This window comes from Podarcis gaigeae (genome assembly GCF_964106915.1).
Source record: "Podarcis gaigeae genome assembly, chromosome: 3".
Classification (NCBI taxonomy): Eukaryota; Metazoa; Chordata; class Lepidosauria; order Squamata; family Lacertidae; genus Podarcis; species Podarcis gaigeae.
The window spans coordinates 53,078,157-53,366,514 of NC_139680.1; the positions used below are offsets into that span (position 1 = coordinate 53,078,157).

Below are 288,358 nucleotides of genomic sequence, written 5' to 3' on the forward strand. Positions count from 1 at the left end.
CTGCTTGATTTATTTAGCAGTACTTGCAGCTAAGTGGTGATGCATTGGCTTATGTTTTCATTTTAGTCATCTAACTCTGAATTTAAGAACCAAACAGTGATTTGCTGACTTGGGTTAGCAACCCTGAAGGGAAGTGGAGAGTGGTTCACCCAGTCTATCTGCATTTTATACATAACAAATCACTACAGCAAAGCAATATCCTCAATAGTAATTTAGTCACATTTCTCAGATAAACATAGAGTATGCAGTAATGCGTACACAGTTTGCCTCCACTGCCCTCCCACAATGCAGAGCTATCTTGCAGTTTCTTGAGAAACTCGTTTGATGCATTTCCCCTCAAACCAGCTTCAATCCACAAGGAAAACATAGGCCACTTCGCAGTTAAGCTGAGGTGTGTGCATTTGAGACAGCCATTGCACATGCGCAGATGATAGCTTCATGAACAGATGTTGAAGAGTGACTGCAGGGTCAATTCTATGATCTATGATGCTATGTCATCTCCCACCTTCAACCACAAATCCACAGACCACAGGAATGAAGTTCACATTCCACAGTTTGGGATCCCCTGGGCTAGCTAATAACAGTAGATTGCTCATCCATGGCCTATCTTATATCAACAGGAGCCATATATTGTAGAAATTGTAGAAATAACAGGAATGACGCTTAAAGAGGCTTTTTAATGTTGTGTGTAAAACTCATCTAGGAAGAGTCTCCCAGCAAATTAATTAAGGTTATTTGCTTCCCTGAGTGGTGCCAAGTTTGAGGGAAACTTATGTTTGGGGATAAAATTGTGAAGGGATATAATTTCAACTTTGCTGCTGACACCTTTATGGCCCTTCGGCAATTTAATGTTGTCCAGTTTTTTTTTGTGTGTGTGTGTGTGTCCATCCTGAGATTCTGTGGAATGAATGGCAGTCTGAAGTACAATCTATCAGTATTTTGCTTTATTAAAAATTATATAATCATAGCATGGGGAAGGATATTTGAAGCAGGCAGCAAAATGTCTGAGCCTATATAAGATTTCCAGAGAGCATTAGCTTGAATTTCTCTGCCCTGATTGCTAGCTAAAGGGTTCCACTTTTAACGGATAGAAGAATTAGTTTTCCAGACATCAAGGAACATTATTGGTAGAAATGCAGCCACTCATTAGTTACTAAAGGTAATGCTCTCTTCACAGTAATGAGGGAGTAGCAACTCCTAACAATTCACCCTCCCATTCCAAATTAAAGATTCTTGCCTGCTTAGCCTCTTTGAACTCATTTCTAGTACTCTTATTAACATCATGACCAAATATGATAAGCCCTCCTTTCTGGGGCTTGTACTGTAAATAAATATACTGAGATTAATGGCAGTGCTCACTAGCAATACAGTTTGCTTGAAAATAATATACATTGATAAAATGCCAGAATTTAATCTATATTCAGGAGACTGTTCCAGTGCCAATATACACGGATGGTAAGCTCTGATCCAATGAGCAAACACGTTTTATATCCCTTCCTTTATACAAATTATTTGATTGCCAATGCAAAAAAGAAGCTCTAATTCTAACTTTTTTTTTCAACGCTAAAAGCTGTTCACTTATCTTTCTCTTAATCAGACCCAGACCATTCATAGGAACGCATTAGACAGAATAACAATAGGTTGGGTGGAATTTTCAAGAACAGTGTGGTAAGGCTAAAATGGGCTGCAATTCCATAAATGTTTTGCAACATTTGCCACACACTTGCTTCCCCCAAAGGTCTGGCTTTCAGAAGATAATAATGTGTCAAAAGTGTGTATAGTGTAAATACAGGGTGTATACAATAACATATAGAACTTTCTTGAATAATTCTGCACATATCCAGCACCATAATGACATTTTCATAAGCAGTGGGATTACCACTACGATATGTGACTATGTCTTTTCTCTCCAAAGTCAAAGTGGCTAAAAATAAATTTCAGTAAACTGAAAATAAGTAAAACTAAAATAAAGTGTAGATGGGGCCTTAGTTGGATACAATCTATAAAAATCTGGCAGCACAAAAAGTCCACAAACTAACGAACTTACCTCCCTCAGCACAGTGACACTGAAATGCACTCATCAGCCTCCAAACCTGCCAAAAATGAGGTCCCCTCTCTACACTCCTTGATGCACCTAAGTCAGTTGCGGAATCTAGAGCAGGGCCACAAATGTTGTTCAGAGCATTGAGAGGAGATGGTTCTATACAGTGCTTTTTTTCTAGAAAAAGAGGTGCCAGAACTCACCATGAACATCTCCCTCTTTTGCTTAGAATGGCAATGCTGCCCACTTGAGGCCTGGAACCCACCTGAGAGGTTCTGGAACTAAGTTCCTGTGAGTTCTCTCTGAAAAAGCCCTGGTTCTAAATGTACCCAGTCCTAAAAAAAAACAAAAAACAAAAAAAACAAAAAAAAACCTCTCAAGGCTTCAAAAGCACCAACCAACACTTTGAATTGTGCTCACAAATAGTTGCCTATGAAAGCTGGAAAGGACCCGATAAATATGTTGTGTCCTGCCATCCCATTGATGTTTTTGGATTTTATTCAAGGACAGCACCATAGGAAACACAAATTCCACACAAATTCATGAAGCATATTCAGGGTTAGTCACATGGAATGGTGCCTCGGTTTGTGAAAGAGGTTGGCCTAGCAATAGCTGCTGCTAAATTCCTTAATATAAATTGGTGCAGAAGCTGGTTTAACTTAGTAGTGGCAAACATCAAGTACTGTGGAATCCTGCATTTTTTCCAAGTCAGACCATTGGTCCATCTATCTCAGTATCTTCAACACTTAACTAGGAGTAGCTCCCCAGGATTTCAGACAGGTTTTTTTTCCTCAGTTGCACCTGAAGTTGCTGGCGGTTGAACCTGGAACTCTTTGCATGCAAAACCTGTGCTCTGCCACTGAGTTATAACCAATTCCTAGTGTGGTCTTGGTGCGGATGGTGCTGTCGGTTAAACCACAGAGCCTAGGATTTGCCGATCAGAAGGATTCTGGAGGTATAGTTTTAGCAATCTAGGGAATGTGGAGTTGTGAGCAACAGGTAGGTGTGCTCACAACTTGAGAAGGAGTGAGTTGACACGGGAGGGTAGTGCTAGTACCAAAACAGTTTGTCCTCCAATCCTGATATGACCTCATGTGTGCATGTTTATTAATAGGTTTCCATCACTACTTTTAAGCCAAGGTTGAAAATGTGTAGGTTCAGCTTAAGCATAAGTGCTGTGTGGATGTGAATTGACTGCTGCGGTTAACAGGATAACAATTGTACAGAAATGTTTAAACTGCTAATGGTTCAACTGCTCAATGTCCCTGCACTGTGCCTCCTGCTGTTAGCATTTTATAAGAATACCAACTTCTAGGAATAATAGCATTTTAAAGTTGCTTTAAATGCACAGCTTGTAGTCTATTGATGTACATCATTTACACAGAACGTTTTCTGTTGTTAGTGCCATTTTCCCTGATAAAAGCCTGCTGCTACCTCTAATTCCATTAAATCCTGTTCCATTTAACTTACTATCAGCTTAGGCCTTGTTTACTTACACAAAATAATTGTAATGATTAAACACAGCTGTAAAAGACGCGTTTCTCAGCCAAGTAAAGGACAATAATTCCATAAACAAATTAGGAGTTATTTTAACATAGGAAAGACCTTGACTGCAATATTATTTTATGTTTTCTCTTTACTATTTTATTATTTATTTTTACTGGGTAATTAACTTGCAGACTATAGCCGGAACAGTTGGGTTTCAGGAATACAGAACACCTATTATTTGCACATTAATTGGCACCATGCTTTACAGTTGTGTTTTGGAAAGTAACAACTAAATGCCTCCCCATGCTACATGTAGGAAATTGCTATTACTTTTTGAAATATCCTTGTATGTGTAGCTCAAAGTACTCATTAATATTAGGTTTACTTAAACAAAATGTTATTCAGGAGACCTATGCACATTTGCTAAATGAATTATGGCCTGCACTACAATGACCGCTCCCCGCTTAAAACGGGGGGGCGCCCTTTGCGTGGACGCGTGCAGCCCCTAGATCTGGAGCGGCTCCAACAGCATAGGCTAGGCTTTGCCTTCCCTCAGGTGGGATACCTGGAGGTCTCCGCCTACCTCAGTCAGTTGTCCAATCCCACCTGGGGGAAGAGTTGCCAAGGAGACCAGGCCAGGTAGGGGAGGGATTACCTGCCCACACAAAGGAGGGAGGATCTTACCTGGGAATTCTCACTTGGCTCCAGAGCTTCTCCCACCCTACCCACCCTCAGTCAATGTCTTATGTTGCAGGTTAATTTTCCTCACAGGTTTTGCAGGTTAACTTTTCTTCACAGGTATGCGGGCTCTGCTACGTTAAGGTCGCTGTTAAAGGGCCGGAAAGGAATTTCCCTGCATTGGCAGGTTTTGCCTTTCCCGTAGCAAAACGCCACAACTTTGGCGGTATCAGGCCTTGGGCGGAATCCTTTTGTCCATCTTCCTCTTTGCGGCAGCGATACCAGGGTTCCCCGTTAAAGGGGTTTCTGAAGGGAGGCTTTGACCGTACGCCGGAAGGTCGTCATTGCTCTCCCCTGCGGCAGCGGCGTTACGGGGGCGGCTATCTCTGCTTGAACATATGTTCTCCAGAGCCGGCCCATCCGCCCCACACACACTGGATAACCCTGATGCTCCCTAGGTCCCCGGCTGGGGACTGGGGAGGGAGAACGCCCAATGCCTGAGCCAAGGTCTACCCACATTTGAAATTTAATAAAGTTGTGGCCAATTTAATCCCATAGCACGTTGTCTTGAGTCGTTAGTCTACATGACGGGGGGACCGCGCAGGATCTGGGGACTCCGCCTGTCCACGCAAATCACTTAAGCTAGTGTATTTGCACATGCAAATCAAACCAATTTGCTTAAATCTGCCTGAATCAAAGTATTGCATCTTAAGCCAGTTGTTTTTGTATGAAATTTTTTTTGGGGGAGGGGGAATTTAATTTGCATCTTAAAGTATACATTTTACCAAAAAAAGTATTTTGTAAAGAAAAATAATTAGCAGGAAAGAGCCTGCATAGTTCACTTGGTTAGAACTGGTGCTATTAATGCCGAGGTTGCAGGTTCGATCCCCATATGGGACAGCTGCATATTCCTGCATTGCAAAGGGTGGACTAGATTATACTTAGGGTCCTTTCCAACTCTACAATTCTATGATATCAGAAACAAAATGCCAACTTTTTCAGAGAACACAAACTTTGGTGTTCCCTGCCCCATGGAACTTGGCACATCAGACTGCAAACCCATATGCATTTCCAAGGGCTACTATATACTTGGTGCCCCTGCTATAGGGTGTATGGACATATATGCACATCTATAACACCCAAATTGGAGGCTACAGAAATGGTGCGTCTGCTAAAACATATGCCTGGGTAAATACCTGTATTCAGGACATACAGTAATACCCAAATATAGTCATGTTGTTTCTGTGTTTTCTCAGTTCTGTACATTGTTGTCGTGTCCTCACTGAGAAATGGACATCTAGGAATGAATCCCAGTGGTATAGGGTTGGAACTCAGAGACCATCACCTTGCATGAGGTCCAGACAAGACATAAGAACACAGAGAAACTGGACACTTGGTAGGAAAATCTAGAAGTGCGTGCAAATCTAGATGTTCATGTGGAAAACATCTTCTGGAGAGCTATACATATAAGGCCAATCAGACCATTGCCCATTTCTAGGCAAGCCTGGCCAATAAATGAGAGTATTAGTAGCTATAGCTATGCTTGAATCTGGAACGTGAATACCATTGTTTCTGCCCTTGCTCAATGTAGCACTGAGTGCCTTCCCATGTATGACAATAAAACACATCAAAAGGTCACTGGTTCCAAATCAAGTCATTTTTAATACTCTGCTAAGTTCTACTCCCCTGATGTTTTGTGGAAACTTCTGTACACTGAAATGTTTTAATGCCATCTTAATTCTACAGATCTAAAGAATGGGATGCCTCTCATTCTATAGCTGAATAATGAAATTTTCTGCACCACTCTCCTAGCCCAACAAGGGGGAGGGGAGCGAAATAATATGCCTGGCATTAGATGCGTAAAAATAAACAACAGCCATAGAAATCAAGGAGAGTACTGCATAGCCTATGAGCTACAGCATTAGTCCCCAATGGAAAATCACAGTAATGTCCTCTATTTTTAAACAGTTGCACTAGTCAGCTAAGTGCATGTAGGCTGGGAGATGACAGCTGAGAAGGAAATCACTATGCCCACCCTAAGCACTTATATGCTGGAACAGAAAATCTTATGGCTGGGCTGTTAGCTTTTAGTTTCCTATATGCTATAAAGGAAAGCTCTTTTATTATACAAGGAAATATTCTGGCCTGTTTTTTTACTGGAACATTTATTTGATTGCGTTATCATTGTTTTCTGGGTTGTTATCTTAATTGTTGCATATTTTGATCCCACTTCATGCAGAACTTGTCACGGTTAAAGGTTAAAAGTGTGAGCCACAGGCTAGGAAATCTCCAGTTCTGATTCAGCTAGATTTCAGTCAAGTGTCAACTGCCTTTCAGAGTGAGGCTCCATGACTGGAGAGCCCAATGTAATTTTGTAAAAAGCAGCTGCAGAGAGAGAGGGGATTTGATCAGGGCAGTGGTGCAGGCCTAATATACCAGTTTGATTACTGCATTGCATTGTATGTGGGGCTGCCCTTATAGGTGGCTTAGAAACATCAGATAGCACAGAATTTGGCTTCTAGAATTCTGTCACAGCCAGAGTTATTTATATTACACCTACTTTGAGAGAGATATTAGTTGCTTACCTGCTTTCAAGTCCAATTTTAGGTGCTGTTTAAAGCCCTAAATGTGATATATATATATATATATATATATATATATATATATATATATGTTTTCGTAGATTTTCACGGGTACAGGAATGCAGGTTTTGGTGTCCTCGGGTGTCTTCCCGTGTAAAAGTTGGGGTGTCTAGGCGACGTTTCGACGAGGTCTCACTCGTCATCTTCAGGCTGGTGCTTTCGGCTTCTTGTTACTGGAACAGAGCGGGATCTCAATGTTTGAGTTCCTATAAATACTGTAGAGGGGGTGTGGTGTCTAGCCTCCAATGTTCTGGGCAGAGAGGAAGTTCCCAGGCTAGTGTGCCTTTTCTTCTTTTGTTCCTTAATTACTTGAGAGATACCTTGAGTGATTTCTTGAGTGATATCCTGAGTACCACTTAGGTGGGTCATTAGGTGTGGATTAGTTGCTAAAGTCTTTGTGTCTTGACCTCTTGAACTTTGTGAAGAGTTTTCCTGAGAAGATGGCTGTATTGCACTTAGTTGTGCTTTGGCTTGGCTTCGTGTATAGGGGCGAGCTGTGGTTTTGTGGCTTGTGTCAGCCAGATCTGTGTAGGGATTGCAGGGGGGTGCAGCATCCGGAGGTGCCACCATGGATTGGCTACTGGATGGTGTCAGTAATTCATCTGTGGAGAGGGTCTGGGTTTGGGTCTGGTGTGGTTGATTGGTGTTGGCGTTCTGTGTGCCTCTGGATCTGGTGTCAGTTTTTGTGGGGAGGGCTAATTTCCAGATGTCTGGCAAGCGGGATGTGTCGTCACGCTTGTTCATGTTGTGAGGGTGTTTCTCTATCTCGATGGCTTCCATGATTATTCTCTTGTGGTGATGTTCCGTGTTAAAGAGCAATTTGGAATCTGCAAAATTAATTTCGTGTCCTGTTTCTTTCATGTGTTGGAAAAGAGAGGAAGTTTTTTCTTCTTTTTTGACGGCATTCTTGTGTTCTGCGATACGTGCATTTATTCGTCTGTTTGTTTGTCCAATGTACGTGGCTGGGCAGACTTTGCAGGGTATTTCATAGATCCCTTGGTTTTCCAACTGGATTTTATCCTTGGGGTTTCTGAGGATATTGGCTATTTTTTGGTTGGTGCAAAAGGCTGTTTTGATATTGTGTTTATGGAGGATTTTGCTAATTTTATCTGTAGTGCCCTTGATATAAGGAAGGAGGGCCATGCCATTGTTTTCTTCTGTGTCTTGGTTTTTGGGGGAAACACCCCCCAAAAACCAAGACACAGAAGAAAACAATGGCATGGCCCTCCTTCCTTATATCAAGGGCACTACAGATAAAATTAGCAAAATCCTCCATAAACACAATATCAAAACAGCCTTTTGCACCAACCAAAAAATAGCCAATATCCTCAGAAACCCCAAGGATAAAATCCAGTTGGAAAACCAAGGGATCTATGAAATACCCTGCAAAGTCTGCCCAGCCACGTACATTGGACAAACAAACAGACGAATAAATGCACGTATCGCAGAACACAAGAATGCCGTCAAAAAAGAAGAAAAAACTTCCTCTCTTTTCCAACACATGAAAGAAACAGGACACGAAATTAATTTTGCAGATTCCAAATTGCTCTTTAACACGGAACATCACCACAAGAGAATAATCATGGAAGCCATCGAGATAGAGAAACACCCTCACAACATGAACAAGCGTGACGACACATCCCGCTTGCCAGACATCTGGAAATTAGCCCTCCCCACAAAAACTGACACCAGATCCAGAGGCACACAGAACGCCAACACCAATCAACCACACCAGACCCAAACCCAGACCCTCTCCACAGATGAATTACTGACACCATCCAGTAGCCAATCCATGGTGGCACCTCCGGATGCTGCACCCCCCTGCAATCCCTACACAGATCTGGCTGACACAAGCCACAAAACCACAGCTCGCCCCTATACACGAAGCCAAGCCAAAGCACAACTAAGTGCAATACAGCCATCTTCTCAGGAAAACTCTTCACAAAGTTCAAGAGGTCAAGACACAAAGACTTTAGCAACTAATCCACACCTAATGACCCACCTAAGTGGTACTCAGGATATCACTCAAGAAATCACTCAAGGTATCTCTCAAGTAATTAAGGAACAAAAGAAGAAAAGGCACACTAGCCTGGGAACTTCCTCTCTGCCCAGAACATTGGAGGCTAGACACCACACCCCCTCTACAGTATTTATAGGAACTCAAACATTGAGATCCCGCTCTGTTCCAGTAACAAGAAGCCGAAAGCACCAGCCTGAAGATGACGAGTGAGACCTCGTCGAAACGTCGCCTAGACACCCCAACTTTTACACGGGAAGACACCCGAGGACACCAAAACCTGCATATATATATATATATATATATTACTTTGCAGTTGTATTGTTTTACCACTTGTATGCTGCTAGGGGTTCCTTTGGGAGGAAGGGCCAGGAAATGAACAGGCCATGGACCTGAACAAACCCAGCCAGTAATATGGCTGCTGCATTTTGAACCTGCTGAAGTTTCTGAGTCATCTTCAAGGACAGCTCCATTTGGAACCACTGCACCCTTGCAAGAGCTATTCAAAGACGAGGGGATGGAACAGAAAATGGACATTGCATGTGGGATCACGCAATGCAGGAAGTTTGGTCCAGGATGGCTTGAACTGTATAGGTTGCCAGTTATTTGTAGCCTCTGGTCACACTGTGAAGCATAGCTGTCAACTTAGATTTGAAAATAAGGGACCAGCAGCCTTGAAAATAAGGGATCAGCAGCCAAAATAAGGGACGTGCAGCCTCACCTGTTCCAGGCACTCCAGTCTTCCTGTCCTCCTGCAGTTTGGTCAAACTCATGCTGGTAGCTTCAAGAACACTGTCCAACCAACTTTGTAACCAGAGGTTCAACTGAATAGAATCTGAATCACATGCACCACAAGGCCTATGCAACCTCAACGTAAGATGGCTCCCCGACCTGACTTTGCACTGCAAAGTTTGCAGCGGCACGTGCAACAAAATGGCATCCAGCATTCAAAAAACCCCTCAGCTTGCATTAACTAGCCACACACACACAGCCTCCCCCCCTTGCCATGAGATTGCCAGTCACCCACCATTTTAGTCAACCAGCTCCTTTCTTTTCCCCCATAAGTCAATCGAAGGAGCCTCCAAAACAAATTCAAAAGCCCCCCCCATGAGATCTCCTTTCCTTTTCCCCCACCATGTACCCCCGCTCCAGACAGACCTTTTCGCGGGCAAGGGTGAGTGGGCCGTCGATGACGTATCCATCTGATTCCGATCTGAGCACTCAGCACAGGTATGTTCAACTTCTGAGCCCCTCTGAGCCAAAAGCAGAAAGCCCAGCCAGCAGCCAAACAAAGCCTCAAGGAAAACCACCTTCACCTCTCCGCTGGGAAGCGCTGAGCAAAGGTGAGTCCTCAGGGAACGCAGCCGATTTGATCAGCACAAGGCATGCAAGCTCCACCCCCCAGTCGTTCTTAGACTTCTTATTGGGTGAGCAACACAGCCAAGCAACACAGTTGGAGCTTCCCTCCTCCCTGGCCAGCAGGGAGGGAGGGAGAGGAGCTGCTTCCTTTGAAATTTAAGGGACATAATTTAAGGGACATCCATCAATAAGGGACAGCAGTGGGACATGGCGCTGGAATAAGGGACTGTCCCTTCAAATAAGGGATGCTTGACAGCTATGCTGTGAAGTATAAGAGGAGCCCTGCTGGATCAGACCAAAGGCTTTATATTTCCACTGGCCAACAGTATGTCTACGGGAAGCCTGCAAACAGGACATGAGCACAAAAGCACTCTCTCTCTCATGCTCCCTAGCAACTGCTATTCAAAGACACATAATTACTGTGATTAGGTTATTTATATTTTGTTTTTCAATTGCTTTTAAATCTTGTAAGCAGGAGTAGGGAAAGTACTGTATTTAAATATTTAAATTTATTAAACAAAATAAATTAAAACACTAATACTGCAGGCAGTGCTCTTTTCTGGGGGTACGCATACCATTTTGTGATTTTTGGGCCTCATTGAGGGGTAGTATTTCAATATGAGTAGGAAAATGAGGGTACCCCTAAATATTTTTTTAAGAAAAAAAAGCACTGACTGCAGGTAATAAAAACATAATTGATATTATAACTCCTTTTTCCATATGAGTGGCCATTGAGGTGGTGCAATGCCATGCCTCTGCCCTCCCAGCAGTGACATCACTGCAGCTTACTGGTATGGGGCAGGGGTGGGGCAGGACAGTGCCAAGGGTGGAACTGTGTGGGCCAGTGGGAGGGCATGTTGGATGCTCCAGCTGGTATGTCCATGTAGCCTCAACCTGGCTGTAGGCCTGGGCAGGCCGGGTCATCCTCTTATATACCTGCTGGCATTGGCAAGGCATTTGACCCTCACCTGAATCTCATAGCTCTGCTGTAGCTGCCTCTGATTGGTTATCATTTAACTCTTGGGGAAAATAATTAGCATCACACGTCATGTGCATGGAAGTTGCCAAACCAATTTGTACAATTCCTTGCAAATGAAGGAAAACAACTTTTCTGCTTGTATATGTTGATAATATAATTTTGGTTACTGAGGACAAACAAGATTGTACAAAAACAAGATTGGGTGCAGGCCTGGCCAGGACATAGGGGTCCTGACTGTGAAAAGGTGACCTGTGTGCTTGCTTGCTTGCTTGCTTAACAGCTGTTGGGAACTTTAAGGTCCCTGCTCTCCCTTCTTATGGTCTTTGTACTGGATCTGGAGACTCCAATAGAGAGCATTCCATGTCAAGGAGGGCAAGTGGGCACTCTATCAAATGATAGGGCAGGAATTACACAGAGCAGGGACTTTTCACTGGTGGTGCCCACTGTATGCCTTGCTCTTCCCAGACCTGCTCTCTTTTGGCCTGTATTTTGGAGCTTTATAATTTAGGAAGACTATGAAAGAACTGTTTGACAAGTCTTATCAGTTGCTGATGTATGAGCGGATTTTATTTGTTGCTATTCTGTGCTTCTGGTGCACCAGGGTTTACACCAGCATAATAGAGTTGGCCAGGATGCCAGAAAGGATACAATTTATGAGCTTTCTCCGTTGCCTGCACAGCAGGGGGTGTTCAGTCAACAGTGCAAAGGCTGAGCTGAAGCATTCCCTGCCCGTTACCTTCTTTCAGCAATAGGGGTCGCTGTTTGGTAGTATCCAATTGGTTAGCTGTCAAATTCTAGAGCTCCCTGTTGGTGGCTCTTAGGTAATTCACAAAATACAGAGTCCATTCATAAAACACAGTGTTCATTCATAAAGCAGTAACATAAATCTCCATTGCTACATATTGGGTGTATATTTCAGCAGTTGAACATACGTGTTTATGGCCATGCTGTAGTGTAGTGCTTATGCGACTGTGAATAAAAGGTGGCTGGGCTCATCATCCTCGGAGTTTGGGGGGAAGGTGACAAAATTGATTTCCAATAAGTGCCCCCCTTTATTTCCACAAGTCCTTGAGTCTGTACTCTGAATAGTGACACCAGGGACCTAGAAGGTGCACAGTCTCATCAGGGCTGACTTTGGAGAAATTGGGCAAAATTGGACCCTGCAGGCTGCTCCTAAGGGGGGCCCTGCACCAGGGCAATTTAGATGGATTTTATTTATAAGATTTTGCAGAAAAAAAAAATTCAAGTTGCGCCCCACTGCTTCAAATTGGATCCCACTGGCTAGTCCTAATAGTTGCTGGGCCTGAGTTGCCCTGCCCTTGCATGGTCTTGGGTTTACAATTTTGGGAGAGGGGAGACTGCCTTACTGTATGTAGATTTTATTTTATTTGTTTTATATCTTATATTTTGGAAATGTACATCCAGGTTTTTTTGGGGGGCCCCCAAGACAGTGGGGCCCAAAGCTATAGCTTGTTTAGCTTATACGCAAATCCGGCACTGCTTATAGGCAACAAACAACTGGGCTACGAAAGCTTTGACAAAAAGTGTGTAATGACAGATCTGCGGAAGGTGCAGAAATGAGCGCCGAAAGTTCAGCGTTCTCGTTTCAGAGGAAGCGCTGCCTTTCGTGGCCCAAGCGTTCCTTGCCAAGTCCTCTTAAGGGTCCAAGAGGAAAAATCATGTTTTCGCCTTTTTAAAGAAAAAGGAAAGGACCGACTTCGCTGCCCGATCGTCCAGGGTCAGGCACAGGCGCAGCGTGCAGGTGGCCCGGCCAGAGCCGCGCCAAGGAAGGGGCAGGGAGGCGGGCGGAAGCGGCGGGATGCCCCCGGAGCCCCGGCGGCGTGAGTCGGCTCGGTTCCCGCAGGAAGGCGCGGCCGCAGGAGCGCGCGGGCGGCTTCCCTTCCCGGAGCAGTGGAGGGCAGACGCGGCGGCGGCGGCGGCTGCTTCTCCTCGTGCTTCTCGTGCGCCTCCTCCTCCGCCATGGCGCGGCCCTCCTTCTCCCTGGCCGCCTGCGAAGTGATCGGCTTCGACCTGGACCACACGCTGTGCCGCTACCACCTGGTCGAGAGCGCCCGGGTGAGTGAGGGGCAGCCGAGGGGAGACGGCGAGGCGAGCGCCGGGGCAGACGGAGCGGCATCCGCTCTTCGCCCGCTGCGCCGCCGCTCCCTCCGCCCTCGTCGCAGCCTCGGCCGGGCGCTCCGCCACCGCCGGCCGAGAGCGGCGCTGCGACGCGGGCGTCTCGGGGAGGGGACTCTTTGGCTGAGGCGGCGGCGTGGTTTTGGCGGGCCTCCTCGGTCTGCGGCCCTTTTGGCGGGCCTGCTGGCGAAGCGGGGAAACTCCTCCCCCCTGGAGTCCTTTGGCGCCGCATTTCTGCTCGCTGCCCAGGGGCAGAGTCAGCCTCTTGGAGTCAGTGGAGCCTCCTTCCGAGCAGACGCGCGCAGGAGTCTTTCAGTGCAATGCTGCTCATTATTACTCGGAAGGGCGGGCCACGGGGCTCCGTGGAGCTTACTCCCCGAGTAGGCAAGCGTTGGATGGGGAAGAGGGCTCCGGAGCTGGCATCTGGCTGGCCGCTGTCAGTGCAGGATTCTGGGCTAGAGATGCCCGGGTCCAGCGGGGGAATCACGTACCAGCAACTCGCCCTTGTGTTTCTTCCAGCCCATGTCCCTGAGGCTGAATATGTCGGGTGCCTCACATTTCTGTGTTTCCAAGGTTTATTCATGTAAGAAATGTATGCACTACGCTTTGAAAATATGCATGGCAAAGCCCTTAAAGTTGTTTACAGAACAGACCGAAACATTAATCATAATATAACCAGTGCAAGGAAATATATTTGTGTCTTGCTTGGGGAAAACACATTGGTTTTTGTTTTTGTTTAAAAAACAAGGTAATTTACAAAGCTGCAGACAAAGCTGAACCTCCTCTCCTACTGTGCTTGCTATCCATTATTACTATTTTTATGTCCCTCCTTGCTCAAGGTGGCCTACATGGTTCCCCCCCCCCACTACATCCTGTCAGGTAGGTTAGGCAGAGAAACAGTGACTGGTCCAGTATCACCTGGTGAATGAGTGGGGATTTGAACTTCGAAGTCCTAGTCCAATACTCTAACCACTACACCACACACCTCAATCTTCAAATGTCTGTTCCTCCCCTCTGTCCACTTATCCTCAAGTATTTATATGAAGGTTTGAAACTCCTGGGAATTTCTGTTGTGGAAGTGCAACTCATTTGAATGGCAAGTATTCAAGTGCACAGGTGATAATAGAGCACCTGTGATAAAAGTTAGTGTGGGAAGAAGTCTGGTTTCCACTCATGGGTCCAGCACAATTACAACAAGCATGAGATCTAGTATTTTTTTATACAACCAGAGCAAAACTTCACCTTCAACTTTTATCCTGGTGTAAAATCTATGGGCATCTTTAATTTACGAAATTGTAACTGGTTTTATGCCAGTTTAATAACTTCTTCCAGAAGAGTCCTGAGAAGTGACGTTTGAAGACAGAGAACCCTACCTTCACACTTCTAAATTTCTAGGGCAGGCTTTCTCAACAGGATTGTTCCCAATGGAGGAGAAAGAGAGTGCACATTCGTGACAGAGAGACTGCACGTTTATTGTTCAAACACAAGTTGCAATATTTATTGAAAATTTTTGCATCTCACTTTTCTAAGAGTTTGCCAAGGTACAAACCATGTAAACATTGCAACTAATGATGAAGACCATCTCAAGCTCTTTCCATGCACATATTTCAACTAGTTTTCTATGGGTGCATTGCCCACATTAAAGAAGTAACTATGAGACATAAGGAGGGGGGAAAACTTTGAGGTGAGGGTGGATTACATTTCAGAACATTTCACCCTTCTCAAAATGTCACCTTGAGGGTAAAGAAATGTGTGTGTTAAGAATTAATCTAAGTGTTAGCCTTTTTATGTGCAGAACATTCTTCTGCAGCTAATAAGGTAAACTTTAAAGTGTGAAGTGACGGAATCTTGGAGTGTCTCAGTATATTTAATTTTATGTAGCGTTACATCTTCCTTTCTCTCTTAATTTGCAGCTTATATATGATAGTTTTGCTCAGTACATGGTAAAAGAGAAAGGTTATGATAAAGAGCTGCTGAATGTACCCCATGAAAGCTGGGATTTCTGGTAAGTGATTCTGTTTTAAAATAATAACTATTTCCAGACTTCTCGTCAGCTCATTAATTGCATGCATTAAAAGCACACACCCATACATATCTTTAAGCGTTACTTAGAGTAGAAAAAACAATGTAGAAAATAATGTAGTTGTTTACATAATGTTTGCGGACTACGAAACAAAAAACCCTGAACAGTTCCTGACTTGTGAACATGTGGATTGTGGCAGTTTATGCTCCCACTTCTGACCAAATTCTCCAACTTTTCTACCCATCTCCCTCCATTGCCCTGAGTATCTCTTACTGCCATAAGTTTATTAGGGCCATTGTCTGTACTCGGTATCACATGTATATATTTGGAATACAAGGTTAAATGTATACAAGATTAAATGTATCATCTTTCTCACTCTGCTCCCCACCTCTACCTTATCGGTGAAACAAATGTAGCTTTAAAGGCTTGGTGTTGGATATGGAAGATGGCAACTTCCTTAAACTTGCAGAGGATGGAACTGTTTTGAGGTAATTTATTTTATTTTATAAAAACGCTGCACTTAAGCGCCTCTAATTGTGGATTTTTGTGTGGGATGGGGAGGAATCTGTTTTCAAAGCACCATCATACTATTCTGTGAACTGATCATAATAATTCTACAATATGAATTGCTTTTACTCATCTAAATCCTACACTTGCTTCCAATAGTCTTCACCTGTCAGAGGAATGTAGCAAAGTAACTCTTCCAGTTAGTTAAGTAAAAATCCAATCAAAATACAGATAAAAGTTAATTAATTCTTTAATGTTGTCAGTTAACAAAATTATTGAAGTTGAAAGCAACGTGTAAAATAAAACTATACTATTTATTATTTACACCAGCGGAAGAATTCATTACCTAGATTTTCAGCTTTTCTTCCCCTTCCCTCTTCTTTTGTCAAGTCTCTAAAAATATTAGCAATTTTTGACAGGAACTGACAAATGGAATGATCTGCCTGTCTAATCCAGGTCCAATGAAATCCAAAGATTAGACAAGAGCAAGAAAAATGTCTAAAGAACATAATTTTGTGACTCAGATTTGGTGTTATAATGTCTACATATATTGCCAAATTTGAGTCCAAAAATTATAAATCTGCTAGTGACTATTAGATCTCATTGCAGATTTTTTAGAATCTCCTGTTTGGAAAGGAAAAGAAGAAATATTTCATACAATTCATGCAATGATGTTCCACTAAGTCATACTCAGAGTAGACCTATTGATGTCAGTGAACTTCTGAGTTGTTGAAGTCCAGTGAATTCAGTGGGTCTGCTCTCAGTAAAATTAATGTTGGGTATCACTCCATGCCTTTAATTCTTGGTACATATATATGTTAAACAGGGCAAGCCATGGCACAAAGCACATGACCTCTGAAGAGATCTTAGATACATATGGAAGGAAGGAATGGCGACACTTCAAGACAATGAGTGGAATGGTTTCTCGTTCAGGTATCAGAGAAATATATGGTTGGGCCTCACTGGCTAATGTATGCACATTTACGAAGGAATCTGTGGCTGGATTTCTTGGTATCTTTAGCCACCATTCTGCGTTTCTTTCACATGGAAGGAATCCATACGATTAAAGGGTAGCAGGGCTTCTCCACTGTCAGCACCCCCAATGTTGGGGCCTCTTGCCTGGCTCTGCCTTCTTATGTCTTCAACATTGAAAGAAGGTGTGAGGGGGCACCTTTCATGTGTTTCGTGTCAGAAATTTAATTTTATATTATTTTGCTTGGTCTTATTTTGCTGGACTATTGTTGCTGTTTTAAATAATACTGCAAACTGCCCTGGAACCACTGGGTGAAGGGTGGGTTTAAAATCCTCTTAATAAACAATACACAAATAAAATTCTTTTATTTTTCTCTGCAGCTAAATATTATGCCTATGACAATTACTTTGATCTGCCTGGAGCACTTCTTTGTGCACGGATTATTGATGGTTTAAACAAAGTAAGTGTTAACAGTGGGTTTTTTCACTGGGCTGTAGTCCAGGTTAACTTAAACGAGAGCTTTTTCTCTCTTGTGTTCCTCCTTTTTCTGTTCCTCACCTTGCTTAGGTATTATGTAATGGGCTTGCTTAACAATTATGCTGCAAGAGGAACTTAATTTCTGTGATGGAATTTTATATACCTGTTCCATTGCAATGAATAAGTTGGACCATGGCAGTCATAGGAGTCACTTCTGTAGATGACCAAGTAGTGGTCTTGGGGCTAAATTAGACATGATGTTCAACATGCACATATTTAAAATGCAAATAGCAGCCTTAGAGATTGGGATTGCAGAAGCTGGGGATGGGAAATCAAACCCTCTTTCTCCCCTGTTGCGGTTCTGATGAAGCACTCACTCCCCCTGCTCTGCCCTGCCCCTTACCTATGACAGACAAGACTGCTTCCAGAAGGTGACTTTTATAAACCCTTAAATACCATCTTCCTACATGCATTCCAAATTCACACCTGTTTTCTCTGATGGATGACAAATGAATCTTTTGGTTTTCAGTCCTGAGTCTTGGGACTAGGTTGACCTGTTCTAAAAGCTTTACAGAATGAACAGGCAAACTGCCTTTCATTATCTGCAATGTACATTGTGGTTACTCTCCTTTATTTTACTGAAGGGCATAGGCAAACCACAAGAACCTCTCTCACCCCGTGTGCAAACACGCTGACAGAACTCACCCAAGTTTGTAACTTTAGGGGTTTGCGGCCTAGGAGAGGCCATTTTCTATGGCAACCCCTAAGCGGGTGAATTTCCTCCCCCCAGGGGTGCATCTGGAATTGTTATTATTAATTACATTTGTCAGTTCCTTTCATCACAGAAGTGAACCAAAGCGAGTTACGTTAGAATCAGTTAAAGCAAATACAACCAATAAAAGCCTAAAAGCAAAATCCACAAGAAGAAATACAATACAAAAGAAACAGTGCAGATTGGGCCCAGAAGGATAGGGCAAGTGAACAGGCAGCAGTTCTTTGGAGAGGAGGGGGGAGGCCTACAGAGAAAGGGGGACCACTGAGGGCACCTTGCCTAAGAGTCCCTCCCCCCCAAATTGGAGCCAGTACTGGGTGCCCCAACCCCCTGCATCTGTCCCTTGCATCTGTCACTCTGCTCAATGAAAGGGCACATCCTGTGCTTTGAAAGCTGGGGTGGAAAAAGTAGGCCTAAGAAGTGGGAAAAAAAGGTGTTGTCTCTCTTTTACATGCAAGGGTCATGGGGAGAGGGATCCTCAGCCTGGATTGGCCTGGTTCCTGGTGTTTGGGGCAAATGCGGACAGGGATGTTTTTGTTTGTTTGTTTGTTTGTTTACTGAGCGCTCCAAACCTTGTAACTCCACCTCTTTGTTTAGAAATGTGTTTGTATTACTTTTGGTTGGCATGCAAAGTTTGCTGCCTCGGCAGCCCCATGTTGAAGCACTACTGTATAGCAATGCTTTTAAGTAATTTTAGGCATGTCACTAAGGAGAACAATTTACTACAACAGCTGAACTGCAAAGAGACAGATTTGTTAAAATGAAGAGCAGAAACCGAAACACTTTCATGCCCCTGTGATGCCTGTGATTAATCTGTTTTGTAAATAACATCAGTCTGCCAGTTTAGTTTCAGATTTTGTGGTAGAAGATTCCCCCCGCCCACCCAAAATAGCTGCACAGTAAGTGATGCAGAATGATCTGTATATTTCAGTATCACAAGATTAATTATTGCATTTTTATTCATGATAGGTTGTTAACAGATAAGGAAACAAGACGTTGCCTTTCAGTGTGAGTTAAAACCTGAGCTGTGTTGTAACTCCTATCTAAATGGCATGAACTATACACACATGGCAGAATGAGATGACAGAATAGACTATACAAGTGGCTCTCAAAAATTTCACCCCAAGGCGGATGGAGGCAAAGTTTGGAATAATCAGCTGGCAGTTACAGAAATAATGTTCTACTGGTGTCTCTCATCCATTTTTGGAGATTGCTAAATTATTTGCCACCATATTTTCCTTGTGGCAAGGAGTTCCAAAATTCAGAGGCCCTCAGGGTGGGGGAATGAAACAAAAAATCATAGAAGAGAGCATTGCTGCCTGGCCTTTGAACATGAGCTCGTCAAGCTACATTTTTGCTGTTGCTGCAGGTTCCCTTTGAAATCACCAATTTATGAAACTCACAGTGATTGTTCTGTTAAAATCTGGAGTGACTTTTAATTGAGGAAGCTCTAAGGATTTCTTGGGTTTTTTTCTTGCTTACAGCATAGTCCTAGGCGAAAGTATGACTTTTGGAAGGATATGGTTGCTGCCATACAGCATAATTATAAGACTTCAGCTTTTAAAGGTAAGCAAATTCATTGTCATATGATGGGTATTTTTATAACAACAACAACAACAACAACAACAACAACAACAAAGCAGCTATTCTTTGTGTATCTGACAGTTCCTGGCAGTTAGTAGTCTGAGTGTTGAATGTGCCCATTCAATACCATATATATGGTTAGCTTGACCGAACTATAACCATTGCATAGAAAAAACAAAAAAAATTCCTTCCAGTAGCACCTTAAAGACCAACTAAGTCAGTTCTTGGTATGAGCTTTCGTGTGCACTTCTTCAGAAAAGTCACTTCTATACTGATGAAAGTCTTCCAAGTTATCGATTCATAGTTAAGTAATGTTAAGTTAGGGTTATACTTGTACTTGGAAGATTTGCATCTAAGAATGGAACAAGAGGCTTGGCGACAAAAATGTGTTTCCCGGTTCTACGTTTGCCTGAGACATCAGTCTGTCCATTCCTTTTTCTCCCTTGCAAATGCCCACCTCATGCCCTCACACAGCACTGGAAATTTCTGTTTCGCTCTGAATGTCTGTTTCCAGCTTAAAACCCAACCAGGGTCAAGCTCACTGCAGAGCAATACATGCAGCAATGTTGTTAAGGGGCTGGAAACACCCAGTGTTTTTAATGCCAGGCCTGTTTCTCATTTCTGAGGGATGTCTGTTCCAGGAGGCCCTGCAAGAGTTCCTCACCCATGATATGGCATGGAGGTGGGAATGGCTCTTCAAGCATATCATGCTGTAAGATGTACATAATCTGACTGGATGTGTGTGTGAAAAATTTGCCGGAGGTAACTGTCATACAGTATATAGCTTCTTCCAGACTTTTAAGTGGACCGTGAACAGAGAGAAGGGACATCCCTAGACTACCTGCTTTCTATTTATTACAGGTGTCTCCCACCCCCACCCTCATTTCAGAATTCACTTCTGAGGGCAGGTTCCCCCAAAAAAATGTAACAATATGATAAATTATATTCAGAGATTGATGCTGAAGCTTTGCACAGTGCTGACAGGGAGTTGTATCTGTATTTCTATACTTAAAACCTGTACGTAGCCTTGTACCTGCGGGTCTATATCTCCACGGCAGATTTTCCTCCTTCCTTTGAAGTTCTGTGAATCAAGATGATGGCTTAAAAGACTTAGGCCGCATGGTACTGGGATAGTAGTACCTTTGACTTCAAGATTCCCCTTACAGCACTTGCATCCTTTGAGATAGAGATAGGCTTGTTTTGCTTTCAGTGCAGTCATGTAGCTGGTAGCTAAAAGCCCCACTCATTTTTTTTTAATAGAACAAATTATCAGGTAAAATTTTTATTTTTTAAAAAATGTATATCATGTACAATTTTTTGTCAGTCTAGTCATTTGGGAAAATAGCAATGACTTTGCCACAACCCCATGATTCCAAGAAACAATTTTAAAAGTACTAAATAATGGCAAGCAAAACAGAAATAGGTTTCACTTTTTTATTAATACAGCTTTTAAAAATCACGTTTGACAAACACAACTAGACATTTTTAGAACAAAGTGTAAAATGCTGGTGTCAAATGAATATAATAAAGACCATTTATTTTTATTTCACACAGACAAAAAAAATGTAATCAAGAACTTAGTGTGGGTGAAATATTAACATTAAAAAAGGTAACTGGTCTCATGTTGGTACAATAAGTGAATAATTGTACAAGCACCATAGTGTAAAACTAATAAACTTAAATAATACTTTCCTCTCCACCGTCACTTATCATTGTCTCAATGCCATAATGTATTTAAGGTAGAGGAGACTATTTAAAAGCATTTGAATGAATATTTTCTTTTGGAAGAGACTTTTGACACAACCTAACCATGCTAAACTAATTTTATTCAGAATATTCCAGTTAGTCTATAGCACCTTATATTTAATTTTATCTTATAGAACTTAACACATTGTTAACTAATTAACCAATGTGACAATCTTTATCATTCCTAATGACTAATTATAGTAGTTTCACATTAGATTTGTGAGTGATAATCGCAGGGTTTGTATATGAGCTTGCCAGTGAACTCCTACCCAAAATACACTTCTGTGATAAGCTAGCCTCTCTGATTTCGAAAGAAATAACTTTGTAGCCATAGTGTCTTTCACGTATGAGTTCAGCCTCTTTTAACTGTGAAAATTGTTTTTGAATCTACTTCAAGGGGGAAATAAACTCATTTAAACCAGTATCATTAATCAGATTATTAAAGAGTAAGTAGTGTTAGGATGGAAGCATTAGATCTTTAGAAATGCTTCTTTTCTACACTTCTGTGAATGATAAGACCCCGTAGCATTACAATTTTAAAGATCTAATCCTGGCAATTACAACTGGGATTTCTCAGTGTTTGGGCAGGTTAAATACATTGTTGAGTATTGCACTGAAATACAATTATAGTTTGTGAACATCACCCTTTAATGAACATCACCCTTTAATATGAGGAACATATGGCCCTCCAAATGTTGTTGGACTACATCTCCTATCATCCCTGACAATTAGCTGGAGTTAATGGGAGTTGGAATCCAGCAACATTCTGGAGAGCCACAGACTCCCGACCCCTTCTTTAAAATGTCTTTTAAAAACAGTACCTAAGATAAATATAAAGTAGCATTTGCCTTTGAAATTTAATTTTGAGTTCACACTTTCTTCAGCTAGTCTCCTCTGGACATCTACAAGTAGAAACACAAATACTAAGATACTACATTTTGGGGGTGGCAGAATGTTATATTTGTGCAAATAAGAAACCTGAGAAGGAGGAGTGAACATACTCTGAAGAGAACAGGCCGTTCGATTCATTGTTGGGCAGCTGCAACCAGACTTGATCATTTTCCATGAGCTCAATAACAGCACTACCAGAAGCCTGATCGAGGTAGCCTTTCTTGTACTCATCAAAGGTGTACATGATGGGCGAGCCATTTTTGTACAGGCCTACCCAAACATGTGACCCTTTCACATGCACGTGGTAAGCAAAGTAGTAAAGTCCTGGTATCCTGCAAGTGAAGATCCCTGACCTGGGGTCGTAGTGCTGTTGTCTGTTGTACAAGATCTTATCAAATCTGATGGGGGCAGCTGATGCCGGGTATGCTTTGGAAAGAGTGGCAGTGAAAGCTGACACCGGGATGCCAGTTAGACCTTGCACTTCACCAGCTTTCATAACAGGTATTCCAGCCAGGGCCTGGCCTCCTGGAATTACTGCTTCTCCAGGAGGCCCAGGTGGACCTGGAGGACCTGGCAAACCAGGCTGTCCATTGTGGCCTTTGGGGCCTGGTGGTCCTGGGGGTCCCATAGGCCCATCTAAACCCTTTGCAGCAATACCAGCTGGGCCCGGTAATCCTGGTGCACCTGTTTCCCCTTTACTGCCAGGGAATCCTGGAATACCTGGAGGACCAATTGGTCCTTTTGTACCAGGTATTCCTGGTGGTCCTCTAGGACCTGGTTCACCATTGAATCCTGCCACTCCCTTAGGTCCTGGTGATCCCATTGGGCCAGGTAGGCCAGGTTGCCCAGCATGCCCTGTATCCCCTTTTGGACCTGGCAAACCTGGTTGTCCTTTTGGGCCAGTAAGTCCTGGCTCCCCTGGGTATCCTGATTTTCCCTGCAGTCCTGGTAGACCCCTCTCTCCTTTAACACCTGGGAATCCTGCTGGACCTGCAGGGCCTCTCTCACCCTTGAGTCCAGGTAGGCCATTTTCACCTGCTGCACCTCTGAGCCCTTGAGGGCCTACATTCCCAGGTGGTCCGAGTGGGCCTGGTTCACCTGGAGCACCAGCTGGTCCTTGTTCTCCCTTTTCTCCTGGGGCACCAGGGAGACCTTCAGGTCCTCTCTGTCCCTTCATCCCTGGCAACCCTGGTTTTCCAAACCCTGGGAGACCAGAAGGCCCAGGAAGGCCAGAGGGACCTGGAAGTCCTTTTGCTCCAGGGATCCCTGGTATTCCTGGTGGTCCACTTGGGCCAGGTTTTCCTACTCCTGGTTCTCCACGTTCCCCACGAGAGCCTTGTGGACCTGGGGCGCCAATGGGACCAGAGGTGCCTGGAAAACCCCGCTCCCCTTTAATACCTGGCTCACCTGGAAATCCTCTTTCCCCAGGCTTTCCTACCCCTGCTGGTCCTGGAGGGCCTGAAGGTCCCTGTGGCCCCGGCAGACCTCTTTCACCTGGGCGACCTGGAGCCCCATATCCGCTATCACCCTTCTGTCCATTGATACCAGGAATGCCTGGCTCACCTTTCTCTCCCGGGGCACCCCTTAGCCCTTGTGGCCCTGGCAGCCCTTGTTTTCCAGCAACAGATATTCCAGCTGGGCCAGGAATTCCAGGGGCCCCTGGGGGACCTCTTGGCCCTGGGAGACCGGCGGGGCCCATATCTCCTTTTTCACCAGTTAGTCCTCTTTCCCCTGGCCTTCCTTGCAAACCTGGCAGGCCTGGCTTTCCAGCGGTTGAAGGTCCTGGGGGTCCTGGGGGTCCCGGTGGCCCTTGAGGTCCTTGGCTTCCATATCCTGGTTTTCCTGGAGCCCCTGCAGGGCCTGGGAGTCCTCTTGGACCGGGAGGGCCTGCTGGACCAGATGGGCCTTGATCTCCCCTTGCCTGGACAACTAAAGCAATAATAATAATAATAATACATTAGTAAGTTCCAGGAATTAAATGACTCAAGAAATAGAAGTCAGGATTAAAAAAAAGTCTTTTAAAACCTGTAATCACTAATTCAGATTGAATCAGAGATGGTGTTCCTCATAATAACTAGTTTTACCCTCACTGAGCTACAATTCTCAGAACCCTTGACAAACTACGGTTCCCAAGATTCTTGAATGTGCTTTAAATGTATGATATGCATCTGTCTGAACCTCACTTTCTACTTCCTCAAGGTCCAGGGTTCATGTTTAGCTAGTGGAGTTGCTACAGTAGAACTGCTTTCCCCTATCACCAGAGCAATTTGGGAAGCCCTCAACTGCATGCCACAGGTTGTGTCCATGCCAACATCAACCCTTTGGAAAATTGTCTAATGCTGGGTATGGGGAGGATAATAGCATAGAAATCATACTGAATCATCTTCCAGTCTGGCAGAATAATGTGAATATTGGGGCTGAAGTCTATGGTCATCTTTCAGTTCTGCTTGCTGTCATCTCTCTGACTTGCTGTTCTTTAACACCATTTCCCCCTACAATTCCTGGTTAATATTCCTAGGATTAGTCCAGCCTTCCCCATCCTGGTGCCTTCCAGGAATTATACTTTTAAATGCTTTGTTTTGGCATATGTGGGTACACCTAGGTTTGCCACCTGTTCATCATTTTTATGGACTATTCATATTTTAGAAAGTTCTTCCATAATATGTGAAATATGTATTGTGGATTAAGCTTGTTGATAGTTTTCCCAAGAAACAAAATCTAGAGCAACAAAAGTACATTCACAATTTTTAAATAACACATGTTCCTTGGTTGCCTGATAGGGATCTTTTTGCCCAGAGAAATGTGAGGACAAATGTGGGGAGGAGGGAATGTGTTTTCTAGGAAGAAAGAATTCAGGAAATTAAATGTGTCTTTTCTAAGAGACCTTATCTGGTGTAAAGAAAGAAGGCATGTCCTCTATGCTCTATAATGTGAGATTTCTCATGTCCTGCTGACTGGAAAAACCAATAATTTGTGAGGTTAAAGGGTGGGAGCCATATACAACCCAGGACAAATGAATCAAGTAACATGCAAAACATGTTTCCTCAGACGTAAATCCCAATGTGTTCTATTTAGCTTACTCACAGAAGAAGTAAGGAGGCAGAGGATTTAATGTCTATTCATGAAAACTTCAAATATGAAATCTAGTTTTAGCATTACAACCTCACGGTTGTGTTTATAGGGTTGCTGCCTACACTGCAGAAAACTGCTTCTAATAATAGATTGAAACCATAGTATTACATAAGAAAACCTGAGCTTGGCTGACTTTAGTGGGACTATTGCTTAGTAGTTTTAGAACTGCAGCTGCAAAAGCTATGTTTAAGCAACTAGATCGGGGCTCCCAAACTGTGGTTCATGAATCGCCACTGGTCCATGAGCTTTATTCTGGTAGTCTGTTGCATCTGGGGATTTGTGGTTCAAGAAATAGTCATATTTGTATCTTACTGTATGAATCTTACTGTATTGCAATTCAATCTGTAATGACAACGTATGCGAAACAAAAGCGGCAATAAAAATAAAATTAAGAATATGACATCTAGCACAGTGCTACACTCGTAGCATTACAACTGCTACAAGAGGCAGAAAAGTCATTACGGTAAGTGGTTAGCAGTTTCCAAGTGGTCTGTGCAGGGGCGGGGGAGGTTTGTGAAACACTGAACTAGATGATTGCATGGTGTTCTAGAAACCAGCAGATGGAGCCATTCAACCATATGTTAACCATAGCAAATCATGTAAAGGAATTTAATTTCTTGCGTAATAACCCTTTTCTATTTCTTCCTCTGGGAGTAGGCAGAATTTTGTGCAGCCATAGGAGATACTCATTAAAACAAAGTATTGTAACATAAGCAGGGTTGTTGTTTTTTAAATAAAATAAAATAAAACAGATTAGAATAAAATAAAATAAAAGTTTAGAAGTTTTAATTTTTCCAGTGCCATAACTTGCATAGTTTAAACCACCTTGTTCATAGTTGCAGAGAATAGCAGAGGGTATGGAGCTTAAAACTGAAAACAAATCTTGATTAGCTAATGAAGGTGGCAATTGAAATACTGTGGAACAGGAGAGACCTCCGATCACAAAGTCCAGTACTATGGTGATCACTGGGACCATTAGAAATGCAAATAACTCTTAAGTTTGTAAAAGTTTGTCAGATTAGTTTGTATGAATTATATCAGCTATTATTTATTTACTGGGAAAGGGGGACAGCCTCACAATTAAGATATTGCATTCTCCATGGATAAAAGCGATAAACAAATATGCCCAGGGATATAAATTTGATCAGCTTTGCAAAACTTTGGTGGTTCAGTATTAGGAAGGACAATTTAACAATCAGCATGCATTAGCTATGTGTCTGTGATAATGTAGGATTTCCCCCCATACATTTTACATTATTTGGTCACTTCCATGTCAACCTACATCTGAAAACACCTTGTGACATGGGTTTATCTGATAGTTCAAAACACACAGAGAGTTGAGAATAACCAAGTGTAAGAAAGAAGTATGACAATGAAGGCAGAAGTAAGCAACTGATCAACTAGTAAGTAAAGGAGCCAAGCAGCTTTGTTGGCAAGAGTGAACCTCAAAGAGGCTGTTCGGGGTTAAGTGAGTAGGAAGCCAGAAAGCCTGTCAATAGTTTCCCCCTGCAAAGTGCTAAGTACATGTGAGGTACCATTAAGGCTAAAATGTTCATTTAATGCTTTCTGGTTTGTGTACAGCAGGGAGCATTGTGGAACAGGCTTAGGATCAATTCCGTCAATATCTGAATACTTTGAGGAATCCAGATTGCCTAAATCTGATCTGTGTGTTTGTAGTCCTATTCTCACAAATGATGCTTAAATTGGTGGATTCTCCTAGGGCAGCAAATTGAATGAAAGAGCTTCATTCACTAGAACATACATTTTATTGAATATCTACCAGACTTAAAAAACATTATTGGAGACTGGCCACACATTATCTGTAACAGAAGCTACCCAGGCTCTGATTGACACTTGAGAAGCTCAGAGGCATTTGGCCTGACGTCACACTGAGAAAGAAGAAGTCGCCACTGGCAGAGAGGCTTTTGTTTCTCATTATCCTGTTCAGCTAATTTCCTCAAGCAAATTAGAAAGGAGGGATTTGCTGGGAAAGATGATGGGTGAAAAAGCCCATGGGCTAGCAGAGTCAACTTCTGTCTCAGCATGATGCTGGTAAACACCTATGAGTTTTCCTTGAGGGTCTGTAGCCTACTCTAGAGAGCATTTTAAAAATTCTCAGCAGTCAGAGCCTGGTCATTTTTATCTGTTGAATATAGCTCATCTCTTTTGAAGATGTCTCTGTATAGATCCATTAGCTAGAATGTACAGAGTCTTTCCACTAACTTCAACTTAATTCTTAAATCCTTTAAATATTCAGAGTGAGTAGCATTCTGCAAACTCAAGGAGTCTTGAATCAGCTATTTATCATTGTGGTATGAGTCCTTACAGAATCAAAAGCAGGACTGCTATCTCTGATGTGTGAAGTTCACTGTTCTATAGGGAAGCATAGTGACCCTGAATACCTAAAATGTCATTAAATCCCTCATATGTATAAGTGGGGATATTATAACTGAAGTTTCTTCGGATAACAATATCTGAGTCAATTGAGTCAATAATATCTGAGTCAATAATCAATTCAATTATAAAACTGTCCAATAATAAAACACTCAGTTCTCAAGTTTTTCAGTGGGCATGCCTTCAGACAGGAATTTAATAGCACTTAAAGTGGAAATGTCCCACTTATTTATTTATTGTTAATTAATGCGATTGCTGCAAAGGGTCAACTTTTCCTCCCACTTGACTTAATACATTTCAACTGATGAGCTGTGTAATTAAATAGACTCTTTCCATCACATAGCCACTAATATTGTGTGTGTACACAGACACATTTAATGCCACAGATAAGAAAATACTGTCAAGTCACAGCAATATTTAAAGGAACATAAGCCTTATAAGTATACTTTCGGCTGGATATTTTTCCAAGAAAGTGGCACTTCACACATCTAGGCTAGGCTCTTAACATTATGCCAGCAGCAGTACTGCTTGTATCTGTGTTACCAGGTAAGAAGCAGTCAGTCTGGGAGGAGCCACCTTTGAGGCTCTTCTTCGTACCAGAGTTAATCCAGTTTCCTAAAGGTTGATACTGGAGTGGGAGGAGCCACAGGGTAAATCTCCTTCCCTGCAACTCAATGGTTCTCATGTGATCCTGGCAATATGGGAGAAAGCAATATCATAGTGCTTCCCATGCCACAAGGGTAATATGAGTTCCGGGCCTACATTTCTGACACAGATTGATTATATATCCACTTCCCAATTCATGCATGCATACCAGAACAAGACACTTGCAAAATAAGACATTTGGACATCAAAGTCCATGTACTGAAACTCTGGCGTTAAATAAGGTATGAGGAACCTGTGATCCATCAGATGCTGCTGGACATTGTCACCATCTTCCTTGTCTGTGGGTGATTCTGGCTGGGGCTGAAGGGAGTCTCAGCAATTTCTGGAGGGCCCCACGTTCCCCATCCCTGCCTTACATAATATGATTGCCATTCTAAAAAGCAGAGCATGCATCTGGTGAAGCAACCCTAAGTGAGCTTGGAATTACAGTTCAAGAGTTAAGAAAGCAATATTCTGCATCTGTAAAACCTGCCAAAATATTGCTTTAATTCTTTCTCATTCTTGTCTGCAATTTAATATCTTGTAATAGCATTGCTAAGGGACGCAGGTGGCGCTGTGGGTAAAAGCCTCAGCGCCTAGGGCTTGCCGATCGAAAGGTCGGTGGTTCGAATCCCTGCGGCGGGGTGCGCTCCCGTTGTTCGGTCCCAGCGCCTGCCAACCTAGCAGTTCGAAAGCACCTCCGGGTGCAAGTAGATAAATAGGGACCGCTTACCAGCGGGAAGGTAAACGGCGTTTCCGTGTGCGGCTCTGGCTCGCCAGAGCAGCTTTGTCACGCTGGCCACGTGACCCGGAAGTGTCTCCGGACAGCGCTGGCCCCCGGCCTCTTGAGTGAGATGGGCGCACCAACCCCAGAGTCTGGCAAGACTGGCCCGTACGGGCAGGGGTACCTTTACCTTTACCTTTAATAGCATTGCTACTCTGAATTTGATTATTCGGTGTATTGTAGCCAATAGGATTTTTGAATCAAATAAACAAGATTCCTGGGAAGGTGTAGCTATACACCTATGTCTGTTTACGCTGGTTTTATACCACTTTAATTGCCACTGCACATTGCCCCAGCCTAACCACAGAGCCACTTACATGTATGGGTGTAAGCACAAGCAGATCTCACCAAGAAGAACTGAATGAATGAAACTCGCGGCTATGAATTTCTAGAACTTCTGTCAAGGTTTAGTAATGATTGACATGGTTAATATTTTGCTTGGTGGGATATATCCTGACAACGTATCTAGTATATTTGATAAGGCTGTTCTTACTGGTAGATCTTTTAATTCTAATACTAAGTTCTGTTCTTTTTAATACTTGTGTATTTATTGTGTTCTCCCTTGAACCTCTGAATGGTAGCATCTAAAAATTTTAAAATATATAAATTTATGCTACAATATGTATAATCTAGAGTAGCCCTGTTTACAATCTTGCTTCTGGGTATGCGTTGTTAGTTGTAGGTCTCTTAGTCATTCATACTAGCTTTGTATCCATATTGATCTGTAAATGTAAAGCTCAGAAAAGCCACATGGTCCAGTCTTCCTAGGGTGAACCAATTCAAAATTCAAGTGGGTGGTATTAGGTTTGAACATTTTCCTCTTATAAGATAAACCTCATTTCTCATGGAAAGCTAGTATATCTACATTGGAGATTTCTCTCTCTGACATTCTACTTTTTAGTGTATTGCGCTGAAAGCATCTCATACAGAGAGCTTTCATGCATGCTATCCCCCCTGTGTTCACTGACGTAGTACAGTTCCCAGGACTCTGTTACGTAGAACAACTCTTACATTATAAACCAGGTGAACAGCTGTTGTTTTTCCTTAGGCAGCTAGTGCTTCAGTGATAATTTTAGTAAATACCTTAAATAAAACCTGTTTACCTTTATTCACAGAACTAATCCTTTTGTACCTGTAAACAACAGTTACAAAATCATAGCTATCTTAATTTCCAATATACTGTAATTAACATGTTGAACAAAACTACATATTTTTTTTAAAGGAAGCATTACTTACCTTGGCTTTTCACACCGAAAGGTAGGAAAGCAGGCCCTTTCATTGATTCACTAGGCTGCACCTTAAAGCGTTCAGGATAATAGACAGTGCTGTAGACAATGTTCATGGAGAGCAGCAGCAGCAGAAAAGATATTTGTAACTTCATATTCCCAAATCCACTCTGTATTGAAGAAAAAGGTACAATATAATTCTTATAACAGAAAACTGAGTTGTAATAAAAACATACCCACAGCATTCTGCTTCAACACTTTTCCAGGCTTGTGGATTCAATGATGCACATGTGTTAAAATGACATCATTTAGTTTAAAAAGTTGAATCAGAAGCCATTCTGGGTGTCAGATCTGGTCACATCTTATTGCATTATCAGCCTTCCCTACAGCATGTGGCGTGATCTATAAAAGTGTGTGTGTGTGTGTGTGTGTGTGAGAGAGAGAGAGAGAGAGAGAGAATAACATAGCTTCTAGGTACTGAAATATTACATGCCTACAAGCCTTTTAAAATTTCCAAAAGAAGAAACTAGGTCTTCCTGTGTCAGGAGCTGTAGCCATCAGAAGCTTATGCATCTGCAACAAGCAAGCCTTCTGCAGTAACTGTAACCAGAATACCCTCAAGTGCCATTAATGAGCACCTCTAAACCTCTGTCCCACTTAAATGTATTTGTAAACCAAGCCAGATGGAATTGCAGCATACCGGCATGTTGTAGGATTACAAATGTGCAGAAAAGCAGACTTCAGTCTTGCCTCATGTGTCCTGCTGCCACAGGTGTGCAGAGCAGAAGCTGCTGTTCCAAGCATCATCCTGACTTATTTATACTGTTTGTGCCTTCTGACATGAAGTTGCACTCTGTTGTAGCCCCGCCTTCAAACCAGGAAAGTGCTAATTATGGTGGAAAGTTTTCTTGGCCAGGGATGTTGTGTCAGGTTGGATTTTTTTTATTAATATTATTTTAGATGCCATTCCCTGTTCATGAATTTACTTTTATTGTACTGGGACTCAGACAGGTCATCTTGTAAGAAAATACATGAGTTGAAATAGAAAAGGGCAAACTTTTATTTTTCCTATTGAAATTTTCAAAGAAATGGGTAAGCCATGCTAAGACTAGATTTCTTCACTTGGCTGTTTTGGCAAGCAATCCTACTAAATGTGTGAGGGCTTCACTAAATGTGCAAGGGTCACAAAATGTATGTTCTCTCTGTACCTACGCCACAAGTTAGAGATAAGCCAGAACTGCTCAAAGTTTCTCTAATTCCTTTCCCTACTTGCAAAAACCCATGTACTGCTTTTGGAAAAAAAACACCCTCGATTTTAGACTCTTTGAAAGAGAGAGTAAAAGAAAAAGAAAAATGAACATTGCAAATAATTAGCGAAGTACTAAGCCAAGTGCAGAGGACTGCATTCAATGTAGCACTTAGTCTCTAATTCCATCAGCACAGGTTTTATTTATTGTAGAACAGAATATTCCCCTCCTCTACTTCCTCCGCACATTCCCTAAAACAGTTCTGGGATTCCCCCCCAACCCCCAGGAGTAGATTTGGGGATGGCACATGGTGTTAGAGTGGGGAAGAGATGGGGGAAGTCCCGTTGTGCTAACAGTAATCCTTGTACTAGCACTTTTATTTCATTTAATACCAACCAGAATCTCCTGCCAGATGATTCACTGTCTTGAGGATCTCAGCTTTAAGTTGAACAGAGCCAGTTTCTATCTTACCCGGCTGCAAAAAAAATATTTTAAAAAATGCTTCCATTCCTCCCCTCCTCCTGTGCCTTCCTCTGTTTCCTCCATCAGCTTTTGGTTGCAGAAACAACAGCAACAACTATTCTAAATCATGGAAGCCGGGTAAACCTAATGTTTATGTGTGCAACTGCACATAATTGATAGAACATTTCTTTTGAGCATCAGAACTCTGATGTGTGCTGCTTGGAAGCACTGCACCTTCCATTTCAATGGAGGAAGTAGTTTCATGTATGTGTTCCATCCCAGGTATGGATTTCCTTTACTGGATGGAACATGTTGTGTGCCAGGAGTTCGATGTACACATTTAAGTGCCCATATGAACTTGAAATATGACCTTATTTTAGTTAATGTTCTTTCAGCACACACACACACACACACACACACACACACAACCTTGTGCTACATGTTTTGGGGTATGGATGATCCTTTATCTTTGCAGTTGGCCTGCATTAGTAGTTCTGGTTCTCTGTAGTTTATTATGAACATTCTTACCCCTTCTGAATCAGAGATTTGTTTCCCCACTAAATAGTATGGATACTATTATTTCTACAGCTGATCTTTTCCCCTTGGTGCATCTGGCACGCACTAGATGCCACTTTTGATAAAAAAGTTTACACGTGTGAGCTCGAACTGTGATTTCAGCTCACCAAATATGTGGTTACAGATACAATGGAGTCCACAAAAATGTGGTTACGGATACAATGGGCTATATGCAATGGGGTCTCTGTAGATAGGCCCATGTGCAAACATGACACTTGGTGGATGGCAGGGGGTCTGTGCTAACTGCAGCAATCACAGTCTGCCATTCATCAGTTACTTGGCATTGGTGTAATTGCAGCTACTGTAGCTACTTGCATAAAGGGTCAGTATGGCAACAAACTGTATCCTGAATCTGCTACTTGTTGCCTATTTACATTACAAAGAAACTGAAAGGTTTGGGCTGTTCATGCCAGTACAGTGGTACCTTGGTTTAAGTACTTAATTCGTTCCGGAGGTCCATTCTTAACCTGAAACTGTTCTTAACCTGAAGCACCACAATAGCTAATGGGGCCTCCTGCTGCTGCCGCGCCACCAGAGCACGATTTCTGTTCTCATCCTGAAGCAAAGTTCTTAACCTGAAGCACTATTTTTGGGTTAGCAGAGTCTGTAACCTGAAGCGAATGTAACCTGAAGCGTATGTAACCCGAGTACCACAGTACATTCATACCTTGGTTCTCAAACACTTTGTGACTCAAACGTTTTAGCTCCCGAACGCCGCAAACCCGGAAGTGAGTGTTCCGGTTCGCGAACGTTTTTTGGAAGCCGAACATCCAACATGGCTTCCGCGGCTTCCGATTGATTGGAAGCTGCTCCTTGGTTTTTGAACATTTTCGGAAGTCAAATGGACTTCCAGAACGGATTCCGTTCAAGATCAAAATACGACTGTAAATCAAAGAGAAAACGAATTGGTATTGTATGTTTGTATTTTTGCTTCTTAGTTTCAATAGTTTTTTTTTTATAGCTTACTCATAGCAAAAAGATTGACTAGCCTCTGTGTGGTCACATATGTTTGATGAAGGAAGGAGAAAGTACACAAAACTATGTTGACCATTATCCCACTCCTTTCCTTGGAATGAGTCTTGGTTTCTGACATAAATATATTTCTATTGTAGGCTTGCATATGAATTTTGGGATTATTTGTATGCCTTCACTGCTATTTGTAGTAACACCTGACTTTCAAAAATGCACCTGTTTTTCTTATTTGATTACCTGACCAAAGTCTTGTACTTGTAAATAAAGCTTAACCCCAGCTAGACTTAGCAAGTGAGACAATATCCCACTTTTAGCTCCTCTTTCAGTTTATTATTGACAAGGTTAGCATGATGAATGCGTGCTAGGCAGGGAGAAACACACTGTATTATATGTCAGGGTGTGGTTTTTTAAATTCTATCTGTCCATGCAGTGAAGACTGGAGTGCACCATAAGTTGTGTGACTGGGGAATAAATAGCCAAAAACTTGTAGGCAAAATCCCACAGTACAGAGCAAGGCAATATTGGCACCCTTACACAATCTAAATGGAGGAAGATTTATTTTTTGAGCTCAAATATGGGAATCGCTCGCACTCAACCAACTCATTCAGCATCAAAAAAATCCAGCCACCAGGCCTCTGATAAAATTTATTGGACCAGAAGCAGGGCCTCTTCTGTAGTAGTGCCAGCCTTGTAGTATCTCCATCCAAAGCAGGCATGATGGGCCCAGTTCTACTCAGCCTTTCAAGTGCTTGGTAAAAACGTTCATCTCACATTTTAGGTCAGCTGATCCAGTTAACAGAAACTTGATGCTGTATTTATAGCTTTCTCTATCCCCTTCTTCTTTAATTGATCTGCTTTTACATTTGATTTATGCATTGCATTTTTATGATCATGAGTCATTTTGAAGGATACGTTTTGAGGATAGGAGTGAATATTTAAGTACAAAAAAAAAAAAAAATCCTACACCCTGAGCCTTGTGTTGTAGCAGCAACTTGTAGTGACTGCTGGAAGGGGCTCTGTAGTCCAGAGGGTTGTGGCCACACATGGCCCACAGAGGTAAACAGTGGTGGCCTGTTCCAGACATATTTCATTGAGAAGCAACTGGTTAGCAAAGATGTTGGGTATAGAGCAGGCAAGGCTATGATTTGAGCAGCCACAAGATAGCAGTGAGAAGGAGGCTCCAAGTGCAAGAGGTCCAGGACTTAGTGCTGCAGGTAAAGAACTATTTTGCTTTTAGTTTTACAAATTTCATACCTTCTGGGAACTTTTGCATATTTGCTTGCCTTCTGAAGAATCTATGGCTATCTGCCATAGGGAATGCCTGCATATTGCACAGGATTGCGGGGGCTATTCTGGGACAGAAATCATGGGTAGCACTGACTGGACCAACCAGACCACCCACAAAACACAGGAGGTTATACACACACACACACACGCACACACACAAAGTGTGTTGGTTCCCCTTGCAGGTAAAGCACTAGCTATCCTTCTGAAATTTCACAGGTTTGGTGCCATCAGAAGGGTCAACATTTCTGCCAATTTCATCTAATTAACACCGCCCCCCCCCAATAAAAGTTATAGGCATTTCTAGTAAATAGCAATCAAACTTTAAGGCTTCCCAGCACCAAAGCCCCTGGATCTATTTGCCTGCAACTTGACAGCCTTTATTCTCCCTAGAAGGGCTAGCATGCCTGCAAATTTCATCTACTTCTGTCAAACGGGGTGGGAGTTATAGCCATAATAAAATAATAATAACACTGAATGGAAGGGAGGGAACAAAGGAGACTTGGATAGACTGTGAGCCAAATTGTGCAGTCTACAGACCTCATTGGACCAATGTGGACTGTTTTCCAAAGCACCAGATTAGAGTCTGAACTGAAGTTTGTCAACTGATCTGAACTGAAGCTTGTGACGCAGCTCTAATACCTAGTCTTATAACCGGAGAAGATCTTCACCCCAACCTTCCCACTTCAAATTAACAACTAAATGATCTTAGACTGTCAGTATCCTCTGTGTATGCATATATAAAACTAAAGTATAAATACTTCCCTGCAGACACTAAAGTTTGCAAAGTGGTTCCTGGTTAAAATTGCTAGAAAGCTTATAAAAATACCCATTACCTTAAGTGTAAGTAGCAGAAATTGATAGATGTTGGTTGTATGAATTTATTGACATGTAATATAAAATACTTGTGGTTCTCTCTCTATATATAGACCAAGTACATTTTAGCATTTCTTTTTTTACTTTGAATTTGTAATACCATATAATTTAAAATGCAGTCTAGCCACTTAGAATTAGTTTACATGAGAGGAGATTGTTTATCTACATATTTCAAAATAAAAAGGCTTTTAAAAAATTCATCCTTTTTTCAGACTTCTGACCAATTGACCAGTAATTTTTTTTACAGAACACTTATTTTCTTAAGTACTGTAAAGTCCAATTAAGGCTGGGATACATTTACCTTTTCTGAAAATTGTATGGCACTAAGAGTACAACACTATATGTGAGTTGCACTGACTGGATGAGTGCAGAATTGCTGCTACATTCTATACACAAGTGCAACTAGGTTGTGCCAGTCTAGTGATATTATCACAGTGTGTTGACATTGCTATGTCAATTTAACAAGACTGCATAAGTGCTACATGAACTACAACATCTTATGAAGGCATATTGATGAAGGAGGAACAAAGGAATTGCTAGTTTAATCCAGACCCTATATTCCTCATAGCTAGAGCTGTTTTTCCTGCCCGCTCAAACGTACTGTAAGCCAGCAAAATATCTGCTGTAACTAAAGATGCGCTCAGAGGAGTCAATTGAGAACCCTGACACTAACCCATCTTCCCTAGCTACATTGGAGAAAAGGAATCTAACCTACTTAGCAGTGAATCACAACAGAAGTATATAAGCCTCACATATAAAGATTCATGGCATGGACCTTCACCACATATTCCCATGCCTAAAAAGCACACAAATGGGAACCTGATGTTTCAATGTGCCCATGTCCACATATGTGTGATCGTTCAGGATGTAGGATGGTGGAAGCAATTTCCATCCCCTCCTGCATTTGTCACAATCAGCACTATTGCCATTCTGCTACAGTTCAGCTTCTACTAAAAAATAAGCTGTTCATCTCGTTTATAATAGCATAATTAAATTATGTTATTCATTGCATTAAGACCATTCAATGCATTTCAGTGGAAAGGAGACATCAACACCAATACAGAAAATAATGTAATCATCTACACAACATTTGCGGACTAAAAGAACCGTGAAAGTGAATACCACTCTCATTTGCTGGCATGATTTCTATCCCTGACCTCTAACAAACATGTAAATTGTGTTACCTGAATGACATCTCTCCTTAATGAAGAGTCATGGTGTGCAAAACTAGGGTTTCTGGAGTGGGGAGAATTAGCAGCAAGACAATGAATCAGAGTTTAGAGTAATTGGCTATGTGATTATTTACAAAATAGGCAGAAATTAGAGACGTTAGGAATCAATTACACAGGAAGCACCCTAAGAAAAAGCAGTCAGTGTCTTGAGACCCCAAGTAAGACCTGCAGGATTACCACACTTTTTCTTTGTGGGACTTCTTGACTTTGAAAGCTATGTGATGGGCAGAAATGTAACAAGTGCAACAACATGAAGGTACAGTGGTAGGAAAAGCTGCGCCAATTACTTTCCTGTCTGCCTGGAGGCCCCAATTCACCTGTCTTTATCATGGAACACACAATGTGGAGTGAGCACCAAAAAACACTGCCAAGCAGTCAAATGAATGAACTTAAGCATGGCTGACTGGAATTACAAATATCCTGCGGCATAACTGAGTCACTCAGTCATCTTTGGTCCCTATGCCAATCACCGCAGCGCTCCAGGGCCTGGATATATTTATAGACCTTTCTCTTGGGAATGAGTAACTGTGATCAAACCTGGGATTTCTTGTACACTGAAAGGCTGTGCTGTTCTACGGAGATACACATCAACAGAATACACTTTTTGATACTGATCTATATCTGTTGTTTATTGTAATTTATTACATTTATATCACATTTCTATATGGCAGGCAACCCTGGATCCATGAATGGATCTGTAGGAAAGGGGAGGGAATGTGTCTTAGGCTGAAACGATGAAGTCCTCCTTTTGTCAACACCTGTGGTTGTGTGGTTATGGTGCTGCTTTCTGGAATGAGATTCTTGGGCTTACTTCTTCACCCCTTTTCCATCCAAATCTTGCTTCTTCACCCTTTTCCCATCTAGAACTAACATTGCAGGCAGGACTTTGCCTTGTGAAGGTTGCCTCAGCAACTAGTGCTTCTCATGCATGACTTTACATGATACTGCCAGACTCTTGGTCCATTTATTTCAGTATTGTCTACACTGATTGCCTGCAGCTGTCCAGGGTTTCAGAAGGCATCTCTCCCAGTCCTATCTGGAGAAGCCGAAGGTTCAACCTTTTGCATGCAAAGCAGGTGCTTTACTGCTGAGCAGTGACCTTTCCTCCAAAGCTTTGCTTTGCTGTGTGATGATTCATGTATTACATACAGTACATAGCTAATGCGGAGTTGTCCATAATAAGCAATATTGTGATTAGGAGCATGAAGATGTAGCCACAAGAAGCTCTGTGAGATACATTGCTGTTGCTGTGTTGATCCTTAACCTTTTCCTACTTGCTTTTGATGGCGTTACTGGAGGAGCATAGACTACCAACTTGTTAGATTGATGTAAACACCAGCATAGTTGCAACCTTCTTGGTTAGCCTAAAGAATTGTCCCGCAAGGATGTACTTCTACACAGGCTTACTAGAGTAAAACCAGTGAGTAGTATTGATAGGCTTGTGCTGTAACAGTTCTATTTTGCATTTGTCCTTTTTCATATCATATCATACAAAGAATCATAGAATTGTAGAGTTGGAAGGGACTACTAGGATCATCTAGTCCAACCCTCTGAAATGCAGGAATCTTTTGCCCAACACGGGGTTCTAACTCACAACCCTGAGATTAAGAGTTTCATGCTCTACCAGCTAAGCTTTCCTATACTGAAGATGAATAGAATAGTGGTATTTTCCTGTAAACCATCCCCTAAATTCATTCTCCAGTGGAAGAGTGAATGATAACTTGAGTGGTCATTTAGGGTGACTCTTGACCAAAACACCTTATTTAGTACAAGAATATTTTTATTTTACCCAGTTTGGTCCCAATAGCATAGCTGTGTTTCTGCTGTCTGTTCGCCTGCTGTCAATTGTAATGCTTGTGGCTTTAGCTAAAATAATGTACCTGTTATAGTCCTACAAATATGTAATGTGGTATGAGTTTGCTCAGCTCTAAATATGCACAGTGATACCTTGCTGAGATAAATTTGTACAGATACAAATTGTACAGATTTATATAGTATTTATGAAGCATCTGAAGGCAGTCCTGTATAGGGAAGCTTTTTAAGGTTTAATATTTTATTATGTTCTTATATATGCTGGAAGCGGCCCAGAGTGGGTGGAGCAACCCAGTCAGATGGGCGGGGTACAAAACAACAGCAACAACAACAAATAAGCTGGTAGGTTTGTGCACATGGGTAGTCAGGGTTCTTCTGCATGTTTTATTTTCCTGTGAAATAGAAAGGACCCAGTGCCAGCTCCAGATTTGAGGATCTGTTGTGCAAAATGACATTAGTGGATCCCTTCTTTAGTGAGACCACTTCCTCCTGATCACTGTCATTGCAGGCCATTCACTTGCTTTCTCCCTCTGGGCTCAATCCTTTTCCTAGAAGGAGAGTTAAATAAATGGTGCAGATCCAGCTCTTCACTCTAGTCAGTGTTAACATACACAGAGAGGGCACGTGAACGGGCATCTGTGCAAAAGGGCACAGCAGCAGGACCAGGGGCTTTATAGGGGTCAGTAGTTATGGCCATGATGGGTCAGCTTTGACAGATGACTGAGAATGCCAGCCTCTGTTGCAGACCCTGGAAGTACCCAGTCGGAAAAAACCCCACTGGCTATATGGGCGTTTGGAGCTGTTGTAATTTATTTTGTGTAATCGTTGCTGTCCCAACAAAACGAGACATAGTCACCATAGGTGATTCACCTCAGTTGACTGTGGACTATGTTGATAACCATTTAATGCCTTTCTTGTGATGAGGATGAGGGATGGTTATCCTGCCACAACTACAAGAAGTTATTCCCCTTTGAAATTTTAACAATAGCACAGTAGCCATACTTTCACTTCACAGGTCATTTGACTGTGACTGATTTCAGTGGAATTTGAATTCTCTGTGGTACACTCTGGTTTAAATGGAAAGGGTCATATAAAGTATCACTACAATTATATGTTCTTTTTTGTTTTTTAGTCCCACCTTGTAAAATAGTGTTTTCACCATGGTGTCTATGTTGTGTATGAAAACCCCTGTGAATATTACTAGATGAGTCGAACTATGTAGGGCAATTGCACTTTAGATGGCAGGCTTCACATATTGAACATACCTTTTACTTAGAGCCTCTGTGCTTGCAAGCTGTGTGTGTTTAAGCTTCCCCTGCACAATTTGTACCCTGTTTTTGAGACAGATTGGGCTGACAGAGCCCTCCCCATCCCCATAGGCTTCATGTGCAAGGTATGGTCATAGCATGGATTGTACCTAGATGTTAGTGGTCTGCAAGGAGGCTTTTGTGTTTGTATGTACTTAGACACACTGCCTTTCCCGAACTGTCTGCACACTGCTAAAATTGTTTATGTATTGATATCCGGCCTTTCAGTTCCAAAAGTTACACCTGAAGCAGCTAACAAATCATGAAAGTTAAAAACAAGACCACACCCACCTGCCAAAAGGGGCAATAAAATAAAACAACAGGTGCAAGGTTAACACAGGGGAGCAGTCATTCAGGCCCACATGAACACAAAATAACACACCATCAGAGAGGATGTGGGATAAGCGTTCTGGGACAAAGACACATACATTCACACACAGAAAATCTGTTTCTAGAACTTGATTTTTATGTTATTTTTTGCATTCCTCCATCCCCCAACCAAGAATGCATGAATGTTCAAAATCAAATCAAATCAAACTTTTATTGCATTAGCATACAGCCATAGCAAGATAAGACAAAAAAAAAAAAATGCTAGAGACAAGCAACCAATCAAAATTCAAGGCGATATTACTGGCGTTATGACATTTAAATTACCCTAAGACAATAATGTAAAGATTTAGTTGCCAGCGCCGGGAATCTAAAATGTGGATGTATATAAAACATATAATGGCCCCAAAAAAGGCTCGGCACATTAGGTTAAAAGGTAATAAAAAGAATTCGAACAGGCCCAGGTCTAGGACACACTACCCAGTCAGAGTAGCCCTGAGTTTCAAAGCCTGCACTATAAAGATTGCCACCCCACGTGAAATTTGGGGATTTGTGTCCACAAGAAGCGATTTCAAACAGTCTTCCTTAGATGTGATGGTGGACGGGATCAAGAGGAGGAGCTTAGTTCTTATTAGCTCATAAATAGGGCAGTAGAAAAAGAAATGTAAGAAGTCCTCTACTTCATTCATTGTGCATGGACATAGACGCTGAGTAATAGGGGTCTTAGAGTAAATCCCCTGCAAGAAAGCCGTGGGTATAGAATGGAAATGAGCCATGGTAAACGCTCTTCTCAAATTGGGCTCCGTCAGGTCTATCAGGTAGTTGGCAAGTGATCTTACCACTTTCACTTTAGGGAGCCACATGGAGAGGCGAGCCGTGGAGGACTGTGCCCGGTCCATGGCCTCGTTGCTTGTAAGAATCCAGGCCCGGATTTTATGTTGATCCCAAGATGACAGTGTGTCAAGATCTGGGAGGGAGTAGTGTGCAGTAATAGTCTCCATGGCCTTGGACCATTTGTTGCTATGAGAACAAGTTAAAAAGGCTTGCCTGGCTAGTAGGGAACCTGGGGCTTTGATTAATTTACAATAAAAACTAGTAATTCTAATGTGTGTTCTCGCAACAATGGAGGGGAGGCCCAGTTCTGTTCTTAACTGTGCAGCAACCGAGCCCTTGGGGAGACCCAGTAACTTTCGTGCAAAAGAGTTTTGTAGAATCTTGAGCCGTTGTAGTGTTTTTAAATTCCACCCCCAGATTTCAACCCCATACAGTAACATCGGGAGGACTTTGCTGATAAATGCTTTTCTGATTGGTGGAACCAACTGGCCGCCTTTTGCATAGAATTTCTCCAAGGCTTTGATGGTTCTACGGGCAGCCAGGATGGTCATATTTAGGTGCATGAATGTTATTGTGCTGTCATTTCTGGTTCTGCCTATCCCAGATGTGTTGCTTGAGACTGAAGAGTTCTGCTATAACTCCATTGTTTTGTCACCAATAAAGGCAGGCAGTGGAGTTGAATGACCTCCTTCAGCATTAATAATAGTCAGTATGATAAAGAGGCTGCCCTTTCAGGTTCCTTTGAGTGAGGGAAAGGTAAAAGAAGTAGGCTCCTTTTTATGTGTTGAAGTTCTAAAGGATGGTGAATGTTAACTTTTCCATTCTCTTTAAATATCCACATACTCCTTTTTCACTTGTGTCACTACTGCTGTAATCAAAATCCACTAGCATGTTCCCACAGGTCAAAATAAGTGTTAACATTATTTCAGTTTATAGCTTGTGTGGTCCACAGGAAAACTAGCATTGCACTGGTTTCCCTGCTTTTCTTCAGTCTGTGAACTCCAGTGAAATCCTGATTGGATGCTGTATGAGGGGCGACAGCTAAACCCACTTCCACCAGAGGTAAAAAGGTTCCAAGGTGTTGCCTCAAAAACCACATAATTATGGAATCTTCCATAGCTGGACACTTAGCAGCTATTTTGCAAAGTGTGCTTTCTTCAGCAGGTAGCAAAGTTTATGAATACAAGTATTCATTGGCTTGCTACCTGGTCATGGGCAAACATCTGATTCATGAAGAACTCCACATATGTAAACAGGTGCTCAGGTGAAAAATATTTTGGATCTTTTCTTTTGTATCAGGACAAATAAGTGTCTGAGCGTGTTTTTTAAAGCAAGGTGAATTCTGGTGTTTAGTTTATTTTACTAAAATGGTATGCTAGAACTTCATGGTTGTTTGTTCACTAAATCCATCTTCACATCTTCTCTGTTCCATGTGTACCAGGAACTCAGTTGAAATCAAAACTTCCCTTTATAATCTACTTCTCGTTGTTATATTCCTGGCAACTGTGAAATCCTTGGCTATGAGAACGTAAACTGTTTTTAGTGTGTTTTAAATGATACTGTTATTGATGTGTTTGCCACCCCAGGTTCCTTTGGGGTGAAGGGCAGAATATAAGTTGAATAAATAAAACATATTTATATAGTAAACTTTTTTAAAGGCATGGGTGCAAATGTGGCAATTGCAATGTAAGTAAACAGTTTGACTTTAAGAGTAGATGAACTTCTGTCAGGTGAGTGAGAAGCATTTATTGTTGTGTTACATTTTCACCTTATGACACAGTACCATTCACTGCATCCTGATAAGCTTCTCTAAGCCAAGGATAGGGAATCTTGGGGACTCTGGATTTTGTCGGACACCAGCTTCCATCAGCTGCAGCCAATGGAAGTGTGTGCTTTCGGGGATCAAACCGTTGGAAAGTCAAACCATTGGAAAGTTACAGCGTCTGCTATGGCTGTAGAGAGTGATACGGCAGAGGCATGCATTGTTGCAGCTGGGCAGATGAAGGTATCTGGTTGTGCTGATGCAGATGTATCATAGCATTTCTTCTTTCTGCACCCCTCCCAGCAGCCATTTGTCCTGCGACTAATTGTCTCCAGGCGCTGCAGTCATTTGCATGGGATTCCCATACGACGGGGTTAATGTTGCTAGCCTTCATGCCATATTTGGTCAATGGTCAGGAAAAATGGGAATTGTAGTTCAATAACATCTGAAGGGCTACACATGCCCATTGTATACAGCACTGTTCTCATAGAATGACTGTTCCCCACATTAAACAGGGGGAGCCCTTTTTCATGATCGTGTGCAGCCCCCTGGACCCTTTACGGTTCCCATTAGCACAGGTTTGGCTTCGCCTTCCCCGGGTGGGATACCTGGAGGTCTCCGCCTACCTCATCCAGTTGCCCAATCCCACCTGGGGAGGCGTTGCCAAGGTGATCAGGCCAGGTAGGGGAAGGGATCACCCTGCCCACACAATAGGGGGAGGATCTTACCTGGGAATCATCAGTTGGCTCCAGAGCTTCTCCCACCCTACCCACTCTCAGTTAAGCCTTTTTTTGCAGGTTAACCTTTTCTCCACAGGTACATGGGTGCTGCTACACCAGGGTTGCTGTTGAAGGGCCAGAAAGGAATTCCCCTGCGTTGGCCAGTTTTGCCTTTCCCGTAGCAAAATGTCACAACTTTGGCGGTTTCAGGCCTTGGGCAGAATCCTTTAGTCTATCTTCCCTAAATAGGGGTGGGTGTGTAGTGGTGACCCACGCCTCCCCCTCCTCTTTGTGGCAGTGATCACAGGGTTCCCTATTAATGGGATTGTTTTGAGGGGCAGCATTGGCCAAACGCCTAGAGGTTGTCATTGCTCTCCCCTGCAATGGTGGCGTAATGGGGGGCGGCCTCTCTGCTTGAACATATGTTCTCCAGAGCCAGCCCATCCCCCACACTCTCTGAATAACCCTGATGTTCCCCAGATCCCCAGCGGGTCTGGGAGGGATAATGCCCAATGCCTGAGCCAAGGTCTACCTACATCTGAAACATAATAAAGTTGAGGCCAATTTTAATTCCATTGCATGTTATCTTGAGTCGTTATTCCACTCAGGGTTTGTCCACGCAAAAATAAAGCTTCAAAAATCATTAATCAGCTGAAAGCAAATGGGTCCTGGTAGCTACAGAGACACTACTGAAAGACCATGTGATAGGTGCTGGAGGTACACCTGGCATCCCTCTATACTAATAAATACTTCAGTGCTGAAGAAATGCTGAAACTAGAGTACTTAGTAATGATGGAACAGGTAACCCAACCAAGGTAGCCCTCCTGGGGAATTCTCCACAGGATGTTATGCAATTATCTTTGTCCAACATGGAGCTCAGGGTGGTGATGTTCACCTCTTTCAGACAGTCTCTTTCTGTCTGGAAAACTGAACTGACATGGCTCCCAGCTGTATACAGAGGATTCTTTGGGGGCTGGTGGCAAAGAAGGCTGCATTCTCAGACTTAACATCATCAACAGCAAAGGACTAAGGAGCTTTGGCATTTCCACATTTAACATAGGTTCCTTGGTAACACCCTGTCTGTCACCTTGTCAAGCTGCCACATAATACATGCATTCAGAGGAGTAATTTGAAAGACTGTGTTCTTGTCTTTTTGAATAACTCAGTGAGAGACTGCAAGAACCTACTGCTATACATGGAGCAAGATGTCAAAAGAATGGAGCTGCTCGGTTACTTTTGTAATGTTATAGGTGGCAAATACAGAGAGCGATACATAGATAAGTAAGAAAATCATGGCATGGAATGTTACTTATTTTGTGTTGGAAAGGTTTAAAACATAAAACACTCTTGGAAGAAAAGGTTAGATGAAACGTGTGTTCTAAAAGAAAGCACAGTAAAATTATTTGGCTGGGGTCCAAAGATCTGCTTCAGTTTTACTGAAGGGGTTGGGAATGCCTTTTGAATATTTGACATTTGAAATGAAATGAATATTGTAGTTGGCCTATAATGGAAAAGCTCGGCACCTGTTGGAACTTTATAAGGAATGCATGAGAAATTGTGTAAGTAGTACCATTATACGACTGCCTGTTAATATGTGGTGTGCCATAATATGAATAGACATCCCTTATGCAGATTGCAATTGGTACTTTAGTGCTCTTTTGCAGTTGGACATAGTAATTCAATTATTTTGTTATTTTTTAACCACTTTTACTATCTGTTCAAAGCCAATTTCTAAGAAAGGAAAGCAAAGACACCAATAGCAAAAAAAAAAAGGAGTTGAAATCTCAAGGGCTCCCAACAATAAATATTTTATTGGCCCAATGTGTTGCAAAATATATTTCTGTTTCAGGAGCACCTCTGCTGTATTCTGTAACCAAATGTGGTCGCAAAGCACATTAGAGAACACAGTGGTGTGTTTATAACAGTGTTTCCCAACCTTGTGCCTCCAGATGTTTTTGGCCTACAACTCCCATCATCCCTGACCACTGGTCTTGCTAGCTAGGGATGATGGGAGTTGTAGGCCAAAAACATCTGGAGGCACAAGGTTGGGAAACACTGGTTTATAATGCCCCTGAATAATAGATATACTGTATTCCAAAACACTCTGATCAAATAAACATCTTGATTTTTGTATATTGCTGAGATTTTCATCTCCCTGTTTCCCCCTAAAGCCAGTTTCTGGTTTTCTCACACAGTAAAAAAACAAATTAAGACTCTGCAAATATGGAAGGTCTCAAAGTTCAATGATAGTGCATGGGAACCTGTCTTGCACTAAGACAGGCCACTGGTCCATCTAGCTCAGTGTTTTCTGTTAATTTCAGATGAGTCATTCCTAGCCCTACCAAGACTCAGACATGGGACCTTCTGTTTGCAAAGCAGGTGCTCTGCTACTGAGTTACAACCCTTCTCCTGGAAAAATAAACGCTTTGTGTGCAGAATGTTCCTGGTCAACCCACTGAAAAGAAGATCCACTGTCAAAGACCTTTGCCTGAGTCTTTGCGGAGCCTCTACCTCACTCAGGCAGGTTCCACTGGCAGTGATTCTTGCTGAGTTACATGGGACACTAAATGAGCATTAATTTTGGTCACAGATTGGTACAAAGCCTTCTCTGCACACTGAGATCAGGTGTTCTCTGTGTCAGTTTACTTTCCCCTTTATAAGTCAATGATTGCAATAAATAAAAATAAATTCGCTTTCCTGTGCAGAAGAGTAAACCTAACATTGCATCTGAGTCAATACCTGCCTGCTGCCTCTGGTACTTTAATTCCAACCAAAAAGGGATCCATGCAGGTGTTAAATACAGGCCACCCTGCTATTCACAACTGACATTTTGCTGATAATTAAAGCCAGTATGAAACATGTCAAAGATTGATGATAGCCATATCATATGACCTTATCCCAAATGCACATTTTTTACTGATTTCGTATCAGCACAGCTTAGAACATACATTTTATGGGTGGGATTCACCTAACGAACCCTGCCAGGGATAACCCTGTGTAAGGGTTTCCACTTTTGTTCCTCTTCTCCCCCCCAACTCCCCTCAAAATTGGCTTTGGGGGAGTTGGAAGAACCCCAGAACAGTGCTTGTGTACATGGAACATTTGTAACAGCCTGATGTTGAGTTCCACCCTATGGAAGGTTTATGAGCTCACCTGATTTTTCTGCAATGTCCTCATTACACAATCTAAGGGCTCATCCACGCTTCTGATTGCCCCACAGTTTTCTTCCAGGAAAACCCACGTTTACCGCTGAATCGAAGCCAACACCATTCTGGTTTTCTCCAGATTGACATTTGATCCAATTCAGTGCTAGAGAGCTGGCTTTCAGGTGGGAAGTGGGGGGGGGGGGGAAGGAAAAACTTGGGCTAGTCCCTAGAAAGCCCGAGACAAGTGGAAAACAGCTCGGACCTTGCCTTCTAGGCACAGAACAAGAGGAAATGTGGACGAACCATTAGTTGCAGTTCATGTGATTGTTGAGCAGCAGACATGACTTGTTGATTGATTGATTAAATTTATTTGTTAAATATCTATAGTGCCCTTCATCTGAGGATCACAGGGCAGTTTACAATATAAAAACAAAAAATTACAATACCATGGTAACAAACAAAAACAATAAGACACACACTCACCCCATTTTAAAGGCCTTTGGTTGGCTAGTTAGCCCAAGGGTTTGCAAGGAGAGGAATGTTTTTGCTTGGCACCTAAAGATATTTAACAAAGGTGTCAGGTGAGTCTCCTTGGGGAGGGAATTCCACAAACAGAGAGCCACCGTGGGAAAGGCCCGTTCTTCTTAAGGTCAGTTTACAAATAGAATGATGAAATATAGCATTACACGTTTGCTTATTATGAGTCATTCACACAATAGTTCCAGTTTTCACTTGTATCTGTTCTGTCATCATTAAGTTATTTATCACATTGGCTTTTTTTTACAAGCATGTATAAAAATTACATTATTTATGCTGCTCCTATGTTACAAATAGTTTAAGAGTACAGTATTCAAGGAAGTTGTTTTTGGACTAATGTTGTAACTGAAGCATTTTCCCCACGCTGTATGTTCCACCTTTCAATGTGTTACCAAATGAATTAGTCCAGATTAGCAACAGCTTCCTTCCAGTCTACCTTGTGTTCATTCCTACTCCGTTCCTTTAGAGCTCACCAGTTTTCCTCTCCCCCTTTATTCCTATGTTGTCCATCCAAAGAGGAAAGAGGATGGCGGATGCGTTGGGCCAAGACCCACTTTCTGTTCAGCCAACTTCAGTGGTTGGCTTGTACACGTCTTATTCAGCTGCCAAGAGTTTCTGGAAGAGCAGCCAAACAGTCAATGCCATATTCTTCTTACCCACATATTAACTACTGGAATGCTATGTAAAAAAAACATATGGGAAGCTGTTCACACTATTCTAATTTCCCTGTCTTTTACATCAGCTTGCATTAGATTTTATTTCTGGAAACACATTTATTTTCTCTGGTTAGACTGGTTTTAAAAATATATATTAAATTGACTCACTAAATATTGCCATACGGTGGTACCTCGGGTTAAGTACTTAATTCGTTCCAGAGGTCTGTACTTAACCTGAAACTGTTCTTAACCTGAAGCACCACTAATGGGGCCTCCTGCTGCTGCTGTGCCGCTGGAACACGATTTATGTTCTCATCCTGAAGCAAAGTTCTTAACCTGAAGCACTATTTCTGGGTTAGGGGAGTCTGTAACCTGAAGCGTGTGTAACCTGAAGCATATGTAACCCGAGGTACCACTGTACTACTTAAAAACATTTGTATTTTGCAGTGAATTGAGCTGCCTTTTCAGAGTATCCAAAGTGCTGCTTCAGCATGAAGAGAACTTACCACTTAGCCAAATTTGCCACTTCATAAGGGTGTATGTTTGTACAACCTCATTATTCAATAACTGCTACTGACTACAAGCAAAACAAGTCATCATGGCATACCATCTGCTGGTTTTTAACCCAATCAATTCTTAGCATAACCTATTCTGGTATGTTTCACTCTTGCAAGAGCGGCTTCTCAGAATAAGCTGGCCTGCTACAGCTTCACTTGATAGGGAAATGAAGAAACCTGAGTGTTGTAGTAAATGGCTGCAGTGGCAGAATTATGATAAATATACTTAAGCGACTTCAGATAAGACATCAAGAGTAACCATGTTAGTTCGTAAGAGAAAACTCCAAAACCCCTGTTGGGTAATACCTTTGGCTCAATAAAAAAGTTACAAAACTGTGGCAAACTTGGGGTCTTTGGAGTTTACCCCATCACCCCGATAAATGCTTAATGGAAGTTTATGTTTCTGTCTCCACTTTCAAAGTCTGTGAAAAAGATGTCAGGGAGCTCATCCAAAACTTGTACAGCAATAAACAGACTAGTTCTACTAATAGGAATAAATAATAGTTGTATTCAGCTAATGTTTTCCCGGCAAGGACCAAAACATCCTGCAGTTGATGCCAGATTCCATGGGAAGGCGGGGAAAGCAGTGGAATAGTCTGTGTCAAAGGCACAAAGTGGCTTCTGAGCTGAACTTAATTTTAATATTATCATTAAGTGTTTGCCAGTCTTATGTACAACAGACCAGTTTCAAATTCTGTTAATGGGAAAAAATATTTTCAGTATTAGTTGGTGTTCCATAAAAATATGGAAGATGCTAGCAGACTTGCTTCCTGAGTTTTAATTACTAGCCATGGATGCTGCTGAGTAATTGAGCATGACATCTCATTGCCATTAATAGCTGCATTATATAGTTGGGACTTCTCCTGATAAGAGATCCCAACATTTTCTCCCACTGGATAGTCCCATGTTGTGACCATAGTGATCCTGTGACTAAAAGGAACAGCTTTTGCAATGAGCTTTCATTCCCTGCCTGCAGATCACCCCTGGCTGTTACCTCAGCCACAAACTTACTAGATTTCCTAAGTCAAGGCAGGCTTATGATGTAGCAACCATGTTGAATCTAAGCAGATCCTGGCTAGGGCTTGGCTGGACGCAGACTACTTGGAAGCACCATGTACGCTGCCTTGTGCAAGGAACGATGGGATATTGATAAATATAAATAATAGTTTCAAACTCCACTCTGCAGTATGGGAAGAATGATGTTGATGTGTTTAAAAGGCACTTGTAGTTGTTACCTAGATCATGGTTGATGCAACTTTAAAAAAATGCATATCAAGGAATAAAACTACCATGTGTATTGAGTGTGTTGAGGTAAGCAAATATGGATTAAAATAGCGAGGGAAGAGATTTGAAAGTCCCTTGGCACTATTTCCAATGAAGTATGTGATAAACTCTTGTCTTTATAAAGTGCATTATCCTGGAATCAGAGACATATGAAATATGCATATTTACACATATTTGCAATTTACAAATGTATTGCTATGGCTTCAAACTAGTTTGAATGTTATACAGAAGCTTTTTAACGGGGTAAAAGCTATATATACAGACCAGAAAGCTAAACTGATCATTAATAACATTGTGACAGAAGAGATAAAGATACAAAAAGGAACAAGACAGGGTTGTCCACTCTCCCCACTTTTGTTTATAACAGTTTTAGAAGTTCTTCTAAACTCTATAAGACAAAATCAAAAAATAAAAGGAGTGTTAATTGGACAGAATGTATACAAGATTAGAGCCTTCGCGGATGACGTAGTAATAATGACAGAAGAACCAACAATTGCAATAGAAGAAATATTAAAGGAATTAGACCAGTTTGGGGAGGTAGCAGGGTTCAAATTAAATAAGATGAAAACGAAAATGATAGGTAAAAATGTAGACTTAAAGACAACAGAAATAATTCAACTCCAATCGCAAATAGAGGTGGTTAAAAAAGTGAAATATCTCGGTATTTGGCTAACACCTAAAAATATAGATTTATTCAAAAATAATTATGAGCCGGTGTGGAGGGAAATAAGAAAGGATTTGGAAATATGGGGAGGGCTGAAACTGTCATTCTGGGGAAGGATTAATACAATTAAGATGAATGTCCTTCCACGGCTGATGTTCTTATTCCAGACTATTCCTATAATCAAGGGGAGCCGAATCTTTAAAGAGTGGCAAAGAGTGCTCTCAAGATACATCTGGCAGGGAAAAAAACCTAGGATTCAGTTCAAATTATTAACGGATATAAAACGGATATAAAAGGGGGTTTTGCGCTGCCGGATGTGAAACTATATTATGAGGCAGTTTGCCTCTGTTGGATAAGAGATTGGGTAAAGTTAGTGAATAGGGAGCTTCTCGATTTGGAGGGCTTCGATAATAGATTCGGCTGGCACGCCTATTTATGGCAGAACAAAAGAAAAGTACATAAGGGATTTGAAAATCATATTTTTAGAGGGCCATTAATTGAAATATGGGAAAAATATAAAAATTTGTTGGAACCGAAAACACCACACTGGCTTTCACCCCCAGAAGTAATGAGTGTAAAGACTATTAATATGAGAAGTAATTGGGCAACATACAGTCAGTTATTAACTAAAGAAGATGGGAAATGGAAGGTTAGACCATACGAACAAGTTAAGGACCATGTTTATGATTGGCTACACCATCTTCAGGTGAGTCAGATGTTCAGAAAAGATATTAAAGAAAGAGGCTATGCAGAGAAAGAGTCCAAATATCAGACGGAGATTATAAATAATGAAGAGAAAATTATATCTAAAATGTATAGAATACTGTTAGATTGGAACTTGGGAGACGAGGAAGTCAAATCCGTGATGATCCGCTGGGCAAAGGATGTAGGACATAGTATACTATTTGAGGACTGGGAAAAACTTTGGAAGGATGGATTAAATTTTACGGCGTGTATAATGATAAAGGAAAATGTCATGAAGATGTTCCATAGGTGGTACTTAACACCTATGAAACTATCGAAAATGTATAAGGTGGACAATAAGTGTTGGAAATGCAAGGACAAAGAGGGCTCCTTTAGCACATGTGGTGGGAGTGTGGAAAAGTAAAACAGTTTGGGGAAAAAAATTTACATTAAACTAAAGAAGATCCTAAAACATACGTTCACAAAGAAATCAGAAATTTTCCTATTAGGGATACTAGGCCACGAGATAAAAAAAGAAGACTGTAAATTAGTATACTATGCAGTCACAGCTGCAAGGGTAGTGCTAGCCCAGATGTGGAAACAGCAGGAAACACCAACGGTGGAGGAGTGGAGATCAAAGCTGCTAGACTACGCGGAATTGGATAAACTTACGGGAAAAGTTAGGTATATAAGAGACCAAAAGTTCATCAAGGATTGGGGAAAGTACGTAGACTATCTGGAATCTATCAGTGAGGGAAAAACAATGCTAAAGGGATTCAGAGATGCACTGTGATAGACTAGGAGTTATTGTGTAAAGAAAATAGGAGATAGAGAAAGGTACAATGACAATATATGCTAAGAAATGTGTAACCCAAATTATTACTTCGAATGATTTTCGGGCAAGCTAAAGGAAGCCTCGAAAGGGAAGATTAGGTAATTTTGCTGATGTGAAAATTATAATTTTGTGTATCTTCTTTTTTCTTTTTCTTTTCCTTTTTATTATTTTTTATTGTTATTTGTCTGTGTAATATTCTTTTTTGTTTATCTGTGTTTTAGTCTCTATTTCCTTTATGGAATGAAGCAATAAAAAGAATTTTGAATATTATACAGAAGCAGAGAGAGTTAAATTTCTGCTCTTCCTTCTTTTCGTGTAACATTTTAAGGAGAAATTCATAGATCTCATTGTGTTCATATAATAGGTGGAATAACAGGGAAGGAGTTGTGTTATGTGACGTAAAATTTAATTGCTGAACTGCTAAAAGTGGAGTAAAGTACGGTATGAATTTTTGGAAAGCGTGATTTATTTAATTTAATTCAATATGGTGAAAAAAATGGGAGCTGGCTCCATATATTTTCAAAGAGACAATGTCTTTTGTTCTGTACCTTTCCTGATAAGAAATACGTTGGATTCTTTTGGATTTTGGTTTTTGAAATATTTCATAGGGTTTCCTTTTGCCTCTATCTTTAAAAGGTGGGCAAGTAATATCTGATGGTAAGCACAGCTGAAAAATGCCCAAAAAGTGTTCCCTAAACACATATACCCTGGCAGCACATATTATGTTAATTATGCATTAGGTTTGGTGTTTGAAAGCAGAAGAGAAAACAGTTCTTAGAGAATTAAACATGTTCTAAAAAATACCACTGACTTTTTGAAATATGTGAGTTAAAATATTCCTTTAAACTCACTTAATTAATCACATGAACCCTTTTTAAAAGGGTCTCAAGATTTCCAGTGCAATAAAGAAATAAGTCAAGTTCTTACAAGCAGCAGGAAATAATGTGCTCTTCACCACTGGTGTCTAGACTGACCTCTGTTTTTAAGAGAAAAGTCAGCGCAACCATTCCTTGGCTTTCTCTATATTGACACAAAGCCCTCCCATAATCAAAGGCTTCTCATTGGAGTAAATAAGCTGGGCTCTGAATTGTAGACTTCAGGGTAGACAACAAATCCAAATAGTAAAGTCTATGGTAGAAATCGGACTGTGGTGATGGACTGAGTCATTAAAGAGGTGCCCTGAGAAATAGTAAGCCTAAAATTTGACCTGCATTAAACGTCGCACAGAGCTCCCATTCATAGTGTTAACAACTCCCAACTGAAAAAAACCCCTTCTAAAACCAGCAACAACAAAATAGCACTTCAAAAATGGAAAACAAAATACCTGCTGTGAAACCTACCAGCCAAGAACAGAAACAAACTCAGGATGCAAGATCTATTTGTAAATGCAAATACACGCATCCCTGCATGCCCCTCCACCTAACCTCATTCACCTTTTCAGAAATATTCCAGAAGCCTTCAAGCACAAATATTAGATTATTATTTTTTAGCACGAGAAGATTTCATTACAGCAGCCTAAAAGGCGGAAGGGATTACAGCACTAATGCATAGTCATTTGGCAGGCTTGGTGTAGCTTGTGTTCTTCAGAGAGCTGCACCATCTGATCCTCATTTTAGTTGTAGCCTCCTGAAGTGAACTTGAAGCCAATAATCATTCAGATTTCAGTTCTTTCTTTCTTTTTACCATCCCGTCAGTAGGTTTTCCATTTTGAGATTTGCAGTTTGTTCCATCTTTTAACTTTGGTGGGCAGCACCCAGCCCAGAGTCCAGAAACGGTCCCCACCTGCTGTCAGTCAGTTTTGAATAAATAGCTGAAAGTGGAAAGGGCTTGGACCAATTTTCTTAGGGCATTTTCCCACCTTGCAGTTGCTGGATATTATGTGTGGAAGGTATTGACAAATGACAGGGGACTTGTAAGTACATAAACAGCTGGATAGGATGAGGAAGTTAAAGTAAATGTGTCAGGAAGAGAGAAGTCATGCTAGATGTTGGGGAATATTTCTTTTAGTTTTTAATATGTACTTAAACAGCAGTTATTGCGCGTAGATCATGGGTTGGGTAGAAGGATCAATCCACATACAGAGAGTTGTCATCTAACTTATTTCAAGGAGACCCACTGAAATCAATAGACTTAAGTTAGTCACATCTATTGATTTCATTTACTCACAGTAAAGCATAGTAGTTTGCTAAGGGTTGTTGGGAGTTGTAACTCTGTGAAAGGTAAATGACAGTGTTTTAAAGGTATAGTGGATGTGCAGCCTCAGTTGGATTCAACCTAGTGTACAGGGATCATGCAATCTTCTTGGCACCCTGTATATGCGTGAGCTCTGACAGGAAGAACCAGAGTTGGTTTCCTTCTCCTGAAAATTGATCTACATTTGCATCTCTGCATATAAATTAGCACAAAGCAGATTTTAGGAAAAAAATATTCCAGAGGCCTGTGCCCCAAGTTTTTAAAATGCTTGGCAGCATTCTTATCAAAGGATCTCTTTATTAGTGACAGGGACATTTCCATTATGAATAAAAGAGGGGATAATGACATACCAGTGGCTGAATTGTTCCACTCCTGACTCCTCCCATGAATGGGGGTGTATGTGGGTGCAGGGGAGAGGGTGTATATGAGAAAGGAAGTGGGTGGCTCTGTGTTTATGGAGTGGTGATGGTCCTCTTAAACTCACTCCTCACTTCTATCTTTTCCCCTTTGTAGATCATTACTACCCCATTCCCATGTTGGTTTAATCTCGCTGTAACACCTTAATATTAGAATGCATTTCATGTTGTTCTTTACAAATCTTAGGGCACATGCTTACAAAGTGTCCAAAACCAGATACTGAATTGACAGCATAATCCTATGGATGATTGTTCAGAAGTCCTAGTGAATTCAATTAGACTTCCTCCCAAGTGGAGGTTATAGAATTTGCATCTAAATGTGGTGCTTTATAAATATAAATCCCAATTGACAAGGCAAAAGGGAGCAATAGTTAGCTGAAAAACTAACTTAGCTGAAATATTATGGAGAGAAGGCCATTATTTTAATTTCTTATTTTTATTCATTCTAATAATTGATAATTATACAAAATCCTTACACCAGTGTCCACATTTTTTCCAGATTCTAAAAGTAGCTTTTAGTTTAAAAGTAGGCACAACCCTACAGCTTATGAATAATGAGGTATTATAAATATGTTCCCATTACTAATATAGTTACTTTTTTATTTACATTTAATAAACGTGGGGTTCTTTTTTGGTTCCAACTGACCTTTGCTTATGAAATATAGCATGTTTATTTTGCTTGAACTACTTCATAAAGGCTTGATATTTTACAAGGTTAAGCTCTAAATACCTTTGAGTAAAACACTGTACCTATTTTTGACAGAAAATCAACTTTGTGTCTTTCCCCCCCACTCCATTCAGTTTTAAAACAGAGCTAGTTATGTTTCATGTTTTATCCTTAAAAGATTTATGCAGACGAGGGTGGGTCCGTTTAATACACAGTACTTGTGGCAATCCACATTTTTGCCACATGGCATCAGCGGATGATATTATGATACATGAAAAAGGAAATGTCAGGCACCACCTAAAATCTCATGTGGCAGCTATTTTCTTGTCACTTCAGTCTTTGAGTGGGATGTTTGGTCACCCACAGTCTAGCTCACACTAGTACTTATTTCTTTTCTCTCTTTTTTGCCCAGTTAATACCATAACGCTGTGAAAAAGAATCATGTCTGAGATCACCTGAATTTACTTTAAATTATTTACTTCTGTCTTGTTCTGTTAATGGTATAGTATTTCTAAATAGCGTCCTTGATAACAGTAGTTCTTCTCATATGTGTTAAATTGCACATATGTACAGAAGCTTAAAGGGACGCGGGTGGCGCTGTGGGTTAAACCACAGAGCCCAGGACTTGCCGATCAGAAGGTCAGTGGTTCGAATCCCCACAACGGAGTGAGCTCCCGTTGCTCGGTCCCTGCTCCTGCCAACCTAGCAGTTCAAAGCACGTCAAAGTGCAAGTAGATAAATAGGTACCGCTCCGGCGGGAAGGTAAATGGCATTTCTGTGTGCTACTCTGGTTCTCCAGAAGCGGCTTAGTCATGCTGGCCACATGACCTGGAAGCTTTACGCTGGCTCCCTCGGCCAATAAAGCGAGATGAGCGCCGCAACCCCAGAGTCGTCTGCAACTGGAACTAATGGTCAGGGGTCCCTTTACCTTTACCTTTTACAGAAGCTTAAAGAATAGCCTCCTTTCACCTGATCCTATTGAAATATCACCAAAATACTACAGTGCAAGTCAGTATATTCCCAGAGCAGCATCCTTTGCTTGGCTAGTCTGTCTTGCTCTGCTGCTCATCTGATTTTATCTGATTCACAAAGGTGACTAACAGTTACTGCAGTCCGATATTAGACTCTTCTTAGTCCTGACCTATAATGTTAGGGTTATGTAGTTACATGGTCTGGTGTTGCATGGTTCCACTCACACTTAACAGAGTGGTTTCCGGTAGTGACGATGAAGTACTTTCCCTGGTGGGAATGAAAATGCTGAAAGTTTGCAGGCACAAATCCTCATACTGGATCCTCAGTTCCCAGCTTGTTTAGCAAGGGAATGAGCAATGGAACTGCGTGCTCCTTCCTTGTCCCTTCTATCCAGCTTTAATTAACCCACTTTTAGCTGATCCTTTGGAAACAGAGACCTGTGGTTTTAATGTCATTTCCTAATACTGGAATAGTTTAAATTGATAAGAAAACAAAAGGAACCTGCTGGCCTGTTTAGTCCAGCACCCTGTTCTCAATGCATAAGGGGAGCAAGCCCACAACCTTGGGGTTATCAGCATCACACTAACCAGCTTAGCTAACTGGCAGGTTGCCTTTTGCAATACAACTTTTAATAGTAGCTTGAACTTTATGTGTTGTATTCCCCCCCCCCTTAACATTTGACTTCCTACTTTCTCTTCCTTTGCCAAGAGAAATGCAGTGGCAAAGAGCACACGAGAAGCCGTTTTGTGGAAAGCAGCTAACATTTTAATGTCAGGAATATGCAGGTGGGCACCCAAAGACGCCTGCAACTAGTTTCACATGCTCAAGGGGGCTCAGCTGAATTGAACACCGGCTTTCTGTGGCCCATGGCACACCTCTTTTGAAACTGGCAGGACAAAATAAGTGTTTTGGTATATCGTACAAGGGCCTACTCTTTCATTTTTCCAATGTCAATATTCACAAGGCATTCCCAACCCCTTCAATAAAATTGAAGCAGCTCTTTGGACCAAATAATTTTTACATCTGTGCTTTATTTTAAAGCACACATGTTTCACCTAACCTTTTCTTCAAGAGGGTTTTATGTTTTAAACCTTTCCAGCACAAAATAAGTAACATTCCATGTAATGATTGTATTTTCTTTTTCTTGCTGCTATAATGCTTGTGTCCCCCCCCCCCATTCATTTTATTCAAATGTATATGGCTTTGTACACTCTTGTTTGCAGATGCCTGAGATTGCTGACTCACACATTCCTTACTAGGAGACTTTCAACTGGTAAAGGGATGCCATCCAACCTGAAAGCGTTCCTGTTTCTAGGGGTGGTTTTACCGTGTATTTAAAGACAGGAATCTCTTCTTCCACAATGATGGTGTTCACTGCAAGAACATGCAATGGAAATCTTTGCCTGTGAGTTAACACAGCCAGTTCTGCTTTTAAGGCAGGTAAGGTCCAGGCAATAGGCTTGAGGAAATAAGTATTGCTGGTAAATTTGCAATACTTCCTGGAAGTTGTTGGATGAGAAGGAGGCTCTGATTTCCTGTACAGAACCTCAGGACACTTCTGAACTATCATTATTTTCAGGTGGGAATCAATCACTTCCCAGCAAATTCAGGTTGTGTTGATTTAATTTAAGTTCCTCTCATGCCATGTAAGAACAGTTTATCTGCAAGTTGCCATCATCAATATAAAAAACCAGGTGCCTAAACAATTTGCCAAGAGCTTTTATTCACACTTTCTTTAAAAAAAGTGCATCTGTATTAGGTGGAGAAAACACTCTACTGAAAATAGTGAGGAGTAAATATTGGGGAGCAGGAGAATGGCAAACAGGCAATTTGATCAATTCCATAGCCTCGTTGTCTTGAACTGAGAGAATAGGAAATTGAACCACAGCAGCTTATTCTCGGTAGTATAGGGAGTGCAGGGATTGGATAAACAGGGAATACCACGTTTCCTTGTATGTTTATTTTTTTTTTAAATAATATTTATTAAAGTTTTCCAATTAATTACAAATTAATAAAACATCCAATTTCAAATCTTTTTCCAATTACATCCTTTCAGGACTTCCCCTTCCCTCCCCCCCTTGTATTCCAAATCTCTCAAATAAACAGATAATCTCAACAAGTTCTTCTCCTCACTTCAAACTTGTTATCCTTAACCCAAAATTTTTTTTTTTTTTTTTATAAAAAAAATTATTTTCCATTCCCCTAAAATCGGCTTAGTCCCTCCACGAGTTCCCCACTTTAGAATACCATGTAGATGTATATAGCCTAAATAAAACATAGTTTACGCCCTTTGGGTTCCACATTTCCCACCCCCCCTTTTCCCGGTTGCGTTCCCAATATTCCTCAATGTCCGATATTTCCACGTCTCTCTAAGTCATAGTCCTTTGCCAGTCCTCTTTAGTTTCGCATGTCCAATCATGAAAGGATTCTGTCTCAAAGAAAGGCCCATTTTTTCCATCCAGATTTTTATATCCAGGAGTGAAAAACTCCAAATTATAATCCTTAAGCTTGTCAAATCTGGATGTCCCAAATGTCCCCACTTTCGACTTAGTCCAATTCTTGTTGTTTTGTTGTTCTTATTGGCCACACTCCTCTTTCTATTTCTTTCTGTCCCTGTTTTCCTGCACAAATGTCCTAATTCCAAAAGTTAGTTCCTTTGCAGAGGCTTGTTGCTCAGAAACAAAACATTACGTCAAGTTCCTTTCATTCCACAACGGATGATTCCATTGTCTTCTTCGGTATACTGGCCTCTGTAGTCATAATAATGTTCCATTTCTGCAGTTTCCCAGGAGATAAAAAATTCTGTTCAAATTTCCAACTAAAACCACTTGTGATATCCCTCGGCTCCTCTAGGTGGATTGCAAAAACTGAGTTCTCTTCCAGATCACATCCATTAGCCCTAGTAACTTTGTAATCCTTATTTAAAGCAATTTGTGTCCAATTTATAACAAATATAACCTGCAAAGTCCTTGTGACATAGTCTCTATCTTGTTTTTCTGCTTTGACAGCTCTTTGACAGCTGTCAAAACTTGCCTTTCTCCTCTCCAAACACCGTCATCGATCGCTCCCGGGGTTCCAGGGGGGGGGGTGTTTTTAAGTCCAAATTCTACTTTCCTCCTCCAGCTCAATCTCATATTCTTCACTCGTGAGGTTCCAAACTTGCCAAAATGATGTTATTCCGATCTTAGTTATCAAATCCTTTGTTTTGACCCTTCTACAATGGAGGGGGTGGCTGACTTCCTTTTTTGCGCCTCCCCCGCTCGCTCCGAAATTTTTAAAATTTTGTCCCTCTTTTTAGTCCAGATTCCAATTACTTACGGGTTGTTCTTTTAGGTCCAAATTTTCAAAGGAAAAAGCCAGCGCTCTCCGCCGGATGGCATGCGGCTTCGCACGGCAGGGATGGCAGAGGACTCAAAACACCACGCTTCTCCCCGGCACCCGATCCTTAGCCTTTAAAAAGGCTCCTTCACGAGTCGGGAGGGCGCTAACGGTGCCAGCCGAGTCTCCATGTCCACGGCCCCCGTGGCCGTGGTTTTTAAGGGTCCCCGCATCGCCGGTGCGGTAGGACCCAGCCCCTGCCGTGCAGGCTCCCTCCGGAGCTCGGAGGGAGTCCGCCATTCGGCGATGGCGCCGACCCGGAAGTCTCGTTTCCTTGTATGTTTAAAGGTGATGTTTAGTTTTGAGATGATGACAAATGCTGTTAATATGAAAAGTCAGATGGAAAAAACAACATACTCTTCTGTTTAAAGCTGGTGAATTTAAAGAAATGCCACTAGGGTATATCACCAGGTTTTATAGTTTGTGAGCTTAGAAATAGTTATGTATCTACGTATGAATATAAGTGTTGCCAATATTTTCATAGTAGATGGAAATAACACAGGTGACTTTCTCATGACCCACATTTTTTTTCCATAACTGTTTAACATAAAACTGTGCACAATTTTCACTGATAGTTAAGAATGATGTGAACAAAATGCTGTCACAAGGGAAACAGTTGTGGATATATATATAAATCTACAACATATAAGCTCTGCCTGCAAAATTAGTTTCCCTAAAAAGAAGAGGTTTTCTTGTTTAGCTTCGAGGGGAGTGACCTTTCAAAAATAAATTACCAAACCTGTTACAGAAATATGCGTAGGCCTGTATTGTATATTATTTTCCTGGCCAGCTAGACTTTGAAAGTAACAACTGTAAAATATTATTAGGTTAATAAGTCGTGATTCTGGTTTATTAACCCTTTCCCTTGTTCTTTGTAATTATTCCATACAACTTCCTTTGAATGCCAATCTAAGCCTTCCTCTCAGACATCCAAATCAGAACAAGTAAAGACCCATAGTAATTCATGAAGGGAACAAGCTATTATCGTCTCAAAGATAAACAAAGGTACATGCCAGACACCAAAAGTGGGTGTACAATGGCCACCACCTTTCTTGGGCAGAGCTTCAGAGGCTCCTATTTCTCGCAGCCTGTGTGTTTCCAGAATTCTTTACTCAGCCCTGGCTGCTGAGTCAGGTTAGGAAGCAGCCCTGGCCATCCACAGATCACAGCATTTCGTCAACTGCCACCTCCCTGCCATTATCACCAAGGCAGAGTACTGTCACTTTCCTTGAGATGGGACATTCCCTGCCTCTGCCCCTGAAGTCCCTTAAAGGGCCCTCTCCTATGTTAGGGAGTACGGAGCCCACCCACAACTCCCTTAGCGGACTGATGGATATGTCAAAGTTGTAGCAAAAGGAAAGCAGGCAACTACACCTGTTGGGGCATCAATAACAGATACCCTCTAGGAATGGGGGGGGGGAGACCAGTTTTGGCCCCAGGCAGAATTCCTGGGAGAATCTGGGTGATGTCTGACTAAGTTACTCAGAGGCTGAATCTACACACAGGGAAAACATCCTATAAATAAGTCATAAATTAAGTCATTATAACAAAAGCGGGGGCGGGGCGGGGGAGAGACTGTAAAATCACAAAGTTTTGTGCTCTACAGTGCCATCTGGTGTTGCATGTTTATAACACAGTTATAGCTTTGTAACATGGCTAATGTAGCTGAGTCCTCTAACTTAAGTCCATTGATTCCAGTGGACTGCTCTGAGTGTGATTTAGATAGCATTTTATGTTTTAAAGTCACTGCTAAGATCCATTTTTTAAAAAAAAAATGCTTACATTGTGTTCCTAGGAAATGTTATGGGTTGTTGTCATTATAGCTCATAATAAAAGGGTTGTTTGTAGTGTTAATAAGGTCGTCCTGGGTTCTTATTTTGTTGGTCAAGAGGCAATTCTCAGATTTTAGAAAGTCAGTGTATGGTTGGATACAAGGATAAGCACCTAAGATAAAAGTCTGAGACTCAAAGGCAGCCCAGGCTTCAACCCAAAGTGATTAACTGTGTATAAAATTAATTTTGGGGAAGTGAGCTGTTTTCACTACTAAACAATGACCAAAAGAAAAAAAGGTAAAGGAAAGAAAAAGTCTTGAAGCTACAAATAGTTCCTCTCCAGCCCCTTTGTTTTGGCTACATTCTAACACAAAATAGACAAGATGGATTTAAGAAATGTTGAAAAGAGAAAAAGATTAAACAGTAGCTTTTACTTCAAAGCAGATAGTTTGCCTTTAATGGGGAATTAAAAGTCTGGTATATTGTACTAGGAGGCTTATAATAAACATGCTGAACCAGCCTATTAATTTTTTTCATGTTTGCGACTTGTGGCAGCAGCATCGCTTTAAAAGCGCTTCCGTTGTATACATTTAGAATGTTGGCATTGCCAAGTATTTAAATATATTGAGTTGACACTGTTTAAACGGTTTCACTTTGTTTGTTTAGAACATTGGGCAGTGGCGTTGTATGTGATGTTGCTATCCTTGAATAGTGTGTTGTCCTTACCAGTGCCTTTAATACCGGTCATTAACCTAAATAAAGAGATGGAATAGTGCCTTTTTGTGGAAGTACAGGTTGTTTACCAAATAACACAGGTCATTTAGAGGAACAGAAATGGGATTTAGAACTGAAGTTGTAACTGAGACAGCCCATTCTTACCTGAAATGCATTCCAGTGCATCACCAGCATATGTGAATAAGAACAGAGATTTTCTTCCCCATCATTTTTTTTTTAAAGAAGTACATTACATGAAGTATGAAAGCTTTACTGTGCAGCTATTAAATTTCAAACAAATTGAACAGACTTAAGTATGTTTGTGAGCAGACCTTTTGGGATATTTTTGTTTAAGGAATGGAATGTACTTTTTCCTACTTACAGCAGCGTTGCACTTTTTCAAATTTGGTGCTTGGCTTTCTAAAAATCATAAAGCAGCATATCTCAGTCATGGCTTGTGGTATGTTATAGATAATTCCCTCTGTCCTAGGGTTGGTTTTCTTAAAACAATCTATTTTACCTTAATTTTGTAAGTAAAAATCTTTTTTTAAAAGAAGAAGAGGTTACTCTTAATGATAGATTGTGCACCATAAGCATATGCCTTCATGCATTTTGCCTTGTCCTACCTTTAAGTTGTATGGAAGATGTCCACTGTTAGAGGGAGTAACACTTCCTATCAATTCCCACTTTTCTCCTTTCAAAGCTAGTCTTTCAATATTCTTGATTCACAAAGGCATTCAAGAGGCATATTAAAGGTAAAGGTAAAGGTACCCCTGCCCGTACGGGCCAGTCTTGACAGACTCTGGGGTTGTGCGCCCATCTCACTCAAGAGGCCAGGGGCCAGCGCTGTCCGGAGACACTTCCGGGTCACGTGGCCAGCGTGACATCGCAGCTCTGGCGAGCCAGAGCCGCACACGGAAACGCCGTTTACCTTCCCGCTGGTAAGCGGTCCCTATTTATCTACTTGCACCCGGGGGTGCTTTCGAACTGCTAGGTTGGCAGGCGCTGGGACTGAGCAGCGGGAGCGCACCCCGCCGCAGGGATTCGAACCGCCGACCTTTCGATCGGCAAGTCCTAGGCACTGAGGCTTTAACCCACAGCGCCACCTGCGTCCCTCAAGAGGCATATTAGGAAGGCTAAAATGAAGCAGTACTTTGTTTTCTCCAAAGGACTTTTTTTTTTGTAAGGTTTCAGATTTCCCCCCCGTAAAGCTAAGCTGAATCATACGCTGGCTACTGAATGATGGGTCTGCCTTCTTAGTCAATTCCAGAAGGGAATATTTTTTTGTTACTGCTGCTTCCAAGCAGCCAGTGGCTCTGTAAGAGGAGTGGCAAGGGACTGGCAATTCTTCTGCATCTGATCCCTTGTCTTCACTTAAAGAAGGATATGCCATTCATTTTGCCATCCCTATTTACAATGGAATAGGAATACCATGGCTACAAAACCTCTTTCTTCTCTAACTAGTAAATCCCATCTATATACGTAGATGGGGTGGCAGTAAAAGTGTCCCATGTTGTGTTTAAGCTGTGTGCCCAGCCACAGAGTCCCCCGCCTCGGTGTGCCTGAAACTGAAAGTGGAGTAAATGAATGGACACGACGACTGTCTGGGATTTAAAATGGACACAGCTTTATTGATTTTCAGATGTAGGTAAGCCTTGGCATAGGCATTGGGCGTATATCCCTCTTAGCCCACAGCGGGGGGTTTGAGGCATGACAGGGTCTATTTGGGAAGGCGAGTCCATAGCAAAACTCAGGTTTACACAGATGGTTCCCCCAAACGCTGAGAGAAGCTCTATGACCCACTAGACCCATGCAACTGGCTCTTTGGACAGAGACTTCCCTCCAGACCCCTCTAACAGGGTATCCTATTATTGCTGCTGCAGAGAAAGGGGGTGAGGGGTGAGTCACCACTTCACCAGCACCCCGATTGGATGAAAGACTATAGGATTCCGTCCAAGTCCTAAACTGCCATAGTTGTGACTGCTGGTTTGGGGAAGGCGAAACCTGCAGCGCAGGGAAAATTCCTTCCTGCTCCAAATATGGCAACCATCAAAGATCACAGCAAAGCCCATTACAGTGGTACCTTGGGTTAAGAACTTAATTCGTTCTGGAGGTCCGTTCTTAACGTGAAACTGTTCTTAACCTGAAGCACCACTTTAGCTAATGGGGCTTCCTGCTGCCGCTGCACCACCGCTGCATGATTTCTGTTCTCATCCTGAAGCAAAGTTCTTAACCCGAGGTACTATTTCTGGGTTAGCGTCGTCTGTAACCTGAAGTGTATGTAACCCGAGGTACCACTGTACACAGAAAAGAAAATGGTTAAAGCAGTAAGGAACTATTTTTAAAAGGGGGGGAGATGGGGGGCACTCCCAGTCAACTGAGCTGCTGTGAGCAGACCTGGCCGGGATGAATAGCTGGGGAGCAGACCTGAGTGAAGCCTGCTTCAGCCAGGTCCGCTCCCCAAGCCATGCCCACAGGCAGCCACAGATAGGCTCGTTTGAATAGTGGCTTTGGCGGGAACCCTTGAGCCTTCGTGCTGGCTGAGTCAGAGGGTGGTGTGTTGGGCTGCAACCACCGCTTACTGCAAAAACAGTAAGGAGCCAGTACAGAATCAAATTTCATGTTTATCTGGATGTTGGGCTTAGCTTACATGTCCAAAAGCTGTCCTGTTGCAATATGAGAGCTTCTTAAATGCAGGCTTGCAGATAGGCCACCTGCCAGGGATGAACAGTAATTTTTGGAGATAAATAGCTACCTAGTTTCCAACCTGCCTGTCGACCCTCGTGACACACCTGTGGTTTCTAAAAGGACATTTCTACTTGTCAGCAAGGCTGCTAATGGTAACTCATATGCACAACTACGTAATGCTTTTGTGTGGGTAGGTCTTTCTAATTCATCATTTCCAAATCCCTGCAAAGCATGCTGGTCACATGGAGACCCCATGTTTCTCCCTGCTTCAAATGCTATATTAAAATTTTGTTCCTAGACCTCTAGCTTCCTTTCCTTTAAGAGCAGTAATGATCATTAGCCAATCTATCGTGTGGTCACTTACACATCACCCAAAAATAAAAAAGTGGAGAAAAGAGGCCACATATTTCAATAAAATTTGCACATGCTAATTTTATATATAGCTACAAATGTAGAACTAATTGCTACAATTTAAATTTTAAAAAATTATTGTGGGAAAGACTAAGAAGTGGTGTGTTTGATGCTCAGTTTGATGCCCAGGTGCTAACTGTTGACAGCAACTTCAAAAACCCTTCTCTTATTGTGATTCTTTATCTTTAAAACTAACTTTGGCTGGATAGCTCTACACAGGATGCCTTCCAATAGAGACCTGTTGCTTGTAAAGTAGAATGCATAGCTACTCTATACTTAACACAACATTAAAGACATACGCATTAAAGCTACAGGCAATTGGCATTTCCTTTTTATGTGAAGCACTTGTCAGTTAGAATGGTTGATGACTGTCACCAGTCATATTAGACATTTATATCAAAACTTCCTTTAAATATGTCCTTTAGACTCTATTGCCTTTTAAAATACACCCCCCTCTGTTTCTCTGACTACTGGCTGACTAATGCATTTTCCTGTCAGATTACCGTAACTACAGACAATTTGATTTTAAGTGGATTTGAGGCATTCCAAGCTGGGCACTCAGGACGAATAGCTGCTTTTCAAAATCTCTGGCCAAATGCAACCATAACTAATTTTTTAGACCGTAGTGGAAATAAACTATGACAAACTGAAAAGAAAAGTACAGAATAGATTGTGTGATATCTATCTGCCACAGTATGCACTCCTTTGAATTCCACAGAACTGTTAATCAAACGGAATCGAACAGCAGTCAAAGGTATTGGTGAGAGAAACTGATTTAGATTTATCCCCCAACTCACTTGCTGCCCCTTACTTTTTCTTTTCCATTGGTCTTATTAAGTATGTTTAACTGAAGTGCACATTTTGCTCAGATAGATCACAGTTAGTTCTGTCATATTTAAAGTTGCAAAAGGGTACAGTATTTGGATATTGCAGGATTGTCATAGCAAGAACTCTCAAATACTTAGTTACATGCTTTACTTCTTATTCAGATAGACAGCTCCTGTGCGTGAAAAAAGGCATTCCACATTATAAGTGAATGGGCAGTTTTATCTGTGTACAGCAAGTTCAGCATGAAAATGTGAAGAGTTTTTGATTGAATAAAGGCTGCTTCCCACCCCCAGCTATGTACAACAATATTTTTTCAGGTTCTTCACTCTCACCATAGTCCCTTCTCCCATACCCCTTGCCACTCTTGAATTGTGGGGCAGCTTCCAGATCTGTAATACCAGACCCTTTCCATGCATGTCCAGAGGTTCCTTCAGCATTCTAGGGGAACTTTGAACCCCACTCATTTGCCAGGTATTTGCAAGAATTAGGATTGTGCACCCTGAAATATTTCCCAATATACTCTGGTCACCAAAGGTGATGACAATTGATTGTTCTACAATTTATTTTGATATATTCCACTCCCTTGCATAGAAACTGAAGCCAGTGGTTATTAAACATCTGAACCTTGTTATGTTAATGTGTTTTAAAGATTTAGAATAATACCCAGAAGCTATACACAACAGTCTTTTGGTTTCTTTCATTTCCTAGATTAAGTAAATTGTTCCTTAATAATAATTTCTATTGCAGAAAACTGTAACTCTGACTCCTACTTTTACTTTCAAAATATATAACTCAAATTGCTTGCATTCCAGGAAAATGAGTTTTAAGATTATTTTTAATGTTCCTATAGAAGATTATTTCCTGTAGTCAGTTCTTTCAAATTAAATGCACTCCTTTTCCAGTGTAATATACTTACTTAACACTGGTAACACAAGATTTCTCCTAACCTTCAGTCAAAATATATTTCCCCTCATGTGGTCTCTTCTACACCTTCTACCATGTTGAAACCAAAACAATACTTTTACTGAATATAGGCCTAAATGTTTGGTTTAGAACAAGATTCCTTGCTGTATTATGCTCTGAAATAGCACATGGATTAAATGTACTTTGCTGCTCTGTAGATCAGCAGTTCAGTATAGAACATTTTATGCCTGCCTCTCTATTCTTAGGGCGATTTCCCAAATGACAACTACAGTGGCTACAGATATTACTAAAGGAGCATCACCAGCTCAGTGATTGCAGTCACTTCTTCATTTGTGCATAAATGCAGGTGTCACTTCAAAAGTTCATCTGTCAACATTAAAAGAAGCACCACAATCTTAATGCATTATTCTGTATCTTGGCTGGCAATACATTTTCAATGAGGACTCTGAGAGGATCCTAGAGTTGCCCTACCTCATTCTCAAAGCCTTGTTAGCATTTTCCCAGCTTTGGTAAGGAGATAGGAAGGCTCTAGAACCCCATCAGAGCCGTCCGTCTCTTTCCCAAAGCCTGGCTCCTCACTTAGCTAGCTTTGGGAAGGCAGTGGAAGGGCTGGGGGGGATCAGTTTTTCATGTCCCCCCCTCAACACAACAAGGCAGTGTGCAGCCCACGAGTTCCGTGTCGGAGTACTCTTGTGGTACAAAAGGTTGGACCGCCTTGCTCTAGGCTGAGGGCAACCATTGCTCTCATTCTGATTGCCTCATAGCTGGGCATGCAGTATCATTGCATTGTCATGAAGCGACATTAGCATGTGGGCAATTCTTCCTTTCTTTACCATGGATCCTTGAAAGTTCTCATGTAAATTCACCAGCATATTAGTGCAAATTTCTTTTAATGTACGCATCAGTTATACAAATTTGCTTTACATACACATTTTTGCAACCAATTCTCTGTAGCATAATAATGTTTTGTAAGCTTTTTTTTAAAAAAAATATGTATATTTTATGCACATTTTGCCCTAGTAAACGCATTTTGGTGCATGTTACTTGGCTGAAGAAATGTACTGCAAAATTAAGAGAAGTCAAGCGCTAATTTTGAAGTTCACATATTGTTTCAGAAAGTACAAATTAAGTAAGTTCGCCTTTAAATCTGAACTGAACTGAATTTCTCCCGCATCCCTGCTGAAAACAGCTTGAATCTAAGCCTTATTATATGCAGCTGAACTGACTACATATGCTTCCATTTTTATACTCCCTCTGTCTTCCTCCCTTTCCGCCCTAGCTGACTCATTTGTGTCTTTACCAAAAACAGACACCATGTTTCTACCTTCTCAAATCCCCTTATTTATTTCCCTCTTATGTGGCTAACCATTCGCACACACCATCATATAATCCCACAATTTAAATGTACTTTATTGGTGGGCAGCCTTGCCCTGCCGGCCAGGGAAATTCCTAAAGGCCCAGGCACACATGTGTGCTGTTGCTGCTGGGGATGGCGGCGCTGAACGCTAAGGGCTGGGGAAGGGGGTAATCCGGCATTATAGTCTGGCTCCCCAAGGTTGAAGAAGGCTGTCCTACTGCATGGTGCACCTCCCCAAAGCACAGCTGCAGTCACAAACTTGTCTTAGTTCAGTGGTCCTGCCATTCAACATTTATTTCAGCACCAGAGTTCCACAATCAATTAAAAAAACCTCTGGAAACATGAATGACACGAGATACAAAATGCTATTATCATTCTACATGGTTTATACTGAATTTGTACTAATGAGACCAGATGTCCTACTGAGAGTAATTAAATGCCCTCATTATTCATAACCAGGAATTTTTCAGTGATGTAAGAAAGTATTTAAATTGGACATGGCACATAAAAATCTGGCTTCTCCAGTGGGTTATTTGAGACTCGAGGGTTTAATCTTGGCTTGAAACTTGTGTTTTCTCCAAATCTAAATAAGGACAACACCAATAAAAAGAATGCTTGTGATGCCAACTTTATTCCTTCATATTAAATTACAACAAAATATAGGGTAGGATTCACCTAATGAGTCCCTAAACCCAGTGCTTTCTCTTGCACAACAGGACTTACCCCCCTTCTCCCCCTGCCCACCCCCTTATCTCTGGAGGGTTAGAAGAATCCCCAGAAAAGCATGTGGTGAGCATTGTTTGATCTGACAAGCTACAATGCTTGTGCTCATGTTAAGCATAGCATAACCCTGAATTCCATCCCTAGTTCTCTGAACCATAATTTATGTGTATTCCAATAGCATTTTCAGCCTTCTGTATTTCTGCAGTGGTATAAAAGTGTCTGACAGTGTGGCTACGTCCCTCTTTTTCAACAATGGGGGAGAGAGTCCACTGGAAAATGTTGATTACACTTTTTTATTTACCATTTCTAGAATCAGAATAAAGAATAAAGGACAATTTGATTTTACAGAAGAGGCACCCTACCCCTGTTGCCTTGTGCAGTGAAGAGAATTGATTGTGCCCATGCTTCAGATGATCAAGATATCGCCACATCCCATAACTTTTTCTTGGTTACGTGTTCTCATAAACAGTATGCAGGATTGCACAGTTGATGAGATAAAAACCTTCCTCTGTAAAAAGCAGAAAGGAAATTCCAGTACGGCATACCGTCTCAAGTGAATAGCAGTAGAAGATTGTAGGAAAAGTTATCAGTGCTGTACTCATGCTTAATTTTGTACGTATTGGTCTTTGAGGCTGGATGTACAATGCATCTTGCTCCCCCTGGTGGTTCTTTTTAGGCTTTTAAGCAGACTGCAAGTCATTTACAACCACCTTAAAAAAGGGTTGTTAAATGAATATATTTTACATGGAAATGAAACACAACCTGAGCTGAAAACAATTCTGTGGTTAGGCGATGCATCTGGTTCTGTGCTTGTGTCAAAATGTTAAAATTGCACAGCTTCTAAAACAAATCAAGAAAAGTAAAATATAGGCTTGATAATTTATAAATATCTTCTAGCCTAGACAAAACCAGTCTAAAATAAGATATGCGTGAGTTACTAAAAGCATTTTCGTTAGCCACAGCTTCAGATTATAGTCACTAATACCCAACAAGGTTGATGAATAATAACTCCAATGCATGAATTTAGGACCCCTCTCTGAACACAGAGCATGGTTTGTTTCAAACATGTAACAAGCAGTAAGTCGGAAATAAACCAAGCAAGAGGTGCATTAATGATTAAACCATGGTTTAAGACAATCTGTGTACAGATGAGGCCTAGGCATATTAGGGTTATTATTTGGGGGGGGGGGGTCTTCATTTGCTCCAAAACTGCTATTCCACTTTACTAAGCTAAAGCCAACAATCCAAAATACAATAGAACAAAACTATTTAAAAATAGTTCCGGGGGGATGGGACAAAGAGAAGATCTGTAAAACAACAACAACAACAACAATAACCACTTGACCAAGCTCAAGCTTCAATTCACACTTTAAACTGTGGGCAATGAGGGGACCAAAATCTCCTCTCAGAGCACTGAACACCATGATCAAAAAGTCCCTCTTCCCTTTCAGCCATATGTCCAACTGCAAGGAGGGCCTCAGCAATACCCCACTTATAGGGATTGGATAAACTCACTGAATTAGTTCAAAAATATCTAAGCTACATCTAAAAGTGGTCTCCATAACTGCTGGGTGAACTAAACTTGAATTAAGTTCATGTTGAGGGTAGAACTTTGAATGATTTCTAGTTCATCTTTAAGTTCTTTCTCTTCCATGTGTTTTCCTACTCTTGAGGAGCCATCTGGTAGGGGCATGAGAGCATTCCACTGCTCAGCTGCCCTCAATATCACTGAGCCTAGGCCCATGCCAGGCAAATTTTAGGGAGGCCTGAGGCAAAAGGGAACAGGGCTTCTGCAACTTGAATGGTTATGACCATTATATGACAAGCTAAACATGCTGAAATTCCCTCTTCTACACAGTGATAAAAGATTCAGGAACCATGTCCTCTTTTGCACTTTGCTGCCCTACAGCCATTTTGCAATTGTTTTTCTTCTTTTTTAAAAAATATATATTCCTTTAATTTACAAACTAATATGCTTCTTTATATTCAAGCATGTTAAAAATAACCCACTAACTTGTTTTTGGTTGGTCCATTTTGCTTTGGAAACAAAAAGCATGGAGCCACACAAAATTGCTAGTAGAGTGAACAGAGATGATTAATCTCAAGAAATACATGCAATGTAACCCTATATACCAGAACTGGGAAGCTGTGACCTCCCATCTCTCAGTAGCTGCAGCCAGTAGGTAGAGATTATTCATCTAACAACATCTGGAGAGCCACAGGTTGCATATTCCTGCTATATATGTTTACTCAGATGTAAGTTCCATTTGAGTTCAGTTGGATTTACTCCTTAGTAAATGTGCATCCCCCCTTGAATTCAGAGGTCTAGCACATACAGCTAATTATTCTTGGTAATATGTTTACATGTTGTTTGCTTGAAGGTATATTTTTTTATAATTTTCTTTATTAGTTTTATAAAATACAGAAAAAAGAATAAAGAACGTATTATAAAAGTAAAAAAGAAAGGTTACAAATTTTTCTTACTCCTTTTTCCAAATCTGTTGGACTTCCCCACGTCCTCCCAACCCTGCATTCTCTGTGATGCAAAACGTCTGCAATTTGTTAACTTATTTCAATACTTATTATATCTTCCTTTTTATCATGTTACCCAATTTCAAATGTATTATAACCCAAATCATGTACATTTTCATTTTAACACAATAAAGTTGTTTCATTATTCTATCTCTGACTCCTTGTACCTTAATTTCCATTTCTTTAATTTAACATTACTGAAGCTAGAATTTCCTAAAGGGTGCATTTTTTAACATTCATACAACTTATAATGTTTTTCCAAATAGTCTTTAAATTTTCTCCAATCCTCCTCGAATGTTTCTTCTCCCAAGTCTCGGATTCTGCCAGTCATTTCGGCCAGTTCCATATAGTCCATCAACTGCGTGTGCCATTCCTCCAGTGTGGGTAAATCTTGTGTCTTCCAATATTTTGCAATCAGAATCCTTGCTGCTGTAGTAGCATACATAAAAAAAGTTCTGTCCTTCTTAAACACTCTCCGGTCCACCATGCCCAGAAGGAAGGCCTCTGGTTTCTTAGGTAAGGTAAATCTCAATACCTTTTTTAGTTCATTATGAATCATTTCCCAGAAGGCCTTCACTTTCGGGCAGGTCCACCAGAGGTGAAAGAATGTCCCTTCCGCCTCTTTACATTTCCAGCATTTATTATCAGACAGGTGATATATCTTAGCAAGCTTGACTGGGGTCATGTACCACCGGTATATCTTTTTCATAATGTTTTCCTTCAAGGCACTACATGCCATAAATTTCATTCCGGTGTTCCATAACCTTTCCCAGTCTTCAAACATAATGTTATGCCCCAAATCCTGCGCCCACTTTATCATGGCGGATTTGACTATCTCATCCTGAGTATTCCATTTAAGCAGCAGGTTATACATTCTCGAAAGTAGTTTACTTTTTGGTTCTAACAATTCTGTCTCTAGTTTCGATTTTTCCACTTGGAATCCAACCTTCTTATCTACTTTGAAGACCTCTTGAATTTGTGCATAATGCAACCAATCTCGCACCTTGTTTTTTAGTTTTTCCAAGCTCTGCAACCTCCAATTGTCTCCAATCTTTTCAATGATTTCCCCATATTTAGGCCAATTGGCTTCCATATTAGGTCTCTTACGTGCCTTGGCCTCCACCGGTGAGAGCCACCTCGGAGTCTTACTCTCCAATAAGTCTTTATATTTTGTCCAGACCATTAAAATTGCTCTCCTGACAATGTGGTTTTTAAACAATTTGTGCACTTTAACCTTGTCATACCACAAATATGCATGCCACCCAAAAGCATTGTCAAACCCTTCCAGATCTAGGACATCAGTGTTTTCCAGTAAAATCCAATCTTTCAACCAGCAGAAGGCTGCAGCTTCGTAATATAACCTCAAGTCTGGCAGGGCAAATCCCCCTCTTTCTTTCGCATCAGTTAGTATCTTAAACTTTATTCGGGGCTTTTTGCCCTGCCAAACAAACTTAGAAATATCCCTCTGCCACTTTCCAAAGCATTCCACCTTGTCCACGACCTGTAGGGTCTGAAACAAAAATAGCATTTTTGGCAATACATTCATCTTTATAGCTGCTATTCGGCCCAACAAGGAAAGTTTCAATCTTGACCATGTTTCCAAATCTCTTTTGATTTCTAACCAACATTTCTCATAGTTGTCCTTAAACAAATTCAAATTTTTGGAGGTCAGATACACCCCTAGGTATTTTACTTTTTTAACCACATTTAATTCTGTTTCTTTCACAAACTCATCTGTTTCTGTACTTGTCAAATTTTTTGCTATAACCTTAGTTTTTTGCTTGTTCAGCTTAAATCCCGCCACCCGACCAAAGTCCGAAATTAATTCTAACACTCTTTTAGTACTAGAGACAGGCTCCTGCAATGTTAATACCAGGTCATCTGCAAATGCTTTCAATTTATATTGTTTCACTCCGACCTCAATTCCCTGTACCAACCGGTCCTTTCTAATCATGTTCAATAGCACCTCCAGAACTGAAATAAACAATAGGGGGGATAGGGGGCACCCCTGCCGTGTCCCTTTTCCAATTTTAAACTCCTCTGTCACCACATTGTTTACTATCAATTTCGCTTTTTGTTCTGAATATATTGCTTCTATTCCATTTTCAAACCCCTGCCCCACTCCCATCCCTTCCAAGTTTTTCTTCATAAACATCCAGGAAATATTGTCAAAGGCTTTCTCCGCATCAATAAAAATTAACACCGCTCTAGTGTTTAGATTTGTTTGTAAAAGTTCCAAAATGTCGATAATGTTTCTTGTGTTACCAAACAAATGCCTACCAGGGAGAAAGCCAGCCTGGTCTTTATGGATCACTTCATTAAGCACTTTTTTAAACCTACTTGCCAAAATGTCTGCAAAAATTTTGTAATCCACATTTAGGAGTGAGATGGGGCGGTAGTTCTTCAGCTGAGTCTTTTCAGTTTCTAGTTTGGGTATCAATGTGATGAAGGCTTCTTTCCACGTTTCCGGTGCCTTCCTCCCCTCCATAATCTGGTTACAAACCTCCAACAAAGGTTGTATCAAATAGTCTTTCAAAACCTTATAGTATTTGGAGGTAAGTCCATCGGGGCCTGGAGATTTGCCTAATTGGAGGTTCTGAATGGCGCTTTCAATTTCTTGCTGTGTGATATTACTATTCAGGGTTGTTCTCATTTCCTGAGGTATTTTCTGTAATCCGTTGGTTTTAAGAAATTGGTCCACCTCCGAATCTTTCTGTGGCCCTTGTGAATAAAGTTCTTTGAAATATCTCTGGAAGCACTTTCTAATTTCCTCGGGTTTCTGAACCATTCTCCCTTCAATCTCTAGATTTGTAACAGTATTAAGTTTTTGTCTCTTTTTCAACTGCCATGCTAGCAGTTTCCCACACTTATTTGCTGATTCAAAGGATCTTTGTTTCATTTGTTTAATTTTCCATTCCACCTCTTGATTTATCAGTTTCAAATATTGTGCTTGGAAAAATTTCACTTCTCTCAGCACCTCCTTCGACTTTGGCCTAGATCTTAATTTTTTCTCTCCATCTCTTATTTTTTCCAATATCTTCTCCTTCTTTTCATTCCAGAATTTTTTCTTGATCGTATTTTGTTGTATTAGAAACCCTCTCATGACTGCTTTACTTGCGTCCCAGATTATTCTTTTTTCCACAGTAGTATTTAAATTTATCTCAAAATAGTCCTTTAAAGTTTTTTGGGCCTTCTTAACAATCTTCTCATCCCTTAATAAGGTGTCATTCATTTTCCATCTGAAGGATCCGGTTGTATTTAGTCTCAATTCCATTTGCAAAGCATTATGGTCGGAGCAGGTTTTTGGGCAGATTTCCACCTTTCTAGTCTTGGGTGCCAGTCCTCTAGTTATCCATATTTGGTCGATTCGTGTCCATGTCAGATGAGCTTCAGAAAAGAAAGTCCCTTCTTTTCCTAGGGGGTTCTTAACCCTCCATATGTCAATTAAGTCCACATTGTCAGTCATTTCAAAAAAAGTTTTAGGTAGTCTGCCATCTTTCGTTATGTTAGCACTTTGCGACTTATCCATATTTACAGACACAACCCCATTCATGTCACCCATCATGATGATGTTGTTATAGTCTAAGTAATCCAGCATAATCTCATGCAGCTTCCTGAAAAATTCCGATTTTCCTTCATTTGGGGCGTATATTCCTAATATCAGAAATTTTTCTCCTTGTGTCTGAATTTCAATCGCCAAAATTCTGCCGTATTCATCTTTAAATAAGAATTTCGGTGACAGGCTCTCCTTTGCATATATCACCACACCTCTTTTCTTCACTTTATCCGAAGAGATAAATTCTTGGCCTAGTCTTTTATTAATTAACACTTTTCTGTGGAGCCTTGTCACATGCGTTTCTTGCAGGCAAATAATGTCCAATTGTTCTTTTTTCAAAATATGAAATACTTTTCTTCTTTTTTCCGGAGAATTTCCGCCATTTATATTCCAACTAAGAAGCTGCAGCGACATTCTGGTCTAATTGGTGGGTCTACAATGGGGTGTCTAGGCTTCCCTCCGATCCCGGAGGTGGTAATGTTGGTCCAGATCCAGGCGGTGTAGGCTTTGGAGATGGTCCCGGTGGTGGTAGAGGCCAAGAAGCTGCGGCTCCTTTCTGGAGGTCCTCCTCGTGGTCGTGTAGGAACTTCTGTTGGTCCTCCGGTGTTTTAATTCTTACTTTCCTTCCTTTGTAAGTAAATGATAGTCCTTGCGGAAACTCCCACCTATAAGGGATTGTGTTATATCTCAACAATTTGGTCAAATCTGTATAAGTAGTCCTAAGGTCCAAAAGGTGTTTAGGTATGTCTCTGTAAATTTCAGCCTTTTTTCCTTCTATCTCCAAGGATTTTTTGAAGTGTAGGCCTAGTATCTTGTCTCTTTCCTCTCTCGATCTCAAAATAACCAAACAGTCTCTGGACTTGTCCTTCTTTATCAATTTTCCCAGTCTAAAGGCAGTCACAATTTTAAAGTCCTTATCTTCCTCTATCCCCCAGAATTTGGAGAACAAAAGTGTTAAAAATCCCTGTAGGTTTCCTTCCTCCAATTCTGGGATAGCCCTTAATCTGAGATTATTTTCCTTACTTTTCAATTCAACCAATGACAGGTAGGCTTGTTGTTCCCCTACCTGTCTTTTCAGAGGCCTTACTTCCCCCCTAATCTCATCAACCTTTTTGTTCGCCTGTTCTGCTTTTTGACAAGCTTCCACCGCAAGCTTATAATTTTCAGTCGTTGCCCCTTGTAATTTTTCAATTGCCTGAGTATGATGGGAAACTTGCTCAGATAATTTAGTAATAGAGGATGTAGCTTGGTCAATTTTTGATGATTGGTTGTCCACTTTTTGATTTAAAATTCCAAGTTGTTCCAAGATTTGCTTCAGAACTGTTTCAGATCCTCCAGCTGCCATATCTTCTGCAACGGGCTCTGCAGCAGGCTCTTCAAATTCCACCTCCTGTGCTGTCAGCACAGTTGGGACGGATGATCTTCGTTGATGAGATAGGGTTGTTTGAACAAGTTGCCCTGGTTTCTTTTCTTTTTCTTTAGCTTTAGCTGCTCTTGTTCTCCCTGTGCCACTCATTCCACACCTGCCTCTGTTCAAGGTCAAATTTTCTTTTGTTTCATAAGTTAGACAAAGTCCAGAGTGTAAACAATTTAACCACAGAGAATCACAATAAAGTACAGTTCCCAGGCCTCTATATCTCCACAATCCTCTAGGTGGGGGTATTTCAAAGTTTCAAGGAGGGAGAGAACTCTTGTCCGCCATTGAAGTTCTTATATTCCCTATGTTAAGTCTTTGATAGTTCCAGAGCACAAAAGGAAGTTTCCACAGGCTTTCTTTGTCTTAAAGAGAAGCCACAAGGTGTCAAGAAGGGTCCCAGCAACAATGTTTAAACGTTAATGTCTCAGTCTATGTATCAGTTAAGCTCCAATAACAGTATCATCAGTTTGACAGTTCTCCTTTGCACGCTGACAGCCCGATCGCTGGGTTGTCTCTTTTAACTCCACATAACTCAAAATTAGGAAGAAGGTCCCAAAAATAAAATCCACAACTTTTACAAAAATTTCCTGCTTGTCTTTTCGCTACAAAGTCTGTCAAATACACCCTCGTTTTACTTTTACAGTCCCTTTTCAGCGCTTCAGCACTCTTCTGCCCAATTGCTTTAATCTGGTTAGCAGGATCGGGAGACGGACTTCCTGTTACTCGCCTCCCGTTTTCAGCCGAATTTCAACCAAATTCCCAAATTTTCCGATGTTTAGCTCCCCTTACTCACGGGTATGTAGCAGCCAATTTTGATGTTTTCAAGAAGAAAGGTCGGCGCTCATCAGCAGCAGCAGTGCGGCTTTGCATCCACGAAAAGAGCGATGAACTCACAGCGCCGCTCCCCCTTTCGCGTTCCGGAGCCCCTTACGGAGCCCCTTCTTCGTTTCCGGGGGGGCTTTGGGCGCCCGCCGAGTCCCATGGCCGCAGGCTCGCTGTGCCTGCGGTTTTTCTTAACGGGTCTCCACTTTGCCGTAGCGGACGACCCTTTTTCGCGGAGCCCCTCTTCACCAGGTAAAGAGGACCGCCATTGCTATTTTGCGCCGCCTCCGGAAGTCGCAATGTAACCCTATATACCAGAACTGGGAAGCTGTGACCTCCCATCTCTCAGTAGCTGCAGCCAGTAGGTAGAGATTTTTCATCTAACAACATCTGGAGAGCCACAGGTTGCATATTCCTGCTATATATGTTTACTCAGATGTAAGTTCCATTTGAGTTCAGTTGGATTTACTCCTCAGTAAATGTGCATCCCCCCTTGAATTCAGAGGTCTAGCACATACAGCTAATTATTCTTGGTAATATGTTTACATGTTGTTTGCTTGAAGGTATATTGAAAAGGGAGCAATTACAGCTATGTGGAGCAGCGTTTTTATACTGCCTGGGTTAGTTATACATAAAGATGTATAGTATGGCTTACATTAGGAGTGTAACGTTTTGAGCATTACATCTGTTTTCTGTGTTTCTGAAAAGGGTTCCTGCCAAAGTTTATATTCCCTTTCTTATTAATATGAATTTCAGATACTTTTTTACGTTATCTTGACAAGTTGTAAAAAATAATACGGAAAATCAGGTTCATGTTGTGTAGTACAACCCTGCTTCTGCACTGCCATTCCTTTCTGGCCACATTGCTACATAATTTAAAACATCATTATTTTTTAAAGGTAGAATTGAAGGTAGAAATAAAGTCCTGTTTAAATAGAATGCAGTCTGTTTTCTGGACAGTGTTCCAGAACTTCAAAAGTAGCCCCATCCCTGAAGGGCAGACAGAACCAATCAATAGGATAATATCCAGAGAGTGGGGCTATAGCAGGCATCCCCAACTTTCGGCCCTCCAGATGTTTTGGGACTACAATTCCCATCATCCCTGACCACTGGTCCTGTTAGCTAGGGATCATGGGAGTTGTAGGCCAAAACATCTGGAGGGACACAGGTTGGGGGGTGCCTGGGCTATAGCAACCTCCCAGACCAGCCTTGTGTGCTGGCAGTCCCACAGGGCTTTTCACTGAACTCTTCTAAATCATGACTTTTGCTTTGAGAGATGTATACTGCAGAGATAATACACACTGATCAGATCCTGGCACAGCTTGGGATGATACTGTTTTTTCATATTCTGATGTCCTTGAACACCCTCCAGATTTATTACCATGAATACCAGTTCTCTATGCCTCCTGGAGGGCATTCCACCCATTCTCTGGATTTCTGTTGAACACAGTATTTCCCTTAGACTTCTGCCTTGCCCCATGTGTGGTGCAGGAGGGCAGTGATTGCTGGGATTGTTCCTTCCTGCCCTATTTTCACCACTGCTGCCTGTTTCTGTGCAGAAAACTGGAAAACTGCCATTCATTTGCCCTTTTTCGATACAGCATCCATTGCACTAGTTTTATGTTTTCAAAGAGGATGGCTGTCTGCCTGGCTTTGGGACAGAGGGGTTGCCTTTGCTTTTCCAGTCTGGTCCTGGAGAGCAGGGTAGCGCCTCCTGCTGGAGAGAATCTTCTTGAGTGGCCCTGGCTGCTATCCAGTGGGAAGGACTATTTCCAAAGGTCTGGAATGGCTTCTAAGCAGCACAGAGTGCAGGAATTTACAGGGGAAATTCCTTTTTCTTGAAGCTTATTTGCTCAAATTTGCATTATAGGTTTTTGTTTGTGGTCTAAGAAAGATCGAGAGAAGACAACAAACTTTCAGGTTTTCTTATAAAGGTCACTCAAATCAAGCAAAACAAAAATTTTAAGGTGGAAACCTCTAAGATATGATTTAAGTTAAAAACAACAAAGTACTGAAGCTCTATTCCAGATTGCTGCTGTTTTCCATCCAGATTGGCGCTTAACAGTATTTGGTCCTCTTCCAAAGTGAACTTTCCAGTCAACAGTTGTTATTCTTGAAAATGCATATTAAGAAAATGGTTCTCAGGGAGGGAAAGTTACTTTAGGTAAGCATCTATATTTAGCACAAGATCTGGTAAAAGTTGTAACGGTGACGTCTCAGTTTTACATTGCTGTTTTGTCAAATAATAATTACTAATTTTGTGAAAGATGAATATATTTCCTCCATGATAAATACATATTGAGCACATCATTCCTGGGCTATTGCATAGAAGAAATATAGAGACTTTAGACATCCCAGTAATCTAGGCCCTACTTAGCTAAGGAGAGTCTCATATCATATAGTTATTTTGTCACAAGTGGGGGAAATGCCACCTTTTAATATATCTAGACCTGCATATTTGTTTTCCCAAATCAAACTTGTTTATTTTCTTTTATTTATTCAAAATATTGCTACTTTTAATGCGGGAAATCCTCCCAAGATGGCATGCTAGTAAAATGAAATACAGTTCAACTGCAAAGACTAAAATAAACCAACGAAAGCATTAGTGGAACGCAGGAAAAAGAGACTAAAAGAAGCGGGCCTTCAGGGCTTTCCTGAACACCTGAAACAGAAAGACATACATTGCTGATAAAAGCATACACCTCTTATTTATCAGATTGCAAAAGCAGTCTGTTTTCAGTTGACATCTGAAGCCCTACAATGCAAGGGACAAAGACACCTCCAAGGTCAGATCATTCCACAGTCGGAGCCCTACAGTTTGTGTCCCCTCACTCCAAATCCTGGCAGGGAATGCAGACAGATTGCTGCCCATCTTAAGGACAGAGTTGACTGGTAGTGGATGAGGCATCCCTTCTGCAGATATTTGGGCCCCAGGCTGCGTGGCAAGGTGAACATATTGAAAAAGTGCAGTGTTCCCAGTAGCATGGAAATTCAGCTGCAAGTCTGCTTATAGCCTTCAGTGATGATTTATTGGTGCTATTAGCCACCTGTCTGAAGTATGTGACAAAATATTTGGTGAATTTAGTGCAGTGTCACTAGGTGGCAGTGACAACATAGTTTAGTAAAAGGGTTATGACTTTGACAGAAATTTACTGGTTTTCTGAGGATTCTTAGCTATTCCTTTCTCCCACCTCCAAATTAGGTTGCCAGTTTATTTCTTGCCAGGGCCCCATGTCATAAACAGATACACGATAGGCAAAAAATCAAAAGATGGAGACTGTTTCATCACCACTTGTCCAAGTCTGAAAGAAGAGTTCAGTTGTTGAAACCTACAATGTAGCTTTTAAAGGCCAGAAGACCTGGCAGGGGAAGAAAGTGGTAGCAATCTGAAAACGTGACCAAAATGAGGTAAATGTAAAACGTATTTTAAAGGTTTTATGGCACATATTCTGTTTTGTTAAGGAGGTTACATTTCCACTCAGAGCTCTTATACAAGTGCTGTATAATTAACATGAACATAAATGCAGGTTAGTTCAGTTGCTAATCATTATATGTTTTGTTGTTGTTGTTGTTAATAATATGGTTGTTGTTTTGTTCTTTGTTTCTTTTCCGACAGAGTGATGCACAGTGATTTACATTAAAACATTTTAAACATTGTGTCTATTGCAAAAACATTGTGTCTAGCAACTTGCTACACTTTTACCCAAGAATAGCTAAGTGTAGTAAGAATTGCTACACTTTTACCCAAGAATAGACTCAAAAACCACATCAAAGTCGTAACAGTGATAAGCATTTCATATCATTTCCTTCCTTTTGTAAAAAATAACTTTGCATTTTCAATATCTCTAGTTAGTTTTTCAATGCTCTGGAATTGGGTGAGTTGTACTGCTTTTATTACAACTTTTTTTTTTTAAATCAACTGCTTTTTCTCTAAGGCTCCCACAGCTCATTCTCAAATGTTTCAGCAGGATGCAGAAGCTGCATATCCACAGTTGCTTTCCTGATGAAAAGAATATCATAGAAATTGTGATCACAGTTTCTCATTTAGATATGTAATTGTTCTTGCCAAGAGTGCTGCAAGTGTATTATTGGTGAAAGATGCTTAGGATCTTTTAATACTGAAAATTTAGTTTTAAGTTGTTGCTTACCAATCAGGAATTATATCAGCTAGGGCAATTTGGATAATATTAGATGGATCTGAAAATGTTGTCTGATGATAGGAAAGCAAGTAAACTCCATTGGCTCAACATTACTTGATATGTCTCTCTGCTTAAGACTTAACCATTTCACATCCACAAACTTTTTGGTTCAGATGGGGTGCTAGCACAGATGTCCTTGACTCCCCTTTTATTCAACCTACTGTCTCTAGAACTAATCATAGAAACATTTAAGGTCCAACTAGATGCAACCTCTGTTGTTGGAGCTCTGGTGCCTTTTTCTGTCTCAAAAACCACCCACTATTTGGGGGAAGGTTGGATTGGAGCATTCTTTGCCCTAGCTACTCTTGCCTCTGACCCTGCCCAACGCTGGCATGAAGCCCCCCAAAGAAAATGCAGCCCTTGGGCTGAAATAAGCTCGTTAGCCCTTTTTGTTCAAACTGAAAGAGGAAACGTCTGCATGTGTTTTAACCTATGGTCTTACTATCAATGTTTGGGAGCTCCAACCAACGAGCTCCCTTAAAACAGTCTTAAAATCAAAGAACTAAAATTAATAATAATAATAATAATAATTTTTTTCAGGAGTAAGGGGCCAAACCATCACTTTCATACATATCCAGCAGAAGATAGATGCCTACAGTAAAGTTCTGGGATTTAAAATTAATTATGTTGCAGCAGTGAATATTTTCTCTTAACTCAAAACACTTATTTAAAGCAGCTGTTCAATTATTCATGGCTAACCTCCCATGGGAACCGTTTGGGACTCAAAATCACTGCAAAATATAGCAGAACCTGTTAAAATGGATGGATGGCATTAAGAAAGACATGGAATTGTGGCATTCTCTGAATTGGTCATGGATTTAAAAAAAAGGATTGTGGCAGTTGAATAATAATCCTTTCTGAATTGTTACATCTGTTTCAGGCTCATCCTATTGATATACACCCAAAAAATGCTCAAATCATATTTGACCATTCATTTTGTACTGCCTAAAAAACACCAAGATTTGTCTTGTCTTGTCTTGTCTTAGACATTATTGGGAGACCACCCATCTTAAAATTATACCATGCAGCTTTAAAAAAATATCCTGCAGATTGAAAGTCTGCATTCAGACAACACATGGTTTGTTGGTAGGAAAACATGCTGTGGCAGATCTTTTGCTCAGGTACTACCCCTTCCCATTCCCTCATCTGCATGCCAAAATAGGAAAATTTGAAGCATCGATTTGCAGTAAGAAACAAATAGATTCAAATTTTGTCTGAATGCAAACTCTATTTAATTAACAATATCAACCCCACAATGTGATCCTTGTTTGGTACCAAATGGTGGTTTGATTCTGGTTTGATGCTCAGGTATGTTAGCAAAGTAGAGCTTACAGACACCACGGTTTGCCAAATTGTGACAAAATAAACTGTAAACTAATAGGGAGGAGGAGCATGAAACCCCAAATCTTACTACATTACACTTGTTAAGGTCTTATTTAATGTAAGGCAGGGTTACATCTTAAAGCAGTCCAAATGCCTGGAAATGGAAAAGGAATCTGCAGAAGGCAAATAATGTGATAGCCTAGATTCACAATAACACAGATCTCATTTTAAAAGTTAATAGCCTGTGTATAAAACCTGTGTTAGGTATATAGATAATACCTTTAGCACTGGAAATTTAACCAGTCTTTCCACTTAGGCTGTATCTTGCCACTCCACATCAAGTGTTCTAAAATCTGGGGAGGTTTCAAATGATCAAAATCGGCAAAATTAAGTGGAACAGTAATAATAATAACAATGATGACAAGCTGTGGCAGAAGTTAATTGTAACATGCATATGTTTCCCTTAGACAGCTCTGTTTAGATAAGTAGACAGAAATTTAAATTATTTTGAGGGAATAAGAATGTGATTATATATATAATTACACAGAGGTAAAACTGCACTTAATTTCCAAGTATGACTAGGAGGCCAGGTTGTAACTGATCAAGGCGGTTGCTGACTTTAGAATAAATCTAACAAAATTCTGCATTTCAACTGTTGTAATAAGAAATACAACGTATACAGCTGCAGGAATAAAGCTTAGGTATAGTATTGGTGTGTGTGTGTACAATCTCAAAAGTAACTAAACACTGGCTGTAGAATTTCAGCTATTTGTGGAATTTGCATAACATCTGTCTGAATTCTTCAGTTAGTGCATTCCTTGATATATAATCAAACAGCTAATTCTTGCTGAAGGCACATTAGCACTGCAGACTTCTGTGCTCTGGGACTTAGCTTAATGATATTTACTTTAGGCAAAGTTATCAATGTATTAAAAATGTTGCTAACAAATATAGCCACTCTATAAGTGTATGGAATAGATAAGGAACAGCAGACTTGGGGGCTGGATGCGGCCCTCCAGACCTCTTTCTCTGGCCCTAAGGGCTCTCACCAGGCCAGGCTCCCTTGCCAGGCTACATCTCACCTCCCCAAGCCACACCCTTCACTGGCCCTGCTCCAAACCCTCTTTGAGTGCTTTTGCCTGATTGCAACGTACAGTGACAATGCCTTATGTTGACCTGGATCAGGGATCGGCAACCTGCTGCCCATGGGCCACAAGCAACCCACGGGGGTTGTTTAAATGGCCCGTGAGCTGCCCCCGAACTGAGCCGCCCGCTCGTCAAGTCTCTGCGCACTACGCTAAACCGGCACAGCACGGAGTGGGGACTCGCTTGTGCGGTGCCGAAAATCACATCTGTGCAGAGGCCAGAAGACGCTGAAAATCGCAACTGCGGAGATGCGATCCAGCCCACGGAGCGATCTCCAAGGGAGTGAACCGGCCCAGGCAAGGTAAACCTTGCCAACCCTGACCTGGAAGAAAGGGGTATGTGTGTTGACATCTCTGACCTTTGCAGGGCTGGAGTATAGCCTACTTTACAAAGGAAAGACCCTATCCATTCATCCACCCCCTTTTTTGCTTTGCTGTGCCCACCATTGGGAAGAGGCTCCTGGAAGGTTTGCAAAAGGAAATGCAGCCCTTGGACCAAAAAAGGTTTAATCCTCCTTGATTGTGATAGACAAGATAGATTAAAACAAATATCATGTAGTTTTAAGTCATCTGTTTGGGAGCTGAGGTCAGTTATGATTTGGACTGAGATGTTTTATGTAGCAATACATTAAACACATAAGGCATGATAAGTGCCCAGATGTTTATGCACAGGAAAGCTATGTGATGTGCATTTATTTGTTCAAGAAAACTGGGACAGCCTACTTATGTTTTCTTGTTATTTTCTGACAGATTAACCAATTCATTACTGGCAAAGGATTCTGTTCTGTTAGGCTGGGATGGGGGACCTTTTTCAGCTTGAGGGACCCATTCCCTAATGGAGAACCTTTTGGGAACCAGAGGCAGACATGGTTAAAGGCAAAAGTAGGTGGAGCAGTTTCAGATATCTGAAGAAGTGTGCATGCACACGAAAGCTTATACCAAGAACAAACTTAGTTGGTATCTAAGGTGCTGCTGGACATACATATATATGTTTCGATTGTGTCAGACCAACACGCCTACCTACCTGAATCTAGTATTTTTACAACTTGTTTTGTCAGTTGTGAAGTGTCAACATGGCCCTTTTTTCTTCATTTCACCCAAGTTAACTACTAGAAACTATAAAAAGCAGAGATATTGACCTAGTGAAATGAATACACAGAGATATTTTTGTATTTCTTTTGAAAGGTTTTATGAATAGAATGCATAGAATACCAGTTTGTATGCCTATAAATATAAAAAATAGAACAGCATTGGGATGCCAGAGATGTAGGAAACCTTTGGGACACCTCTGTACCCAGCAGCTCCAGCAGTTTCAAATGCTTACTCATTCCTGCCACAATTGTTACAGTGCCCAGTTTTGAAGCCAGATGGTCCATATTTCCTGTGGCAGAGCTCTTGGCAATGGTAATGGCTGTTGCAGCCAATGCCGCCTAGAGCTCTCAGCTTTTTATTGTGTATTGCTGCTGCCTCCTTCTGTGGGTATGGCCAAGCTCTTGGGATGCATGAATGCTGATGCCTTCAGACATGAGGTAAACATTTCCAAAGGGATTTGAGTGATACAAGAAAGAATCCTGCTTTAGTAAATGGGAATCATCTGTGGGCTTCATGGGAATCAGATTTACAGCATAATCATCATAAGAATGTGCTAAAAACTTTCTATAAAGACGTAATATGAGGAGAAAGGGAGGAAATAAGTTACACGTAACATGAAGTGGCCATGCAGCACCTCTTGACAGTGGTTGTCAACATATCGGTTGGCTTTAACATCATTGTGTTATAGCCAACAAAGTTCCAGTGTGAGTAGACCCGTTGAATTTAATGGATATGACTAGTTTCAATAGGTCTGCTCTGAGGGATTTATTTTAAAAATTAACAAATCACTTCACAGACTGAAACCTTCAAGTGTGCATGCGGAAGTCCTGAATGAGTGGGTCTTTCTCTGAAGAAGACAGCTTTTTTTTTTTCCTTTCACACACAAAGCAGTTAAATCACTTGAAGTTTATGAGGAAGTGATCTGCAAGGGAAACTCAGTGCTCAGACCAGATTCTGCTGCCAGCCAGGCCACATGCAACTAATTACCCACATCAGCTTAGCCTTCTCATTTACAAATCACTGCTTGTTTGCTCTCTCTTTTTATTTTTACTGTATTTATTGCACACTTATACCTCACTGTTTCTATGAAGAGATCAGAGTAGGGTTCTGAGCAGTTTGCCAGGCCAAGCCTGTTTAGCTTGAACAATAGAATCATTATTGTATGCCTATGTTCATTTTCTAGGCTTTAGTGCATTGAGTTTTAAGAAGAGCAATTAAGGAAAAATGAAAAAAATACAATCTCAGCAAAACTGTGTTACTTCATCTTCTGAGTCTGCTGGAAAAAACAAACCCCAAACCCAAATATGTTGATCCTAAGAGGAGTTAAAAACCATAGGGGCATACTCTGGTAAATATAGATTCTGGCAGTTTCTCAAAATAAACCTTGGAGAGATTTATAACACAGATCGCTCCAGTGTAATCGCATTCCCAGATAACAGTGTATTATGCTTTCTGTAGTAGCAGAAACAATGAGGGTTACACAGGATTAGTTCTCTCAAACTATAGATGAAGTGGAAAGCCTGTGTCTCTCCATTTCAAACTGCATGAGGGGGGTTGACTGATGAAAGCTTATACCCCTTACAGGAAAAAAAAATATTTTTACACTCAGAAAAATGTCATGTTAGGGAGAAGACTAGACAAGTATGGCTAGGACATTTATGCATGACATCAATTTTTCTATGTGAGATGGGAATTGTGAATGTCTTACAATCTGGTGTGGTACAGTCCAGATGTATACATTATTTACCATTTCATTGCTATTTTTGATAATTGATCTCTCTCTCTCTCTCTCTCTCTCTCACACACACACACACACACACACACACACTCCATCTCAGTAATTTATTAATAAGAAATTATCAAACTCTACAGATAGGACCAGCCCAAAGGACTTTGTTGGTGTCCAAGATCTGCTAATTTTCTTTTTTTCATATATAGTTGTACCTTGGTTTCAAACAGCTTAGTTCTCAAACGTTTTAGCTCCCGAACGCCACATACCCAGAAGTGACTGTTCCGGGTTGTGGACTATTTTTGAAAGCTAAACGTCTGACAGGGCTTCCATGGCTTCCGATTGGCTGCAGGAGCTTACTTCAGCCAATCAGAAGCCACGCTTTGATTTCCAAACATTTTGGGAGTCGAATGGACTTCTGGAACGGATTCCATTCGACTTCCAAGGTATGACTGTACCAACTTAACAGAAACTACTCTTGTTTAAACTAGAATGATTTACCTTTGCATATAGACATCTATTCCTGTATGCTACAATATAACAATGCTACCCCCCTTTCATTGCAGTTGTTATAGAAAACCCATTTGCTTTGCAGCATTTCTAACATATTCTACTTATTGCTTTGGAAGCTGGATCCTTAAGCTGGTGAAAACCCGGAGCACTTTGAGTTTAAGCTGTTTTATCCCATTGAAATCAGTGGTTATACACTGGCTCCCTTCCAAGTCCTCTTTCGTAGCAACTGGATTTGAACCAACTGCTGAGACTATTTCATTCCCTACAGATATTGCCATTTCAAATATACCCTGCTCCTCCTCATGAAATAGTTGAAGGCCAAGAGGTTTAAATTTTTGTTTGCGTTTTGATCTGAGGAAGGCACTGTGCACATTCCACAAGGAGAAGTAATGTCTAGGATTTATTAAACCATTCAGTGACGCTGACCAACAGTATTGAGCAAGAGAGGGAAATGCATATAGAAATGTTACCAAATCCAGCTTGCATGCTATTAGCAGAGGTGCATGAGCCTGGCAGCCACTGGGAATTCTGCCAGAGTCTGATGCAAGTATATAATGGGGCCAATGGAACTCCCGCAGTCCAACATTCCACCCCGCTTGTGGTTTTGCTTCCTGTGTGCTGAAGTGCTGGCTTCTGTTGCAGCCTGAAGTTCGTTTCCCAATTTTGGCTGTGCCTTGGTGCCTTGGTTCAGCTTTCTGGTTGTGTGGAACAGTCTCTTTCAACATGGCGCCCCCCAGATGCTCCTGGATTCCAATTCCCATCTTTCCCAGCCAGCGCAGCCAATGGTTAGGGATGTTGGGAGTTGTAGTCCATGATATCTGGAAGGTTACAAGGTCAGGGAAGACTGCTGCAGAACTACCTTAAGCACAGCAAATACACTTGGTGTTCTCTCTTTCAAGGAAGAGGTAGGCAATGGTTCCCTTCTGTTAATTCTGTATGTGTCGTGGTGGGTAATAGTCATGCTGTTCAGCTTTGTGGGGCTGTGGCAATAATTTGTGACACATTCAGAGTTTCTGTTATGAAGAAGCATTGCATTTCACATTTTCTCAGTAATTGAGGTTCCTTGAAGTATGTACCTAATGCAATTTTCTAAGAAATGTGGAAATCTGCTAAGAATTTTGATGGCATTATGAATGCGTTCTTGAAGATCAAGCATGTTTAGATATAATAGTTTTTCTGTCTGGTGGTAAAGTTATTATTAGCAAAGTAAACCATACATTGAAATTTATCTTTCCTCCTTATTTCATAACATTTCTTTTCATAGATCAAAGTCCACACGAGTGCTTAAATATGGGATTCCGTGTGCCCAGCAATAAATTTGTACACCTCCCTCTTATCATCTGCCCTGATGGAATCACATGACTTATTTTTTCTAAGCAGTTGTGGGGGCAGAGAAGAGCTGTTGAGCGGGGTCTTAAAAATTGCGTGCAAGTGGGCACACAGATGACACATGGGTGTTCAATACGCTGCATAATCTTATCCTCTACTTTTCAGAAAATGGCGGGACATACTTTCCAGAAGTAAAACGCAATCCAGGAAAATACATACAATGTTGTCCTGATCCTGTTAAAAAGTGGCTGAGAAGACTCAAGGATAGTGGAAAGATTCTGCTATTGATTACCAGTTCTCACAGTGACTACTGCAGGCTTTTATGTGAACACGCCTTAGGGTAAGTAGAATGCTTCCATCATTTGTTGTTTTCATTTAGACTTTATCTTGCAGTTAGCAGGGAAAAAAGGAATGAAAAAAGTAAGAAATGGGTGTCTGATGATTTAATGCTGAGTACATTTGTATCTTAAATTGTGACCAAAAATCATAGGCGGCCAGTTCACCCATTGCACTCTTAATGATGGCCAAAGTTATTGAGATGGAGGAGATAGAGGAGCAACCTCCCACTATCTGTTTTTATTTTATTTGCTGAAATGCAGCCATAAGTGCCATGGAGTGGAGGAAGAGGGAGATATTTCATCCGTTCCCCATGGGCCATTTATGATGTTGTTGTTATTGTTCAAAATCTGGTGTTTTTCTTCACACAGAGGAAAATATACAGCTACACCAACCGTTCCACATACATTTATTTTAGCCGATTTCTAGTGTCTGACAGATGTAGTTTGGGGTGAGGTGGGAGACTTCTTAGCTTCTCACCAGCCCTTGGATTCCTTTTCCTTCCTGACTATTAAAAGCAGCCACTTATGGATTATCAATCTGGATCTCCATGGTTCTTGGTGCCATACTGAAGGAAGGTGTGGTTCCAGCCACCCTAAAGGAGAGGCAGTTTTTCAACTCCCTTTAAAGAAACTAATCTGGATCCATCATATTGAAGAATTACTGTCCAGTGTCAAAGTAGCCATTCTTGTGAAGGGCGCTGGAGCAGGAAGTGGTGTTCCAGCTCCAGACAGTTTTGGATAGCACTGATTATTAGGAGCCAGCCCAATCCAAACTTCAGCTTGCTTTTGGGATTGAAATTGTCATAGCCATCCTGGCGAACCACCTTCTCCAGGAAAGGACACAGGAGAGCAGCCCTGTTGATTATTTTGGACCTTCCAGTGGCTTTTGATACCATCAGCTATTTGTGTATTTTATTTATATTTAACAAATAAACATATGGCTTTATAACCCAGTCCTATATGCAAGTAAGCACAGTTTAATCCAATTAGTTGTACATTGAGTAGTGGGCAGAAGATTGCAGCCTAAGTGAACAACAGCATGCTAAATCTAGATGTGTTGAACTGGTTTGCTAGCTTCCACTGCAACTTCCAATTAAATTCATGAGTAGATTCAACTGGAAAATATTAAACTGGAAAGGTGAAGGGCGGGGGAAAGTCAGCATTTTCCTTGCTTTTCCTTTTAATACAGTAAATGGATTCACACAGAACTTATTTCTTTTCTTCTTTAGTTTTGAATTTTTGCACTCAGAATACTGTATTCCTTAAACCTTTTCCAGATGCTTCCTTTCTTCAGTCCTCTGCAGACATTCATTGTGCATATACTGAGTGTGGGGGAATGAACGGGGTCATGGTGTCAGATATCGTCCTGACCTATGTGCATACTAATTATCTGATTATGAATATTATATATCATAATAATATTGTGCTACATTGTCATGCTGACCATGAAGAAATCTAGAAAATAGAACAGACACCAAGTTGACCCTCAGAACAAGGACATTTCTGCACTTTTTGCAGTTAGTTTAGACATACTTTCCCTTAGCCAACAAACACATCTCTCTGTTTTAAACCATATTTCCAATGTTGTCAGAATGAAAGTCTAATTTGTTTACCCTTGTACAGGATATTTTGCATATCTCTGTTAAGAATATGGCCCTGTAAACATTTTTGTTTTTGTCAACGTTTCTTCATTAATAACAGGGCCTAAGGAATAATAGGACTCTACACTGGAGTTTAGCTGTTGAATGCAATCCATAAAATCTAAGAGAGAGATGTATGTTCAGTTTAAATAAAGCGTGTAACTCCCATTTATTTCAGTGTGGGGTTTAAGTGAGTATAACTTTCCCTGGATTGTGCCCAAGGTATATATACCGGTAAATGCTACCATTTGCTTATATCTCATATTATTAAAATGTATTGTCAAGTATTTGCCTACTTCAGCACTCAATATTTTTCAGATTTGATTACTTGACTAAAAGTATTATATATCATAAGCATTTCACATATGGAGTTAATTTTAGGGATTAAATTATTTATTTTTAGTCAGAATAAGAACTTTAGTCATTTCTGATGCTTGTAAAACTCATTTGTCTGCTTGTTCTTATATTACCTTCACATTTGATTAGCAATCAAAACTCATGGGGATTTTTTTCAGGAGTATGGCAAACATGATCTAGTGTTGCAAAGAAGGTGTATTTCCTAAATTTCTTATGTAAATGATAGTCTCATGCATATAGAAAACAGAAATTATTCCTAAACAAATAATTATGAAACCCTAACAAGGGCAACAAAAACCCACCCCTAATTCAGGTGTGGGCATGTCTTAATTAGTTGAACTTCTTTATACTAGGGCAAATATCTATTTCATGCCTTAAAATGCATTTCAGTTGTTTTGTTTTTTATCATTGTCATAGGAATGATTTTGAAGACCTTTTTGACATTGTAATCACAAACGCCCTGAAACCAGGTTTCTTCTCTCAGCCACCAGATCAAAGACCTTTCCGAACACTTGGTAAGCTTGAATAATATTTAAACATTTAAGCCACTTTGATAAACAAGAGCAGATTGAGCAGATTGCAAATAACATACAGTCGTACCTCAGTTCTCGAACATAATCTGGAAGACCGTTTGACTTCTGAAACATTCAAAAACCAAGGCGCAAAGGGCTGGCTGCAAGTTCAATGGAGAAAATTCAAAAACACGCAACGGAAGCCATTTGACTTCCAAGGCATATTCGAAAATGGAAGCATCTACTTCCAGGCTTTTGGCATTTGGCTTCCAAAACATTTGGCTTCCAAGACGCTCGAAAACTGAGGTACCACTGTATTTAATTGCATAAAAATAAATAAATTCAATCCTTACCAGCAGAATATTCCAAATCAGGCTTCCTCAGCCTCGGCCCTCCAGATGTTTTGAGACTACAATTCCCAGCACCCCTGACCACTGGTTCTGCTAGCTAGGGATCATGGGAGTTGTATGCCAAAAACATCTGGAGGGCCGAGGTTGAGGAAGCCTGTTCCAAATCATAGGCACCATCACTAAAGGGACTCTGTGTCAGGCATGTTGTGGTGTTATGAACAGAATGGTGTTGGTATACTCTGGTGACTTCAAGCCATTTTGCGCAACACACGAAAACAAACTCTGGTGAGTGTGCTTTCAAGAGGGAAATGCAGCCCATCACTGTTCTATGATGAGTGTCACTATATGATATATGTGTTTGCAAATGCATTCTCGTTGCCTTAAGCAGTTTTTTTCTGTACATCTTGATGTACACCTCCAAAAATGAAATGTATGAAGAGCCCCTGGAAATATAAATAATTGCCCTAACCCTAACCCCACTTCTCTGGAAATAAGCCCCATTGAATTCAGTAGCACTTAGATATGGTTACGATTGCACTGTATTTTGAAGAAGATGCCTGGCATTTTAAAGGAAAGTAGGATCAGTGCTCCCCAATGAAGCATTTTTTTCCTAATTTTGTTGAAATTACCTGAGAATGTAGTCAGAGTTGGAAACAACTCTCATAGCTAGCTTCACTTTGCTTCACTATGTGTTTCTAAATCAGGTACACTGCTGTACTTTTCTACTAAGCCAGGGGTAGGCAACATGGCGCCCTCCATGGTTGCACTACAACTCCAATCAGCCCTGTGAATAGTCAAGAACAAAGGCATTTGTAGTCCAACAGCACTTGGAGAACACCGTGTTGGCTACCCCTGCACAAATAAATATTTATTGGGGTTTCCTTACATGGGTTTAAGTGGCCATTCTCTGAAACACCCTCAACAAATGACATGCCACTTTTGCAGAGAAAGTTTTCATTTCACGTGCTTTCCCTCTTAGACTCTCTATCTTTTAATAACCTTTTAACAGTTGTCATAAAACAATAGATAAATAGAAAACAATTGGCAAGTGGAAAACCACATAAATATTAGGTAAATGGAAAACCAAGAAATAAGATACTAAAATAAATGTCTTAAGTTTGGAATCTGATATGCCCCGTGGTTGTTAAAAGCTGCTATTTACTAGGACTGTGTACAAAGGACAGGGATCTAGTTTCTGTGAGATTTAGCAGCCAGTGAAGGAGCTATTGTCATGCACAAATCTGTGCTTAATATCATCCTGACATTGTGACTGGTATAGGGACAGACATGTCAATTTCAGTTTCTCTTTTCCCCATTTTTTTCCTATCGTAAATTCAGTTCTCCATACTTCTGCAGCAATTTGCAAATGTTTTTGTATATTATGTTCACAATGTATGTGTTTTTGTGTGCATTGGTTAGAGAAATGAGAAGAGCTGATTTCAAAGGATAACTAGCTGTGTTTTTGGTTCACATATTGGTTTGACATAAGTGTGAATTTGGTAGCTTCTTACTAAAAGGGAAGCAAAATCTTATTTCTCCCCACATCCCTATACTAAAGGTAAAGGTACCCCAGACTGTTGGTCCAGTCACAGACGACTCTGGGGTTGTGGAATTCATCTCGCTCTATAGGCTGAGGGAGCCGGCGTTCATCCACAGACAGCTTCCAGGTCATGTGGCCAGCATGACTAAGCCGCTTCTGGCGAACCAGAGCAGCGCACAGAAACACCATTTACCTTCCCACCGGAACGGTGCCTATTTATCTACTTGCACTTTGATGTGCTTTCAAACTGCTAGGTGGAGAGGAGCTGGGATTGAGCAATGGGAGCTCACCCTGTCACAGGGATTCGAACCGCCAACCTTCAGATTGACAAGCCCTAGGCTCTGTGATTTAGACCACAGCGCCACCTGCGTCCCTCCTATACTGGTATGAAGTAATTTCATATAGCCTGTATGGAGTTCAAGCTTGATAGGATTCTAGGAATCTAGAAATAAATGGTCCTGGATTTAATTTACATACAGCCCCTTCAAGGTGGGGATTTATTGTGGGACAAGAATATAGACATGATACAGGCTCCTTTTCTCAGAAATGATACATTTCCTTCTCTTAGAGACACAGATGGGAGGGTTAAATACCATCAGCCTAAGCACAATTTTCCCAATCAAATTAGAAGCACCTCTCCTGGAAGCTGCATTAAAGGATTGGGCTTTTTTTATCATCATATCAATCACAGATTTCCCAGAGTGACATGTAGTTTTGCTGTTATAAACAGATGGTAATAAGCATTTCAATCAGCCACTTGTATTTGCTTTAGGTTTTTCCCCATAGAGGAAACAGTATCTGGAATAGGCGTGTAATTTAAGATCAGGAAAATTGTAGAGTTAAATGCCTCCAGGTTCTCTGTGCTTCCCTGGACAAATGATTATCCTCTCGCTGGTGTGCATTTAATGATGAAAAAGCAGAAAAATCACAGCTTCCAGGCTTAGCATGTAGTATGACCCTAATTTTCTACTAGAGAGAGATTACTCTAGGGCAGGGAAGTAGGTTTATCATGTGTATAAGAAGAAATCAGCATTTTCCCTCTCTCCCTGTCTTGGCCACATTCACACCATGGTGCACTGATCATGATGCAGAATGGGTTCCCTATGTGTGCCTTTCACAGATGCAACTGATTGTACTCCTCTCCTGGGGAAAATTTATTCTTAAGTTTCTTCCCAAGATCCCTGGGAAGAGAGCAGCAGCTAGATGAGGGCATGAAAGGCGCACAAACGGCCACAGTGCTATGGTGTCCACAGGAGGAGGGCAAGGTAGGAAAGTATGAGAGTGCCATTGAGAGCCATTCCTTTGTGCAAAGGCTCACCACATGGAAGATGGGGATGATCAAGAAGGGATCTTGTCTTGGGTATTTATCTTATTATTAGCCATTTATTTTTGTATGTGCATGGCAACAGGAAACTGGGGAGATGAAAACCCTTGATAGAGAGTCTAGTCTGAGCTGAAGTTCACTGACAGTTGTTAATCTAACTCCAAATATCCCATAATGAACCAGAGAGAAAAAATGCTGTCATAAGCAGGCAGCCTGTGTTCCGCCAAGCAGGAAATCAGAGATGCTGAAAGGGCAAGGAAGTTGCCCATTGCCTTCTTCATGCAAAATTATTTTTACAACATTTCTCATTGAAAAATGAAGTCCTGCAAGTAGGAAACAGGGGTAAGCAAGATGTTGCAGATGGCTGCAAATGAAATAAGCAAACCGCATGTTATGGGAGGGAGGGTGTGTACATACAGGAGAGCACACAGTAACTGTATGACAAACTGCCTCCCAACTTCAAATATGGTGATCGATCAGGTTCGGAGCATAGGCAAAACAATACATTGCATAAAACTACCCAAAGTAGTTTTATGGGCTATAAGTCCACCCTACACAACATTCTAAATATCTAGACTTCCCATTTCTGTAGACCCTAGCAGGCAGCTACATCAGGTTTATTGAGTCTCTGGAAAGGTGCCATACATACTGTGTGGGCCACATTTTGTTTAGAAGGTTATGGTTGTACAAAATTCCTATCAAGTAAGAAGCAGGGCAAAAAAATAAGTAGATCACTGTGTGTAGAGTTCCTTTTTTTTCTTTTTTTGAATTCCCTTAGCATTCCCCCTCATACCCTAGGGGATTACTTCTGAATCAGGAAGTGAATCTGAGAGGAAGTAAACACTATATCTGGTGTGTTTTTTCTGCCTTTCAAAGACTGAAAAATTACCAAAGAGCAACAGCAGAACAGCCAGAGTAATTTCTTTTCGCCAAGAACAGAGTTTCCTTTGTTTGTTGAAAATGAGTAGAGAAATTGGTCACAAACTATTGTTAGCTGTATAATAGCAGATTTATTCTGTAAACTTTAGAACTACAGACAGTGTGTGTCCCCCCATTTACATGCATTCCACTCATGCGTGATCACATTTACACATGTCGCTGTGAAATATGTAAATAAATGATTTGAACCAAGAAATGGAGACAAAACAGCACAAAGAGAACTGGAGAGTGGGGGAAACAGCTTGCACCACCACTCCAAGTACAGTGGTACCTCGGGTTACAGACGCTTTAGGTTACAGACTCCACTAAACCAGAAATAGTACCTCGGGTTAAGAACTTTGCTTCAGGATGAGAACAGAAATCGCGCGGCTACAGCGGGAGGCCCCATTAGCTAAAGTGCTACCTCAGGTTAAGAACAGCTTCAGGTTAAGAATGGACCTCTGGAACGAATTAAGCTCTTAACCCAAGGTACCACTGTATATCACTGCCCCAACTCCCTAACTCTCCTTGTCTTTCTTCTTCCTGGCCAGCGGAGCTGTCGCATGGAGGGTGCTCCATTCCTCTGGCCGTCCCTCCCTTCCTTGCTCATTCATATCAGTTTTGTTCCTTGGGCAGGATCTGAGAGCCCATCCACCCTCCAATCAGACTTGCCCTCTCTCATCGCACCACAAGCAGGCAGCAACATTATTTACTCGGTGAAGTGGGGGAGAAACTAGATAAAAGGAAACAGTCTCCAGCATCTTCCAAGATGAACAGGGAGAGAGAGCCTAGAGGCCCTGCTGCGGCACTGGGCACAAGGAGCCACCTGGCCACCAACACACTAACCCCAAGCTCACGTTTCCAGTCACCAGGGGCAGACAGTACATACGAAGAAGAGTGCATTGTCACCCAGGGAATGCAGGCGGATGGGTGAGATCTGTCAAGAGAGAGCTGCTTCCCAGCCTCTCTCAACAGTGCCCTCCCTATTTTACGTGATTTCACCTGTTTGCATGAAGTGCATGAATGTAAACCTCGCATAAGTGGGTGGAACACCTGAACACATATGGGATACTGGCTTTTGATTCATAGTGGCTGACAGAGGTTTAGTCCAGTAATGAAAACATTGTGATGATTAGGGTTGTAGTTCAGCAACATCTGAAGGGCCAGAGTTTAGCAACCCCTGATAGAAAACAATACAAATGTATTTAAATTAACTTGCAATCTAACATCAAGTTGGTATAGAAATAAGCTGCACTACTTCCCTTTTCTGTGGGGTGAGAAGATTAGCTTGTTTACCTCTCAATCCAACACAAGCAATGAGGAGTTCATTCATCATTCCCAACAAATATTTTGGTTAAATGAACAGGATGATTTAAAGAGTTTGGGAAATGACCGCTGTAATGCATAAACCATTTCAAGCGTTGGATAACTAGACGTCAGAATTGGAACTGTTGCTGAAATTCATTAAGTTGGACACTGGACTCAATGCTTCCAAAAGACGCCTCAGATTTCTTCTTTTACTTTTGTTTAGATTCAGGCAGCAAATGCTAAAGGTCAAAAACCTCTGAATGCATGACAGTTCATTTTCATGTTTGACACTTGTTTCATCAGTTTTTCCTTGTAGAGTTGGTCAACAGTATAGGATTAGTGTAAATTCTGATGCACTTGGCCTTGTGCTTTTCCCCTCAAAGTACCAATATTTTTCTCTTTCTCTAAGTTGATTCTTCATCATATTTAACTGATTATTCATAAGTAGGATAGGGCCATCATAATTTACAGAGTCTTCCATGTGGTATTAGAGCTCCTTCACACTTCTTACATAGATATCATTGCTATGTAGGAAATTGTATCTGTATTTTGCACACACTTGTATACAATGAAATCAGGCATGTTTATTTCTGACTGATTGACTGATGAGTAATTTCTGTTAATCATTTTTCTATAAACTACCAGAAGTGATGTACAAATATGAAATGTAGCATAATGGTGAACACTCAATTTGATAAAATTAAATCCAGAAGACAATGAAGTTAAGAATCCATTGGAAAAGGCTTTCCACTTAGTCATTCCAGGAATTACATTAGAAAACTAGTTCTCTCCCAGAAGGTTAAATATAGCATTTAAAGAGCATTATACAAAACTTAGCAGTATTATACATATCTAAGGCTAACTAATATGTTTAGAATAGTATGTATTGGAGCAGTATGGTATAAGAAGCTGATTTTTTTCTGCACATTTTGGTGTAATTGTTGTACTATAGAGACATTCTGAACAAATATGAATATGAAATTTATTCAGTTAATTTGTATCAATACAGGTTTAACTAGAAAAAAGTTACTATTTGTTTATTGAAAACCTTTAAGGCAGTTGAGTAAGGTCATTCTCAGGAATTTTATTGGCATGCTTTAAGTAATCTGAACAGGTAGAAAATGCTGGGAATTTGGAGCAGTCATTCCAGGCCTGATCCTCTGCACTGTAGCAGTGCAGCCCTATTTTTGCACAATAGCACAGGAAGTGATCAGACCATGACAAGGGAGGAGCTTGCACATGTTGCTGCATGGTGAATTTCTGTCTGTTGGAATTACCAGATGACTCTAACAACTATGTAGGACGATAGTCATGAGTAGTCTCTGGCCATTTGCTTAGGGCTACTCCTCTGCAGCAGCATGGAAATCCATACAGTATTAACACTGCTGAGGGCGGGGTGCTGCTGTAGAGCTGGAGGATTCCTGCATCAGCCACAAGTACGCACAGGGGTCAGCAACCTTTTTCAGCCATGGGCCGGTCCACTGTTCCTCAGACCATGTGGTGGGCCGGACTATGTGTTTGTGTGGGGGGATAACGAATTCCTATGCCCCACAAATAACCCAGAGATGCATTTTAAATAAAAGGACACATTCTACTCATGCAAAAACATGCTGATTCCCAGACCACCCTTGAGAAGGCAATTGGGCCTCATCCAGCCCACAGGCCTTAGGTTGCCTACCTCAGCACTAGAGAGTGCCCTGGCCACCTCAGATATCTTGACATGAGAGGGCTGTGAGTGAACCAAGCTGATTGGGGTAAGAGTGGTGGGTGAAAAAATGTGACAGCATTGGGCTTGGACAGGAGTGATGTCACTGTTGAGCCTGGCAATGAGGGCAACACTGATAGGCCAGGGAGGAGTGAGAAGCAGCCACAGCATCACAGAAGCAAATGAGTTGCAGGTGCAGGAATCAATGGGTAGAGTCAGGGCTCAGGAAGGAAGTTGGCTCCTCGGCACAACCCATTGACCCCCCTGGGAAAGCTGGGAGAGGGACAAATGAAGGCAATTAGGACATTTCCAGTAGCAGGCTGGGCTTTTTCTAGCCACCAGCATATTCCCAGGATTTGCAAGGCTGAGAAGCATCTGCAAGGGAGTATGTTGTGGATAAAGTGTACAGGGTGTGTAGGGAACTGAGCTTGCTGATAAAGCCCCTTTTCAATTTTTCTAGTCTATGTTCTAGTTCTTTTCTTTTCAGAGGTTGAGGAATTTACTCTCATCATTTGCCAGCCTTCCATATTCTATTGCACAATGGACTCTTTTTAGCTTCATTTTGTTCCAGCTTATTTTTATTTTGCTATTTATTTAGTTATTAATTTTTATACTGCCCTTCATCCAAGGATCACAGGGCTGTTTAAAATATGAAAACACAAACATACATAACATAGTAACAAACAAAAACAATAACCCTTCACACACACACAGTTTAAAAGGCCATAAATTGTTTGATGTTAAAAAGCAATCTTGAAGATGTAAGTTCCTATGCTTAGTAACAAATAATTGGTTTTTAAAATTAGAAGCCATATAATTCTGGTGGACTATTGTTTGTCAACCTCCAAAGTAATAAGGAAAACTGACCTCTGGGTGGGTCACTGAGTGTCCATCTGTAGAACTTGAAAAGGCAGCTGCTTTACATTTTTGTATCATATTCAGGGCCTAAGATCCCCATTCAGAAATCTAAACACTGAAAGTACTAGGCAAAGCTTCCACCGTAAAGACACAGGGAACCTGTCCATCTGCTCTGCTTTGATATTAAATGCTGCATTTGGCATTAAAGCGATATGGAAGCTATGCAAAATCCATTTCAAAGGAAACCAGTGCTGCTTCCTCCAGAGAGTAGACAGACATAATATTCCTTTTGTTGAGGGTTGAAAAGGTTTTCAGCGCATCCGGCCAAATGCACCTAAAATAAATGTTCCACTGCGGAAATAATGGACTTCCCAGTTGAAGATGCTGCACTATCAAATATCCATTTTAATAAATTTCAGGCTTTGTTTAGAAATCAGATTACATTAGTGTTAGTAACAAAGTGTACTGTGTTAATGAATGAATGTGAACTCTTCAGAAGCTCCAATTCTAGTGCCACATAAACATAATACTTTCAAACCTTTTAGTACCCTAGGGCAACCTAATTATATCTATATCTCTATATCTATCTATCTATTTATCTATCATCTATCTATCTATCTATCTATCTATCTCTATTGAATGGGAAATCAGATCAGGGCTCTGTGGAAAGCAGTTTATTCCTTTCCCCCATGCCATAAGCCCAATTTAAAAAACCCTTCCCAGAACTGCTACAGTGGTGCCTCTGGTTAAGTACTTAATTCATTCCGGAGGTCCGTACTTAACCTGAAACTGTTCTTAACCTGAAGCACCACTTTAGCTAAGGGGGCCTCCTGCTGCCGCCACCGCTCCGCCAGAACACAATTTCTGTTCTCATCCTGAAGCAAAGTTCTTAATCTGAAGCACTATTTCTGGGTTAGTGGAGTCTGTAACCTGAAGCTTATATAACCTGAAGCATATGTAACCCGAGGTACCACTGTATTTGCTATTGAAGGAAATTATTAATAGGGCCATGGGAAATAGCTGGTTTGGGGGATGCAATTTTTGTATGGCCATAAGAACATAGCATGAGGAGAGTTTGCGCGCCCCCCCATACATGCACACACTTGCACTGCAATCTTGATACTTGATTCCCATGCCTGCTGTTTTGCCTGTGTTTTGTTTTCAGTACACTTAAAATGTATCCATGCATTTAGCATAATGTATCACTTGCCCCAAATATATACCTAGAGCAAACCGAGGTTTGTTGCTCTGTCGTATGTGATACGATCCTTAGCAAATCCTTGGCGTGTGTGTCTGCGTGCAGAATAGTTACGTGACTGGGAAGGTAGCTAATGACATCATCTGCTTCCTACCAAAGTGGTTGGCAATGGGAATGTTGTGTCAAAATGAACAGATTTAGTAGTATGCTAAAAAATATGCTTAAGATTTGCCAGTCAGCCCAAACTGCTTATTATAGAAGTACGGCAGGAAATGAGTATTTATGTTGTTGTTGTTGTTTTTAAAAACCCTAATGGATATGGAAAAAATAGTATGTGAGGTGATAGTGAGGACACATTCTTTCACTAAAAAATAAAAAAAAATTATGAGGACAAAATTTGATAGCATTTGGGAACTCCTTTTTTTTTAAAAAAAGAAGCAAGTCTTCCCCCCTGCTTTCCTTATTGCAGTTTACTGTAAAAATTAGATGATGTGTCATAGTTCCTAAAACACAATTACATCATTTTTACAGCTAGTAGTGGAATTTGTGAAATGGGACTTGGAGCAATTAATGAGAGAACTAAAAATGAAGGGTTTTGCGTATTACATTCCTTGCAGATTCAAGCTTGGCAGCAACTGCCAAAAAGCTTCCTTTAGACATAGTTTCCATACAGCTATGCATGCTGGTTTTCATTAAAAGCTTCACTGTTCATTTGTGTGTTCTTTAAAAAGAAGAAGCTCAGGTTGTTGGGTTGTTTTTTTTACTAGGGTTAGTCCTTAAAATAAACTGTTTTTCACAGGAAACACATTCTGCTTTTTATTACCATTAATATCAAATCAGTTATTTTAAGCATGTTATAATTAGTTCTAAGACTTTCTGGTGATTAATGTAACCCGTAAGACAGAGAGAGCATCATATTTCGGCAATGATCTAAGTATAGGGATTAGGAAAGGTTAAACTGTTGCCTATAACTCACAGTGGTTGTCTTCTATACTAGTCTACTGAGGAACAACGGCAAACTGATTTTGACTGAACCCACAGTTAACCTGTAGTGTGTAGACTGACTATATACTAAAGGCTAGATCCATGCTCCTGTGTTGGACTGCTTTAGTGTGGTTTGTGAGCTGCTAAAGAATTAATAATAATAATAATAATAATAATAGTTCAGACTAAAGTAAGTTTGTAAAATGTGAGAAAGAATTCATTCTGCAAAGCAAGGTAGCTAAATTATTAATCTGTTGAGTGATATTCATACCATTGGGTTGGATCCAGGCTTAATAATGCTTAGACTAGACCCAGTCTAGTCATGATTCAACCCTTATTCTAGATCAGGCATCCCCAAACTCGGACCTCCAGCTGCTTTGGGACTACAACTCCCATCATCCCTAGCTAACAGGACTAGTGGTCAGGGATGATGGGAATTGTAGTCCCAAAACATCTGGAGAGCCGAGTTTGGGGATGCCTGTTCTAGATTCAACTGTCATATTCAATTAGTCATCCAAGCTATGTGAAAAGAGGAAGTTACTATTAAATCCATTCAGTTTCACATCTTCACTGACAGCCACACTTTGAGCTTCGTTTCGGTATGGGATGCGGAACCTGTGGCCCTCCAGATACTGTTTGAATCCCAGCTCTTATCAGCCCTATCCACCACTGCCAATGGTCAGGGATGATGTGAATTGTTGTCTAGTCTAGAAGGCCACAAGGTTCTACAACCCTTGTTTTCACATTCATACATAGTGTTAACCATAGTTAAAGAAGGTAGGCATTATGTTAAGCATTATGTCTGCACAGGGCCACAAAGTTTACACAAAATAGTTTTCTATATCTGCCTTTCTCCCCTGTGGATGTGCCCACGCAAAGTTGTCAGTGCATACATGGGTAGCTTTTTCCGGCTACCAGCTTAAGCTCCTTTGTAGAAACTTGAGCTATTTCAGTTTTATGCCTCTGAAATCTACCTCATGTTTCCTAGCAACTCTAGCAGGTGGTACTTGATGGCATGTATTTGGGCTGTGTGCTGCCCCCACCCCTCAAATGCTACTTCCCTGTGCACCATGAGTTCTGTTAACCAGATGTCTGTTGTGGGCATGTGCATGGGTATTTGTTTACCTGTGGACATGCATCTTTTTTTAAAAAAGGTTTTTATTCTTTCGAAATACAAGTTTTTCAACATACTAGCACAAAATACTGGGGAGGAGGAGGAGGAGGAGGAGGAGGAGGAAGAAGAAGAAGAAGAAGAAGAAGAAGAAGAAGAAGAAGAAGAAGAAGAAGAAGAAGAAGAAGAAGAAGAAGAAGAAGAAGAAGAAGAAGAAGAAGAAGAAGAAGAAGAAGAAGAAGAAGATACTGTTTGCTACATATTATACGGCTGAAATATATTGTTGTATTTCTTTGGGCATAAATTTAGTGCTTTTACATCCTGTTGATTTCACTTGGAAATGTTCCTTTTCCACCAGACCTTTGGCTGATTAATATTCTACAGCCTTTTAAATGTGTCTGTGGGAAGGGGAGGTTATTGTTTTGCTGCATCGTTTCATTTTATTTATTTTCATGTTTTTATCCTGTATTTTATAATGTGAACCGCACTATGTTATGATAAAGGGTGGTATATAAATCTAATAAATAAAATAAAAAACTAAAAACTAAAATAAAATAATTTATTATTTGTACCCTGCCCATCTGGCTGGGTTTCCCCAGCCATTCTGGGCAGCTTCCAACAAAGATTAAAATACATTAAAATGTCACACATTAAAAGCTTCCCTAAACAGGGCTGCCTTCAGATGTCTTCTAAATGTCAGGTACCGGTAGTTGTTTATCGCTTTGACATCTGATGGGAGGGCATTCCACAGGGCGGGTACCACTACCGAGAAGGCCCTCTGCCTGGTTCCCTGTAGCTTTGCTTCTCGCAGTGAGGGAAACGCTAGAAGGTCCTTGGTGCTGGAACTCAGTGTCCAGGCAGAATGATGCAGGTGGAAACGCTCCTTTAGGTATACTGCCCCGAGGCCATTTAGGGCTTTAAAGGTCAGCACCAACACTTTGAATTGTGCTTGGAAACGTTATGTGGTCTCGGCGGCCGCTCCCAGTCAACAGTCTAGCTGCCGCATTCTGGATTAGTTGTAGTTTCGGGTCACCTTCAAAGGTAGCCCCACATAGAGCGCATTACAGTAGTCCAAGCAAGAGATAACTAGAGTATGCACCACTCTGATGAGACAGTCCGCGGGCAGGTAGGGTATCATCCTGCGTACCAGATGGAGCTGATAAACAGCTGCCCTGGACACAGAATTGACCTGTGCCTCTATGGACAGCTGGAAGTCCAAAATGACTAACAGGCTGCGCACCTGGTCCTTCAGGGGCACAGTTATCCCATTCAGGACCAGAGAGTCCTCTACACCAGCTCGCCCCCTGACCGCCCAAGAACACTACTTCTATCTTGTCAGGATTCAACCTCAGTCCATAAGCCTCAATCCATTAACCACCATCCAGAAGAAGAAGAAGAAGAAGAAGAAGAAGAAGAAGAAGAAGAAGAAGAAGAAGAAGAAGGTGTGTCTGCAGGCCAAAAAACATAAAGGCTGTTATGCGTGTGCATGCGGATATTAGTTTACCTGTGCATGAACATCTTTAATTCTCTTTTTGAAATATAAGTTTTTTATCTACAAGATTTGCACATAAGAGCAGTCAAAAGTTTCTGGTGCCAGTATTCTAAAAGTCCTAGGTTGTATAGAAACTAATGAATATAACTGCAGGCTTTTACAGATGGTCACTGTGATTTGGCATGGGCAGGAGGACAAATCAGCATTTTTAGGAATTGTTTTATTATAAAACCTTTGAAGAAACTGCATATAATAACATTCTATTTTTATGGACATGCCATCCTTTTGAAATATGAGGTTTATCTGTCTGCTCTGCTATCCTAACAATATAACAACATAACAATAGCAAGGCAACAATTGTCTTTCTTATTAACTTTGTTGAACTTTGTTGTTTCCTACAACAAAGTGTTTTAAAATAGAATTATATTAATAGAACAAAGAAGAACCATCAGAAGGAACCAGTGCTTTTGAACCAAACTAAGAAATAAACCAAGAAATGATGAGTTAAGAATAACACAACTTTCTTTGTCCGTATTGCTGATGATTTGCTAATGCGAAAAAGCACAAAAGGAAAACAGTCTTTCTGCATGAATAAAAGACAATAAAGCATCTGTTCTAACTTTGAATTTCCTTTCTTTTTGTCCAAGTTATGAAACATCTCAAATAAATATTTTGTCTACAAGTAATCTTTTATCATTAAAAAAAAATGCTACTGTGTAAATGAATTCTTAGTTGAACCCACTTTTGGCCACTCTTGTGAAAGCATTAACACAGACCACATGTTGGAAACCTGGCATGCCCCTGAAGGGAATTGAAACCATTTCATTTTTTCTTCCTTGTACACAGTGTAAATGTGTACATAGCGGAACATGTGAAAGTGCTTGTGAAGCAGATTGTTAAAACAAGAAGGGAGATCATCTACCTATTGCCTGGTGGAATGGATTCTGTGCCAGGTTATGCTTCGTGTGAATAAGAACTTGATAGTGCATTCCTACATATGTATATGCAGAAATTGCTCCCAGTTAATTCCTTGAGATTTACTTCTAGGCAGGTGTGTATACGATTGCAGCCTGAATTTGTGCTTTTAGTTTAGCGTTTGTATTGCTAAGCCAGAAGCATAGGAAGTAGTCTGACAAAAGCTGAAACACATGATTCCCCACCTAGAGTACAACTGTGCAGTTTATAGAACCTGCACAGATCCCTCATCTGCCAAATAGCTTCAAACCCCTGTTATTCTTGGCTCCATATCTGACACATCTCAGGCCTGTTCCATGGATGTGCTCTTGGGAGAGCATCTACCTACAGACTTATATTGTAAAATACACAATACAAAAATGAGGCTGCCACTCACAGCAAGTTGCAGCTTGCAGCATTGTTACCTGAAAAAATAAAGTGTTTGGAAGCATTCTTAACATGAATGGTTTCTAGTCATGTGTATCCACCTTAGAATTTTGTCATTATAATGAGCAGATAGCATCTGAGTGATAATTCTCTATTAATGCATTGTTTAACCTGGTGCCCCTTTGGGGTGAGCTATGTGAAGCTGCAGCATGTGGGAAGAAGGGCCCTTATTGTCCTAGTAGGCCGCTACTTGATTCTTCCCCTCCAGCCAATCTTTTAGTTCCTCCTGGCGTGGCTCCATGGGTCTCTCTCCATTGCCTGTTAGTCTGCACATCTGCCCTCCAGGCTCTCTGACTGCCCTGCTGCCTTCCCATTCTGCCCTTCTCTTTATCCCCACATCTTGTCAGTCATTTCCCTCTAGTCCATTTTGCCACTGCTTTGACTAACTGGACATGAACCTGCTACAACCTAGCTAGTCCTTTCATTGCTCCAACCTGGCAATAGTCCCAGTCGTGCTATTGGCTTTCATCTTTTTCTCTTCATGTGTGCACTTGCTGTAACCCAGTACTAAGCTCTTGCATGATGTTTTGTAAAGGACAAAATACAAATAACTACCATGTAGAGTTTATCCTCTTTCAAAAAAGAAAGAAAGAAAGAAAAACTACTGGTTCCTCTACTGACCAATCTTCATGTAACATCACAAGCTTCTGCATGAGCTATTTACATTTTTGGAAAATACCATCATGCAGCAGTCCTTATTTTGTTTTCAATGAAGAATCTTTTAAAAGACAATGGCTCAAGCAGAATGAAGGGTCTCTCTGAGATAAATTGCACAATCAGTCAAGTTGCTGAGGTTGTTGGCAGTGGCGGGGCTACCTGCTCTGGCACCAGGAGCGGCGTACATCCAGGGGCGTGGCTGGCGTGTGCCCCAGGGGGCATGGCGCACGTTGGAGGGGGTGTTCAGCAAGCGGCGCATGTCCCAGGGTGTGAGTGGCGAGTGTCCCGGGGGTGTGTGGCAAGCACCAAGTGTCCTGGGGGGCAAGGGCAGCTGCAGTGTCACCCTCCCGGAATGACACCTGAGGTGGGCCGCTCCCCTCGCCCCCACCTTCGTCTGCCAATGGTTGTTGGTGACTCACAACAACGGGAAGCAATGAGGCATTGTGTTGGTTACGATGTAGAAATCACTCAGCAACAGTCCCAAAGCGATGCCTGGTTAACTTTTCTCTGTAGCAGTTCTTCCAGAAGAGTGGTTGGTTTCATTGTGTCTTTGCTAAAAGGGGTAAATTTTGTTCCTTCAGAGAATGACGAGGAACAAGAGGCCCTCTTATCCTTGGACAAACCTGGCTGGTACTCCCAAGGTAATGCAACCCATTTGTATGAGTTGCTGAAGAAGATGACTGGCAAACTAGAACCAAAGGTATTTAGAAAAACGAAGATTAAGTAAAATAACAGGCCATCGTTTTGTGCAGCTGCTTTCTCAACCTCAGCCTGAATTCAGTGTATTAGTGCAACTGATCAACTTTTCAGAGGCAGCAGAGTTGATAACTCACAACAGTGGTAGCAGTGTAATATATGAAGAAAATTTTACCGTAGATCTTGACTCTGCCATGGATTATCAGGCTTTATTATAAATATTAGTGCTAACTAGCAATACAGCAATATTTGTGGCCAGGTAAAAAACAACCCAGAGACATGTGTGACATTCAACTTAAATAACCTTTGAAAACAAGCTTGCTTTTTTCCCCTTATGAGTGAAACTGGGGAATGTTTTATATCAAACCTTTAAACTTTGGTGGGCCAAAGAAAATTGCCTTTCAGACTGCATGCTGACCATCTGCAAGATTAGCTGGTAGCATGATATTACAATTAACAGTGTTTGTTCTTTATTCTGTATTTTTCTTGGACTTTAATTGCATAAAATCTCTACAAAGGGCATGTAAAGAGGAAAACCTGGGATTGATGTGACTCGTTTTTCCAATAAAAGTTCACATATAAGCTTCCCTTATCCTAATTTAGTGACTAATTTCCCTCTGCCTCATGCTCCAGAAATGCCGGTAGCCATTGCCAAACTCTCCTGTCCCATGTAGAGGCCACCTCATAACAATCTACTGTAGTTTTTTGGTGGGAATGGGAGGAGGGTGGAGAGAAATATCTATTGCACTTCAGTGCCTTTTATTTGGCTGTTTTGGAACTCTTTTGTGCTTCATTGTGCCTTTTCACTGCATGTAGAATGCAACTGTCTTGCTGCTTCACTTTCAGGTTGTTTACTTTGGGGACAGCATGCACTCAGATATTTTCTCAGCCCATCACTATAGTAACTGGGAGACTGTCCTCATCTTAGAGGAGCTTCAAGGGGACCCTGCTATGGCGCCTACAGAGACAGAGTCTGAACCCTTGGAGAAGAAAGGAAAGTATGAGGTAAGGATGCTAAATATGCAGGTTCCATGTAATCCCAGTCCCACCTATATTAAATTTAAAACATCATAACTTTATGATCTGTGCATGCATTCAGATATATGTACAGCAGAATTCTGTGACAATACTAAACTTAGGTAGGTAGCCGTGTTGGTCTTACGCAGTCGAAATAATTTTAATTTTTTTAAAAAATAAATTAAAAATAGCCTAGTAGCACCTTAGAGACCAACTCAGTTTGTTCTTCATGCATTGCACTCATTTCACACGCTAGCAAGGTTATGCTTAAAATTCTACAAGGAAGGCTCAAGCAGTATGTGGATCGAGAACTCCCAGAAGTGCAAGCTGGATTTAGACGAGGCAGAGGAACCAGAGACCAAATTGCAAACATGCGCTGGATTATGGAGAAAGCTAGAGAGTTCCAGAAAGACATCTACTTCTGTTTCATTGACTATGCAAAAGCCTTTGTTTTGTTTTTTTAAAAAGATTTTTATTAGGGTTTCAACAGGTTTTATCATAACAAACAAAACAAAACAAAACAAAAGCCTTTGACTGTGTCGACCACAGCAAACTATGGCAAGTTCTTAAAGAAATGGGAGTGCCTGATCACCTCATCTGTCTCCTGAGAAATCTCTATGTTGGACAAGAAGCTACAGTTAGACCTGGATATGGAACAACTGATTGGTTCAAAATTGGGAAAGGAGTACGACAAGGCTGTATAGTGTCTCCCTGCTTATTTAACTGATATGCAGAATTAATCATGCGAAAGGCTGGGCTGGATGAATCCCTAGCCAGAATTAAGATTGCCGGAAGAAATATCAACAACCTCAGATATGCAAATGTCACAACCTTGATGGCAGAAAGTGAGGAGGAATTAAAGAACCTTTTAATGAGGGTGAAAGAGGAGAGCGCAAAATATGGCTTGAAGCTCAACATCAAAAAAACAAAGGTCATGGCTACTGGTCCCATCACCTCCTGGCAAATAGAAGGGGAAGAAATGGAGGCAGTGAGAGGTTTTACTTTCTTGGGCTCCATGATCACTGTAGATGGTGACAGCAGCCACAAAATTAAAAGACGCCTGCTTCTTGGGAGAAAAGCAATGACAAACCTAGACAGCATCTTAAAAAGCAGAGACATCACCTTGCCAACAAAGGTCCGTATAGTAAAAGCTATGGTTTCCCCAGTAGTGATGTACGGAAGTGAGAATTGGACCATAAAGAAGGCTGATCGCCGAAGAATTGATGCTTTTGAATTATGGTGCTGGAGGAGACTTTTGAGAGTCCCATGGACTGCAAGAAGATCAAACCTATCCTTAAGGAAATCAGCCCTGAGTGCTCACTGGGACGACAGATCGTGAAGCTGAGGCTCCAATACTTTGGCCACCTCATGAGAAGAGAAGACTCCCTGGAAAAGACCTTGATGTTGGGAAAGATGGAGGGCACAAGGAGAAGGGGACGACAGAGGACGAGATGGTTGGACAGTGTTCGTGAAGCTACCAGCATGAGTTTGACCAAATTGTGGGAGGCAGTGGAAGACAGGAGTGCCTGGTGTGCTCTGGTCCATGGGGTCACGAAGAGTCGGACACGACTAAACAACAACAACAAGGTGCTACTAGACTTTTATTTTTTTATTATTAAACTTCTTATCTAGAAATACTTTGAAGACTAATTCAGCAATATTAGTTGTGACAGAATGTCAATAGGAATGTGCCTAAAAATGCACATTCCAAAGCACATCCCACTTAAAACAACGCAATGCATGTTGGTGGTGTCTGTGTTCAGTTGTGCTTTCATACGTGTTTGGATATGCATCAGATTTATGCATTTTACATACATATCTCCTTATCTTCTTTAGCTGAAAACCCATGTTTCAGCTCAGAAACATTTATTTGGCCAGAAATGATAACCCCCAGTACAAATTACTACTTTCCCCATTTTCTTTGTTTTTGTCAATCACTGCTACATTTATAGTTGTATTAATCTTCACCAAGAAAAGAATCCCGTTGTTTTTCCTCTTGATCGTTATTAAATCTGTCAATATATTCACCTTCACTGGGTGCACAATCCACCAGGAAATTCTATTAGAGAAGCTGTATGGCAATTAACTAGAAACGAAGTATCTGTGGGGTCCCTTTGGGGACGGAAGGCACTCTGATCCAGTAGAGTGTTTCATCAGCAGAACAGGAGGAGAGGTGATTTCTGCCATTCCCCTTCTCCCGGCAGGTCAACATGCCTCCCTTCAAATCTGCTCCAGAGGATTGTGGGACACCTTGGAACAGCATGAGAGGGAGAGGGGGTGTGGATAAAAATGAGAAACAGCTTCCATTATGCTGATGGAAGCCTTTTGCCAGCAGAGGGCCACTGCTGGAAAGAACCCTGGAGTTTTCATTTCAATGGAATTTGTGCACAACAATTCCCTGGTGGGCCGCCAAGAAGTTGCCATCATTAATTTGAAGTATGAGCAGAAAAACAATATTCTTCATTAGGAACACAGGAAGCTTCTATCAAGATAGACCCTTAGCCCATTTAGCTCAGTATTGTCCACACTGACCAGCAGTAGCTCTCCTGGGAGTCAGGAAGGAGTTTCTCCCAGGCATACCAGGAGAGACGAAGGATTAAATTTAGGCCTTTGTGCATGCGAAGCTGATGCACTTCCTCTGAGCAACAGTCGTCACCCAGTATGGAATGTTGCGTTGACCATACTTGCAAGCACAAATAAGCACTAATCAGAATAATAGAATTGTAGATTTGGGACCTCAAGGGTCACCTAGTTCAACTCCCGGCAATGCACAAATCTTTTGCCCAACATGGGGATCGAAACCATGACCCAGTACATATGCCCCTATATAGTGACAGTAAAATTCAAAGGAAGCCATTTTAAAAAGTTTTTATGTTGTTGATCTGTTACAAGAATCTTAATGATTTAAGGTACAAAGGGCATGAATAAGGAGACAGTGTGGTTCCTACTCATCCATTAATTTTGCTGAATGGCCTTGAGTCTATTCCCTTGACCTTGGTTCTTCATCTATAAGTTAGGGATAATTACATACCTCATCTTATATTACAATAAACAAAATAAAAGATTATGAAGCTCTTGATACATTGAAAGTGCTACTAAATTGTGAGTGATGGTAATAATAGTAATACTATTAATAATAATAACACTATTTGCCTTTTGTGTCATGCAGGGTTTTGTGTGTTTTTTTTGAATAGCGTAGATTAGCACATCAAAGTCAGAAGAGGGAGGAAATGTGTTGGAAAGGCAGTTTCCTTCCTGTGTTTTGCAAAGCCAGGGGAAAAGACAAATACACCCTTTAAAAAAGAAATTTATTCCCCAGCTGTACACTGCAACAGAAACTCCACAAAAATAAAAATAAGAGGTTCTTCATGTAGGTCAGGCTGCTAACACTTTTTAAAAACTGCACTTGTATTCATATTTTCAGAATACTCAGAACAAATGTTACCACCAAGGAGAGGGGTTTTCTCCTGTGCCTTCATGACGGTGTTGGTAGTTGCTTCTAACCAAACAAAGGGAGGGGTGGCAGTTTTAGGAATCCTGCATGTGCTCCAAGGGAATTAGTTTGGTGTCCATTTCCTGGATTTTGCACTCTAATCTCTGTCCTGCATGGTCTGTCCTTAAAGACCTTTAGTTCAGCCAGGCAGCTTCTGTAATTACGCCAGAGGCTTGTGTTGAATTCCTATATCTACCACCAGTGACAGCAAGCAAGCAGAGGAGAAGCCAATTGGGTTCATCAAAGGGTTCTGAGCTGAGTGGGGCTAGGATAGGTCAGGGGTGTTAGTTCATTATACTCCTTTTCACAGGAGAGCAGCCCATAACAGTTACATCCCTGCAACGGAATATACCAATTAGCAAGACCAATTAGCAAAGGGATTTCCTTTTGTCTCCTATACACAGTTTTGGGGTTATTTTAAAATTATCCCAATCAGCCTCCCCTGTTTAATCTTGAGTGAGGGAAGTACAAAAATCAGCCAGTGGAAGTGTCAGGCAGAAACAGCTGGTGTCGCATTTGATTATGATGCTCCCAATTTTCATTTACTTAAAATATTAATATCTCGCCTTTCAGAGTAACTTACTTTGAGGCAGCTTCTAATGAAATATTGACATACAACTGAAACTCTAATAACCAGTCATTAATAAGACAAGGGTGGGACGCAGGTGGCGCTGTGGGTTAAAGCCTCAGCGCCTAGGACTTGCCGATCGAAAGGTCGGCAGTTCGAATCCCTGCGGCGGGGTGCGCTCCCGCTGCTCGGTCCCAGCGCCTGCCAACCTAGCAGTTCGAAAGCACCTCCGGGTGCAAGTAGATAAATAGGGGCCGCTTACCAGCGGGAAGGTAAACGGCGTTTCCATGTGCAGCTCTGGCTCGCCAGATGCAGCTTTGTCACGCTGGCCACGTGACCCGGAAGTGTCTCCGGACAGCGCTGGCCCCCGGCCTCTTAAGTGAGATGGGCGCACAACCCCAGAGTCTGTCAAGACTGGCCCGTACGGGCAGGGGTACCTTTACCTTTACCTTAATAAGACAAGGAAAAAACCACTAAAATGTAACCAAATGCAACAACAAAAGCAGACCAGTAATTACACACCTACACATATTTTTTAGAAGAAAGCCACCCCATCCCCCCAAAAGTGAAATTTTGGTCTTTACAGATACATGCAGTGTGATGGTCTGGCAGAATCCAGTTTGCAAATAGCTCCAAAGCTGTGGGGGTTCTGCAGGGGGGACGGGACCCTTTGCCTCATAGCCACCAATGCTGTTCGACTTTATGATATAGCCTGATCTGCCTGAAGCCTAAAATGTTATAACTGCCTCAGTACTCTCACTTTAATGTATATGACTAGACTCCCTGCACATATTTCTGCACTTCGCTCACAATTATCTAACCTAGGAAGATGTGAAGTAGGTAAATAGATTAACTACTGTCTGGAAGGTCCAGTGCGGGCTGTGGTAAGTTCCATGTGTGCAGGAACTTCTCTTCTATGAAAAAACTCTGACCATGGAACTCTTTCCATTATAGAAGGGAACAGAATACTCTCCTGCATGGAAGGCGTGGGTGGTGCTAAGCCGTATCAGTAATCATTTTGCAGAAACTACTAGTTCAAATACATTCTGTGAGCTTTCAGTTTCCAAGGTGGGGAACCCTGTTCAACTTGAAAGCCGCATTTTCACGGCAACTTTTCAAGCATCACATGCTGGTAGTGGGCAGAGCCAGAGGCAAAAATGGGTGGAACAATAGGTGTGACTTTTACCTTTGTCCAACATGCTACACACTAGCCATGCAAGAGTCAGGGGTTTCTACACACCCACACCTGCAAGCTTGGGGATTTAGCCAAAACAAAGTAAATCATCCCCATGGTAATTTCTTTTCTTTTAAATTTCCTTGTTCAGAGAACCAAAGAATTACTACCATGAGGATTTATCAGTTGCATTGCATTCATTTTGCTCAAGGGCTTTTGCCTTTGTAATTTGTAGCATTTCTTGTAGCTTCTGCACCAAAGTTGGCAACCACTTCATTTCAGAACGATTTTATACAGAAATTCCATGCATGTATGCATTAGAGCACATGTGGGACTTGTATTTATATCCATGTTTGTTTATGTTTCAGGGACACCATCCAAAAGCTCTTCCTTCTGTTTCTAAACAGTGGGGTTCTTTCTTTGTGGATACCATTTCAGGAAAGGAAGATACAGAGGAAACCTTAGTAACTACGTGGTCCTGCAAATGTGTTAGTGCTTACAGCACCATCACAATCCCAAGTATTGAAGCAATAGCAGGTAAGAATGAATAATCTCAAAAGGTGTTTCCAATACTTAAAGGTAAAGGTACCCCTGACCGTTAAGTCCAGTCGTGGACGACTCTGGGGTTGCATGCTCATCTCGCTCTATAGGCTGAGGGAACCGGCGTTTGTCCGCAGACAGCTTTCGGGTCCTGTGGCCAGAATGACTAAGCCGCTTCTGGCGAACCACAGCAGCGCACGGAAACACCGCTTACCTTCCCACTGGAGCGGTACCTATTTATCTACTTGCACTTTGACGTGCTTTCGAACTGCTAGGCTGGCAGGAGCAGGGACCAAGCAACAGGAGCTCACCCCATCGCAGGGATTCAAACCGCCAACCTTCTGATTGGGCAAGCCCTAGGCTCTGTGGTTTAGACCACAGCGCCGGTTACTGCAATAGTATAGACCAACAATAATTCTTTCCCCTTTTGAAGAAGAGCTTATAAAAAAAATAAGGTGTAGATAAAGTCTTTTTCTTTTTTAAAAAAAAATGTTAAAGTGACTTCCAAAAGGAAGGACCACCAGCAGTAGAAAATAAAAACATTTTATTTAAATTTACTTCACTTCCAAATTAGAGCTGTTTGCATTCATCTCATGTAGCTTAGATGATATCCCATCTTTTGGGAGTCTTCTTCTTTTTCCTGTGCAATAAAATCAAATCCAGGATAAGACTTCTTAAGTTTAGAAATCAAATTTTGTTCAAACCTAGAAACATAATAAGTCCTGGTTCTCTTCATGATAACTTACCAAACAATCCTGGCCATGCCTACACAGAAGTAGCACTGCAATCTAAGCCCCCTTTCTGCTGGGCTTAGATTGCAACATAAGAGTAGCCCTGTTGAATCAGCTGAGTGGCCCATCTAGTCACAGTGGCCACCCAAGGAACTTCTGCCAAGGCCCCCAACTGAACCCCTATGTTGCTTTTCCAGCTGGTAAGAAAGAGATTGTAAAGGGATGCTGGTTCAAGAGCTTCCAAAAGAGGAACTGCCCCCAACACACACGAGCTCTTTACCCTGCTAGTTTTGTTTGCAAACAACCTCCAAGCTGTTGCTGTTGTTTAACTTAGAGAAATGTGAAAAGCATTTCGATGTTCAGTAAGCACAAGAGGCTGGAGCTGGGCCCCCTTCTGTCTACTGACAAACTTGCAAACCATTAAAACAGATTAATATCACAAGCTGTTCTGTCAAAATTGAATACCCAGAAACAAAACGAATAACGGTGGTTATTCAGATATTCAAGGAAGTAACTCATCAGATAATTATAATCTAATCCAAATGGAAGAGATAACCCAGAAATGTAAATCCTTTATGAGCTGTACTTGGAGTTCCATAGAATATTAAGACCAAGTAATCTCTCTAATCTCCTCAAATAAGAAGGGTTTCTTCGCAAATAATTGTAGCCAAAGACAAAGGCATATTATCCCCCCCCCCCGAAGAAATGTCCAGACAAATGCTGTCTCAGATTGACCAATAATAACAAAATATATGTTTTCATTCTGATTACCTGGTACTCTGTCTCTTGAGAAATGGAAGATAAAAAGTAAACTAAGAATGCAGTTTTCCACATGTAAAATTTTAAAAAGTTTCATATTTTTTATGATTTAAACATCAGTTTCACAGGTAAGATGCAAATTGGGAGAATACGTAAAAGTTGCTTTAAAACAAGCAGTAGTGGCTATAACAGTCTCTGAATCCTGAAGGGAATCAAAGCTCCTTGCCCTTTTCTGAGCTCCTTGTGCCCTTTCTTCTCCCCACATAGCATTACAGTTGGTGCGTCCCAAGTTAGGAACCTCAGCTGCCCTTCCCCAGTGAAATGTCAAGAACTTTAAAGCTTGGTTGATACCCCTGACCAATGGAAGTACTATATAGGTGTTCAGGAGCAGGCAGGTGGCTATTCTGAGGATAGGGAACACCCTTACCTGAGAGAAGCTTGCCTGCCAAAAGAGACAGGACATTTTCCCATTTTTATTTATTTTATTTTAATTTAACTTACTTTTAAAATGCAATTCATTAATTTCTCTTAATTTAATTTGTAATTTAAATCTTTACAGTTCTTCGTTTCATTATCCGTATCCTGCCATTAAAGATTCTTACAAGACACCTCACAAAAAGAATAACAAACAATAAAGATAGACAATTAAAAGACAGTAACATTGTGCTCATCTTAGGCTGGATTTTAGCTATTCTAAACTCTCCCCCCCCATGTTTTATTTGTAAGCCACCCTTATAGCTGTGACTAAATGTTTTAAATAAAACAAATATTCAGTGTTATCATGTGGGACTGGCTTCCTGGATGGTGGACTCATCCTTGACAACAGTGGCTTGCAGTGGAAGTGTATTCCCCCCAGCCACGTTCCAGAAAATAAACAGATCTTAACTGTGGCATTCAAATTGCCAAATGACTCTCCACATTCATGCATGAGCATTATGATCAGAAAAAAGACATCAGAAAAATGTTAATTTGATCAGTATTTTCTTTCAGCAGTGAGCTTCTAGTGTTGGGTCTTCCAAAGACAAGATCGGACATCTTCCCTGTCGTAACAAAATTTAAACACTAGAATTTGCAATAATAGAACAGCTTTTCTCACCTTTTCTCTAAACTAAAAAGCCCAGTTCTGGCCCCTTGATCGTATATGTGAAATCATGATAGTTTGTCCTATCATGCACACTTGCTCACACTGAATTGTTCTTGTCATTTACAGTGGTACCTCAGGTTAAGTACTTAATTCGTTCCGGAGGTCTGTACTTAACCTGAAACTGTTCTTAACCTGAAGCACCACTTTAGCTAATGGGGCCTCCTGCTGCCGCCGTGCCACCGGAGCACGATTTCTGTTCTCATCCTGAAGCAAAGTTCTTAGCCTGAAGCACTATTTAGCGGAGTCTGTAACCTGAAGCGTATGTAACCCGAGGTACCACTGTGCTGCCCATTCTCTCAGTTTGGAGAGGTCCTTTTGGAGCCCTTTGCCTTGAAGGTGAGCATACAGTCACCCTTGAAAGTGGTTGAGTGCAGCCCACATGTTGGGGGATCAGTGGTTATTTGCAAGCAGCAAACTTCAGTCCAGTGGGGAATGTAATACTGATTTAAGTGTAACCAGTCAATGAAAGAAAAGGGATATGGGCTAAACACAGGCAACATTAAAGGAGATTGTGCAGGGAGGGAGGGTGGATGATAATGAACTACTGAGCCCCATCAGTGGAGGCTCTGTATAAGTGCTTCCATTTAAACAACAGGGCTTGCTCTATCCCACAAAATGCTTTCATGGGCAGAACAAATGCCCTAACGTGATGTTGAAATCCTCCCTAAATATTTATCTCCCCGTATTGGGTAGATTCCTATCCAATCAGAGTACAAAACCTTATGACAGAAGAAGTGAAACCTATTAATGTATAGCATTCAGTAAATCATATTCCTATGAAGTTAGCTTGGCATCAGAGAGTGAAATACCCAACTTTATGCAATTAGTGTGATATGTAGCCTTTCTTGCAAGAATGCAAGTTACCTTTAATGTGTTGACATTAGTTATCTAAAGGAGAATTTTTTGCCACGGTAAGCATCCCTTGAGGTATACGATTACAATAGGGTTTGTATGTAATCACATTTGAAATCTGTCCCTGTCTAACATTCCAGAAGGTGCTCCCTAGACACTGTTTAAGAGCACATTACAAAAGCACTTTAAAAACTTTCCCACAGTATCAACCTAACTAATAACAGCATTTTTATCTTTGTACATGGTTCCCACCCCCCTATTTCCAGAGTGGTAAGCTTGTTGATCTGATGCACCAATACCAACAAAGAGTCTAATGCTCAAAATACTTTGCACATTATTGCTTTTCCATATTGTCATAAAAATAAGAGATTACAAAGCCACAATTATAAAGTGTATCATATTGTTCTTACTTTATTCACATTAAATGGTGGGTTCAAAATAGAGTTTTTCTCTCTTTTTTGCTTTGAAATGCTAGCATGTATAGTTTTTTTATTATTGCTGAAGCTTTACATGCTTTATAAAGGAGAAAATAGGTTTGTTTATACAAGTTTCACACGTGAAAACCTTTTCTTTTAAACAATGTTTGGCATTCCTGGTGGATAAGCCAACGACCATTATCATACTCAAGCATATGAACTCTATGTGCCATATATGTAATCATATGATTAAATGCTTGCAATAATAAGCACACAGATGAAGAGCTTAAAGAAGAAAAATACTGCTCTTCCTAGCTTAAAAGAGATTTCTTAGATGCGATGTAAGCTGCATACCTGATCAAGAAATGGTCTGTTTGTTTCTTGCAGATTTACCACTGGATTATAGATTCACCAGATTTTCTTCAAATACCTCAATAACTGCTGGTTACTATCCTAAACCTCCAAGATCATTATTATCAAGTGGTGAGCTGATGGCAAGCAAATAAATAATATGTAAGGAAAAGAAAATCCAGATGCCTTTATATAGTGTTAATGAATATGTCAGATGCTAATTGAGAAGCTTACCAATGAAATCTGAACAATACATTTTTAAAAGCCCCAAACAGATCCAAAAAGAAATTAACTGTTTTCTGTTTGCCATAATAGATGAGTAATGAGTGTGGGTCTATAATGTTTTATAATTTTTCCTATTCAGAATTTGCTGCCGTCTTTTCAGTTCATGATGCGATAATAAACACTTTGACACTTCCATCCATCACAGTTCTTTTCGTACATACAGATCATATATGTCCTTTCCCAGGGTACAGGAGCATGCACTCGCCCTCAGCCATGCACACACCTTCTGTAGCAATATGAGACACAAGAAAGCTCTGTGCATATACAGACCTTGAATGAAGGTTCAACTAGCAGGATACCCACTCAAAAAAGGAAGGAATGTGTGTGAATTAGGCTGTTATACATAGGATTCAAGGATCATGGTATGGAGGGTACACAGCCGCTCCTCCACAATGGGGAGGGACTCTGATTCCTGGCAATAACTGCCCATAATTTCACAATCTAAATAAGCTTCAGTGTTTTCATGTTTGGTCCCATTAATTTAAATCAGAGTTACTTTCTACTTCCACAGTTTTGTAAGCCACAAGCACTGGTGTACATCACCTCTTTGTGCGCTTTCCCCCTAGTATGACCACTCGGTCCTTCTCATAGAAAGGAAGCAGTATTATTCTTTAGAAGATCTGGTGGTGAATAACAGTTCATAACAAAGGGCAGTAGACTGAACGGGGTCCTGAGTTTGTCAAACTGGGCCAGGTTCTAATATTGCAAGCAGACAAAATTCCTAACAGAACTATCCTGTGCCTCATCTATGAAGAAGTCAACCTCACATAAAGTCAGTTGGGCTTACTCCCAGGTCAGTGGGTATAGAATTGACTTATTTGGTAGTAAGCCCATGAGCTCAGTACAGCTGTTATGAGCAAGAATGCATAGGATTGGGCTGTTAGGAATTTTCTTAGAAAATCTGATACTGTGCATGCAATTGTTTGTCTGTGGGGGTGTCCTTAAATGCCAGGACCTCTTCGCTTTTGATCACCTGTTGTTTTCACCAGCACAAGGACTAGAAGTAGTTCCATAGACTTAAAGGACATAGACTCAGATTGCAAGTTTGTCAGTACGCTGTTTTGTCAGCCAAAGAAACCATGATATGCCAGATTACAAGCAGCCTGTTGTGGACTAGTTCACCTTTGGAAAGGATGATCTGCTGTAATAATCATCACAAGTCCAAGGATCTGCTTGTATAAACTTGAAATAATAACTTCTAAAATCTTCCCATGTGCTTTGGCAATGCTCATCTGTATGAAGTTCAGAATAAAGTTTATTTATTCCCGAGAAGCTCTGGATTCTATTACAAAAACTCTGTAGGAAAAAAGGAAGGTGAAACACATATTCCTGAAAGCACAATAAAAAAATATTCAGTGATCATTAATCTTGCTGATTCATTACTGATGATTGTCCATTACTCAAAGGATACAAAATAAAGACTAAGATTCATAGCAACGGCTTGATTTCCTCCACTTTAAGATCCTGTTATGCTCAGACAGAAGTGAGTTGAGCTTTGGTGTGCACTGAAGTCATTGACTTGAAATTGCTTCACTGTGTCCAAGCCCACACTGTTTCTTGCATGCAAGCGTTTTATCAGATGTGCTGCCAGAAAGCCTTGCAAGGACAACAGCGGTCTAGTTAAATGCCTGGTCTTCTGAACTAGGGTTGCTAGGTCACAACCTGAAGAATGTGGGTGTAGCTTTAAATTCCCCCAGCATAGCAGGAGAAGAGGGAGCCACATCATCTGCTGCCCTGGCTCTTGTTCACCCACTCACTCACCTGTCATGTGGCAGGGCCAGATGTTACACCTGCTGCCTCAGCCCCCTGGTACGCTGCAGTTTCGAAGGTCAAGAGAGAAATCTCTGGATGGCAGTCTACCAAACCTAATCTGAACATCCATCAGTAGGTGTATGGGAAATGCACCCAGAGGACAAAATGTATCAAGCAGTTAGTGATCTGACACGGAGCCCTTCCTGCCTCTGTTCCTTCCCCCTCCCTCACTCTTGCTAAGTTTTTTGCTGTTGTGAGAACAGTCTTAGATGTTGTGAGAAGGTTGGGAAGAGGTGAAGCCCCCCTCCCCCACTGCCTCATCAGTTGTAGAGGATAATGCCGAGTACCTTCTTTGATGTTGGACATTGTTTTGAGAAGGTGAGGCATTGGGAGGGGGTGGCTAATGGATGATCTGCAAGTAAGCAGTCTTGAAGGCCCAACAGACTATCTATAAAATTGGACGGTTTGGGCAGAGTTTCTTTGACTCTCGTGCACGGACTGATCGGCCGCAGGGCCGTGCAAACTGAGGCTACCTGGGGCAGTCACTTCACCGCTTCTTGAGAGCTTTCAAGTGGCAGATTGAAGTGCTTGCTTGGTATGTATACATTGCTTGCTATTTTAGAATAAAATCTTTACTCTTCTCACTTACTTGTGTATTTTGTATTGCTTCTGAATCTCATTTTAAAAGAACCACCTTGCCTTTGGCAAGACAGTAGGTTGCACAACAAATGAAATTAGGTTTGTCACATTTTTGTTGTTTGCTCCATACATGGAAAATTAAACACATGCATCTCGTTGCCAATGTGGAAATGATGTGATAGGGAGGTCTGCACTTGTTCTGCTTGTAGCATCCCTGTTAAAGGTGTAGCACCACTGCCAGGAGAAAATGCAGCAGCTTCCAAAGATAAGGCATGACATGGGAGATCAGTAACCAGATATCCTGATGTCTTTTTCCTAAAAAAAAAAAAAAAAGCCTCAGGTGTTCCAGTTTAGATGGGCACTGTGGTATGGGGACCTACGGTACATTTCTTATGAGAACCTCTTGCTTCAGAGACTGCTTGTGTGTTTCCCATGCATAACTAAGAGCTCTGGGGAGGAGGGGTTTGCATTAGGAGGCTAGCATAGTATAAAACTCTTCTTTCTCCACATTGCAGGCCTGATCCCTGTGCACATGCATGAGCACGTGTGCACACACACACACAAATCTTATTTTAGGAAAGGGCCCAAAATGTGGAGAGATCCAGACAGGTGTCTGCTGCATCATGTGTAGTTTGTCCTTCAGCCCACATCTCAACTCACCCTTCAGTGTACTTTCAAGTCACGAAAATTAGTCTAAAGCTGACACATCAACCTACTGCTTATCACATCAGACAAAAAAGGGGCTTACTCCTGAATAGATTTGGTGTAAAGAAATATAAATGAGGCCTCTCCTGAGTCAGTAGAATATAAGTAAATTTATAGCCTAATAGCTTCCCTGGGTACAGAACCAGAAAGAATTTGCACATCATCATTCTGCTGTCTCTTAGCTCTTAGGTAGCCTTCTAATTACAGAAAAGTGTCGTGGGGACACCTGTTTGTATAATTGAAATAAGACCTGAACTACCATCACATGACCAAGGAATTCAGAGGTGAAGTCTTCCATTATAAATTACTCAACCCTTGAGCCATTTACCTGCTGGTAATAAATTGCTCTTGTGAGTCAGTGGAACATCAGAATGCAGATGTCAGGTCTTAAGGGGCCACAGAGGTAAGACAGAAAAATCCATTTCAGTGTGGGATTCTGTTTTATGTACTACTTATGGAGAAAAGAGTATACAATAATAAAACAAAATTATTAAAAACGGAATAGGAAAACAAAAATTAACTCCCAGAAGTCCAATAGCCTCTGGTTTCCTCCTTGTGATACAAAACCTTGCTGTTATACAATGGTTAAAATATACCACTTCCTAAGCAAGCTGTCCTAAGTACTAAAAAAAAGCCTGCTTACAGTATGCCTATAAAGTGGTACAAGTTACATGGAAATCTGGTCAGGATATTATGGGTGCCTTATAGCATTTCTTTAACAAATGCTCCAGTGCAAGGCTACCAGGGTGGTTGTGAGACTTTCAGAAACCTGAACAGATGTTATTATGCACAGAGACAATCATCTGAAGCTCTGTCAGCACTAGAACAAAAGCATTTTCAACAGAATCATGCTGAAGGTCTTCCTGCTGTTTCTAGATGAAGTTCAAACCTAGGTCTCCCGACAAGTGAATCCCACATATTACATGTTGCTGGAGAGATGAAAACCAGGCTAACCACTTCTAAACATTTTCATGGTTTAGGTTGCCTGGTCAAATGAAAGGGTAGAACACCCAAAATGACCACGGCACAAATGGGATATAAAAGCCCACAATGGTGCTATAATAGATCATCTCATGCTTTTAAGCTGTATTAAGCTATCCAGCCTTGCACACTTCAGAATTATGGTTTGGGAAAATAAGAAAAAAAGACTCCTTAGTCTGTTAGGGGAAAAGAAAAAGGGCTGTCTTCACAGAGATGTTTAGATGTCTTGAATCTGTATGTGAATCTGTTTATCTGTATATGTGTATATTAAATATTTGGGCTGTGCAATTATCAAGGCAAAAGTTATCAAGGCAAAAGTTTTGTCTACAACAAAATATGTCAAGGCCAGACTTGAACAGCTCAAAGCATACTCTGCCAATTTGGTCTGCTGGTTAAAGAACAACTTCCGTTATTAAGATTTCAATCCTGTACCCACCTCCCTTGGAGTAAGTCCTATTGAACTCAGTGGAATTTACCTCTGAGCAGGGAGAGGGGATAAATTCAAGTCAGTTCTCATTTAAACTCATTATATTAGTAAAGATTGTTTTGGGGGGAATGTGTGCATTGGGGAAAGTTGCATACAAAATTGTGTATACTAGGAGAAATTCACACAAAAATTCTAAGGAATATGTGTGAGGGCTTTTTAAAAACTGCAAAATGATGTGGAAATGTGCAGAACAGAACTTAAGACTGGAAATATGAGAAACATAGAAAACTGAAATTGACATTCATTTTTGAGTATACTGTTAATTTAAATATATATATATATCTGAAACAATTAATTTATTCTTCTCCCTGAGGTTCAGTATATGTTGAATTCAAAGAAGAAGCAAGCAACTCTGCAGACCCCAGACAAAAGGAGATCTTACAGTGATATATCTGAAGTTAAATAAGAGCCCCTAATTATAGTGAGTCTCTTCTCTTTCAAGACTTCAGCCTTTTGACTGCTAAACAGATCAGGGACCAAAGTGAGTTATGTTATTTCAGAAGATGTGTATATAAACAAAGCTCTGTGAGGAGCCACACCGCGTGTATATCTGTGTTCTAACAGAAGTTACTGGCATGCCGTTTTGATGAGGAGCAGTGTGCAGCTGCCACAGGAAATGTAATCTCATTGCGTCAGTGAAGTGCTGATAGACTCTGTACTACTTTTTAAAGCTTTCCTGCCCCTCTGGACCATCAACAGATTTCAAAACATTGTGGCCGAGAGTTCTATGTCACACCCCAGAGTTGTCTTTCTGAAATCTTAGAAAAACCCTTAGGGCCCCTCCAGACATCCTGTTTATTGTGCTTTCATGGTTATTTGTGCTCATGATGCTATCTATTGGGGCAGTCACATGTGATCTCACTTTCTATATACTGTTTGTGCCTGCAAAGGTTTGGGGGCACCTCTCCCATGCAAAGCTTCCTGGCTGCCAGGGGCGCCAATTTGAATAAAATAATGGGGGGGCAGATAAATCCCACCCCGCATAATCACATGAGGTAGTGCTCACACACCATTTTAATGGCAATGCCCATGGTGATGGACAGCAGAATTAAACCAGAGTCCCTCTGAAATTCCACCAGAGTGCTGGAGCCTCTCTCTGGTCATCTACAGAATCAGCTAGCCACAGAGTGGGGAGGAACAGCACTTTGGGGGGAAGAATAAAAGGAGCAGTTTCTGAATGCGAGAGTTAGGAGTTTGATTTGAGATGATAGGGCTGAGGTTCAGGTTATGAGATAGGGCTTGATTTAAGATGAGTGACAGGGTGTGCTTCAAATAGGTAAATGGTGCTTCTGCAGTTTGCTTCCCCTCTTGTGATGCCAGTTCTAAGCTGGAAAGAGATTTAAACCGATATTCCTTACCTCTTTCTCAGGATCTGTAGGACACAGTTGCTTTGGGAGGATAGGATAGAAAGGTTAAGTGGGAGAACCAGCTTTAGGAATTGTCAGCTCTGTCCTGTCAGCATCTCTCAGCTTTCCAATAGCTAGCAGCCAAAATGAAAGGAGTATAAAAACACTGAATGTGAGATAGCAGGAAGTTGCCTTACAACGTTTTTCCTATTTAGTACCATAGAATGAGAATCTCAGAGGAAACAATGCTTAAGTACACACTTTTATCCAGACTATCACAGGCCAGCTGTTGAAACGTTATTCTTTCAGAATGGAGTTGGATCTTTTGCCAGAACTCCTTAACTGTTTTCACCTTCCTCCATTACTGAGCCTGCTGATGTGGCAGTTTACTCCTGCCTGTAAAATGTGCTGTGATATTTCGCTCCAACTGACTGACTGTTGGCCTCGGGCTTCGTTAGACTTTGTCGAGACAGAGCGGGAAAGGGGGTGGGAGAGAGAGAGAGCCAAAAAAAGAAAAAGAACCCAGAGGGAAATGTAAAACAGTGGGTTAAATTTCACAAGAAGAGGCCTCAAGGAAAACTTGCTACGGGCTTTCCTTGCACTTAACACTATTTTGGATCTACAGCAAGGCAGAATAAACTAAGCTGCAGGGAATAATGAAAGTATGAGGGGTATGCATGTCGGTGAAAAAGTAGGCAGGACTTGAGGGTTTTAGGTCACAATGCAGCTATGAGCTTGAATCACACACACAGAGGGAGAGAAGACTGAAAAGTATAAGGCAACTTACTTGCATTTACAGCTCTATAAATTGAGGTGATGATTTTATAGGCAACAAATGAAAGGAAAATATTTAGACATCCAGGCTGGATTACTGAAACATGTTGTATTTGGGGGCAGCCCCTGGTAATTATCTGGAAGCTTCAGCTGGTTCAGAAACAGCAACAGGATTAGGTCATGTCATACGAGTCTCGAAAGAGCTCTGCTGGACATCATCTTGTTCCAGACTCAATTCGAGGTGCTAGGTCCTAGCCTTTAAATACTCGCACTCGTGCATGAAAAGCAGACAATAGTGTTTCAACAAAGCACAAGGAAATAACTACAGGACAAATACTGTGGAGAAATAGATGTGCATTTAGAATAGGAGGTAGGAAGTAGGGGAAGTAGAGTTATCAGTTATCAGTTAGCCTTCTCCCTCAGTTTTTGCTGCCTGGCATTTTCCTTTTAAAACTTGTGCAAGATGAAAACACGTATCCATTTGAGTTTCCAAAATCTACTATCTGAACCTTCACTGAATCAGGCTACTTTGGTTCTCTGTTCAGGCTCTCATTTACATGCACAACACAGAAGCATATGAAAGATATGACTAACCTATTCTTTTTCTTGAAGGAAAAAAACCAGTGTAAAACAAATTGTGTTTATATTTAGTGGTTTAGAAGTTTGCTTCTCCTTTTCTAACCATAAATTTGCATGAGAAGAAAATAGAAAAAAAATTCTTCTGAGAAATCTATTTCTAATAAAAGAAAGACTTTAAAACCACAGTGCTTTTGGGGAGGGATATTACAACAAGATATCAGAAGCTGTTCAGCATTTATTTATTTTTTGCTGATCTTTGCAAGCTTATTATCTAAGTAGCAGCAATGCTTAAAAGAGTTTGTGCAGCTGGTGGTTTGGTTTTGCTTGTGTGACCTAAACCTTTTCTTATACCAGTCTAAACCAATCCTTTCCTAAAATGCCATGCCATGCCTTCCATTTTATTATTTTTATTTACTTTTCCTGTTGTTTTGTCCCTGTCTTCTTAAGTATAAAATATTACTAGGTCTGACAGCATATAGGCTGCACCATGATAGAGAAGGGAGGCAAGCAAACCGGCCAAACCAACTCCTCCTCCTTAATTTCACAGCTACCACTGTGTGGGTATCTTTATTTTTCTCTGGCTGGCTCTGCTAAGCATCCCTTTAACCTTGTGGACTAACCAGCCCATCCTATACTTGGTACTGTATAAAGTGGTTTAACACCTAGGCCTGAGGTGAAGAACAAGACCTCAGACCATTTCCCATCTCTACCCCTAAAAAACAAACAATGCTTTTACTTAAGGGTTTAGTAATAAAACAGTTTGAGAAAACAGGGTACAGAAAAGTTAATTTTACAGTTAGTTACGCATAAGTACAAAAAATAAACAACTAGCTATACCTATTCTAGGCTGTATTCCTAGCCAACTCACTTTGTATTCCTCAGTTCAGCTTTGTAGTCTTTTCCAGGCATCTTCTGCCTTAGTAGCTAACTCTCTTCTATAACACTTAGCAGTATTCTGCTTCTCTTCAAAGTGTTAAAGCCCCCCCCCCTTCTGTTCTAGCTCTTGGGGTTTCCTTTTTATACTAATAATAATAATCACATTTCTTCTGATTGTGGGTGATGCCCCCCAAATAATAATTATGGACTCTGTCATCCCACATTGCAGTGGCTTTATTGAACAGTGCACGAGGTTAGACCAGATGACTTCCAAGACTGTCCAGAAACTTCACTTAAGTCAAAATGAAACAGCCTGCTTAGCTGTCTAAATGAGTTGATAAGACTGTGGTTCAAACAGCTACACTGGCTCCCAGTTTGTTTTCCTTTCCGAACTTCTTTTAACACTTAAAGCCAGAAATAGGCTAGAATAAGAAACTGCAAAGATACTACTACTGAGTAGTAGAAACTGTTTTTGTTTTGTTTTGTTTTTGCATCTCTAACAATACATTATTTATCAATTTTTTAAATTTATACTCAACTTTCTATATTGAAATATGATTACAGCAGAGGAGGCGAAGAGGGAAGAGGAAAACAAAGCCCAAATTCATTTTATTCTTTCCTCACCTGTGTCCATCTTTTCATCAGGACCTATTGGAGGTCAATATCCTTTCTCCTGTTATTCGTGCCCAGCATCTGGTACTGGGGTATTACCTCTGAACTTAGTGTCTTTGACATGTTTTTGTTTTGTTTTAGCTATGCATAAATATTTTTAAAGCCTTTAAAACTAGGTTTGTATGGGACCTGGAGCAAGCAACCCACAGTGGGTCCTCCCTGGTCTATGCAAAGTAACGTCTTTCCATACAGCTAATCTATGCTGCTAAAATGCTTCCACTTTGAAAATTGAGCATGAAACCTAGATCTGAGGGGCGCTTTTCTCCACAGAGAGCGAGTAAAGAAATGGGGGGAGGGAGGTCCTCAAACATTCAGAAAAGCCTATGCTTGTGCAGGAAAGTAAGTCCAGAGGAGTTGGGAGACTTCTGCGCCGACTGAGCTCATGTGTTGAGCGCGCGCTTTAAAAAAAGTTATCTTATAGGTCTGCAGAAGTGTTAACATCCCCAGCTACCAAAGGGAGGGGAGGAGTTGCTTGTTGGGAGGAGGCTTTTTTCCTCTCTGCAAGGCAGCGCGGGGTGAGGAGGGGGACAAATCCAGCCGTCCCCTCAGGGGCTGACTAAATGAGGCGCTGCACGGCCTCAGTCACCCAGAGAAGCCTGCCCGGGCGCTTGCTCTTTTGGAGGGAAAACAACTTCAAAGGAGTTCGAAGCGCGCGGGCGACGCCTCAACTGCAAAAGAAGAGCAACAACTGCAGCAGCAGCGGCAGCAGCAGCAGCAGCAGAGAAAGGGATCCGGGCGGGAGGTGGGACTTAGGGGCTCCTCGCCCCTTTCCCCCTTCTCCGGTGACGTTGCGGTCTCCTCCCTCTGGCGGAGCTGAGGCGCCTGCAAAAGCCCTTTTGCCGCTCGGCGCGGCCCCGTGGTCTTCCGTCCGTCCCGCCACCCGCCCGAGCGAGCATCCACCGCGCGCGCGGAGGGGCCACGACTTCGCTTCTTCGCCCGCCCGGAATGAGCGCTTGACTCCGGGAGGCAGCGCTGGTAGGCGCGGAGGCGGCCGGGTCCAGAGCGCGGGGGTCGACCTCCTGCCGCCGCCATGGAGTGAGAGGGTCTGCGCAAGGGGCAGCTGGGGGAGAGGTAAGCGCTGGAGAAACCCCCCACCACCACCCCCGACGGCAGAAATGGCCGGCCGGGCATCCTCGTAGCTGGGGAACTTTCCTCGGCCCTGCTCGGGGTTTGGGAGCGCTGCTGGGCTTGGAGGGCAGTGAAAGGCGCGGAGGGCAAGGCCAGCGCGCTCTGCAGATGCCCAGAGGCAATTTATCGTGACAGTTGAGGCAGAGCCAGTGGTTCGTTGAGCGGGGGGTGGGCGTGTGGAAATGGGTAGGTGGCGCCCTTGGGTTCATCCTTCCCTCCTGAACTTAGGCGCAGACAATGAAGCCCCGGGGTAGGAAAGCGCCAGAACTTCAGGAGCATCCTGGCTTGGGGAGATTAGTTGAAAGGAAGCTCCACCAAAGTCATTAGGAGTAAGCATGTCTAAAATTAGGCTGGGGGTGGGCTTCGATGAGAGGAAGATCCGCTCTACTTGGAGGCTTCTCCCCTCTCACAGAAAACCGAAGGGACCAAATTGCTCATCCATTTAGGCTTAAAGGACTGGGGCCGGGTCTGGGTGGGTGAGTTTGTGTGTGTTGCGGCTGGTGCTGTGGCTGAGGCTCAGAGATGTGTGTTTTGCTGTGCCTCTCCATCAGTATGTAAGCTGAACTCATCTTCCTCTGATCTCCAGAAAAGCAAGCCCTCTGCTTCACCCTCAAATGTGAAATGCCAGCGGTCTGAGCAGGATTTACAGAGCAGTCGTATAGGCACTTGGGAGTTTTTCCGTTGCCTGTTCACCTTTTCATTCTTCGCTCTCGCCAAGTGTCATGCCAAGAGCAACAGACTCCCAAGAACAAAAAACAAGAGCAAGGGCTAGCAGCTTCTTGTGAAGTTGAAGAAGTTCTGAGAAGGCCTAAGGTTTTAGGCCTTGGCCTTGTTCTTGTTTTTGTTCTTGGGAGTCTGTTTGGCAGGCATGACTTTTGAGTGAAGAATCAAAGGGATAACTCCTGCCTGCCCAGCAGTGAAACAGCCACTAAAGGCAGGATTGCTCTGTAATGTTACAGCCAGCCATAGACTTATACAGAACAATCTTGTGCTCAGGAGTAAATCTCATTGAGGTGAATGGGATTTACTCCCTGGTAAGCATGCTTCATCTTAGACCATTTCTATCCATCAGATTGCAGCCTTAGACCATTTCCACACATTACGCTGAAATGTACCTTTGATCTTCTTGCACTTCCATGTGCAGATGTTGTTAAGCTGGGGCAGAACACAGAAAATGGTTAAATGTCCAGTTTCAATCTAGTCAAGAGTATGCACTTGCATTAGATTGAACACCAGTTCAACCTAAGCCTTTCCATGTTTCACTGGGAATAAGTATGTATGGAATTGCAGCATCAGTGAGCTCACTTAGAGGTCAGAATTTGCTTTATCTGACTATGGAAAGGTGTGAGCCAGTGACCTAGTGGCATAAGCCACTTTGGAGATACCCAGCAAGTCTACCCTGCTTAAAGTGCTCACCTTCTGTTATTCTCAACTACATTCTGGAATAAGTACCATTCTACTTCTATAACTGTTATAATCAAAGCCACAAATACAAAACTGACCACATTATCTTGTATGGAGATGCATACATTGAAAAGTTAACGGGAAGAACCCATAGTCTGGCAGCTTTTAACCATGCTGACTGCATAAACAAAAGTCAGGTGAGACTCTCTGAGGGGTGAAAACTAATATTTGTTAAGTGAATTTGAGCCCACACTCTTATACTAAATAACCCTTCCATGGCTTCACACCAATCTTCTGTAGTTTCTCTTTGACCCCTTTTTGGAGGTGCCACACTTCAAAAGTTAGAAAAATGTTCCACCGTGTCTCTGACTCTTTAACAATGGATTCCATTGCAACAACTTTGGTTTCCAGAGGTACTGAGGAGGAAAAAGGGACAAGAAGGGAAAGGATGAATACATTACAAATGGAGCAAAGAATAAAGGAGTGCTGCTGCTGTGCTTTCCTGGTAGTAGCTTTGTCTGCCAAAATACAGTAGTAACTTACATGCATTTAACTTGTTCGCATTCAGTTTTACATGCTTGGCAACAATAATTTTTTTTAAATGGAAACTGGGTGGGTGTAAAGATAAAAAAGACTTTGGCAATCTCACCTACCATTGGACCCAATGTGTTTTCACTGTATGTGATTTTGGCTTTATGCGCTATCCCTGGAACGTAACCCCCACATACGTTTTGGGTCTGATGTATGTATTGTATGTACACACATGAAATAAAGGCAAACATGCATCTCAGTTTCTCTCACTGGAGCACTTAATCATATTTTAATAACAAAGGAAACTGACAAGGCAGTGTGAAAGTAATTTCATCAAAAATCACTTCCTTGTATATGTGGCAATTGCTTTGCTTGCTTAGGGCAAAGATATGGAGGCAAAAAAACCTCCCAGAAATATGGGACTACTCTTTTAAATATTGTTGTCAGTAACATGACTTGCGAACTCTTGCTTCCGCTATCTTTCAAAATCAGAGTTGGTTGGTAAGCTCAAAGAATACAAGATGTGGTTAACATTACAAAGTAAAGAAGCAAAGTAGAATTGGCAAAACTAACTGCAGTAATAAGGTATCAATCAAATAAGAAATTAAGACTACAATGGAAATGGTTTGAAGATTATATGTCCAAACACTGCACAAAAAATACAGTGGTACCTCTGGTTACATACACTTCAGGTTACATACGCTTCAGGTTACAGACTCTCCTAACCCAGAAATAGTGCTTCAGGTTAAGAACTTTACTTCAGGATGAGAGCAGAAATTGTGCTCTGATGGCGCGGCAGCAGCAGGAGGCCCCATTAGCTAAAGTGGTTTTCAGGTTAAGAACAGTTTCAGGTTAAGTACGGACCTCCGGAACGAATTACCGGTAAGTACTTAACCCGAGATACCACTGTAATATGTTTGGATTAATGCTTGTAAAGTAGAGTAAGAATAAACGATAGTAAGTTAAGAGAATTAAGAAACAAAGATATACAGTAAATTGCAATGTGAAATACAATAATACTACAAATATTGGTGGAGGAAAGTCACAAGGGTGTTTTAATGTTTGTAATTGGTGTTAGTAGCATATGTGAAATATTTGTGTTTACCTGTTTGTTTGTTTGTTTGTTTGTTTGTGTGTGTGTGTGTGTGTGTATATTTATAAATAGATAGATAGATGATAGATAGATTAGATAGATAGATAGATAGATAGATAGATGATAGATAGATAGATAGATAGATGATAGATAGATAGATAGATAGATAGATAGATAGATAGATAGATAGATAGATGATAGATAGAAAGAAGAAGAAGCAAAGCAGAGCTAGAGTTCAATTATCAAAGAAGTTTCTAACATCATAGTGAAACATGCCATTCCTTTGACGTCAGGACTACATAATAGTAGGTGCTGGAGCATTCATATCTTACGGTGTCAGTCCTAAATACACCTACTTTGAATTAAGCCCCATTGGCACAGTAGGGCATATTTCCAAGAAAACATGAATAGGATTGTGCAACATATAACATATCGTTCTTTGGAATGTAGGCATCATTGTGTAATGCCCAGAACTAACGCTGCACTCAAGTCAAAATATTGTCTTCACAGCTTTTCTTATCAGAGCAGTTTGAGGTCATAAGCTCAGCATTATCTTTTACTGCATTTGTCAACATATAAAACAAAGAACATGTCTATCAAAAATAGTTATGAAAGAAGCGCAGATAAACATTTCTTTCCCAGGCACCATTAATATTTTGAGACAGCTAGGCAAAACAAAGCAATTCAGTTCTTCAGATTCTTGCACTGTTTACCATTCTCCAAGTTGGCATGAATACTACAGGAAAGGGCTTGGAGAAGGAGGGAACCCTGGTGATAAAGGCATGCACAAACAGGGCAGCTATTCATCATCTGGGATCTGTTCCTAACAATGTCAAGGTTTGTAGTATTGCCTTTGACAGGTAGATGGAGCTTGATCTCTCCTCTGTTGTTGTTTTAAATCATTGAGTCTTAGATATCTGAACTTTTACTTTTCAGGAGTGTAGTCAACTTTCAGCATCTGTATGTGTAAGGAAATTATAAGAGTTATCAGAAACAGTAATACATAAAAGTTTGATTTTGTTTTCTATTCGCCATGGGTGTAGTTAATGTGCAGGACTGCAATCCCAGGCTTGCTAACTGGAAAGAAACGACTCACTGAAGGTTGTTTTGAGTACGTTTCACAGGGCTGGACTCTTAAGTTATATTTTGGTGCACCTAAGGTTCTCTGGATAGCTCTCATTGTCCCAATACAAAGTTCCAGTAGTGAACACTTTGTGAGTGTAGATAAGTCCCACCTAAAAGAGCACGAAGAGTATGCGTGCGTATAAGCTTCATGTACACCTAAGAGCTATCACATTCATAAGCAGCCATTATGTCAGCGTGTGCTCAGATTCACTAGAGAAACTCGTCACACTGTAAGATGAACTGACAACACACTATATCATTTCCCTCCACTGCTTTTTACTGTAAAAGCCAACAACAGTTGGTTTCACTATGAAAAAGAACCTGATCTCAGCATCTTCTCCATTTTCCACAATGGTTCCCCCCTGCTTTTCCTGCAGCACATGCTACAGTTCAACTTCTACCTACACAAGTTCAGCATACACTTGTTGGACTCCTGCATTTGGTTCCTCATCTTCTGTGCACATTTGGAACAAACTGTCTTTATTTTTAAGCAATTCAATCTACTAACTCATCCCACAAGCAAATAAATAGATAACAGCCCATTTATCATTCAGATTTCACACTTTAAAATTTGCAATACAGTTCTCAGCTTAAAAAACATACCAAAATGTATACTTAGTGCATATTGAGATAAAGCATGCATTTAATTTGTGATAAAATATATTATCAGTCCCAGCTACTGCCAACCTAGCAGTTTGAAAGCACATCAAAGTGCAAGTATATAAATAGGTACTGCTCCAGCGGGAAGGTAAACGTCGTTTCCGTGTGCTGCTCTGGTTTCTCCAAAAGTGGCTTAGTCATGCTGGCCACATGACCCGGAAAAACTGTCTGCAGACAAACGTCGGCTCCCTTGGCCAGTAAAGCGAGATGAGTGCCGCAACCCCAGAGTCCTTCGTGACTGGACTTAACTGTCAGGGGTCCCTTTACCTTTTTTTAAGCCTGGTAGTGATCAGGTGTGAAGTGAAGCAATTAGGCTTCTGAAGGCTACAAATCCTGAGCTGCTACAAATCCTGAGCTGAAGCATCACTTAGTTTAGCCCTGTTCTCAAACCTGCTGCATCAAGAACTTAGGACTACAACTCCTTGACACTCTCATTGATGATAGCTCTTCTCTGCTAACAGTTTAGGAATTCAGAGCAGAGGCAAATCTTTATGTTTGAATATAGCCAGAGGAATTAAAACTTGCTAATGATTTCCAAACTAGAGAAACTATTTTGAGAAATACGTTTCCATTTAAATTCAGCCTGTGTAAATGTTCAGGTAGACAAGACTTTTGGTTGGGAATATATCTTAGAATAAGATGACTTTATCAAGCAATAAACCTCAAATTATGTAACCAAAACTTAGTCTGCTGGATATCTCTTGGGTTAAGTATTGCTGGTTTAGCCATTCCTTTGTTTCTGAGCCATTGTGTAAAAAGCATCAAGTTGACAGAAATCAAGGATGATTGATTATTTTGTTTTTTTATACCACCTCTCCTCATTGCATTAATTGGTGCATTGTGGGGGCTTTGCGGGGGGGGGGGGAATTGGGGACACCCTTAGTAAATGCTGTGTAACCATCCCTGTATCTTCTGTGTGTGGTGGAAACCTCTTCCAGTTCAGAATTCTTAGATTCACAATCTGTGGCCACAAATGCTTACATGCTCTTTCACACACCTGTGTGTGGAGGAGGATAAAAGATGTGCAAGGGTCACACTCTACAGGCAAGTTTTCCTCTTCCCTCATGAACATCTTTTCATGCAGGAGTGTCCTGCCTTTTGCTCCTCAGCTGTAGCAGTGAAGCTGCTGTTACTACTTACTAAAGTGGACATAAATTGGTGGGGCATAAATAAATTATTATTATTATTATTATTATTATTATTATTATTATTATTGGTGGTGTTAATATTCAGGATTCAGTGGCAGGTTACCTGTAAGACAAGTGTTATTCACCAGCCTTTCATCTACTTTAATTATATTGCATGATGACAAAATAATCCCTTTGCACAATCAACAGATTGAGGTTGAATCCTGACAAGACAGACATATTGTTTTTGGGGAACAGAAGGCAGGCAGGTGTGGAGGACTCCCTAGTTCTGAATGGGGTAACTGTGCCCCTGAAGGACCAGGTGCGCAGTCTGGGAGTCATTTTGGACTCACAGCTGTCCATGGAGGCGCAGGTCAATTCTGTGTCCAGGGCAGCTGTTTATCAACTCCATCTGGTACACAGGCTGAGACCCTACCTGCCTGCAGAATGTCTCGCCAGAGTGGTGCATGCTCTAGTTATCTCTCATTGGACTACTGCAATGCGCTCTATGTGTTGGTGCTGACCTTCAAAGCCCTAAACAGCCTCAGTCCAGTATACCTGAAGGAGCGTCTCCACCCCCATTGTTCTGCCCAGACACTGAGGTCCAGTGCCGAGGGCCTTCTGGCGGTTCCCTAGCTACGAGAAGCCAAGTTACAGGGAACCAGGCAGAGGGCCTTCTTGGTAGTGGCACCCGCCCTGTGGAATGCCCTCCCACCAGATGTCAAAGAGAAAAACAACTACTTAGACTTTTAGAAGACATCTGAAGGCAGTCCTGTTTAGGGAAGCTCTTAATGTTTAATAGACTATTGTATTTTAATATTCTGTTGGAAGCTGCCTAGAGTGGCTGAGGAAACCCAGCCAGATGGGCGAGGTATAAATAATAATAATAATAATAATAATAATAATTATTATTATTATTATTATTATTATTATTATTATTATTTCCTTAACTTGGATTTCTCTAGATTGGGATCAGACTGAGACAGTGTCATGCAGCATGTCTTGATATATAAGATCTCTGATGTTGTACCACAATCACCTGTAGAGCTATGCATCATTGGAATGATGATGGCAGAGAGAGATGCAAGGTGGCCATTATATGGGTGTATTTGCTTACTTCAAAGCAGCTGGAGAAAGAGCAGTGCATGGAGGGTTGTCTTTTTTCCATCCTTGAGGCTGATTGGGAAACTCACCCAACCTACTGCACCTGGAACTATATGTGGAGAATGAAGAGTGCCGCTGCCTGCTTAATGGAGCACAGCTGTGGGCAGCTTGAGGAAGCTCCAGCCACCATAAAAAGCAAGCCTAGAGTGAGAGACTAGGGTGGTGTCAGCGGCTGTTTTTCTCTTTGTGAGACTTTTGTAGGTGGATGTTATTAATGATCCCCATGTCTTCTGAAAGTGTAGCTTTACATCTAGTTGGGACTTGAACTGACCCCTAAGTGATCATAGGATTCTAACTAAAGTCCACTTCTCTCCTGCTATTTTCTCAACTCTGACCAGTTTTTCTCCTTGTCATGCTGGTGTTCTATTAGAGCTGGTGGTGGTCTCTTGTAGTAAGGCTGGCACAAATTCATTGCTACCCCAGCATAATGTTTCCTTTGAATCATTGTGCTTGTGCTGTGATTTAGGACCAATCCTATATGACTCAGCAGGCGTAACCCAAGGATAGAATTCTTATTTTCCTGTTTCTTGGCTTCTCAAAATTCCATTTGGTTTAATCAATGACTTTTGAGTACTGTTCCATATTGAGATCTGCAGCTGACACTTTTCTAGAGAAAGAATAAGGAGTGACCTTCTTGAACTTGTGATCTATTGGTATGTAGAGAACTTGCAGCTGCTATTGTCATAATCGTAAACTGAAAAACTAAAAAATATATGCCTGCAAAGATCTGTTTAAACAGTTGAGGAGGGGAGGGAAACATCCAAAAGCAATTTATTGAGGAAAATTTCAACATAATTTATGACCAACTACATAGCAACCTAGTTTTGGGTGGTTTTTTATTTTTACATTTTTGTAAGTTGATATCAGCAATAAAAAAGCTTATTGTTAATGCTTTTAAAATATTATTAGATGAACACACTGAAATATGATGCAGTCTAACTTAATAGAACTGACTAAAAACACTTCTGTTACAGTCTGTCACTGAATTGGTAAATCACTTTTATAATGATGGAGCATTATTTGCTTTAACCACTTATTCTGTGTTATTTTCAGTAAAATGTTATTGTTTCATTTGCACTTCTTCCATAACAAATCTAGATGCAGAATAATACAAGATATGGGAGGGCCTAAGAAAACTAAGTCATACTTGATGAGTCCCGCCACTGAAAGCAATGAATATAAGTTGCTGAAGTTAATTGTTTTCAGTGAATCTGCTCTGAGCATGGATAACATTGGATGTCACGTATTATCAATGAAAAATAGTTTTCAGTGTTTAAAATACTAATAGAAAATTCATATTTACATTGAAGGTCACAGGGCCTGTTGCTCTGAAATTAGGGATTGGTCACAATACTTGAAGCAAATGGCATCACTCCACATGATCAAAGGAATGTCTTTAACAATTAAAGTAATAAAGCAATCTTAAGTGATTTTCTGTAGACAGTCTTGGGTGTAATTTCATAGCGGGGAGGGGGTGGCTCAGGGAATGTGGGAAACCCCTTGACACAGACTTGCTGAGAAGTGCTTATGAGTACATTTTGTAAAGGAGAAAGAAACATAATGCACCAGATTCCACTAAGAGATCCTGCTAGCAGAAGCCTGAACAAGGACTTATGCTGGTGTAATGGGGCTTCCCCTTCCCACACACCACATTGGTTGCTAGTTGCCAGGTTGAGATACTTCTTTCAACGTATTAATTGTGCCAAATATGTCCCTGATTTGTACTTGCAACAGCGTGTGTGATGGATAGTAAAGGGTAGCCAAGAATCTGGGACAGGTGTGTGATGGCAGCAGGCAGACACTGACTTCAGGGGTAAGATAATGCATGAATGCATAGCATTTACCTATTCATGGCTACTCTGTTAGTACCATTAAAAAGAATTAATACTGTATTGGAATGACAGTTTATCATTAACCCATTATTGCTGACAACAGAAAACTTCATTGTGATCTTTTCTTAGGAACAATTGTAGCATGATTCTTTTGTTGTTTTGGGAAGGTACAAAACAGATTTTGTTGTTTTAGGAAGATACAAAACAGCACCATAGACTAAGTAGCAATGCAGAGTGTTCCTGGATGCCTAGTTAGAAAACATTTGTCTTTCTACCATGATTTTGGGTGACTTGGATTTTCATGTCTTATGAGAAGTAGATTATTTCTGTATGGATTGCCTTTTACATTTGTCTCAAGGTGATTTACAAACTGTTTTAGCTGTAAAAACAGATTTTAAAACTGTATAACAAACAGCTGAAGATAGGCAAAGACCTTTTCCAGCCAGTGGGAAAAGCTTGTTGAAACCAAAAGTTTCTTCATTTGTTTCCGGAAAGTATAGACAGTGAGCTCCTGTTACATTTTGACAGGGATGCTGTTTACAAAATAGCAGTCACAGTGACAGCGCTAAAACCCCTGTTCCGAGTTACTGTGTCTATTTGGGGGATTTTAAGGAGAAACTCTCCTGCAGAAATCAGTGACCTACTGGGAATCTAAGGAATAAGTCCTGAGGTTATTTTATAGCATATAGAATCATAGAACTGTAGAATTGGAAGAGACCCTGAGGATCATCTAGTCCAGCCCCCTGCAATGTAGGAATATGCAGCTGCCCCACACAGGGATTGAACCTGCAACATTGGCGTTATCAGCACCATGCTCTAACCAACAGGTGTTAGTATCAAAACCTTGAACTTGGCCTGGTAGCAGATTGGAAAACTATGCAAATGATGCAAACAAGGTGTAATATGCTGCTGGTAGTTTGACCCCACAAGCAGCATAGCCACCCTGTTCTGCTCCTCCAAACAAAGTTCAAGGGTAGCCCCACATTGCAGTAATCCAACCTTGAGGTTAAAGTAAAGGTAAAGGTACCCCTGCCCATACGGGCCAGTTGTGTCCGATTCTAGGGTTGTGCGCCCATCTCACTTAAGAGGCCGGGGGCCAGCACTGTCCGGAGACCCTTCCGGGTCACGTGGCCAGCGTGACAAGCTGCATCTGGCGAGCCAGCACAGCACACGGAAACGCCGTTTACCTTCCTGCCAGTAAGCGGTCCCTATTTATCTACTTGCACCCGGGGGTGCTTTCGAACTGCTAGGTTGGCAGGCACTGGGACCGAGCAATGGGAGCGCACCCCACCGTGGGGATTCGAACCGCCGACCTTTTGATCGGCAAGTCCTAGGCACTGAGGTTTTACCCACAGCGCCACCCGCGTCCCAACCTTGAGGTTACTGATGCATAAATAACTGTGTTCAAGCTATCACAATCCAGGAATGACCATAGCTGTCTTAGCAGTTGAAGCTAGTAAAATGCGTTCCTAGCCAATGAGGACACCTGCACCTCCAGTGACAGAACTGGATTTAGGAGCACCCATTATCACATCTTCACTTGAAGCAGTCATCAGATCACAGAAAGCTTCACACTGCCTGTGTATTTTACAGCACAATCCTGTATATGGCTACTCAGAAGTCCTACTGAGTATAGCAGCTTTAATTACATACAATGGTACCTCGGGTTACATACGCTTCAGGTTACATACGCTTCAGGTTACAGACTCTGCTAACCCAGAAATAGTACCTCGGAGTACAGAAATCATGCTCCGGTAGCATGGCAGCAGCAGGAGGCCCCATTAGCTAAAGTTGTTCTTCAGGTTAAGAACACTCCCTTAATAAGTACCTTCTTGCATGCTTTACCTGTGGAGCTTCCCCCTCAGTGGCAGAGCTCTCCCCATGGCAGAAGTCAGCAGAGCTGAGCAGGGGGGGGGGGACTCTGCCTTTTTCAACCCCCCTCCAGCACAGCAGTTCAGAGGTCTTGATTAGTCTGCCTGGCATTACTGATTCTCAAGACAATTTTATTCATTGCTTGTCATGCGACTGTGCAACTGGTTCATATTGTGGGGTAGGACTAAACAGTTGACAAAGCTATTTCCCCCCAAATGTTTGTAAGAGAAAGGAACTTAAGCACTCAAGTAATTCAGTGGTAACCAGTGTGCCATGGCACCCTGGGGTGCCTTGAATGATAATCAGAAGTGCTGAGGGCAACACTGGCCTCTGTCCCTCTTTCCTTCCCTCCCTCCCTCTGGAACCCTCTTGTATCTCTGCCTCCCAAAGGCTTGCACAGCTGTTGGTTGCAGCTACCAGCTCCCCAGGCAAATGGTGCGTCTGGGGTTGGCCAGGGGGTGCTTCCCAGGCCCCTATAGGGCAGTGTGAGGAGGCACCTCTTTTGGGGGCAGAGCAGGGGGCAGCTCAGAGATCAGGGGCAGCAGATGTGGCTGTTCAGAGGACTCCCAATGAGCAGGGAGAGGAGAGGAGGCTGAGAGAACACTCCATAAGGGAGGGTGAGAATCTGCCATCTCTGCAGGCAAGGGGTGACATAACTGGGCTCCTGAGCCCTACAGGGGTGCCGCAGAAAGAATGCAGTTGTTTAAGGGAGCTGTGGACTCAAAAAGGTTGAAAACTTCTGACGTAATTCAGTTCAGAATGTAGCATACAGTACCTAAATAAATAACTAACCAGGATTTCCTCAAAAGCCTGAAACAAGAAATATTTTTCAAACTCCTTTGAGTAGTTTGTGTCTGAATTGTTCTTACAGTACAAGGGAACAACAGTTGCTGTGTTTCATCTCCTTTTGTCTGCCTGTCTTATACTGTGTATTTGTGTGAAGGAATCTGCATCTGTAGAAGGCTGCTTATACTGGGTAACTCAGCATTGCTCTACATTTAGAGGCATACTGCGTTTAGAGCAACCTTTCTGAAGGGAACCTGGTTGAAGAAGGCCAACACAGAGTGGAAATGGAATAGAAAGCTTGGAATTAATATTGAGTTCATTCTTGTAGGCATGGCCTAATAATGCGCCTAATGATAAAGGCACAATCCTCTGATTTTCCAAAGTCCAAAGCACCAACTAATATATTAAACAATAGTGACCCACAGGATTCAGCATGGGGATTCCACCAATTGCAGCTGGAGTGGGAAAGTGTTCCTCTTGATGCAGCTTAGGATTCAAATTCACCTCTTTCACTGCTGTGGAAGGAATAATGCAGCTTTTTTTGCAGGGTTAGAGAATGATGTGACTAGAGAGCAGATACTTTTGTGTGGCATTGATACAGCCTGTTCTACTTAAGGATTGATACAATATTGTGCCAGTAATAAAGAGAGACAGTTTGCCCCACCTACCATAGTATTTAATTTATGCCAAAATGCAAGGAGGGAACCATTCAGCCCAGCAGCCAAATAACACAACTATTCTCACAGGTTCAAGCTCTTGGGATTATGTTCAACAGCCAGCAAATAAATTTATAAGCAGTCCATTGACTTTTTTGTGTGTAAAGTTCCCACTTGAATCATTACTCCTGTCCCCAAACATTAATTTATTAGTCTAATTTTGGGCCCTATGGTTTGGAAAACTTGATCTCTGTGTGTGGCTTCTGTTTATTTTAACTTCTAACATGTTTTCCCCTTTCTGAATCTTATGAAATGGCTTTCCCTCAGGAAAAACATCATTGTGCAGTAGGTTTTGGATGTCGTTTTTCTCCCCTTGCCCTCGGCCTACTTCTGGCTTTAATAATTGAAAACTACTGTTCATTATTTACATAAATCCATCTCTCTTGGTCTTGCTTTCTCTAACCTTTCCCCTCTTGAGAATTTCAGGAATTCTCTGGCTTTCCTCTGGGGAATCCTAGCCTGTTTTGTCTAAGACCTGTGTTGAGTCGGTAGGTAATTTTGATGGGAGGAAAGAGAAATAGCCATGGTTAAACAGTCTTGTTTTGTTTTTTACTTTCACAGAGTGTGCCATTTTTATTTTTTTATCCCTTTTTAAACAGGCGGGTAGTTGGGAAAATATACATTTTTACTTTGCATTCAACTTTTAAAGTGACAGGCTGTAAATCTGCACATGTGAAATCGAAGGGTTCTTTTAAGCTAATAGGAAAAAACACACATGCCCTAAAGGCCAGCTATTTCAAATACATTTCCAGGATCTACTCTGCTGATTTCCCCTCTCCTCTTAATGAAGACGTGTCACAGCTAGAGGCTTTATACACAATTCTAATGACTCCTGTACAAGCCTCCCACATTCCAAATCCTTTACTCCACAGCTGTGAACGTCAGCCAATCCGACATACACAGCCTTGGCTTGGCTGATGTTAACATGATCTCTCTCTCTCCCTCCCTCCCTCCGAGCAAGTACAGTAAGAAACTACTTATATTAATTGTCTTGATTGTTGTATTTAATTATGCCTAATAAATTAGACCTTTCTGTATATCTGAACCTTCTGGGTAGGGTGGCCAGATGCAAAGGAGGAGAGGGTTCTTGCAGCTGTATATGAAAGAGGGAAATTTAGCAGTTATGCAAGCCATTCATGCTGAAATTCCCTCATCTACCTATTAAAGGTGCAGGAGCCCTGACCTCTTGGACTCTCCCATCCTTTTCCCGTTACAGGTGATGAGGAGGAGGGGATTCAAGTCCTGCAGCATGAGAATGCCATGCCCATAAAAATATATACCGTATTGGCCCGAATATAAGCCACACCCAAATATAGTATAAGCCACAACTTAAAAAAAAAAATTTAGGGGGGAGAGAAAAAGAATACTCCAATATAAGCCGCTCCCTTAAAATTCCACAGGCACTCACACCCGTAAATGGTAAATGTTCCGTTTTACCGTATGTCTGTTTCAGCAGCGATATCGTAAAAGCCCATTTTTGTAAGGTCGCGAATTTAAGCCGCACTTTAACTTTTCATGGTCGGAATTTGGAAAAAAGTGAGGCTTATATTCAAACCAATATGGTACTTATGTTTGCATTGGAATTGTGAAGCCTTTGCAAGTACAGGGGGTGAAAGATGAAGTTAGTAACTAGAGACAGATGCAAGACTTTGTTAGAATACTGTAATATGCTTCATCAAATATTGATTTCACCCCTGCCAGTGTTACAACACTATGCCTGCATAGGTGGTGGGATAGCAAGTAATACTTAATAAAGATTAATGCCCCCCCCCCATCTTTTGCCATCCTGTCACCCCAGCCATGATAAGGCCATTATTCCAACTAATTATACAGGCAGTGATAGTCTCACTGGGGAACACAGATCTCATACATGAAGATGGGAGGTAGGGAATATATCGCTATCGTGTTTTTTTACACCCAAAGTTGTTGTTGCCTGTGGTGCCCACAAGAGGCAAGCTGTGCTTTATGGAGGTCTCATTCACATCTGTTCAAGATAGTGCTTGGGAGCCAATATACTCCCCCCCCCCTTGCATTTCCTTTACCCACTGAGCGGCTAGGAGGCCTATAGTGCTGCCTACAGTAAGCGTACTGCTGCTGTTGATTCTGCTCATCTGTGCGCATGCTCCTCCCCTGCCAAATGCTGCTTCCCCTTTAAGTGCAGGCAATCCAAAGGGCTGTACCGTATTATAGAATTTGTTTGTTCCACAAGTGGAGCAATTTGCTGGGATAACTGGTTCTCCATGCAGGACTTCTCCATGCCCACACTGCCAAGTGCATTCATTCATTTAGTATGCTCATTTATTTATTTAACAAATTTTATATACTGCTTGATTGTAAGAAAACCTCCAAGTGGTTTGCAAGAACATTAGTTGTGTGAAAGGTATGTATGTGTACTGGACTGATGGGTAACTTCCATGTAGGGCTGGGGGAAGGGTAATTTTTCTGGATGCAACAACATGGTTAGTGGGTGGTTGTGGGTTTTACAGGAATGCTGTGGGAATTTCTATCTTTGTTGCTACATTGGCTTTTGTTTATATAGATATTGCTGCTCTGTTGAATCTGTGACTGATAGAGCAAAGGGTCATGAGTACATTATGCCTGCATTTGTCGTAGTCTAGTGGCTGCCCAGCATTCCAGGCTCATCGGATTGTCCTACTCTGAGCTATTCACACCCCCAACACACACACACAACTATTAAAGTTCCTCTCCTTGAGAGTTGTGCACTTTTAAAGCAATTAGCATTTAGGCACATGTGGAGCATTCTGCATAATTATATAAGGTGTTATACTTGACATTGCATGGATCTCAGAGACAGAGAGAGAGAGAGAGAGATGGAGCACCTTGTAAATGTGTTTTCAGTTTTTGAATACTCAGAGGCTTTACACAAAGCTAACCATAACTATCACTCCTGTTCCCTCCCCCTTTGTCCCCTCCCCTGCCATCTAGGATCCTTCAAAGATGGTCCGGCTGCCATTGAGACCTGGAGCTCTAATGCCACAATGAGGACTCACACACGGGGGGCTCCTAGTGTGTTTTTCATACATGTGGTTTGCTTCGCACTGGTCTACAGCAGCAATAACAGCCCAAGCACCGTGGTTCCTTTTGTCAATGCCAACTACGACAGCTATCCAATGCTCTACTTTTCCAGAGGAGAGATGCGGGATTTGCGATTCAAGGCTGCCAATTCACACCAACACATTTCGGCTCGGTTGGCTGAGGCTGTGCAGACCATGCTGTCAAACCCTTTGGAGTACCTTCCTCCCTGGGATCCCAAGGACTTCAGTGCTCGATGGAATGAGATTTACGGCAACAACTTGGGTGCTCTAGCAATGTTCTGCCTGCTTTATCCAGAGAACCTGGAAGCTATCAATATGGCCAGAGATTACATGGAAAGAATGGCGGCTCAGCCTAGTTGGTATATTTTTATCTTTGTTTCTACTGCTCCCTCCCCACAAAAAATCCATTTGTACTAAAAAAAAAAAAAAGATTTATATGAAGAGAAAGCAAGAAAAGGGGTAGGACGTTTTGGTTTTCTTCCTTAATTTTGTTTGAAATGAGTGCACATTTTCCAAAGCCTAAAGACATGGCAGATGCTTATACTGTAACTTCCCCCCCCCAAACTACACATTATGCTAGTCATGTATGTAAACATGCATGCTTAATCAGACTGCTTTTATTTTGGAGAAAAATCAGCTATGACACACTGATGTGGAATGGGCTCAGAATCCAGAACAGGTCTTGTACCCATTTTCTGCTGAAAATCCCCCCTGTCTGGTTGCCATTTCTCTCCTGAAGTGCTGCTTAAAGGTTCTGTCTGTAGTCATGACATAGTGTCATTGTTCCCATGGGGCATTGTTCTCTTCAGGAACCCCACTGGGCTCTTGTGGGCAGCGAAATGGTAGCTTTTTTATATATTAAAGTAGAAAAAGGAAGAAAATTCCTTGGCCACTTCATTTTTATTTTTAAATTCTGAACTGCCCTGAGATCTACTGGTATAGGGTAGTGTACAAATTTAATAAATACATAATAATAAATAAATATTAAAGGCTAAGACTTCCTCCTAAAAGGTTTTAAGTGTCCCCTTCCATGGGCAGGCTCTTTTTTTACAAGCAACTAATAGTCCTGCCAAAGAGGAAGGGATATTTGGCTCAGTCTTTGTCTATATGATAGCAGAAGAATATTATTTCAATATGAGTACTCAGTTACAAATATATCAAAACTTAAATGTTAACAGTTCATAGTAGGAGTTTCCACCCTGCACAAAGTATTTATTATGTTGTTTGCATTCTCTCCTGCAGTCTTTTCAACTTTATAATACTGTTTTAATACTGCCATGCATTGCTTTCTCACTTAGATGCCTAATGAGTGTTAAAATTGTCTCCTACTTACTTCCATATCATTTGGTATGCTGTTCTTAATTACATCCTAGAAAAATCATATTTGCAGTCAAATGAGCCACGGCAAATTCTTGCTCATATTCTGGTTTATTCCATGGAAACTCACATTTTAGTTGGATAGTTAAAAACATTTTGTATTCTCAGTTGTTTATATATTTTTTGTGCATCCTGAGGTTAAAATACAGCTTTAAGAGGATTCTGCATTGTAAAGCTTGATTATTTTAATCACCATTTCTAATCAGCTCAGTGGTAGAGCATCAGCTTTGCATGCACAATATACTGGGCTCCATCACTGGTACCTGTAGGTAGACCTGAGAGAGATCCCAACCTGAAGCCCTGGAGAGCTGCTGCCAATCAGGGTAAACATTACTGAGCTGTTTATGAAATTAATCTCATCTCAAAATTTGTAACTCAGGTTACACTTTTAAAGACACACCCTTTAACAAGTGAGATGTCTGCTCTGTTATATGTTTAGGATTAATTTGTTTTTATTTTTGTATCGTTAATGGTTCAGAGAGCAACAAAAACATTTCATGATGAACGCTTACTCCAGATTGTCACAAATGCAGCAGGACCACAGTAATTCCTGCTACTGATATAGTAACTTGCTACAGTACATAGGGTCCTCAAGTTACAATGCTGGAGGGACCCAGTTATGCAAGCCATTCAGCAAGTATGACGAGTGGAAGCCTGAGGAAATGATAGCATCGGCAAGATAGATGGAATTGGGAGGAGAGGTGGCATACTAGCGTGAATATTGCAGATAGAACCTAATTACCTGACCTCTCGCTTGATTTCAAGTTTTCCCATGTCTATAGCATTCACCTGTAACAAAATAGCCTCCCAGCTCTAGATCCAGCTTATTGGGCCATTTGAAGACTTTTACTGAAAAGTGTGAAAGTAACCATTGTTTTCTTTTTACAGTGTCTAGGCTGAATTGCCTGCACTGTAAAGCATCTCACTGCTTTATGGAATGTTTTGTTTCCTGTGCTTGGAATGCAGCTTGAAATCCTATCTTGTGTTTGTGTATCTTGCATTTGAACTTGGTTAAAAAGAAGAAGAAGAAGTTTGGTATATACTTTCACGCTAAGTGCCTCGTTGGCTGCCTCTTTCAAAATAGAGATAATGCAGTAGATTGTATTTTCTCCTGTGCCACATCTTACAACTCTGTATTTTCAGTTAAAGTATTTTGTATTGTATTTGTCCAGCTTTTCAAGACCGGGGCATGTTGTTTTATGCCTATGATGATGATTTTTCAGAGAATGCTGCTGAGGAATGGGGAGCCTCAGGCTCAGGGGCCAAATTATGCCCTCCAGGCTCTTTATCTGACTCCTCCCATACAATGCCTCCTTCCCAAGCCACTCCCCCTCTCTCCAGGCCACGCCCCTCACTTGCCCTGCTCCATACTCTCCCCAAGTGCTTTTGCCTGGCTGGAATGTGTCCTTGAACTGTAATGATGCCGCTGCATGGACAGACAGACATGCAAAAACCTTGACTTATAAGTGGCTGGATTGCAGTCGCTGTACGGGTTTAAGAGTCTCATTTGTTGCCCCACTCACCTTTGTTTCTGGCCCTACCCATCATTGGCATGTAGCCCCATCATGGTACATGGCCATGAGGAAATGCAGTTCTTGGGCTGAATAAGGTTCCCCACTCCTGCTGAATTATGATGATACCAGTGTCATAACAGTGGAAGATAAAAAAGGAAAAGACAACCAAGACTGAATGTGAGCAAAAGGGTGCAATCCTAAACACATTAATAAGCCCCTTTAAACACAGTAGGATTTGCCTCTGGATAAATGTACGTAGGACTACAAGAATATGCTTTATTTCAGTGGAAGATGAGAATTAGAGGAGCAAGCCAAAGGCTTCTGTGGAAGAGGTGTGCCGTATCTTCAGCAGAGCTTAAAACAGAGCGAGAGATGAGCAGTTGGGAAGGAGGAGCAACTTAGACACAAACACACAGTTCTCCCCTAATTGTTCCTACCTACTTTGATGGGTGTTAGTGGACTGTGAATGTTCCCATAAAGAAATTGGGAATGGCCACAGACTATAAATAATTGGAAATCCCACCAGAAAGTGCAAATAGGAAAGCTGGCATGATTGACTCGAGGCTTTTATGTTGCACAAGGCCTGATCAAAAATATTACTTTTATAAGATCCTGCTGCAACCTAGATTAAAAAGTAAGCACAGGTTAAGTGTCTTCTGTAGCAAAGTTGTCTATCCCACATGCTAAGGACTCGGAGAAGATGTTGCATTTTCTTAAGAATGTGCTAGCATAACCCCACTGATTTCAAAGTTCTAGGGAAGCGCAGGGTCTGTTTTGTTTTGAAAGCTCGTTTTTATCACAGAGGGATTCATTGGAGTAAATGGAATGCTTCACATCTGGGTTTTTCATAAAATTTTATTGGCAGTTTGAGTGGTTCATCTGTGTATTTGGGCTCTCTTGATTTCCACTGAGATGGTGCTGGCACTAAAGTTGTTATCTCGAGTATAAAGGAACACCCCATCATGTTCAAGTATTCTCTAAAGCAAAATCTGCAACATAATAGTATTTTCAGTTCTGTGCGACATCACTGAATCGAATATGATGTGTGTTGTGGCACAGAAATGTATTTCTGCCAGGAGAAGCACGTAACATATATAAAAGTTAAGAGAATTTGTTATGGTGCAGCTCAATGTTACAGTATTGGCCTGAATATAAGCCTCACTTTTTTCCAAAATTCTGACCGTGAAAAGTTAAAGTGCGGCTTAAATTTGCGACCTTACAAAAATAGGCTTTTACGATATCGCTGCTGAAACAGACATACAGTAAAATGGAACGGGTGTGAGTGCCTGCAGAATTTTAAGGGAGCGGCTTATATATGGGTGCCAATTTCAAGGGAGCAGCTTATATTCAGGCCAATATGGTAATTTTAATTTGTACTGGGCACTATCCAATACTGTGCATTTTCAGCCGCCTTGTTCTGTCCTCTCCTCTGCAGCTCCTACACCCTCAAAAAGGTCTACTCAAACCGGTGTGTGTGTGTGTGTGTGTGTGTGTGTGTGTGTGTGTGTGTAGGGCTACAGGAAGGAGAGGAAATCCATTTTGTCCATTCCAACTCTATATTGGAAAATATATTTCAGTTTTCTTATAGAAAAGGTATATCATAAAGTTAAAGTCAGATTCTTTTCTGTTTTTATTACTGCAGTAAATTTACAAGTTGAAAAAAATCAAACTACATTCAGCTTTTGTTTACGAAGGCTAAGCAGAAAATGGAAGAATGTCTCTCACAACAGGAAAATGATGATTTTTTTAGTATTATCAGAAGTTGCAATCTCCTTCAGCACCTCTTTTCCTTTTAGAACTGTTTTGAAAACTGTTTCTATCTGCTGTATTTTTATAATTTAAATTGTTGTATAACCACTATAGTATTTGAAATATTTATAAATAATCCATTAAAAATAAATATAAATAAATCTAGTAGTGGACTAGGTAAAAGAGAAGATAAGGTAAACTATATTCTAAAAATGATAAAATTAAGAGATTTGTTTTAAAAAGATGGGAGCAGTGATTCTAAAAATTAATCTATACCTCTCTTTTATGAAGTATAATGTAATAACTTTAACAGGTTGTACATTTTAACTGGTTGTAAACAGAGCTCCTATCCCTAAATGATTTATATATCATCCTGGCATTTGCTATATGACGTTTCTACAAAATATCATGGAAATGTTATTATATTGCATGCTTCAAAGCACTGAAAGATAAACATTTTATGAATAGTTTGCTGTCAGGTGACTCCCTAGAAGGAAAATATTGGCAGATGTTGCCTGTTGTGTAGTGATATTTTCCATACATTTAAAAGCCTGTTAAAGAACTCAGTGACATAATTTGAGTCTGATGCAAGGCCATATTTGAACTTTCACTTAAAGAAATTCAATGGAGCTCTCTTAAACTTTCATTGTATTGCAGCTAGTAAACCACTCTTTTACTGTATAAGCTATGGTCTGCATGCACTACAGTGGTAACTTGGGTTACATACGCTTCAGGTTACATACATTTCAGGTTACAGACTCCGCTAACCCAGAAATAGTATGTCGGGTTAAGAACTTTGCTTCAGGATGAGAACAGAAATCGTGCTCCGGCAGCACGGCGGCAGCTGGAGACCCCATCAGCTAAAGTGGTGCTTCAGGTTAAGAACAGTTTCAGGTTAAGAACAGACTTCCGGAACGAATTAAGTACTTAACCCGTGGTACCACTGTATTTGTTTTGGTGCCCCATTGGTGGAATTCAAGTTCCCTACTCCACAGTGCAGATGGGTTGATGTGAAAGAGCCATTTCACACTGTACTTAGGCTTGTATCTGTTATTCAGAACTGCATCATTGTTTTCTGTTAAAAATGCAGAAAGTGAGAAATGCATCCCTAAGCATGCATTGGGTGTGTGCCTAGAAGCTGTAGCCAGTCAGAGTTCCTTGGTGTGTATCTCTGAATGTTTATGAAGATGCATCTGCTCTTCATACATCACATATTTACTGTGGAAGAAAAGACCAGTATGGCCTTATTTGGTAATTGCCAAGGTATTTCAGAAGAGAGAGGCTGTTGGCAGTAGAACTTCTGCTTTCCATGTAGAAAGCCTCTGGTTCAATCCCTGGCGTGTCCAGGTGGAGGGGGGAGAATGCTCCCAGTTCAAAACCATGGAGAGCTGCTGCTACTCAGTGTAGCTACTACTGAGATAGATGGACCTATGGCCAGAACTTTGGAATGTACTTTCTGAAGTTCTTAAGAAACCAGGCCAAAACGAGTGCTTAAAAAACCAACAACTTTATTGCAAAGATCAGCCAAGAACATCTGTACTCACAGCTGCCTCGATTTTGGGCCACCTGTGGTTAGCAGGTAAAACTCCTCATCACTTGGTTAGTGTTAAGTGTGTGATATATAAAGCAACACTTGACTGAAGTTGTGAACCACCTACTTCCAACTAGGATTGGAAGAGTGCTGATTCCTTAACAATTTTAGCCACATGCCATCATCTCTGATTTAATGTTTTTAAGTTTGATAGCTGCAATCAACCCCCTCTCCATTTTCTCTTGCTCTTTATTGAAGTCAGTGAAATTGCACCAGGATAAATAGGTTGTAGATCTGTATTATGTTACCAGATAGTGAATGAATAACATTTTGTCAACTGTGTAGGCTTCTAGTGTGGTTTTGAAAGTACATAGTGCTTCTTCTCAGTGGGTTGTACTATCCAACATAAGTTACACTCAAATAGGTCCATTAGTAATAATGGATGTAAGTTAGTCATGTCAATTTCAGTAGGTCTATTTTGAGTATGACTTAATTGGATTTAACCCAGCTTTAATGAAAGTTAACATTGGTAGCAATTGTTTAGATTTTGTTTTCAGAGCTTGAATTTATTCTTAGCTAATCCCCCCATTAAGTGCTCTAGAAAATTTCTAATCTCCTTCCTTCAAAAGATTAAAGGAAAGTTTAGCATTATACTGATTCATGATGCAACAATAAATTTGAGAGATTCCATTCTTTGTCTTTCAAGGCAAGCTTGTAAGTTGGTATATTGAGTCCAAGCAAGGATTCTGATACTTGCATAGTTATCTACTTGTACATCACCAGTGTATGATAATACTTTTCAAAACAAGAATTATTTAAATCCAATACAGTCTTTTTCTACCCCCCAAATGTTATTCCTGAAGAAGAGTTTTTTGCTCTTCTGCTTCTGTTTTTACAGTTGTGAAACTTTTGCATAAGTTCTTTTTTTCTGTAAAATCACTGATTTCCTTCCCCACCACAAAACTGAATAATTTCCTCTAATGAAGAATCTCTGTGTTTGAAACACATTGGGAAACATAGAAATGAACTAGTCAATAATTTGTTGGTATGCCCATTGGTTTTTTCCTTTTAGTTCTATTCTTTGAAAAGCTGGCCATACCCAGCCAGTACCTTTGTGAAAGGTGTTAGACTGATTTCCAGTTTCAGGGTCTGTCCAGGCAAAATTTTAAGGTCACTTTTTTATTTCATTTCACTATTGAACCTTCATGTCTCTGCAGGAATTTCAGATTCAGTTGTGCAGCCTCCTCAGCTGCAAATTGGAAGAACAGGTTTCTTAAATGGATTTGGGGAAGAAGTGCATATATTTGATGAAAACACAGCAGGGTCGCTGCTAAAATGTACTTCTGGGCACACCCTATTAGTAGGAAATGATTTTTTAAAAAGCCAGTCAGAATGCATCATTTGGATTGGTTCAGACAATCCAAAAGAATTTCCACATCACACATGTGCTAATCTTTTAACATGCCACAAGACTTGTTTTTTACTGCAACGGGCTAGAAATGGTTTCATATAGCAGATGTTTCATGACCTTCAGGGAAGTAAGATAAATTTGGCATACAAAACATACCTTTGAATGAATGCATTGTGGCTTTTGTTCAACAGATAAATCTTTACAAACATCTGGCCTAGCCTAAAATATGCCTGACTTCAGGCTGCTGGCAGCTAGTGTTACTTTGATATGTTTCTGGCAAAGATTGGCTAGTCAGTCTTGGACCCAGTCCATCGGAGACTGCCACTAGAAACTGAGCTAATGGCGGACAGATTTCTGAAGTCCCATGTTGCCAAAATGATTCACCAAACACATAGGTAGCATCTCCATATGGGATGCTATAAGCTTGGTGTTTAGATATTCTGACAGAAGATCTTCCGGCGTTATATAAACCAGAAGAGGTTCTGCAAAGAAAACTATTAATTTCCAACAAACAAAATTCAAACTGAAGTCAGTCTTCCTGCATTTGATAGTTTCTCTTTGGACTCAAGCTGGTGATTCATTTATCTAAAGTGGAAACATGTGCAGATAAAGTTTGCTTATGATAAGGGCTATCTATTTCTATCTTTGAGCTGTTCTATACAGAAAAACACAAGGAAGATGGAGCAAGCTTGTTTTCTTTAAAATATATATTATTGTTATGAAATTGTACACATGAATCTTGAAATATGGCATAACTAATAAGAAATGGGTCACGGGGGAGTAAAACACTAAACATTATTTTCCTTTTTTTTACATTATTTCACTTAATAATGAAGCCATTACAGTAAATCAGAAAAATGATTTTTTTTTCAATAAATCAACTTATTGGACGACATCAATTCCACCACACGGCTAAACTGGCTTGCTTCATAACAGCGCCTTAAATTCAGAAAGCCCCAGCTGCCAGCTGGATGGAGGTATAATTTTTTTTTTTTTTAATGTGATCGGTCTGATTGAAATATAAACTTGCTAAGTCCCCCCCCCCATTTCTTCAGCTGAGCTATTGGTATGCAAAATGGCAGCATCTGGAACAAAAGAAGTAACTGCAGTACAATCATCATTTTAGAAGCAGCCAGTCAGTCCATAATGAAGTGTCTCAATTTATTCCAACATATTCTATTCATATTTATACCTTTCCAAACCATACTAGAATTAGACTGATACAACTTGTTCAAAATATGCATGATTTGTACCCCAATATATTTAAGCAAGCTTGTTTTTCTCCTGCTCCAGAGCAGGCAATCCCATCCTGTGGCCCTCCAGATGTTTTGGCCTACATCTCCCATGATCCCTAGCTAATAGAACCAGTGGTCAGTGATGATGGGAATTGTAGTCCAAAACATCTGGAGGGCTGAGTTTGGGGGTGCCTGCTGCAGAGGATAGGTCCCGAACCAAGGGATTCAACTTAAAAGAAAGGTCATTCTGAGTAAACATTATGAAGAACTTTCTAACAGTAAGAGCTGTTCAGTAGTGCAATGGACAACCTTGGAAGGTGGTAGACTCTCCTTCCTTGGAGGTTTAAAAGCAGAGATTAGGTGGTCATCTGTCATGGATGCTTTAGCTGAGATTCCTGCATTGCAAAGAGTTGAACAAAATGGCCCTTCCAGCTCTACAGTACTATGAATTGTACACAATTTCAACAAAATTCAGAAGTGGGTTGTGTGCTTTAGTGTTTCCCCTTTCCAAAAATTCCTGTGGTATAAATTCCACAATAAAAACCACAATGTGTACAGCTGGAAAGCTCAAATTCTGTATTAAATATCCCACAAAGTCTTTGGATAGTGGTTTTCTCCCCCCCCCCCCGCTTTTTTCTTTTCTTAAAAAAAAGCCTACTGACAGTGTTCTTTTAAAAAAAGCTTGACGGAGCCATAATGATTCAATAAAGCCCAATTAATTTATTGAATTCCATGTAGATTTAGTAGTGTGTGTGTGTACCCCCACCCCAAGGGTAGAAGTCAAAGCATGTCACAGTTTCTGGGAAGTTTACACGTCACTAGAGGAAGTGCTTTAGTTGCAATGAACGTAGCGGAGACAAAAACACTTTGCTTACAATGTGGACAGAGCAAAGTTGATCAGCAGGCTCACTAGTGTTCCTAAGCTCAGTGGCTTTGAAGACACAATGTAAAAACTCCCTGGAATTTGTGTAGGCTTGTCTATTGAAATGAGTTTAGTGTCTTGGAGTATCCCCCTCCCCAAAAATGGGGGTAGGGGAAGCTTAATGTTTTCAGATGGAATTTACATGTTTCTGGTGGAAAAGCATGCTGATCTGGCTTCAGAATCAAAGCTCTTAGGATAAGTAATAGCATTACTTTAGGTTGCTGTTTTGGGAATTTGATATGAAAACAAAAGACAGACTATAGGCTGAGAGAGGAAAAGGTTCAAAACTGAGAGAGGAGAATTGCAGCAACCAAATCTGAAATGACAGCTGAGGCCTTGTATGTGAAAGGAGGGTGTTGATGGAAAGGGAAACAAAGGCAGAAGTCAGGAATCCATCTCTGTTTTGATCCAGCAGTTGCTAGATGGCTGTAGGTCACTTGTCTACCAAGGATCAAAGGCTGTGCATCACTAACTGACTCTCAGCTGCTACAGGACATGTTGAATTTTAATATACGATTTGTTGCCTCTCCCTACTTCTTCCCATTCTTCTCCTTACCTCTCTGTCCTAATGTGTTATTAAGTACGCTCAGGTGAGGATGCAGGAACTGGAATGTTAGTTTGTTTAAATATTGATATACTGCTGCATCATAGAAATGTATCACAGCAGTTTGCAACAATATAAAGCCATAAAACCTTACAGTAATATCATAAATAATTAAAAACAAGTTAAAATTAAAAGAATTTAAAGCAAACATCAGCACACCATTGTGGGCATGTACTCTTTAATTGCCAGCATAGGCCTGGCAGAATAGAAAAGTTTTCAGCAGGCGTTTATAAGTTGGCACAGAAGGTGTCTGCTGAATCTCTTCTGGCAGGGTGTTCCAGTACATAGAATGGGGATAAACCAGGGGCTTCTCAGAGCAGAGGCATTCTCACATTGGGAAGGGCCATATCACAGTGGGAGAGCATCAGAAACGGTCCCCAGAATCTCCAGGTAGGGCTGGGGGAGACACCTGTTGGGAACCCTGGAGAGCTGCTGCCAGTCAGTGTAGACAATACTGAACTTGATGGACCAGTGGTCCAACTCAGTATAAGTCAGCTGCCAATGTTTCTATTTTATTCAAAGCACTTTCATACTGAAAATGTTCCCTCTGCACTCTACCAGAAACTCTAAAGAATGCTAGTTCTATCACACTATTATTTATCAGACCACACCTCTCTGATTTTGTTGTAGGGACAGCAGTGGGAAATGGTTAAGTGGTCATTCATTCACGTTTTTTAAGCCATAATAGGCCAGCACTAGTTAAGTATTAAAAATAAAATTTTCCAGGCACTTTTTTTTCATTCTTAAAGGAAATGTCTACTTTGTATATTGCTAAGGATAGTGGTATCGGGATGCAGGTGGCGCTGTGGGTTAAAGCCTCAGCGCCTAGGACTTGCCGATCGAAAGGTCGGCGGTTCGAATCCCTGCGGCGGGGTGCGCTCCCGCTGCTCGGTCCCAGCGCCTGCCAACCTAGCAGTTCGAAAGCACCTCCGGGTGCAAGTAGATAAATAGGGACCGCTTACCAGCGGGAAGGTAAACGGCGTTTCCGTGTGCGGCTCTGGCTTGCCAGATGCAGCTTTGTCACGCTGGCCACGTGAACCGGAAGTGTCTCCGGACAGCGCTGGCCCCTGGCCTCTTGAGTGAGATGGGCGCACAACCCCAGAGTCTGTCAAGACTGGCCCGTATGGGCAGGGGTACCTTTACCTTTACCTTTTAAGGATAGTGGTACCAAAGCTGCTTTTCCACATTGCAAAAGCAGCTTAACACAAACCAAAACTGAGTCCCAGTTTTGTTGAACAGAGTGAAATTTCTCCCAGTTGTGGCTTGCATGTGTCTATCAAGTCTTCATCTTTACTTTCTGCCTCTGTAGGGCTGCAGTTTTGGCAAAATCAAAGTACAGAAAACAAGCAATTAATGCCACACTAAATGCAGAGTTTATTGGGGATAAATTGGTGAGGTTTTAAATATTTGCCTCTTGATAAACATGGGATAGCTCTGGGCAGCCGTTCATTAAAAATGTGGAACAGTTTCACGTTTAGCTAGAGGTTGCTAACATGGGCTGCTTTTTGAGCCATTGCCTTTTGTGAAGTAAACTGCAAGGGAATGGCAGTGTAAATTAAAGAGTGTGGCAGACAGACAGATACTGACATGAAGATCCAGTGATATTTAATATGTTCAGAGTTTAATCCAAGATTAAATGTTTGAAGTTCATTTGAGTTTCTGCAATTAGAGAAGCCTTTGTGGGAGGAAGGGGGAGGGGAACCACCCAAAAACTTTCTCAGTAGATGTAATGTTTCGGTAAGGCTGTTCCTTTCAGTTTGATTCCAGTGATCCCATAGTACATTTTTGAAGGCAAATAAATGACTCCACAGTGTGAATGTGTAAATAGGTCCTTTTAAATCACCAATGGTCTGGCATAATCAGTGGTTTGCTGTGGTATTTTTCAAAAGCCAGAGTGTCAAAAAGGTTTGTGTAGGTATAAAATGTTTGCATTTTATGAAGCAACAGTATGTTACACAGCTCATATGAACGCTGTGTAATGTTTTTATTGCTTTTTACTTCTATAAACGTTGTAGATTTTAAAGTGTCCACCTAACTATTAAAGGAAACTCGTAAACGTTCAGCCATTTATGGGCAGCAGTTTCTCTAGGGTTCAGTCACCTCCATCCCACAAACACACATATGGATTTTGCATAATTTCTAGCATCTTAAGTAGGTGGCAGAGCAATTCAACCCCCTGTCAGCACAGGGATCCAGCCATATAGTAATACCGTATGACTAAAATGAATAGAGTTGACCCTTCTCTTGTCTTCCACAGGCTGGTGAAGGATGCACCGTGGGATGAGGTCCCTCTCGCTCACTCTTTGGTTGGATTTGCCACTGCTTATGATTTCTTGTACAACTATCTTAGCAAGTCCCAGCAGGAAAGATTTCTTGAGGTGATTGCCAATGCCTCAGGATACATGTATGAAGCCTCATACAGGCGGGGATGGGGATTCCAGTACCTGCACAACCACCAGCCAACCAACTGCGTGGCCTTGCTGGCAGGAAGCCTGGTTCTGATGAATCAAGGTATGTGCTGAACAATGAGAGTCATTTTTTAAAAAAGTATGATTGAATCAGTAGCGTTTTCTAGTGGTGAACAAAAGTTTCAGAAGTTGATACAGTTGCTTGATAATCAACAGCTAGTGCAACCAACTGGAAAGGGTATGTTGGGACCTGCCTCAAGTAGGCAGACCACAGCTGCCTTCCACTTACATTGATTTACAGCGCAGTAATAACTCACTTCTCAGTTACTGAAGTCATCTGGGTTTACTGCCAGGTAGCAGTGATTAGGATTGCAGCTTTAGTTTATTTTCAGGACATCGCCTTGAGAAGTGTTACTGAAGAAGCTCGCTGTTTCTTACTCTTTCTTCTTCAGAATGCATTTGCAAGTAATTTATTTATCCGGTATGTTTTGTAAAACAGCTTGAACGGGAAGGATATAACATGTGATATAATAGAGGGAGAAAAAATTATCTCTGTCCATTTATTCCACACCCTGCAAAACTGTATAAACCTCCTTTATCATTTGCCTATTTTTCTAAACTAAAAAGTCCCAACTGCTTTAGCCTTTCTTTGTGGGGAAGGGTTTCAACCCTTGATCAATTTGGTCATCTTTTTCTGCTGGTTTCCTGGTTGTTTTTGAGTTGGATAGACCAGAATTGTACATAGTAAGATTCCATGAAATCCAGCCACATTAAATATTGATTTAAGTGGTGCATCACATTTCCCTTCCCTCCCTTAATCAACCCTAGCATAGATTTTGCCTTTTTCTCCACTGATCCACACTGAGTTTCATCTTCCTTGAGCTATCCACCACAAACCCATGACCTTTCGTTTAGTCAGTCACTGACAACCACTGGTCATTGGCCAGGCATGATCCCTTGGCAGAAAACTTGGACATTACATGTTATCAAAGGCTTGTCTCCTATATATGGATCCAGCTTAATACACCTCACCATGTAAGTAACTGCTGCTTGGAGCAGAAGCAGCCAACTCACATAAGTAGGAAGATGGATCATGCCCCTGGCCTTCACTTGAGGTTTTGGAATAATTCATTTTTAACGAAAGCTGATATTCAGGGGAAGCTGAATTCTTTGCCACTTTCAGTTTGGATATTTTCATAGAATACTTTCCATCCTGGTCATAAACTAGTATGTGTATTTTTTTATATATCTGTGTTTAAAAATGACATTTTATAGATCGTATCTCTATTGGGTATAATATTCTCAATATTACCTTCCAGGTTATCTTCAGGAAGCATACCTGTGGACTAAGCAAGTCCTTGCAATCATGGAAAAGTCTATAGTTCTGCTTCAGGAAGTGACAGATGGATCTCTCTATGAAGGAGTAGCATATGGCAGCTACACCACCAGATCCCTTTTCCAATACATGTTCCTTGTTCAAAGGCACTTTGACATTAACCACTTTAAACACCCCTGGCTTAAAGAACATTTTGCTTTTATGTACAGGACAGTTCTGCCAGGTAAGCAGCTCAAGTCAGCTTCAAAATAAATGACCAATGGGTCTTTAGATGAAGCCCCAAGTTGTGAGATTCTTGTGTACAGTGGCAGGCTGCATGCCAGTATCAAACTGTAGCCCCTCCTGACAGGAGATAAGTGTTGCTGGAGCTGAGCAGCACCAACCAGCTGTCAAGTGATACACACAATGCAATCACACCTAAAAATCTGTTCCTGCACACATAGATGATTCTCTGGATCAAAGTGATCCAGAATATTTGGGTTGGATCCAAAAGTGCATTTTTTAATGCAGAAAGCACTTTCTGCTTTTCTTGCCCATTTGCCCATTCAGCTTGCCCATTTGCCCAACTTGCCTCTCCACCCCCAGGTAACTATCAGTGCTGCTGCTGCTGGGAGGCTAGTGCTGCACCTCTACCCCACCAGGCAAGGCGTTGCTGCTGAAAAGGGAGTTAATATTGTGATATGGATCTTCCTGCTGCAACTAGACTATGAAGTTGGACCACAAAACCAGGCAAACCATCCTTATTAGAATGCCTGCTACAACACAAGTATTCCCATACGTGTACATATAACTGAGGCCATACCACTTCATAACTTTATACTGTTGTTGGGTTTGAGATTAACAAAAAAAAGGGGTGTCTGTTGAAACTCTTTTCTTAAATTGATTGCATGCCAGATAAAACATTATTCAAGAGCATAGTTAGAATCCTGGAAATCTTTAATTCCCAAGGACTCCCTCTGACTTCAGCAAGACACTCCCATCTCTGTACTCAAATATGCAGTGTTGAGTAATGTGCTTACATGGATACATGTCTGATTTTACTTTTCCTCATAGGATTCCAAAGGACAGTTGCTATTGCAGATTCCAACTACAATTGGTTTTATGGACCAGAGAGCCAGTTGGTGTTCCTGGACAAGTTCGTTATGCGCAATGGTAGTGGAAATTGGTTGGCTGATCAGATAAGGAGGAACCGAGTGCTTGAAGGCCCAGGGACACCATCCAAAGGGCAGCGTTGGTGCACACTTCACACTGAATTTATCTGGTACGAGACAAACAAATCCTAATGCAGAGAGACTTTTGAGGGTCCTCTGCCAATGTATGTAGGAATATTGTACTCTGTCCATGTGCTACCTTGGACAAAAACTGACTGGCATGAAATTAACATCCTTATGAACTTGGAATAAATTTTGAAATTCTGAGAGCAGCATCTAATGAAAACTGAAGAAAAAATTGGCAGTAATTTTGTGCAAACCTCAGCCCCAACCTGCCCCCTGCCCCGCAAAAGAATAATAATCAACTTATGGCACAGAAGAAGCCTTGTGGGGTCTGCCATTGGCTGGAAATTAGGCTCCTCAGTATGTACAAAATTATCTTTTACTGTCAGATCACAGAGGTTTGTAGGTATTATATGCCTCCCATTTCAGCTCAGGAAACAAAGAAGACTACAAACCCCGTGATCCCCAGCAGAAAATGATCTTCATGAATATACTTAGGAGCATCATTTCTATCCAAGGATAGATCCAGCAAGGCTTCTCCTTTGTCTAGTGAGTCTTCCTTACTAGGGGATACCTCCTCCTCATTCTTAGAAGTAGGTTTGTTTGTATGTTTGGTGGGCTAGGTTGGAGGGACAAATACCATTTTGAGCAAGATACACATTTAAAGCGGTCTGAACATGCCTTGAAATGGAGAAATGCTTCTTTTCTAATGGGAAGTTCACAAATTCTTATTTGGTGCCATCCCCAGTGTCAAGGACTGGAGCTTTTAATGACTACTCTTCCCTGAATCTTCCTCATCTGAAATATTGCCTTCCCTAGTTGTTTGCAGATATTCGAGGTCATGCGAGTTCCTGTAGTGTAAGATGCTATAATTCCTGCTTATAGATAAGCAAAATCTGCATTTAATCAGGACAGTATTCTTCAGTAAGGATGGTTACAGAACGGAATATTGTTACCTATTAATATTTAACTGAGAAAATCAAAAGAGATGAATAATTAATGCCTATTATTGTCATTCTTTTATTTTTATTTTTGGAAAGGTATGATGCAAGCCTGGGTTTAGTACCTCCTCCAGACTATGGCATTCCAAAACTGCATTATTTTGAGGACTGGGGAGTTGTAACATATGGAAGTGCACTGCCGGCCGAAGTCAACAGACCTTTCCTCTCCTTCAAATCAGGAAAACTGGGAGGACGTGCAATATATGATATTGTTCACCAAAATAAATACAAAGACTGGATAAAAGGCTGGAGGAACTTCAATGCTGGCCACGAACACCCAGATCAGAACTCCTTCACTTTTGCCCCCAATGGTGTACCTTTCATAACAGAAGCTCTGTATGGACCAAAATACACATTTTTAAATAATGCACTGATGTTTTCTCCAGCTGTGTCAAAGAGCTGTTTTTACCCCTGGGAAGGGCAAGTTACTGAAGACTGCTCATCAAAGTGGTTGAAATATAAACATGACTTGGCTGCGGATTGCCAAGGGAGAGTGGTTGCTGCTATGGAAAGAAGTGGGATCATCTTCATCAGGGGTGAAGGAGTGGGTGCGTACAACCCCAAACTAAAACTGAAAAGCCTCCAAAGAAACCTGTTACTTATACACCCCCAGCTCCTCTTGCTAGTGGACCAAATACTTATTGACGATGGTAGCCCCTTGGAGACAGTAGCCAGCTTCTTCCACAATGTGGATGTGCCTTTTGAGGAAACAGTTATTGACGATGTCCACGGGGCCTTCATTAGGCAACGAGATGGGATGTACAAGATGTACTGGATGGATGACACTGGCTACAGTGAAAAAGCTATCATTGCCTCAAGAATGTATCCCAGAGGCTACCCTTACAATGGGACAAACTATGTGAATGTCACGACTCACCTGCGAGCCCCAGTCACGAGAACTGTGTACCTCTTTATTGGGCCTTCCATTGAGGTCCAAAGCTTCAGCGTCCATGGGGATTCTCAGCAATTAGATGTCTTCATAACAACCGATGAGCACGCCTATGCCGTCTATTTATGGACCGGTGAGGATAAAAGCCGCTCTGTCTTTGCACAAGTTATTGCAGACCGCCATAAAGTTCTGTTTGACCAAGCCTCAGCCATTACCAGCCCCCCGGTATCAGAAGTCAGAGACTACATGGGGATAGTAGAAAAGAACATTCAGCATTTCAAGCCTGTCTTCCAGCAGCTAGAGAAACAGATACTTTCCCGTGTGCGGAACACAGACAGCTTCAGAAAGACAGCTGAGCGCCTGCTGCGGTTTTCAGATAAAAGGCAGACAGAGGAGGCCATTGACAGGATATTTGCAATCTCACAGCAGCAGCAGCAGCAGCAGCAGCAGCAGCAAGGCAAAGCAAAGAAGAACAGAAAGATGGCTAAAGGCTATAAGTACGTTGATGCTGGTCCCGACATTTTTGCACAGATTGAAGTGAATGAAAGAAAAGTTCGACAGAAGGCGCAGACTTTGGCTCAGAAAGAATTGCCTGTGGATGAAGATGAGGAAATGAAAGATCTTCTTGATTTTGCAGATATTACATATGGGAAACACAAGGACAGCGTGTTATTCAAAGGCCGATCTGGTCTTGCACAGATGCTGGCAACTGCTCGAAGCAGTGCTCCTTCGATGTCAGCATCTTACACCCGCCTCTTCCTCATTCTGAACATTGTTATTTTCTTTGTCATGCTAGCCATGCAACTCACTTGGTTCCAAAAAGCCAAGAGCCTGCATAGCCAAAGATGTCTTTATGCGATCTTGCTAATTGACAGCTGTATATTATTGTGGCTGTATTCCTCTTGTTCTCAGTCACAATGCTAGCAATAAAAACCCCAGTGATTGCTACTTGACCATTCTGTGATTAGATATGTCTTTGAAAAGCATTTAGCCTAATAGGGCCAGAATATATTTTGTTCATCTTCTGACACATTCCAGAAACCCTTGTGGGATTGTTGAATTATTGTAGTCAGAGAAGATAAAGTTAATGGGCATTGGGGCACTGAACACATATCTCAAAGTACCACCTAGATATGGGTCAAGTTGCATTTGTCCTAAGAATGAATGTTACATGCCCTTGTTCTGAACTCAATATGTGGCATTACATTTCCTTCTTCAATAGAGAAATTATATCTCTCAGATGAGTTGTTCCATAACTTTTGTGAAGTTTTTAAAATATGTAACTATTTTAACAGTCCCCCAAACTGGTTGTTCACACATGCAGCAAGGTTTTTAGCCAAAGGATTTCATCCTTTCTATCTAGCCAGAGATAATGATATGAAGGGAGGGTGACGAGAAGTGCTCTTGATTATTTGTTGCGTCTTACTGCTTACCTGTCTTAAAACGCAGGCACTACTGTATAGCACTTCCTGTCAGTATCACTATCATTTTCTCTCTATCGCCAGTAACAGAAAGTGCTGCTTGCCTTGCCCCCACCTCCAGTCAAGACTATGCAAGATCCTTCTTCCAATCTTTGTAAGCAGAAAGCCAGTTTGGGCTAACTAACAGCTCCTGGAGCATCAAGACCCTATAGTGTGTGAATGCTTAAATGGGCAATTATGATGCCATAAGCCAAATGCTGTCATTTGTCCTTTTCCCCATTTATGCTGGAAGGAAAGAGCAGCAAGCTCATGTTATTTGGTCAGTGCAATGCAGAGGCAGCTGGGCCCATAAATAAAATCTTGAATGAGACAATAAGGTATCTTTGCGCTGGCACACGCTTGCATTTTCATCACTTAACGCCTGCCTAATTGAGGGATGAGTCATATATTGTAACATACACAACAAGCCATCAATAATTTTGTAAGATCCTCTCAAGTGAAGGCTTAGCCACACTTCTTCTTGTCCTGTTGCTTTCCCCCCAGGGAAAACTCTTTAGTGCTCAATCAGAGCACACAGCAATTTGGGTTTTCTCTGAATTGATGTTTGCTTCGACTTAGCACTAAAGAGCAGGGCAAGGGAAAAACCCCTCGCACGTTTGCCTAGAAAGTGCAAGTCAAGTGAATAAACACTCAGACCTGTGCTTTCTAGACACAAAATTGTGGTCGAGCCCTGAGTTTCACTAGTGTCAGTTCACATAATCTGTTGCCAGTCAGCAAATGTTTCATGTTCAGGTAGATGAGCCTCATGGCCCCTTCTATCTCTACAATGACATGATTTTATATGAGCCAGAACTTAGCTTTCCTGAAGAAGCCAGGGGAACGCATTAGGTAACTGGGGGAAAGGGAACAGGGGTGCTCATGATGGGTGCTCAGCCCCATCTATACCAAAGTGCTATCCAGTTGGGAATGTTTGTATTGAGAGTGTGGGTGAAATGTATAAGATAATGTACATTTTTGTGGAATTACTTCTAGGTGGGATTCTAGATGCCATAGACCTCTAGTTGACCACTGTGAATAGATGCTGGACTAGATGGGCCTTTGGTCGGATCCAGCAGAGTTCTTTTTATGTTCTTAGCAGTCTTTCTGTGTGGAAATTTTCTGAGATTAACTGATTGATGAGGCCCTTGCTCCTCCCAGTTTTTAGGATATCGGTCCTGTATGTATCTAGAAGTTCCTGAAACAAGAATTGACATCGCTTCTGCAATTAATGAATGTGCCTCTCTTGCATGCAGGAATCGTGGGGATGATATTTAAATCCAAGGCATTTGAAAATGAATATGAGTTGAGGAAATGGTTTTTATTGTACACATTGAAGAAAATACAGTGCTTTTTCCAAATGCATTTTGCTAAATAAAGAGATTATAAATGTCTGTGGTATCTCAAACTTTTGCTTAATTTTTCTTCTTTTGTTGTGCATCCATACAATAAGGAACATCTGATTTCTTGTTTTATGCACATTGACTTCACATAATTTGTTGCTCAAGATAGAAGAAAACTTCCAACAGCTTTTGCTTTTAAAAAAACCTGAATTTCTATTTTTTTAAAAAGTCTTTTTTTAAAAAAAAGTTTTTAAAAATCTCTCATAGCTGTGCAAAAGTATTTGAATATGTCTGGGGAGGTTTCCCATGAACTGTACAATTTGTCTTTCCTCCCATGGTTCCAATCTCCTTTGCTCTTACTGTTCTCCAGCTTTTGCCCTTGTAAAAATCATTTTTGGAAAGTTAATACAAAATAATTATGCACTAATGCTCCAATTCTGCAGGGGTGAAGGAAGGAGAGAAATCCCAAAGCACTTCTTCCACCGCATCCACTTCCCTGCTGGGTTCTGATTTATATAGTACCAGTTCCTGAGTCAATGTAATGTTTTCTTTTGTTTGGGGGTATGTTGGGGCTTGGAAACACTTTAGATCCAAACTTCCTCTGGTCATCTACTACTAGGTACCCTTTTTGGTCCTACCAATGTCTGAGCTCCAACACCAGCAGGACCAGGGTCATGGAGATTTCTTTAGTCAGTAAAGTTAAACATTGGATCTCTGTCTCTCAGGTCAGAAATTCCTAGCACCTTTTGCCGCTGTGGTGCCCTCCCATGGGCCATAGAATTTCAACCTAAACTGAATATATGCGTATTTGTTTAATGGAAACAAATTTGGGCATTTATAAAAAGAACCTTTGGATGGACAGCACTGCTCAGTGTATATGTTCTGAAGAATCGGTCAACTTGGGTATTATTTTATGGAAAAAAATCAAATGACATTTCTTGAGGATATATGAATGATATGTTTAAAACTCCAGAGGGCAATCATGAAGACTTCTGTTGGTAATTGATTTATCAGGCCATCCATATTGTTAAAATGAGGTCCGTGCATTACAAAAGGGAGAATAGAAAAGCAGATGTAGATAGGTTGAAAGCCGGAGTTTAAAGAAGGCATGTTGGAAAATACTATTCAAGGATGCCAGCAGATGAAGTTTTATTTTATATTTCAACAGATGTGTCGGATGCTATATGCTGATCACATTCTCTGGTACTATTTTTGAACTAGTGCACAAACAACAAGACTGTGATTCACTTCAGCCGTTAATCACAGGACAAAGTTGGCCTTGTCATGATCTCTTAGCCGTGAGTTCTTAGTGTAAATGTGACTATGCAAATAATCATGTACACTGCATAGATATTATTTATTGAATTTATACCCTTCCCTTCCCAGGAGATAAGTAAATGAGGTATTGATATTTACTGGCTTCAGCTTTAGGGTGGGTTTGGGGTAAGAAATTAAGGATGGCTCTAAGACTAGCATCATCTAGGTTCTAGATTTTGCGGACAAGTAAAATCTAATAACTTCTAGATTTTGCAGACAAGATATGGGAGCAGATGCTCTTGTCCTTAGGAAATTTGATAGCTGTTCAAACAAACTTCTCTGTTAGTGAAATATTCAGCATGCATAATCTTCTAAACTGTGTCAGTAAGGCATTGGGGTATTGGCCTCCCACACTATGGTAGTGTTTCTTGTCATTTGGCAAGGTTCAGTCGTAAATTTTGATTTACATTCACAATAGTGAAAGTCCTTTATTATAAAAGTGTTATTTTTTTTAAAAAAATGAATATTTTAGTAATACTAAGGAGCTGCAGAACCCTATTTTTCAAGGGAAATATAGAAGTATGAAAAATCAAATGGGAATGCTGCCTTCTCCTTAAGCAACACCAGTATTGTTTTACCTTTGTTAGCAGATGCTCGTGTGCAGAAGTACATTTGTGTTTACCCAGCATCATACGTTGAATTGTGCAATGTGACTCCAGCATAAAGTTTAATGACCATCTAGAAATTGGTTCATCAGGCACTTCTAGTTTACAGTTGCCTTAGTGGATGTGTGAAAACTTCTTCAGACAACCTGACTCCACAAGAATGGCTATTTATGTGGTTGGAGTATCTTGAAACTTGTACATTTTCCCTGTGGTCTTTCATAATACTGACAAAAATGTGGAGACTATACAATCACAATTCATTCCAATCATAGTAGCAGATAAATTTGTCAGGCATATTTCCAGAGCTCCAAATGTTTATTGTTATTAATTTATTCAATGTGTATACTGCCCTTCATGCGAAGATCACAACATAAAAATACAAAATCATAATACAAAATAAATAATAAAAGAAAAGCAAACTATGAACCCCCCCCCAAAAAAATTTTTTTAAAAAAGCAATAGAATGTTCATCGGTCCAAGGCCTGGTTGAAGAGAGACGTTGCTGTATGTTGCTTAAAGATATGTAATGAAGGCATCAATCAAGCTTCCCTGGGGAGGGCATTCTACAAACGGGGGGTTACTGCAAAAAAGTACCCTCAAGACATTTTTTGGAGGGGGCACATGAAGGAGGGTTTCAGGTGATTATCATGGGGTGTAGGTCACTTCATATGGAGAGAGGTGGTCCCTGAGGTACTGTGGTCCTAAGCTGTTTCTGACAATGTGTAGGTTGTAACAGAGATAGCATGAGTATTTTTGGTGCCTGGATTAAATGCAGATGACATTGGATGGGTGCATCCAATACATAATTATAGCAGTGCAACCCCAACTCCTTGTGGGGCCTGAGGAAGTGTCCTGAGGCTCAGCTCTGCCTGGCTTTGTCAGCCTCCTCTGTTGGTTGAGCTGCAGTGTAAAGGAGGAATCCAATGCAGCTACTCCAATGGTGGGTTGAAATAGCTGGAAACCGGGCTGGGCTGACCCAGGATTCAGCAGCTCCTGTGTGGACTCTGCTGCTGTCAGGCAATGGCGATGGGTCTGATCTGGGACTCTGCAGTACCAGCCTGGGAGCTGGCACAGTGTAGGGGCTTTTTTCCTGCCCCACCTTCTGGCACAAATGCTGGGACTGTGGGTTTATCACTGGGTGCATTACTTCGCCAAGCCACACCGCTGACAGCCATAATTTAGGATTGCAGCCTTGATTATTAACCACCTTCCACTTTTTACTGTTACTCTAATGTCTACTCTGAGGTGGGCCACTTCACCCTGTAGAAATTATATTAATAATAGGTTTTCCCTTATTTGGATTGCCTGAAGCTCAGAATCAAGTCATTACTGCAACATCAGTACTTTAAGGATACTCCCACTACATTTGATTTGATTCGAGCAAAGAATGCAGCGTGTGTTTGTGCCACATAGGAAACTTATGAATATGATAATTTTACAGCTTGCCAGTGTGGCCCAGAGAAATACTTCCATTTTATAGTGCAATAAAACTTGTTGATCACAGATGCTCTTATAAGTCACTGTTTTCATAAGAGGTTTAATAACTTAATATCTGCTAATTTTAAAAAAGCTGGCAAGGAACAGGCAGGAATAAATACAGTTTATTCTAAAAGGAGTAGAGTTGGTCACAGAATGTTTGTGAAAATACAGATCATTCACAAGCATCAGATCTGGGCCTGCCCTTTCACACTCCCAACTCAATGTGAAGAGTTCTTTTTATTTTGGCCTCAGCCCTGGTGTTTTATTGAAGCATAACTGGTAAATCTGAGGAGTTCTTATAGTTCTATATGTGGAAATAAGGCCACAACACCCGGCCTTGATTGAATAATTGACACCACACATGAACATTCTGTCCATTTTCTTAAGTCCTGTTTCAAAAAAATTAAAAAATAGTTAGCGTAGTGAGTAAGATTTTGTTCTGCACACACAGAGAAGTGCGTATGTATTATTTGAAATGGATGGAGAGGTGTGTAGTAATGTCTAGTCACTTTTCAGTTCCTTTGACAAACTAAAGCTTCCTGGTTAAGTTGTCTTCTCCCTAAAAGTTTACTTTGGAAAATATCAGCTCCTTTTGGAACGGGCCAATTAACTGCTGTTAATTTCCTTCTGCTTGGTCAATGTCAATGTTGTTGTTTTTCCCCCAGGAAAGCCCCAGCTTTTTCTTTCATGTAACTAAACATTACGTATACAAGCTTGCGTATTCTAAACTTGTCAGGAAAGAGCGGCTGACAACATGGCAATTCTAAATGCTTCGTTCCAAAAGCAGGGTGGAGACTTTTCCATTCATGTATTAAATACCATCAGACTTTCATATTTTCCTTCCATAGCTTTATGGCACACATGGAATGGTTTTGTTTAACATGTTAATCAGAACCTTACTGTTCAACCAAAGAGGGATGCAATTAAAGCAGGGGGTAGTGACCCTGTGGATCTCCGGAAGTTGCTGGACTACAACTCCCATCATTGCTGATCATTGGCCAGGCAGATGTGGCTGATGGGAAATAGAGTTCAACAACATCTGGATGGCTGCAGGTCTCACCCCCCACATACCCACAGGTTCAATCTTCAGCATCTGAAGACGGCCACCACAGGGGGTTCAGATGTACCAGGTCCCATAGCCAAGAGGGGCCTCAGGCTATCAGCTTTCTTTTTCTTTTTTTAAAAAAGTATCTAGCCCTTGTAACCTCCTTACAATTTCAGTTGAGATGAGTCAACCTGGCTGCTCCCATCTCTCAGTGCCATTGAGTGAAGTCAGAGAGATCAAGTGGGCACATTGTGGCGACCTGGAAGTGGCCGGGAAAGGGGGCAGAACAGGGACAGTATAGGCTTATCTGTGCTTTGACACATGCAGGGGTCAGGAATGTAACCCCTGTGCAAATTGTTCGTTGCTTGTACTGGGCTCAGAAAACCCTGTTGGCACCACTTTCTGAAGGGCACCATCCTTGCTTTGGGAAACATGTGTCCAATGCAAGTGCCTGGTGTCTTTGTCTGCACCAAACTCAGCCTAGTGATGTTAGGGCCCAGGAGCAGCCAAAGTTTGTCCGAGATTCTCCAACCCAAAACTAGGTCCCACATCACAATCCAGGGCAAGCGTTCATTTCAGCTTTGATGCCATGGTTCTGAGAAGAGGAAATAGGAACACAGATGGGGTATTCATAGAATTGTAGAGTTATAAGGGACCCGAGGATCATCTAGTCTAACCCCTTTCAAACTTAGGAATCTCTCTCTCTCTCTCTCTCTCTCTCTCTCTCTCTATATATATATATATGAAATGTGCAGCCTTGAAGCAGGCTGTTTACCCATACCTAAACCTTTTTTTTCTTTTTCTTTACATGACATGATTTCTTGACAATTGCTGCTGAACGAGCAACCAGCCGTTGCTGAAAGTTCTGCCAATATCTGTGGAGCTTGATGTGTGACCAGTGGTTTAATACTTGCTTTGATGTTGCAGTCATGAAGTGAAAATATAAAAGTGTCATCAAGGATACTGAGTGTGAGCATAAATTTTCAGCTGACTCAGATCAAAGTTCTTGCATTTCCCTACCACTCAACATGCTGTCTCCAGGTGCTGCATCTTTCTGGGGTGGGGAAAAAGGGAGAGAGAGGAGGGAGGAAACCAATGGTCCATGTTTTATATAGTTCTGTATTTTATATATCATTACCTGGTTCCCAGTTCTTACAGTGCATTTGCTTTGCATCGTCACTGCCAGTCTCTCCTTGTGTTCTCATCTGCCTAATGCACATTTTGCAGCCTGTTTCATCATTGCCAAGGTCGTGGCACACAGGAGCCACCTAGCGGAATGCTTAATAATAATAAAGTTAGTTTCGACCCCAGTCACTACTTCCTCTTTTGTTAATACAATCCTCTTTCCTGTTGAATGAGCATAATTTTTACCATATGTATCTTGCCATTCCCCAAAGTCAGGGTAGCTAGTAGTTGCTCGAAACATTAAAATCACAGCAGATAGGAAAGGTATGGCTTCAGCCAAGTTTTGCTGCATGATCAATGGCCCAGGCACTGCTTGGAGGAGGAAAAAAAGAGTATGGGGAATGGGAAACACAGGAAAAAGGTGGTGGTGGTTTGTATTTGTTTCTACTTGTGGGGGGGGGGACCCTTTAATGAACAGGTTTTCAAAAAGGCAAATATGTTCCTGTGGCCATGTTCTATAAGTATTTGTGGATCTGCTGTTTAAATATCTTGTAGGAAATTTACTATATTTTGTGCCAATTGTTGGTAGCTTTCAGTAGCTCTGGGATGTGGGTGGTGCTGTGGGTTAAACCACAGAGCCTAGGACTTGCCGATCAGAAGGTTGGCGGTTCGAATCCCCGTGACAGGGTGAGCTCCCGTTGCTCGGTCCCAGCTCTTGCCAACCTAGCAGTTCGAAAACATGTCAAAGTGCAAGTAGATAAATAGGCACAGCTTCGGCAGGAAGGTAAACACTGTTTCTGTGCACTGTTCTGGTTCACCAGAAGTGGCTTAGTCATGCTGGCCACATGACCCGGAAGCTGTACGCTAGCTCCCTCAGCCAATAAAGTGAGATGAGCACCGCAACCCCAGAGTAGGTCACAACTGGATCTAATGGTCAGAGGTCCCTTTACCTTTCAGTAGCTCTAAGCCAGGGATGGCCCTCCAGATGTTGAATACCCAACTTCCATCAGCCCTAGCCAGAACAGCCAATGTGTGGGATAACCTACATATAACCAACACACTTAAGTCTAATTAATGCACAAAGGGGTTAGCTAGTTCACTCCCTCTCAGCTTGGAAGGAAGGTAAACAAGCCTACTGTCCTCTCCCAGTCTACCTGAGAAGCTGAGTGAAGAGGTTTTTTTGCTGGTTGCTGCAGCTCAGACTGCATGCCTCTAACAAGCCAATCTTGTGTTCCTTTGCCAATAATTTAGGAACTTTCACCACCGTAACAAGCCAAGTTTTACTAGTTACGTTTTCTGAGTGATATGTGGGAAAGCAAATAAATCTCATTTTTGGAGAGTTTATAAGTAAACCATTTTTAACTGATCAGACGTGGTCTTACTTTACACTGGGGGAGAAGAGACTATTTTGGAAGTACTTGTGTAATGTACTTCTCAGTGGTGACTGTTGCCCATCGGGACTGCTAAGGTGGAAAGCAGGGAACCCAAAAGTATTCGGGGCCAGAGCCAATGATAAGCATAACCATATAATTCTAGTTTTGGACCCGTCCTCTACCTCCCGGCTCAGTTGTACAAGGGCAATGCAGAGACTAAGGATGCTGCAGCTGTGAAGCAATGCCACTCTCTGGCTGGCTGTAAGGAAGAAAGGAGAAGTGAGGGCAGGCTGAGGCTGGTAGGGCATGGACCAGCCTCTCCTGGTACTTCCATTAAATTCACAAAACAGTCTGGCTCAGTCCCTGTCTCCCAACATAACATTGTTATGACGATAACATAAAAAGAAGAATTGTGTATCCTGCCCCTAACCCTTTTTGGCTTGCTTGGAAATTAATAATTACCACTTATGGTTCTAATAAAATAAAATAACAGCTCAGACCATTTAAATGCAGCAAGATTTGCAGGAGGATTTCTTCTTCTGTTTTTGCTTCAGTGAGTGAGTTGTTGGCGATTCAATTGTGATGAAGAAGAAACCCAAAAAGAAAGTGGTCTATAAACATGTTTTCCAGTAAAGTCTCCAAATTCTCTTTATCTCGCACCAAAAGTGAAACCGTTTGTGACTGCAAATAGTTTCAAACTGCAGATTTCCTCTTTCAAGTTAGAGCCTTGCTTCCTGTGTAGGAAGAAAGTGTATCAGAGGACAGACGTAGAGCACCAAAGTAGTCCCAGGGAGCAGGATGGACAAGTTTCGTGCGGTGTTTGATTTCTGCCTTAATCACCAGAAGGCACTGGGCTATGGGGCTGTCTCTTTGTTGACGGTTGGCAGCGAGCGCATCTTTTCTGCTGTGGTGTTCAAATGCCCTTGCAACTCCTGGAATATGCTCTATGGCCTGGTCTTCCTCTTGGTGCCAGCCCTTATTCTGTTTCTGCTTGGCTTCTTGCTCAGTAGCCAGTCTTGGAAGATACTCACCGGAAGCTGCACCCCCAACAGGCTGTGCAGGTGCCCTCACGGGACCCGATTCCGGCACTACTTGAAAGTGCTGGGGCTGGTGATTGTCAGAGCATCTGTTGCTCCCTTGACATGGATTGCTGTGGCCTTACTGGGAAGCCGCTTCTACGAGTGTGCTGCTTCTGGGAGCTCTTCAGTGCAGGCGTACATGTGCAAAGGCAAAGGGGGTGAGTGTGTTGAGAAAATGCCTCAGGTTCCATGTCAGAGTGGCACTGCTACTTCGGAGATGCAGGATATACTCATGAGCCTTCAAGCACAGTCTCAGGTTGGTATAACCTCTTCCAGATGGTACTACTAAATTGTGACTTGTAAATTGCATGGGTGGGTGGGGGACATCTCAACTTGGGACTAGGGGCACTGAAAGGCTGCCTGCTCATGTATAAACTGGGATTATTTGGGGGAAATTTACTCATGACACTGTACCCTACAGCGTATCAAGTGGTAGTGACCCGAAAATGTGCATTTTCTTGAATGCCCTTCCTTCTGCTGTTTATGTTTCCCTTCTTTTTCTGTTTATGCTTTCTCCTTAGTAACTAACTCTAAACTCCTCTTTTTACAACATAGCTAATATTCAGACGCAACTTGAAAGTGTTAGAAGCATCATGTGATCATGTATGTAGTTCAGCTTAGCAGACTTCAACAGGGCCTTATAAGTGACATTATGTGGATGGCAGTATAAAATCCCAGCCTTTAAACAAAGGCACTTGGAAGGATAAGGTTTGGGCTGATGAGCCATCTGTTCATACATGATTCTAAATTCAGGTCTGATGCAGTCAAAATAAATAAAAAAATTGTCCAGTACCACCTTAGAGACCAACTAAGTTTGTTCTGGGTATAAGCTTTCGTGTGCATGAACACTTCTTCAGATAACACACCTGTTCATACATGAGAGAGGCCACGGTGTAGCTTTACATTGTGGGAAATGTTTGTTATCACGAGGAGATAGAGCTATGTTATCAATTTTCCCTTGATACCTTGGGATAAGGCCTAAAAGGCCTTGACCTAGCACTGTTTTATAACTATAACCTGTGCTTGTATCATATACCTTCCAAGAGCCCCAGGAAAAATGGGACACTGACTTTTCTCGAGAGATCTCAGCGGCCAGTTTGGGTGCTACGACCTTGCATACTCTTGCCCTGAAAAAAAGCAGTTTTTTGGTGCTGCGATTATGTGTAGCACCCAAAAACACACATTTTAGGGTGTTGTGCGAGATCTTACACCCCCAAAAAGTACTTTTCAGGGCAAGAGTGAGGCATGGGTCATGTGACTGGGAGATGTGCATCCAGGTTTGTATCGGAAAACTTTGGAGGTGTGGGATCAGCTAATAAGAATCTATATAGACAGCAGTTATATGAACCTGCACATTTAGCATTTATTTTGCAGGAATTAATGAAATGTATACAACTGGTAAAAAAAGATGCAATTGAAGCAGGGGTCATTTGCCTAACAGAGATAAACCACAGTAACCACTTGGCTATCTTTGAAGAATTCCTATGGCATGGTAAAACATAAATAATTTCAGGGCCATGAGAATATGCCCAAATGAAACGTGATAAGCTTGTGTCAGAAAAATAGAGTGCTATATAAGATCCCAGTAAGGATCTTGTTGTCAGCATGGGGTCTGCACCATTTGCCTGTAAGGAGTTTGAAACCACTGCTGCCTGGAAGAGAGGGGATTCTGGCAGACTACAAAGGGGTCGTAAGAATATATCTGCTCTATTCGCCTTGCTCTTTACTCATCCTATGTATAAAACTGTTAAAGAGCAACCCAAGCGTCTTTTATTGCTTATCTGAATAATAAAAAAAAGCTTGGGGGTTTGGCCAAACACAAAGCTCTGTAGTAGAGCATGTCCAGAAGGTCCCAGCTCCAATCACTGATATTTCCAAGGTAAAAGCAGCCAGAGATTAGAAAGAGCTCAGCTTGGATCCTGGATTGCTACTGCTGATCAAAACAATAGACAGTAATGGGCTAGGTGGACAAATCGTCTGAGCTAGTAGGTTCCTGGTATTTTGGGGGAGAAATAGTTATTACAGACATGACACAACCCCAAGTTAATACTAGGCAAGAGTTCTATGGGGCTCACTGATGCAAACCTTGTTCTGATCTCTCTTGTGCTTCTTTGCCAAGGTGCTGGGGTGGAGTTTGATCGCCAGTGTCTTCATATTGGCCCTAGTTTCTACATGCATCTCCCGTTGCTGTTCTCCAGTCAGTATTCTCCAGCTTGCCTTCTGGAAAGTGTACCTGGAGCAAGAGCAGCAGCTTTTTGAGCAAAAGGCCAAGGATCACGCAGCGAAGCTGGCAGAGAGGAACGTCAAGTGCTTCTTTGATTCCACAGAACTGGACGAGTTTCCAACTCCAAGTGCCAAAGAGTGGCACGGCATTTCTTCCTTGTTCACCTTTAACCCTAAAAAAGATTACTACAGCATGATGCACAAATATAACAGCAGCAAAACCAACACTGGCAGTCTTAAGTCTGTGGAGGGGGATACAGTTCCTTGTTGCCTGGGGTTTGTGGATGGCGCTGGTGGTATTGACACACAAGGGTTATAGTGAAATAATTGCGTAGCCCATCAGGGTCTGTTACAAGAAGATGTCTAACTGAACATGCTTGTTATTTCCTCTTTCCTCTTTTCCCCCTCTTTCTCTTGTTTTTTAGTGTTGGGTTGTGCTTTATATGTATGGTGTGTATACAGCCTGACCATAATTAACCTCTGACTCCTACTAAGACATACAGTGCTACCTCTGAACAAAAAAAAAATCCTTCCAGTAGCACCTTAAAGACCAACTAAGTCAGTTCTTGGTATGAGCTTTCGTGTGCATGAACACTTCTTCAGATACGTATCTGAAGAAGTGTGCATGCACACGAAAGCTCATACCAAGAACTGACTTAGTTGGTCTTTAAGGTGCTACTGGAAGGAATTTTTGTTTTGTTTTGACTATGGCAGACCAACACGGCTACCTATCTGTAATTAGTGCTACCTCTGGTTACATACTTAATTCGTTCCGGAGGTCTGTTCTTAACCTGAAACTGTTCTTAACCTGAAGCACCACTTTAGCTAATGGGGCCTCCTGCTGCCGCCGCGCCGCCAGAGCACAATTTCTGTTCTCATCCTGAAGCAAAGTTCTTAACCCGAGGTAATATTCCTGGGTTAGCGGAGTCTGTAACCTGAAGCGTATGTAACCCGAGGTACCACTGTACCTGCTTATCTAGGCTTTGGCTGGCCACTAATTCCCAGCCTGGAATAATATATTGCAGACTACCATGGGTGGAAAACAGATAGACAGATAGATGATATAGAGATATGAGGTTTATTTTACTGAATCTGCTTGTATCTTGTCAATCCCTCTTATATTACTCAGATGAAATGTGGCACAAAGTATTTTAAAAATAAAAGATTCAGGAGTCCCTCCCCCATGATGCTTTGGATTACTGGATTTGGAAAGAACCAAATGCCCAAACTGCACATGAGAGGGAGAGCATAGGTGGAAGTCTTATGCCATGTTTCTGATCTTCCAAACAATTCAGGCCAGTGGACACATTTGAAATACTGAGAAAGCATCGTGGCACCAGTCACAAAATGTCTGTCATAGGGACGTGACATAACACAAAATGGTTTACCACATTCAAAAGAGCAGGAAAAGAGACATGACCACAAAATGGTATTAGCATGCCACTCGCCAGCTGGAAAAAGACACCTACATTTGCCACACTTATTCACACAGAAAAGCTCTTTGCAGCTCTAATCTGTTCAGGGGAGATGGGAAGATGGGTTCCAATTTTGGCATCCAACGAAATTTTATTTTTATGGTATTTATAAACATATTTCTTTCCTGCAATATAAAGCATCAGGGCAGTTTACAGTTTTAACACGTAAAACAAATGGGCATGTTTAAGGCACATTCAATGTAAGAGACGCTGAGCCAGGAATTAAGCAGGAAGAGATACGTTTCTCTTGCATTGTGGATTTTATGAGGATATTTACTGGTATTTCTGGGCATCATGTTCACTGGCACATGTGGGCACCATGTTGGAGACCCCTGGTTCAGAGAATGAGGAAAATGGCATCCGAATTGAGTTAGTGTGTGTGGACTGATACTGGGCTACTTGCCCAAATGAAACTTTCACCTTGCCTGTCAAGGAGTACGAAAAAGGACATGGGGGGGGGGGCAACTGGATCTCTTATGTTCCCAAGGGGCCCCCAAAAGGAAGCATGTGTTTGGGTATTTCCACTGGAATCATGTGAAAAAACTGTTTGGTCTGGGATCCTTCTACAGCCACAAAAAGCGTAGTACACTTACCCTGCTTCTAATAAATTAACCAGTGCAACACAAAATGTTTCTGCCTGGAAAATCCTTCTCTTACCCATTTGCTTTCTTGTTTGTGCAATCCAAATCATGTCTCAGGCACCCCTTAGCCCATTTCTTCCCAAATCCTATAAGCATTTCCTTCCTTCCTCACTCATAAGGTTCTTTAAGTTATCTGTTTCCTCCTAGAAAAAGCTGAAGTCCGAAGTCAGTTGCTTCTTCAGTGGGAGAAGGAACATGCTTTTGGTGGTAGTCGGGTACTGGGCAAGTCTGCAGGGTTGCTTTCTTGCTTGATGATTTCCAAGTGACCCTGAACAGCATGCTCATGCCTCCCCCTAATCTTAAAACCAGTGGCATTTGGGTTTCATCTGTTCAGGCATGATTGGTTGTTGACATCCTGCGAAAGCAGTGACCTATAATAATACTCTCTGGCATGGAAAAGGAAAAGGAAACCCCCCCAAAGGGGAACATTCAGCAACACTGGAAATCCCCTCCCTTTCAGCAGTTTTTCAGTGGCTGCTATGAAGAGAGTTCACCATTTCAGGAAGCATCGCCTGAACTCTAAATTGGCTTCTTCCATTTCCCTTAAATAACATCATCTGGTTCATTCTGTGATATGAAAGGGGGGAGGGGGCTAGGGTTGATCACATGACTATTGCCAGGGAGCACCGCTTCTCATTCTCAATTGCCTTCATTCATTCTCAGTGACATTGTCATGTTGCTGCATCTGATTAGTTATGAATTGGCCTAGCGTTCCACTCAATATGTGATCCTGAATTTGCTGGGATAAGCCATATGAATATTGCCAGTTAGAAAACAGCTGAGAAATTATAAGAAAGGCAACATCAAAGGCACAGAAGCAGCAGTAGTGAATATATATGCATATATATATATGTATATGTATATTTCTGCTCTGTCAAAAACACTATTGTTGATGAGAAACAGATGACTAAAATACTAAAATAGTAGCACCAGGGAACCAGAAATTCCTAGAATAAGAAGAGATGGACCAATAATAATAATAATTTATTATTTATACCCGCTGATCTGGCTAGGCTTCCCCAGACACTCTGGGGAAATAGTTAACTCCTTCAGAAGAATAAAAAGAAATCTTGCCCACACTTCTAACAAGTACTACATTGATGAGTCTCTTTAAGCCTGAAATAGCTAGGCTGCTAAGCCTTCTGAAGCAGGGAGTTCCACAGTGAGTGTGCCACCGCTAAGTCAGTTCCTGTGCCTCATAGCCACCCATCTAACTTTACCTGGCTGAAGAATGTAGAGCAGGATGACCTAAGCATGCAGGAGAGGCAGCCATTCCCCCAAGACACCCTGGACTCATCTGCAGTTGAGCCAGGAGGGAGAACCATGCACCACTCATGTCCATGTTGGGTTGTGGGTTGGTGCAGAGTTCATGCCCCACATAGCAAACATTTGGGAGTGCTGGGCCTGATCCAGAGGTGGCACCATCCACACCACGGTTCTGTATCGAATGCCTTTTCTGGATCAGGAATAATATCTTTCTAGGCAGGTACAGAGGGTCAAAAATATTAACTGTCCACACATAGTGACTTCAGATATGGCTTCACTTATTTCTTTTGTGTTTCCTGGTTTCAATCTTCTTTAAGAATGCAATTCCAATTTCTGTCACATCATCCCCTTTCAGAGTGTCTTGGATGAAAGTAACTTCAGCAGCCAGATGTATCTGAAAATAAGTAAGTTTGGCTAAGTAAGTGAAAGAAAACTTATTGTTGTTCCACATTGCAGGGTTTTAAATTTTTTTTAAGAGGGTGCACTATAATGGGTGGGTGGGGCTTATAGAATAAAAACAAGTTTAAAACAACAACAGCCGATTAAAAGGTTAATAAAATGTAATGCAGAATGAAATGCTGACAAACCTTGACAAAGGTCAAAAACAAAGAGCGGAGAATAAAACACAACAGCTCAAACTTATTTTAAAGCTACAGCAAGATTGAAAAGGGAAATGAAAAGATATTTTCTTTGTGCACGGGGGCCAGGGGCTGCCAATATGGTGCCTGTGAATGCAGTGATTCACTTGTGGTCTTTGCCTGGTGCCCATGAAGCCTCTGAGCCCCTCACATACTTCCTGCTTAGCCATGAGGTGCTGAAGAGCAGATACAGCCCAAAGTGAAATTCTGTAGAGTGACAGTCTTTCCCCTTTCAGCTCTATGTGCTTTCCAAGGCTCAGGTCAATTCTACTGAAAAGTGACCCCCAAATGTAGATGTGCCCATTCTTTGAGATTGTGACCTTCCCCTTTTCTGTACAGAAGGGCACAGCTAGCCTGCTTTTTTATTTCTTTTTTTAAAAGAAGAATGCATTAACTGACACAGCTGCACACAAGTCCATTAGCACTTGTCAGGGTTTCAGGGACAGAGAGCGAGGGGGAGGGGTCCCAGGGTGACGAGGAAGAGGACGACGATGACCCGAGGTTGTCAGTGAGTCCGTCAAGTGAATCCGAGGATTCCCAAAAGGGAGCCCCCCTGGTCAGGCCAAGGGGCAGTAGAGAGGGAAGCAGTCAGAAGCAGGGGAACGAAGAGGGAATCCCCAGTGGGGGTTGGAGATCGGGACCGGCCTCTCCGTCGGAACGGAGTGAAGGGGGTGGAGTTACCAGTGTGTCAGAAAGAGCAGAACAGGGAGCAGAGAGGGGAAGGAGTTCGGAGCAGAACATCCTGCCGGAAGGGGAGGAGTGTAGTACCGAGAGTAGCGTAACGGTCGAAAGGAAGGTCAGAGGCAACGTACGCGCGCCAAGTTCAAATGTGGAGGCGCGCGGAAATGAGGAGAGCCCTGAGGAGGAGCCTGGTCCCAAAGCACGAAGGAGGGGGGAGCAGGCGTCAGAAGACTCAGCCTCGGGGGAGTCCCGAAGGGAGGGAGCACAGGGGGGCAGGAAGACCCTGCGGAAAAGGAAGGAGAGGAAAAGGTGGAGCAGTACAAGCCTCTTAAGCTGGTGCAGGGGCGGGACCTACTCAGAGGGGACTTCAAACATCTAAGGGTAAAAGATGCTGAGCCACGGAGCTTGGATGTAACGACAACAATGTTCTTCAATAAAACCTTTTGTATATAACTTGGACTGGATTTTGGTCTCTTGTGAGCTGGGACCTTGGGTGGCTCTGACAGTAAGTCCCCTCCCAAAGAACGCAAAATTTTTTTTTGCAAAGCTCACAAACGGTGACAGCCATGAGTGCGGAGGATCAGCTGACAGCACTACGAACTACAGTTTCCGAACTCACTGCTGCAGTCCTTGCGTCTCAGAAGAAGCATGACGAAATGGAGAAGCGCTGCCAGGACCTGCAAACAAGGTGGGAGCGTGCAAACAGGGAAGGGTTCCCAGGGTCCAGATCAGAGGGCATTGGACTTGGAAGGCGGGGGGGCAGCCTAGTCACCCACTTCGATGGGAACCTGAAGCACTACCCCAGTTTCAGAGCAGACGTTTTGTATGCATTACACTTGCTTCGTCATGACTTTAAAGATGAGGAGGAGAAAGTGGGGTTTATTGTTTCTCACTTGCATGGGCCGGCCAGAGACTGGTTGCGCAATTTGTGGCGTGAAAATGGCCCTGCCCACCGCGATTCTGATGAATTCATTAAAGCGATGGATGCCTGCTTCCAGTCAACCGTAGATTTGGATCTTGCACGCAGGGAGATATTTGGACTGCGGCAAGGCAAAGCCACTGTGCGTCAGTACCATTCCAGATTTTTTGCTTTACTGACTGCGTTACGCTGGGAGAAAGACTGCACACCTGTGAGGGATTTGTTCTGGGAGGGTCTCAGCGGTCCCATAAAGGACGAACTTGCCAGGGGAGACAGACCTCAGACCCTGGAGGAGGTGGTGCAGAGGGCTCTGGCGATTGGGATACGTCACGAGGGACGTCCTTGGCACAATGAGGAAGAACGTCAGGTGCGTCCACCAGCGAGGACGTCTTCTTTCATCCCCAGGGAGTTCAGTCAGTCACATCCCTCGCCGCTGGGGAGGCAGGGGGAGGAGCCGATGGAACTTGGTGGTGCTAAGGCTCAAGCAACAGCCAGAGCCCCAGTTTCCGGTGCAGTAAAGGCGAAGCCTCCTTGAGGGACCAGGAAGTGTTACATCTGCGACAGTGCACTGCACATGGCGAAAGAGTGCCCCCAGAGGCTCCAGAAACACACTGCAGCTTTAGCGACGGTAGCTGCAGAAGTGATCCAGGAAGAGGAACCTCAGGGAAACGACAATGCCTGGCTGCAAGCAGAATTGCTGGGGCTCAGCCAGGCGAATCTGTAGAACAGTCCCCAGCGTCTTTGCAACCCACAGACCCTTTACCACCCAAGCCAGCGGTGCAGCTCACTGCAACACTTCAGTTGCCAAATGGGACCACCCTAGAAGTGCCCCTCACGATCGATTCGGGGAGCAACGCCGATTTCGTGGGGATGCAATTCGTCAAGCAGCATCGCATAGCGCTTCTGCCCGCCACAACGCCTCTGAACGTAGTCACGGTGGATGGCAGGAAATTGCTAGGAGGGCAAGTTGTGCAACAGACACCTCCCATGGTGATGCGGATAGGAGATCACCGAGAAGTCATTAGCTTCAATGTCACCCAACTGTCTGACACGCCTATAGTATTAGGCATGAGTTGGCTGGAGAGACACAGTCCTGCTGTAGCGTGGTACCAACGCCAGATCACCTTTTGCTCATCGTACTGTGCTCAAAATTGCATCCAGTCCTGCCAGGAGGAGGGGGCTGAGCACCAGCTGCGACTTGGCATGGTGCAGGCAGTACCTAGCAAGTACGAAGGGTTCCTGGAGGTTTTCTGCAAGAAGGAAGCTGACCAGTTGCCGCCCCACAGACCTTATGATTGTGCCACCGACCTGGTGCCGGGGGCGCAGTTGCCGACTGCAAAACTGTATTCCATGTCTGAGGACGAGATGCAAGAGCTCAGGGAGTTCATAGAGCACAATTTGAAGCGTGGATTCATCCGGGAATCGAAAGCAGTGGGGGGCAGTCCTGTGTTCTTTGTAAAGAAGAAAGACACGCCCCAAAAAAGACTCATTGTGGATTATAGGTTCATAAACAGTATGACCAAGCCCAAGGCCTTCCCCATGCCCAAGATAGATGATCTCCTAGCAACCGTGAGGAAGGGGAAGATCTTCACCAAGTTGGATCTGCGTGGAGCGTATAACCTCATACGCATCCGGGAGGGCGATGAGTGGAAAACGGCCATGTTCACGCCTCTGGGCACGTATGAATACAGAGTTATGCCGTTTGGTCTCCAAAATGGATCTCACGTATTCCAAGCCTTTATGCATCACGTGCTAGCGGGACTCCTCTACAAGAAATGTGTGTGTTTCCTCGACGACATCCTGATCTTTTCGGAGACGGAAGAGGCCCACGAGAGGGACGTAAAGGAAGTCCTGCAAAGACTACGGGAGAACAGGCTCTACGCCAAGTTAGAGAAGTGCCAGTTTGATGTGACGGAGGTGGATTTCCTGGGCTACAAGCTGTCCGACAAGGGGCTGGCCATGGACAGCGTCAAGGTCCGCGCGGTGTTGGACTGGAAGAGCCCACGCAATCGGAAGGAAGTCCAGAGATTCGTCGGCTTCGCCAACTTCTACCGCAAATTCATCAGAGGTTTTGCAAAGGAGACAGCAGCGATCACGGACACTCTGAGTTCCAAGAAGAAGAGGTTCGTGTGGACGGAACAGGCGGAGCGCTCTTTTCGGAAGCTTAAAAGCCTTTTCGCCTCCGAGGAGCAGCTGCTGCACGTGGATCCAGGCAGGCCCATGCGAGTAGAGACCGACGCGTCAGACAGGGCGGTTGGAGCCGTGCTCCTGCAAGAAGATCCACATGGGAACTGGAGACCCAGTGCCTTTTACTCCCGAAAGCTCAGCAAGGCGGAGCAAAACTACACCATATGGGACAGAGAGCTGTTGGCCATTCACGCAGCGTTCAAAGCGTGGCGACACTTCCTCATAGGAGCCAAGCACACAGTACAGGTCCGCACGGATCACAAGAACCTAGAGTATTGGCGCACGGCGAAGCTCCAAAGCCAGAGACACATGCGCTGGGCGGAATTCTTCGCGGATTTCGACTTCCGGATAGAGTACATCCCCGGAGATTCCAACGTTATAGCCGATGCGCTATCCAGGAAACCGCAATATCTCGATGAAGCGACACCAGTAGCAGCCAGGCACATTTTCGCACCGCAGGCGTGGTCGTGCGCTGCCATCGCAGTAGATCTGGACGCGGTGCGACGCGCGTTGCAAGTGTATCAGTTCGCACAGTCCAAAATGGAGGAGTTGCGCAGAGGTGTGCAGAGTGGCGAAGATTTCCAACTACGCGACGGGCTGCTAACTCGCAAAGGTGCCCTCTACGTGCCAAGCGACGAGCTTCGCGCAAAGGTTCTGCAGCAGTTGCACGACGCCCCCAGTGTGGGCCACTTCGGCAAGGAGAAGACAATAGAACTGGTGGCAAGGGACTTTTGGTGGCCTCGGATGCGTGGAGAGGTAGCGGATTACGTCGCCAGGTGTGACACTTGTCAAAGGTCCAAGCAAGTACACCAGAAGCCAGCGGGGCTGTTGGAACCGCTGGAAACGCCACAGCAACCGTGGGAGAGGGTAGCCCTGGACTTCGTTACTGACCTGCCCAGCTCCAGAGGGAAGACGGCGGTACTGGTGGTTGTGGACCTGTTCACCAAGATGGCGCACTTCATTCCGTGCGCAAAGGTGGCGACGGCGGAACAGACTGCCAAACTCTTCATTGATCATGTGTTCAAGGTGCATGGGCTGCCGCAGTCCATCCTGTCCGACAGGGGGCGCCAGATTGTTTCCAATTTTTGGCAGAAGCTTTTAGGTATCCTGAACGTCAAGATCAACCTTACGTCGGCGAGACACCCACAGACCAATGGCCAAGCTGAGAGGGTCAACGCGATCATGCAGCAGTACCTGAGATGTTACGCCAATCAGCGACCCGCAGCTTGGGTGGACTACCTGCCGATGGCAGAGTTTGCCTATAACAACACGAAGCACGCGTCCACGGGGGTGACGCCGTTCTTCGCGAACAACGGTCGTCATCCCAGAACCTTCCCGGGGTTCGGGGCACCGAGAGAGGGGGTGCCGCAAGAAGCCGACCAGTTTGCAGCGGAGCTGCAGGAGGTGCACGAAGAGTTGCGGAGACATTTGGAGCTGGCCAAGCAAGCATATAAGGTGCAGGCAGACAAAAACAGGAGAGCGGGGGAGGAGATCCAGGTGGGGGACTGGGTGTGGTTAGCGGCCCAAGCGATGCCAGCCAAGTCGTTGGCCAAGAAGAAGCTAGGGCACAGGCAGTTAGGGCCGTACCAGGTGGAGGCTAAGATCAACCCTGTAGCCTTTCGACTAGCCCTCCCCGAAGGTTCCAGAGTGCATCCGGTATTTCACAGGTCGGTGCTCACCCCCTACAAGGCACCGCACAGGTTTCAGGAGTCTGAAACAGTCCCGCAACTACACACTAAGTCACAGGAGAGGGAGAGGGCGCCTAGGGCCGAACCACTCAACGAGGTCACAGAAATCCTGGACTCGAGATGGGGGAAAGAGGGGGTAGAATACTTTCTAGCCACAGAGGGCACTCCAGCCAGTGCCAACGGTTGGGTGCCGGGCTACGCTTTAGACGAACCTCTTCTAAAAGACGAGTTCCATGCCCTTTTCCCGCATAGACCCATGCCAGCCGAGTACTTTGATGACTGGCTCTTTACGCCCACACTCTCAGACAGTACTTTCCGGGGTTTTTCTTCAGCCGAGGAGAGAACGCCAGAATCTAGCCCGCCCAGGGGATCGTGCTCCGGGGTGGACACAGAACCCTCTTATTGGTGGGACGAGCAACCAGAGGAGGACTGGCGCAGGAAATGGCTGACGGGACCTTGGCCGGCAGCACCAGACGAGGTACCAATGGAAGAGGGAGAAGAGAACACTTTGGGTCAAGAACCCGAATTCGAACACTCATACACCGAACTGCAAACAGAGGAAATGGAGGTACACAACCTGTATCCTGCATCCACCTCCGAAGAGCTGCAGCTCCTACAACCTGCACCCGATGGGCGGGAGGGGGGAAGGGGGGGCTTCGAGGGGGGGATGGATGTCAGGGTTTCAGGGACAGAGAGCGAGGGGGAGGGGTCCCAGGGTGACGAGGAAGAGGACGACGATGACCCGAGGTTGTCAGTGAGTCCGTCAAGTGAATCCGAGGATTCCCAAAAGGGAGCCCCCCTGGTCAGGCCAAGGGGCAGTAGAGAGGGAAGCAGTCAGAAGCAGGGGAACGAAGAGGGAATCCCCAGTGGGGGTTGGAGATCGGGACCGGCCTCTCCGTCGGAACGGAGTGAAGGAGGTGGAGTTACCAGTGTGTCAGAAAGAGCAGAACAGGGAGCAGAGAGGGGAAGGAGTTCGGAGCAGAACATCCTGCCGGAAGGGGAGGAGTGTAGTACCGAGAGTAGCGTAACGGTTGAAAGGAAGGTCAGAGGCAACGTACGCGCGCCAAGTTCAAATGTGGAGGCGCGCGGAAATGAGGAGAGCCCTGAGGAGGAGCCTGGTCCCAAAGCACGAAGGAGGGGGGAGCAGGCGTCAGAAGACTCAGCCTCGGGGGAGTCCCGAAGGGAGGGAGCACAGGGGGGCAGGAAGACCCTGCGGAAAAGGAAGGAGAGGAAAAGGTGGAGCAGTACAAGCCTCTTAAGCTGGTGCAGGGGCGGGACCTACTCAGAGGGGACTTCAAACATCTAAGGGTAAAAGATGCTGAGCCACGGAGCTTGGATGTAACGACAACAATGTTCTTCAATAAAACCTTTTGTATATAACTTGGACTGGATTTTGGTCTCTTGTGAGCTGGGACCTTGGGTGGCTCTGACAGTAAGTCCCCTCCCAAAGAACGCAAAATTTTTTTTTGCAAAGCTCACAAACGGTGACAGCCATGAGTGCGGAGGATCAGCTGACAGCACTACGAACTACAGTTTCCGAACTCACTGCTGCAGTCCTTGCGTCTCAGAAGAAGCATGACGAAATGGAGAAGCGCTGCCAGGACCTGCAAACAAGGTGGGAGCGTGCAAACAGGGAAGGGTTCCCAGGGTCCAGATCAGAGGGCATTGGACTTGGAAGGCGGGGGGGCAGCCTAGTCACCCACTTCGATGGGAACCTGAAGCACTACCCCAGTTTCAGAGCAGACGTTTTGTATGCATTACACTTGCTTCGTCATGACTTTAAAGATGAGGAGGAGAAAGTGGGGTTTATTGTTTCTCACTTGCATGGGCCGGCCAGAGACTGGTTGCGCAATTTGTGGCGTGAAAATGGCCCTGCCCACCGCGATTCTGATGAATTCATTAAAGCGATGGATGCCTGCTTCCAGTCAACCGTAGATTTGGATCTTGCACGCAGGGAGATATTTGGACTGCGGCAAGGCAAAGCCACTGTGCGTCAGTACCATTCCAGATTTTTTGCTTTACTGACTGCGTTACGCTGGGAGAAAGACTGCACACCTGTGAGGGATTTGTTCTGGGAGGGTCTCAGCGGTCCCATAAAGGACGAACTTGCCAGGGGAGACAGACCTCAGACCCTGGAGGAGGTGGTGCAGAGGGCTCTGGCGATTGGGATACGTCACGAGGGACGTCCTTGGCACAATGAGGAAGAACGTCAGGTGCGTCCACCAGCGAGGACGTCTTCTTTCATCCCCAGGGAGTTCAGTCAGTCACATCCCTCGCCGCTGGGGAGGCAGGGGGAGGAGCCGATGGAACTTGGTGGTGCTAAGGCTCAAGCAACAGCCAGAGCCCCAGTTTCCGGTGCAGTAAAGGCGAAGCCTCCTTGAGGGACCAGGAAGTGTTACATCTGCGACAGTGCACTGCACATGGCGAAAGAGTGCCCCCAGAGGCTCCAGAAACACACTGCAGCTTTAGCGACGGTAGCTGCAGAAGTGATCCAGGAAGAGGAACCTCAGGGAAACGACAATGCCTGGCTGCAAGCAGAATTGCTGGGGCTCAGCCAGGCGAATCTGTAGAACAGTCCCCAGCGTCTTTGCAACCCACAGACCCTTTACCACCCAAGCCAGCGGTGCAGCTCACTGCAACACTTCAGTTGCCAAATGGGACCACCCTAGAAGTGCCCCTCACGATCGATTCGGGGAGCAACGCCGATTTCGTGGGGATGCAATTCGTCAAGCAGCATCGCATAGCGCTTCTGCCCGCCACAACGCCTCTGAACGTAGTCACGGTGGATGGCAGGAAATTGCTAGGAGGGCAAGTTGTGCAACAGACACCTCCCATGGTGATGCGGATAGGAGATCACCGAGAAGTCATTAGCTTCAATGTCACCCAACTGTCTGACACGCCTATAGTATTAGGCATGAGTTGGCTGGAGAGACACAGTCCTGCTGTAGCGTGGTACCAACGCCAGATCACCTTTTGCTCATCGTACTGTGCTCAAAATTGCATCCAGTCCTGCCAGGAGGAGGGGGCTGAGCACCAGCTGCGACTTGGCATGGTGCAGGCAGTACCTAGCAAGTACGAAGGGTTCCTGGAGGTTTTCTGCAAGAAGGAAGCTGACCAGTTGCCGCCCCACAGACCTTATGATTGTGCCACCGACCTGGTGCCGGGGGCGCAGTTGCCGACTGCAAAACTGTATTCCATGTCTGAGGACGAGATGCAAGAGCTCAGGGAGTTCATAGAGCACAATTTGAAGCGTGGATTCATCCGGGAATCGAAAGCAGTGGGGGGCAGTCCTGTGTTCTTTGTAAAGAAGAAAGACACGCCCCAAAAAAGACTCATTGTGGATTATAGGTTCATAAACAGTATGACCAAGCCCAAGGCCTTCCCCATGCCCAAGATAGATGATCTCCTAGCAACCGTGAGGAAGGGGAAGATCTTCACCAAGTTGGATCTGCGTGGAGCGTATAACCTCATACGCATCCGGGAGGGCGATGAGTGGAAAACGGCCATGTTCACGCCTCTGGGCACGTATGAATACAGAGTTATGCCGTTTGGTCTCCAAAATGGATCTCACGTATTCCAAGCCTTTATGCATCACGTGCTAGCGGGACTCCTCTACAAGAAATGTGTGTGTTTCCTCGACGACATCCTGATCTTTTCGGAGACGGAAGAGGCCCACGAGAGGGACGTAAAGGAAGTCCTGCAAAGACTACGGGAGAACAGGCTCTACGCCAAGTTAGAGAAGTGCCAGTTTGATGTGACGGAGGTGGATTTCCTGGGCTACAAGCTGTCCGACAAGGGGCTGGCCATGGACAGCGTCAAGGTCCGCGCGGTGTTGGACTGGAAGAGCCCACGCAATCGGAAGGAAGTCCAGAGATTCGTCGGCTTCGCCAACTTCTACCGCAAATTCATCAGAGGTTTTGCAAAGGAGACAGCAGCGATCACGGACACTCTGAGTTCCAAGAAGAAGAGGTTCGTGTGGACGGAACAGGCGGAGCGCTCTTTTCGGAAGCTTAAAAGCCTTTTCGCCTCCGAGGAGCAGCTGCTGCACGTGGATCCAGGCAGGCCCATGCGAGTAGAGACCGACGCGTCAGACAGGGCGGTTGGAGCCGTGCTCCTGCAAGAAGATCCACATGGGAACTGGAGACCCAGTGCCTTTTACTCCCGAAAGCTCAGCAAGGCGGAGCAAAACTACACCATATGGGACAGAGAGCTGTTGGCCATTCACGCAGCGTTCAAAGCGTGGCGACACTTCCTCATAGGAGCCAAGCACACAGTACAGGTCCGCACGGATCACAAGAACCTAGAGTATTGGCGCACGGCGAAGCTCCAAAGCCAGAGACACATGCGCTGGGCGGAATTCTTCGCGGATTTCGACTTCCGGATAGAGTACATCCCCGGAGATTCCAACGTTATAGCCGATGCGCTATCCAGGAAACCGCAATATCTCGATGAAGCGACACCAGTAGCAGCCAGGCACATTTTCGCACCGCAGGCGTGGTCGTGCGCTGCCATCGCAGTAGATCTGGACGCGGTGCGACGCGCGTTGCAAGTGTATCAGTTCGCACAGTCCAAAATGGAGGAGTTGCGCAGAGGTGTGCAGAGTGGCGAAGATTTCCAACTACGCGACGGGCTGCTAACTCGCAAAGGTGCCCTCTACGTGCCAAGCGACGAGCTTCGCGCAAAGGTTCTGCAGCAGTTGCACGACGCCCCCAGTGTGGGCCACTTCGGCAAGGAGAAGACAATAGAACTGGTGGCAAGGGACTTTTGGTGGCCTCGGATGCGTGGAGAGGTAGCGGATTACGTCGCCAGGTGTGACACTTGTCAAAGGTCCAAGCAAGTACACCAGAAGCCAGCGGGGCTGTTGGAACCGCTGGAAACGCCACAGCAACCGTGGGAGAGGGTAGCCCTGGACTTCGTTACTGACCTGCCCAGCTCCAGAGGGAAGACGGCGGTACTGGTGGTTGTGGACCTGTTCACCAAGATGGCGCACTTCATTCCGTGCGCAAAGGTGGCGACGGCGGAACAGACTGCCAAACTCTTCATTGATCATGTGTTCAAGGTGCATGGGCTGCCGCAGTCCATCCTGTCCGACAGGGGGCGCCAGATTGTTTCCAATTTTTGGCAGAAGCTTTTAGGTATCCTGAACGTCAAGATCAACCTTACGTCGGCGAGACACCCACAGACCAATGGCCAAGCTGAGAGGGTCAACGCGATCATGCAGCAGTACCTGAGATGTTACGCCAATCAGCGACCCGCAGCTTGGGTGGACTACCTGCCGATGGCAGAGTTTGCCTATAACAACACGAAGCACGCGTCCACGGGGGTGACGCCGTTCTTCGCGAACAACGGTCGTCATCCCAGAACCTTCCCGGGGTTCGGGGCACCGAGAGAGGGGGTGCCGCAAGAAGCCGACCAGTTTGCAGCGGAGCTGCAGGAGGTGCACGAAGAGTTGCGGAGACATTTGGAGCTGGCCAAGCAAGCATATAAGGTGCAGGCAGACAAAAACAGGAGAGCGGGGGAGGAGATCCAGGTGGGGGACTGGGTGTGGTTAGCGGCCCAAGCGATGCCAGCCAAGTCGTTGGCCAAGAAGAAGCTAGGGCACAGGCAGTTAGGGCCGTACCAGGTGGAGGCTAAGATCAACCCTGTAGCCTTTCGACTAGCCCTCCCCGAAGGTTCCAGAGTGCATCCGGTATTTCACAGGTCGGTGCTCACCCCCTACAAGGCACCGCACAGGTTTCAGGAGTCTGAAACAGTCCCGCAACTACACACTAAGTCACAGGAGAGGGAGAGGGCGCCTAGGGCCGAACCACTCAACGAGGTCACAGAAATCCTGGACTCGAGATGGGGGAAAGAGGGGGTAGAATACTTTCTAGCCACAGAGGGCACTCCAGCCAGTGCCAACGGTTGGGTGCCGGGCTACGCTTTAGACGAACCTCTTCTAAAAGACGAGTTCCATGCCCTTTTCCCGCATAGACCCATGCCAGCCGAGTACTTTGATGACTGGCTCTTTACGCCCACACTCTCAGACAGTACTTTCCGGGGTTTTTCTTCAGCCGAGGAGAGAACGCCAGAATCTAGCCCGCCCAGGGGATCGTGCTCCGGGGTGGACACAGAACCCTCTTATTGGTGGGACGAGCAACCAGAGGAGGACTGGCGCAGGAAATGGCTGACGGGACCTTGGCCGGCAGCACCAGACGAGGTACCAATGGAAGAGGGAGAAGAGAACACTTTGGGTCAAGAACCCGAATTCGAACACTCATACACCGAACTGCAAACAGAGGAAATGGAGGTACACAACCTGTATCCTGCATCCACCTCCGAAGAGCTGCAGCTCCTACAACCTGCACCCGATGGGCGGGAGGGGGGAAGGGGGGGCTTCGAGGGGGGGATGGATGTCAGGGTTTCAGGGACAGAGAGCGAGGGGGAGGGGTCCCAGGGTGACGAGGAAGAGGACGACGATGACCCGAGGTTGTCAGTGAGTCCGTCAAGTGAATCCGAGGATTCCCAAAAGGGAGCCCCCCTGGTCAGGCCAAGGGGCAGTAGAGAGGGAAGCAGTCAGAAGCAGGGGAACGAAGAGGGAATCCCCAGTGGGGGTTGGAGATCGGGACCGGCCTCTCCGTCGGAACGGAGTGAAGGAGGTGGAGTTACCAGTGTGTCAGAAAGAGCAGAACAGGGAGCAGAGAGGGGAAGGAGTTCGGAGCAGAACATCCTGCCGGAAGGGGAGGAGTGTAGTACCGAGAGTAGCGTAACGGTCGAAAGGAAGGTCAGAGGCAACGTACGCGCGCCAAGTTCAAATGTGGAGGCGCCCGGAAATGAGGAGAGCCCTGAGGAGGAGCCTGGTCCCAAAGCACGAAGGAGGGGGGAGCAGGCGTCAGAAGACTCAGCCTCGGGGGAGTCCCGAAGGGAGGGAGCACAGGGGGGCAGGAAGACCCTGCGGAAAAGGAAGGAGAGGAAAAGGTGGAGCAGTACAAGCCTCTTAAGCTGGTGCAGGGGCGGGACTGACTCAGAGGGGACTTCAAACATCTAAGGGTAAAAGATGCTGAGCGACGGAGCTTGGATGTAACGACAACAATGTTCTTCAATAAAACCTTTTGTATATAACTTGGACTGGATTTTGGTCTCTTGTGAGCTGGGACCTCGGGTGGCTCTGACAGCACTTATCTAAATAAGCAGACTTTTTTATTTTTTAAGCAGCACAATGTAGCTTCCACAAAACAACTGGTTTGGAAAACACAGCGAACACAGTTCTGTTTTCTCCGGCTTTCACTTTCAGATTTGTGCAGATCCTGGCAGCTGCGGCTTTCCCTTGGGGCCAGTTTCATTTCCTAATGCCCTACCCAAGGGCAAGACAATTACTGCAATGTAGCTCTGCCCTTCTTGCAAGGGTCAGCCAGGGCTTGCATTGCTGCCATGTGACAGGCTCAGATGCCACTCCTGATGGGTGGATGTTTGTTTGGGTGGGTGTATATTTTAAATGTAACTCACCTGGAGACCTTTTGTGTGGCAAGTAACTAACAGTTTATCCCCCTCTTGCCCCGCTGCTTTCCCCTAGGGAAAGCTGCTCTTTAGTGCTGTTTTGGAGCAAAGGGCAATTTGTGTTTTCTCCAGATTGACATTTGCTCCAATTTAGCACTAAAGAATGGGTTTTCGTGGAAAAGGAACTGGGCAAGGGGAAAACCACTCAGAACCATGCTTTCTGGGCATGGGATAAGCAGAAGTGTGGATGAGCCCTATTAGTTTTAATAATTACAACAGCAGCAGAGGAGGCCAAAGCAGCTGTTGGCTGCTTACCATTTCTAGAGCACCTCTTATGGCCCCACACAAGAGACTGCAATAGCAAAGTGAAGATCTCCCCGCCGGCAGCTCTTCCAAAAAGTCCACCAAGGGGTTCTTGTCCAGAATAAGGGAGAACTGTGTGGAATTACTGCAAGTCACAGTTGGCACAACACCCAGATACATCTTAAAAGCAACCTGGAAATGGAGAGGAGAACATGCATCCCATCAACACTGTCTCCAAGTTTTCAGATGGAAATGGTTACCAAAGAAAAGTTTGTTAGCTTAAGACAGGGATGGGGGACCTGTGGCCTTCCACATGCTGCTTGACTACAATTCCCATCATCCCTGACTATTAGCCAGAAATGATAGGTTTCGTTTCCTGGCTTAAGACAAGCCCAGATGAACACTTGTTTGTAGTCAGCAAGAAATCAGGTTTGAAATCTACTTATCTGTAGAAGAGTTTTCACAAATTTCAAATGCAAAAATTGATCTCCTGCATTTGATGGATATCTGATCACTACAATTGATTTCCCTTTTTGCAGTCACTTGATTACATGGCCCCTTTCCTTCTCCTCCAAACCTACATCAGTTTTATATCAGTTAACAGGTATGTAAAAATGGTTTATTTGTTTTTTGCTTACAACGTGCTCAGTTTCACACTGGGCATCTTATGACTTTATACGGGCTTATCACCTCATTTTCATAACCATAATAAGATGGGAAAGATTGTGCCCATTGTAGGCCTGGATTGCATTCCAATCTGCAGTAGGGGTACTAAATGAATATAGAGTGCCACTGTCATTCTTTAAGAACGAGGGAGGTATTCATGTTGAGTTTCAGCACCTCTTTTTCTAGAAAAATAGCACTACCTACCAGTAAGGAGGTTTAAGCTGGATGCTCAAGTTTGGACTGCATGGCTGAACCAAGTTATCATTGTGTTTCTATACAAATAATTTAGGAACAGACACCATTTTGGAACCAAGGTTATACTGCCTGTCTTTTCTTGCTGCTGTATGGATAATCACACAAATCTGACCTTTGAAGAGTTTGTAAGTAAACCATTTTTAACTTACCAAATGTGTAGTCTCTTTCTATGCTAAGGGAAGTGGAGAATTTTGGAAGCAACTTAGAAGGGGATATTTTAAAGGTCTAACAGCCTATATTTCCATGCTTTACTTTGGCTGTATGTTTTAAATATTTGCTGGGGCTCTCTCACCAAATAGAACTTGCCCCAAACCTGAATCTAGGCATCCAGGGAATTCTTTTTTTATTATTAAACCGTATCTATTTACAGTATCTTTTTAACTAAACCAAACCAACACACTGGTGATTGGGTACCTTTCAGTTTGATTGCAAAATGGGACTACTAGAAATAAAGCAGCTGAGCCTGGCACCCCCCTCCCCCACTTCAACAAAAACTAGAAACAGGCTTTAGTCCTTTAACTAAAACTATAAATATGGATAGCATGTTACTATGGGAGTAGAGTACTTGTGAAATTTCCACCACTGAATAAAAAAACCCAAGGAACAGTTTACTTATACTTTATTAAAATAAGTACGGTAAATGAAAGCATTAAAGCACTGCAGGAACAAGTTGGCTTTGTGCACTTTTCTATCCACATCTATGTAACATCATTTGCTTTTTATTAGTTCCCTTGCTTGCCCCTTTGAAGCAACAAATTGATTCTGATTGTGCCACTGCTGCAATGCCATTTTCAGAAATTTAAGCGGCGAGCCCTTCATTAGACCTTTGCTGCTCCTTTCTCTGCTGCGCTATCTTCTTCAAAATACCACCCAGTTTCATTAAATGTTTCCATCTAACTCCGTGTTGTAATTTTATAAGGGAAACATGAGCTATTTTCTTTCCTCAAAACCCATGACAGCTAATAGGATTGTATTAGTAGGCATTGTTATAGTAAAAAAAACCCCAGCATGGTACCTCCATTTACATAAGGCACTAATACTGCAAATCAAACCCTCTTTTGCACCGGGTTACAGGTTTGTGGGGGGGGGGGTGGATGGATTGGGTGGGTGTGTGCTTCTGTCCTGCCCAGCCAGCCAATGCCTGGAAACTGGATCCCTCCCCCCAAAATTGAGATCATTCTTGTGATCATCCTTGCTAAGAAAGGGAAACTTGGACATAGCCTTGCCTCGTAGAGGCAGCACCTGTGCATACCTGTGCAATTATGTCTGTCGTTTCAGAATAACTCCGGCACTTCTTCACAGAGGAGCGAGCCAAGAAGTCTTCAACTAACCTGATGCCAATGTTATACCCCCTGAAGAAAGGGAGAACAAAAAGTCAGTCGTGCACATTTGATACTTCTTTGAACTTACAGAGGCATTTTTGGTCAATTTCCTGATCTCTAGCCAACCAACTCTCTGAATCACTCAGATGCTCCCAACCCAAAGGTATAGCCCTGCTGACAAGGTCCCTCCCATGTGTCTCTAAGCAGAAAAACCATGTGACTGATTGGGTTGCTGGAAAGGCGGCCCTAGTAAGAAAGCTCTTGTTACTTCTGTTGTTATTTAGGCCTATCCAGTACAGCCACTAAAGAAAAAATGAGTGGAGTTAGGACTGCTTCAAAAACAACATTAGCCACCATAATCATACACTGCTTCTCAGCACGCTTGGAGCTGTTTCCCTGAAGGCCAGAGAAACAACAGGGAGTGTTTTCTACTTTGAATCCATTTTTGCTTGTTAGTTTAACACAGGCTTCCTCAAACTCGGCCCTCCAGATGTTTTTGGCCTACAACTCCCATGATCCCTAGCTAGCAGGATCAGTGGTCAGGGATGATGGGAACTGTAGTCTCAAAACATCTGGGGGGGCCGAGTTTGAGGAAGCCTGGTTTAACATTTGTTTTGTGACCTTCATAGAGAGAAAGAGAGCAAGCAAGCAAGCAACAATGAATATTTTTCTATAATAAATATCTGTTTTTACTTAATCATTTTGCACTTTTTAAAAAAAAAAAAGGAAATTGGGAAGAGAAATAGTGTGTGGCTTGTGTATATTTTGCAGTAAGCTTGGTATTAACCATTTTCCTGCGTTCACTCAGAAAAAGCTGCAGTAGTTGCTGGGTGGGACAAAGTCAATCAAGTCCATAGAAGTACAGAGAATAATTGGTGGGTTGCTTTTTTAGAGAGGAGACAATGGCACTCTGCACACGTGTAAAGGCACACTTCCCCGAATAAGTGCTGTGTAAGTCTTACTGTGGCGAAAACAGAAAGGTTAAAAAACGCAGCCCTACCAAATAAAACTGTTACCAGCTGCCGCCGCCAAGGAATTCCCAAGTATAAGGAACTTGGATGAATCAACATATTGCTTTTGCCAGCCTGAAAGGCTTTAAAATTTAAAATGGAAGAGATAGTATTTAATGGAACTTTTTAACAGATCCATTTGAAGTTTAAATGAATTCGGGGAAAAGTTCCATTAAACTCTCTCTCTCTTAATCTTAGTTACAATTCACAATCAGCTTTACCGGAAAACTAACTGCAGTTAATGGGAAAGCATTTAAGTAATATAGGATGAGAGCATATGACACAAAGCCAAAACAGACTATAATAGCCAAGTAAATTGATATAACACAAACATTTCTTGTAGGCGGAAGTTCAAAGTCATGCAATATTTGTTTATTTCCAGGGATGCTAAATGCCCATTTCAGCATTGCAATACAGCCTTCTCCCACTGCCACAATGAGACTGACGAAGGCTGATGAGCTCAGTGGTCACTGCATGCTGACTGACTGCTGGGGGGCTGGGGTAGGACCCCAAAACTGGGTGGGAACTGGGAGATGGATGAAATGGAATATACTCAAAGAAGACATGTCTGGATCAGCAAAGTCCCACTTGTAGCTGCAGAACCTGCTGTTAGGTTACCAGACATCCCCGTTTCCCAGGGACAGTCCCTGGGTTTACAAATCAATCCCCTGACAAAATCCTATCATTCCTATTGAAGTTGAAAAGTGTCCCCGGATTCATTGAAAAAAATCTGGTAAGCTTAACCTGCTGTCAAAAAGGCCATCAAGGGGATCCTCATCCCCATCAGTTGAAAGCTCCCTGAGAAAATACTGGCTTCATCTTGAGAACCAACCTTCCCATGGAATTTTAGAGGACAATGCCAGTCAATAGCATCTATCCCATACATTACAGTGCCATTTCCCATCACTTATCTTGCCAGACCTCGAGGGGCTAGAAAAGCGATTTGATAATTGTCCTAGAAAGGGATGGAATAACAAACCAAATCTTGTGTGGATAAACAGCCCCTCCAGAAGTTGCACCAATCTCCTGGATTTAATCCCCCCCCCCCCCCCAGACAGATCCCGATATGAGGAAAGCAATGTTAAATGGATATCATTGCCTGCTAAGCTGATATGCAACCGTGTTTGAACCTGTCCTGGCTACTTACATGCTGTCCAAATATTTGTTCACATCTTCATCCTTTTCGTAATCCTTACACAGCTGAGCCACCAAAGCGCCGTAAGTGAGTACAAAAAGCTCTCTGCTCTGCCAATTAAGGGAGATACAAAGCAATGGTCATGGCTTATTAAACATACTGAATTAGGAGGAAACAAATTATCCTACCCCACCCCTAAGCTTTTCTGTAAATATCCTGTCTAACGAGAAGGCAATGAACTCAGCATGTGCTGCATAATTACATAATTGCCTGCACTGTCCAAAAACTAGTAACACAGTGCCATATTGACCATGCCCAGGGTCAGCCCATCCACAAGGCAGGGTGAGGCAACTGCCTCAGGCGGCTGGATCCACTGGGGCAGTAGATCCCAATGTCTACCCTTCTTCCCCCTTTGTTCCTGATGTAGATCTTCTCTGATCCCTTCTTCTGACCTCAGGTGCCAAAAGGCCTTGGGCTGGCCCTGACCATACCCAATACGAACTCTCAAAAAATCCCAGTTTCCCAGGGAGATATATTATAGGGTAGATGCAGAAGTCTTTCAGCATACCATATGATGTGCTGATGCAGAGGATGAAACGGTGGGTAAATGCCAGTCCTAGAACACAAAGAGAAGCATATAAAAGAGAGGGGGGAGGAGAACAATAAAGTCACACATTCCTGTAAATTGCTTTGTTTGAAAGATAGAAAGCGAGGAGGGGGGAAATGTGATGGAATGAAATGCAAAAGCTGTTTAGAACTAGAAAGGAAATAATTCACACTGAATCAGGTGAGTAATAACAAACACACAAATGGTTTCTTTTGCAATGTCTCCAGAAGCACACCTTTCCACTCTCCCAATGAACAAGCAACTGCATTTCAAAACTCCACCATGCTGTGAAATTTCTATGAAACCAGAAGAGAGCAGGAATCGCTGTGTGCTCGCAAAGTCTCTAGAGGGCACATCACAGCCTTAAAGTACACTTCAGGACCACAAAAACTCACACAGCACAGCTCTGGAAATTTCTGCCAGTGACTTGCATGTTTGTTCCAAAGCAAGTTCAGTGGGGCCTCCATCCAAGTCTGTGTGCCTAAGATGGTAGCCTTAGTGAAAACTAGCCAAGCACTCACAAAGGGCTCCTACACTTGTGCCCTTGAAATGCAAGGGAGTTGCACAGCTTGAATACTCAGTGGACCCTCCTATCCTTTACTATGTTGCAAGACCTCACGGAGAAGCTCTTTGTGCAGATAGCATTGTGGGGGCATCTCAAGCTCCAACAAAAAGCTAATCGGGGTGCCTGTAAGCCCATTTCAGCCAAGGCAGTTCTTTACCTGCCCCACTCCTCACTGGTGAGTCAAACTAGGAGGACTGGTGGGTCAGAATATGCTTGCAGGCTGGAGATTCCTCATCCCTGCCTATAGCCACAGCATTCAGCCTTTCTACCTTGAAGGACCCCTTTCGACCTTGACGTGTCTGTCAAGGGAGCCCCACCATCGTGTAGAGGAGGCTAAGCCATCTCATATCCTTTATTTTCATGAGACTCTTGGGAGGCCCACTGGGCTTCACATCGACTCTGCAGGAACTGAGGACAAATCCCAACACAGTGCATTGCAAGTGACGTGCAAAGAACTGAGTCCTAATTTTCATTGCAATCGCAGTAGAATGGCCTCCCCAGGGTTGCAGTGCTAATAAAATAAAATAGCCCCTTGCCTTGTCCCATACCTGCAATTAAGTAAAGGAAAAGGTAAAGAAAATATGGCATATTACAAGTGACACAGTTAAGTGTCACCTGTAAGATAAAGGTAAAGGGACCACTGACCATTAGGTCCAGTCGTGACCGACTCTGGGGTTGTGGTGCTCATCTCGCTTTATTGGCCGAGGGAGCTGGCATAAAGCTTCCGGGTCATGTGGCGAATCAGAGCAGCACACGGAAATGCCGTTTACCTTCACGCCAGAGTGGTACCTATTTATCTACTTGCACTTTGACATGTTTTTGAACTGCTAGGTTGGCAGGAGCAGGGACCGAACAACGGGAGCTCACCCCATCGCGGGGATTCGAACCCCCAACCTTCTGATTGGCAAGTCCTAGGCTCTGTGGTTTAACCCACAGCGTCACCCGCGTCCCAAGTGTCACCTGTAGTTACACCCAAATGCTCCTGGCAGGCTCCTGGCAAACACAAATAGCCACTGAAACTATCACTGTACAGCACAATCCTATGCACATCTACTCACAAGCAAGTCCCATCGAGTCTTGGTCCTGTATACCTGAAGTAGCATCTCCACCCCCATCGTTCAGTTAAAAAAAGAAAGAAGTTCATGAGGTCCAGTGCCGAGGGCCTTCTGGCAGTTCCCTCCCTGCGAGAAGTGAGGTTACAGGAAACAAGGCATAGGGCCTTCCTCGATAGTGGGGCCTGCCCTGTGGAATGCCCTCCCATCAGATGTCAATGAAATAAACATCTATTTGACTTTTAGAAGACATCCAAAGCCAGCCCTGTACAGAGAAGTTTTAATGTTTGAGGGTCTTCATGTTTTAATATTTTGTTGGAAGCTGCTGAGAGTATCTGGGGAAACCCAGCCAGATGGGCGGGGTATACATAATAAATTATTATAGGATTATTATTATTATTATTATTATTATTATTATTATTATTCCAAGTTAAGTGACCTAGACAGAGCCCGTGGATATTCTGAAATTTACACAGAGGTGACTCAAACAAGCACAGGGGGAAATTATGTCTGGCAAACTTCTATATAATGCCTTACACTCCTAGACTCCACAATGCAACTGCATGTGAACTTCTTTCTTTTTTTAAGGAATAAAAGCAGCTTGGAATTGTATACAAGTCAAATGTTTGGAATCAATTCTTTCGATTCCTTGGTATCAAGTAAGACTTGCTCAACTGTATGTTAATTGCATATTAGCCTCTGGGGGACTATAATCCACTAAGAGTATTCAGTGTTTGGGGAAAGAAATTGACTCAAGTGATCAGAAATTCATTTCTGGAACAATAAAACCGGTGGCGCTGCTATTAACTGTTGTGCCATCTAGTGGCCAAAAAGGGAAATCTTTAATAGATTATCAGAATTAGGAGAGCGAGAAAGGAAGGGTGCTTGTATGTGGTGGTGGTGAATGGACAAAAATTGCAGTATCATTTGAAGAAAAAATATTCCTGACTCATTCATATATAGACACAGAACAGGTTTGAAGTCTAGTCTTTTTGATGTCACTTTGAGAAGCATAGAATATCTTACAAAACCAACTCATTTCCTTTAAGAAATCAATTTATGTTAAAGGTAAAGGGACCCCTGACCATTAGTTCAGTGAATTATAAACTTTTAAGGAGCTTACAAACAGGTGCCAGCATGGGGAAAAAAGTAGAAAGGCAGAATGTTTAACTTGATTTTCTATTTCTGTCTGGCTGCAATACTCTAATGACACACACACACACACACACACAGAGAGAGAGAGAGAGAGAGAGAGAGAGAGAGAGAGAACGGATTGTGTCTGTAAGGTTTGAGTTCAAATTCCTACTTAGCCATGAATTAACCAACTGAAGTTGAATCCTTAATTTCCAAATATATTCCCCAGGAGCAGGACTGGCCCAATACATTTTAGCGCCTGAGGCAAACCACACAATTGCACCCTGCCCCCCACCAGGGAAGAAGAGATGAGTGAAGATCTAAGTTAGGAACAAGGGCGGGGGGGGGGGGGAGAGATAAAGTTCTACATTAGGATCTGCTGCCCCTGTGAGTCCTGTCCCCTGAGGCAGTATCCTACCTTCCTCACGGGTGGGCCAACCCTGCTGTAAAATTCTGTACAATTCTGTCCCACCCTCAGGGACTTCACTTTCCTCTCTTGCACCTTTGTAATGGCTAAATAAATTATTGCATGTTGTTGCACCAATTTCCCCCTCCCCTGGCTTTGTAGGTATGTAGGTTGCTCAAGGAGAGGGATTAAGAGTTCAGTAGGATGATATATTACAGGGTTTCTCAACCCAAAAGGCCTGAAAACCACTACTATGAAGCCACAGCTTTCTGCTGGCTAAAAGACTGGCTACTTCTCGAAGACACTGACGTACTGGACCTGGAAGGTTTTAACAATGCTTTTGGCTGGCATGCATACTTATGGTATGACAAGGTTAAGATCAATAAGGCCTTTAAGAACCATATTGTCAGGAAAGCAGTGTTTAATGTCTGGACAAAATACAAAGACTTATTGGAAAACAAAACTCCAAGGTGGCTTTCACCTCTGGAAGCTAAGGCCCGAAAAAGACCCAATATGGAGGCCAAATGGCCAAAATATTGGGAAATACTAGAAAAAGATGGAGACAATTGGAAATTGCAGAGTTTGGAGAAAATGAAGGATAAAGTGCGAGACTGGTTACACTACGCTCAGATTAAAGAAGTCTTTAAAAATGATAAAAAGTTAGGGTTCCAGGTGGAGAAATCGAAGTTGGAAACAGAACTGTTAGAACCTAAGACTAAGGTACTTTCAAGAATGTATAACTTGCTGTTAAAATGGAACACACAAGATGAAATGGTTAAATCGGCTATGATAAAGTGGGCACAGGACATTGGGCACAACATTATGTTTGAGGACTGGGAAAGGTTGTGGACCACTGGGTTGAACTTCACTGCATGTAATGCTCTGAAGGAAAATGTAATGAAAATGATATATAGATGGTACATGACCCCAGTTAAACTTGCCAAGATATACCATTTGTCTGATAATAAATGTTGGAAATGTAAAGAAAATGAAGGAACATTCTTTCACCTCTGGTGGACTTGCCCTAGGGTGAAGGCCTTCTGGGAAATGATATATAATGAGCTGAAAAAGGTATTTAAGTATACCTTCACCAAGAAACCAGAGGCCTTCCTTCTGGGTATTGTCGGCCAGAAGGTGTTAAAGAAGGATCGAACATTTTTTATGTATGCAACAACGGCAGCAAGGATACTCATCGCTAAGAACTGGAAAACTCAAGATCTACCCACACTGGAAGAGTGGCAGATGCAACTGATGGACTACATGGAACTGGCCGAGATGACTGGCAGAATCCTGGGAGATGACTGGCAGAATCCTGGGAGAGGAGAGGGTTGAAGAAGACTGGAAGAAATTTAAGATTTATTTTTAAAAAATTGCAATTTGGTTGAATGTTAAGAAAGGATGCTAGATCATAAATAATTGTGCACCACTAAACTAGATGGAATTAAGATGATAAGTAAGTTGAGGAAAAATTATAAACCTATTGAAGAATTAATAGACTATATTTAAATGAATGGGACACAAGATTCTAAACAAGATGATAAATTGCGGGCAAGAATTGACAATGATGCAAGTGGGAGCGGGAGATGTGAGGGAGTCCAAAGAAGTTAAGAAAGTATGTTATGATATATGTTACACTGTTCTTTATTTTTGCATTTATGTTTAAAAATCTTAATAAAATATATATTTAAAAAAAACCCCCACTACTTTAGAGGAATGGTGGGGTGCTTATGTGATACTGCTGATATGTGGAGTGAAAGGTAACATCCCTTCCTCCATTTCTTAAAGATGTGGTGTACCAGCAGCACCAGACAACACCTTATGGAAAAAGTTAGATTTCCCAGAGTTATCTGGGGAGAGGGATTGGCTGTTGAAACTGTTCTGAGAATTGTAGCTCAGGGAATAAGGGGGTCGCCTAAGAACTCTCAGCACCCTTAACAAACTACAATGCTCAGGATTCTTTGGGGGAAGGCTATGGCTGCTTAAAGTGGCAAGATACTGTTTCAAATGCACAGTGCAGAAGGTGCCAAAGGTTTCACGGGTCTTCCAAAAAATGTGATCTTGTTGGAAATCATCACAATAACTACAACAAGCACTGAAAATTGCTCTCGGGCCCCAAATAAGAACAAGGGTCAGGCCAAACATCATTCTGTTTCCTATAGCGGCCCATCCAATGCCTATAGGAAGCCCACAAAAAAAGGAAAGAAACATTTCCAGTAGCCACAGATAGACCTACCCCCACAAATTTATCTAATCCTCTTTTCAAGCCATCCAAGTTGGTGGCCATCACCGACAGCCATGAATGGAGTGAAGTAGTGCCTTCTTTTTAAAGCATCTTTGTTTTAGAAGAAATAATAAATATAATCATCTTATGAACAGAAAAACTTAAATAATTCAACCACGAGAATGTTAAACTGTTCAGTCACAGATATACCACCAACACCTTACACAATGATAAGAACTCCATGACTCGACATTAAAAGAGGCTAACACCAATCTTGTGACAGCAAATCTTTATACACTGTGCAAATAAGTATTTCCACTTGTCCTGAATATCCCACCATTTACCTTCATTGAATAATCTGGATTCTAGTATCATGAATGAGGGAGAAAAAGCCTTTACTTGCTTTCCCCCTAAAGCAAACTAGCAAGGGTCGAACAGTGTAACCTCTCCTCCCAGGGGAGCTGTTCCAGTTCTTTGATGGTTCTGGCTGCCCTTTTCTGAATCTTTACAACTAAAATGCTCCCTCCTGGGTTCTCATTTCAAAACAAAAGATGAAAATGCAATCTATATCCCTAAACATGTTGAAATTCTTAGCTATATGTCCTAGCTTGCAAAACATGTTCTTATTAAACAGAGCAGCACATTAATTTAAAGAGGAAAGTTTTATATTTGGTAGCATTTACCTGTCCAAATAAGACTTACTATTTTGGGGTTCTCTGGTCTTCTGTTTGCTGGCCGTGACATTTTTCCTGGGCAGTAGTAGAGAGTATGCGATTCCCTGTTTATATCCTTTCTTCTTCAAAAAGCATTTTCTTTTTCCATTACTGGATTCCTTTCTTTATCCTGGCTATTAAAACAACAACAACCCTTTACTACTCTCTGAAAGTAAAAGAGCTCTGGGTGCCACATTTCTTCTTCTGCTCCTCCTCTTATGTGATTCAAATCTTCCAAGAGAAATCTGGCAAGAAATCAAGCATGCTTCAGAGAACAACCTGACTCAGATCAGGAACTGATCCATTAAAGCAGAGAGATTGCAAATCACACGCATAATAGCTGATCTCACTGCATGACAAGCAAGACCAGAACATTCAGAAGTCTAAATATGCCAGAAATATATAAAGCTGGTTATTTGGCATAGCCATAGTCTGTTCATGAATATCCACCTCTCACTCATTTCATCTCAAAAGCATTCAAATGGGAATTCACTCATACAAACACATGCCCGCTGACATCTGTGAAGAACACCAGTGGACACATCCATTCATCACACACTCTCCATTCATTCACATCCATGTCCTGGCTTCAGTCCACAAATATCCACTGGCTTCTGTTGTCTGGCTTCCGAAAATGAACTCCAACCATAAGCATCAGCCTGCTTTAGCCTTGCTGTGTTCTCCGGCTTCTGAGTACAGACTCCACCAGCTTCTACCTAACATCATCTACCAGATTTTCTTAGGTCCACCACTAGACCTAGGTCAGCTTTCAACCATGGACATCAGCAAAGATGTGTTATCAGTTTTCAAGCCACAATCCCACTCAGCAAGTGAGCTTGCCTTATTATCACTCCATAGCATCTTGCTGCCAGATGACCACCTACCTCTATTATTCAGCAGTTCACCTCCTCCAAGTGGAAGAAACTGGGGCAATGCTGAATGGCATGACCCCCTGCATTTTATTATAATTTATTGAATTTATATACCGCCCTATACCCAGAGGTCTCAGGGCGGTTCACAGAAAAGATTTGCTGGTTAATAGGGCCTTTCCCTTGGTCCTCATTTATATCCATTCAGCTGCCAACAGCTTCTACAGCATCACAAGTAGTCCGCAGTCATCCTAAGCACATTTGCCAAGTAGAATGTCATAAAATCGCACAGCCTAACAATTTTGTATCTGTGTTTTGCAACACAGGCTAGCATGTGCACTTGATTTTAAAAAATTATTATGTCCCAGTTTCTATCCAATATTACAATTTTTATGCATGCAGATAAATGATCGGTAAGTAAATGCAAGATGATTGATTTCCGATGCGTATGCTGAATCAGTGATCAATTCCTACTGAGTTCAGTGGGTTTTAGGCTATGCTCCTATGTGTTTATTTGGAACAAAATCCTTCAAACAAAGTGAAACTTACCTCTGAGTTAATACAAATAGGATCGAGCAGCAGGTTTATAATACAGAGGGGGAGGGGTTGCTACATCTGAAAGGACAAAAGGCTGCAATCCTGTGCATACTTTCTTGGGAGCAAACAAACATGAAACCAAGCAAGATCTACTTCTTAAATAACATGAATACATGAGGAAGTAAAAACATTACTGCTCCATCTCCTCCCTTGCCCCCCCCCCCCAATACATGGCCTCTTTGATGCTGGATGCAATTTATCTGCTTATTGATGATCACATGGTCTTAGCAATTGGCAGTGCACCACCACTGCCACACAGACTTTCATTATTGGCTGTCCAATTTTCCTATATCTCAACTGTATTGATGTTCCACTGTCATCTTGATCTCCATTTCTTCACTAATGCGTTTTCTAAGTTAAAAATTAAAGCATGGAAAGGCTTTGCTCATTCCAAAGCTCACTTAAGGAGAAAAAACAAACAATCCTTGCTTCAGACAAAATCAATGGAGGAGCATAATATGACTGAGGCTTAAAGAAAAACAATTAAATAATGCATACGGTGGTATGATGGGATAGAGACGCTAAAATCTCAGAAACAAGTTCTACCGAGGGCAAATGTTCTCCAAAATCTTCCTCTTCCTGCCAAATCTCTTATTATGGAAGTACGTGGAAAATTCCACAGCATGGAACTAGAAATTCCAAATGCCCAAATAGGGATTCTGTAACATGAGAGGAAACGAACAGGGCTCCTCCAAAAGATACTGATTACTGGCTGGGACATAAGGGTACCTCTTCAAGGTATCCTGGACCCAAGTTGTCCAGAGCTTTGTATATCAATACAAGAACTCTGAAATGCTGAAGCAGCATATGGGAATCCAGCACAGATGTTTCATCAGGTGTCAAATGCTTTTGGCCACTTGTCCCCATCAACAGTCTAGCTGCTTCATTCTGCACCAGCTGGAGCTTCTGTACCAAGTCCAAGGGTAGCCTCACAGAGCTAGTTCACAATACAGTCGCCAGACCATTGACTGGGGCTGGTCAGTGGGAACACAACTCAGCTGTGCTGGCACCTGCTCCATTTCCAAGAACAATTCAAAGTGATGAGGTTTAACTTAATCTTTGGAATATCTCCTACAGGTCCCCAGTTATCTGAGACAAGGCTGGTGGTGACCAAATGGAGAACGCTCCCTCTGTGGAATTCCTTCCTCAAAGAGGCCTGCCTGGCACCAGGTTTATCTCTCTCTCTCTCTTTTTTGGAGTGCTTTATTATGTGTTTCATAAGCTATTCCACAGGATCTGCTGAAGGACAGTACAGAAATGCTTCAAATGAATGTATATTTATAAAGTATCTTGGCTGGGTGTGAACACTACAAAAAGAATGATAGGATGAAGAAAGATAATTGTAGTTGAGTCAATTAGTTACGCACAGCTGGAGATTTCACAAATGCATCTCATGTCGCTTTTGCCTTTGTTAAATGTTTTGTTATAGCTCCATCAGACCTTTTCCATATGCTCTAATCACAATTTGGCCGTTCTGAGTTTAATGGAATATCCCATCCTGAGCAAATGTTCATAGAATTACAGCCTTAGGCTTTTTGAATGAAATGTGGAGTGTAATAAATTATCTTGGAAAACTCATCTGCTTTCAGAATTGGCAAAAGACAAGACACTTGGGTGCCTAAGGAAGAAAATCTGAATAGTTCTCATAGCAAAAACATAATAAATGTATCATCTATTTGCTGCTCTTTGGTGTAATATGAACACTGAGGCAAGTGTTTGAAAATGTTAATGGCTATATAATGAGAACTTCATTTTAAATTTGGTTCTCTGTCAATTCCATTGGGTGATGGTTGTTCAAAGTTTTGGGGGATCAGCTATTCCGTATGCACTCTGGCTTCCATCACGGTGTTCCATTGCGCCAGAAGCAGCTTAGTCATGCTGGGCACATGACCCGGAAAGCTGTCTGTGCTCCCTCAGCCATTGTTGCCTTTGACTGGACTTACCATCCAGGGGGTCCTTTACCTTTTTTATTTTTTACCTATGCAGTTTCAAACAAAGTGCTTCATGAAAGATATTAAATTTTAAGATTACAACGTTTTTTTTTAGTTGGAGTCATCCTTTCAATACAAACCCTTTATTTTATAGTAAATCTTAAAATGCCTTTGTTAGATGCTACAGATAGATCACCCCTTGTCCTGCCAATGTAACAGGAAATGAACAGACTACTACCAAAGATTCTGGGAAATTCAATTCTTCATGTTGTTTAAAAATATAACTTTTCCTGGAAAAGGCTGACTTCTTTTCACTATTTGTCTCTGCGCTCTGTTGCTACCAGTTGAACCGTCATCTTCTGCGTGCAGATCTTCATTGTGGGATTTGACATATCTGTTTTAGGATATGCAGTCTGGGATATATATATATATATATATATATACACATACAGTATTTATTTCTCATGTACATTACCAGCAACTGTATCCTTGAGAAAATATATCTAGATTTAAAAGAAACAATTAATGCAATGGCTCTGGTTTTTTTCCTTTAGAAGTATTTTTAGGTTGTTAAATGCTAAGCTTTTAAGGGATCTCGCAATAACAGAAAATCAATGAGTTGAATCGAGGATAACCATGTCCCCTGACGGCTGAATCATCTCTTTCTTTTTGCTTTGTAGTGCCAGCTGGCTACTATGGAGTACTTCTACCTGCTGTTTACTTCCTCCTCCATTATAAAAACATTAGAGGATGGGAAAGGAAAATATGCCCCACAGTGTTATGAATTACTAGTCTGAATTTACAATCTTCTGCTATTTTTTTGCATGCATGTCAAGAATGCCTCCAATATTAAGCTGGCAGCACATACCTACTGCCTGCTCCTGACTCCTATTTCTCAACATTCCCAGTCATCTGACGTGCATCCACAAGCCTAAAAACCTGCCCTGTTCTGTATCACAGGTGAGGAACCTGTGGTCCAGGGGCTCACCTCATTCTGAGACTCCTATCGTTGCCTCATTTTTGCTTTGCCTCCTCAATTACTTTACTCCCTTTCCCTGGCTTTTGAAAGCGTTAGGACTGGTGCCATATGGGGCTTTGGAGGTGAGAATAGAAATTAAAGCAGCGGTGCTAACACACATTAACCTGAAAGCAAGTCTTTGCTAAACTCAACGGACTTCTTTCTGAGCAGAGATCCGTGGGATTGCAATGTGCGGGCTGCAATCCTACATGCACTTCCTCGGGAGCAAGCGCCACCGCGCTGTTATTCTGTGTTTCCCCTCCATTCCCCGTTATCCCTGGAGGATTTTACGGAGCTGCTGCAACCCGTGGAGACCCCAGATTCCCTTCTCCGCATGACCGACAGAAACAAATACTGTAAGCGCTTCGAAGCGGAAGAGAAGCCCCCGCTTCTTTCCCGGCAGCCGCTTCTTTCCCGGCTAGCCAGCGTCTCGCGAAGCAACACGCCTGCTTTCCAGGCAAAGAGGCAGCCGTGGGAAAAGAACCGGGCCTGCGCGCCTCGGCGGCAGGCACGACCAATCGTCGGCCGGAGCCACGGATTTCCTTGCCAGGCCGAGGAGTCGAGAGGCCGAGTGGGCGGCGCTGCGTTGCGCGTGCGTCCCGGCGGCCTGAGCTGTGCCTCCCTCGGCTGCCTCCTGCGCCCGCCGACTTCCTTTCTGCCCCTGCTCTGCCGGCGGAGGCGCTTGCGGGCCGGAGGGTTCCATGGCCGGCCGCGGGGGGCCATGACGGACTACGCGGAGGAGCAGCGCAACGAGCTCGAGGCGCTCGAGTCCATTTACCCGGACTCCTTTACAGGTGAGCGGCGGCGCCGCGTGCGGAGCCAGGTGGGCGCGGGCAGGGCAGGGCGGCGGCGGCGCCAAGTTTCCGGCATGCGCTGCAGCTGATCTTTCCGCACTCCTGCCTCCCGGCGCGGCGATCGCCCGCATTGCCAGGCTGCTCCGAACTTCCGGCTTTCGAAGTGGGAAATCTCCTTCCAAGGTCCCCGTCCCCGTCCCCCCCCCCCCCCGTTCCTAACTGGAGAAGTTGCCAAACTTTTGCCTCGGGATCCTGGGTGGTGGGGATTTGCACTTCCCACTTTGCAGCAGGGACAGCTCCCTCCGGATGGTGGAGGTCCGGGACGGTGCTCTCGCGCCTGTGTTCTCGGCTCTCAGGTTCCCCATAAACCAGATGGGCCCCTGGCCTGATCCAGGCAGGGCTTTTCTTAGGGTCTTCACAGCTTCTCATGAGGTGCCCCCTCTGCCATGCTGGTGGCCCATGAAGAGCAAGGCAGAGCAAATCACGCAAGTAGTCTCCTGAAAACCTGGCCCTCATTAATCCTCTTAATACCACCACTGTAAAAGACTTACTAATCTGAAAAAAAATCATATCCTGCCTTTTGATCTTAATAAAAGAGCTCCCAAGATGGTTTAGCAAATAAATTACGGACCATGTTAAAACAAGCCAAGACATAACAATATGGTGTGGAACAACATTCTGCTGAAATCAAAAGTGTCCTTGAGTGCAGTTGGAGCCGTATTATGAAATGGTTGGGGGCAGATCTTGCTTTTATTCCAGAGATCAAAATGTGTGCTCTCATTTTCCAAACTTTGCTTCACATGATTCTGGGATTGGATCAAAACATCCCTTGGATTTTAGGCTTGGTTTTTGGTCTTTTGTGCTGTAAGAAGCCTCTGTGGCAGATAGTTATTGCAGTGGTACCTCAGGTTACATACACTTCAGGTTACAGACTCCGCTAACCCAGAAATAGTACCTTGGGTTAAGAACTTTGCTTCAGGATGAGAACAGAAATCGCGCAGCAGCAGCAAGCCCCATTAGCTAAAGTGGTGCTTCAGGTTAAGAACAGTTTCAGGTTAAGAACGGACCTCCAGAACGAATTAAGTACATAACCAGAGGTACCACTGTATGTCTGTAATACCAGATCACTTTGGATTACAGATGTGCAACTTTCAAAAGGTGTTTGTAGTACTTTTGAACTAGCATAAGGGCCATGGCATAAAATCAGGCTTGCACACCTGCTTGTTCCATGCTGTGCTACTATAAGTAAAGGATGAGAAAGCTTAGATATACTTGGAGTGGACCCACTGAAATGAACGAACATAAATTGCTTAACCCCATTTATTTTAATGGGTGTACTCAGGGTATGACTTAGCTTGGATTTTGCCCTACATTTTTATGTGTCACACTTGCCAAAAAGGTTAGCAAGCACTGTTTTGACTTTACACTGACACAAATGAAAACTGCTACAGCTTTGTATGGGACACATCCTTTAGAAGTTAGATTGGCTTCAACCAGAGCCAGGGCCTTTTCAACTCTGGCTCTGGCCTGGTGGAACGCTCTGCCTCATGAGACCAGGGCCCTGCAGGATCTGATTTCTTTCCGCAGGGCCTGTAAGACAGAGTTGTTCCGCCTGGCCTTTGGCTTGGAGCCAATTTGATTCCCTCCCTCTCCCCCCCTTTTTTTCTTTCTTTTCCTTCTCCTCCTGCGATGAGGCTACATTTTAATATTTTAATGTTCCATTATTTTAATGTTGTATTTTATTTTTGTTTTTAAGTTGTAATCATTCATCTTGTTTTTATTATTGCTTGTAAGCCGCTCTGAGCCCGGCCTTGGCTGGGGAGGGCGGGGTATAAATAAAAAAATAGTTATTATTATTATTATATACATTCAGTGAAACTGGCTGTGTAGCACTAAATAAACCAGGAAGTTTTGTGCGGCAAGCCTATGCTGTAGATGAGTAGTATTATCCCTGTTATTTCAGATAAGAGGCAACGTGTTATATGAGGGGCTGCATCTGAAGATGGTTTGGAAACTTCAGCTGGTGTGGAATTCAGTGACCAGGTTGCTCACCTGGGCAATACGGTTTCATTGAATCATAGAATTATAGCGTTGGAAGGGACCCTAAGCTATGTCCCTTCCTCAAAGGGGAACGGCTCTTGACTTAATAGAGGTTATTCCTGTCCAGCTGATTCTGGGATCTTGGTGAGCTGATATCTAATTGGTCTTTGAATTTCAATCCAACTTCCTATATAAAACAATTTAAAGAAAAGAGCAGAAGCTATTGTGTTATGGCTGATGGAGACAAAACCAACCAGCCTCTGGGTGGCGAAGGGAGAAAACCTTTATTGTCTTCATTTATGACTTCTTTCTTCAACAGTGTTATCAGAAAAGCCAATAAGTTTCACTATCACTGTGACATCTGAAGCAGGAGAAAATGACGAAAGTAAGTTGACTGCTGTTGAACTTTCATATGGAAAGAGATCTCCCACGAAGAAAAGACATTTGGCATAAAATGCTTAAAAGACTTGATTGTTTCTAAATTGATAGGAGGTGGTCCGTTGATAACAGTGTAACAGTACCAGGTCTGCAGATTGACACAGTCAGGTGGGCACATATGGGGTTAGTAAACTGGTCCCAAGCCATGTATGGTCTGAAGGGGCGAGCACTTAGCTGAAACAGACCAAGGCTAGGTCTGGTCAGGGTCTAGGTTGGAGACAGCCTGGAAACCGCATTTGTGTTGCATTGGGTTCCATGACAGAATAAGGTGAAGGATTTAGTAAAACAAACAAAAATATAGATTGTTAGGCTCACTACACAACAACTAGCGTAGTAGTAGCTTCTTTTGTTGCAGCTGCATGTTGCCATTGAAGCATTTTTATGTTTTCACCATGGGAAAGGATGAGTGTACAGTGGTACCTTGGTTTACAACCATAATCCGTTCCGGAGGTCCGGTTGTAAACCAAAAGAGGTTGTAACCCAAGACGTGCTTTTGCCAATGGGGCCTCCAAAAAAAAAAATGGGTTGTAATCCAAAAAAAGGGACATGTACTTCCGGGTTTGACGTGGTTGTAATCCAAAACAGTTGCAAACCAAAGTACCACTGTAATGCAGTAAGGAAAACTGAGCTACACTCCCATTAGAGGGCTCAGACACCTCTTTATTGCATTTAAAACAGCAACCATCACTTTGGTTGCAGGTTGCACACTGGTGTGTTTGTGTGTTGGGCCTTCATCATAACTAGGTTGTATAAATTGCTTCTAATATAATGAATGTCAGTAGGTGCTGTTGGCAGCATGAAGCAACGATTTCTGATGCTTTCTGTTGCATTGTAGCTGTCCAGGCAACCCTCAAATTCACATATGCAGAGCGCTATCCTGATGAAATCCCCCTCTATGAACTACTCTCTCAAGAGAATCTTGAGGACAGTGACATCACAGACATACTGAAATTATTACGGGAACAGGTAAACAGCATCCTCTTTAATAATGTTTAATAACATCAAGGTGCAGCAAGTTCAACTATTACCCCATGCTTAGCCATACAGATCCTTTACAAAGAGGGGAATAAAGGGTGTGGTTGTTTTTTCAAGCTCAAGGATAATGGGTTCTGCAGATAGGTAAAGTCGATAAAATACTTAATGGATAAATATAAATCTACTTCAAAAACAAACAATTCAGCTAATGTTGGTCCCTCTCCATTAGCTGACAGAGCACTTGAAAATATCTTGCACAGTACCAGTAATAACACACTTTAGTTTATCACTATTCTGAATTGTATTACACTGGTGCCCCGCAAGACGAATGCCTCGCAAGACGGAAAACCCGCTAGATGAAAGGGTTTTCCGTTTTGGAGGCGCTTCGCAAAACGAATTTCCCTATGGGGTTGCTTTGCAAGACGAAAAAATCTTGCGTCCCCCCGCGGGGTTTTTCCGCTTTTTCCGCCCTTTTCCTAAGCCGCTAAGCCGCTTATCAGCTGTTCCGCTGATAAGCCACTTAACAGCTGATCGCTGAAAGCCGCTTGACAGCTGTAGCGCTAATCCGCTAAGCCGTCAATGGGCTTGCTTCGCAAGACGAAAAAACCGCTAGATGAAGAGAATCGCGGAATAGATTCTTTTCATCTAGCGAGGCACCACTGTATTATTATTATTACTATTATTATTAAACTCCTGGCTTTGAACCACAACGCCTTAAAAAAGCAAGTTTGCATTGAAGTGGTGGTAAGGAATCTGTTATGCACCACCATTGGCAATATGGCAGAGTGTTAAGGATAATTTAAGGCTGCAATCTTTATATGAGGAAGCAAGTCCCATTGAGCTCAGTGGGACTTAATGCAGGCTAAAGTGCAATCCTACTTTGATTAAGTTATATTGTGTATGATCACATGAATTCCAGGGTCTGCACGTGGCTTTGGAAACATTTCAGGGTAGCATTTTATTAGTTCTTTCTCGTTATAATAGACCATCTATTTTTCCCTTTCATGAAATGATTTATGAATTTTACAAAGGCATATCTGCAGGTTTTGATGTTATTTTTGTCTGCTTTTTTAATTGTCGCATCAGAACTAGATTGGCTAACGTAACAGTAACCTGTTATAGGATATTTTATCCCACAACACATTGGAAAGTGCAAAGATGGCCTTTGTGCTATTTTTGTACTAGTTGGGAATTGCAGGTCTGAGACAATATGAGTCTTGCTAAATACAAATAATAAATAGGAGTGATTTATCTTGAAGCTGTTGCTCCATGCGGATTTTGCATTCAGTATATCTATATTTCTCCTCCATTTTCTGCCTGCTTGGCAACGTTCCTCCCCCAGATTTTGTATTTGCTGTGCCATGATGTGACTTCATTTCCTGCTAAACATTTTTTCTGTATTTCAGGCAGACGAGAACCTGGGCATGGTAATGATCTTCACACTAGTATCGGCTGTGCAAGAGAAATTAAATGAAATAGTAGATCAGATAAAAACAAGGAGGGAAGAGGAAACTAAACAGAAGGAGAAAGAGGCAGAGGAAGCAGAAAAGGTGAAAGTTTAGTTGAAATTGTTTTTCTTATCTGCTGAATACAAGAAATCTTAGTGGACTCCCCGGTCTGACTAAGTGTAGCTTTACTTTGATACACTTTGTGGTAAATAAGGAGGGCTGTTAAACTCACTTTGCTTAGTCCAGTAACCTCTTCTAAGTGGTGTTGTTGTTGTTATTAAAGATCTGTAACCCACCTTTTCAACTGAATGATTCCCAAAGCTATGGGACCAAATTCAAGGTTTTGGTACCAATATGTATAGGCTTATCACAGCTCAGGACCAGGTTACTTGAGAGCAGTGCTATTTTTCTAGAACTCACCATAAGCGCCTCCCTTGTTCTCTTCGAATGGCAATGCTGCCCACCTGAGAGGTGCCAGAACTGAGTTCCAGTGAGCTCCAACTGAAAAAAAGCCCTGCTTGAGAGGCTGAGCCAGCAGGTTACTGCATTTTGCAGAAGCGTTTCTCCTTGAAGTCCTTAAAATGATGTCAGAAACCCACTCCACAATAACTCGGAGCTGGGATTTCATTGTAGCTGCCCCAGTCTTCTGCTACAAAATCTCTGCAGAGATATGACAGTTTCATGAAACAACTGAAGACATTTTTTGTTCCGATAAGCTTTCCTGCTGGGTGACAAGGTTTCTTCCCTAGGTGTTTTTTTTTGGTATTGTTTTTAAAACAGTCAAGGGTTTTAAACTGTTTCTAGTTTGTTTTAGGGTATGTTTGAAAAATTGCCTTGAAGTTCAATGTGAAGTGTGATTTATAAATTAATAAAATAATAAGTTAGCTCTCAAGCACACTACCCCAACCCCCCCCCCCACATGTGTACTGCAGCCATTAGTCCTTTAGAGGATGAATAGGGACAGAGTGTTTCTCATTTGTCCCTCAGTCCAAGAGTACCAGACAGCTAGAGCAGGCTTGTGTGTTCTTGATTGTTTTGTTTTCTGAATTGTATATTAATATTGTTTGTTTGTTTTGGCCTTTCTGCGTAGCAATGTTTCCATGGCACCCCGGTCACCATTGAAAATTTTCTAAGCTGGAAAGCAAAATTTGATTTAGAGATGCTAGAATTTAAAAGAAAGAAGGTGAAAGAGGAAGAACAGTCTGGCAAAAATAAACTAACAGGTAAGAGGTATCAGTTGCCTTAGGCCAGCCCTTCCCTAACAGCTGTGCTGGCTGGTGCTGATGGGTTTTGTAGGCCAGAGCGGGTGGAGGGCCCCAAAATGGACTTCCGAAAGCCATCTAGGTGGCCACTGTGGGGAAGAGGATGCTAGGCTAGATGGGCCTGATCCTGCAGGCCTGTTCTTAATTTATTATGTTCTTATTTCTTACAGGGAAACAGCTGTTCGAAACAGATCATAATCTTGACACATCTGATATTCAGTTCTTGGAAGAAGGTACCTGGCGATTCCCATTTCCATTGCTACAAATTGTAATTATTCATACCGAGAACAAAATCTGCCCCTGGTAGTGGCCTAAATGCTGCCTCTAGCACTTTTGGAAGGGGTTAAAAGTTTTAATGTTTTGCTTGCCAGTTCTGTGCTATAAGCACCTGGTGTGAAGCGCAGGATGTGTCCCTGCAAAAAGGGATGGCTCCCTGGCTCCTCATCCTCATTCACCCCCCAAATGTGGCCAATGCACTGATGGAAGCTGGAGGGTGGCAAAGCTCTTCACCTGTCGGGGGAGGGGGGCATGTCAAAGACAGGCAGAAGCTTATCATGTCTCACCCTGGGTAGTGCCTAGTTTGGGTGTCTGAGAGGCTCAGGTTCATCACCTTGGCTGCTTGGCGTAAAGACAAAACAGAAAGGTAATGATTAAAAGTAAAAAGAATGCACCTTATTCCCCAGAGAAGCAGAGATATAATGCAGCCTTAATAATGTAGGCAAATTACTATTATTATTTTTTTATTGAGCTTATATACCGCCTTACACCCAGAGGTCTCTGGGCGGTTCACAAAACAAAAACAAAATATATTATAAAAATAACAACAACCCAATAATCCGCCCCCCCCCCCCCGGTGCGCAAAAGCCACATTTTCAAAGGGCATAGGATGTCAGTCAAATCAACCAAAGGCCTGGTTAAAAAAAGGAATGTTAAACATAAGGAAACATTCAAAAGGAAAGTTTTTGCCTGGTGCCTGAAGGTGTATAATGAAGGTGCCAGGCAAACTTCCCTGGGGAGAGCATTCCACAGATGGGGAGCCACGGCAGGGAAGGCCTGTTTTCGTGTTGCCACCCTCCGGACCTCTCAAGCAGGAGGCACACGAAGAAGGGCCTCAGAAGGGGTCCGGGAAGGTTCATATGGAAGGAGATGGTCATGGGGTTTACTGCATGAGATTGTAGCCTCAGTATAAAGGGACCAAGGTAACAAAGAACTTGTGGAAAATAAAAGCCACTTTACTGTCCAGAAGATGTCACTGTTGTTCCATTTTGCCTTTTGGGAATGGAAAGCACTTGAATGCTCCGGTTTAATTAATCATAGACACAAACTGCAGGTTACATAGAATCCAATTATTCTTCCCTATATTTCTTTTGTTTTAAATCCAAAGCAGCTTGTGGAAGCTCAGAATGAAACAAGCGAGAGTGAGGAGAGCAGAGGCTTAATCCTTCCCTCAGTGTAAAACCCTTTCCCAAAGCTGATTTTTGACCAGAGGAGACATAAAGTCCCTATAATATAGGCAGCTGGGAAAACTTCAAGATTATTGTTTTGAGGGCCCCTTCCCCATAATTTGTTGCACTCAAACACTGCTTAGGCTGTGTTGGGTTTAAAAATGTTTAAAAGGCAGAGGAAGAATTGGGATACTCCATATAACAAACCCCAAATGCATGTTGTTCAACAGCAACTGATGGCACACAGTGGAGATCTAAACTGCCTTTTAGTTCACAAACCTCAGACACAATGCAGCCCACCAGACCTCTCCATCTGGCTTGCTTTAGATAATCTGTTTAATATAACTATGTAGAGCAGTAGATGGCATTGACTCTTCATAGCATTTTGCTAAAGTTTCTTAGCAAGCATAGCAGGCAGTCCATCTGGTATTGGGCTTTTGAACTCTAGAATGACAGTTTTATTTCTCTTCTCTCCCCAAAGCTGGAAACAGTGTGGAAGTAGATGAATCCTTGTTCCAGGAAATGGATGATTTGGAGTTGGAGGATGAAGAAGACGATCCTGACTATAACCCTGCCCATCTAGAGAGCGACTAGATGGAAATTGTTGTACCGACTTTACTGATCAACCTGTGTGAACATTTGTACAGAGAGACACCCACATATGTTTTGGTTCCCCTTTTACTTAAGACAAAAGTATTTTAATTCCAAGAGGCCACCTTCTCTGACATCTTTCATCACAGATAATAAATTGACTTCAGGTGTTTGACATTTGCGTTCTTGAATCTCTTGCATTATAGAAGAAGCTGTACCGTGTGTTGAAGTTTAAAATGCACTTGAAACGCTAATCTTACTGTATTGCGAAGGCCTTGGGTTTGAAACGAATGCGTTGTGCACAAAGCAAAACACAGAACGAGAAGCATTCTCATATTATCTTCAGTCCCAAACCTTCTTAGGACTAGTTGTTCTGAAAAGAAGTTGCTCTTTAGAACTCTCCCTTTCACAGCATCCAAAGATTATGGAAGTACAGTGGAGGTGTTCATTTTAATAATGATAAAGAGAGAAAGGGCGAGATGTACAGATTTGCTTTAGGAAGTGTATTTGGTGTTTGGCTCTAAATCAGGGGTCGGGAACCTGTGGCCCTCCAAATGTTAAACACAAATTCCCTGGAGTAGCTGGCAGTGTGTCTGGCATCACAGCTTATCAGAATAATTTGGGGGTGAGGCAGCCACGACACCAGGGCAATGTGGGCAGAAGCACAGGCGGGGATGATGGGGGCTATAATTCAACAGTTGGAGAGCTACAGGTTAGTCACCCCTGCTGTAAAGGTCCCCCCCCCATGTGATATAAGATTGACCATTCAACGACATTTACTTCCTTGTGATCTGTTAACAAATGGCGCCTGGTCCACATATATACTTGGACTTCCAATTTCCATGTTAAGATCTAATCAGAGGGGGAGATGCTAGGGGAAAAATGCAATTCCAAATAAAAATTATGTGGAATAGAGTGAAAGGTATAATTGGTTGTGTGAATGTTTCTCCATAACATTACCATTTCAACGTTTTAGGTAAAACTCCTTTGTTATATTTAGAAATTGTATGATCTGTTTTGGGGTTTGATACCCCATTAAATTCTCCACTGAGAAGAATCTCATCTGTGCTGACATTAATAATTTCATTTCTTTTCTGAAAATAATTATTTTATTGTTGAGTGCATAAATACATCCTAGTAAATATTCTTTCACAGCACATTCCAAAAATAAATCTCTTATCTAGGTCTGTAATCTATTCAAGGGGTTTTTTGGAGTGATGATGTTTTAGCAAGAAAAATAGCAACCCCTTTCTTTTTTATTCACTTCCTCTTATCAGGTAAAAATGACTTCTACCAGTTTCGAACTTCCAGTAACATACTCTTTTTTCCTCCTATGAATTACTTGTAGCATTAATAGTACCATTCCCCCCATTTGTTTTAGTAATCTGCTAAATTTATTTCTTTTTATAGGGCATTTAAAGGTCTTTTTTTTAACTCAACGGTATTTATTTATTCAAAAGTAATACATAAAGAAAACATTTTCAACCTACAAGAAACTATTTCTCCTTATTGCAAAGAAGAAATTTAATAGAACAAAACAGGAGCAACAAAGAGTCAGAAATTAGGACATGCTCAGGGGTGTAGAAACAGAGCAAGAGCACAATACGAATGTAATTTTATTGTGTTTTTAAAAAATCTTGCACATATTATAGTATTATATTAGGAGGCTATTAAGCCACATGAGAGTTTTTCTCACTAACTCTTACAAATAGGCCTGGATTAAATGCATACAATGCACTTTATTTCATCCTTCCAGGCTGAAGGCAGACTCATGATTCCTCATGGATGTCCCAGCAGAACTTGATGGGCAGCTTCTCCATTCTCTCCTTAAAAACGCTGTCAAACCTTTCATTTTGTGCGACTGTCATCATGTTCTTCCAGTCTCCAACAGTGCCTGGCCCAGGAAGCAGACAGAAAGAACGTGCATTGTGGTGGTCAAATAAATATCCATACTGCTAGATATATTCCATCCCTAGTTGGGAATATGATGATGATGATGATGATGATGATGATAATTTATACCCCACCCATCTGGCTGAATCTCCACACTCCAGATTGGAAAAACAAATATGCCACCATTAAATACATATATTTTGAAGGAAACAACAGCAGGGAAAGTACATATTAGAACAACTCTAAAATTAGGAAACAATGGAAACTGAAGAGTTTATGAAAGACTGGGAAAATGAAATCACCTTGGTGCCCATCACGTGTCAGACCAATTGTCAGGTGAATCTGTCAGGGATTCTGCAAGCAGCACCAAGTCAGTTTGATCTGCCACTTACCTTTGCGAAGATAATGTCCTTTGCTGTAGTCCATGAACTCCGGTGGCAAGAAGTCATAGTTTGCCCTGGGATCTGCTTTCATTTTATTAAATGTAGCCTGATCCACAACAGCATCCACCTCCTTTTCCGTCAGTCTCTTTCCCAGGAAATCACACATTTTCAAGACACAGCTTCTTAGATCCTGAAATGGGAAATAGTTTTGATGTCAAGCCATCCACAATTGAGAGACACAACAGCCTCGTGACTAAAATTCATGGAACAAGCAGGATAACAAGCAGGGGGAACAAGCAGACAGCATTTCTCTTTGCCTAGTTTGGAATAATTGCCATTGCATTATATTGTACTCGTAACTGTTGCTTTTGCTCTGTGAGCCACCCATGGGACAGCTATTTAAATTGAATCCACAAGTAAATAAATAAACAAAATGCCACCACTCCAGACAGGAGGGGGCGTTCTGTGACATCTCTCCTCGGCCTGTAAAATGATATATCTTGCTTGGAACACTTTATTTTCAGCCCCATCATCTCTCAGGGTAAATGGTTACAGTGTACTCTTAGGAGTTTAACGCCTAAAAAGCTGGTCCTAGGTCCATGGCCTCCTGGGCTTGTTTATCTTTTAGAAAGGAGGGAAGACTATCAAGGAAAGCAGCAGCCGAATTGGGGTTTTGAACTGTTTGTATTGAACACTCAGTAAACCTTTCACGGTTTCCAAACAGGCAGTTGGAGTGCTTGTCTCTTCTGAAGATAGTGTCAGAATTCATTGTTTCCATTAACTATGTTGGTAAAAATCATTGCATTATTGCATATTCAGATATTGTGTGCTTTTTAAAATGCTGCCTGGATAGAAGATGATTGCAAAGAGGCACACCCCCATGCTGTAATTGATTGATTGATTGATTGATTGATAGTTGATGTGGGAATATGCTTCAACCACGACTGCTTCGAAATCAGTTAATAATAAAAGGGCAACATTTTGATTCCGGGGGGGGGGGGGTTGAAATTGCTTATATAAATTCACAATGGTTTCAATGCAACATGATAAGCTCAATCAAATTGAGACCATAGACTGTGTTAAATTGATGATGAGGCAGATGCAGAATCTCTTTCAGTCAGGGCACTTGAATCATCATATTGCTTCCTTCCTCTATTTTGTAAAGGTGAGTTTTGATGCTTGTTTAATATCAGACATGGTAACATTTTGACACCTTACCTTTTTCATTTCTTCATAGGTAAGAAATAGAATATTGAAGTCATCTCTGTGAGTGTACCAGCCTTCCACATGGTCCAACCATAAACTTGCAATTACTGATAGGAGAGAAGTTGATTTGGCGTAAATGTAGAGGAGATATATATTTATTTATTTTTTCAGCCCAATGAAACAAAGCAGCTTGAAATCGGAATGAGATGGATTAGAAAGGAAAGAAAACAAACACAGGTTGAATGAATAGCACCCAACCTCACCAAACACTTTCTCAGAGAAAGAATTTGCAGAGGAGTTCTGTATTTTAAGGCTCCCTGCAGCACTTCCTATCCCAGTGTGATGGGAGATTGATGGGTGGGCTGAGATCAGTCTAGCCTTCCTCCAGCCCCCTTCCTTCCCACTCTGGCAGTTTCCTTATATGGTGTGGCAGTTGATACCTACAACATTTAGGAGACCCTTTCTGGGTTTCTGACTTATAACTTAACACCAATCTCTACACTTCATTCAGGGTTAGGTGATCCACCCTGTAATGATTTGTAGCTGCTTCAGCCCATGCCTGATTTGCTTTGGGAGTTGGTCAAATTTATACCCTACCTTTTGCCTCAATGGTCAGCAGCTATCCATGGCATAAACCTGTGTGCTGTAATTTATTTAGTTGGAAAAACTATTATGGATGCACATGGAAAATAAGTTTAGACTTCCTCAGAGCAACCAACAGCATCAGATGTGGCACTCTGGAATAATTCCTTACCGCATACTGAATTTCTTTTATTTGTTTTCAAAGGAGGATAGGAAATGAAGGGACAAAAGTGACTTGTTTTAGAGCGGCAAATCATCCTTACCTTTTCCAGACAAAAACCTCTCCATGAAAATCCCAAAGTCATCTACTTTTTCTAGTGTGCATGCAGCTTTGGTAAAATGATAATAGGAAACCAGAACATCCTTTGGGTTTCTGGCCACATAAACAACCTGCAGGAATAACAACAAATTCTTTTTGGCTTGACTCTTCCAAGGATGAGATAGATATTGGTAGCAATGAAACTGTTCTCCCAAACCTGGCTTTCCCCATAATATTCTCTGCTTGTATCAAATAATAAAATTGTTAACCATCCGCAGCTTTATTTTTTCTGTGTGGTTTTTAATTGTCAGAGTCCAATTTCAATTTCCTTCTTTCCAGTACTGGTAATAGTAACTAAGAGAGAAGAGAATGTGTACTTGATGCTCTAACATTAGAGCCTTTATACAGTGTTCAAGCTCAGTGTACCTGCCTCTCGCTCTTCGATTCTTCCTCGCCTCCCTGGAGGTTTTTATATCCCGCTGGAACAATGATGAAATATTTCTTCAGAGCTGGGAGGCTTGCCCTTTGACCCCACCTCCGCTTGATTCAAAGGTGAGTTGTTTGGGTAATCAGAATTATATCTGATCATCTTTCATCATTTATAAGTCTCCCTATTAACTAGCCACTAATAAAGATTGAAGGACAGATTGTGAAGCTGAGGCTCCAATACTTTGGCCACCTCATGAGAAGAGAAGACTCCCTGGAAAAGACCTTGATGTTGGGAAAGATGGAGGGCACAAGGAGAAGGGGATGACAGAGGACGGGATGGTTGGATAGTGTTCCTGAAGCTACCAACATGAGTCTGACCAAACTGCGGGAGGCAGTGGAAGGTAGGAGTGCCTGGCGTGCTCTGGTCCATAGGGTCACGAAGAGTCAGATACGACTAAACGACTAAACTACAACAATAAAGATTGCTTAGCACACAATTTTCTCAGCCGGAAGTCCCCCTTGAGCTGCATTTTTGACAGACCCTCCTGTCAGTTATATGACGTTGGTCTTCATTGTCTCATTCTCCCTTCAAATCTCCTGGAAATCTCATTGCAGCAACATATCCTATGCTGAATTCTTCTGAATTCCCACCATCTCACCCATTGACAAAGCTGACACTTCCAGAACAGCAAAACAGCCATTCTTCTGTGCTCTTTTTTCATTCTGATCCAGTGACATAAGCTTTAGGAATGATAACCAGGGAGGAAAGGTTTGGTATGCTAATACTATCCTGGTATGCTAATTATTTTACATGAAGATATGAGTAAGATGTGTAAACACTGGATTTTCCACTTTTTAAAGAATATTAATGATCTGAAAAAGCATACTTCACGATTGTTCTGTTTCATGTGATAAATGGGATGCGTTCTTTCTGGGCTTAAAACAAAGTGAGACAAACATTTGATTTGATCAAATAATAAATACGGCAAGACCTACTTTTCCTCTTCCATTCCTTAATCCCTTTGGTACTAAATAGTAGGGTAGATGGGTAGTAAAGAGTCGAGGTGACAGTCGATTGACGTAGTCCATATTGCGGACATTGGCCTCCAGCCATGGAGCTCTATCTAGTAAGTCTATGTGTTCAGTTCCATCTCGATGACCTTTGTGCAAAATCAAGCTCAAAATATTTTGAGTCCATACTGTTCCTATGAATGAGGATAAGTTATTTAATTCATTCAGTGCCATAAATGTACATACTAGTTTACAGAGCAAAATAATTAAAAACAATATGCCTCTCAATCATGGAGCTTACTATTTAAATTGCAAACTGTTAGAGACAAGGAAGGATGAGGAAGAAGGGAGTCAAAGGAAACACAGCAAGGGCAGGGATGGTTGAATAAGAGAATGTGAAGATTCACCAAGGCTTTCTTTCCATTGTGGATGAGAAATAGGAAGCCTTCATTGAATCTGAGGATTTGGGAGGACAGAAAAATATTTGCTAAGATGTTCCTTTCTTTTTCAGAAAACCACCACAAACTCTGTTCTAGATTCTCCCTATAGATGGAAATGCAAATGACCAGTCAAAGTCCAGGGAATAAAAAGAGTTGTCAGTCCTCCAAAGTACTTTGATTCAGCTTATTCCAATCATTATTATTCTTCCCAGGAATTTTGATTCAGCTTATTCCAATCATTATTATTCTTCCCAGGAATTTTGAGAAATGCTCATTGTATTTTGCCTTCTTGTTACTCAATTCCTCAGTGCCTAAATAATGCAGACCTGTCAAATTACTGTCTAAACCCCTACATTCTACCCATTGAATATGTCCCATTTGCACAAAGACTTGGAGCTTCCTCTCCTCTCCCATTCCCAGTTACTGGATCCCCTTCAAAGCAGATCTGGGGATACACAGATTCCCCTATGGGAAAGGAAAGTCAGGAAAAGTTCTGGTGTGCAAGTGGAAGTTCTTGTGTGGAGGGCACAACTGCATTGGACACAGTCCCCTGTTACTGAACAGCTGTGGCAAAAACCTAATGAAATAAAGAGATACAGGTATGAGAGTCTTTTAACAATGGAAGTTTACCAATACCATTTTACAACCACATGCAAAAGGCACACACGTTTCTAATCTTACCTGACTTTGGATAAGTAGCTAGAAACACATCACTGTCCCTGATTTCAAAATCCTCCAGGGAATCTATGTGCTCCGGTGAACAACAATCTGGCTGGAAATAAAATCCTTTGTATTTGACAGCGTATTTCTCGGCTGGTTGCATTGCCTGTATAAGAATAAAGAGCGGAGAAGCAGAGAACAGTTCCCGCTATGGCGCTGCAAGAGGAAATCACAAAGAAAGAGAGTTGTTATTCGGTGAAATCCTACTGTGCTTTTGCAGAGCTCAAAGCACAATCCCAGGCTTCCCCTCCGTCGGAGGTGAGCGACATAGAGCTCCAAGGTATCCCCTGTTCCTTGAGGAACAGAAACGTGGCTCAGCATTGAAGCATTTTCCCCCCTTCCTTTTATTTTATTTTATTTTCTGAAACGGTGCTGCTTCCAACTCACCGCAGCCTTCCACGTTTCCGCGTAGAGACTGGGCGTCCTGGCCAGAGTCCTTTCGCTGCTTCCTCATTCGCGGGCTTGGCTCCAGCAGGGCCCTAGAGACCTTCTTCTCCTTCCCAAAGCCCGCTAAGCGCTTGCGGGCTCTGGCACCGCGCTGCCCTAAATCGGCCCCTGCTGAGGAGAACTTCCTTCTTGAGGCAAGGCTGGTCTCTAACCCAGCTTGCAACTGCGCTTGTTCGGCCCAGCCCAGCAAGGCACCTTTTGCCAGATCCCGCAACCCGCCTCCATTGTTTCCCTCTATTTAGTTGAGCACTCTCGCAAAAGCCTTCTCAGCTCTCGTTCTGCCCCACAAGGCTTCTTGTCAGTGGCTCCACTCCGGTCCTTTCGAGGCACAGCAACGGACGACGAAGCCCTTCCCTCCCAGGCTGAGCTCCCAAGGCTTCCCCACTGTCATCATAAAGAAATCCCAAAGGAATGAGGCAAGAGACAGGGAAATCTTCTGTGCGTGGGAAGAAAAGCTTCGAGGATTTGGTAGAGCACATTTTCTTGCCTGCCTGGGGCCAAATCACTTTCTTTCTTGGTGTTAGCGTCTATCTATTCCTGGGGGAGTCGGAGGTATTTCTTTCTGTTCTGCTCCCCCCATCCCACATACAGTGGATCCACGTGTGTTTTCATAATGAGGGTGCTGGGTGAATACCCAGGGGATCCCTGCTGGGGCGGGTTTTCCAGAACCGAGACACCGCCATCCAAAAGGATGTGGGAGAATGTTTTACTAAGGTCCAATACCAAGATGAAGTACCAGGCTTGCAAACTGAGCCCTCTGCTTTATGCAAGTGAGGTGTGTGGGCAATGCCAGGACGCAGGACCGATGCCTCAAAACCTTCTACATGTGCTGCGCCAGGAAAATTTGGGGTATTGTATGTATCTCTTTGTACACACATGACTTGCATTCCAATCTCAACAACTTTAAACTCCAAAAGAAGCCCCATTTTAATAAAATGTTCTAAATAAATCAGCGCTGGTTGATTTAGAAATCTGTCCAGGAAAGGTAGTGACTTTTTTCATTTGCACACAGCTTATCTACGATTGAAATTTTCTCAAGCCCAAGAATGATCTTTCAGATCCAACAGATTGGCAGCAATGTTTTCCACCATTTCCAACATCTTCACTATCTCCCACCTTGCCTGTTCCAAAGGGAAGAGCCCCCTCCATGCCTGTGGGGTGCCCAGGACAGCTGGGTCAGGCTATAACACCGACCTCTCCCTCCCTCACGTGCCTCTGCACCCCTTGGCAGCAGGTGGTGTCCTCTGTCCCTACAGGGCTCCCTGACTAGGGCAGCTGTTTTTCTCCCCCCCCCCCAAGAAAACACACAAATGTGTTGAGGGGGTGTTTGTGCATGCTTGCCCAGGTCTGGTCAGGTGCTGCTGACCTAGTCTTTGAAAGAAAGCCTAGTTCTGCCCCTGTTCAGATCGCTCTGTTCACTTCTGAATTAATAATGAATAATCCCAATAGTTATTTGGGATTCCTTAACTTTTGCACATGGGGTAAGAAATTAGGACATGTTGGAATGTAGAATGTTGGAATGTAGAAAGAGAAGAAGCGGACAGTACATATGTAATTTTATTGTGGTGTTTAAAAAAAAATTATTGTGCATATTCGAACATTAGGAAGCTGTTAAGCCATATGAGAGGGTTTTGTTGTTGTTGTTTTTTACTAATTTACAAATAGGGCTGGATTAAATACATACAGTGCACTTTATTTCATCCTTCCAAGCTGAAGGCAGACTCATGATTCCTCATGGATGTCCCAGCAGAACTTGATGGGCAGCTTTTCCATTCTCTCCTTAAAAACGCTGTCAAACCTTTCACTTTGTGCGACTGTCATCATGTTCTTCCAGTCTCCAACAGTGCCTGGCCCAGGAAGCAGACAGAAAGAATGTGCATTGTGGTGGTCAAATAAATATCCATACCTCCAGATATATTCCATCCCTAGATGCAATTGTCAGGTGAATATGTCATGGATTCTGCAAGCAGACCAAGTCAGTGTGATCTACCATTATGATGGGAAGTTTTGCTTCTGCACATGACTCTGGCATGATGGGAAGTTTTGCTTCTGCACATGACTCGGGCAAAACCTTTCTAAGCTGAAGCATCCCTTCCTCACCCTAGAATGTTCAGTTCACATTGAGTTCATGAAAACATTGTACCCTGACCCTGAACAGTTCACATTGAGTTCATGAAAACATTGTACCCTGACCTGTTCTTAAAGCATGGTTGACCACATCTACAGATGCTATATTAATCACTAGTTATAGTTATAGTTTAAGTCTTGCTATATCAATCACTAGTAATAGTTTAACAAGGAGGTTTTCATGCCTGTCCAATTCTGTGTTTCCTTTCCCAACCTTTAATCTATTCATGATTAATGCTTATATGTAACCTTTGCATTGTATTTGTGTTAACCAATCAGCAACAAGCACATATGTGGCAATGCTGTAATATTCAATAAAAGGGACTCCCCGAGACATGCTCGAGAGATGCCTCCCATATGATACTTGCTACTCGTCTGTTGTTTATTTCAACCCAACACCATTAACTTGCCTTTCCGAAGAAAATGTCCTTTGCTGTGGTCCATGAGATGTGGTGGCAAGAACTCATAGTTTGCCCTGGGATCTGCTTTCATTTTATTAAATGTAGCCTGATCCACAACAGCATCCACCTCCTTTTCCATCAGTCTCTTTCCCAGGAAGTTGCATAATTTCAATACACAGCTTCTCAGATCCTGAAATGGAACGTGGTTTTAATGTCAGGCCATCCATAATAGAGAAACCTGACAGCCTAGAGACTAAAACTCATGGAATAGGCAGGATTACAAGCAGGGGAAACAAGCAGCCTGCATCTTTCTTTGCCTAGTTTGGAATAATTGCCATTGCATTATACTTTCATTGTTGCTTTTTATTCCATGCAGAATGCATTATATTCCGGGGCAGCTCTTTCAACTGAGTCCACAAGTAAATAAATAAATGTCCCTGTTGCAGACACAAGGGAGGTTCTGTGACATCTCTACTCAGCATCAGAGGGCCTGTGAAATGACATATCTTGCTTGGGATCATAATACTATATTATCAGTACCATAATCCCTCAGGGGAAATGGTTATATGCACTATTTGCTGTCTAGGGTCCGAAAAGCTGCTCCTGAATCCATGGCCTGCTAGGCTTTGATGAATCTTTAGGAAAGGAAGCGAGACTAGCAGGGGAAGCAGCAGCTGAGGGCACTTGAATAATCAAATTGCTTCCTTCCTCTATTTTGTAAAGGTGAGTTTTGCTGGATGTTTAATATCAGACTGGATAGCATTTTGATAACTTACCTTCTTCATTTCCTCATAGGTAAGAAACAGAATATTGAAGTCATCCTTGTGAGAGTACCAGCCTTCCACATGGTCCAGCCATAAACTTCCAAATACTGATAGGAGAAAAGTTGATTTGGCATAAAATGTATATCTGATTATTTTTTGAAAAACATTCAGAGAGAAGCAGTACAAACATATAAATTCCATTAAAACAATTTAAAGAAATCATTTTAAGAACCAGCAGTGGAACAAACCATTAAACAGAAGCTGAATTAATACCACCCAACCTCAGCAACCTCAGACAAGGAATTTGCAGAAGAGTTCTGCATTTTAAGGCTCCCTGCTGTGCTTCCCATCCCAATGTCATGAGAGAGTGATGGGTGGGCTGAGATCAGTCTAGCCTTCCTCCAGCCCCCTTCCTTCCCACTCTGGCAGTTTCCTTATATGGTGTGCAAGTTAATAATTGCAACATTTAGAGACACTGTCTGGGTTTCTGAGTTATAACTTGACACAAATATCTACACTTGATTAAGCATTGGGTGCTCCAGCTTGTAATGATTTGTAGCTGCTGCATCCTGATGCACCTGATTTCCTTTGGGAGTTGGCCAGATCTATACCCTCCCTTCGGCATCAATGGACAACAGTCATCAGTGGCATAAAATGGTGTAGCTGGAGTCTCAGGTGGAGACGCTTTGTGATGCATGGATGTGGAATTTCCTCAGAGTAACCTATGGCATCAGACATGGCATTCTGAAAACGTTCCTTAACACAGAGAGAAATTCTTTAATCTGTTGTCAAAGGATAAAGATGAAGGGACAAGAGTGATTCATTTTAGAGTAGCAATTCATCCTTACCCTTCCCAGCCAAAAACCTCTCCATGAAAATTCCAAAATCTTCTACCTCTTCTAATTGGACTACAGTTTTGGAAAAATGGTAAAAGGAAACCAAGACATCCTTTGGGTTTCTGGCCACATAAACAACCTGCAGGAATAACAACAAATTCTTTTGATTCCTAAAATAATAAATGGATGGATCTCAGATATCTCTTCTTGTGGATTCTTGGTGCTTCCAAGTTGCTTTACAGCCCTGGCAGCCTCACCCTCTTTTGCAGCATGACTGTCACATGCACAGTGCAATCCTATGGTGTTGAATAAACTTATTCTTATTAAGTCTGTTGGATGGCACCCTTGAAAAGAATGCCATTTTTTGTTTTTTTAAAAAATACTTTTATTTTGCTTTAAACAAATACATGCAAATATAGACAACCAAAATTACTTAATAATGATAATAATGAAAAAGCTAAAAAACTACAAAAAATATCAAAGTACATGGCATAAAACATAAGAAGAAGGATGAGAAAAAAAGGGAAAGGGAAAGGGAAAAAGAAGAAGAAGAAGAGGAAGAAGAGGAAGAAAAAGAAGAGGAGGAGGAAGAAGAGCCAGAACACAGAAAAGCTCATCTACTGTATGCTTCCATCAAGGTCACAACAGATCATTACAGTGGTACCTTTCAAGACGAATGCAAGATGAAAAACTCGCAAGGCGAAAGAGTTTTTCGTTTTTTGAGTTGCTTCGCAAGACGAATTTCCCTATGGGCTTGTTTCGCAAGACGAAAACGTCTTGCGAGATCAATGCATTCCTTTGGGAATTTGGTTTCAATGCATTCCTATGGGAATCCGTGCTTCGCAAGACGAAAAATTCACAAGACGAAAAATTCGCAAGACGAAAAAACTCGCAGAATGAATTAATTTTGTCTTGCGAGGTACCACTGTGTTCTTATCAATTATCTTGATCTGCATTCCAAGGAATCCCACATCTTGATATCAGGGAACATTTCTCTATGAGGTATCATTCTAAACATAACCAGGTCTTTCTTGTTGAAACCTTATCCCCTAGATAATTATTTATACATTCCCATTCTTCTTTCATCTTTTTTTTTAGGTTTATCTCGATTGCATCTGTCAGCTTTACAAGCTCCAAGTACTTGCACAACGAATGCCATGTTTTGAATGGGCTGCAAGATGGCTGAAGACCACCACATAAAATGGATGCTGTTGAGGAACTATTAATAAATTGTGCTGATCAAAGAGCGAATAGAATGTGCATGTTCTGGCAAAAGTACTGTACCTGCATGGAAGTGGAAAGACTGGCTGTGCAATGCTAGTTACATACAATGAGTATCGTACTGTGCCAAAAGTTACAGAAGACCAGGTGCAAAGCATGAGAGTTGTGATATGCCAAGAACATGCTAAGGGTGGAGGACTGCCAAGAAAATGTCAAAGACAATGAGAAATGCCACTATTCAGATGTGCATCAAAAAGGACTATATAAGATCAGGCTTTTCAGGAGGGTTGGTGTGTTAGATGCAGCCAGGATCCCGCTGTCTGCCCACCCAATCCAGAAGAAGAGTGGTGAGTGTATGTGTGATTGTGTGAGAGACTGAGTGCATGTTCCCTTATCTTGTTATGTGTTCTGCTTGTTAATCAATAAAGCAATGTTATGGAGAAATTCCAATATATTGGCTGTCTGACTGCTTACTTGTGTTCTGCCTGAAGTGAACTGAATCTCAGATAAAAGAACCTGTTTTATTCTTAACACCCTCCAGGACTTTTACTATGGTGGAGCATAAACTGTTTAGGAGTCATGGGAATTATTTCAAGCTCAGGGTGCACTTCATTCATATGGACAAAAGAATTGCAGCTGGATGAACTGCCCTCAAAAATGGAGAAATGTTAACAGAATCTGAGATGTTCATTTAAAGAAGGCAAGACAAACATTTAATATGATCAAATAATAAATGTGCTGTTTCCTACTTTTGCTCTTCTGTTCCTTAAGCCTTTGGGTAGTAAATAGTAGGGTAGATGGGAAGCAAAGAGGCGAGGTGATGGACGACTGACATAATCCACATTGAGGTTATAATACTCCAGCCACGGAGCTCTGCCTAGTAAGTTGACTTTTTCGGTTCCATCTCGGTGACCTTCATGATAAATCAAGCTCAAAATATTTTGGGTCCATATTGTGCCTATAAACGAGAATAAGTTTACTTAATTTCATTCATATGGGGACGTGGGTGGCACTGCGGTCTAAACCACAGAACCCAGAGCTTGCTGATCAGAAGGTCGTGGTTCGAATCCCCGCGACGGGTCCCAGCTCGTGCCCACCTAGCAGTTCAAAAGCACATTAAAGTGCAAGTAGATAAATAGGTACCGCTCCGACAGGAAAGTAACCAGCATTTCTTTGAGCCGCTCTGGTTTGCCAGAAGCGGCTTAGTCTTGCTGGACACATGACTCGGAAGCTGTCTGCGGACAAACGCTGGCTCCCTCGGCATATAGAGCAAGATGAGCGCAAAACCCCAAGTCATCCGCGACTGGAACTAATGGTCGGGGGTACCTTTACCCTTTACTTTAATTTCATTCATTGTCATGAATGTACTTAGTGCTTTAAAGAGTGAAATAACTGAAAACAACATGCAATGGGGTGAGCTTCCATTGCTCGGTCCCACCTTGTGCCCACCTAGCAGTAGATAAATAGATACTGCTCCGACAGGAAAGTAAACGGCATTTCTGTGAGCTGCTCTACTTTGACATATGACCCAGAAGCTGTCTGTGGACAAACATCGGCTCCCTCGGCCTATAGAGCTAGATGAGTGCGCAACTCCAGAGTCATCCGCAACTGGAACTAACGGTCCAGGGATACATTTACCTTAACTTTAATTTCATTCATTATACTAACTACATGTACTTAGTACTTTAAAGAGTGAAATAACTGAAAACATGTCTCTGCATCGTGGAGCTTACTATCTGAATTGCAACACTAAAAAGAAATGAGAGAGGAAGGGAATCAACACAGCAAGCAGAGGCAGATTTAGGGACCTGGCTGCATGGGTTCCCAACATTATGATGTCAAATAGAAGGTGAGAGTTGGGGGGCACCAAATTTTGGTGTCACACAGACCACCACTGAAATAGTGGCAGCAAAGGGTGAATGAGGAACACTGACCAAGGCTTCCTTTCCATTGTGGATGAGAAATGGCCAGTGGGACAAACATAAAAGGCAAAAGGCAGTTCAAGAAGCCTTTCTTCATGTCACTCAAGTCTTAAATGCCTATGCAATGCAGAACTTCCCCTCTCTCTCCTCTCCCACTCCTGGTTATTGTGTCCTCCCCACCCCACCAACCCTCCAAGGCAGATTTGGGGAACACTGGGGACACAAGGGGAGAGAAGAGTGAAGGAAGTTCTGGTGTGGAAGTGGAGGTTATTGCATGTAGGGCACAACTGCATTGGATACTAGGCACATTGACCTCAATTTTGCATTTGGTTTTAATCTTGTGTTAGGATAATACAGATACTATGTAGATATATGTGGGCATCCAACAGGGTTGAATTGAAATGATGGTTCAACCTACGAAAAGGTACTCTTACCTGATTTTGGATAAGTAACTATAAATACATCACTGTCTCTTATTTCAAAACCCTCCAGGGAATCTAAGTACTCCACTGAAGTAAATACTAAGGGGAAATAACATCCTTTGTATGTTAAAAGGTATTTCTTGTCTGGTTCCATTGCCTGCCTAAGAATAAAGAGAAGAGAATAGTTCTCTCTATTATACGACAATGGGGAATCACAAAGAAATAGAGGTGTCATTTTGTGAAATCCTACTCCTCTTGCAGACCCCGTAGCAGAATCCCATGCTTCTCTTCCATCACAGGTGAGCAACATAAAGGTCCATCATTTAAAGAACAGAGACTTGACCCATCATTGAGGCAACAAAGCATTCCCCCCCTGCTTTAAGAGTTTCTTAAAATGGTGCTGCTTTCAACTCAAAGCTGGCTTTGCCCTACACAATAAGGCTTTTCTCTCTCACCCTGAAATAGTTATTTCTCAAGTGCATGTGTGCAGCATGCAAAATAGCAGCCCTTGGCCGCACTTTATGCTGCCTGGCATCATAGTTTGGTCAGTGCTGCTATCCTGACACTCATTCTTGTACTCAGGGGAGGTGGGAAGGAAGCAAAAAACTGCTACCTGGAAATGGATACAGGGGAAATGAAAGATGGAATCTGTTGGGAACTCTTGCCATTTCCTCCTGGGTTCTTGATCAGCTTCAAGAAATTGGGGTGACGTATTTTCCGGGCTTCCTGGGACCAAACCATAGATGTGCTGGGGACCACAGGGTGGCAAAGAGAAAGGTATTCTTCACCGCCCATCTGGCTTCCATTGCCAGCTCTGGCTGAAACTGCTGCTGGAATGTGGTGCCCAAGGACATTCCATGGAGGGAATGCTGCCCTCAGCTTCATCTATGATAATACAGAGAGTTGGCTAGACATATCAATGGGCCCTATTGGGCAGGTGTTCCCATACTGAGATATCACTGCCAAGATAGATCTTTCTTCTTTTTTTGCCTCCTCCTTGCACCAATTTCTCTCCTCCCACGTAGCGTCTGACAAGGAAGGCACTTGCAAGCATGGGCTCAGTGCATGGTATAAGGAGGCGGGGAATTGTTATGGGAGAAAGTTCATGGCTCCGTTGGGTGCTGAGGAAACCAAAGTTGTCGCCAGTGTGTTGCTTGTCTTTTATACCTGTTAGGACCTTTCAGGCCGTAATATAGAATATAATGCATGACATGGAGATGTACCACCTGGTGATATGATAGATGAATGGGTGCTTTATAAACATTTAAATAAAAATAAAATCCATTGCTTAAAAGTGATAAAGAAATACTGAATGAAAATTTAACCCTCCTTCTTCAGTCAGCGGAGTTAAAGCTTATTCGCTCCGCTATTGTGTCAGGCAATTCAGTAGATGCGATTATGGAACGCTTTAAATTACTTTTGGAAAGATTGAAATCCCATTTAACAACAGTGATACATAGCGCCGCTACAAAGAGGGCAAAGGACGGAGCTAGCTGGTTTGACCTGGAGTGCAGGCAAACAAGGAGACAAATGAGAACAGCCTACCAGAGATATAGGAAAGCAGGGACTGCCCTCCTACTTAATGCTTATATTTATCTGAGAAGGTCTTACAAACAATTACTAAGGAGAAAGAAACTGGAAGCTGAAAGAGCCGCATGGCACAGTCTGGTTAAGGCATCGCACGAGAAAGATATTACTTGCTTTTGGCGAACCATATCTGGTCTACTGGACCAGGAGCGTACTAATTCCATCTGTACAGTGGAACCAATGGAGTGGTTGCGCCATTTTCAATCTTTGTTCTATGACCAGGAAGCCCAACACTACAAATTATGTATTCAATTGGAGGACCTACCTCATTGGCCACCAGTAACTGTAAAGGAAGTTGAGAACTTAATCGCACAATTAAAGAACAACAAGGCCCCAGGGAATGACTACATCCCTGCCGAACTTCTGAAGTCCAACATTGGCTGGTGGGCCCCCCTGCTGGCGTCTTTATTTTCTTGGATCGACTCAACGGGTTTACTCCCAGATGGTTGGACTGAGGCAATAGTTATTCCAATCTATAAAAAAGGACCTATGTCAGACCCGGCGAGTTATAGACCAATCAGTCTTCTGCCTATACCCAGCAAACTATATGCCAAACATCTTTATATTAAGCTAACTAGCTGGCTCGAAACTGAAGCTATTCTAGCGGAAGAGCAAGCGGGTTTCAGGCAAGGCAGGTCCACCATAGACCATTGCTTCACCCTAGCCTATTTAATTGACAAATATGCCAAAAAACCCCGTGGGGTGCTATATGCAGCCTTTATCGATCTAAAGGCTGCTTTCGATTCAATTCCACGTGCAAGACTCTGGGATAAATTGAGCACATCAAGTATAGACAAAAGACTATTATTTCTGATCAGCTGTTTATATAAAGACACGGTGCTGCATGTAAGAACTTCGTCAAATGGCCATCTTATAGGACCAGTTCCTGTCTGCAAGGGGGTCAAGCAAGGTTGCATCTTGGCCCCAGTTTTATTCAACTTTTACATCAATGATATGGTTAATTGTTTGTCATCTCCGGACTTCCACGCCCCCAAACTGGCTGACAAATCAATATCAGTACTTTTGTATGCTGATGATGCGATACTCCTATCTCGAACAAGAATAGGTTTAAATAGGCTCATAGGTGAATTTTCAGCATACTGCAGGAGAGAGCAACTGGTAATAAACTATCAGAAAACCAAAATTATGGTTTTTGCAAGGAAACACAGACAGTACAGCTGGAGGATGGATAACCAGACAATTGAACAGGTTAAAGCCTTCAAATATCTGGGTATCGTTTTCCAGTCGACCGGGTCCTGGGATGTCCATCAAAAATGTGCCAAAGAAAAAGCAGCTCAAAGTATTAAGATGCTGTCTCGCTTCTTTTATACGAAGGGGGGCAGATACATCCCAGCAGCCTTTGAAGTTTTTCAAGCAAAACCTCTGGCGCAGTTACTGTATGGGGCACAAATCTGGACGGGGAACCACTGCTCCAGTCTTGAAACTGTTCAGTCTAAATTCCTAAGGCAGATATTCGGCGTCCCCTCCTGTGTTCCAAACGCAGCATTACGACTCGAGGCCTGCCTTCCATCTGTAGAAACTCAGACCTGGCAAAGAACATTCAACTACTGGCTTCGTCTTAATCTAAATCCACCTGGTCTACTGCCTCTAGTAATGCAAGACCCCCACAAAAGCAAGTGGTTCAAAACTGTGCATCAAAAACTTCTTACATGCGGTCTGCATTCACAGTCCCTACTATCAATGGGCCTCATTAAAGCAAAGAGTCTAATAGGCCAGCGCCTGAAAGACATTGAACGGCAAAACAACCTGACTATCTTAAAGAAACTGTGCCCATGGTATACCTACTTTCCCCCTTCTCATTTTGACTCTCCAGCTTCATATTTGTTTAAATTAACCATCCCAAAATACAGACGTGCCTTTACATTGGCTAGATGGGATGTTCTCCCTTCTGCCGTACTCGAAGGTCGCTACCAAAAGACTCCATTTGAAAAACGACTCTGCCCATGTGGAGATGGTAACACGGAAACAGTGTCCCACGTCTTCCTATCCTGCCCCCTTTACAAAGACCTAAGGAATGAGATTATTACTCCACTCATTCTCTCCAACCCCGGCCGTTCACCAGACATCACACTGTATTTCCTCTTATCTGATACGGATAGTCAGATAACAGAGAAGGTCGCGAGGTACATCGAAAGAGCTATGAAATTGAGGGCCACCATCTGAGTGACAGACTTGTTCATCTGACGGACCTCCTTTTGCTTGTTCTTTTCTCCCTTTTATCCTTATTTCTATTTTTAATTTTTGTATAGCTGTGGCCTGTTGGCTTTGCTAATAAAGTTTTGATTTTGATTTGATTTGATAAAGAAATAAAATGCCATGAAGCCTGAAAATCACTTTAATTCTCTATATAAGTCTTGTGTTTCATCGCTAAGAAATGCAACAATCATTTAGTGGAAAACATTGTATGTCCAAAATAGTAACAAGAAAAATACTCCGTTTGATTTTCCAAGATATAAATTAAGGGTTGTATCCCATGCCGAATGAGCAGGGTTCCACTTGCACAATGGGAGTTCACATTCAGTCCCCTCAAAATAACTATTAATCTCTGGTAACACAAATGTTGCATTCTGTGTGACACCATAAAATAATATGAACTGTGACAAGAGTTTCCATGCATCTGATGAAATACCTTATTACCCCTCAGAACTCTTGCAAGATAGAGTAGATTAGTTGTTTGTCATTCAGTAGTCCTGCTTTTCCCTGGAAAGATTAATTTACAAGAAAACTTACCTACCTTTTGTTTTTAGAGTCAAAAAGTGTGGGAGAGAGAGGGAGAGACCGATTTCTTCTACACCTTGGAGTATTTCAGCTTTTCAAGGCTCACGTTCAGAGCTCTCAAGGAACCTGCTTTATAGAATTCTGTTAACTAATAAGAGTTTGATTAAATCGATGGCTCCTCCTTAGTAAATCATTCCTTGCAAGTTATGCAAGAAAAGAACGGTAACACAGGAGCATCGAGGCACATAATCTAAAGAACAACATGGGAAAACTTTGCACAAGCAACAGCCAATATCAACAGTGGTCTTTGTCCGTTTAAGAAACAAATGCAGTATTATATCTGGTCCACTAGTAGAAAATGGGCTCAAATGGTACAAGAGACCTGAGAATCACCAATGGATGTCTATTTGTACACACATGCCTGCACTGACTTACACCCCAATGACACCAACTTTAACTCCAAAATAATCCCTTTTCGTTTTAATCCAGAATGAGGCAGCTAGACTGGTGACTGGGAGTAGCCGCCGAGACCATATAACACCGGTCCTGAATGATCTTAATTGGCTCCCAGTCCGTTTCCGAGCACAATTCAAAGTGTTGATGCTGACTTTTAAAGCCCTAAATGGCCTCAGTCCTGTATACTTGAAGGAGCGGTTCCACCCCCATCGTTCTGCCCGGACATTGAGGTCCAGCGCCGAGGGCCTTCAGGCAGTTCCCTCGCTGCGAGAAGTGAGGTTATAGGGAACCAGACAGACGGCCTTCTCGGTAGTGGTTCCTGCCCTGTGGAATGCCCTCCCAGCAGATGTCAATGCAATAGACAACTATTTAACTTTTAAAAGTTAAACCCCTGTTTAGGGAAGTTTTTAATGTCTGATGCTGTATAATTTTTAATATTCGGTTGGAAGCCACCCAGAGTGGCTGGGGAATAAATTTTTTATTATTATTATTATTATTATTATTATTATTATTATCATCATCATCATCATCATCATCAATAATAATAATAATGTGGGGTTCGTACGGAGCCTCCGGTCGTCTCACGGACTATTGACCCGTACACCACTAATCTGCTGCCACCAACCAGGTCCTCCCTGGTAAAATCACTTCAGTCTCAGTCAGCTTTTCAATTCATAAAGAAGAGTGTATTTTATTTCAGACTTAAAACAAAACTATTACAGCATTCCAAACGGTGTTCCTCTTTACTTTCTTAGTCTTATGTTCCTCTCTCTAGCTCTACTACCACCCCACACTCAAGGACCAACTGCCCCAACTGTCTCTCTATTACCAACTGCCTTTCCCAACCAGCCAACCCACTCAAAAACCAACCAACCACCCACCCACAACTCCCAACGAACTCCCAGAACTCCTCCCAGAACTCCTTTATAGACCCACTGACTCCACCTCCTGGGTCCTGTCTGTGCAATCTATTTAACTATTTCCCCTTCAGCACTCTCTCATATATGATAACGTCACATAACTCCCCCCTTAAGAAGTTATGATTCAGGAGGGTTAACTTCTTAAAGTTACACTCCTGATCAAACAGTTTTGTATGTGGTTTTGTTTTGTTTTTTGTTTGTTGTTTTTTTACATATATATATAATTGTTGATTGTCTTTGTTCATCCTTCACTCTCTGGTTTTCGTGATAAGGCATCCGCCACAATGTCCAAGGATTCTTTCTCAACCTTCGAGAGGTGCTTTTCTCTAGGCAGTAACTTCTTGCTGATGTAGGTGATTGGATATAGGTTTCCTTGTGGTCCTGGCTGGCTTAAGACGGCCCCGTTTCCGGTTTTTGAAGCGTCCTCCTGTTACACGGTTCACAACAATGGGTTTGGCTTCCCCTGTGTCGATCCGATGTTCCACACCTTTGGCCACTCCTGGAATATTACTGAACAAGGATTCATATTCCAGCAAGATCTGTTTTGCTTCCTCTGGCTGTTTAAGGGTTAAAGTTGGAGCCAATTTTATGTCTGTTAATCTACTCTGGGTCTCTCTCTTGTTCCCCCAGCATGGTATGTCTTGTTCACATGGATCCTCTCGTAAGGTATACGGTGTCCATTTTTCTGTTCTAAAATACGGTTTGATCATATTTACATGCACCACTCTTCACCCTTCCTCTCCTTGCTGGATCACATAATTTACTTCATTCATTTTGGCTTTTGTTTTGTCTTGCCCGGTGCCTCTTCTCTGACATATGTCACAGGCTTGATAGTATTGTTTTATTTGTTTCCCCATTCCTGGCCAATAAAAATTTTGAGCCACTCTCTGTTTTGTATGTGTAATACCCATATGCGCTCCAAATACACTGTTGTGAGCGTGCTGCAGGATTTTGCCTTGGTATTCATGTGGGATTACTAATTGTCTTCTCACTTCTTCACCCCCCCTGCACGGTGCGTCAAGGACTTCTCGATATAAAATGTCCTTGCTCAAACAAAACCGTTCTGGGCACTCAGGAGTTAACGGCCTCTCCGACTCGGCTGCCTCAAAGTACTTTTGTAACTCAGTATCTTCTTTTTGCTTTTTGACAAAACGTGAGGTTTGACTTTTAGTCAAAGGAAATACAAAGCTGTCTTTTCTTTCCTCACACTGATCATTCCTTTGCTGTTCTTCAGCATTGTCTGCCTCTGCTACTGTATCCACCCCCTCAGGTTTAGTTGACTGTGAGCTCCGTTTTGCTCTGGTAATTATGAAAGTACTCTGCACGTGTTCTAAAATGCCCCAACCAATGAGCACAGGGGCGGGAATTTCTTCCGAAAGGGCTACCTGCCACTTCCCTGTCCAGTTTTTGAACCTGACATCTATTTCTACCACCTTTAGGATCTCTGCTTGTTTCGAAAGTCCTTTTAATTTCATTACTTTCCCTGGAATTATGGCCTCATCCCTGATTATTTCTAGGTGGACTATGGTGACTTGCGATCCCGTGTGCTTTAACCCGAGATATCTTTTCCCCTCTATCCAGATATACTCTCCAGCGTTCTTTAACAAGAGATTATCTTGGTGTATCACATAACAATGCAGGACTTCAGCCTCTACTACCTCAGCAGGCTCGGGCCTAATTGGCATGTCTGTTTCTCCTCCAGCACTCCCTCATATATGGTAACGTTACAAATAATAATAATAAAAATAATATAAAACTTACTAAATAATTAGCACTGGTTGTTTTAGAAATCTGTCCAAGAAAACTAGCAACCTTTTTCATTTGCACACAGCTTATCTGAGATCAAATATGACTCAAGCCCAAGAATAAACTTTCAAATCCAATATATTGGCAGCAGTCTTTCCCACCCTTCAAAGATTTTGAGGAATTTTCAGAGTCCACATCAAGATGGACAGCTCCCAGTCTTTATAGTCAGAATTCCATAAAAGCTATGTCCCAGTAAACAATGCCACATGCAGAAATGGCTCATTTTGTTTTTGTTTACCATCTAAAGCTAATGTTTTCAGGAATACCTTTGCATAGAAAATGCACTTGATGGCTTCCTATGTTCTCCTTGCTAAACTGTCCAAATTTATACTGCAAATGACTTTCAATGTCTTGTGCTTGGGCAGCTCCACAACTTTGTCTACCTCCCATTCCTCAGCTTTCCCCCCACAAACTCACAGGGGGTTGTTTATACAACACTCCTGAGATTGTGAAAGCGCAGTTTATTTTATGATTGCAGGGTTTTTTATTTCAAATGATGGCAAATCTCAGTTGTGTTTCCTGATAAATGATACTGATTTCATATGTTGGAGTGATAGATGTTTCAAAGCCCATACAAACTTTCCTGGATGATAGATATTGGTTTTCTGGGGTCCTTTATCCATCAGCTTTAGTTGCCAGGCAGACTGTAATAAGACTCCAGAGCAGAGATGGGGAGTGATCTAATTAATGTTTTAATGCAAGTCCACCTAATTTCAACTTCCTGAAACAGTATGTGAACAGAAACACAGCTGCAGTTCATCCATCAAAATTCACACATCTTCAAATTATGCGATACACCTTTCCAACCAAATAATGTATGTATTTTAGTGGAAAGTGTTTATGATATTATGCCGATAATAGAATGTATATTTTACTGAAAATATCATGCAAAATTTAGTATATTAACAAAAAATATTGTGTGTATATATTAAGCATCTTTGTATTCAGCATTATTTGTATATCAATAGAAATGTACACTAAAATGCAGACAAATTTTCATGATTTTTTTCTCTTCTTCTGCACAAACTGGTGCAGAAATATGGTGAACCAAAAAGAACCGTGGAAATGTGAGAAACTAAGAGGAAACCCAAACAGATAAGATTCACTCATCCGCACCCTTAAAAACTAGAAGAAGCAGAGGCAGTTTTTAAATCTGAAAGCAGAGATGGATCCTGCCACACCTACTGCTTGCTGAGAATAGGCAACATATGTACTAAATTATATTGAGATGGTTTATAAATATCAGAGTCTGGTTCAAGTTTAGGATCTGAAGAATGTGTGCTGCTACGCTCTTGGAAGAGCCCAAAGAACCATTTATTTAGGTCTTCTTATAAAACGTAATTCCCCTTCATGGATCACTGCCTTGTTGTGGTGAAGGGGCTTCAATAACTCTGAGAAGCTCTGTGATGGCCTGGGAATCCAATTCAGAGGGTGAACCGGAGGAATCCCAGCCTGCACAGGAGTCCCCGCCTCCAGGGCCGGCTGAGCTGGGGCAGGGCCTTGATTCTGAAGTGCCTGCACTGTGCCAGATCCTCAGGAGCAGGCACCAGGTGAATCCACTCTGGCTCCGGAGGCGATTGAGGACGCATTGCCTACAGGTGCGCCTCTCCCAGCCCTGTCAGGGAAAAGTGAGTGTCCCCCTGGGTCCAGTAACCCACCGGCCTCTCCTGAGCTGCAGAGGCTCAGGGCAGAGAGGCAGAGGGAACTGGTTTCTCCCAGGAGGAGTGCTCGCCTTAAGGCCAGGAGAGGCGGGTCACCTGGGGGCTGGGACCGCCCCTGGCCTCAGAGAAGATAAAGGCCAGTCAGCCTGGTCCCAGGTTGCGGGAGCAACGTCGTTGAAGAGCTGTTTTGGCCAGCATCCAGTCCTGTTCGCCCAGAGTTCCGGTCCTTGCCCGGCTCCTCGCTGTGGACCCCGCTTCGCCCGTGGAAGACTGTCTGGCGACCCTCGACTCAGGTCCTGGACCTCGCCCCACAGTAACCTCCCCCCCCCTGGACCAGCACAAGCTCTGAGCTATGCTGTGCAGGGCCACCCAAGCCGGACAGGTCATAGCCAAGAGTTTTGACTCAATGTGATCCACCTGGAGAAGGAACTGGCAAACCACTCCAGTATTTCCCCAAGTAAACTCCATGGACATAAAAAAGGAGAAGCTTTGAGAAGAAAGTGAGGCGAGGAAGCAACAAGCAGCCCTGTCCTCTGAATTAAAGCCAAATGTGTTCAAGAACACTTTCCCTCATAATAAATTTGTTTAGGAATGAAGCGTTCAAAGAGATTATTCAGTACCATAAAAATAAATATCTGTCCCAGCAATGAAGATTATCCACCAATTATTTGCAACACATGGATTGCTAATTGCACAAGCATTCTTCAGGGGCCAAAGGTGAGTAAGTGACAAGCAGCATACAATAAAACTGCTCTTGTAATTTGTATGTTACTTGTTCTACAGTTCTGAAATTATACTTGTTATGTAGAGAAGTTTCACCCTGGGCCAGCAGGGGGATACTGTAGATAGTTTTCACTCAGGTCCATGTCAGTTATTTTAGGCAGGAAACTCTGGGTTGTTGTTGCTACAATGTTGACAGCCGGCTGCCTATAAAAGCAGGCCGGCTGAGCTGTTTGCTTTTCAGTTCTGTCCAGCTTACAATAAAGAGCTGCTCTGGAGAAATCGCTGTGTCGTCTGCTATGTTCGCCCACAACTTAACAATACTATATCACACATTTATGCATACCCAGCAATTTGGTGTAACCCACCAAAGTGACTTATCTTCACCAAGGAAATGATCAAGTATCCAAATTGGTTTTGTCAGACCATTACAAGGAAATTACTTCCTGCCTGTTGTACTTCTACTCAAAATGGCTTCAAATAATCACAAACGTCTGTTTCAACAATCACAGTTCTCGACCAATTATGTGCCAAACCACAGGCTGAAATGTTTGTCCTGATGGAATAATTGGAAGAGCATGAAGAAGAATTCCACTCACAATAAATAAATTGATGATGTGAATGAGCCGGATGATTTACATTGCCATCTGGGACACCAATAGTTAGTTGGTTTGGGGGTTTTTAACAATAATTTTTATTAATTTTCAATTACAATAATCCAATGCTAGGCTCAATATAACAGCGCCAATTTAAAATACAATTAATAATCCCAAAAGTTAGTTTGGGATTCCTTAACTTTTGCACATGGGGTCAGAAATTAGGATATGTTGGAATGTGGAAAGAGAAGAAGTGGACAGTACAAATGTAATTTTATTGTGGTGTTTTAAAAACATTAATGCACATATTTGAACATTAGGAAGCTATTAAGCCACATGAGAATATTCTGCTGAATCTTATAAATAGGGCTGGATTAAATGCATACAGTGCACTTTATTTCATCCTTCCAGGCTGAAGGCAGACTCATGATTCCTCATGGATGTCCCAGCAGAATTTGAAGGGCAGCTTTTCCATTCTCTCCTTAAAAACGCTGTCAAACCTTTCACTTTGTGCGACTGTCATCATGTTCTTCCAGTCTCCAACAGTGCCTGGCCCAGGAAGCAGACAGAAAGAACGTGCATTGTGGTGGTCAAACAAATATCCATAACTCCAGATATATTTCATCCCTAGATGCAATTGTCAAGTGAATATGTCATGGATTCTGCAAGCAGCACCAAGTCAGTGTGATCTACCATTATGATGGGAAGTTTTGCTTCTGCACATGACTTGGGCAAAACCGTTCTAAGCTGAAGCATCCCTTCCTCACCCTGGAATGTTCAGTTCACATTGAGTTCATGAAGTCTTGCTATATCAATCACTAGTAATAGTTTAACAAGGAGGTTGTCACACCTGTCCAATTCTGTGTTCCCTTTCCCAACCTTTAAGCTATTCATGATTAATGCTTATATGTAACCTTTGCATTGTATTTGTGTTAACCAATCAGCAACAAGTACATATGTGGCAATGCTGTAATATTCAATAAAAGGGACTCCCCGAGACATGCTTGAGAGATGCCTCCCATATGACACTTGCTACTCGTCTGTCGTTTATTTCAACCCAACACCATTAACTTACCTTTCCGAAGAAAATGTCCTTTGCTGTGGTCCATGGCATGTGGTGGAAAGAAGTCATAGTTTGCCCTAGGATCTGCTTTCATTTTATTAAATGTAGCCTGATCCATAACAGCATCCACCTCCTTTTCCGTCAGTCTCTTTCCCAGGAAGTTGCATAATTTCAATACACAGCTTCTCAGATTGTGAAATGGAACGTGGTTTTAATGTCAGGCCATCCACAATAGAGAAACCTGACAGCTTAGAGACTAAAACTCACGGAATAGGCAGGATTACAATCAGGGGAAACAAGCAGCCTGCATCTTTCTTTGCCTAGTTTGTAATAATTGTAATTGCATTATACTTTCATTGTTGCTTTAATTCCATGTGCCATGCAGAATGCATTATATTCTGGGGCAGCTCTGAGTCCACAAGTAAATAAATAAATGTCCCTGTTGCAGACACAAGTGAGGTTCTGTGACATCTCTCCTCAGCATCAGAGGGCCTGTGAAATGACATATCTTGCTTGGGATCATGACACTTTATTTATAGCCCCATAATGCCTCAGGGGAAATGGTTACAGTGCATTTTTGCAGTCTAGGGTCTGAAAGCTGCACCCGAATCCATGGCCTGCTCGGCTTTGAAAAATCCTTTGGAAAGGAAGCGAGACCAGCTGGGAAAGCAGCAGCTAAGGGCACTTGAATAATCAAATTGCTTCCTTCCTCCATTTTGTAAAGGAGAGTTTTGATGGATGCTTAATATCGGACTGGATAGCATTTGATAACTTACCTTCTTCATTTCTTCATAGGTAAGAAACAGAATATTGAAGTCATCCTTGTGAGAGTACCAGCCTTCCACATGGTCCAGCCATAAACTTCCAAATACTGATAGGAGAAAAGTTGATTTGGCATAAAATGTAGATCAGACTTTTTTTTAAAAAAAAGAACATTCAGAGAGAAGCAGTACGAACATTTAAAGTCCATTAAAACAATTTAAAGAAATCATTTTAAGAACCAGCAGTGGACCAAACCATTAAACAGAAGCTGAATTAATACCACTCAACCTCACCAAACACTTTCTCAGAGAAGGAATTTACAGAAGAGTTCTGCATTTTAAGGCTCCCTGCTGTGCTTATGAGGCATCTAATCATAAGCCTGCATTTTTTATCAAAGCTTATATATTTCAATCAGGGCCTGTATCTTAAAGATTTTCAAATGTTTCATGCCAGGCAAAAGACCAGCTGCCTAAAAGGCCTTGGCAATGTTTTTTCCTCCTAGACAAGGGGCCCCCTGATTTATAGCAGAAAACAATTCTCAAAGTCGTAAAAAGGGAAATTACAGGCTGAGAGCAGACACTGATCCTACATGTTACAGAAGATAAAAAAGCAGAGATAAACATAATTAGGAATGAGTAAATAATAAAATGATACCATGTGCCTCCCAGTAAAATGAGCCATATCTTCTTCCTAAGGTTAAAAAGGCCAAGAGCAATGGAGAGGCATCTAGCTGGCAGAAAAAGAGAGCATTTTAAGGAAATCTTTTAAAGCTGTTTCTTTTTTTTAAACTGAGAGAGTTAAAGGGCAATAAATGTTGGGAAGAGCTAATGGGAAAGCAGCTGGCTGGAAAGGAGGGGTGAAAGGAGGGGTGTAAACTGAAGAGGCTTCTTTTGAAGCTGTTTTTTTTACTGAGTTCCTTTTTTACTTTACAAAGGCCTTATTCCTTTTAAAAGGCTACCTATGATAATGTATTAAATATATTGGCTTAAATGTAATTATGCAAAGGATTTAAGAAATGCTAGATTCTTATTTCATATAGTTGTAAGAGTTTTAACTATCCTGAAATTAAGTCAGCCACCAGCCTAGCCCCCTGCCAGACAGGAGACGCCATAGAGCACTCCTGATATATAGTTGTCAGGCTTTTTGTTTAGAAACCTTCAAATGAAGGAGATCTTTCAATGTTGATGTGAACTCAAGATCCTTGACATCTGTTGAAGATAAAAATTCAAGATTAACTATCTGTTTTGGAAGGCAATAGGGCAAGGAGGGCAAGAGGTGAGCTGGTAATTAAGATTCCTTGTTGAGACACATGTAAGATATATTACTACTTATTTGTCATTTATAGATGGAAGAATATATAGCTCTTTGTGTTCCATAAAAGGACAGAAGGAAGTGGGTGTATCTTTTGTGATTGGTTCTAGCAAACAGCCAATAGGAATTTCAACCAGGCTGATTGGACAGAGGCAGCCACAGGAGGAGCAAGGGGGCTGGATTAAGGAAATATAAGTGCTGGCCAGAATGGCAGGAGGCCAGGCCAGAGCTTGGTAACCATACCACTGTGCCTCTCATTTATTTGTCTGACAAATAAATTATTATTTTAATTTCTCTATTGCTGCGTTGAATATTTCATTCCAGCTAAGCGTTAACCACAAGCAGGGTGCTACACTTCCATCCCAATGTGATGAGAGAGTGATGGGTGGGCTGGGATCAGTCTAGCCTTCCTCCAGCCCCCTTCCCTCCCACTCTGGCAGTTTCCTTATATGGTGTGGAAGTTAATACTTGCAACATTTAGAGACACTATCTGGGTTTCTGAGTTATAACCTGACACAAATATCTACACTTGATTAAGCATTGGGTGTTCCAGCTTGTAATGATTTGTAGCTGCTGCATCCTGATGCAGACAGCATACAAATCCAACTGATTTCCTTTGGGAGTTGGCCAGATCTATACCCTCCCTTCGGCATCAGTGGACACCAGTCATCAGTGGCATAAAATGGTGTAGTTGGAGTCTCAGTTGGAGACGCTTTGTGATGCATGGATGTGGAATTTCCTCAGAGTAACCTATGGCATCAGACATGGCATTCTGAAAACGTTCCTTAACACAGAGAGAAATTCTTTAATCTGTTGTCAAAGGATAAAGATGAAAGGACAAGAGTGATTCATTTTAGAGTAGCAATTTGTCCTTACCCTTTCCAGCCAAAAACCTCTCCATGAAAATTCCAAAATCTTCTACCTCTTCTAATTGGACTACAGTTTTGGAAAAATGGTAAAAGGAAACCAAGACATCCTTTGGGTTTCTGGCCACATAAACAACCTGCAGGAATAACAACAAATTCTTTCGATTCCTAAAATAATAAATGGATGGATCTTAAATATCTCTTCTTGTGGATTCTTGGTGCTTCCAAGTTGCTTTACAGCCCTGGCAGCCTCACCCTCTTTTGCAGCATGAATGTCACATGCACAGTGCAATCCTATGGTGTCGAATGAACTTATTCTTATTTAGTCTGTTGGATGGCACCCTTGTAACGAATGCCATTTTTTTGTTTTTTAAAATTACTTTTATTTTGCTTCAAACAAATACATACAAATATAGACAACCAAAATTACAAAAGAAAATTACTTAATAATGATAATAATGAAAAAGCTAAAAAACTACAAAAAATATCAAAGTACATGGCATAAAACATAAGAAGAAGGATGAGGGGAAAAAAGGAAAAGGAAAGGGAAAGGGAAAGGGAAAGGGAAGAAGAAGAAGAAGAAGAAGAAGAAGAAGAAGAAGAAGAAGAAGAAGAAGAAGAAGAAGAAGAAGAGCCAGAACACAGAAAAGCTCATCTACTGTACGCTTCCATCAAGGTTACAACAGATCATTGCAGTGGTACCTTGCAAGACGAATGCCTCGTAAGTTGAAAAACTCTCAAGACGAAAAAACTCGCAGAATGAATTAATTTTGTCTTGCGAGGTACCACTGTATTCTTATCAATTCTCTCGATCTGCATTCCAAGGAATCCCTCATCTTGGTATCAGGGAACATTTCTCTATGAGGTATCATTCTAAACATAACCAGGTCTTTCTTGTTGAACCCTTATCCCCTAGATAATTATTTATACATTCCCATTCTTCTTTCATCTTTTTTTTTAGGTTTATCTCGATTGCATCTGTCAGCTTTACAAGCTCCAAGTACTCGCACAACGAATGCCATGTTTTGAATGGGCTGCAAGATGGCTGAAGACCACCACATAAAATGGATGCTGTTGAGGAACTATTAATAAATTGTGCTGATCAAAGAGCGAATAGAATGTGCATGTTCTGGCAAAAGTACTGTACCTGCAAGGAAGTGGAAAGACTGGCTGTGCAATGCTAGTTACATACAACGAGTATCGTACTGTGCCAAAAGTTACAGAAGACCAGGTGCGAAGCATGAGAGTTGTGATATGCCAAGAACATGCTAAGGGTGGAGGACTGCCAAGAAAATGTCAAAGACAATGAGAAATGCCACTATTCAGATGTGCATCAAAAAGGACCATATAAGATCAGGCTTTTCAGGAGGGTTGGTGTGTCGGATGCAGCCAGGATCCCGCTGTCTGCCCACCCAATCCAGAAGAGTGGTGAGTGTATGTGTGATTGTGTGAGAGACTGAGTGCATGTTCCCTTATCTTGTTATGTATTCTGCTTGTTAATCAACAAAGCAATGTTATGTAGATATTGCAATATATTGGTTGTCTGACTGCTTACTTGTGTTCTGCCTGAAGTGCACTGAATCTCAGATAAAAGAACCTGTTTTATTCTTAACACCCTCCAGGACTTTTACTATGGTGGAGCATAAACTCTGTGCTGTTTAGGAGTCATGGGCATTATTTCAAGCTCAGGGTGCCCAGAGCATTATTCATTCATATGGACAAAGGAATTGCAGCTGGATGAACTGCCCTCAAAAATGGAGAAATGTTAACAGAATCTGAGATGTTCATAAAAAGAAGACAAGTCAAACATTGAATATGATCAAATAATAAATGTGCTGTTTCCTACTTTTGCTCTTCTGTTCCTTAAGCCTTTGGGTACTAAATAGTAGGGTAGATGGGAAACAAAGAGGCGAGGTGATGGACGACTGACATAATCCACATTGTGGTTACGATACTCCACCCACGGAGCCTTGTCTACTAAGTTGACTTTTTCGGTTCCATCTCGGTGACCTTCATGATAAATCAAGCTCAAAATATTTTGGGTCCATATTGTGCCTATAAACGAGAATAAGTTTACTTAATTTCATTCATATGGAGATGCGGGTGGCACTGCGGTCTAAACCACAGAGCCTAGGGCTTGCTGATCAGAAGGTCGTGGTTCGAATCCCTGTGACGGGGTGAGCTCCCGTTGCTCAGTCCCAGATCGTGCCCACCTAGCAGTTCAAAAGAACATCAAAGTGCAAGTAGATAAATAGGGACCGCTCCGACAGGAAAGTAAACAGCATTTCTTTGAGCCGCTCTGGTTTGCTAGAAGCAGCTTAGTCTTGCTGGACACATGACTCGGAAGCTGTCTGCGGACAAACGCTGGCTCCCTCGGCATATAGAGCGAGATGAGCGCAAAACCCCAGAGTCATCCGTGACTGGACCTAATGGTCGGGGGTACCTTTACCCTTTACTTTAATTTCATTCATTGTCATGAATGTACTTAGTGCTTTAAAGAGTGAAATAACTGAAAACAACATGCAATGGGGTGAGCTCCCGTTGCTCGGTCCCAGCTCGTGCCCACCTAGCAGCAGATAAATAGATACTGCTCCGACGGGAAAGTAAACAGCATTTCTGTGAGCTGCTCTAGTTTGCCACATGACCCAGAAGCTGTCTGTAGACAAACATCGGCTCCCTCGGCCTATAGAGCTAGATGAGTACGCAACTCCAGAGTCATCCGCAACTGGAACTAACGGTCCAGGGATACATTTACTGTTACTTTAATTTCATTCATTATAGAAACTACATGTACTTAGTACTTTAAAGAGTGAAATAACTAAAAACATGTCTCTGCATCGTGGAGCTTACTATCTGAATTGCAACACTAAAAAGAAATGAGAGAGGAAGGGAATCAACACAGCAAGCAGAGGCAGATTTAGGGACCTGGCTGCACGGGTAGCCAACACTATGATGTCAAATAGAAGGTGAGAGGTGGGGGGCAACAAATTTTGGTGTCAAACAGACCACCACTGAAATAGGGCAGCAAAGGGTGAATGAGGAACACTGACCAAGGCTTCCTTTCCATTGTGGATGAGAAATGGCCAGTGGGACAAACATTATAGGCAAAAGGCAGTTGCAGAAGCCTTTCTTCATGTCACCCACGTCTTAAATGCCTATACAATGCAGAACCTCCCCTCTCTCTCCTCTCCCACTCCCAGTTATTGTGTCCTCCCCACCCCACCAACCCTCCAAGGCAGATTTGGGGAACACTGGGGACACAAGGGGAGAAAAGAGTGAAGGAAGTTCTGGTGTGGAAGTGGAAGTTATTGCATGTAGGGCACAACTGCATTGGATACGGACCCCCCCCCCCATGATTGGCAAAGCATTTGAATGTTTTTGATGTGTATTTATGTTGTTTTCATTACCTCAAACATGGTGAGAGTGGTGGAAAACACATTATTTCATCTCTTTTTTAAAAACAAATCAGAACATGGCCTGCTCAACTTTATGTAACCAGGTAAGTTCCATACTACCCACATTGACCTCAATTTTGCATTTGGTTTTAATCTTGCATTAGGATAATACAGATACTATGTAGATATATGTGGGTATCCAACAGGGTTGAATTGAAATGATGGTTCAACCTACGAAAAGGTACTCTTACCTGATTTTGGATAAGTGACTATAAATACATCACTGTCTTTTATTTCAAAACCCTCCAGGGAATCTAAGTACTCCACTGAAGTAAATACTGACGGCAAAGAACATCCTTTGTATGCGAAAAGGTATTTCTCGTCTGGTTCCATTGCCTGCCTAAGAATAAAGAGAAGAGAATAGTTCTCTCTATTATATGACAATGGGGAATCACAAAGAAATAGAGGTGTCATTTTGTGAAATCTTACTCCTCTTGCAGACCCCGTAGCAGAATCCCATGCTTCTCTTCCATCACAGGTGAGCAACATAAAGGTCCATCAGTTAAAGAACAGAGACTTGACCCATCATTGAGGCAATAAAGGATTCCCCCCCCCCGCTTTAAGTGTTTATTAAAATGGTGCTGCTTTCAACTCAAAGCTGGCTTTGCCCTACACAATAAGGCTTTTCTCTCTCACCCTGAAATAGTTATTTCTCAAGTGCATGTGTGCAGCATGCAAAATAGCAGCCCTTGGCCTCACTTTATGCTGCCTGGCATCATAGTTTGGTCAGTGCTGCTATCCTGACACTCATTCTTGTACTCAGGGGAGGTGGGAAGGAAGCAAAAAACTGCTCCCTGGAAATGGATACAGGGGAAATGAAAGACGGAATCTGTTGGGAACTCTTGCCATTTCCTCCTGGGTTCTTGATCAGCTTCAAGAAATTGGGGTGACATATATTCCGGGCTTCCTGGGACCAAACCATAGATGTGCCTGGGGACCACAGGGTGGCAAAGAGAAAGGTATTCTTCACCGCCCATCTGGCTTCCATTGCCAGCTCTGGCTGAAACTGCTGCTGGAATGTGGTGCCCAAAGACGTTCCATGGAGGGAATGCTGCCCTCAGCTTCATCTATGATAATACAGAGAGTTGGCTAGACATACAATAGGCCCTATTGGGCAGGTGTTCCCATACTGAGATATCACTGCCAAGATAGATCTTTCTTCTTTTTTTGCCTCCTCCTTGCACCAATTTCTCTCCTCCCACGTAGCGTCTGACAAGGAAGGCACTTGCAAGCATGGGCTCAGTGCATGGTATAAGGAGGCGGGGAATTGTTATGGGAGAAAGTTCAAGGCTCTGTTGGGTGCTGAGGAAACCAAAGTTGTCGCCAGTGTGTTGCTTGTCTTTTATACCTGTTAGGACATTTCAGGCCGTAATATAGAATATGATGCATGACATCGAGATGTACCACCTGGTGATATGATAGATGAATGGGTGCTTTATAAACATTTAAATAAAAATAAAATCCATTGCTTAAAAGTGATAAAGAAATAAAATGCCATGAAGCCTGAAAATCACTTTAATTCTCTATATAAGTCTCGTGTTTCATCACTAAGAAATGTAACAATCATTTAGTGGAAAACATTGTATGTCCAAAATAGTAACAAGAAAAATACTCCATTTGATTTTTCCAAGATATAAATTAAGGGTTGTATCCCATGCCGAATGAGCAGGGTTCCACTTGCACAATGTGCCTACCTTTTGTTTTTAGAGTCAAAAATGTGGGAGAGAGAGGGAGAGACTGATTTCTTCTGTAGCTTGGAGCATTTCAGCTTTTCAAGGCTCACTTTCAGAGCTCTCAAGGAACCTGCTTTATAGAATTCTGTTAACTAATAAGAGTTTGATTAAATCGATGGCTCCTCCTTAGTAAATCATTCCTTGCAAGTTATGCAAGAAAAGAACGGTAACACAGGAGCATCGAGGCACATAATCTAAAGAACAACATGGGAAAACTTTGCACAAGCAACAGCCAATATCAACAGTGGTCTTTGTCCGTTTAAGAAACAAATGCAGTATTATATCTGGTCCACTAGTAGAAAATGGGCTCAAATGGTACAAGAGACCTGAGAATCACCAATGGATGTCTATTTGTACACACATGCCTGCACTGACTTACACCCCAATGACACCAACTTTAACTCCAAAATAATCCCTTTTCGTTTTAATCCAGAATGAGGCAGCTAGACTGGTGACTGGGAGTAGCCGCCGAGACCATATAACACCGGTCCTGAATGATCTTAATTGGCTCCCAGTCCGTTTCCGAGCACAATTCAAAGTGTTGATGCTGACCTTTAAAGCCCTAAATGGCCTCAGTCCTGTATACTTGAAGGAGCGTTTCCACCCCCATCGTTCTGCCCGGACATTGAGGTCCAGCGCCGAGGGCCTTCAGGCAGTTCCCTCGCTGCGAGAAGTGAGGTTATAGGGAACCAGACAGACGGCCTTCTCGGTAGTGGTTCCTGCCCTGTGGAATGCCCTCCCAGCAGATGTCAATGCAATATACAACTATTTAACTTTTAAAAGTTAAACCCCTGTTTAGGGAAGTTTTTAATGTCTGATGCTGTATAATTTTTAATATTCGGTTGGAAGCCACCCAGAGTGGCTGGGGAATAAATTTATTATTATTATTATTATTATTATTATTATTATTATTATTATCATCATCATCATCATCAGTTTTGTATGTGGTTTTGTTTTGTTTTTTGTTTGTTGTTTTTTTACATATATATATAATTGTTGATTGTCTTTGTTCATCCTTCACTCTCTGGTTTTCGTGATAAGGCATCCGCCACAATGTCCAAGGATTCTTTCTCAACCTTCGAGAGGTGCTTTTCTCTAGGCAGTAACTTCTTGCTGATGTAGGTGATTGGATATAGGTTTCCTTGTGGTCCTGGCTGGCTTAAGACGGCCCCGTTTCCGGTTTTTGAAGCGTCCTCCTGTTACACGGTTCACAACAATGGGTTTGGCTTCCCCTGTGTCGATCCGATGTTCCACACCTTTGGCCACTCCTGGAATATTACTGAACAAGGATTCATATTCCAGCAAGATCTGTTTTGCTTCCTCTGGCTGTTTAAGGGTTAAAGTTGGAGCCAATTTTATGTCTGTTAATCTACTCTGGGTCTCTCTCTTGTTCCCCCAGCATGGTATGTCTTGTTCACATGGATCCTCTCGTAAGGTATACGGTGTCCATTTTTCTGTTCTAAAATACGGTTTGATCATATTTACATGCACCACTCTTCACCCTTCCTCTCCTTGCTGGATCACATAATTTACTTCATTCATTTTGGCTTTTGTTTTGTCTTGCCCGGTGCCTCTTCTCTGACATATGTCACAGGCTTGATAGTATTGTTTTATTTGTTTCCCCATTCCTGGCCAATAAAAATTTTGAGCCACTCTCTGTTTTGTATGTGTAATACCCATATGCGCTCCAAATACACTGTTGTGAGCGTGCTGCAGGATTTTGCCTTGGTATTCATGTGGGATTACTAATTGTCTTCTCACTTCTTCACCCCCCCTGCACGGTGCATCAAGGACTTCTCGATATAAAATGTCCTTGCTCAAACAAAACCGTTCTGGGCACTCAGGAGTTAACGGCCTCTCCGACTCGGCTGCCTCAAAGTACTTTTGTAACTCAGTATCTTCTTTTTGCTTTTTGACAAAACGTGAGGTTTGACTTTTAGTCAAAGGAAATACAAAGCTGTCTTTTCTTTCCTCACACTGATCATTCCTTTGCTGTTCTTCAGCATTGTCTGCCTCTGCTACTGTATCCACCCCCTCAGGTTTAGTTAACTGTGAGCTCCGTTTTGCTCTGGTAATTATGAAAGTACTCTGCACGTGTTCTAAAATGCCCCAACCAATGAGCACAGGGGCGGGAATTTCTTCCGAAAGGGCTACCTGCCACTTCCCTGTCCAGTTTTTTTTTTTTTTTTAATAAATTTTTATTAGGGGTTTTTACAAAATAAAGTACAAAGATAAACAACCTTTCTTTTATCTCAACAGAGTTTCATAACTTCTTTGGACTTCCTCACATCTCCCGCTGCCATTTTCATCATCATAAATTTTTCCCAGCAATTTATCATCTAATTTGCAAATTTTATAACCACTTATTTAAATATAATCGTCTGTAAATTAATTTCTCTTAATCTCACTTTACATCCCATTTCGATCCGATTTTGTGGTGGCCAATTATTTATGATCAAACATCCTACTTAACTTTCCACCAAGTCACAATATTTTTGTAAATAAGTCTTAAATTTCCTCCAATCTTCTTCAACCCTCTCTTCTCCCAGGTCTCGAATTCTGCCAGTCATCTCAGCCAGTTGCATATAGTCCATCAGCTGCATCTGCCATTCTTCCAGGGTGGGTAGATCTTGAGTTTTCCACTTCTTGGCGATAAGTATCCTTGCTGCTGCTGTTGCGTACAAAAAGAATGTTCGGTCCTTCTTTGGCACCATCTGGCCGACAATGCCCAGGAGGAAGGCCTCTGGTTTCTTAAGGAAGGTATACTTAAATACCTTTTTCAGCTCATTATATATCATTTCCCAGAAGACCCTCACCCTGGGACAAGTCCACCAGAGGTGAAAGAATGTTCCTTCATTTTCCTTACATTTCCAACATTTGTTGTCTGGCACATGGCATATTTTGGCTAGTTTAACTGGGGTCATGTACCACCTATATATCATTTTCATTACATTTTCCTTCAGAGCATTACATGCCGTGAAGTTCATCCCCGTGGTCCACAACCTTTCCCAATCCTCAAACATAATATTATGCCCAATATCCTGTGCCCACTTTATCATGGCCGACTTAACCATTTCATCTTGTGTATTCCATTTCAACAGCAAGTTATACATTCTTGAGAGTACTTTAGTCTTAGGTTCTAACAATTCTGTTTCCAACTTCGATTTCTCCACCTGGAATCCTAACTTTTTATCCTTTTTAAAAATTTCTTGAATCTGAGCGTAATGTAACCAGTCTCGCACTTTGTCTTTCATTTTTTCCAAACTCTGCAATTTCCAATTGTTGCCCTCTTTCTCTATTATTTCCCAATATTTCGGCCATTTGGCCTCCATATTGGGTCTTTTTCGGGCCTTAGCCTCCAGAGGTGATAGCCATCTTGGAGTTTTATTTTCCAATAGGTCTTTGTATTTTGTCCAGACATTAAACACTGCTTTCCTGACAATATGGTTCTTAAAGGCCTTATTGATCTTAACTTTGTCATACCATAAGTATGCATGCCAGCCAAATGCATTGTTAAAACCTTCTAAATCTAACACGTCAGTGTCCTCTAGAAGTAGCCAGTCTTTTAGCCAGCAGAAAGCTGCGGCTTCGTAGTACAACCTTAAGTCTGGCAGGGCAAAGCCCCCTCTTTCTTTCGCATCAGTTAATATCTTAAACTTAATTCTGGGCTTTTTGCCCTGCCAGACAAATTTAGAAATATCTCTCTGCCACTTCCTGAAGCACTCCGTCTTATCCACAATTTGCAATGTTTGAAACAAAAACAACATCTTAGGCAATACATTCATCTTAATAGCAGCAATTCGGCCTAACAAAGAAAGCTTCAATTTTGACCAACTGTCCAAGTCTCTCTTAATTTCAGACCAACATTTTTCATAATTATCCTTAAATAGACTCAGATTTTTTGCTGTTATGTTTACCCCTAGGTACTTTACTTTTTTAACCACAGTTAGTTCTGTTTCTCTCTGAAACCGTTCTGACTCTGCATCTGTCAAGTTTTTTCCCAACACCTTAGTTTTCTGTTTGTTTAGTTTAAAGCCCGCTACCCGACCAAAGTCCTGAATCAATTGTAACACTCTTTTTGTACTAGATTCTGGCTCTTGCAATGTCAAAACAAGGTCATCTGCAAAAGCTTTAAGTTTATATTGTTTCGCTCCGATCTGAATCCCTTGCACCAACCGGTCCCCTCTAATCAAGTTCAAGAGCACCTCCAGGACAGAAATAAACAGCAAGGGGGAAATCGGGCAGCCTTGTCGTGTCCCTTTTTCAATCTTAAACTCTTCTGTAACCACATTGTTGACTATCAGTTTTGCCTTTTGTTCTGAATAAATCGCGTCAATCCCATTTTCAAAACCCCGCCCCACTCCCATTTCTTTTAAATTCCCCTTCAAAAATTTCCAAGAAATATTATCGAAGGCCTTCTCCGCGTCTATAAAAATTAGAACTGCTTTAGTGTTAATATTTGTTTGCAAAAGTTCCAAAATGTCAATAATGTTCCTTGTATTAGCAAATAAATGTCTTCCTGGGAGAAAGCCTGCCTGGTCTTTATGAATTATCTCATTTAAAACTCTTTTGAGTCTTCCTGCCAAAACGTCAGCAAATATTTTGTAATCCACATTTAAAAGGGAAATGGGACGGTAGTTCTTAAGTTGTGTCTTTTCAGTTTCTGATTTTGGTATCAATGTGATGAAAGCTTCCTTCCACGATTCAGGCGCCTTCTTTCCCTCCATAATTTCATTGCTGACCTCCATCAGTGGTTGAATCAAATAGTCACTTAATGTCTTATAGTACTTGGAGGTCAAGCCATCTGGCCCTGGAGACTTGCCCAACTTCATATTCTGAATGGCCTGTTCTATCTCTAGTCGTGTTATTTTACTATTCAGGAGTGATCTATTTTCTTGTGATAGTTTTTTAAGTCCATTTTTCTCCAAAAATTTTGCAATCTCTTCCTCCTTTTGTGGCCCTTGAGTGTATAATTTCTTAAAATATTTCTGGAAACATTTTCTAATTTCCACCGGGTTCTGAATATTCCTTCCTTCTATTTCCAAATTTGTTACTATGTTCAGCTTTTGTCTCTTCTTCAACTGCCAAGCCAGCAGTTTCCCACATTTATTAGCCGATTCAAATGTTTTTTGTTTCATTGATTTAATCTTCCATTCTATTTCCTGATTTATCAGTTTGGAATATTGTGCCTGATGAAGTTTAATTTCTCTCAAAATCGGCTGTGACTTCGGGTTTACTCTTAGTTTCTTCTCTAACTCTTTAATTTTCCCCAAAATCTTGTCCTTTTTCTCATTTTGTAGTCTTTTCTTTATGGCGTTCTGTTGTATCAAGAACCCTCTCATCACAGCTTTGCTTGCGTCCCAGATTGTTCTTTTTTCCACAGCAGTGTTCAAATTTATCTCAAAATAGTCCTTTATTGTTTTTTTGGCCTTCTTGATAATCTCCTGATCTCTAAACAAGTTGTCATTCATCTTCCATCTAAAGGAGCCGGTTGGTAATAATGTCATGTCCATTTTCAACGCGTTATGATCGGAGCAGGTCTTTGGGCAGATTTCCACTTTCTTCACCTTAGGAGCCAGACCTCTAGAAATCCATATTTGGTCAATTCTTGTCCAAGTCAGTTGGGCTTCAGAGAAAAATGTTCCTTCTTTCCCTAAGGGGTTCTTTGTCCTCCATATATCAATCCAGTCCATGTTGTCTGTCATTTCAAAAAAGGTCTTTGGTAGTCTGCCTTCTTTAATAACCTTTTGGCTTTGTGACCTATCCATGTTTGTAGAAACGATCCCATTCATATCTCCCATCATAATGATGTTATCATAGTCCAGATAATCCAGCATAATCTCATGCAACTTCTTGTAGAATTCTGATTTCCCTTCATTTGGAGCGTAGATTCCTAATATCAAAATTTTCTCTCCTTGGTGCTGTATTTCAATTGCCAAAATTCTTCCATGTTCATCTTTAAATAGAAATTTTGGTGAGAGGCTCTCCTTTGCATATATCACCACTCCTCTCTTCTTAACTAAGTCCGAAGATATAAATTCTTGGCCTAACCTTTTATTTACCAATATTTTTCTGTGGAGCCTAGTCACATGTGTTTCTTGTAAACAAGTAATGTCTAGTTGCTCCTTTTTTAATATGTGAAAGATTTTCTTCCTTTTTTCCGGACTGTTGCAGCCATTTATATTCCAACTTAAAAGTTGCAGAGACATCCTGGATAGATCTGTTTAGTTTCCTTGGGATGGTATTTTGTTCTGTGAGTCTTCAGGGTTCTGAGGTACAGGCACCTGTGGTGGTTCAGGCCCTGAGGGTAGTTCAAGTCCTTTATGAAGGTCCTCTCCGTAGGCAGTCAAAAACTTGTCCCTATCTTCCAAAGTTCTAATTTTAATCTTCTTCCCTCTAAAGGTAAAAGATAGTCCTTGGGGAAAATCCCACCTAAAGATGATTGAGTTGCTTCTCAGCAGTTTTACTAAGTCCAAATATTCAGATCTAAGATCCAACAGCTGTTTAGGAATGTCCTTAAAAATCTCAATTCTTTTGTCCGAAATGTTCAAGGAGCTTCCGTAGTGCAGGCCCAAAATCTTGTCCCTTTCCTCCTTTGATCTCAACGTAATCAAACAGTCTCTGGGCCTTTCTCTCTTTGTAAGTCTTCCAAGTCTGAAGGCTGACACAATTTTAAAGTCTTCCTCCTCTAGACCCCAGAACTTGGAGAATTCTTTGGTCAGAAACTCAGCTAAATTACCTTCTTCCACTTCTGGTATCGATCTTATCCTTAAATTAATCTCCCTGTTCCGAAGTTCCAACATGGAGAGATAGGTCTGGTGTTCCCCAACCTGCTTACTGAGCGGCCTTACTTCTTTTTCCAACTCTCCCACTCTTTGGCTGGTCTCTTCGGCCAGTTTCTGATTTTCACCTGCAGCCTCCTTCAGTTGTCCGATTGCTTGTGCATTCTGTGCAACTTGCCCAGATAATTTGTTTAAAGTTTCTGTATTAAGGTCAATTTTCGCAGTTTGTTGGTCAACTTTCCTCTCCAAAGACTCCAATTTCTCAAGAATTCTCTCTAATACAGAACCAGATCCTCCTGAGGCCATCTCCTCTAGTTGTAAATCCTCAGTTTCTTCCTCCCCTGCCTGTGACAGGGAGGTAGCTTTTTCCTCCGAGGGCAAAGTGGGCACAGATGATCTGCGTGCTTGTGAGGCTGCAGTTACGGTTGTCAGAGTTGTTTGTCTGGTTCTTAATCCCTTTCTTTTTGCGCCACTCATTCCAAAGTTATCTAGCAGTCAAGGTCAAGCTGAGTTATTCCCATGGGAAAGCTACGGCCCAGGTGGTAGCAATCAAACAGAGGGCCGGGAAATAGAAAGTAAAACAATGTTTTTGTTGTAAATCCTCAATCCTCTAGGGGGAGCATAAAATGTCCTAGGAAGAAGAGTCCATTCCACATACGAAATCTGAACCAATACTTAGGGATCTTCACAAGAGTAGTTTTAGCAGAGTTGGTTTTAGGTTTGCCACAATATTTCAAGTTGTGCTTACTGGAGTTCCAAAATGCAAGAACGTAACCATTCTGAGCTCCCTCAGACTGTCTCAAAGTTTAAATAGAATGTATCCAAATTTGCAGTCTGACAGTTCTACTGCTCAGGCAGTTCTGACACCTGGGCTTCTTAAACAGAATTGTAATCCACAAAGAAAGGAGTATATAAGTCCTAATAAAAGTCCAAGAATCAATTGCTTACAGCCTTTAAAGGGAAAAGTAATTTCTGCGGGTGCTCAATCTGAGCTGTCAAAAGTTCTCTCTATGCCTCCACTCCTCCTGCTCTTTGCTTTAAAAGTCAATGGCTGCGGAGGACGGACTTCCTTTTCCTCGTCTCTCCGCTTTCAGCTTATTTTCAATATTTTTAGTCCCGAAATTTAGTAAAGTCCTCAATTACTCACGGGTTGTTGCGTTTTAGAATCTTGTGTTGAAGGAAGAAAGGTCGGCGCTCACCGGCAACGGCAGCGCGGCTTCGCTCCGCTGAATGCGCATAGACCCACAGCGCCGCTACCCCCTCTGCGATCCGGAGCCCCTTACGGGGTTCCCTCAACGTTTCGGGGGTAGCTCCTGGCGCCCGCCGGGTCCCGAGACCGCAGGCTTCCGCTGCCTGCGGTTTTCCAGAATGGGTCTCCGCTTCGCCGTAGCGGACGACCCTTTTCCAGCGTAGCTTCCCTCTCCCGGTTAGGAAAGGGCAGCCATTACCGTTCGCGCCGCCTCCGGAAGTCTCCTCCCTGTCCAGTTTTTGAACCTGACATCTATTTCTACCACCTTTAGGATCTCTGCTTGTTTCGAAAGTCCTTTTAATTTCATTACTTTCCCTGGAATTATGGCCTCATCCCTGATTATTTCTAGGTGGACTATGGTGACTTGCGATCCCGTGTGCTTTAACCCGAGATATCTTTTCCCCTCTATCCAGATATATTCTCCAGCGTTCTTTAACAAGAGATTATCTTGGTGTATCACATAACAATGCAGGACTTCAGCCTCTACTACCTCAGCAGGCTCGGGCCTAATTGGCATGTCTGTTTCTCCTCCAGCACTCCCTCATATATGGTAACGTTACAAATAATAATAATAAAAATAATATAAAACTTACTAAATAATTAGCACTGGTTGTTTTAGAAATCTGTCCAAGAAAACTAGCAACCTTTTTCATTTGCACACAGCTTATCTGAGATCAAATATGACTCAAGCCCAAGAATAAACTTTCAAATCCAATATATTGGCAGCAGTCTTTCCCACCCTTCAAAGATTTTGAGGAATTTTCAGAGTCCACATCAAGATGGACAGCTCCCAGTCTTTATAGTCAGAATTCCATAAAAGCTATGTCCCAGTAAACAATGCCACATGCAGAAATGGCTCATTTTGTTTTTGTTTACCATCTAAAGCTAATGTTTTCAGGAATACCTTTGCATAGAAAATGCACTTGATGGCTTCCTATGTTCTCCTTGCTAAACTGTCCAAATTTATACTGCAAATGACTTTCAATGTCTTGTGCTTGGGCAGCTCCACAACTTTGTCTACCTCCCATTCCTCAGCTTTCCCCCCACAAACTCACAGGGGGTTGTTTATACAACACTCCTGAGATTGTGAAAGCGCAGTTTATTTTATGATTGCAGGGTTTTTTATTTCAAATGATGGCAAATCTCAGTTGTGTTTCCTGATAAATGATACTGATTTCATATGTTGGAGTGATAGATGTTTCAAAGCCCATACAAACTTTCCTGGATGATAGATATTGGTTTTCTGGGGTCCTTTATCCATCAGCTTTAGTTGCCAGGCAGACTGTAATAAGACTCCAGAGCAGAGATGGGGAGTGATCTAATTAATGTTTTAATGCAAGTCCACCTAATTTCAACTTCCTGAAACAGTATGTGAACAGAAACACAGCTGCAGTTCATCCATCAAAATTCACACATCTTCAAATTATGCGATACACCTTTCCAACCAAATAATGTATGTATTTTAGTGGAAAGTGTTTATGATATTATGCCGATAATAGAATGTATATTTTACTGAAAATATCATGCAAAATTTAGTATATTAACAAAAAATATTGTGTGTATATATTAAGCATCTTTGTATTCAGCATTATTTGTATATCAATAGAAATGTACACTAAAATGCAGACAAATTTTCATGATTTTTTTCTCTTCTTCTGCACAAACTGGTGCAGAAATATGGTGAACCAAAAAGAACCGTGGAAATGTGAGAAACTAAGAGGAAACCCAAACAGATAAGATTCACTCATCCGCACCCTTAAAAACTAGAAGAAGCAGAGGCAGTTTTTAAATCTGAAAGCAGAGATGGATCCTGCCACACCTACTGCTTGCTGAGAATAGGCAACATATGTACTAAATTATATTGAGATGGTTTATAAATATCAGAGTCTGGTTCAAGTTTAGGATCTGAAGAATGTGTGCTGCTACGCTCTTGGAAGAGCCCAAAGAACCATTTATTTAGGTCTTCTTATAAAACGTAATTCCCCTTCATGGATCACTGCCTTGTTGTGGTGAAGGGGCTTCAATAACTCTGAGAAGCTCTGTGATGGCCTGGGAATCCGATTCAGAGGGTGAACCGGAGGAATCCCAGCCTGCACAGGAGTCCCGGCCTCCAGGGCCGGCTGAGCTGGGGCAGGGCCTTGATTCTGAAGTGCCTGCACTGTGCCAGATCCTCAGGAGCAGGCACCAGGTGAATCCACTCTGGCTCCGGAGGCGATTGAGGACGCATTGCCTACAGGTGCGCCTCTCCCAGCCCTGTCAGGGAAAAGTGAGTGTCCCCCTGGGTCCAGTAACCCACCGGCCTCTCCTGAGCTGCAGAGGCTCAGGGCAGAGAGGCAGAGGGAACTGGTTTCTCCCAGGAGGAGTGCTCGCCTTAAGGCCAGGAGAGGCGGGTCACCTGGGGGCTGGGACCGCCCCTGGCCTCAGAGAAGATAAAGGCCAGTCAGCCTGGTCCCAGGTTGCGGGAGCAACGTCGTTGAAGAGCTGTTTTGGCCAGCATCCAGTCCTGTTCGCCCAGAGTTCCGGTCCTTGCCCGGCTCCTCGCTGTGGACCCCGCTTCGCCCGTGGAAGACTGTCTGGCGACCCTCGACTCAGGTCCTGGACCTCGCCCCACAGTAACCTCCCCCCCTGGACCAGCACAAGCTCTGAGCTATGCTGTGCAGGGCCACCCAAGCCGGACAGGTCATAGCCAAGAGTTTAGACTCAATGTGATCCACCTGGAGAAGGAACTGGCAAACCACTCCAGTATTTCCCCAAGTAAACTCCATGGACATAAAAAAGGAGAAGCTTTGAGAAGAAAGTGAGGCGAGGAAGCAACAAGCAGCCCTGTCCTCTGAATTAAAGCCAAATGTGTTCAAGAACACTTTCCCTCATAATAAATTTGTTTAGGAATGAAGCGTTCAAAGAGATTATTCAGTACCATAAAAATAAATATCTGTCCCAGCAATGAAGATTATCCACCAATTATTTGCAACACATGGATTGCTAATTGCACAAGCATTCTTCAGGGGCCAAAGGTGAGTAAGTGACAAGCAGCATACAATAAAACTGCTCTTGTAATTTGTATGTTACTTGTTCTACAGTTCTGAAATTATACTTGTTATGTAGAGAAGTTTCACCCTGGGCCAGCAGGGGGATACTGTAGATAGTTTTCACTCAGGTCCATGTCAGTTATTTTAGGCAGGAAACTCTGGGTTGTTGTTGCTACAATGTTGACAGCCGGCTGCCTATAAAAGCAGGCCGGCTGAGCTGTTTGCTTTTCAGTTCTGTCCAGCTTACAATAAAGAGCTGCTCTGGAGAAATCGCTGTGTCGTCTGCTATGTTCGCCCACAACTTAACAATACTATATCACACATTTATGCATACCCAGCAATTTGGTGTAACCCACCAAAGTGACTTATCTTCACCAAGGAAATGATCAAGTATCCAAATTGGTTTTGTCAGACCATTACAAGGAAATTACTTCCTGCCTGTTGTACTTCTACTCAAAATGGCTTCAAATAATCACAAACGTTTGTTTCAACAATCACAGTTCTCGACCAATTATGTGCCAAACCACAGGCTGAAATGTTTGTCCTGATGGAATAATTGGAAGAGCATGAAGAAGAATTCCACTCACAATAAATAAATTGATGATGTGAATGAGCCGGATGATTTACATTGCCATCTGGGACACCAATAGTTAGTTGGTTTGGGGTTTTTTAACAATAATTTTTATTAATTTTCAATTACAATAATCCAATGCTAGGCTCAATATAACAGCGCCAATTTAAAATACAATTAATAATCCCAAAAGTTAGTTTGGGATTCCTTAACTTTTGCACATGGGGTCAGAAATTAGGATATGTTGGAATGTGGAAAGAGAAGAAGTGGACAGTACAAATGTAATTTTATTGTGGTGTTTTAAAAACATTAATGCACATATTTGAACATTAGGAAGCTATTAAGCCACATGAGAATATTCTGCTGAATCTTATAAATAGGGCTGGATTAAATGCATACAGTGCACTTTATTTCATCCTTCCAGGCTGAAGGCAGACTCATGATTCCTCATGGATGTCCCAGCAGAATTTGAAGGGCAGCTTTTCCATTCTCTCCTTAAAAACGCTGTCAAACCTTTCACTTTGTGCGACTGTCATCATGTTCTTCCAGTCTCCAACAGTGCCTGGTCCAGGAAGCAGACAGAAAGAACGTGCATTGTGGTGGTCAAACAAATATCCATAACTCCAGATATATTTCATCCCTAGATGCAATTGTCAAGTGAATATGTCATGGATTCTGCAAGCAGCACCAAGTCAGTGTGATCTACCATTATGATGGGAAGTTTTGCTTCTGCACATGACTTGGGCAAAACCGTTCTAAGCTGAAGCATCCCTTCCTCACCCTGGAATGTTCAGTTCACATTGAGTTCATGAAGTCTTGCTATATCAATCACTAGTAATAGTTTAACAAGGAGGTTGTCACACCTGTCCAATTCTGTGTTCCCTTTCCCAACCTTTAATCTATTCATGATTAATGCTTATATGTAACCTTTGCATTGTATTTGTGTTAACCAATCAGCAACAAGCACATATGTGGCAATGCTGTAATATTCAATAAAAGGGACTCCCCGAGACATGCTCGAGAGATGCCTCCCATATGACACTTGCTACTCGTCTGTCGTTTATTTCAACCCAACACCATTAACTTACCTTTCCGAAGAAAATGTCCTTTGCTGTGGTCCATGGCATGTGGTGGAAAGAAGTCATAGTTTGCCCTAGGATCTGCTTTCATTTTATTAAATGTAGCCTGATCCATAACAGCATCCACCTCCTTTTCTGTCAGTCTCTTTCCCAGGAAGTTGCATAATTTCAATACACAGCTTCTCAGATCCTGAAATGGAACATGGTTTTAATGTCAGGCCATCCACAATAGAGAAACCTGACAGCTTAGAGACTAAAACTCACGGAATAGGCAGAATTACAATCAGGGGAAACAAGCAGCCTGCATCTTTCTTTGCCTAGTTTGTAATAATTGTAATTGCATTATACTTTCATTGTTGCTTTAATTCCATGTGCCATGCAGAATGCATTATATTCTGGGGCAGCTCTGAGTCCACAAGTAAATAAATAAATGTCCCTGTTGCAGACACAAGTGAGGTTCTGTGACATCTCTCCTCAGCATCAGAGGGCCTGTGAAATGACATATCTTGCTTGGGATCATGACACTTTATTTATAGCCCCATAATGCCTCAGGGGAAATGGTTACAGTGCATTTTTGCAGTCTAGGGTCTGAAAGCTGCACCCGAATCCATGGCCTGCTCGGCTTTGAAAAATCCTTTGGAAAGGAAGCGAGACCAGCTGGGAAAGCAGCAGCTAAGGGCACTTGAATAATCAAATTGCTTCCTTCCTCCATTTTGTAAAGGAGAGTTTTGATGGATGCTTAATATCGGACTGGATAGCATTTGATAACTTACCTTCTTCATTTCTTCATAGGTAAGAAACAGAATATTGAAGTCATCCTTGTGAGAGTACCAGCCTTCCACATGGTCCAGCCATAAACTTCCAAATACTGATAGGAGAAAAGTTGATTTGGCATAAAATGTAGATCAGACTTTTTTTTAAAAAAAAAGAACATTCAGAGAGAAGCAGTACGAACATTTAAAGTCCATTAAAACAATTTAAAGAAATCATTTTAAGAACCAGCAGTGGACCAAACCATTAAACAGAAGCTGAATTAATACCACTCAACCTCACCAAACACTTTCTCAGAGAAGGAATTTACAGAAGAGTTCTGCATTTTAAGGCTCCCTGCTGTGCTTATGAGGCATCTAATCATAAGCCTGCATTTTTTATCAAAGCTTATATATTTCAATCAGGGCCTGTATCTTAAAGATTTTCAAATGTTTCATGCCAGGCAAAAGACCAGCTGCCTAAAAGGCCTTGGCAATGTTTTTTCCTCCTAGACAAGGGGCCCCCTGATTTATAGCAGAAAACAATTCTCAAAGTCGTAAAAAGGGAAATTACAGGCTGAGAGCAGACACTGATCCTACATGTTACAGAAGATAAAAAAGCAGAGATAAACATAATTAGGAATGAGTAAATAATAAAATGATACCATGTGCCTCCCAGTAAAATGAGCCATATCTTCTTCCTAAGGTTAAAAAGGCCAAGAGCAATGGAGAGGCATCTAGCTGGCAGAAAAAGAGAGCATTTTAAGGAAATCTTTTAAAGCTGTTTCTTTTTTTAAAACTGAGAGAGTTAAAGGGCAATAAATGTTGGGAAGAGCTAATGGGAAAGCAGCTGGCTGGAAAGGAGGGGTGAAAGGAGGGGTGTAAACTGAAGAGGCTTCTTTTGAAGCTGTTTTTTTTACTGAGTTCCTTTTTTACTTTACAAAGGCCTTATTCCTTTTAAAAGGCTACCTATGATAATGTATTAAATATATTGGCTTAAATGTAATTATGCAAAGGATTTAAGAAATGCTAGATTCTTATTTCATATAGTTGTAAGAGTTTTAACTATCCTGAAATTAAGTCAGCCACCAGCCTAGCCCCCTGCCAGACAGGAGACGCCATAGAGCACTCCTGATATATAGTTGTCAGGCTTTTTGTTTAGAAACCTTCAAATGAAGGAGATCTTTCAATGTTGATGTGAACTCAAGATCCTTGACATCTGTTGAAGATAAAAATTCAAGATTAACTATCTGTTTTGGAAGGCAATAGGGCAAGGAGGGCAAGAGGTGAGCTGGTAATTAAGATTCCTTGTTGAGACACATGTAAGATATATTACTACTTATTTGTCATTTATAGATGGAAGAATATATAGCTCTTTGTGTTCCATAAAAGGACAGAAGGAAGTGGGTGTATCTTTTGTGATTGGTTCTAGCAAACAGCCAATAGGAATTTCAACCAGGCTGATTGGACAGAGGCAGCCACAGGAGGAGCAAGGGGGCTGGATTAAGGAAATATAAGTGCTGGCCAGAATGGCAGGAGGCCAGGCCAGAGCTTGGTAACCATACCACTGTGCCTCTCATTTATTTGTCTGACAAATAAATTATTATTTTAATTTCTCTATTGCTGCGTTGAATATTTCATTCCAGCTAAGCGTTAACCACAAGCAGGGTGCTACACTTCCATCCCAATGTGATGAGAGAGTGATGGGTGGGCTGGGATCAGTCTAGCCTTCCTCCAGCCCCCTTCCCTCCCACTCTGGCAGTTTCCTTATATGGTGTGGAAGTTAATACTTGCAACATTTAGAGACACTATCTGGGTTTCTGAGTTATAACCTGACACAAATATCTACACTTGATTAAGCATTGGGTGTTCCAGCTTGTAATGATTTGTAGCTGCTGCATCCTGATGCAGACAGCATACAAATCCAACTGATTTCCTTTGGGAGTTGGCCAGATCTATACCCTCCCTTCGGCATCAGTGGACACCAGTCATCAGTGGCATAAAATGGTGTAGTTGGAGTCTCAGTTGGAGACGCTTTGTGATGCATGGATGTGGAATTTCCTCAGAGTAACCTATGGCATCAGACATGGCATTCTGAAAACGTTCCTTAACACAGAGAGAAATTCTTTAATCTGTTGTCAAAGGATAAAGATGAAAGGACAAGAGTGATTCATTTTAGAGTAGCAATTTGTCCTTACCCTTTCCAGCCAAAAACCTCTCCATGAAAATTCCAAAATCTTCTACCTCTTCTAATTGGACTACAGTTTTGGAAAAATGGTAAAAGGAAACCAAGACATCCTTTGGGTTTCTGGCCACATAAACAACCTGCAGGAATAACAACAAATTCTTTCGATTCCTAAAATAATAAATGGATGGATCTTAAATATCTCTTCTTGTGGATTCTTGGTGCTTCCAAGTTGCTTTACAGCCCTGGCAGCCTCACCCTCTTTTGCAGCATGAATGTCACATGCACAGTGCAATCCTATGGTGTCGAATGAACTTATTCTTATTTAGTCTGTTGGATGGCACCCTTGTAACGAATGCCATTTTTTTGTTTTTTAAAATTACTTTTATTTTGCTTCAAACAAATACATACAAATATAGACAACCAAAATTACAAAAGAAAATTACTTAATAATGATAATAATGAAAAAGCTAAAAAACTACAAAAAATATCAAAGTACATGGCATAAAACATAAGAAGAAGGATGAGGGGAAAAAAGGAAAAGGAAAGGGAAAGGGAAAGGGAAAGGGAAGAAGAAGAAGAAGAAGAAGAAGAAGAAGAAGAAGAAGAAGAAGAAGAAGAAGAAGAAGAGCCAGAACACAGAAAAGCTCATCTACTGTACGCTTCCATCAAGGTTACAACAGATCATTGCAGTGGTACCTTGCAAGACGAATGCCTCGTAAGTTGAAAAACTCTCAAGACGAAAAAACTCGCAGAATGAATTAATTTTGTCTTGCGAGGTACCACTGTATTCTTATCAATTCTCTCGATCTGCATTCCAAGGAATCCCTCATCTTGGTATCAGGGAACATTTCTCTATGAGGTATCATTCTAAACATAACCAGGTCTTTCTTGTTGAACCCTTATCCCCTAGATAATTATTTATACATTCCCATTCTTCTTTCATCTTTTTTTTTAGGTTTATCTCGATTGCATCTGTCAGCTTTACAAGCTCCAAGTACTCGCACAACGAATGCCATGTTTTGAATGGGCTGCAAGATGGCTGAAGACCACCACATAAAATGGATGCTGTTGAGGAACTATTAATAAATTGTGCTGATCAAAGAGCGAATAGAATGTGCATGTTCTGGCAAAAGTACTGTACCTGCAAGGAAGTGGAAAGACTGGCTGTGCAATGCTAGTTACATACAACGAGTATCGTACTGTGCCAAAAGTTACAGAAGACCAGGTGCGAAGCATGAGAGTTGTGATATGCCAAGAACATGCTAAGGGTGGAGGACTGCCAAGAAAATGTCAAAGACAATGAGAAATGCCACTATTCAGATGTGCATCAAAAAGGACCATATAAGATCAGGCTTTTCAGGAGGGTTGGTGTGTCGGATGCAGCCAGGATCCCGCTGTCTGCCCACCCAATCCAGAAGAGTGGTGAGTGTATGTGTGATTGTGTGAGAGACTGAGTGCATGTTCCCTTATCTTGTTATGTATTCTGCTTGTTAATCAACAAAGCAATGTTATGTAGATATTGCAATATATTGGTTGTCTGACTGCTTACTTGTGTTCTGCCTGAAGTGCACTGAATCTCAGATAAAAGAACCTGTTTTATTCTTAACACCCTCCAGGACTTTTACTATGGTGGAGCATAAACTCTGTGCTGTTTAGGAGTCATGGGCATTATTTCAAGCTCAGGGTGCCCAGAGCATTATTCATTCATATGGACAAAGGAATTGCAGCTGGATGAACTGCCCTCAAAAATGGAGAAATGTTAACAGAATCTGAGATGTTCATATAAAGAAGACAAGTCAAACATTGAATATGATCAAATAATAAATGTGCTGTTTCCTACTTTTGCTCTTCTGTTCCTTAAGCCTTTGGGTACTAAATAGTAGGGTAGATGGGAAACAAAGAGGCGAGGTGATGGACGACTGACATAATCCACATTGTGGTTACGATACTCCACCCACGGAGCCTTGTCTACTAAGTTGACTTTTTCGGTTCCATCTCGGTGACCTTCATGATAAATCAAGCTCAAAATATTTTGGGTCCATATTGTGCCTATAAACGAGAATAAGTTTACTTAATTTCATTCATATGGAGATGCGGGTGGCACTGCGGTCTAAACCACAGAGCCTAGGGCTTGCTGATCAGAAGGTCGTGGTTCGAATCCCCGTGACGGGGTGAGCTCCCGTTGCTCAGTCCCAGATCGTGCCCACCTAGCAGTTCAAAAGAACATCAAAGTGCAAGTAGATAAATAGGGACCGCTCCGACAGGAAAGTAAACAGCATTTCTTTGAGCCGCTCTGGTTTGCTAGAAGCAGCTTAGTCTTGCTGGACACATGACTCGGAAGCTGTCTGCGGACAAACGCTGGCTCCCTCGGCATATAGAGCGAGATGAGCGCAAAACCCCAGAGTCATCCGTGACTGGACCTAATGGTCGGGGGTACCTTTACCCTTTACTTTAATTTCATTCATTGTCATGAATGTACTTAGTGCTTTAAAGAGTGAAATAACTGAAAACAACATGCAATGGGGTGAGCTCCCGTTGCTCGGTCCCAGCTCGTGCCCACCTAGCAGCAGATAAATAGATACTGCTCCGACGGGAAAGTAAACAGCATTTCTGTGAGCTGCTCTAGTTTGCCACATGACCCAGAAGCTGTCTGTAGACAAACATCGGCTCCCTCGGCCTATAGAGCTAGATGAATGCGCAACTCCAGAGTCATCCGCAACTGGAACTAACGGTCCAGGGATACATTTACTGTTACTTTAATTTCATTCATTATAGAAACTACATGTACTTAGTACTTTAAAGAGTGAAATAACTAAAAACATGTCTCTGCATCGTGGAGCTTACTATCTGAATTGCAACACTAAAAAGAAATGAGAGAGGAAGGGAATCAACACAGCAAGCAGAGGCAGATTTAGGGACCTGGCTGCACGGGTTGCCAACACTATAATGTCAAATAGAAGGTGAGAGGTGGGGGGCAACAAATTTTGGTGTCAAACAGACCACCACTGAAATAGGGCAGCAAAGGGTGAATGAGGAACACTGACCAAGGCTTCCTTTCCATTGTGGATGAGAAATGGCCAGTGGGACAAACATTATAGGCAAAAGGCAGTTGCAGAAGACTTTCTTCATGTCACCCACGTCTTAAATGCCTATACAATGCAGAACCTCCCCTCTCTCTCCTCTCCCACTCCCAGTTATTGTGTCCTCCCCACCCCACCAACCCTCCAAGGCAGATTTGGGGAACACTGGGGACACAAGGGGAGAGAAGAGTGAAGGAAGTTCTGGTGTGGAAGTGGAAGTTATTGCATGTAGGGCACAACTGCATTGGATACGGACCCCCCCCCCCCATGATTGGCAAAGCATTTGAATGTTTTTGATGTGTATTTATGTTGTTTTCATTACCTCAAACATGGTGAGAGTGGTGGAAAACACATTATTTCATCTCTTTTTTAAAAACAAATCAGAACATGGCCCAGCTCAACTTTATGTAACCAGGTAAGTTCCATACTACCCACATTGACCTCAATTTTGCATTTGGTTTTAATCTTGCATTAGGATAATACAGATACTATGTAGATATATGTGGGTATCCAACAGGGTTGAATTGAAATGATGGTTCAACCTACGAAAAGGTACTCTTACCTGATTTTGGATAAGTGACTATAAATACATCACTGTCTTTTATTTCAAAACCCTCCAGGGAATCTAAGTACTCCACTGAAGTAAATACTGACGGCAAAGAACATCCTTTGTATGCGAAAAGGTATTTCTCGTCTGGTTCCATTGCCTGCCTAAGAATAAAGAGAAGAGAATAGTTCTCTCTATTATATGACAATGGGGAATCACAAAGAAATAGAGGTGTCATTTTGTGAAATCTTACTCCTCTTGCAGACCCCGTAGCAGAATCCCATGCTTCTCTTCCATCACAGGTGAGCAACATAAAGGTCCATCATTTAAAGAACAGAGACTTGACCCATCATTGAGGCAATAAAGGATTCCCCCCCCCCCGCTTTAAGTGTTTATTAAAATGGTGCTGCTTTCAACTCAAAGCTGGCTTTGCCCTACACAATAAGGCTTTTCTCTCTCACCCTGAAATAGTTATTTCTCAAGTGCATGTGTGCAGCATGCAAAATAGCAGCCCTTGGCCTCACTTTATGCTGCCTGGCATCATAGTTTGGTCAGTGCTGCTATCCTGACACTCATTCTTGTACTCAGGGGAGGTGGGAAGGAAGCAAAAAACTGCTCCCTGGAAATGGATACAGGGGAAATGAAAGACGGAATCTGTTGGGAACTCTTGCCATTTCCTCCTGGGTTCTTGATCAGCTTCAAGAAATTGGGGTGACATATATTCCGGGCTTCCTGGGACCAAACCATAGATGTGCCTGGGGACCACAGGGTGGCAAAGAGAAAGGTATTCTTCACCGCCCATCTGGCTTCCATTGCCAGCTCTGGCTGAAACTGCTGCTGGAATGTGGTGCCCAAAGACGTTCCATGGAGGGAATGCTGCCCTCAGCTTCATCTATGATAATACAGAGAGTTGGCTAGACATACAATAGGCCCTATTGGGCAGGTGTTCCCATACTGAGATATCACTGCCAAGATAGATCTTTCTTCTTTTTTTGCCTCCTCCTTGCACCAATTTCTCTCCTCCCACGTAGCGTCTGACAAGGAAGGCACTTGCAAGCATGGGCTCAGTGCATGGTATAAGGAGGCGGGGAATTGTTATGGGAGAAAGTTCAAGGCTCTGTTGGGTGCTGAGGAAACCAAAGTTGTCGCCAGTGTGTTGCTTGTCTTTTATACCTGTTAGGACATTTCAGGCCGTAATATAGAATATGATGCATGACATCGAGATGTACCACCTGGTGATATGATAGATGAATGGGTGCTTTATAAACATTTAAATAAAAATAAAATCCATTGCTTAAAAGTGATAAAGAAATAAAATGCCATGAAGCCTGAAAATCACTTTAATTCTCTATATAAGTCTCGTGTTTCATCACTAAGAAATGTAACAATCATTTAGTGGAAAACATTGTATGTCCAAAATAGTAACAAGAAAAATACTCCATTTGATTTTTCCAAGATATAAATTAAGGGTTGTATCCCATGCCGAATGAGCAGGGTTCCACTTGCACAATGTGCCTACCTTTTGTTTTTAGAGTCAAAAATGTGGGAGAGAGAGGGAGAGACTGATTTCTTCTGTAGCTTGGAGCATTTCAGCTTTTCAAGGCTCACTTTCAGAGCTCTCAAGGAACCTGCTTTATAGAATTCTGTTAACTAATAAGAGTTTGATTAAATCGATGGCTCCTCCTTAGTAAATCATTCCTTGCAAGTTATGCAAGAAAAGAACGGTAACACAGGAGCACCGAGGCACATAATCTAAAGAACAACATGGGAAAACTTTGCACAAGCAACAGCCAATATCAACAGTGGTCTTTGTCCGTTTAAGAAACAAATGCAGTATTATATCTGGTCCACTAGTAGAAAATGGGCTCAAATGGTACAAGAGACCTGAGAATCACCAATGGATGTCTATTTGTACACACATGCCTGCACTGACTTACACCCCAATGACACCAACTTTAACTCCAAAATAATCCCTTTACGTTTTAATCCAGAATGAGGCAGCTAGACTGGTGATTGGGAGTAGCCGCCGAGACCATATAACACTGGTCCTGAATGATCTTAATTGGCTCCCAGTCCGTTTCCGAGCACAATTCAAAGTGTTGATGCTGACCTTTAAAGCCCTAAATGGCCTCAGTCCTGTATACTTGAAGGAGCGTTTCCACCCCCATCGTTCTGCCCGGACATTGAGGTCCAGCGCCGAGGGCCTTCAGGCAGTTCCCTCGCTGCGAGAAGTGAGGTTATAGGGAACCAGACAGACGGCCTTCTCGGTAGTGGTTCCTGCCCTGTGGAATGCCCTCCCAGCAGATGTCAATGCAATATACAACTATTTAACTTTTAAAAGTTAAACCCCTGTTTAGGGAAGTTTTTAATGTCTGATGCTGTATAATTTTTAATATTCGGTTGGAAGCCACCCAGAGTGGCTGGGGAATAAATTTATTATTATTATTATTATTATTATTATTATTATCATCATCATCATCATCATCAATAATAATAATAATGTGGGGTTCGTACGGAGCCCCCGGTCGTCTCACGGACTATTGACCCGTACACCACTAATCTGCTGCCACCAACCAGGTCCTCCCTGGTAAAATCACTTCAGTCTCAGTCAGCTTTTCAATTCATAAAGAAGAGTGTATTTTATTTCAGACTTAAAACAAAACTATTACAACATTCCAAACGGTGTTCCTCTTTACTTTCTTAGTCTTATGTTCCTCTCTCTAGCTCTACTACCACCCCACACTCAAGGACCAACTGCCCCAACTGTCTCTCTATTACCAACTGCCTTTCCCAACCAGCCAACCCACTCAAAAACCAACCAACCACCCACCCACAACTCCCAACGAACTCCCAGAACTCCTCCCAGAACTCCTTTATAGACCCACTGACTCCACCCCTGGGTCCTGTCTGTGCAATCTATTTAACTATTTCCCCTTCAGCACTCTCTCATATATGATAACGTCACATAACTCCCCCCTTAAGAAGTTACGATTCAGGAGGGTTAACTTCTTAAAGTTACACTCCTGATCAAACAGTTTTGTATGTGGTTTTGTTTTGTTTTTTGTTTGTTGTTTTTTTACATATATATATAATTGTTGATTGTCTTTGTTCATCCTTCACTCTCTGGTTTTCGTGATAAGGCATCCGCCACAATGTCCAAGGATTCTTTCTCAACCTTCGAGAGGTGCTTTTCTCTAGGCAGTAACTTCTTGCTGATGTAGGTGATTGGATATAGGTTTCCTTGTGGTCCTGGCTGGCTTAAGACGGCCCCGTTTCCGGTTTTTGAAGCGTCCTCCTGTTACACGGTTCACAACAATGGGTTTGGCTTCCCCTGTGTCGATCCGATGTTCCACACCTTTGGCCACTCCTGGAATATTACTGAACAAGGATTCATATTCCAGCAAGATCTGTTTTGCTTCCTCTGGCTGTTTAAGGGTTAAAGTTGGAGCCAATTTTATGTCTGTTAATCTACTCTGGGTCTCTCTCTTGTTCCCCCAGCATGGTATGTCTTGTTCACATGGATCCTCTCGTAAGGTATACGGTGTCCATTTTTCTGTTCTAAAATACGGTTTGATCATATTTACATGCACCACTCTTCACCCTTCCTCTCCTTGCTGGATCACATAATTTACTTCATTCATTTTGGCTTTTGTTTTGTCTTGCCCGGTGCCTCTTCTCTGACATATGTCACAGGCTTGATAGTATTGTTTTATTTGTTTCCCCATTCCTGGCCAATAAAAATTTTGAGCCACTCTCTGTTTTGTATGTGTAATACCCATATGCGCTCCAAATACACTGTTGTGAGGGTGCTGCAGGATTTTGCCTTGGTATGCATGTGGGATTACTAATTGTTTCTCACTTCTTCACCCCCCCCCCCCCCCGCACGGTGCGTCAAGGACTTCTCGATATAAAATGTCCTTGCTCAAACAAAACCGTTCTGGGCACTCAGGAGTTAACGGCCTCTCCGACTCGGCTGCCTCAAAGTACTTTTGTAACTCAGTATCTTCTTTTTGCTTTTTGACAAAACGTGAGGTTTGACTTTTAGTCAAAGGAAATACAAAGCTGTCTTTTCTTTCCTCACACTGATCATTCCTTTGCTGTTCTTCAGCATTGTCTGCCTCTGCTACTGTATCCACCCCCTCAGGTTTAGTTGACTGTGAGCTCCGTTTTGCTCTGGTAATTATGAAAGTACTCTGCACGTGTTCTAAAATGCCCCAACCAATGAGCACAGGGGCGGGAATTTCTTCTGAAAGGGCTACCTGCCACTTCCCTGTCCAGTTTTTGAACCTGACATCTATTTCTACCACCTTTAGGATCTCTGCTTGTTTCGAAAGTCCTTTTAATTTCATTACTTTCCCTGGAATTATGGCCTCATCCCTGATTATTTCTAGGTGGACTATGGTGACTTGTGATCCCGTGTGCTTTAACCCGAGATATCTTTTCCCCTCTATCCAGATATACTCTCCAGCGTTCTTTAACAAGAGATTATCTTGGTGTATCACATAACAATGCAGGACTTCAGCCTCTACTACCTCAGCAGGCTCGGGCCTAATTGGCATGTCTGTTTCTCCTCCAGCACTCCCTCATATATGGTAACGTCACAAATAATAATAATATAAATAATATAAAACTTACTAAATAATTAGCACTGGTTGTTTTAGAAATCTGTCCAAGAAAACTAGCAACCTTTTTCATTTGCACACAGCTTATCTGAGATCAAATATGACTCAAGCCCAAGAATAAACTTTCAAATCCAATATATTGGCAGCAGTCTTACCCACCCTTCAAAGATTTTGAAGGATTTTCAGAGTCCACATCAAGATGGACAGCTCCCAGTCTTTATAGTCAGAATTCCATAAAAGCTATTTCCAGTAAACAATGCCACGTGCAGAAATGGCTCATTTTGTTTTTGTTTATCATCTAAAGCTAATGTTTTCAGGAATACCTTTGCATAGAAAATGCACTTGATGGCTTCCTATGTTCTCCTTGCTAAACTGTCCAAATTTAAAGCGGAGACCCACATCGGAAATCCACAGGCAGCAAAAGCCTGTGGTCTCGGGACCCGGCGGGCGCCAGGAGCAACCCCCGAAACGTTGAAGGAACCCCGTAAGGGGCTCCGGAACGGGGAGGGGGTAGCGGCGCTGTGGGTCGTTTCACAATCAACGGAGTGAAGCCGCGCTGCTGCTGCCGGTGAGCGCTGACCTCTCTTCCTGGAAATTTTTGATTCGGAAAAGCAACAACCCGTGAGTAATAAAGGACTCTTTAAAATTTCGGGACTTAAAAATATTGAATTTTGCTGAAAGCGGAGTGACGAAAAACAGGAAGTCCGTCTTCCGCTGTCATTGAACTTCAAAGCAAAGAGCTGGAGGAGTGGAGGCAAAGAGAGAACTTTTAACCAAATTGATCTGAGCACCTACTGAACTTCCTTGTAAGCAGAATAAGGACTTTAAGCGTTGGATTTTATGCTCTTTATCTGTATTGTGATACCTTTCTTCTATTGGAACTACAATTTAAGTAAGAAACCCAGGTGCTGGAGCTGCCTGAGTAACTGAGCAGTCAGTTTGCAGATTTGGATACTTTGAATTTAAATTTTGAAACAATCTGAGGGAGTTTGGACTTGCTACTTTGAAGCATCATTTGGAATACCAGTACGCACTGTCTGAAACATTGTGGCTACTAATACTAGCTCTGCTAAAACTTATTATTGAAGGTTCCTGGACATTAAATTTGACTTTACTAATTTTACCGGAATTGATCTCTTCCCCAAAGTGGATTTGGGGAAGCTCCCCCTAGAGGATTTGGGATTTACAGCAGTGACATTATTTTACTTTCCTTTTCCCGGCCTCCTGTTTGACTGCTACCATCTGGGCTGTTGCTTTCTCATGGGAACAACTCAGCTTGACCTTGACTTTTAGATAACTCTGGAATGAGTGGCGCAAGAAAGAGGGGAAGAACTAGACAAACAACCTTAACAACTTTAACTGCAGCCTCACAGACACGTAGATCATCTGTGCCTACTTTGCCTTCTGAGGAAGAAGCTGCTTCTCTGCCACGGGCAGGGGAGGGAGAAACTGAGGAATTACAACTGGAAGATATGGCCTCAGGAGCAACTGCTTCTATTTTAGAGAAAATCTATGAAAAATTGGAATCTTTGGATAAGAGAGTGGAATCTCTGGATAAAAAAGCTGACGAGCAAACAGCCAAAATTGATCAAAACACAGAATGTCTAAATAGATTAACTGGACAAGTAGCACAAAACGTACAAGCAATTGGAGAACTGACGGAGGCTACAGGTGAAAATCGGAAATTGGCTGAGGATACTAGACAAAGACTTGGAAATTTAGAACAAGAGGTAAGACCACTCTGTAAACAAGTAGGTGAACACCAGACCTATCTTTCTATGATAGAACTGCGGAACAGGGAGAGCAATTTAAGGATAAGGTCGGTACCAGAAGCGGAAGAAGGTAACTTAGCTGAGTTTTTGACTAGAGAATTTTCCAAGTTTTGGAATCTAGAGGAAAAGGACTTTAAAATTGTATCAGCTTTTAGGCTTGGAAGACTTATAAAGAAAGAGAAGCCCAGAGACTGTTTGATAATATTGAGATCAAAGGAGGAAAGGGACAAGATTTTGGGCCTACACTACGGAAGGTCACTGGACATTTCGGACAAAAGAATTGAAATTTACAAGGATATTCCTAAACAACTGCTGGACCTCAGATCTGACTATTTGGAACTGGTTAGACTGTTGAGGAGCAATTCAATTATCTTCAGGTGGGAATTTCCCCAAGGACTATCTTTTACTTTTAGAGGGAAGAAGGTTAAAATTAGAACCTTGGAAGACAGAGATAAATTTCTGACTGCATACGGAGAGGGCCTTCAAAAAGGAATTGAACTACCCTCTGGGCCTGGAGCACCAGGGGTACCTGCACCCTTGGACTCTGAAGATCCAGCGAATAAGGTACCACCCCCAGGAAAATAACCAGATTTATTCAGAATGTCTCTGCAACTTTTGAGCTGGAATATAAATGGCTGTAACATCCCGGAAAAAAGGAGGAAAATTTTTCATATATTAAAAAAGGAACAATTGGACATTATTTGCTTACAAGAAACACATGTGACTAGGCTCCACAGAAAAGTGTTAATAAACAAAAGACTTGGCCAGGAATTCATATCTTCGGACAGAGTAAAGAAGAGAGGCGTGGTGATATATGCAAAAGAGAGCCTGTCACCTAAATTTTTATTTAAAGATGAACATGGAAGAATTTTAGCAATTGAGATACAACGTCAAGGAGAGAAGATTTTGATATTAGGAATCTATGCACCAAATGAGGGGAAATCGGAATTTTACAAGAAGTTGCATGAGAGTATGCTGGATTATCTGGACTATAACAACATCATTATGATGGGAGACATGAACGGGGTCGTATCAACTAACATGGATAAGTCACAAAGCCAAAATATTACAAAAGACGGCAGACTACCAAAGACTTTTTTTGAAATGACAGACAATATGGATTGGATTGACATCTGGAGAACGAAGAACCCCTTGGGAAGAGAAGGAACATTTTTCTCTGAAGCCCAGCTGACTTGGACAAGAATCGACCAAATATGGATAACTAGAGGTCTGGCACCCAAGGTCAGAAAGGTGGAAATCTGCCCAAGGACCTGCTCCGACCATAACGCACTGAAGATGGACATGACACTACTACCAACCGGCTCCTTTAGATGGAAGATGAATGACAATTTGTTTAGAGATCAGGAGATTATTAAGAAGGCCCAAAAAGCTTTGAAGGATTACTTTGAGATAAACATGAACACTACGGTGGAAAAAAGAACTATCTGGGATGCAAGCAAAGCTGTGATGAGGGGGTTCTTGATACAACAGAATGCTGCAAAGAAAAGGACACAAAATGAGAGGAAAGATAAGATCTTGGAGAAAATTAAAGAACTAGAGAAGAAGTTAAGATCAAATCCGAAGTCACAGCCGATTTTGAGAGAAATTAAACTTCACCAAGCACAATATTCTAAACTGATAAACCAGGAAATAGAGTGGAAGATTAAACTAATGAAACAAAAAACTTTTGAATCGGCAAATAAATGTGGGAAACTGCTAGCTTGGCAGTTGAAGAGGAGACAAAAATTAAACACAGTCACAAATTTAGAAATTGAAGGAAGAAACATTCAGAACCCCGCGGAGATCAGAAAGTGCTTCCAGAGATATTTCAAAAAATTATATACTCAAGGGCCGCAAGACGAGGTTGAGATTAAACAATTTTTGGAAAAAAATGGATTAACAAAATTGTCACAAGAAAACAGATCAATCCTGAACAGTAAAATAACACGACAAGAGATTGAACAAGCCATTCAGAACATGCAATTGGGCAAATCTCCAGGGCCAGATGGGCTGACCTCCAAGTATTATAAGACATTAAAACACTATTTGATACAACCACTGATGGAGGTCAGCAATGAAATTATGGAGGGGAAGAGGGCGCCGGAATCGTGGAAGGAAGCTTTCATCACATTGATACCAAAATCGGAAACTGAAAAGACACAACTCAAGAACTATCGTCCCATCTCCCTTTTAAATGTGGATTACAAAATATTTGCAGAAGTTTTGGCAAGTAGACTTAAAAAAGTTCTAAATGAAGTAATTCATAAAGACCAGGCAGGCTTTCTCCCAGGTAGACACATGTTTGCTAATACAAGGAACATTATTGACATTTTGGAACTCTTGCAAACAGACATAAATACAAAAGCAGTGCTAATCTTTATAGATGCGGAGAAGGCCTTTGATAATATCTCTTGGAAATTTATGAAGGGAAATTTAAAAGAAATGGGAGTGGGACGGGGTTTTGAGAATGGGATTGATGCAATATACTCAGAACAAAAGGCTAAATTGATAGTTAACAATGTGGTTACAGAAGAGTTCAAAATTGAAAAAGGAACACGACAAGGCTGCCCGATTTCCCCTCTGCTATTTATATCAGTTCTGGAGGTGCTCTTGAATATGATTAGAGGGGACCGGTTGGTGGAAGGGATCCAGGTCGGAGCGAAACAATATAAACTTAAAGCTTTTGCAGATGACCTAGTTTTGACCTTGCAGGAGCCAGAATCTAGTACAAAAAGAGTATTACAATTGATTCAAGACTTTGGTCGGGTGGCGGGATTTAAATTAAACAAACAGAAAACCAAGGTGTTGGGAAAAAATTTGACAGACACAGAGTCAGAATGGTTTCAGAGAGAGACAGAACTAATTGTGGTTAAAAAAGTAAAGTACCTAGGGGGTAAACATAACAGCAAAAAATCTGAGTCTATTTAAGGATAATTATGAAAAATGTTGGTCTGAAATCAAGAGAGACTTGGATAGTTGGACAAAATTAAAACTTTCTTTGCTAGGCCGAATTGCTGCTATTAAGATGAATGTATTGCCAAAAATGTTGTTTTTGTTTCAAACACTACAGATTGTGGACAAGACGGAGTGCTTCCGGAAGTGGCAGAGAGATATCTCTAAATTTGTCTGGCAGGGCAAAAAGCCCAGAATCAAGTTTAAGATATTAACTGATGCGAAAGAAAGAGGGGGCTTTGCCCTGCCAGACCTAAAGTTGTACTATGAAGCCGCAGCTTTCTGCTGGCTAAAAGACTGGCTACTTCTCGAAGACACTGACGTACTGGACCTGGAAGGTTTTAACAATGCTTTTGGCTGGCATGCATACTTATGGTATGACAAGGTTAAGATCAATAAGGCCTTTAAGAACCATATTGTCAGGAAAGCAGTGTTTAATGTCTGGACAAAATACAAAGACTTATTGGAAAACAAAACTCCAAGGTGGCTTTCACCTCTGGAAGCTAAGGCCCGAAAAAGACCCAATATGGAGGCCAAATGGCCAAAATATTGGGAAATACTAGAAAAAGATGGAGACAATTGGAAATTGCAGAGTTTGGAGAAAATGAAGGATAAAGTGCGAGACTGGTTACACTACGCTCAGATTAAAGAAGTCTTTAAAAATGATAAAAAGTTAGGGTTCCAGGTGGAGAAATCGAAGTTGGAAACAGAACTGTTAGAACCTAAGACTAAGGTACTTTCAAGAATGTATAACTTGCTGTTAAAATGGAACACACAAGATGAAATGGTTAAATCGGCTATGATAAAGTGGGCACAGGACATTGGGCACAACATTATGTTTGAGGACTGGGAAAGGTTGTGGACCACTGGGCTGAACTTCACTGCATGTAATGCTTTGAAGGAAAATGTAATGAAAATGATATATAGATGGTACATGACCACAGTTAAACTTGCCAAAATATACCATTTGTCTGATAATAAATGTTGGAAATGTAAAGAAAATGAAGGAACATTCTTTCACCTCTGGTGGACTTGCCCTAGGGTGAAGGCCTTCTGGGAAATGATATATAATGAGCTGAAAAAGGTATTTAAGTATACCTTCACCAAGAAACCAGAGGCCTTCCTTCTGGGTATTGTCGGCCAGAAGGTGTTAAAGAAGGATCGAACATTTTTTATGTATGCAACAACGGCAGCAAGGATACTCATCGCTAAGAATTGGAAAACTCAAGATCTACCCACACTGGAAGAGTGGCAGATGCAACTGATGGACTACATGGAACTGGCCGAGATGACTGGCAGAATCCGAGACCTGGGAGAGGAGAGGGTTGAAGAAGACTGGAAGAAATTTAAGATTTATTTAAAAAAAACATTGCAATTTGGTTGAATGTTAAGAAAGGATGCTAGATCATAAATAATTGTGCACCACTAAACTAGATGGAATTAAGATAATAAGTAAGTTGAGGAAAAATTATAAACCTATTGAAGAATTAATAGACTATATTTAAATGAATGGGACACAAGATTCTAAACAAGATGATAAATTGCGGGCAAGAATTGACAATGATGCAAGTGGGAGCGGGAGACGTGAGGGAGTCCAAAGAAGTTAAGAAAATATGTTATGATATATGTTACACTGTTCTTTATTTTTGCATTTATGTTTAAAAATCTTAATAAAATATATATTAAAAAAAAATAAACTGTCCAAATTTATATTGCAAACAACTTTCAATGTCTTGTACTTGGGCAGCTCCACAACTTTGTCTACCTCCCGTACCTCAGCTTTCCCCCCACAAAATCACAGGGGGTTGTTTATACAACACCCCTGAGATTGTGAAAGCGCAGTTTATTTTATGATTGCAGGGTTTTTTATTTCAAATGATGGCAAATCTCAGTTGTGTTTCCTGATAAATGATACTGACTTCATATGTTGGAATGATAGATGTTTCAAAGCCCATACAAACATTCCTGGCTGATAGATATTGGTTTCCTGGGGTCCTTTATCCATCAGCTTTAGTTGCCAGTTGACTGTAATAAGACTCCAGAGCAGAGATGGGGAGTGATCTAATTAATGTTTTAATGCAAGTCCACCTAATTTCAACTTCCTGAAACAGTATGTGAACAGAAACACAGCTGCAGTTCATCCATCAAAATTCACACATCTTCAAATTATGCGATACACCTTTCCAACCAAATAATGTGTGTATTTTAGTGGAAAGTGTTTATGATATTATGCTGATAATAGAATGTATATTTTACTGAAAATATCATGCAAAATTTAGTATATTAACAAAAAATATTGTGTGTATATATTAAGCATCTTTGTATTCAGCATTATTTGTATATCAATAGAAATGTACACTAAAATGCAGACAAATTTTCATGATTTTTTTCTCTTCTTCTGCACAAGCTGGTGCAGAAATATGGTGAACCAAAAAGAACTGTGGAAATGTGAGAAACTAAGAGTAAATCCAAACAGATAAGTTTCACTCATCCACACCCTTAAAAACTAGAAGAGGCAGAGGCAGTTTTTAAATCTGAAAGCAGAGATGGATCCTGCCACACCTACTGCTTGCTGAGAATCGGACTGGGCAACTCAGCCTGTACTAAATTATATTGAGATGGTTTATAAATATCAGAGTCTGGTTCAAGTTTTTTTATCTGAAGAATGTGTGCTGCTACGCTCTTGGAAGAGCCCAAAGAACCATTTATTTAGGTCTTCTTATAAAATGTAATTCCCTTTCATGGATCACTGCCTTGTTGTGGTGAAGGGGCTTCAATAACTCTGAGAAGCTCTGTGATGGCCTGGGAATCTGATTCAGAGGCTGAACCGGAGGAATCCCAGCCTGCACAGGAGTCCCCGCCTCCAGGGCCGGCTGAGCTGGAGCAGGGTGGCTGAGGAGGAGAAAAACACTGAGACCAAAGGCGTATGAGACCAGGGATGCATTTAATGAAGCAACATAGCAAAATTAATATACATACTATGACAATAGCATATTGAAAAAGATTGCGAAGCCAATTCAGATTTGGCAACCAACCAGTGAGCCACTGGGTAAACGAATCCCAGAGGCCAGGAAGTCCAACGTCCTGTTTGATGTGATGTGTGAGATTTTGCAAATGAGAAATTTGTTTTTGAATAGCTATAGAATTGTCCATAATATTAAAACAGCACATGTCATACACTTGTTCACAGCCATAATGATGAAGCATCAGCAAATAATCAATTGCAGCGCGATTCTTTAAGAGTCCATGTTGGAGTTCACTCTGCTCTTTATTCAAAAGGTGAAGGGCTTGTGAGGTAAAGTTCAGAGCTTTTGCTGCAGAGCAAGCTAAAGAATTAATATCCCTGCTATTCCGTACAGCCAGTCCAGGGACTCCTAAGAGAGAGACAGCTAGAGAAATATATTCAGATCTGCTAGGGAGAGAAACAGAATCATCACAATCATTAGTCAATTCTACAGAGCGTCGATATCGAGAGCGGGATAAATGATGCTTTTTGGGTAAAATGATGGACAAACGGCTTAAGCAACAAGGTGTGCCATGGCTAATATTTGCCGGAATATAATTGAATGTGTAGCCTGGGCACGACCACAACCAGCCTTCAGGCAGCTCTGTATATTTATATATATATGAAATATTTACATAATCAGAGCAGTTAAAATTATCCTTGCCCATTTCCACACAGTTGGTTTTTGTGCAATTGACCATACGGGCACAAGTGACATTAAAGGAAGCCACATATGGGGTCAACAAATCAATTGCCAGAGATGGGCGTCAACACACTTGGTTACCCCAGTTATGGTAACCGGAATAACCAAGGGTGCGAAGAGAATCATTTTGGGGTAGGGATGAATAAAACCAGGTATCATTTTGCATATCAAAAGGATCATGGCAAACAGGGATAAGGCAAGAGCCAAGGATTTCATGTGGAATTAAGATGGTGTCCGGCACATTTCCCCCTTCATACTGTGCTTCTGTGCCGATTGAAAACACCTTCAGCTCTCTTAGCTTAGTCCCAGCAGAGTTCCGCAGCGGAGAAACTGTTGCCGTGTGTGGGTAATAACTCAGACTGTACGCAGGCTTCTTGCTTATCTCCAACAGTCTTTTATTGCGTAGAACAACATTGTAAATTCAGCCCGGCGAAAAACCAGACATACTCTTTGCCTCTCAGTCAAAACCGAAAGAGAACTCACACAAAGGAAAATTCCCGTATGTGAACATAACCACGCCTCAGAATGTGAGACGTCACTCAGAACTGTTTAACCCTGTAAGTTCTGATTCTCCTCACACCCCCTCTCGTCTCGCATCCTGAGGGAAACTGTGAGCACACATCTACAGACCTCTTTGAGTTCAACTCCTTTCCCATTGCCTCTTGCCCCTTCCTGGCTTCTGTCTCAGGCAACTGTTGAACCTCCCCAAAACTCCCAGGTTCGCACTGCGTGAAACCAACCCACGCGCTGGTGACCTGAAACCTCTCAGGTGGTACCCCCTTCGTGGAGCGTGCAGAACATCTGAGCACTGTCTCAAGTGCTCCTTCTGACCCACTGGGGCCAGCAAGTGTGTCACTGGTACCAGAAGACTCCCCCTCTGACTTATTGTGTCTTCGAGCCTTCTGAACTTTGCTAACGGGAGACGAAGGCTCACTCTGGGCTCTCTTTTAACAACCTGTGGAGATGCCCAACCCTGTTCTTGACCCTGGTCAGAGACCTGGTCCTCATCAACAGGTTCAGCTTCTGCCTCTCCCTCCTCCTCAGAATCAGACAGACATTCTGAGAGAACGTCAGGACTCGCATGGAGCCTTGACCAACCATTCTGCTCACAGAACTCAGCATGTTTGCTTATTAGAAGCTTGGACTGATCACCTTCTGGATATGCAAACCTCCACCCCTTTGTCGCAGGCTCGTATCCACAGAAGATCATTTTCTGGGACCTCGGGTCACCTTCCTTTCGTTGAGCCTTTGGCACAAGCACCCACGCTTCATAACCAAACACACGGAAGAAATGCACCTGCGGTTTCTTCCGATGCAACAAGAAATACGGTGTGTCACCTACAACAGAGTTATAGGACCTGTTCATCGTGAAGTTGGCCATCCTCCAGGCCTCCCCCCAAAAACTCTGAGGCAAACCAGAGTCAAACAGTAGAACGTCAGCAGCTTCAGCCAGTGCTCTACTCCTGTGCTCCGCCACGCCACTCTCCTGAGGAGAAGTAGCAACCGTCAACCTGTGACGTATTCCCTTCTGGCGGAAGAAACTCTGCAGAGTAGACCCAGTGAACTCTGCGCCTCAGTCACTCTGAAAGCCCTGCACCTTGGTGGAAAACTGTAGTTCCACCGCCGCAACCCAGTCTTTGATCAGTTGTGCTGCCTCGCTTTGCTCTTTCAGCGAGAAGAACCAGCCATTCTGGCTAAAATCATCTGTCAGCGTCAACACATACCTGGCCCCGCCCAGACTCAGCCTTGGCATGGGACCACTAAGGTCTGTGTGCACAAGCTCAAAAGGCTTTGTGGTTACCCTCTCCATTCTGGGATAACTGCACCTTTTTACCTTTGCCCTTCTGCATGCCCTACAATCTAGGGATCTGTCACATGCTTTTATCTTGCAACCTACAGTGCATTGGGGCAACTTCTGGATACCTTGGCAACAGCCATGTGACATTCTCCTGTGCCACAAATGAGCACATGAATCATGGTGGAACTTTTGCACACATCACCTGTGCTTCCTCAGCGTCCCCCTTTCTCTCCAGAGGTGATTCCAGAACAAAGAGGTTGTTCTGACATGCAACACTAACCAGTTGTTCCCCACTCCTGGAAATTGAACAGACATCATTTTCAAAGCAAACCTTATAACCGTCCTGTAAAAGAGAAGATACAGATAAAAGACAACATTTCATTCCAGGTACAACGTAGACCTCCAGCTCCGCCTGCAAGAAAGAAACAAACACATTTCCAACAGTGGTTAAATGTCTCTGTGACCCATCAGCAAAACTGACTGTTTTCCCAGTTGAAACAGTCCTGCAGTTCCACATTTCACCACTAGGTGGCATCAGATGGTGACTGGCTCCTGAGTCAATGACCCAACGCAGCACTCTGCCCTCACTGGAGTTGTCCTTAAGCGTTGCCATGGCAACAATCTTCTCGCTGCCCCCGTTCTTGGGGCCTCTGCAGATGTCCTCTCTGGTTGTCACGGCAACAGACTCCCCCCGGCAGGAAGACTTGCCCACGACCTTCACAGCTTCCGTAGATGCAACTCTTTCAGTTGCCTTGGAGACCGGACTTGTCTCAGCGTTCCCACACAACTCTACAGCTCTTATCTCTACTTGTCGCAGGTGGCCGGCCTTGAAGCCTCCGGCACGGCTAGGCTTCAGCTCATGGCATAAACAACTCTTGGCAGCCTTTGGAAAAAAAGGCGTCTCTGAGCTTTCACCGCTCACTGCCCCCCCACTGCTCCCAGGGCTCCCAGGACGTTTTCCTGCACTGCCTCTGGTGGGTAAAGGGCTCCCAACTCTTGGCCTCTCTCCTGGCTCCTCACACAGACACGTTGCAGCATCCATACAGCTCCCAGGCTCAGCAAAAGCACCAGCAGCATTGCCAGCAACAGCAACAGCAACAGTCCCTTCGCCCCCCCCCCGTGGGGGCTCCCAGCTCCTCCCAGCTGTGTGTCGGCTCTCAAGAATGTGGCCGGTGCCATCTTGCCTCTCCCCTTCGGATGCAGCCACATCTTGGCCTTTGCTTCCCACCCCAGCTTCACAAGCTTCACGGAGTGCTAGCCAAGCAGCCTCTGGCCTTTTAGCATCCAGGACAACCGGCACTAGATGAGCATCCACATTCTCTGCCAAAAAAGCAAGCACTCGCTGCTCAACTTCACTTTGCTCTGCAGCCCTTTCAGCCTCTGCTTTCCCAGTTGCCTTCTGTGGTGGCTTAATTACGTCCCACAGCTGCTCCCCCACGAGCAAAAGCTCTGCTTGGAAACTCCACTGCAGCCAATTTTGGCTAGTCAGTTTCTGACATGGCAGCTTAAGCTCAAAGCCATATTCTCGGGGCTGAGCCATTTCTCCTCCGGGGCTGAACCTACTCACGTAACAGCAGCTCCTCCTGGCACCCAGTCCTGAGATCCTCCGCAGCGAGCTTTTCCTGCCTCAAACATTAGGCATAAGCTCCAGCTGGCTCTAGCTCAGCTCAGCTGGCTTCCCCCCCACACAAGCACAACGCAGCAACAGCTTCAAAAGCTTGGCTGACTTCCATAAACTGTGGAATTAAGATGGCGTCCGGCACGTTTCCCCCTTCATACTGTGCTTCTGTGCCGATAGAAAACACCTTCAGCTCTCTTAGCTTAGTCCCAGCAGAGTTCCGCAGCGGAGAAACTGTTGCCGTGTGTGGGTAATAACTCAGACTGTACGCAGGCTTCTTGCTTATCTCCAACAGTCTTTTATTGCGTAGAACAACATTGTAAATTCAGCCTGGCGAAAAACCAGACATACTCTTTGCCTCTCAGTCAAAACCGAAAGAGAACTCACACAAAGGAAAATTCCCGTATGTGAACATAACCACGCCTCAGAATGTGAGACGTCACTCAGAACTGTTTAACCCTGTAAGTTCTGATTCTCCTCACATTTCACCTATAGATACCTGTTGGGTTAGGCAAAAGGAAGAAACATTGAGGGTTTTTGCAAAAGATTCCCACACATTTATTGGTGTGGAATCACCGCTGTTAGGAGCGGAAGCAGAGAGGGGCAAAAACAAAACACTGAAAATGAGCACTATCATGGAATTTATATTAAGGCATGAAATGAGGCACAGAAGCAAATTATCAGGGCTTGCTTCCAACTGCTGTTCCTTTCTAAACTGTTCAGCTTGAAGTGAGAGTGATTTTATTTGGCCCCACGTCACTGGTCCATTACGATTTCTCCGCTTGCGAGTCCTGGGGGGGCCGGGCATCACATCCTTGGTGATCTGCAGTTGACCGTCGAACTGTGGTATCGGATTCTGCAGGGCCTGTTGCCAAGCCATGATAGAGGCGGACGCAGTGTGCGGGAACCCAGCGAGCACCCTGTGGAGTAGAAACTGCAGCATAACCCTTTCCCCAGGTAATAAATTTTACTGGTTCACTCCATTCGTTGGAGGGTAATATTTTATAACAGACCAGGGGGGATGGAAGTATCTCTTTCTGCTGAAAATGCTTTTGGAGCCGAGTAAAGGATTCATGATCCTGTTTGGAAACATTCAAATGATTAAGAGTAAAGAGAACACTAGCCAACCAGCCTTCCTTTTCTGAAAGTGAGGCTGGGTCTCCGGCCTTTTTTCCCTGCCAGATTAAAGCAGTTTTCAAAGTGCAGTTAGCACATTCAACAATAGCTTGGCCTTGAGAATTATAAGGGATGCCAAATAAATGGTGAATATTCCAAGTTTCACAGAATTGAGCAAAACTTTTTGCACAATACGCTGGGGCATTGTCAGTTTTTAAAGAATGGGGCTTGCCCATGACTGACATGGTACGAACAAGATGATTACAAACATGTTTAACTTGTTCTCCCCTTTGAGGGGTGGCCCAAATGAATCCAGAGAATGTATCAATGCAGACATGTATAAACTTCCAAAGTGAGAAAGGGGAAAAATGAGTCACATCCATTTGCCACAACGGGTTGGCCTCCAGCCCACGGGGATTAACACCAGGGCTGGGGTGGCCAATCTGATTAGAGCATTGAGGGCATTGTTGGATAATTGCACGAGCCGCTTCCAACGGAATTTGGATTTGGCGGCTAAGAACTTTCACATTTTGATGATGGAAAGCATGACTTTCAATGGGGGAGACAGGCAAAACCCTAAGTAAAGAATCTGTTTTTGCATTACCAACAGTGAGAAAGCCTGGGAATGGTTGGTGAGAGCGAATGTGCACCACAAATAATGGGTGGGAGCGATTGGAGAGAAGCAATTGTAAAGACAAAAAAAGGCTCAATAAATTGTCATCCAATAAGGGACTTACATAGCTGCCCTGCAAATGAGTTATAACG

At 42.2% G+C, this 288,358-nt stretch overlaps 8 protein-coding genes and 1 long non-coding RNA gene across 17 annotated transcripts; 4 read left to right on the plus strand and 5 right to left on the minus strand.

Annotated features, from left to right (window-relative positions):
* The first annotated feature begins 12,660 nt into the window (after positions 1–12,660).
* Positions 12,661–164,033, plus strand: LOC310840886 (dermatan-sulfate epimerase-like). Of its 4 annotated transcripts, XM_083731079.1 has the most exons (17): positions 12,661–13,280; positions 15,254–15,345; positions 15,780–15,851; positions 16,697–16,803; positions 17,224–17,303; positions 19,577–19,658; positions 89,133–89,307; positions 91,720–91,817; positions 107,242–107,360; positions 108,203–108,361; positions 113,977–114,145; positions 118,438–118,533; positions 143,882–144,350; positions 156,592–156,845; positions 158,062–158,301; positions 159,132–159,339; positions 160,333–164,033. In XM_083731079.1, exons 1-17 carry the CDS (start codon positions 13,185–13,187, stop codon positions 162,104–162,106), a joined length of 4,290 nt encoding a protein of 1,429 aa, XP_083587205.1. In that variant the 5' UTR covers positions 12,661–13,184; the 3' UTR covers positions 162,107–164,033. The 4 variants fall into 4 exon arrangements, with proteins under 4 accessions (XP_083587205.1, XP_083587202.1, XP_083587204.1 ...); XM_083731076.1 differs by lacking the exons at positions 12,661–13,280; positions 15,254–15,345; positions 15,780–15,851; ... (7 more) ...; positions 113,977–114,145; positions 118,438–118,533 and adding an exon at positions 128,003–128,568; XM_083731078.1 differs by lacking the exons at positions 12,661–13,280; positions 15,254–15,345; positions 15,780–15,851; ... (7 more) ...; positions 113,977–114,145; positions 118,438–118,533 and adding an exon at positions 128,003–128,568 and having other exon boundaries at positions 143,882–144,346.
* On the minus strand, positions 21,097–31,284 carry COL10A1 (collagen type X alpha 1 chain). Its single transcript, XM_083731274.1, has 3 exons — positions 31,195–31,284; positions 30,505–30,664; positions 21,097–24,242 (listed from the first exon to the last, which is right to left on the minus strand). Exons 1-3 carry the CDS (start codon positions 31,198–31,200, stop codon positions 22,378–22,380), a joined length of 2,031 nt encoding a protein of 676 aa, XP_083587400.1. The 5' UTR covers positions 31,201–31,284; the 3' UTR covers positions 21,097–22,377.
* A 7,552-nt stretch (positions 164,034–171,585) lies between the features above and the next one.
* On the plus strand, positions 171,586–176,331 carry LOC310840978 (calcium homeostasis modulator protein 6-like). 2 transcript variants are annotated; one of them, XR_014562258.1, is made up of 3 exons: positions 171,586–172,261; positions 174,125–174,730; positions 174,971–176,331. XR_014562258.1 is itself a non-coding variant. In XM_083731467.1 (2 exons), exons 1-2 carry the CDS (start codon positions 171,725–171,727, stop codon positions 174,545–174,547), a joined length of 960 nt encoding a protein of 319 aa, XP_083587593.1. In that variant the 5' UTR covers positions 171,586–171,724; the 3' UTR covers positions 174,548–174,736. The 2 variants fall into 2 exon arrangements, 1 of the variants encoding a protein (XP_083587593.1); XM_083731467.1 differs by lacking the exon at positions 174,971–176,331 and having other exon boundaries at positions 174,125–174,736.
* A 982-nt stretch (positions 176,332–177,313) lies between these two features.
* On the minus strand, positions 177,314–207,050 carry TRAPPC3L (trafficking protein particle complex subunit 3L). 3 transcript variants are annotated; one of them, XM_083731528.1, is made up of 6 exons: positions 206,224–207,050; positions 196,459–196,506; positions 195,903–196,000; positions 193,676–193,775; positions 191,515–191,694; positions 177,314–178,004 (listed from the first exon to the last, which is right to left on the minus strand). In XM_083731528.1, the coding sequence occupies exons 2-6, from the start codon at positions 196,459–196,461 to the stop codon at positions 177,885–177,887; spliced, it is 501 nt and encodes a 166-aa protein (XP_083587654.1). In that variant the 5' UTR covers positions 196,462–196,506; positions 206,224–207,050; the 3' UTR covers positions 177,314–177,884. The 3 variants fall into 3 exon arrangements, with proteins under 3 accessions (XP_083587654.1, XP_083587652.1, XP_083587653.1); XM_083731526.1 differs by lacking the exon at positions 206,224–207,050 and adding an exon at positions 202,578–202,925; XM_083731527.1 differs by lacking the exons at positions 196,459–196,506; positions 206,224–207,050 and adding an exon at positions 202,578–202,920.
* LOC310841037 lies at positions 177,879–194,442 on the plus strand. 3 transcript variants are annotated; one of them, XR_014562281.1, is made up of 4 exons: positions 177,879–178,014; positions 192,042–192,106; positions 192,458–192,548; positions 193,702–194,442. It is a non-coding gene; the product is annotated as an uncharacterized lncRNA (long non-coding RNA). The 3 variants fall into 3 exon arrangements; XR_014562282.1 differs by lacking the exon at positions 192,458–192,548; XR_014562283.1 differs by lacking the exons at positions 192,042–192,106; positions 192,458–192,548 and having other exon boundaries at positions 177,924–178,014.
* A 505-nt stretch (positions 207,051–207,555) lies between the features above and the next one.
* Positions 207,556–216,171, plus strand: RWDD1 (RWD domain containing 1). Its single transcript, XM_083731431.1, has 7 exons — positions 207,556–207,797; positions 210,157–210,222; positions 211,111–211,241; positions 212,657–212,800; positions 213,789–213,921; positions 214,131–214,193; positions 215,887–216,171. The coding sequence occupies exons 1-7, from the start codon at positions 207,725–207,727 to the stop codon at positions 215,997–215,999; spliced, it is 723 nt and encodes a 240-aa protein (XP_083587557.1). The 5' UTR covers positions 207,556–207,724; the 3' UTR covers positions 216,000–216,171.
* Positions 216,172–217,589: 1,418 nt separating this feature from the next.
* Positions 217,590–235,521, minus strand: LOC310841179 (uncharacterized protein). Its single transcript, XM_083731765.1, has 13 exons — positions 235,402–235,521; positions 231,072–231,220; positions 229,465–229,673; positions 227,507–227,633; positions 226,671–226,765; positions 225,904–226,084; positions 225,092–225,213; positions 222,881–223,067; positions 221,745–221,953; positions 220,324–220,450; positions 219,491–219,585; positions 218,282–218,462; positions 217,590–217,890 (listed from the first exon to the last, which is right to left on the minus strand). The coding sequence occupies exons 2-13, from the start codon at positions 231,211–231,213 to the stop codon at positions 217,766–217,768; spliced, it is 1,800 nt and encodes a 599-aa protein (XP_083587891.1). The 5' UTR covers positions 231,214–231,220; positions 235,402–235,521; the 3' UTR covers positions 217,590–217,765.
* A 6,279-nt stretch (positions 235,522–241,800) lies between these two features.
* LOC310841024 (amine sulfotransferase-like) lies at positions 241,801–250,810 on the minus strand. Its single transcript, XM_083731561.1, has 7 exons — positions 250,696–250,810; positions 249,193–249,341; positions 247,393–247,601; positions 245,557–245,683; positions 243,384–243,478; positions 242,620–242,800; positions 241,801–242,093 (listed from the first exon to the last, which is right to left on the minus strand). The coding sequence occupies exons 2-7, from the start codon at positions 249,332–249,334 to the stop codon at positions 241,969–241,971; spliced, it is 879 nt and encodes a 292-aa protein (XP_083587687.1). The 5' UTR covers positions 249,335–249,341; positions 250,696–250,810; the 3' UTR covers positions 241,801–241,968.
* Positions 250,811–262,634: 11,824 nt separating this feature from the next.
* On the minus strand, positions 262,635–271,639 carry LOC310840987 (amine sulfotransferase-like). Its single transcript, XM_083731485.1, has 7 exons — positions 271,528–271,639; positions 270,024–270,172; positions 268,222–268,430; positions 266,392–266,518; positions 264,218–264,312; positions 263,454–263,634; positions 262,635–262,927 (listed from the first exon to the last, which is right to left on the minus strand). Exons 2-7 carry the CDS (start codon positions 270,163–270,165, stop codon positions 262,803–262,805), a joined length of 879 nt encoding a protein of 292 aa, XP_083587611.1. The 5' UTR covers positions 270,166–270,172; positions 271,528–271,639; the 3' UTR covers positions 262,635–262,802.
* Between the last annotated feature and the right edge of the window lie 16,719 nt (positions 271,640–288,358).

Bases quoted from the DNA above. Each gene is read 5' to 3' on its own strand.
- LOC310840886 (XM_083731079.1), top strand. From the start codon at position 13,185: ATGGCGCGGCCCTCCTTCTCCCTGGCCGCCTGCGAAGTGATCGGCTTC. The intron at 158,302-159,131 runs GTAAGCAGCTCA...TTTTCCTCATAG, and splicing joins GTACAGGACAGTTCTGCCAG to GATTCCAAAGGACAGTTGCT. The intron at 159,340-160,332 runs GTACGAGACAAA...ATTTTTGGAAAG, and splicing joins CTTCACACTGAATTTATCTG to GTATGATGCAAGCCTGGGTT.
- COL10A1 (XM_083731274.1), bottom strand. The intron at 24,243-30,504 runs GTAAGTAATGCT...TTATTGCTTTAG, and splicing joins TTTCGGTGTGAAAAGCCAAG to TTGTCCAGGCAAGGGGAGAT.
- LOC310840978 (XM_083731467.1), top strand. From the start codon at position 171,725: ATGGACAAGTTTCGTGCGGTGTTTGATTTCTGCCTTAATCACCAGAAG. The intron at 172,262-174,124 runs GTTGGTATAACC...TTCTTTGCCAAG, and splicing joins GCCTTCAAGCACAGTCTCAG to GTGCTGGGGTGGAGTTTGAT.
- TRAPPC3L (XM_083731526.1), bottom strand. From the start codon at position 202,619: ATGTCACGGCCAGCAAACAGAAGACCAGAGAACCCCAAAATA. The intron at 196,507-202,577 runs GTAAGTCTTATT...TTTGTGTTCTAG, and splicing joins GACCAGAGAACCCCAAAATA to GACTGGCATTTACCCACCGT. The intron at 191,695-193,675 runs GTATGCACAGGT...CTCCATTTCCAG, and splicing joins CGACAGACATAATTGCACAG to GTTGCTTTTAAGATGTATCT.
- RWDD1 (XM_083731431.1), top strand. From the start codon at position 207,725: ATGACGGACTACGCGGAGGAGCAGCGCAACGAGCTCGAGGCGCTCGAG. The intron at 212,801-213,788 runs GTGAAAGTTTAG...CTTTCTGCGTAG, and splicing joins AGGCAGAGGAAGCAGAAAAG to CAATGTTTCCATGGCACCCC. The intron at 213,922-214,130 runs GTAAGAGGTATC...TATTTCTTACAG, and splicing joins TGGCAAAAATAAACTAACAG to GGAAACAGCTGTTCGAAACA.
- LOC310841179 (XM_083731765.1), bottom strand. From the start codon at position 231,213: ATGGAACCAGACAAGAAATACCTTTTAACATACAAAGGATGTTATTTC. The intron at 223,068-225,091 runs TGAGTCTGCCTT...GCAGCGCCATAG, and splicing joins GGGACATCCATGAGGAATCA to CGGGAACTGTTCTCTGCTTC. The intron at 217,891-218,281 runs GTAAGTGGCAGA...TTCCTGGGCCAG, and splicing joins AGGACATTATCTTCGCAAAG to GCACTGTTGGAGACTGGAAG.
- LOC310841024 (XM_083731561.1), bottom strand. From the start codon at position 249,334: ATGGAACCAGACGAGAAATACCTTTTCGCATACAAAGGATGTTCTTTG. The intron at 247,602-249,192 runs GTAAGAGTACCT...TCTCGTTTATAG, and splicing joins AGTCACTTATCCAAAATCAG to GCACAATATGGACCCAAAAT. The intron at 245,684-247,392 runs GTAGGAAACAGC...TTATTCCTGCAG, and splicing joins TAAGGAACAGAAGAGCAAAA to GTTGTTTATGTGGCCAGAAA.
- LOC310840987 (XM_083731485.1), bottom strand. From the start codon at position 270,165: ATGGAACCAGACGAGAAATACCTTTTCGCATACAAAGGATGTTCTTTG. The intron at 264,313-266,391 runs GTAAGGACAAAT...TTCTCCTATCAG, and splicing joins GAGGTTTTTGGCTGGAAAGG to TATTTGGAAGTTTATGGCTG. The intron at 262,928-263,453 runs GTAAGTTAATGG...TTCCTGGACCAG, and splicing joins AGGACATTTTCTTCGGAAAG to GCACTGTTGGAGACTGGAAG.